Below are 288,358 nucleotides of genomic sequence, written 5' to 3'. Positions count from 1 at the left end.
AGGGGGCATACCCAAGATAAGTAATGGTTGATTGTAGAAGAAGGGTGTGAAGGAAGTGCCCTGTAAAGGGGATGGGAGGGAGGGTATAGCGTACTGAAACAAAGAAGGAACACAGGTGAGTGGGCTGCTTAAATACACCCCGTCCCCGGGCTCCTCCCATAAATTCAGGCCACCATACTGGCCTTCTAATATATATATATATATATATATATATATATATATATATATATATATATATATATATATATATAGCCCCTGATTTCTGTACTAATTCCATGCTTTTCATTATTACATAGTTATCTCTGCAAAAATGTTTTTACCAGGGGATAGATTTTTATTTACAAAATAAAGGGCAAAGAAAAGATGCTGCCCAAGACACTCAGTGTCACTTGAAAAACTTCTCCCTAGGAAATATCCATATTTAATGCTGCTCATCCGCATCTGACATCCATCTCTCCCAGCAGTGCTATGAAACTGCACTGCTCCAGGGATTTGAATATGGCGCCGGCGCATGCGTAGTTCGTCAGTGCAAACACAAATGCGCAGTTTGTCAGCATGATCGCACATGTGCGGTGGATGCTACCGAATTGCGATGTGGTAAACGCATAGCACAGGCCTCCCACGCTGAGGGGGGGCGGCGTCATGCTCTACAATTGTGAGTGGATCAGTCTGTGGAAATGCCTCAGTCTCAAAAGCGGGGAGGAGTTGTAAACATGGATCCATGTGACCAGGCCCTGAATGTAACCAACCAGAATGGAAACTTATATCAGCTGAGCTGTAGTCTTTAGTGAGCAGTGTCAAAGGCTCTCACAGTGTTAGGCACCATCTAGTGTACAAATAGAATCGCAGTGCTAAGTTAGTTAATAGAGAACAGTAAATTTTTTAAAAGAGCATGGTAACAAAGTGACATTGTCAACTGTACTTGTATATCGGCTGCACAGGGACAAAGAGTAGTGGCTATAAAAATTCATTGTGAAAAAGAAGAGAAAAAAAGGGGAAAAAAAGAAGAGGGAAGGACCATTGGCAAAGAAGAAAAAGAACAAAGTATGAACCTCAGATACATTTGCAATCAATCCATTACTTGTGAATTTATAGCTTTATTGGTTTCCCACCTTTTTGTGTCAGCTAGGACAATCATGCACACGCTGATCCAACCATCCTTTTTCAACCAAGTCATGGTAAAAAAGGGAGCTCTAGACAGGGCTGCCATCAAGGGGTTACAGCCCACACACTGGCCGCCCTGGCTTTCAGAATGTGTGCGAGTCAGCAGCTGCTGCTGTGTCACTGACATCGGGCTCTTTGCTGCCACCTCTGGTCAATTCCAGCATCTGCACTCCTCGTGTGTTGCGCACAAGAGGTTGGTCCAGGAACAGAACCTTCCAAGTAAGGACTAATGTACAACTGAAGAGGAATGAGGGTGGAGTGGTGTACATATGTGTGCCTGTGTACATATGTGTGTGTACCTATGTGCATGTGTACATGTGTGTCTGTGCGCATATGTGTGTACATACGTGTGTCTGTGTACATATGTGTGTGTGTGTGTGTGTGTGTGTGCATGTGTGTGTCTGTGTACATATGTGTGTGTGTGCCTATGTGCATGTGTACATGTGTGTGTATGTGTGCATATATGTGTGTGTGTGCATGTGTGTGTATGTGTACATATGTGTGTGCATGCCTATGTGCATGTGTACATATAGTTGTGTGTGTGTGTGTCTGTGTACATATGTGTGTGTGCTTATGTGCATGTGTACATGTGTGTGTCTGTGTACATATGTGTGTGTGCCTGTGTGCATGTGTACATGTGTGTGTCTGTGTACATATGTGTGTGTGCCAGTGCATGTGTACCTGTGTATGTGTGTTCGTGTGTTTGCCTGTGTTCATGTGTACATGTGTGTGCCTGTGTACATATGTGTGTGCCTGTGTACGTGTGTGAGGGGGCTTAGAGCTTACAGATGTGAGGGGGGCTGAGAGCGTACAGGTGTTAGGGGGGCTGAGAGCATATAGGTGTTACGGGGGCTGAGAGCATACAGGTGTTGGGGGCTGAGAGTGTACAGGTGTTGGGGGCTGAGAGTGTACAGGTGTTAGGGGGGCTGAGAGCGTACAAGTGTTGGGGGGCTGAGAGCGTACAAGTGTTGGGGGGCTGAGAGCATACAATTTATGGACGGCTGAGCATGTACAGGTGTGGGGGGCTGAGAGCATACAGGTGTTAGGGGGGCTGCGAGCATAGAGCTGCTGGTTTGGGATGTCTCTTTTGGGCAAAATATAAATATGAAAGCACTGATGACTTATAATACACTGTTCATTTTCATATATGACATTGTAAGTGTTAAAATAAAAGGTGTGTGCAAGGAAGGGCTTTATGGGATGGCTAGTGGGTGGATTTGGTGGGACGGCCAGTGGGCAGGCCCTGAGGAATGTTGGCGGTCAGGCCTGGGGGGGCCCAGGCCTAAAGCTGTCTAAGGGGCCCCACAATTTCTGATGGCTGCCCTGGCTCTAGATGCCGAGAAGTTCATCCCAAGCCTTCCCATCCTCCCGATGTAAATCCCTCCAAAAAGGGACAGGACCACTATCCATCTGGTTTCCCTTTGTAGGAGAGTTTTATCCCAGTCTCCCCCTCTGGTGCTGGGATGAATATGATCCAGCACTAGAAATTTAATACTGGGGAATTTTTCTTGATGGACATTGCAGACATGTCTGCCCAGCGGTAAGTCTGGATTACAGGTCCTCATACTTTGTACGTGTCTATAGGCCCTCTTGTGGAACTCTAATTTGGTTTTCACCAACATAAAAACAGCCACAGGGGCAGGTCAACAAATAGACAACCCCAGGCGTTTGGCAATTGTACCGTACCTCTGTCCACTGGGCAGTATCTGCTTAGGGCCTGTATCCATGAACTGACACTGAGCACATCCCCCACATCTAAAGATGCCCTTCATTTTGCATGGGTCCTCTCTGAATTCCCCCATGTATTTGCTGTGGACCAAAATGTTTTTCAATGATTTGGTTCACCGATAGGTAATCAGGGTTTTTTTTTGAGACAAATTGGTTTAGAACCGGATCAATACATAAGATATGCCAGTGTCTGGCTAGTGTCTTTCTGATCTTTTCATGTTGTTTTTTGTATGTTGTAATGAGCCTAGTTTGCATGCTCCCCTAATTGGACTGATTATTATTATTTCTTGTCATGCTGTCATGTACCCGAAGGGAGACTGAAATGATGAGATCGGCCTCTCTTGTATCTCAAGTCCAGGTTCCGCTGAGAGTGGAACAGGAGCAGAGGGACAAGAGGAACACAAGTGCCTGCAGATGAAGACCCGGAAACTTGTAGCAGGAATTTGCATCTGGTCGCAGGACCATAGACGCAGACACCCGGATGGCAGTGTTGAGCCAAGCAGGGAACTGGAGCGAAGTCACAAGGATAGCCAAGTTTGGTAGCAGATGGGCAGCAAGGTACCAAGATATCAGGCAGAAGCCAGGATCAGGAACCAGTAATCGAGTATAGCAGAGTCCAGAAGCCGGGTCAAGGAAAGCCAAGTTCAGCAACGGGTATCAAACAGGATAATTGCAGGATTCAAGGTATCAGGAGAATAGTTGAAGACCAGTCAGCGCTTATCAGTTTTTAAATAGGCCGTCTAGCACCAATTGGCACCAGGGCGTGTGCGTGTGGGCCTGTGCGTGCATGCCGTCCGCTGCATAGTCATCTATGGGAATTTCTAGTCACCCTTGAGCGCGCATGCAAGACGTTTTCCAATGGTTTCCTTACATTGCCCCCCTTATGGGCAGCCTCTGGAAACGCCCACTAAGGAACTTTTCTCACGGTGGAGGTGAAGATAGGCTTTAACCAATCGTGGAGCATGTGCATTGGAGGAAGGTCCCCGTGAATTATCTTCAGAGCCATTTCCCTGAATTTCTCAGGGCCATTTCTCAGTTCCACAATGAGGAACTGAGTTTGGCCCCTTCTCTTCCTTCAATCTGGGACAGCTTCAACCTCAAATTCCTAATTTCCTTCAACAAGCAGTGGAGCAGAAGTCTCAGGTTCTCGATCAGGAAAAGGATCAGCCACAGATCATTTCAAGAGGGACACATGAAAAACCCAATGAATTCTCAGACTCTCCGGCAAACTTAGTTCGAAGGCTACAGCATTAATCCTCTTCTTTACTGTAAATGGGCCAATGAACCTTTGTCCTAATTTCTTTGAGGGGCAAGCCAGCTTTAGGTTTGCAGTAGATAGCCATACTTTATCCCCTGGTTTCAGATCTAGAGTACCCCTCCTCTTCTTATCATAGAACCTTTATTATTTGCCTGGGATTTGATAATAGCTTCTTGCAAGAACTGGCTGTTAGATCTCCAGAACTCCAGACGATCCTGTACTGCTGGTACCGATGATTCTTGGGGTACATCAGGCAAGAAGGATGGGTGATACCCATAGTTAGCAAAGAAGGGTGTTTGTTTGACAGAAGAATGTATTGAGTTATTGAGTTATTGTAGGCAAACTCCGCTAACGGCAAAAGAGATGCCCAGTCATTATGTGCAAACAAAGGAAAACAGCGCAGATATTGTTCCAGGGTCTGGTTTGTTCTCTCCATTTGACTGTTAGTCTGCGGGTGATAGGCAGATGATAAACAGTGTTTAATGCCAAAGACTTCACATAAGGATTTCCAGAATCTGGAAGTAAATTGTACCCCATGGTCTGCAGTGATGTTAACAGGAATACTGTGTAGACGTACTACTTCCTTGACAAAACAATAGGACGTTTCTGTAGCGGGAGGGGGTACCTTTTAGGGGCAATCTTGGATAAAAGATCCACAATTACAAAAATTGGGGTAAATCTTTCAGACAGGGGTAACTCAACAATAAAGTCCATAGAGATCATGCTCCATAACTTATCAGGTACAGGAAGAGGTTCTAACAAACCCAAATTCTTAGCTCTATTGGACTTGTTCCGTAAATATGTTGTACAAGATTTAACATTATCCCTGCAATTTTGTACCAAGTCTGGCAACCAGAAAGAGCGAAGAACTAGTTTTGAAGTTTTATGTACTCCAAAATGCCCTGCCAAGGGGTGATCATGGCACATGTAGAAAACTGCAGTCCGCAAATGTTCTGGAACAAAGATCTGTTCACCATGAAAATAGAGACCCTCTTAGCTGAAGGTGAAGTTCTTGAGAAGGAGCATGATCCAGGACTGCTGTCTTGATTTGAGAGATGAGATTGGTCTGTAATAAAAGAGAGTTTTTAGCAGGTAAAATGGTATCAGGTTCAGGGGACACCTCAGTATATTGAAACATATGTGAAAGAGCATCAGGCTTCCTGTTCTTGGATCCAGACCGATTATATGGAAGCAGAATCTTCCAAAAAAGAGGGCCCATCTTTTTGCTGCTCTCAAATAGTCAAGATTCTTGTGAACAGTGAATACAAGAATAGGGTGTCAGGAACCATGAAACAGACTAAGACAGAAGTACAATCAAATCACACTTGTTTATTAATAAAAATAAAAAGTTAAATAGAAAAAAGCGTAGTCAAGCATAGCCAGATCGGGTAGTCAGCCAGTCCAGAAGTCAGGGATCCAAGGAGAGCAACTGCAAGCAGGATAAGAAGCCAGGAGGGATGTCAGCAAGCCAGTCTTGAAACAAACAGCAGGAGAGGATTCCTTGGATGTGACCAACGCAAAGGCAAAGGAAAGAGTGAGCTGGAAGGCTTTAAATAGGCAGGTCAGACGAGCATCATCAGGAACAGCTGGTAACTGTGGAAAGAGAAGAGAGCTAGCAATTAGCCGACAGCTGAGCGGCCAGCCCAGAGGAGGAAGGGCTAAGCCAGCCCTTACATAGAGTGTGCGGCTCCTTCAAGCAGATAACACCATTCCTCTAGGGCTGATTTAATAGCAAGTAACTCTCAATTACCAACATCATAGTTCCTTTCTGGGGCACTTAGTTTCCTGGAGAAAAAAGCGACAGGGTAAAGTAGGGATTTTGTATCATTGGGACAGTATGGCTCCTACAGCAATTTCGGAGGCATCAACCCCGTGAACATAAGGTAAAGCAAGTTCTGGGTGTTTCAAAAATGGGTGCAGACGTAAAAAGACCCTTTAGTCTCTCGAATGCAGTTTGAGCTTCCAAGGTACATGTGAAGGTTGTGCGTAGTCTTGTTAACTGAGTGATAGGGGATATGATACCAGAAAAGTCCTTAATGAATTTCCTGAAAAAATTGGTGAACCCCACAAACCGCTGCACAGATTTCTTACCAGTTGGGGCAGACCAATCAAGTAGTGTACCGATCCATGGCAATCCCATGTACCGAGAAGCTGTTTCTTTTGGCATACAGGGGCAGTTCATGCATGGCTGCAAAGGAAGATTCCACAAAACAACTACAGGCCCACAATGGCGGAAACAGTGAGGATCTTTCCTGCTAACTGGAAGGAGACTGGCAACAAGGTGTGGTTTTGGCTGGGATTTAGTGCAGCAACTGTATAAGGTGGAGGAGAGGGTCTCCCACTATGTCTTTGGGGACAAGTCCGTAGAAAGTGTCCTTCATATCCACAGTAGAGACAGAGGTTGTTGCAGTGACGTTGAGACCGTTCTTGTTTGGACAAAGGAGACCTAGGAAAGCTGGAACCTTCTTGGATGGATGCATGGATCAGCATGGATTCATGAAAGACAGAAGATGTCAGACAAACCTGATTTCTTTTTATGAGGTAGTAAGTAAAACCTTGGACAGAGGGGTGGCGGTGGACGTGGTATACTTGGATTTTGCAAAAGCGTTCGATACAGTTCCGCACACACGGCTCATGTGTAAGGTAAAGTCTACAGGTTTGGAATTATCAATTTGTAAATGGATAGAAAACTGGCTAAAAGACAGAATTCAGAGTAGTGGTTAATGATTCTTACTCTGAATGGTCTAAGGTTATCAGTGGTGTACCCCAAGGTTCAGTGCTGGGACCCCTACTTTTTAATATCTTTATAAATGATATTGGGTCTGGGATCAAAAGTAACATTTCTGTCTTTGCAGATGACACCAAGTTATGCAGTGGAATAACCTCCTTACAGGATGTCTCCAATTTACAAGCCAACCTCAATGCTCTGTCTAATTGGGCGACTATGTGGCAGATGAGGTTTAATGTTGATAAATGTAAAGTTATGCACTTGGGGGCTAAGAATATGCATATACATGCTAAGGGGAGAACAATTGGGGGAATCCATAGTGGAGAAGGATCTGGGGGTTTTGGTAGATCATAAGCTCAATAATAGCATGCAATGCCAAGCTGCGGTTTCCAAAGCGAGCAAAGTCCTTTCCTGTATTAAGAGAGGTATGGACTCCAGAGAGAGAGATATAATTTTGCCCCTGTCAAATCATTAGTAAGACCTCATCTGGAATATGCCGTTCAGTTATGGGCACCAGTTCTCAAAAAGGATATCGGGGAACTGGATAAAGTGTAGAGAAGGGCAACCAAACTGATAAGAGGCATGGAGGAACTCAGCTATGAGGAAAGATTAGAGGAACTGAATTCATTCTCTCTTGATAAGAGGAGATTAAGGGGGGATATGATCAACATGTACAAATATATAAGGGGTCCATATAGTGAACTTAGTGTTGAGTTATTCACTTTACAGTCAACAAAGAGGACAAGGGGGCACTCTTTATGTCTAGAGGAAAAGAGATTTCATCTCCAAATACGGAAAGGTTTCTTCACAGTAAGAGCTGTGAAAATGTGGAATAGACTCCCTGCAGAGGTGGTTCTGGCCAGCTCAGTGGATTGCTTTAAGAAGGGCCTGGATTATTTCCTAAGTGTACATAATATAACTGGGTACTGACATTTATAGGTAAAGTTGATCCGGGGAAAATCCTATCAGGAAGGAATTTTTTCCCCTGCTTTAGCAAATTGGATCATGCTCTGCTGGGGTTTTTTGCCTTCCTCTGGATCAACTGTGGGTATAGAATTGGGTATATGGGATTGTATGATATTATTATTTTTATTTATTTTTTTTGTGGTTGAACTTGATGGACATGTGTCTTTTTTCAGCCTGACTAACTATGTAACTATGTAAGTGGCGTTTTTAGGCATGGCCTAGAAGGAGGCAAGTGATGGGGCCTCGGAAAGGGCAGGCATCAGGTGGAGGTTTCCAGCTCTTTCAAACTGTCTTATGCGCAGGAGGGGGTCAATCTGTAGACAGAGATTAAGTCATTCAGGGAGGTGGGTGTTCCCACCCAGGCAAGCTCATCTTTGATAGCTTCAGACAGGCCGAGACGAAATTTAAAACGTAATGCTGAGTTATTCCACTCAGTATCAGCACGCCACACTCGAATGTCCGAGACATAATCCTCCACAGGCCTTGAGCCCTGTTGTAAGTTGCTCAGCATGGTTTCAGCAATCTGGAAGACGGAAAGGATCAGCATACAGTTTAACCATAACAGTAAAAAAGGAGTTGACTGAAGCCAGGATTGGTTCATGTTGCTTCCGTAGCTGATGTGCTCAGGTCTGGGGTTTCTCCAGTAGCAGAGAGATGAGGAACCCCACCTTCACTTCCTCGGTAGAAAATGTGCGAGGTAGCAGAGAAAAGTAAAGTTCACAGGCATTCTGAAAAGTTCAGAATTTTCTATGGTCTCCAGAAAAACATTAAGGCAATGGTACTCTGGGCTCAGAAGGACAAGATAGTTCAACATGGGCACAAGTCATGGTTTGAGCAGCGGTATCCTTAACTCTTGAATACTTGGAGGTGGAGGCCAAACTGGATGCACGCTGCAGTTGACTATGAATTTGAGCAAAGTCCATATGCAACCCTTTCACTACATGAGAAAGTGCAGTAACAGACCATCAGAGGGTTGAACGCAGAGCGACCTCCCTTTCAGACTCCATCATTGGCTGACTGGTACTGTCACATACCTGAAGGGACACTGAAATTACAAGGTCAGCCTCTCTTGTATCTCCAGCCCAGGCCAGGCTTAGAGTGGAACAGAAGGAGCCAAGGGACAGGAGGAACACGAGTGCCTGCAGATGAAGACCCGGAAACTTGTAGCACAAAGTTGCAGCTGGTCTAAGGACCGTAGTGGCAGACACTCGGATGGCAGTGTTGAGCCAAGCAGGGAACAGGAGCGAAGTCACAAGGATAGCTGGGTTCACTAGCAGACAGGCAGCAAGGTACCAAGAAACAAGGTCAAATGGGATTCTGGGATCAGGAACCATTAATCAAGTATAGCAGAGTCCAGAAGCAGGGTCAAGGAAAGCCAAGTTCAGAAACGGGTATCAAACAAGATAACAGCAGGATTCAAGGTATTAGGAGAACAGCTAAAAAACAGTCAGCACTGATCAGTGGTCAGGGCACTCAGCCTTCTGGTGCCAATTGGCACTAGGGCCATGCTCCTGCACGTGCCTATGGACATTTGCAGTCGCCCGTGAGCGCACGACCAGACCTTTTCCAATGGTTTCCTTACACATGCCAAAAAGCAAATTCTGTCTAGTCTGGTCCCTCACTCTTTTATATGCCCTTTTGAGGCCAGTTGCTGAGTACCCTCTATGTAGGAGTTTTGTCCTTGGATTGGCCACTTCCATTCGGAATGTCTCCTCACTGGAGCAATTCCATCGGATGTGGCGATATTGGCTGTAGGGTATTGATTTTATCAACGATTTTGGGTCTCTATACATGTAGTTTTACAACTCCTCCGCTGCACTTCATATACCACCTTGATTTGTGACCAACCAGTTCATGGAGGGCTCCCACGAGATACTTGTTGACTCCAGGGGGCAGTGTCAATAGGGTTCCAGTGACGCCATCTTCTGCAGTGCCTTATCAACTTTTTCTGTTCGCATAGTACTCTTATACAGGGCATGTCTGGAGGAAAACCGATTTCATAAATACTGAAAGGTTTCTTCACAGTAGGAACTGTGAAAATGTCAGACTCCCTCAAGGACTGGTTCTAGCCAGCTCAATACAATGTTTTAGGAAAGGCCTGGATTCTTTCCTAAATGTGCATAACATAACTGGATACTAACATTTATAGGTAAAGTTGATCCAGGGAATATCCGGCTGACTCCTCTTGGAGGATCAGGAAGGATTTTTTTCCCCTGCTGGGGAAAATTGAATCATGCTTTATTGTTTTTTTATTTCGCCTCCCTCTGGATCAACTGTGGGTATTGGATTGTAAATATAGGACTATACATGTGTGTGTGTGTATGTGTATATTATAATATATATATGTGTGTGTGTGTGTATGTATGTATATATATATATATATATATATATATATATACATACATACATACACACATATATATATATATATATATATATATATATATGTGTATATAAGTATCTCACAAAAGTGAGTACACCCCTCACATTTTTGTAAATATTTTATTCTATCTTTTCATGTGACAACACTGAAGAAGTGACACTTTGCTACAATGTAAATTAGTGAGTGTACAGCTTGTATAACAGTGTAAATTTGCTGTCCCCTCAAAATAACTCAACGCACAGCCATTAATGTCTAAAATGCTGTCAACAAAAGTGAGTACACCCCTAAGTGAAAATGTCAAATTGGGCCCAAAATGTCAATATTTTGTTTGGCCACCATTACTTTCCAGCACTGCCTTAACCCTCTTGGGCATGGAGTTCACCAGAGCTTCACAGGATGCCACTGGAGTCCACTCCTCCATGATGACATCACAGAGCTGGTGTATTTTAGAGACCTTGCGCTCCTCCACCTTCCGTTTGAGGATGCTGCACAGATGCTCAATAGGGTTTAGGTCTGTAGACATGCTTGGCCAGTCCATCACCTTTACCCTCAGCTTCTTTAGCAAGGCAGTGGTCGTCTTGGAGGTGTGTTTTGGGGTCGTTATCATGTTGCAATTTCCGAAGGGAGGGGATCATGTTCTGCTTCAGTATGTCACAGTACATGTTGGCATTCATGATTCCCTCAATGAACTGTAGCTTCCCAGTGTCGGCAGCACTCATGCAGCCCCAGACCATGACACTCCCACCACCATGCTTGACTGTAAGCAACACAAACTTGTCTTTGTACTCCTCACCTGGTTGCTGCCACACACGCTTGACATCATCTGATTCAAATAAGGCATGGCACATGTGTCAACTTTCCTTGTCTAAGGGCGGACAGGAGGTTTGAGCCATTATCCGACACCACCATTCCTGGCTCCAGCTGGCGTGGTGTGAACCACTTCTGGGCCTGTCCCTGCAGAGCTGCAAGAATCTCTGCTCCGGTGTGGTTCCTGTCCACTAAACACACCAGCTGAAGCACTGCATGGCACCTTTTAGCCTGACTCTGGGAATAGCCCCTTGAACGCTTAGGTGGTATCTGATGTTCATAGGACAATTCTGCAGAGGAGAGCATGGAGGTGGCGGAGGAGGGGGTAGAGCTCACAGGTCTGGCATCATCACCACCAGCTGTAGGGAGATGTGGGGGCACAACAAGCTGCAGCACTGAGCCCTGTCCTGTATCCTTTAAAGTTGCAAGAAGCATTACCCAGTGTGCTGTGAATGAAATATATCGTCCCTGCTCATGCTTTCTGGACCACGTGTCAGCAGTAAGGTGGATCTTATGGCTGACTGCCTTGCCTAACGATGCCAGAACATTCCCTTCCATGTGATGGTAGAGAGATGGAATGGCTTTACTTGAAAAGTAGTAGCAACTGGGAACCTGCCATTGTGGTACAGCACATTGTGCGAATTCATAGAAGGGGGCAGAATCCACCAGGCTGAAAGGCAGAATTTGGAGAGCCATCAGCTTTGACAAGCTTGCATTCAGACGCTGGGCATGTGTGTAGCAGGGACTGTATTTTTTTTTCCACTGCAGCAGATGGGGCAGAGAAATTTGCCAGCTACAGTCTACAGCTGGTGGTGTGCTGCTGGCAGATGTGCTGCTAGGACCTGAGACACCCTGTGTTATACCATCATCCCTGTCAGTGGAGGCTGCTGAAAGGTAATGACTCAGTATCGCAGGGGCAGACTGAAGTGGGTAAGGAGGAGGAGGGACAGATTTGTGCCCCTTTTGTGTGTCTTTTAGGTGCTCTTTCCAACAGGCTGAGTGGTTGAATGTTAAATGCCTTGTTAAGCATGTGGTGCCCAAATGGTTGTTGTTTTTGCCACATTTGATGTGCCTGAGACACAGTTTGCATATAGCAACAGTGCGATCTGCTGCAGATGTGCTGAAAAAGGTCCAGGCAGTTGAGCTTTGGGAGTGGGCCGGGAGAAAACGGCTGAAAAATGTGATAGAATAGGGTGGCTGCTCTCTACTCTTTCTGGATGTCGGCCTCCTTGGGGTTGTGCTGCCTCACCTTCAGTTTCCTCCTCTGCTCTATCTGGTACCTAAGTCGCATCAGTGACCTCATCATCATCATCATAATCTCCTCCACCTTCATCATTACCACTGGAGACAACTTGGCAATACACTGCGGCTTGGGGAACATGAATGCCAATTTGTCTACCAGTGTTCCATCCTCTCTCTAGGCTCATGTCACTGTCATCCTCAACCTCAGAACCAACATCTGAATCCGGTAATGGCTGGGCATCATCAAGGAGCAAAAGGCTGATGCTGTGGTCAAATAACTGAGCTGACTCCTCAATGGCTGATGTTGGGGCTATGGCAGTAGATGTGGACAAGGAGGCAGGTTTATCCACTCTGGCAATTGCAGGGTACTGCACACTTGTCTCTGCTTGCTTGACAGACGTTAAGGAGGATGAGGAAAGTTTAATAAGCCAGTCCACCACCTCCCCTGCATTCTGTGGCTGGATAGCATAACATCACTAGCATCACCAAACAGAGGAAATTATGCCCTGCCTGAGGGCTGACTACCACGTCCACCTTTTCTGTGGACACATTTGTTGTTGGCCCACCAACAGTGCCAAGGGAACATCTGCCTCTCCTTGTTGTCCTCCCAGACTTTATTGGAAGGCAGGGGGCGGTGCTTATAAGCAAATGTAAAGAAGAAATTTGAAATCTGTACGTAGATGCACTTTAATCAATATAAAGAGGTGTTTGGTGCACTTTAATTTGAGTACTCACACTACACAGACACACTCCACAGATACTGCAATATAATGCGGCAAACGTACAGTGATGCACAGAACTATATAGCGTTAAACTGGCAGTAACGCACCCAAAACGATATGGCATTAAACTGGCAGTAACACACACAGAAATAAATGGCGTTAAACTGGCAGTAGTACACAGAACTACTGTATATGGCGTTAAACTGGCAGTAACGCACACAGAACTATATGGCGTTAAACTGACAGTAACTCACGCAAAACTATATGGCGTTAAACTGGCAGTAATGCACACAAAATGATATGGCGTTAAACTGGCAGTAAAGCACACAGAAGGAAATGGCGTTAAACTGGCAGTAACGCACACAAAATGATATGCCGTTAAACTGGCAGTAACGTACAGAGAAGCAAATGGCATTAAACTGTCAGTAATGCACACAGAAATTATTATATTCTACTCCAACATTTTAATCAAAATAGCACAGTATAGCACACTAACTAACTAATAGCACTGAACATAGCCCTGTTATATCTCTCTCCACGCCAAAATCACACCACTGAAAATGGCTGCCATTGAAAGAATACTTTTATACTGTGGGTCGGGAATGAGCCACGATTGGATAAAGTCATGATGACAGTGTCGAATCATGACTCTGACAGTGTTCTGTGCCCTGATTGGCTGAAGCTTTCACTGCTTCAGCCAATCAGGTCTTGCAATGTACTGTTCAGCGCCGCAATGCATTGTGGTTGGTTCGGGGGGGCCAAACAAATGGTTGAAAGACCCGTTTGTTCGGCTGTTTGCCGAATGTCCGTACAGCGAAATTTTGGCCCGAACTTATGCTCAGGTCAAACCGTTCACCCATCCCTAGTAGTTAGTTACATTAAAAAAAAACATAGTTGTATCTTTGATCTTAAAAACTACGGGATAATGGTGCTGTGGTAACTTGCCAAAAAAAAAAAAAAACAAGCATTATAATAATATTATTGATATCAGTATAAAAAAATGCCTTTTAAAATACCTTTGCCATAACTCCATCAGTATCACCAGCAAAGCAGCTTCATTATTATCCCATTAAGGAAGAAGAGAATGTGTGCTGCATTTAGATATTCATAATTTGCTGCATCACAAATGTTAATTCTCCATTATGAACGCTAGTTTACAAAACTCACTGCTTCTGGCTGGTTCCTTGCTTCCGATCGCGTGCATTTGTATTTTCGACTTTTGAGTGACGGATTTGTGTACTGACCATATCAAAATCGGGCATCAAACCATTGTCCCCTGAAAATTTACTAGCCTGCCATCCAACATTTGTTGGCTGAAAGTTGGACAACAATTGTCAAAAGGAGCGTACTAATGGTAAGATTTTAGGACAACAGTCTGTCAACAGACAATCCCCTGCCAACAATCGTGTGTATGAGGCTTTACTATGTAACTATGTATATTTAACAGGCTACAAGGAAGAAAATAAAAGGTAATTGATACGGTGTACATATACATTAACTGTAGCACAAAAAAGTAGATCTTCTACCATGACAGACATGGTTGTGCTGTGTAGCAGGGTTGTGTAAATCACATGACTGGATGGACAGTTATACAAATCAGGTAAAACAGCTCTCTTAGATGCATTTCAACTGTGTATTGAGTTGTTTTCCTGGTGTTCAATTTTAACCACTTGGGTACCGCGCTATTGCCGAATGACGGCATTAGCGCGGACCTAGATTTCCAGGACTACGTCTATTGACGTCGTCCTGGTTACGAGCGGCCTGTGCGCCCCCTGAGGGGCGCGCGCGGCGCGCTCTGTGATCGGCGAGTCCGTGAGACTCGCCTGATCACCGATCCGTGTAAGGGGTCGATCCCGACCCCTTATCACGTGATCAGCTGTCAGCCAATGACAGCTGATCATGTGATAGAACGGAGCCGGTAATCGGCTATTATTCCTCCTCGCGCTGACAGCGCGAGGAGAAAAAAAAAAAGCCGATCACCGGCGGCCGTGATCGGGACATCAGTCCCGATCACGGCCAGCAATGAAAGGCACCACATGGCACCTGCCAGTGCCCACCTGCCTCCCGCAGTGCCATCCTGAAATATAACAAAGTAAAAGTAAGTGCCCCCCGTCTGTGCCCATATTGCCCACAGTGCCACCCCACAGTGCCACCCCACAGTGCCACCCCACAGTGCCACCCACAGTGCCACCCAATCTGCCTCAAAGGTGCTGCACCCCAGTGCCGCCCATCAGTGCCCAGCAGTGCCCAGCAGTGCCACCCATCAGTGCCCAGCAGTGCCGCCCATCAGTGCCCAGCAGTGCCACCTATCAGAGCCACCTATCAGTGCCACCTATCAGTGCCCATCAGTCCCATCTATCTGTGGTACCTATCAGTGCCCATCCGTGCCACCCATCCGTGCCACTTATCCGTGCCACCCATCCGTGCCATCTTATCTGTGCCCATCTTTTCCCATCAGTGCCGCCTTATCTGTGCCCATCGGTGCCGCCTTATCTGTGCCTATTAGTGCCGCCTTAACTATGCCTATCAGTGCCCACAAGTGCAGCCTATCAGTGCCCACCAATGCAGCCTATCAGTGCCCACCAATGCAGCCCATCAGTGCCCACCAATGCAGCCTATCAGTGCCGCCTTATCAGCGCACTTCAATGAAGGAGAAAAATGACCCGTTTGCAAAATTTTATAACAAACTATTAAAACATGATTTTTTTTTTTTTTTTTTGCATCTTTTTTTGTTTGTTTAGCAAAAAATAAAACTCCGAGCTGTAACTAAATACCACCAAAAGAAAGCTCTATTTGTGGGAAAAAAATGATAGAAATTTCATTTGGGTACAGTGTTGTATGCCCGCGCAATTGTCATTCAAAGTGCATCAGCGCTGAAAGCTGAAAATTGGTCTGGGACTGAGGGGGGTTTAAGTGCCCAGTAAGCAAGTGGTTAAAGGATAATATGTACATGGCAACTATTTGTAGCACAAAGCAGGCTAGATATTTTAATGTGTTATCTTTAACATTTTTATATTCATGCTTTAATTGTCCCTTGAAAGCCATAATCACAGAGACTTCCTGTGTATTTTTATGATCTCCTGGGAGATAACAATGCATATCTTTCGTTTTGCTTATTTAGTAGCAAAGGATTGTTAAACAGCCAATTGTTGCTGCAGAAAAGGGCAGTGGCTAAAAATTTTTTTTTTTATCTAAGCGAACTACAGCAAATGTTTTGTGATGAGCTTGTAAATATCAGTGTTGTTATATCATGTTACAGATCACACACATGTGCTAATGAATTATCCATTTAACTTGTGTTTATAGATCAAACTTTACAAACAAATGGACCACTATCACAAAAACATTTGTATTTTTATAAGTTAATGCAGATACTACCGGTACTTGTAATTATAATATTTATTTTACTCTCTGTTTTTTTATATTACTCAAAGACAGGGAAACTGTTCTTTGAAGCTGTGTGCCATGTCTGGAGGATTTATTGATTTCATAACAGGACAACAGGTATCAGCTAATGGCTTCATGCTGATACCTGTTGTTACTTGACTATTTTATCTATAAATCCTCAGTTCATGGTACATGGCTTCATGGACCATTTTCTTCATCGTTAAATGTAATAGCAACTGAGCAAGGCTGTGGTGCCATGGATTACTGACTAGTCTAGTAGACTATAGCTAGATTTCCCTTAGCAGCAGCAATGCTTTTTCTTTTGCTTTTTGTTACCCATATTTTTTTATTTGTATTTTTTTTATAATTGCATGCAGACCAAGCTGCCCAGCAAAAGTGGCAATGACAAGAGTTGAGGTTGACAGTTTACACAGCACTTTACAACATATGGGCGGACAGTACACTTACAACACAATTTAATACAGTAGGATCCTGCTCATTAGAGATTACAATCTAAGAGGGAGGGTCAAGAGGTACAAAAGGTAATAACTGTGGGGGATGAACTGATGGAGAAAATAAATATCCAATTGTTAGTTGGAGGCCAAACATAAAGGCCTCTTCACAACAGTGTGTTGCAGTAGGTGTATGTCCCCCTGGTTTAGGCATGGCCAAGGGTGCCATAACTCTTACTGTGCGGGAGCTCAGCTTGAGTTTTGTTGGCACCAAGGTCACTGCACCATACACACTTTTTCGCACCTGCCTATAGGGCTGAGCCTTTTGGTTGGGACCAGAGGAATCTTTGTTTCCTGGCCAGAAGGCCTGCCATGGTACTGCATTATGGCACTAAAGAGGAAGTAACCCCTGATGAGTTTACTTCCTCTTTCATTCCCTGCAAAGGCACAGCATAATGGACTACTATGCATCGCATAGTAGTCCATTATGTGTCACTTACCTGACACAGGAGCCAGCGAAGTCGCCGCTGTCCCCTGTAGTCCGCCGCATCCATCTTCTTGGTGGGGTCTCGCAGCTCCGCCGCTGTCATTCAGCGAAGCCGCGATGACGTCACTCCCGCGCATGCGCATGGGAGCCGACACACGCGGCAGCTCCGTCGTTGAGAATGCCGCGCTCAGTTCGCCTGCGCGCCGCTGTCTACGGCGTATGCGCCGTAGACAGCGGTGCCTGTTTTCGGGCAAATATCTCCTAAACCATATAGGTTTAGGAGATATTTCTTGGACCTACAGGTAAGCCTTAATCTAGGCTTACCTGTAGGTCAAAGTGGTTCGTAAGGGTTTACAACCACTTAAACACTTCTCCACCTCCCCTTCTGCACTTTTATTTGTGTGTTTGTATTATTTTTTCATGTGTTTATCACTTGTAGCAGACTTCCCAAAGAATGGGGTTTTGGCTAGGTGGGACTGAGTACCTCAGTCCCTATCAGGAGCCTTGTGCCTCAGGGGATCAGGGTAAGGGTCCTTCCTCTTCGGAGGAGGTCCATGTGTGTATACCCTGTGCACTTTTGTGTGTTCTCACTTTTGTGTGTGCACTTTTTTTTTTGGTTTGAGTGCCACACACCAGAGGGTTTAGAAAAATAAATGTTTAACCCCTATTTTTTGCATGTTTACACTTGCATTGCACTAAGCAGACATTTATTAGTGGGAATGCTTCAGCAGTCCCACTATTGTTATTTTTTTTATATATTTATTATTAATCTTAATTTTAATTTTATTTTGTACGTTTTTTGTCTCTGAGTAACTTCTGCATACTTTCAACTATTAAAGCCATTCAACTTTTAAAATGTTCAGCTCTTTCAGATGATGATGGGACTTTCAGCTCCTTCATACTTTCACCAACAGACGCCAAACAAACTTTAAAATGTTCACAAAATATTCAGCTATCTGGCTATATCTTTTCATTTTGATATCTTTCACAGTTTTTGTGAAAAAAAGCTGTTTAAGTTTAGTGATCATTTCAGGAAATGTCATTAAATTAAGGCATCTAGGCTTTTGTTGTCTATTTTGTTTCCTTGGTTACCAAAGCTTCTTATACACAGTGATGGGCAGTGGGGGGGGGGGGGGGGGGGGGCGGCTGGAGCATCTCAGATTACAGAGCCCGGGGGAGAGCACATACACACCATGTACTGATTTATAATAAAGGAATATGATGGGGCAGTTTTGATGGGGGTAGTTTTGATGGGCCAGTTTTGATGGTGGCAATATGATGGGGCAACTTTGATGGGGCAATTTTGATGGGGCAATTTTGATGCTATTCAGCATTCCTATGCATTTTCTTCAGGAAATGCATTTTCTAGTTTTGAATGAGCTGCCAAAGCTCCACAACACAATAAAATCAGATACAGTATATATTTTTCAATGTAATGCCACAAAATACAAAGACCATTCATATCTGTGCATTCTGGTGTGTCACTGCATATTAAGCCTTAAGCCTAGTAAATACTACTATATTTTTTTTTTTTGTTCAACCTAGCAGGCAGAAGTTGCGAGCACACGTAACAAGTTGGTTTCACAGACTGATTTGGCGATGGAATACCAAACATTTTCTTGGATTTATGTTTTGTTGGAGAGTGTTATTTGATGGTGATTTTCTTAGATGGAAAGCGCTATAATATGTTTTATTGTTTATTTTTGAGTGTATCACATCTACAAACATGGAGAAGGATTAACCTGTAATACTGCCCAGATAATTTTAACACCGTGGAGTATGCATGTGGATTATATATTCCAGGTCTGGGTAATAGAAGGTCCAAAAAATGAAGGGCAGGTTACACCTGGTACTTAAAGGCATTTAAAGGCAACGCACAACAATATATATCGGCACAATGGCATGGCTGGGCAAATGGGCATACAGGTACGTCCCATTTAAATCACGGCATTGTGGGCGCACATGCCCACCACGTACTCCGTGACCATGCCCATCTGTTAGGTGGACTCGATGTCTGCCGGGGGCTCGCAATCGTGTCACGGAGTGACAGAACAGGGAGATGCCTTTTGTAAACAAGGCATTTCCCTGTTCTGCCTAGCAACATGACAGAGATCTACTGTCATCGGCAACAGTGATCTCTGTCATGTTCTAGTGAGGCAATCCCCCCACAGTTAGAATCACTCCCTAGGACACACTTAACCCCTTGATTGCCCCCTAGTGTTTAACCCCTTCCCTGCCAGTGTCATTTACACAGTAATCAGTGCGTTTTTATAGCACAGATCGCTGTATAAATGACAATGATCCCAAAATAGTGTCAAAAGTGTCCGATGTGTCTGCCATAATGTCGCAGTCACAATAAAAAATCGCAGATCGCCGCCATTACTAATAAAAAAGTTAATAAAAATGCCATAACGATATCCCTTATTTTGTAGACACTATAACTTTTGCGCAAACCAATCAATATACGCTTATTTTTTTTTACCAAAAATATGTAGAAGAATACATATTGGCCTTAACCGTGAAAGCAGTTTTTTTATATATTTTTGGGGTATGTTTATTATAGCAAAAAGTAAAAAATATTGTTTTTTTCCAAAATTCACGCTCTTTTTTTTATAGCGCAAAAAATAAAAAATAAATAAAAAAAAAACGCAGAGGTGATCAAATACCACCAAAAGAAAGCTCTATTTGTGGGGAAAAAAAGGACGTCAATTTTGTTTGGGTGCAACGTCACACGACCATGCCATTGTCAGTTAAAGCGAGCAGTGCCGTAGCGCAAAAAGTGCTCTGGTCAGGAAGGGGGTAAGTCCTTCCGGGGCCCAAGTTAAACAAGGTGGAGGTCTATCTGAAAAGTCAAGATTGGTTGGAGTTCTTCAGTGAGGCTTTTTGGTAGATCACCAATTGGATTTGCAGTCACAATAAAGACATTTTTTCCCACAGTTTGGTGGAACGAACATTATTTTAGTTTTGAGTGCAGTGCAAAAGAGATTGTCATTTTAGATTAATAATAGTGCACTGTGATAGTACCAATGCCGCATGTTTGTAAGTGGCATTTAGTATTTTTTTTTAATTGTAATAATTATTTTTTAAATCCTGTTGTCAGAGTAGTTCAGTATCACCATAATGTCATTGTACTACTCTGGGGGGTGTTGATCAAGGATTTTTTTTTTTTTAAACTGTTATTGCTTTCCTTTCAAGACATCTTGCTTACTGTTGTGATTCTGTGATTGGCCATAGCAAATCACATGGTATAGGGTGCTGTGACTGGCCCAGGTACCAAGTGATAGCAGTAGGCCAAACATAGCATCACAATAGTAAGCAAGCTGTTCATGAATGAAATTATGACAGTTTGCTCAGATCATGTGACCATTATGACTGATCATAGAAATCACATGATACCCCCGCAGCTCACAGCAGCCCAGTACTGAGCATCGTGATCCACTAGACACAGCAGTTTTGGGATCATGCCACTGCACGCCCAGGTGGTGCACTAGTGTATATGTGCTTAGACAACGTACGGGTACATCACCTAGCCTGTAGCTGCTGCCCATCTGCAGTAAAGGTACTGGGGTGAAATATTACACACACATATCCTCCAAGGAGTCATACTGGCTGGGCACATTGACACCCCTAGAAATTACATTTCACATGTCGCCTCCGGGTCAGTAACAGGAAGGAGAGATCAGTGAATGGACATTCACTAATTTCCCTCACCTCTACACGCACCTACCATAATGGTCCTGGATCCGCCAATGGGCATTCAAGGTCCGGAAAACATGGTGAGGGGACCAACAGTACCAGGGATGTGTGGAAGTTATTCGCAGCATATGTCAGTGGTAGTAAAGGGTTAAATGATGTACCCGTTATAAAAAGATTATTACCTACCCCATAGGGGGAGTTATTTCACATGAAAAACTCTTAAAGTGTATTTAAGGGTAAAACTTTGGGTTTAATTTATAAAACATGAAAGAGGTAAACCCTCTGCCAAGTTTTTATTGCGATCTGTGTCCCCACTGGGTAGATGCACTCCCTAATTTGTCCTGGTGACCACAGACACCAAGACAGAAAATGAAGGGAAATCCTACATTTTACTGTTGGAATAAAGGTGTAAAAAAATACTGCGCTGTGAAAAGATGTGTTCTACCCAGCTGCCAACACTACTGAAGACTACACAGTAACATACAAAAATTAAAACAAAAAAGTGTGGCGCTTAGGTGGCAACAAACCACATGAACCAGTAAGGCACTAATTCAAGCAAAGAAAATTACATACACTTCAAAAAAAAGAAATTATGTGTAAATTCCGTTGTATATTAAGAGATCTTACTCCCAAGTGGAAGAGTGCATGAACCTCATGCACACAAAAGGTTAAGGTAAATAAAATTAATTTAACATATACAGTCCATCAAGTGAACGTCTAAAGCCGCGTACACACGGGCGGACTGTCTGGCCTACTCAGTCCGCTCGTGTGTGGGCTTCAGCGGACTTTTTCAGCGTTCAGTCTGGCGGACTAAGCATTTCGGAATTTCCGTAATACAGTCCGTCGGACTCGCATTTCAGCGGACAATCCGCCCGTGTGTGTGCCAGTCCGCCGTACTTTTGAAATGAGCGGACTTTTCCCGCCCGGAGAAAAGTCCGCTCATTTCGAGCGGGTATCCAGGTAGGCGGGACCCGCGACGGAGACGTCGCTGGCCCCGCCGCCTGGTATGGACTTAAAGGGGAACCCCAACGCCGAAAAAAATCCGCGTGGGGTTCCCCCCCAAGTCCACAACAGACCTTTGTCCGAGCACGCTACCCGGCCGGCCAGGAAAGGGGGGCGAGCGAGCGCGCCCCCTCCTGAGCCGTACCAGGCCGCGTGCCCTCAACATGGGGGGGTGCCTTGGGGAAGGGGGGGCGCGCGGCCCCCCCACCCCAAAGCACCTTGTCCCCATGTTGATGAGGACAAGGGCCTCTTCCCGACAACCCTGGCCGTTGGTTGTCGGGGTCTGCGGGCGGGGGGCTTATCGGAATCCGGGAGCCCCCTTTAATAAGGGGGCCCCCAGATACCAGCCCTCCACCCTATGTGAATGAGTATGGGGTACAATGTACCCCTACCCATTCACCTGTAAAATAAAGTACAAAAAAAACACAACACAGGGTTAAAATATTTTATTGCACAGCTCCGGGGGTCTTCCGTCTTCGGGGGTCTTCTCGCCGGACTCCTCCGCTATCTTCTTGTAGCTCTTTTGCTAGCGGAGGAGTCCGGCTTTCTTCCTCGCCGCCGGCCTCTTCTCCCGACTTCGGGGGTCTTGTCCCCCTCTTCGGTTCTTCTGCCGGGCCACCGCGCCTTCTTATAGCTCTTTTACAGGTGGTGGCCCTGTCTTCTGTCGCCGCCGTCGCCGCCGCCTTCCGTTCTTCTTCTTCTTCTTCTCCAGGAGATGTTGCCTCGACGATCTCTCCGGCCGGAATGCCAGGGACGCACTGCGCGGCCACTTATATAGGGACAATGGGGCGGTGTCACATGGCTTTATGTCACATGGGTTGGTCACATGGGTTGATGTCACATGGAGACTATGACATCGTAAGGGGGCGGGGTCACCATGTGACCAACCCATGTGACATAAAGCCATGTGACACCGCCCCATTGTCCCTATATAAGTGGCCGCGTAGTGTGTCCCTGGCATTCCGGCCGGAGAGATCGTCGAGGCAACATCTCCTGGAGAAGAAGAAGAAGAAGAAGAACGGAAGGCGGCGGCGACGGCGGCGACAGAAGACCGGTAGGGTGGACCCCCTTACAGACATCGCTACTTTCTGACTATGTTATTACGATTGAACCAAATGTGAGTGTAATTTTATTATTATTTTTTAATAAATTGGATGTTAAAACGGTATCACGCTATGCTAGTTTTCTACTTCCATGGTCTTTGATACCTGAGCCCCCTATTTTCGTGGGATGAGCACTATAGGAGGATCGCTACGGATGATTTCATGACCTGAAGACTTGCGGGAGATTACATACTAGATGTATGATTATCTGGTTTGCTAACCTACAGGCCCATATGACTCGAGAGGCGTAAGCCTTCCTCTGAGTCCACGTCATTTGGTAAGCCTCCTCTCCCCTTCTTTATCACGGTGGTGGTGGTATTATTCTACACATCAGAAGTTGAATTTCACCTTTTTTCACGTCACCTCAAGTTTGGAGTTGTGATTGATATTACTCATTTCAAGGACTGTTAGACGTTCACTTGATGGACTGTATATGTTATATTAATTTTATTTACCTTAACCTTTTGTGTGCATGAGGTTCATGCACTCTTCCACCTGGGAGTAAGATCTCTTAATATACAACGGAATTTACACATAATTTCTTTTTTTTTGAAGTGTATGTAATTTTCTTTGCTTGAATTAGTGCCTTACTGGTTCATGTGGTTTGTTACATTTTACTGTTGTCATGACAGCAAGAGGTACCATGCTATAGTGGCCAGGAGTGTGTGTAAACTTGTTAGGCCTACTGACCAATTTCTAGTGGAAGTGATCGGGTGGCTATGAAGTCATCCAATCTCTTCCACAACTGCAGTAACATGCTGCCCTCACCATGTTTCCCAGGCTCTGTGCACTCGTCCGCAGACCTGGGACCAGCATGTTGGGGCTGCTGGCTAAAGGGGAAGGAGATCAGCGAACATGCATTCCCTGATCTCCCATTCCTGTTAATGACCTAGAAGCAACATGTAAAACATCACTTCAGGGTTCTGGTGTCACTTTAAAAATTAATTATAGTGTATTTTTTACAGAATTTTTTCATTTCATAAACTGTTACGCTAATATCATGTGACATTGAAAATTGTATCTACCACTATCTTATTCTTCAGGGTGTCTGCTTTTAGATGTATAATGTTACTTTGGGAGTCTTAAGTAATCTTCAGGCCTAAAAAGATTTTTTAAATACCTAAACAAAAAATAAAAAAACGGCTCTGGGACTAAATGAAGCTAAAAAAAATTGGCAACAGTCAATTTCCCCATTGCTCATCTCCGGCATTTTTCCTGGGTTTCTCATGTTGCCCAGGATCGGCATGGTGGGTGCTATTGGGTAGAGGGGAAAGAGATCGGTTCTCATCTCCTCTTCCTACTAAGAACCTAGGAACAATGTGTAAAACAGATGTCTACTCCTAGACATAATCTATCTGCGTCCAGGGGCAGACACATGTCTCTAACTGCAGGTGACTGCTGGAAGTGCAGATAGATGCATGTAGATAATTACATTGGCATAGCTCCTAACTGTCCCTGATTTGGAGGGACAGTCCCTGATTTGCAGCAATGTCCCTCTGTCTCACATTCCTCCTCATTCGTACCTCATTTTGGTCTGATCTATATAAATGTATATAAAATTCACTTTTTTCCATCAAAAAGCTTTTTTACAGAGCTAAAACTTTCATCTGATTTCTAAATTGCTTTTTTTTTTAACGCCAATATAAAGAAATAGTAGTGTTAAAAAAAAAAACACTCGTGGGTTGAATCTTTTTTATTTTTTGTATAACTCTCCTTTAAGGGGGCATGACAAGGGGCGTATCCTATGCCTGCATACTTTTGCTGATAAGTGTCCCTCATTCCCATCTCAAAAAGTTGGGAGGTGTGCATTGGTAGAAAGCCACACAACCCTTCATTAATCAGAACACCTTGGATCCCAGGTGCAAGTATATTTTCCACAAGAGTGCACTTTTTTCTGTTTGAATAAGTCCTTAAAGAGGAAGTAAACCCTGATGGGTTTACTTCCCCTTTGATTCCCTGCAAAGGTAAAGCATAATGGACTACTATGCATCGCATAGTAGTCCATTATGTGTCACTTACCTGACACAGGAGCCAGCGATGTCAGCGCTGTCCCCTTGTGTACGGAGCCTCCATCTTCTTGGTGGGTCTCGCTGCTCCAGCGCTGTCATTCGGAGCCGCAATGATGTCACTCCCGTGCAAGCGCTCGGGAGCCGCCACTCTCAGCATATCGCCGTTGACAGCGGCGCGCTCAGTGCACCTGCACGCCGTTGTCTATGGTACATGCGCTGTAGACAGCGGTGCCTGTGTTTTGGCAAATATCTCCTAAACCGTGTAGGTTTATGAGATATGTCTTGGACCCACATGTAAGCCTTAATCTAGGCTTACCTGTAGGTCAAAGTGGTTTTTAAGGGTTTACAACCACTTTAAAGTGTGTGTAACACCTCTTGAGGGAGTCTATTCCACATTTTAACAGCTCTTACTGTGAAGAAACCTTTCCATATTTGGAGATTAAATCTCTTTTCCTGCAGGCATAAAGAGTGCCCCTTTGTCCTCTCTCGTGACTGAAACTACTTGCTGACCAGGCCTTTTCTGTTCATTACATTTATTTTCAAGCGCATTTTATTTTTTGGGAAAAAATACACTTTAATGAGTTAACAAAAAATAATACACAATAGTTACCCCAATTTTATGTATAATGTGAAAAATGATGTCACATTGACTAAATAGATACCTAACATTTCATGCTTTAAAATTGAGCTTGGGCGTGTTCAGGATGGCGCTGGGAGAAGACATGTAGTGTCTGAGCTCCCGGAGACCGACTTTCCTTCCTGCTCTTATCGGGTGCAGAACTACAGCGGCCGCAGCAACCAGCAATGTAGGCTGGTCTGGAGCCGTGGGCTCGCCTAGAATTCCTACCTACATGGAGAACCAGACTGAGGAGCCCAAACGGCTGTCTGCCATGGCGGTGAACTTTAAAGCGGTCATGCAGTCGATCACTACCCTGACCAATAAGGTGGAACACATACAGACTAATATGGAATTTATCCACAAGGATCTTGATTCCTTCTGTGGCCAGGTGACTGAGGTTTAGCAGAAGTTCTCCCAGACTGAAGACACAGTACATGACCATGAGGTTGATCTACAGACCCTAAAAACGAAGGTTAAAGCACTGGAGGCTCAGGCTGAAGATGCCAAAAACCGTAACAGGAGAAATAATCTGCGCATTTTGGGCCTTCCTGAGGGGGCTGAAGGTGTTAATGCTACTACCTTTGGTGAGCGTCCACTACAACAGCTGCTTCCTTCTGCTCCCTTCACCATTTTTTACTGTGGTGCAAGCTCACCGTATACCCTCCACTAGGGGGCACCAAGGAGAACCACCTTGCACTTTCATGTTTAACCGCATGCTGACCGGCCGCAGCAGTTGTACTGCAGCATGGCTAGGCTGCGCGAATCGCCGTTATGCTACGGCGGTAGCATAAACAGCCACTAGCCAACCCCCCCCCCCCCCACTCGCTTCCCGAGCCAATGCGAGTGCCCGGTGGTCTCAATGGCTCGGGGCACATCGAGAACCGACAGCTGTTTGTGTAAACACACAGTTTCCAGTTCTCTGAGCAGGGAACTGACAAATCGTCTGTCCATACAGAGTATGGACAGCGATCTGTTATTTTCCCTGCACAGTCCCTTCCCCCCTTCAGTTAGAACACAAAATAGGATACATATTAACCCCTCCCCTGCCCCCCAGTGTTAACCCCTTCACTGCCAGTGACATTTTTACAGTAATCAATGTAATTTTAATCGCACTGATCACTGTATTAATGCCAAAGGTCCCAAAAATTTGTCAAAATTGTCCGATGTGTCCGCTATAATGTTGCAGTCACAAAAAAATTGCTGATCGCCTCCATTACTAGTAAAAAAAAAAACCTATTAATAAAAATGCCATAAATCTATCCCCTATTTTGTAGATGCTATAACTTTTGCGCAAACCAATCAATATGCGCTTATTGCGTTTTTTTTTTTTTTTTTACCAAAAATATGTGTCAGCCTAAACTGAGGAAAAAAAAGTTTATTTATATATTTTTGGGGGATATTTATTATAGCAAAAAGTTAAAAAGAATGCGTTTTTTTCAAAATTGGTGCTCTTTTTTTGCTTATAGCGCAAAAAATAAAAACCACAGAGGTGATCAAATACCACTAAAAGAAAGCTGTGGGAAAAAAAAGGACGTCAATTTTGTTTGGGAGCCACATCGCATGCCCACGCAATTGTCCTAGTGATGAGAGAGGCCAGATCCCAGGGTGAGCTGCGCTTTGAAAATGTCAAACTTCTGCTTTTCCAAGATTATTCGCTGGAAACACAGAGGCAACGGAAATATTTTAATTCACTGATAGCCGGACTCTGCTCCAAGAATATAAAGTACAGCACGTTGTTTCCGGCTAGGCTGCCTGTAGAAGACAGTGAGTAGACATGTGCGGTTTGTTCCAAATTAAAATTCAGACAAATTTTTGTTTTTTGGAAATTCGGATGAATCCGAATTACAATAGAACCGAATTTAAACTAATCCAAAATAACAGAAAGAATAAAATTAAATTCGAAAGCTTTTCGAATTTGAATAGTTTTCGAATTCGAATAGTTTTTTAATTCGAATGGTTTTCCAATTTCCAAAGAGAATAAAATAGAATAGAAAATAAAGGAAAAGAATGGAAAAAAATAATAGACTAGAAAAGAATATAGCAGAAAAATAATAGATAATAATAGATAAAAGAATAGAAGATAATAAAGTAAAACAGAACAAAATAGAATAGAAAATAAAAAAACTGAATATAGAATAATAGATAATAGAATAACTTAAAATATAACCATCTTCTGAAATTCAAATTTCAAATGGAATAAATTTATATTCGAATACATAAGAAAAGAATAGAATAGAAGAAAAAAGAATAGAATAGGCTATAATAGAATAGAAAAGAATAGAATTAAAATAACAATAGAATAGCATAGACAGAATAAATCCATTTTCCAAAATTCAAATAGAATCAATTCGAATTTGAATAGACTAGAAAAGAATGCATTAGAATAGAATATAAAATAACAGAATAGTATCTAAAAAAACAATAGAATAGAATAGAAAGAATATAACCATCTTCCAAAATGTTAATTTCAAAAAGAATAATTTTGAATTTGAATGGAAAGGAATAGAATAGGAAATAAAATAGATGAATAGAATAGAATAAACAAATAAAAAAAAAGAGTATTTATTATTTATTTATTTATTATAATTAAAAAAACAATAGAATATAATAGATTAGAATAGAAAGAATATAACCATTTCCCAAATTCAAATACAATCAATTGGAATTTAAATAGAATAGAAAAGAATAGATTAAAATAGGAAGATGGTTATATTCATTCTATACTATTGTGTTATTTTCTATTCTATTCTACTCTACACTTTCTATTGTATTCAAATTCCAATTGATTCAATTAGAATTTTGGAAAATGGTTATATTATTTATTTTTTATTCTGTTCTTTTTTTTATTCTATTCTATTTGTTTCTATTTATTCTATTCGAATTTCAGAAGATGGTTAGAATCTTTCTATTTTATTCTATTCTTTTTTATTCTATTCTATTCTATTGCATTCTATGCTGTTCTTTTATTTTCTATCCTAATTTTGTTCTGTTTTACTCTATTATATTCTTTTCTTTTCTATTCTATTTTTTCTAGTCTATTCCTTTATTTTATATTCTATTTTATTCTCTTTGGAAATTGGAAAACTATTAGAAATTAATTTGACATTGATTAGCAAACTTTTTTCGAAACAATTCGAATTCGCAAAAGGAATAAACAAAATGAATTCCAAAAACAAATTTAACTAAACGAGCAGTGGCCTTGTGTAGTGTTCCGGCGTCTGTAGGAGTTAGTGGGTGTTGTGTGCCTTCAGCGCAGTATACACCTGTAGCTACCTATATTGCTGTTCTCTAATTGAGCCATCTGCAGGAGCTAGTGTGTGTTGTGTGCTTCCAGCGCAGTATACACCTGTAGCTACCTATATTGCTGTTCATTACTGTTCTCTAATTGAGCCATCTGCAGGAGTTAGTGAGTGTTGTGTGCTTCCAGCGCAGTATACACCTGTATCTACCTATATTGCTGTTCTCTAATTGAGCCATCTGCAGGAGTTATGCCACATATACATGATCAAACAATCCGGAGGAAAAGTCCGGCGGACTCATGTCCGCTGGACAATCCCCCCGTGTGTGGGCTCCGGCGGACTTTTTTTTACACAAAAGTCCGGCGGACTAAGAAAGTATTGTTGCACTCCAATCTGTCCGCCGGACTTGCATTTCGGCAGACAATCCGGCCATGTGTGTGCCAGACCGCCGTACTTTTGAAATGAATGGACTTTTCCTGCTCGGAGAAAAGTCCGCTCATTTTGCGCGCGTCTCCAGGTAGCCAGGGCCAGCAAAGGAGGCATCGCTGGCCTCGTTACCTGATATGGAGTTAAAGGGGAATCCCTACGCCGAAAAATCGGCATGGGGTCCCATCCTAGGTCCATATCAGACCCTTATCCGAGCACGCTACCCGGCCAGCCAGGAAAGGGGGTGGGGACGAGCGAACCGTGTGGCCCCCAAAGCACCTTGTCCCCATGTTGATGAGGACAAGGGCCTCTTCCCGACAACCCTGGCCGTTGGTTTCTGGGTCTGCGGGCGGGGGGGCTTATTGGAATCCATGAGCCCCCTTTAATAAGGGGGCCCCGGATCCCGGCCTCCCACCCTATGTGAATGAGTATGGGGTACAATGTACCCCTACCCATTCACCTGTGAAAAAAAATGTAAATAAAAAAAACACAAAACACAAGGGTTAAAATAGTTTATTGCACAGCTCCGGGGGTCTTCTTCCTTCTTCGGGAGTCTTCTCGCCGGACTCCTCAGCTATCTTCTGCTAGTTCTTTTAATAGCGGAGGAGCCCGGCTTTCTTCTTCACCGCCGCCCTCTTCTTCTGAATGGCAGGGACACGGCGCGCTGCGACTTATATAGGGACATCACCAGATGCTGGAACTATGACATCATAATGGGCGGGGACATCCTCCGGTGACGCTTGTCCTTATTTTCGGCAGCTGGACATGTTGAGCCGCATCATGCCGAAGACTTGGCAGAGTGGATGACCAAGCCCTCTTCATCCTCCTCATCCTCTCTCACCCAGGCTCAGGGTACTAGCAAAGCAGCTGCCAACGCATTCTCTTCCCTTGTCTCAATGTCATCATCAGTCACTCCTTCCCTAGACCCACCATGTCCTCCTGAAGAGTACCTCAAACTGTTTGAGCACAGTGTTGGGTACATGCTCCAGGAGGATGCCCAGTGTTTTGGAAGCTCTGATGATGATACTCAGCTAGAGAAAGGCAGTAGCATGAGCACAGAGAGAGGGGATGCTCAAGAAGGACAGCAATCTGGCAGTCATGTTCCACAGGTTTGCTCCAGTGATGAAGGAGGGGATGATGAGGTCACTGACTCCACGTGGGTGCCTGGTAGGAGAGAGGAGGAGGAGGCACATCTCCAATGAGGCAGGATGCCCTCTGGGGGCCAGCTTAAGGGCAGCACACTGACTGAATCACACCACAGAGCTCCGGCTGTGCAGGGCGCTGCCTCTGCACGTTATTCTAAAAGTTCTTTGGTGTGGGCCTTTTTTGAGATGAGTGCATCAGATCGCACCGCTGCTATTTGCAACATATGTCTCAAGCGTATCTCGCGTGGCCAAAACATCAGCCGCTTGGGCACCACATGCTTGACCAGACATATGTTGACCTGCCATGCCGCTCGTTGGCAAGCTTACCTCAAAGACCCACATCAAAGAACAAAGCGGACCTCTACTTGCTCCTCATCAGCTGGGATCTCCAACCCTACTAGACCTTCAGTCCTCTCTGAAACCTGCACTGAGAGGAATGAAGGTATAGAATTAGGTGTGCCACAGCCAAGTGCTTGCGGGCACTCTGTCCTCGGACCAGCGGTGCTTTGTAGACGTTCAAGGGGCTACACAAGTATGCAGGCAAAAATATGCCATGCCGTGCTTGCGCTAGTTTGTTTGGGGGACAGGAGCCACACTGGGGCAGATATTTTGTCAGCTCTGCAGGGGCAGGTTGAGAGGTGGTTGACGCCAAGCTAGCTTAAGCCAGGAATGGTGGTTTGCGACAATGGCACCAACCGCCTCACCGCCCTCCGACAGGGACAACTGACCCATGTGCCCTGTGTGGCTCACGTCCTTAACCTGGTGGTGCAGCGGTTCTTGGGCAGGTACCCGGGCTTACAGGATGTCCTGATGCAGACCAGGAAAGTCTGTGTGCATTTCTGCCGATCATTTAATGCCAGTACTCGGCTGGCTGAGCTCCAAAAGGAGTTGAACCTGCCCAAGAACCGCCTTATATGTGACATGCCCACCAGGTGGAACTCATTGTTGGCCATGCTGCAGCGACTGCACGTGCAGCAGAGGGCCATCAATGAGTACCTGTGCGGCTATGGCACCAGGACAGGGTCAGGGGAGCTTGTTTTTTTTTTCACCACGCCAGTGGGGCATGATCAGGGATGCATGCACTGTCCTGTCACCATTTGAGGAGGCCATGAGGATGGTGAGCAGTGACAGTGCATTCATCAGTGACACTGTACCTCTTGTCCACCTGTTGGAGCATACTCTGCGTGGAATAATGGACAGGGCACTTGAGGCAGAACAGAGGCAGGAAGAGGAGAACTTCCTTGCCTCTAAAGGCCCCCTTTATCCAGACAGTGTTCCTGCTGTCCCACTCATCACACAGGAAGAGGAGGAGGAGGAGGAGGCTTGTGTCAGCATGGAGGTGGAGCCTGGCACTCAGCATTAGCAGCAGCAGTCTTTTAGGGATGATTTACAGTCCCAAGAAACACGTGGACTTTTAAGTGGCTGGGAGGAGGTGGCTGCGGATCATGTTGTCCTTAGTGACCCAGAGGACTCCGGACCGAATGCCTCAGCTAACCTATGCTGCATGGCCTCCCTGATCCTGCAAAGCCTGCGGAAGGATCCTTGTATTCTTCGGATCAAGGAGAGGGACCATTACTGTCTGGCCACTCTCCTTGATCCACGGTACAAGGGTAAGGTTGCGGACCTTATCTTGCCTTTGCAGCGGGAGCAGAGGATGAGACATCTCCAGGAGGCCTTGCAGAAAGGTCTGTGTAACGTGCTTCCAGAGACTGGGAGGTTCCAAACTCCTGGTCGTGGATGACGTGTTGCTGAGGCTTCAGTCAGTCACAGAAGGAGCGGTGGAGAAGGTGGCCATCTGACCGATGTGTTCAGACAATTTCTTAGTCCGCAGCCCCAAGGTATGATCAGTTCCAGCAACCATCGCCAGCGTCTGATTTACATGGTGCAGGAATACCTAGGGGCAAGGTCAGACTTGGACACCTTTTCCACCGAAAATCCCCTGGCTTACTGGGTCTTGAGGATGGATCACTGGCCAGAGCTTGCACAGTATTCAGTTGAGCTACTGGCCTGTCCTGCATCCAGCGTTCTTTCGGAACGCACCTTCAGTGCTGTTGGAGGCTTCATAACGGATCACAGGGTGCGCCTGTCCACCGATTCGGTTGATCGACTGACCTTCATAAAGATGAATCACTCTTGGATCACCACCAACTACCAAGCACCTGAAGCTGATGTAACCGAATATTTTTTTTTAAAATGTCACATCCCTTCAAGACTGCCTATGCTGATGCTGAGTGACTGTCCTGTTATGTTGACTTACTATCCTCTTCCTCCTCAATGATCCTGCTGATTGCTTGGAAGAACATTTTTGGTTCTGTGTGACGGATGCCACCAGACCAATTTTTCAGCCCCTGTTTAACAGGGGCGTGTAATTACAATTTTGAATACAATGCTTTGCAGCAGGGCTCATTTCTGAGCTCCAACTAGAGTATATGGGAGAGGTTGCAGTGTCGTAGCACCAGCACCAGTGCTTAAGGCCCATTTTTTCAGCCCCTGTTTAACAGGGGCATGTAATTACAATTCTTGATATAATATTTCACAGCTGGACCCATTCCTGCGCCCACCAAGAGTAACTGTGAAGAAGGCACCAGCACCACAACCACCAAAGGCCCAATTTTTCTACCACTGTTCAACAATGGCATGTGATTACAATTCTTGATATAATCGTTCACAGCATGGTGCTCCAGCACACATCAAGAGTCACTTTGAGGGCTTACAGTATTGTGGCAACACCAACACCTTGGGACTCTGGATGAATTGGGATATGCAAATATGTATCCCTGAGATCCACGGTGGCCATATGACAATCCTGAAACATAAACTTGGTTACCGAGAAGATTGACTCCATACGGAACCGCTTGTATTTTATGAACCTGTTCAGGGGGCGGAGATTCAGTATCAGCCTGAATTTCCCCGAAGGTTTCTTTACCACGAATACGTGGGAGTAAACCCCCAAGCCTCGCTCCTCCGGAGGCACCTGCACCAGTACTTCTTGGTCCACCAGATCCCCCAGAAGAAGACCCAGAGCCTTTGCCTTCTCTTGGTCCCTTGGTAACCTGGTTACCTGAAAATTCGGGAGGGGAACTGAACCAAACTCCAACCTGTAACCGTTCCTTATTACATCTCGTATGAACGGACTTTCGGTTGAAGTATCCCATTGTGGAAGGAACTTCCCCAGCCTTCCTCCCACTGGGACACAGGAGTCACTGGGTTTTAGGGGAGGGTTGAGGAGTATTGAATAAGATTCCTCCTCTGCCCCTTGTGACCCGACCAATGTTTTTTGGGGCGAACCTCCCTTTCCTGCAGATTCTGCTGCCTAGAGCCTCGAAAAAAGCGCTTTCCTTCAGCTTTCTTTTTCTTTTCTGGGAAAGCTTTCTTCCTATCCTGCGTGCGCTCTAACGCCTCTTGCAGGCCAGGCCCGAAGAAATGGTCCCCTGAAAAAGGTAATCCACATAGCTTCAATTTCGAAGCTGCGTCGCCTGTCCAGGTTTTAAGCCAAACGGCCCTTCTGGCAGCGTTCACTAATGCGGCAGATCTAGCAGCCAATTTGACTGATTCTGCAGAGGCATCGACCAAAAACCCCACTGCCTTGAACAGTAGTGGAAAGGACTTCAACAGCTGTTGCCTGGAAGTGCCCGCTGAAATATGCGATTGTAACTGTGTAAGCCAACACTAAGTTTCTGGCCACACAGGTAGCTGCTAAGGCTGGTTTAAGCCCAATGGAAGAGGCATCCCAGGCCCTCTTAAGCAGCACGTCTCCTCTCTTATCCATAGGATCCCTGAGAGAACCCATATCATCAAAGGCCAAATCTGTCTTTTTAGAGACTTTAGCCAAGGGAGCATCAAGTTTGGGAACTTTGTTCCAGGGATGCACCGAATCCGTCTCAAAAGGGAACCTCCTTTTAAGGCTACTTGAAAAAAATGGCCTTTTTTCCGGTTGTTCCCACTCCAGCAGAATCGCCTCAATCAGTGATTTATGGACGGGGAATACCCTGTCTTTCAGTACACTCGACCCCTGATACATCATGTCGTGTTTTGAAAGCTGGATCTGTTCTTCCCTGATCTCCAAAGTGTCATATATTGCCTTGAGGAGGTCACCCACATCGTCCAAAGACAGCTTGTATCTGGATGATCTAATGGATTCTTCCTCCCCCTCTGACTCAGAAGTAGACTCTGTCCTAGAGGAGGCTAATGACCTTGGTAACCTCTCCTTATCCACCTCCTCCTCCTGACTTGGTTCAGACAAGGAGGGCATACTCACGGCCCTGGGTAAAGAGACAGAAGTACCCTGCATCCTATCCATCATGCTCTTGAATGACTGGAAGGTGGATGCTATTTCATCCTTTATGGATGTCAAAACTTTGTGGCAAGCTGCCACTGAGTCCTCTTTCACCAGGCTACTGACACAATCCGGGCAAAGCGGCTTCTCCCAACCGGTGCCTAACTTAGCCCCACACACGGCACATTTCCTTCTGGGCAAAGGTATCTGGGCTCTCTTCTGTTTGACCTAAAAACAAAGAAAAACAGGGTCCCATTAAAATACCACCCCTGACCACACCACTGTGCTTCTAGGGTCTGCCTAGGAAGTGCCCCCCTCACCAGCAGGTTCCCCACCCCGGGAGGGTACTAAGGTCAGAGTGACCCCTCCACCCCCCAGTGTAAGTCCTGGTCTGCCCTCACCAAGCTTACCTGAGAGGTGCTGGAGCCTGTCGAACCGGAGTCCACCTGTACAACTGCGCTCTCTATGGTTCCAGTGTCTTACTCAGTCTCCCTGAGCCTTCACACCGCTCCAGGCAACCCTGTAGCCACACCGCTGCACCCAAAGGACTGGAACAGGTCCTGCGGCGCCCCCTGATGACGTGAAACTGGCGGAAGTGCATCTCTCCCACTTCCGGATGCCGGAACGCAAAAACTCCGCCCACTCACGCCGTGTGTTCCTTTACGAACGCACCGCTTACAGTACCCGAACGCCAGCCAGTGGATCCGAACGTCTCTCGCCCGCCATCCGACCGACCAGGTACGAGCGGTTAGCGCTATAGAGGGGGAGATTGCCGCCCATCGGGGTCCCGTTCTCTCCAAACGTTTTTAATGGCAGCGGGGACTGATAGCTACCCTCTCCTCCCTCCGAACGGACCGAGGGGTGCTAAGGGCCAGGTCCACCAGGTGCTCCCCCCAGGACAACCTCTGAGAAGAAGGAGCTCCCCTACTAGTTCCCACGTGCTCCTTCCCATCCTGCAGGAAACACAAAAACTGAGGAGGGCCTGGAGGACCACACCTTTTATTTGATTGGGTTGACGTGTTTCCTGTCCCGGAGGGAGGAGCCCTATATCTCAGAGGTTGTCCTGGAAGACGATATGAGAAAGAATGATCTCATATCAGAAGTGACCAACACATCTTCAAACCGCCCTCTTCTTGCAGGCGCTGTTGGATTGGTACCCGCAATTCCTCTGCCAGCGCATGCAAAAGCAGAATGCAGCATTTCTCTAAGCAAGGCCTGGAAGTGCTCTATTCTGACAGCCCTCTGTGTTTTGTGTTTGTATCGGGGGTCTAAGTACGTTGCCACCCAGTACTGGTCCTTGACCTTTATGCTTTTTATACAGGGGTCCCTGTTAAAACACTGGAGCATGAAGGCCCCCATTTGCACTAAACTGGAAGCGGTGTGGTGGCCTGGCTCCTGCTCATCTTCCAGAATAATGTCGTCCTCCTCGTTCTCCTCCCCCCATCCACGGACAACAAAAGGGATCCCAGAAAGGTTTAAAGCATGCTCTTCTTGCTCCTCCTGATCCGCCCCGGGACCATCCTCCTCTGTCTGCTCTTCAGACTCTTGTTTTTGACTTGTCTCAGATAGAGTAGCCCCCCTGAGAATTCATCCAGCATTGCAACTTCCTCATCTTCCTGCTCCTGCTCCTCCACGGCTTGATCAATGACACGACGCAATGCACGCTCCATAAAGAAGACTTAAGGTACGATGTCACTGATGGCGTCATGGCTGCGATTGACCAGTTTGGTGATCTCATCATATGGCCGCAGAAGTCTGCATGCGTTGCACATGAGCAGCCACTGGTGCGGTGAAAAAAACCAAGCTCCCCAGGACCTGTTCTGCTGCAGAGTTCGTACAGGTAGTCGTTAACTGCACGTTTCTGCTGGAGCAGCCTATCAAGCATATATAAGGTTGAGTTCCATCGCACCGGGCAATCGCAAATAAGACGTCTGACCGGCAGATTGTGTCGCCGCTGAATGTCAGCAAGGCGAGCCATGGCCGTGTAAGATCTTCTGAAATGGGCAGAGATTTTCCTTGCCTTACGCAAGATGTCCTGGACCCCGTCATCATTTTTTACGCTCGAACATTTGGCCCACAGAAGCCTGCCATTTTCCAGAAAAACATGAGGATGGCATGACGGGAGGTGGAGTGGAGGACAATTCTGAGGAGAGAGGAGAAGTAGAAGAGGCTGGACGGTGAGAGCCTGGAGTGTGGCTTTGTGGGTTCCGTTGCTCCCACTGGGCTCGGTGATGGCAGCTCATGTGCCTTCTTAAGGCGGTCGTCCATAGGTGAGTGTTGGGCTTACTGCGACTTATGCATTGACTGCAAAGGCTGCAGATGGCAACACTATTGTCAGCAGCGGACACGTTAAAAAAAGCCCACACTGCGGAGCTATGTGCCGGCGTCCTGGGAGCGCCAGATGTGACCGTACATGGTTGATGCCTCACTCCTGATACATTAGCAGTCTGGTTTGTCCCTCCTGTGCAATGTAAGTTTCGCCTGCTTCTCCTCCCTATCTGCTGGTCCATATCTCCCTCTGAACTCCCCTCTTCTTCCTCTCTTGTGAGCACCCACGTAACATCCCTAGACATATCATCATCAACGTCACCTTCCCCACCGCTATAATTAGAGATCTTGGAGTAGGCAGCAACAGTGGAGACAAACCTCCTTGGGCTGATCTGGGTACTGTCGTCAGACTGCTGAGTGGCGGTTGTTGCTACTTCCTCTTCCTGATCCAATGCCAAGAAATGTGTTGTGATGGATCGGAAAATAATTCCTGTGACTCAAGCGGAGGGTATATGGTGGTGGTGGTGTTGGTGGTAGTGTCTTTGGGGGTGTACACAGCAGAGAGTGAAGAGGGTGCAGATCGAGAGGATGAGGAGGGTGCAGAGGAGTAAGGCTGAGTGAGCCACTCAACCAAGTCTGGTGCGTCCTTTGACGTAATCGAACGCAAATTCTGCAATTTCCCACTTTGGCTCAAGCCTGTTGCTCCTGCCCTACCCCTACCACCCCTGCTGAAGGGCCTGCCTCTTCCTCTGCCTGTCTTTTTTTAAATGACCCTGTGACAAAAGTCTCTAGAGAAGTGCAGTATATGTGGAAGACGGTATATAACCCCCCTCTTCAATCTGTCGTTTTGGGGGGCCACTGGTCTATCACACCAGTTATAATACTTTTTTCTAATTGCGTTTGTCACTCTTTGTAGTATCGCTGCAGAACCACTCAGCAGTCACAATGCTGCACAGTAGAAATGCACCACACTATGCTTTCTATATTTGAAAGTATTTTATACGTGTATTACACCCCTATATACTGCACACCAAATAGTACACCTTTACCAGTCCTTAAAAGGACGTTTGTGGACCTAATAGTAGCTAGCTAGTGAATTACAGACTGTCCCTGCTCCAAACAGCAAACCCTATCCCTACACTGAGAAAAGACAGCTGCAGAATCGGGCAGCACTGCAGTGCACTATAATATGCTTTCTATATTTGAAAGAAAGTATATTATAAGTGTATTACAACCCTATATACTGTACACCTGTACCAGTCCTTAAAAGGATGTTTGTGGACCTAACAGTAGCTAGCTAGTAGCTAGTGAATTACAGACTGTCCCTGCTCCAAACAGCAAACTTTATCCCTACACTGAGAAAAGACAGCTGCAGAATCGGTCAGCACTGCAGTGCACTATAATATGCTTTCTATATTTGAAAGAAAGTATATTATAAGTGTATTACAACCCTATATACTGTACACCTATACCAGTCCTTAAAAGGACTTTTGTGGACCTAATAGTAATAGCTAGTGATTACAGAATGACTGTCCCTGCTCCACACAGTGTCATTTCCCTACACTGACAAAAGACAGAATGTAAAATGGCCGCCAGATCAGGTCTATTTAAAAGGTAGGGGGTATGTCCATGTGAGGAAATGTCTCAATTGGCTGTCCTGTACCCCATGATGAATGTGTCATGGGTCAAAGTTCTTCACAATGTAAATTAATATGTCTGCCGCGAACAGCGCCATAAGTCCGCCGGTTTGGTGAATCGCGAATGAGCAAAGTTCGCCACGAACTGACTGCCAGGCGAACCACAAGGCCATCTCTAGCCTTAACCCTCTTGGGCATGGAGTTCACCAGAGCTTCACAGGTTGCCACTGGAGTCCTCTTCCACTCTTTCTTGACGACATCAAGGAGGTGGTGAATGTTAGACCCCTTTCACACTGAGGCGTTTTTCAGGTGCTTTTGTTGCTAAAAATAGTGCCTGTAAAGCGCCTTAAAAACGCCTCCCCTGCAGTCCCAGTGTGAAAGCCCAAGTGCTTTTACACTGGAGCAGGATGTAAAAAAAAAAGGCCTGCAAGCTGCATCTTTGGTGCAGTGAAGGAGCGGTGTATACACCACTCCTGCCCATTGAAATGAATGGGCACCACTGCTGAAGTGCCTGCAAAGCCATTTTAACCCTTTATTTGGCCGCTAGTGTGGGTTAAAAGGGCCCTGCTAGCAGCCGAATAGCACAGCTAAAACAACGGTAAAGCACCGGTCAAACTGTCAGCGTTTTACACCATTAACGCCCGGTCGCCCCAGTGTGAAAGCAGCCTTAGAGACCTTGCGCTTCTCCACTGCTAAGCTCCATGGACAGGTAATAAAGTTTAAATCTGCTATTAATACAGCCCGAGCCATGGTGTCTGGCCTGGTTTAAATAGTTTTAGGTGGTTTTGAAGTTTGCAATCCGTTGATCCTGATACATTTTTTTTTTTCAAATATTTTATTTAACCAGAAGAAGGCAGTATCCATGTCAACAAGACAACATACATAGTGAGTCATACACCATAATACAATCCAAAGATGGCAAGAGAACAGCTACTGATGGAGTTAGAAGGTCGGCATAAAACACTCCGAAACCTTCATGAGAACCCTATATGGTGCAAGTCGGACAACGAAAAATAAAAACTAGCCAAGCTTATTTATTGTTTTTGAGAGGAAAGTGGAAGAACAGACAAGGAGGGGGGAATAAAACAGAGACACAGAAGAGAAGTGAGAGACAATGAGAACTGACAAGGAGGGGGGGTGAAAGGGGTTATTGAATAAACAACCCCTATGCTGTTGCTGTTGTGCCAAAACATTCACCTGAGAGCTTGTGGCGGTCAGTAACTTAAAAGTAAAAAAGAGCTTTCCCCTCTTCGGAAAAGAAAAACATGTTCCACAATGTCCGGGTCGATCCTAATACATTTTATATTTTATTTGAAACCAATAAAAAGGGTAGCGGACTTTTTTCAGCATTTTGTCTGTCTGTATTTAATTATTGCATGATAAGATTTTTACTGCCTACAATCCCATAAAGACTTCTCATGGATTTTTCTCCACAACACTTCTTCTTCGTAATTTCCCCTGTAGAATGTCTTGCAGTTCAGTTATAATCATCTTGTTGATTAGCTGTTGGTTCAGCACTTTATTAAGATCTCTGAGCATTGTCTGTAATATTTTAAATGTTGAGAGACATTAGGCTTGAGCTTTACAGTAATACCGTGGCCACAAGGATCACAACCAACATCAGGGAGACAAACTATTACCCAATCATGCTGAGAGCAAAGACCAAAATTGGTAAATAAAATTCATACAGTCTTCAACAAACAAGCAAATCTGACCTTTTCATATAACTTTTATGTTGAATATAAACACCTGAAGTTTGTTTGATGGTACATGAGGTAGCTTTATAATGATTCTGAAACCATTTATGTCTGCTGCAATGACAAGCAGCTATTTAAATGAATGAATGAAGCGCTATGGCTTCTTGTTATGATCTATAAAAAGCAATGAATAAACTGCTATAATGAAATCTGCGCTGGAACACACTGTTACCATACTTAAGGGAATTTCTAAATGCCTAACAAATTTATTTTGCAGTCTGCCTGGTTATTAACTTGCCCTTAATAAATAACTGTTTTGTTTATGTTTTATGTACCCATATATTATGTCAACCTATATATTCCCATCCTACAGGTAGAAAATATCTATGATTATGAGTCTAGCCAAAAATGTTATTAGAAAAAAAAGTACATGTTTTATATGCCTGTCTTTATATAAGGTGTTTTGAACCGTTTTTCATTAGGCTATTGGTTATGTTACTACTTACCAGTAATGCTGGCTTGTAAAAGAAAAAAAAGTCTATGGCGTTGATTTACTGAAACTGGAGTACTCAGAATCTGGTTCAGCTGTGCATGGTAGCCAATCGTCTTCTAACATCACCTCGTTCAATTAAGCTTTGACAAAGAAAACTGGAAGCTGATTGGTTTCTATGCAGAGCTGCACCAGATTCTGCACCCTCCAGTTTTAGTAAATCAACCCCATGGGAGAGTTTAACCACTTTAGGCCTGCCGCATGTAAAAATACGTTGGTACAATGGCAAGGACAGGCACAAGCACGTACCCGTACGTGCCTGCCTTCCAGCGGTTGGGGGGTCCGATCGGACCCCCTCCCGCTGGCTGCGGCGGTCCGTTTCATTTCAGGAGCGATCCGGGATGAGGGGATGGCCGTTGGTTTCTGGCCACCCCCTCTCGAGAAGCTTCCCCTGCATGTGTAGTGTAAACACAGGCAGGAGGAAGTGATGTCACTCTCCTCGGGGCAGTCTTTTTGACCGGATAGCGAGGAGAGAAGACATCCTAGTAAGTGCACCAAACACTACACTGACATGTAGGTACACATAGGCACACTTTAACCACCAGTCACCCCCTGATCACACCCCCTCCCAGTCACAATGTCATTGATTGCAGTGATCATTTATTTACTGATCACTGCATTTAGTGTCAGTTGTAACTGTAAAAAGTGTCAGGGTAGTTAGTGTTAGGTCCAGGGTAGTCCCCCCCAATAAAGGTTTAACCCCCTGATTGTCCCTAGAGTTAACCCTTTCACCCCTATTTGCCAATGTCACTAAGCAATCGTTTTTCTGATTGCTGCATTAGTGTCACTGGTGCCGCTAGGTAGCTAGTTATTTTTTTTAAGCTCACTGCCAGGTTTTTATAGCGTTAGGTACCCCCATATACAACCTAATAAAGGTTTTAACCCCCTGATTGCCCCTAGAGTTAACCCTTTCACCAGTGATCACCGTATAAGTGTCACTGGTGACGCTGGTTAGCCAGTTAGTTATTTCGTTATTTAGGTTCCCGTCAGGTTTTTATATAGCGTCAGGGACCCCCATATACTACCTAATAAAGGTTTTAACCCCCTGATTGCCCCCAGATAATCCTTTCACCCCCTTTTGCCAGTGTCACTAAGCGATCGTTTTTCCGATCGCTGCATTAGTGTCACTGGTGCCGCTAGGTAGCTAGTTATTTTTTAGGTTCACCGCCAGGTTTTTATAGCGTTAGGTACCCCCATATACAACCTAATAAAGGTTTTAACCCCCTGATTGCCCCTAGAGTTAACCCTTTCACCAGCGATCACCGTATAAGTGTCACTGGTGACGCTGGTTAGCCAGTTAGTTATTTAGGTTCCCTGTCAGGTTTTTATATAGCGTCAGGGACCCCCATATACTACCTAATAAAGGTTTTAACCCCCTGATTGCCCCTAGTTAACCCTTTCACCAGTGACCACCGTATAAGTGTTACGGGTGACGCTGGTTAGTTCGTTTGCTTTTTATAGCATCAGGGCACCCACCATTTATTACCCAATAAAGGTTTAACCCCCTGATCACCCGGCGGGTGATATCAATTAGGTTTTAGGGTCAGGTAGGGTCTGCGTCGCCCCAGGCAGCGCTAGGTTAGTGCCAGTACCGCTAACACCCACGCACAAAGCATACACCTCCCATAGTGGTATAGTATCTGAACAGATCAATATCTGATCAGATCTATACTAGCGTCCCCAGCAGTTGAGGGTTCCAAAAAAAGCATTGTTAGTGGGATAAGCCCAGATACCTGCTAGCACCTGTGTTTTGCCCCTCCGCCCAGCCCACCCAAGGGCAGTATCAATAGATCACTGTCACTTACAAAACACTAAACACATAACTGCAGCGTTCGCAGAGTCAGGCCTGATCCCTGCGATCGCTAACAGTTTTTTTTGGTAGTGTTTTATATTTAAACCGGGGTCCCGTACACGGCTAGGTTCCCAAAAAGTTCCCCACATGTGGTATTCCCGTACTCAGGAGAAGCAGCCGAATGTATTTTAGGGTATCATTTCACATATGCCCATAGCATATGTGAGCAATATATCATTTAGTGACAACTTTGTGCAAAAAAAAAAAAAAGTTTGTAATATTCCCACAACTTGTGGCAAAATATAAAATATTCCATGGACTCAACATGCCTCTCAGTAAATAGCTTGGAGTGTCTACTTTCCAAAATGGGGTAATTTGGGGGGGTTTTGTGTTATTTTTGCATTTTATGGCCTTCGTGATAGGTATTGAGGAGTGAAATCAAAAATTTGCACCCTTAGAAATCCTGAAGGCAGTGATTGGTTTTCGGGGTGCCGTACACGGCTAGCCTCTCAAAAAGTTCCACATATGTGGTATCCCCGTACTCAGGAGAAGCAGCAAAATATATTTTGGGGTGCAATTCCACTTATAACTATGGCATGTGTGAGCAATATATCATTTAGTGACAACTTTTTGTAAACTTTTTCTTTTTTGTCATTATTCAATCACTTGGGACAAAAAAAAAATATTCAATGGGCTCAACATGCCTCTCAGCAATTTCCTTGGGGTGTCTACTTTCAAAAATGGGGTAATTTGGGGGGGTTCTGTACTGCCCTGCTATTTTAGCACCTCAAGAAATTAGATAGGCAGTCATAAATTAAAAGCTGTGTAAATTCCAGAAAATGTTTTTGCGCAAACCAATAAATATACGCTTATTGACATTTTTTTTACTAAAGACATGTGGCTGAATACATTTTGGTCTAAATGTATGACTAAAATTGAATTTATTCGATTTTTCTTATAACAAAAATTAGAAAATATCTTTTTTTTTTTCAAAATTTTCAATCTTTTTCCATTTATATCGTAAAAAATAAAAATCGCAGAGGCAATAAAATACCATCAAAAGAAAGCTGTATTTGTGGGAAGAAAAGGATGCACATTTCGTTTGGGTACAACATTGCGTGAACGCGCAATTACCAGTTAAAGCAGTGCAGTGGGAAATTGTAAAAAGACCTCTGGTCCTTAGGCTGATAATTGGTCCGGGGCTTAAGTGGTTAAGACAATATAGGCAACCCCACGAGAGTTGCCACCTGTCCGGGATTCACCCGGACAGTATGGGTCTTGAATCATGTGCCCGGGTTTTGTACTGCCTGTAACCCAGGCACATGATTCAGCCCAGAACAGGGACAGACCATTCAGGCAGGGGGGTCCATCAGTACACCTGTCACTGTGAGACAGCAGTAGCGGCATTGCAATGAAATAAACTGTACCTGCGGTGTGTGTTCACCATTCAAAGCTGTTTTCTGTCTCCCCCCCCCTCCAGTCTTGTGCAGGGTACCTGTTACCTCTGACTCAACTCCCCCCCCACCAAGAGAACTGGGAGGCGGAGCTCACTGTAGCTCCTGTCGGGCTGGCCAGAGGAAGGTGAGCTGAATTTTTTCTGAGAGAAGTCTCCTATCATGTAACGTTGCAAAATTTCAGGATGATGTGTATTTCAGGACATGCAGTGAAGGGTTACGTTGACAGAAGAATCAGAGATAGGATGAGAGGAAAGGGAGAGTGAGAGACCCCCTAGTCAACCTCCCAGGGAATGCCCAGCTGCTCTATCCTGCCGAGGCAGAGTCGTACTTACCCTTCCTGTCGGGATTTCTGGACACATTCCACCACAGACTCATCACCCGAGCAGTACAGGGTGGCTGCTGGCCACGGCACACTGTGACATGGACAGCATATAGCTCACCGGCCACCCCTGGATCAGAAGTGGCATGTCGTGGCCGACCCAGCATGTAGCTAGGGTCTGCTCACGCTCAATGGCCAGGCTGGGGAGACTACAAGGATCTATATTATCCAGCCTGTCACCGAGCCGGCTGTTGATAGTAGATCACAGGATCAAAAATTTGAGAAAAAAGGGAAAAAATCCCAGGACCAATGGGACTACACTAGGCACAAAAAATCTGAGCTGCAGAAAGCAGGGTTAGAGGTTATAGCCAACAGCTGTGCAGTCTTGCTGTTTTTACATGTTACATGTTCTGCCTAGTCCTCTCCTGAAAGTGGCGTGATAACCCTAAGGTCAAGAATTAAAGGAGCTGTGTCCATCAATAAACGAAAGAGAAAGTAGCATGGACCAACCCAGTGAGAGATTGTACCAGATCGATCCTGGTCCTTAGAAGGGGACCTGCTACATTTAGCCCCAGTCTGGAATGCAAATAAAGCATCAATTTTTTTAAAATGGTTGAATAAAAAAAACTCCTGGGCAATATACATAGGGGCTGCAGTGTCAAGAGCAGCTGCAACACTTGCCCCTCTTGATGGCTCACTCTGATCAGCCATATCACTCTCCAGGGATGATGCCATCTTTTTTTAGATGTTTCTAGGCTGCCGTGTGACTGTAGTAGTCTTACTAGAGCCCCCTTTTGAGGTGTTTTTTTACCCCCCTTCCGCTCATAGCCCGATGCACAAAGCAGAGGTACTACCAGAAGGAGTGCATCAACTGCATGAACAATAGTCCAGTTTAATCGCTGCTATTAATGCTCAGCCTGATGCTGTAAATGTGTCAAAGGGAATGCCTGTGTCACCAAACCTTTTAAAAACCACCTCTGCTCCTGTGTCCTTCCAGCAGCATGAACACACACAATGGTGCCTTTTTAAAAGCCTCCCTTCCCGCGCTGGACGTTGGAGGATGCCAACGTAGTGCTAAGCCCCGCCCCCCGTCGTCTACGGCCTTCCCGTCTTTTAAAAATGTGCTTTTCCCGTGCTGCTGATCCTATGGAGGATCCCAGAAAGAGGCAGGCATGGTGAGGGGGGAGCTGGAAGCCACTGAGTGGCGTCCATTCGTGTGATTTTTTTTTCAGAAAATTGGCACTCTTTCCCCTAAGAAGAGGGGGAGAAAACAGACTGCACACTTCTGGAGGGGAGAAGACCCCCCCCCCCCCCCCCAAGGCTTACCAAAGGTCTCGCTGTTGTTCAGAGGAGGAAGAATTTTCTCCTTCCTGGATCACATTGTGCTGGGGATCCTAGAGGAAACTCACAATCCTGGACCTGCAACAGCACCCTGCCAGTAAAAACTTTGTAGCACTAACCCCCGAAGGAGCTGCTGGTTTGATTGGGCTTACCGTTACCTTCTTCACCTCGATTTGCATCTAGGGGCTCCCATGATAGATGGCCCTGAAACTTTAGAGACTGACAACATATCCGCTTAAAGGGATTTTTATTTGCAAAAAATGTAGTTAATGAACAGTCTCTTAGTATAGGATCAGAGGGTTAGGAGGAAAGTCCAGGTACTCTTAATGCCAAAGTCAATAATAAAGAACTCTCTTACTTTGACTAAATCCAGAGAATAGCCATTCACAACTGGATGTTCACTCACAAGGCCTAGCAACCAACAAGGTGCTTAAATCAGGAACAAGTCTCAGCCACAGATGTTGTTGTAGCACATGTAGAAATAAGTCTCTGCCACAGACGTCGTTGTAGAACATGTAGGAAACTAGAATTGTAGAACACTCATGTGATACCTGGATCTTTTAGCCGTTTTGACGATACCCACGAGATTGGACTCACTTAGGTCCCTCAGCCTCACCAGGCTCTTGCTAAGAAGCCAATCCGTAGGTGGCCTTCTTCTGAAGAGTCCTCCCCTGGATAGCTACGAAGTTGCTGGGCCTCTCCACAACCGGAGATGGCGCCGGACCACCTCAGAATCCTTTCTTTCGTTTTCTTGTCTTGGGCTAGCCAGCCTCGAGACATAAAGTCGGGTGGATTCGGACCTCAGGCCATAGCCTTCCTGTGGGCAGGTCAGGAGGACCAGGACCATGGAGTCAGAACCTACTTCTGGAATGGAACCCCGAACCACGTGGCATCCACATCTTAAGTACCCTCTCCCAGAAAGCACAGCAAGAGTGACACTCCCACTGGGCGGTCTCCGAGAGAAAGTACCCAACCAGACTGTGGTTCCATGCCTGCCAGAAGAGACAGTGCCACCGGTGGCCAGGCTGAACACCCTATAGTCCAGTCAGACTGATGCTGAGGTCACAATTTGGAATAATTATACCCAAACCAAACTGCAGTTCAGGTGTAACATTAAATTTCAAAAACATAGTGCATGCTCTTCAGGAGCCAGCGCTACAACTTTATGGCCTTACTACCAAAAAGTACTGGATCCCAGGGTCCAGCTTTCTAAAAGAGAATCATTCATAGGCAAAACCTCCTTTCTTCAGAAACAAGGCTAGGTATTATTCAATTTGGCCCAAAATAGGACACTTTGAATGGATCCGGTCAGCATGGCTAGCCCCAGCAAGGACTGCTCCAGTGGAGCTCAGCACATCACATCTTCACTCATGACCAACACCTTAGACACTGGCAAAAAACTGAGGTACTCCCACTAGGGGGAGGGGTTATATAGGGAGTGCACATTTTAATTTAGGGCATGCCAGTGTCCATCACCTGAAGGTGGCCTATAACCACATAGTAACTACTATGGCCCTGTGTCCCATGATGTACGATAAGAAACATACAAACCATGTTCTTTTTTACTGCTTTAATACCAGACATTTTTACCCCCGTCCTGTCCTGGCTAATTTTTAGCTTTCAGCGCCGTCATACTTTGAATGACAATTGTGCGGTCATGCATCCCATATGACATTTTTATTAAAAAAAATTTACAGCTGTTTTTTTTATTTTTTTTGCTAAATATTTGTTGAAAATTGTTTTTCTTTGTTTCTGTTATAACATTTTGCAAATAAATAATCTTATTCATAAATTTAGGCCAAAACATATTTCTTACTGAGAATAACCCAAATCAGTGTATATTATTTATTCTGTAGGGAAGCTAGAGTGTCCACAAACTATGGTAAATACATGAAAACCGTTCAATCCTAATGCTCTGATCAAATTTCTCGAGGCACGAAAATACCAGGACAGTACAAATATCCCCCAAATTATCCCTTTTTGGAAAGTAGACAGTCCAAGGTATTTAGTAAGAGGCATGGCAAGCTTTTTGAAGTTGTCATTTTTTAGAAAATGAAGAAACTAACAAAAAAAACGGTTTCACAATTTTTTTTACATACTGTGACCAGTGCAGTACAGTATCACCACATAAGTGATATGGCGGTGATGAGTGACACTGACTGGTGACTGACCACAGTAACTACTCTGGGGAGGTCGATCAAGATTTTTTTACACAGTATGATTGCTTATTATTGTGAATTTTAGCGTTATAAGCAACCGTTTTTTCTGAATGAAAAGTATTCAGTGCTTACTAGTGTGATTAGCTGTGATTATCCACAGCTAATCAGATTGTATAGATAAGCTGTGATAGGCCCTTTCTGTACTGTGTGATCAGTGTGACCAATCACAGAGCTCATCACAATAGTACACAATGAAAGGCACAAATCAAAGCCTTTCATTGTGTACAACTGTCATGTTATCTGCTGTGATTGGCCACAGCGATCACGTTACCGTCATCGGTCATGTCCAGTGGACTCAGTTGGTGACAGATCGTGGCACGAGGGGCGATCTTGGGAGGACGTTATATAATGTCCTCTCAGGACAATAGGGCAGGCAAGGTGTTAAGAAAAAAACCTCCACGCCAAAAATAAATGTCCCACAATGTAAATCTATAGTCACTCACACATTGTTCAGCGATTACAGATTAACGTCATTGGTCATATATGGTTGGGTGGGTCATCAGGATCATCGTTCACTGTGTCATGTTTATTTAAATGTATTCCCTCCAACAACCATTGGGTGTTGTGGGGAAGAGGCTCTTGTCCTCATCAACATGAGAGCAAGGTGTTTAGCCCCCCCCACCACCAAACAATGTTCTCATGTTGATGAAACAAAGGGCATCTTTCTTACAACAACTGGTGTTTATGGGGGTCTGCAGGGGGGGGCTTATAAGAACTAAAAGCCCCCTGGATATCGACCATGAATGAATAAGTGGTCACTTCTTCACAAACCCACAAAAAATGAAAAGTAAATAAACATGCCTCACACCAGTGATGCAGAAACATGTCAACCATCATAATAAAAGATGACCGCCGACCTGCCCATTATCACTGTCTGTTTGCAGTATGACAGCTTCTGGCCCCTTAGTTGAATGTAAAACAGGGCAGTGCACCCTAAGTGACATTGACCAAATATGACCACGACCAAATTTGATCATGTCCATATTTGGTCGATACTCCTTCCCTGTGTTACATTCAGCTAAGCAGCTAGTAGCTGTCATATGCAGTGAGCAGTCACTGGGAGAGGACATATTGGTGGATCTGTTTTTTTTTTTTTGGCTGGTAGGCGGCCATTGGTCATGGCGATTGACATAGTTCTACATCCATGGACAATGTCATTGACAATGGACTTATCCAAATCCTCTAATGCTGCGTACACACGACCGGACTTTTTGAGGGACTAGGTCCGACAGATTTTCGACGGAGTTCTGACAGAGTTCTGACGGACTTTCCGAATAAACGGACTTGGCCACACACAATCACACCAAAGTCCGACGGATTCAAACGTGATGACGTACGACCGGACTAGAATAAGGAAGTTCATAGCCAGTAGCCAATAGCTGCCCTCGCGCCGGTTTTTGTCCGTCGGACTAGCATACACACGAGCGGATTTCTCGGTAGGAACTGGGTCCGGCGGAGTTCCGGCAGAAAAATTTGAAACATGTTCCATTTCTAAAGTCTGTCAGACTTTTGCAAATCAAAAGTCTGCTGCAGCCCACACACGATCGAATGGTCTGCCGGAATCGTTCCGTCGGACCTTTGATGTTGAAAAGTCCGGTCGTGTGTACGCAGCATTAACATGCAATTAGCTTGCCTTACTTATTTGCAGCAGCATTCCAAACTGGTCCATTTCAGTTTGAAAAATTGCTATTTTTAGGTATTGTTAATAGCCACATACTTTCTCATTAAATGGGAATAGACCTGCTTCAACCAATGAACAGAAAATGGGCAGTAGTTTACTGTAGCTGTCCCTTTTCTCATTAATGCAAAACTGTTCTGCCACTGGCCAATTTCTGTCAAGCTCTTATTAAGTATTAAGAGGTTGCAAATAATATAGCAGTTTAAAATTATCCAGCAGGATAGTTTAGGGATTGTAGCCCTATATTTATATGTGGATAGAGGCATGTGGTGAATGTGAGTGTTATAATGTGAGGTGGCTTAGGTGCACAGTGATCCTGCACTTTAGAACAACCCACAAATGAAATTAGAACCCCACATTACCAACCCTTGAACCTCCCGTTTTTTAATCGGAGCCTTGCAGAAAAAACAAGTTTGCTATCAGCATTACAGCTGCTAACAGTGACCTTAAATAAACCGCTGAATTCAAAAAATACAAAAAAAGTCGTGAATGGGTTAATTGCCTAAAGAGCTAGCAACCACAATTAAAGTGCACTTTCTAACTGACCCCAATTTTTCAGAAAATTTTAAAATACCCAATCAAAGGCCTGAAACAGCTTCCAATTCACTGACATCATGGTTTCTTTGTGACCTCTGCTGGCTAGCCTAGCTTAACTAAAAGCTCTCTCTTTAGCCTTTCTAAACTTACTGGCCATAGTTCATAGACCATGCAGTTCATTCTGAAAGAATTCTCCTTGACAAATCCACACATGAATTCGTATCAGCCACATTCTAGCGCTGCACCAGCATCTCATCTCTACTATGCACTAAGATAGTATTTTTTTTAATTAACCACTTCAGCCCCGGACCAATTATCAGCCTAAGGACCAGAGGTCTTTTTACAATTTCGCACTGCACTGCTTTAACTGGTAATTGCGCGGTCATGCAATGTTGTACCCAAACAAAATTTGCGTCCTTTTCTTCCCACAAATAGAGCTTTCTTTTGATGGTATTTGATTGCCTCTGCGATTTTTATTTTTTGCGATATAAATGGAAAAAGACCAAAAATTTTGAGAAAAAAATATATTTTCTACTTTTTGTTATAAGGAAAATTGAATAAACTCAATTTTAATCATACATTTAGGGCAAAATGTATTCAGCCACATGTCTTTAGTAAAAAAAAATTCAATAAGCGTATATTTATTGGTTTGCGCAAAAGTTATAGTGTCTACAAACTAGAGTACATTTTCTGGAATTTACACAGCTTTTAATTTATGACTGCTTATCCCATTTCTTGAGGTTCTAAAATGGCAGGGCAGTACAAACCCCCCCAAATGACCCCATTTTGGAAAGTAGACACCCCAAGGAAATTGCTGAGGGGCATGTTGAGCCCATTGAATATTTTTTTTTTTGTCCCAAGTGATTGAATATTGACAAAAGTTTACAAAAAGTTGTCACTAAATGATATATTGCTCACACATGCCATAGTTATATGTGGAATTGCACTCCCAAATATATTCTGCTGCTTCTCCTGAGTACGGGGATACCACATATGTGGGACCTTTTGGGAGTCTAGCAGCGTACGGCACCCCGAAAACCAATCACTGCCTTCAGGATTTCTAAGGGTGCAAATTTTTGATTTCACTCCTCACTACCTATCACAGTTTCGAAGGCCATAAAATGCCAAAATAACACAACCCCCCCCCCCTCCCCAAATGACCCTATTTTGGAAAGTAGACACCCCAAGGAAATTGCTGAGGGGCATGTTGAGCCCATTGAATATTTTTTTTTTGTCCCAAGTGATTGAATAATGACACAAAAAAAAAAAGTTTACAAAAAGTTGTCACTAAATGATATATTGCTCACACATGCCATAGTTATATGTGGAATTGCACCCCATAATATATTCTGCTGCTTCTCCTGAGTACGGGGATACCACATATATACCTTTTGGGAGTCTAGCCGCGTACGGCACCCCGAAAACCAATCACTGCCTTCAAGATTTCTAAGGGTGCAAATTTTTGATTTCACTCCTCACTACCTATCACAGTTTCAAAGGCCATAAAATGCCAAAATAGCACAAAACCCCCCCAAATGACCCGGTTTTGAAAAGTAGACACCCCAAGCTATTTACTGAGAGGCATGTTGAGTCCATGAAATATTTTATATTTTGCCACAAGTTGCAGGAATATTACAATTTTTTTTTTTTTGCACAAAGTTGTCACTAAATGATATATTGCTCACACATGCTATGGGCATAAGTCAAATTACACCCAAAAATAAATTCTGCTGCTTCTCCCGAGTATGGGGATACCACATAAGGGGGACTTTTTGGGAGCCTAGCCATGTACGGGATCCCAAAAACCAAGCACTGCCTTCCGGATTTAAATATAAAACGATACAAAAAAAAACTGTTAGCGATCGCAGGGATCAGGCCTGACTCTGCGAACGCTACAGTTATGTGTTTAGTGTTTTGTAAGTGACAGTGATCGATCAATACCGCACTTGGGTGGGCTGGGCAGAGGGGCAAAACGCAGGTGCTAGCAGGTATCTGGGCTTATCCCGCTAACAATGCGTTTTTTTGGAACCCTAAACTGCTGGGGACGCTAGTATAGATCTGATCAGATCAGATATTGATCTGTTCAGATTCTATACCACTACGGTAGGTGTATGCTTTGCGCGTGGGTGTTAGCGGTACTGGCACTAACCTAGCGCTGCCTGGGGAGACGCAGAACCTGAACCTAAAACCTAATTGATATCACCCGCCGGGTGATCAGGGGTTTAAACCTTTATTGGGTAATAAATGGCGGGTGCCCTGATGCTATAAAAAGCAAACTAACTAACCAGAGTCACCCGTAACACTTATAAGGTGATCACTGGTGAAAGGGTTAACTAGGGCAATCAGGGGGGTTCAAATTTTTATTAGGTAGTATATGGGGGTCCCTGGCGCTATATAAAAACCTGACGGGGAACCTAAATAACTAACTGGCTAACCAGAGTCACCAGTGACACTTATACTGTGATTGCTGGTAAAAGGGTTAACTAGGGGCAATCAGGGGGTTAAAACTATTATTGGGTAGTATATGGGGGTACCTAGCGCTATAAAAACCTGGCAGTGAACCTAAAAAAATAACTAGCTACCTAACGGCACCAGTGGCACTAATGCAGCGATCAGAAAAACGATCGCTTAGTGATACTGGTAAAAGGGGGTGAAAGGGTTAACTAGGGGCAATCAGGGGGTTAAAATCATTATTGGGTAGTATATCGGGGTACCTAGCGCTATAAAAACCTGGCGGTGAACCTGAAAAAATAACTAGCTACTTAGCGGCACCAGTGACACTAATGCAGCGATCAGAAAAACAATCGCTTAGTGACACTGGCAAAAGGGGTGAAAGGGTTAACTAGGGGCAATCAGGGGGTTAAACCTTTATTGGGGGGGTAGGGGGCTACCCTGGACCTAACACTAACTGCCTTGACAGTTTTTACACTGCAATCAGTGACACTGTGACTGGGAGGGGGAGGGGGGGTGATCGGGGGGGGGGGGGGGGTGTGCCTATGTGTGCCTACATGTCAGTGTAGTGTTGGTGCACACTTACTTTCCTCGTAGTCCGGTCAAAAAGACCGCCTCGAGGAGAATGACATCACTTCCTCCCTGCCTGTGTTTACTATACACAGTGGGAGGAAGCTTCTCATTGGCCAGGAGCGATCGAGAGGGGATGGCCAGAAACCAACGGCCATCCCCTCATCCCGGATCGCTCCTGCAGCGAAACGGACCGCCGCATCCAGCGGGAGGGGGTCCGATCGGACCCCCCACCCGCTGGAAGGCAAGCACGTACATGTACGTGCTTGTGCCTGTCGTGCCATTGCACCGATGTACATTAACCACTTAAGGACCGCCGCATGCCAATGTACGTCATCACAATGGCATGTACAGGCACAAGCACGTACATGGACGTGGCGGTCCGTTTCGCTGCAGGAGCGATCCGGGATGAGGGGATGGCAGTTGGTTTCTGGCCATCCCCTCTCGATCGCTCCTGGCGAATGAGAAGTTTCCTCCCACTGTGTATAGTAAACACAGGCAGGGAGGAAGTGATGTCATTCTCCTCGGGGTGGTCTTTTTGACCGGACTACGAGAAGTGAAAGTAAGTGTGTACCAACACTACACTAACACGTAGGCACACACAGGCACACAAACCCCCCCCCGATCACCCCCCCGCCCCCCCCCCCCCCCCCAGTCACAGTGTCACTGATTGCAGTGATCATTTATTTACTGATCACTGCATTCAGTCTCAGTTGTGACAGTAAAAACTGTCAGGGCAGTTAGTGTTAGGTCCAGGGTAGCCCCCTACCACCCCCCAATAAAGGTTTAACCCCCTGATTGCCCCTAGAGTTAACCCTTTCACCCCCTTTTGCCAGTGTCACTAAGCGATCATTTTTCTGATCGCTGCATTAGTGTCGCTAGTGTCGCTAGGTAGCTAGTTATTTTTTTAGGTTCACCGCCAGGTTTTTATAGCGCTAAGTACCCCAATATACTACCCAATAATGGTTTTAACCCCCTGATTACCCCTAGTTAACCCTTTCACCCCCTTTTGCCAGTGTCACTAAGCGATCATTTTTCTGATCGCTGCATTAGTGTCACTAGTGCTGCTAGGTAGCTAGTTATTTTTTTAGGTTCACCGCCAGGTTTTTATAGCGCTAGGTACCCCCATATACTACCCAATAATGGTTTTAACCCCCTGATTGCCCCCAGTTAACCCTTTTACCAGCGATCACAGTATAGGTGTCACTGGTGATGCTGGTTAGCCAGTTAGTTATTTAGGTTCCCCGTCAGATTTTTATATAGCACCAGGGACCCCCATATACTACCTAATAAAAATTTTAACCCCCTGATTGCCTCTAGTTAACCCTTTCACCAGTGATCACCGTATAAGTGTTACGGGTTACTCTGGTTAGTTTGCTTTTTATAGCATCAGGGCCCCCACCATTTATTACCCAATAAAGGTTTACCCCCTGATCACCCAGCGGGTGATATCAATTAGGTTTTAGGGTCAGGGTCTACGTCGCCCCAGGCAGAGCTAGGTTAGTGCCAGTATCGCTAACACCCACGCGCAAAACATAAGCCCCCCGTAGTGGTATAGAATCTGAACAAATCAATATCTGATCTGATCAGATCTATACTAGCGTCCCCAGCAGTTTAGGGTTCCAAAAAAACGCATTGTTAGCAGGATCAGCCCAGATACCTGCTAGCACCTGCATTTTGCCCCTCCGTCCAGCCCACCCAAGTGCAGTATCGATCGATCACTGTCACTTACAAAACACTAAACACATAACTGCAGCGATCGCAGAGTCAGGCCTGATCCCTGCGATCGCTAACAGTTTTTTTTGGTAGCGTTTTCTATTTTAATCCGGAAGGCAGTGCTTGGTTTTCGGGGTCCCGTACGTGGCTAGGCTCCCAAAAAGTCCCCCACATGTGGTATCCCCGTACTCGGGAGAAGCAGAAGAATTTATTTTGGGGTGTAATTTGACTTATGCCCATAGCATGTGTGAGCAATATATCATTTAGTGACAACTTTGTGCAAAAAAAAAAAAATTGTAATATTCCTGCAACTTGTGGCAAAATATAAAATATTTCATGGGCTCAACATGCCTCTCAGTAAATAGCTTGGGGTGTCTACTTTCCAAAATCAGGTCATTTGGGGGGTTTTTGTACTATTTTGACATATGTGGTATCCTCGTACTCAGGAGAAGCAGCAGAATATATTTTGGGGTGCAATTCCACATATAACTATGGCATGTGTGAGCAATATATCATTTAGTGACAACTTTTTGTAAACTTCTCTTTTTTTTTTTGTTTCATTATTCAATCACTTGGGACAAAAAAAAAATATTCAATGGGCTCAACATGCACCTCAGCAATTTCCTTGGGGTGTCTACTTTCCAAAATGGGGTCATTTGGGGGGGGTTTGTGTTATTTTGGCATTTTATGGCCTTCGAAACTGTGATAGGTAGTGAGGAGTGAAATCAAAAATTTGCACCCTTAGAAATCCTGAAGGCAGTGATTGGTTTTCGGGGTGCCGTACGCGGCTAGACTCCCAAAAAGTCCCACATATGTGGTATCCCCGTACTCAGGAGAAGCAGCAGAATATATTTGGGGGTGCAATTCCACATATAACTATGGCGTGTGTGAGCAATATATCATTTAGTGACAACTTTTTGTAAACTTTTTTTTTTTTGTGTCATTATTCAATCACTTGGGACAAAAAAAATATTCAATGGGCTCAACATGCCCCTCAGCAATTTCCTTGGGGTGTCTACTTTCCAAAATGGGGTCATTTGGGGGGGGCCATTTTAGCACCTCAAGAAATTAGATAGGCAGTCGTAAATTAAAAGCTGTGTAAATTCCAGAAAATGTACTCTAGTTTGTAGACGCTATAACTTTTGCGCAAACCAATAAATATACGCTTATTGACATTTTTTTTACTAAAGACATGTGGCTGAATACATTTTGCCCTAAATGTATGACTAAAATTGAGTTTATTCGATTTTTCTTATAACAAAAATTAGAAAATATATTTTTTTCTCAAAATTTTCGGTCTTTTTCCATTTATATCGCAAAAAATTAAAATCGCAGAGGCAATCAAATACCATCAAAAGAAAGCTCTATTTGTGAGAAGAAAAGGACGCAAATTTTGTTTGGGTACAACATTGCATGACCGCGCAATTACCAGTTAAAGCAGTGCAGTGCGAAATTGTAAAAAGACCTCTGGTCCTTAGGCTGAAAATTGGTCCGGGGCTAAAGTGGTTAAGTGGTTAAAATGATATATTGTATTACATATCCTTATATAGCAATTAATATCATTTAAAAAATATATACGCATCAAAAATAGGTGAAATTAGGTACTCCTGTTCAATTGCTTGGTAACATAAATTGCTAATCAGCCAATCATATGGCAGCAACTCAGTGCATTTAGGCATCTAGACATGGTGACTACAACTTGCTGAAGTTCAAACTGAACATCAGGATGTGGAAGAAAGGGGATTTACGTGACTTTGAACTTGTCATGGTTGTTGGTGCCAGATGGGCTGGTCTGACTATTTCAAAGCCTGCTGATCTACAGGGATTTTAACACACAACCATCTCTAAGGTTTACAGAGAATGGTCTGAAAAAGACAAAATATCCACTGAGCAGCAGATGTGTGGACAAAAATGCCTTGTTGATGTCAGAAGAATGGGCAGACTCAAAAAACAGTGTCATTACCTGTTAACTACTTTTTCCAGGAATCTTCCAGGACGGCTTACAGAGAGATAGGCCCCTCCCACCTAGCACAGGAAACACATGCTCCACATCATAAAAACAGCACACATGCCTTAGCCCCTCAGTATTAACAAATAACCGGAGGCTTCAGAATAAGTAATCATTAACCTTCATTAGCGTAGCTTTAACTTTACTCTATGTTTTACATTGCTAATCACCAACAAAGAAGGGAGGGAACTGACACCATCCTGGAAGATTCCTGGAAAAAAGTAGTTAACAGGTAATAACACTGTTTTTCCAAGTCATCTTCCAGGACGGCTTACAGAGAGGACAAAATAGGACTAATTGATCAGGGCGGGACTACAGCCTGCAGCACTTTCCTGCTGAAAGACTGATCTTGGCTGGCAAGCAGATCCAGTCTGTAATGCTTTACGAACATCTGAAACCTGGACCAGGTTGCGGCCTTGCAAATCTGGAGGGGAAACACTCCTGCCCTTTCAGCCCAAAAAGTAGAAACCGCTCTTGTGGAATGAACATTTATCCCTAACGGAGATGCCCAGGATGCTGCTTTCTATACCTCCACGATGGCCTACTTCATCCCCCTTGCGATGGTATTTTTAGATACCCTTTTACCCCTTTTTGAACCTGCAAACAACACAAGCAGGCTGGTGGAACGTTGCCATTATTTGGTGCGCTCTATATAAGTGATCAATCATCTCCTGACATCTATCATATTAAATCCTGCCTACTTGTGGTTTTCAGGATTTCCACAAAATGATGGTATCACGATCTCTACCGACCTATGGAAGTTAGACAGTACTTTAGGGAGAAATGCCGGATCCAGGGAGAGAATAATCTTGTCCTGCAAGATGATGCAGAAGGGCTCAATCACTGAAAGCGCCTGTATCTCACCAACCCTCCTAGTGGAGACTAGGGCAACCAAAATCACTGTTCAAGGTTAAGAGCTTTATGGGCAGTTCGTCTAATGGCTCAAATGGTGTTATACAAAGACCTTGCAACACAGTGGATAAGTCCCAGGGAGGGAACCTCCTTGACTTAGGGATCCACTTACGGCTGATGGATGCAAGAAATCTCTTGACAAGTCTCCGAGATGCTGAGTCTTAGTAATCCTGAGTAGGGATGGCCAAACGGTTCGCCCGGCGGTCGTTTCGCGGCGAATTTCGGCTGTTCGCCGTCCGCCCGATCCGCGGACTATTGCCGCCGTTCGCCCGGCGGACTTCCGTGTTTACTGTGTAAAAGAACTTTGACCTATGATGACACATCCATCATGGGGTACAGGACAGCCAATTGAGACATTACAGCACATGGACACTTGGACATTCCCCCTAACTTATAAATAGACCCGATCTGGTGGCCATTTTACATTCTTTCTTCTGTCACTATAGGGAGAGGTTGCTGTGTGGAGCAGGGAGAGACTTCAGTGACCCAAATCGCTATCTATTAGGTCCACAAAAGTTCTTTTAAGGACTGGTATCATGGTATAGGTGTTAGGTGTAGTTCAGGATATAGGTTTGAGGCACTGCTATTCAAGTCATTGTTGCAGCAGCCTAAGTGTCTTTTGTCAGTGTAGAGAAAGGGACAGGACGCTGCGTGCTGCAGGGACAGTCAGTTTAATCATTAGCTGCTACTATTAGGTCCACAAAAGTGTTATTCAAGTTATTGTTCCAGCAGCCTCTGTTTTGTCAGTTTAAATAGGGACAGGCAGGAAGCTGTGTGTGAGGCAGTGAGGGACAGCCAGTTTAATCCATAGCTGTTACTATTAGGTCCACAAAGGTTCTTTTCAGGACTGGTATGGTAATAGGCTTGTACACGTATAATATTCTTTCTTCCAAATATAGAAAGAATATTATACTTGACTGCTGCCCTTCTGCTGCAGTAGTCCTTTATCAGTATAGGGACTGAGGTACAGTCTGCTAATCATTCACAACCTACTTGTTCCACAAAAGTCCTTATAAGGACTGGTAAGGTATAGGGTACTACAGTACATAGGGTTGAGTGAGGTACAGTCTGCTATTCCTTAAGGACTGGTATAGGTCCACAATACATAGGGTTGAGGTCCACTGCTGCTGACTGCTGCCCTACTGCTGCAGTAGTCCTTTATCAGTATAGGGACTGAGGTACAGTCTGCTAATCATTCACAACCTACTTGTTCCACAAAGGTCCTTATAAGGACTGGTAAGGTATAGGGTACTACAGTACATAGGGTTGAGTGAGGTACAGTCTGCTATTCTGTAAGGACTGGTATAGGTCCACAATACATAGGGTTGAGGTGCACTACTGCTGACTGCTGCCCTACTGCTGCAGTAGTCCTTTATCAGTATAGGGACTGAGGTGCAGTCTGCTAATCATTCACAACCTACTTGTTCCACAAAGGTCCTTATAAGGACTGGTAAGGTATAGGGTACTACAGTACATAGGGTTGAGTGAGGTACAGTCTGCTATTCCGAAAGGACTGGTATAGGTCCACAATACATAGGGTTGAGGTGCACTACTACTGACTGCTGCCCTACTGCTACAGTAGTCCTTTATCAGTATAGGGACTGAGGTACAGTCTGCTAATCATTCACAACCTACTTGTTCCACAAAAGTCCTTATAAGGACTGGTAAGGTATAGGGTACTACAGTACATAGGGTTGAGTGAGGTACAGTCTTCTATTCCTTAAGGACTGGTATAGGTCCACAATACATAGGGTTGAGGTGCACTACTGCTGACTGCTGCCCTACTGCTGCAGTAGTCCTTTATCAGTATAGGGACTGAGGTACAGTCTGCTAATCATTCACAACCTACTTGTTCCACAAAAGTCCTTATAAGGACTGGTAAGGTATAGGGTACTACAGTACATAGGGTTGAGTGAGGTACAGTCTGCTATTCCGTAAGGACTGGTATAGGTCCACAATACATAGGGTTGAGGTGCACTACTGCTGACTGCTGCCCTACTGCTGCAGTAGTCCTTTATCAGTATAGGGACTGAGGTACAGTCTGCTAATCATTCACAACCTACTTGTTCCACAAAGGTCCTTATAAGGACTGGTAAGGTATAGGGTACTACAGTACATAGGGTTGAGTGAGGTACAGTCTGCTATTCCTTAAGGACTGGTATAGGTCCACAATACATAGGGTTGAGGTGCACTACTGCTGACTGCTTCCCTACTGCTGCAGTAGTCCTTTATCAGTATAGGGACTGAGAGTTTTGTCACAGGGTCATTTAAAAAATGACAGGCAGAGGAAGAGGCAGGCCCTTCCGCAGGGGTGGTAGGGGTAGGGCAGGTGCAACAGGCTTGAGCCAAAGTGGGAAGTTGCAGAAGGTGCGTTCAATTACTTTAAAGGACGCACCAGACTTGGTTGAGTGGCTCACTCAGCCTTACTCTTCTGCACCCTCCTCATCCTCTCAATCTGCACCCTCTTCTTCACTCTCTGCTATGTGCACCCCCAAAGACACTACCACCAACAACACCACCACCACCACATACCTTCCGCTTGAGTCACAGGAATTATTTTCCAATCCATATCAAGACATTTCTGATGCGCAGCCACTCTTGGTATGGGATCAGGAAGAGGAGGTAGCAACAACCACCACTCAGCAGTCTGACGACAGTACCCAGATCAGCCCAAGGAGGAGGTTGGTCCCCGGAGTTGCTGCCTACTCCGAGATCTCTACTTATAGCGGTGGGGAAGGTGACGTCGATGATAATGTGTCTAGTGATGTCACGTGGGTGCCCACAAGAGAGGAAGAGGAGGGGAGTTCAGAGGGAGATATGGACCAGCAGATAGGGAAGAGAAGCAGGAATAACTTACATTGCACAGGAGGGACAAAGCAGACTGCAAATGTATCAGGAGCGAGTCATCGACCATGTACGGTCACATCTGGTGCTCCCAGGACACTGGCACATGGCTCCGCAGTGTGGGCTTTTTTTAACGTGTCCGCTGCTGACAATAGCATTGCCATCTGCAATCTTTGCAGTCAACGCATTAGTCGCCTTAAGCCCAACACTCACCTAGGGACGACCGCCTTAAGAAGGCACATGAGCAGCCATCACCGAGCCCAGTGGGAGCAACGGAACACACAAAGCCACACTCCAGGCTCTCACCGTCCAGCCTCGTCTTCTACTTCTCCTTCTTCTCTCTCCTCACAATTGTCCTCCACTCCACCTTCTATCACACAAAGCTCACATTTTTCTGCAAAAAGGCAGGCTTCCGTGGGCCTAATGTTGGAGCGTAAAAAAATGATGACGCCGGATAACCCTCTTGCCCAATGGTTGACGGCTGGCTTGTCAGAACTGATAGCCCGCAAACTACTGCCATATTTAACCAAATAGTTTTTATTGAGAAGAAAAAGGGGTAGTACATGAACACCGAAATGCCAGGATACAATGACTTAACATTACAATAGTGTACAGACAGAGGTTGTAAGATTGAGAACAAGTAATCTACTACCATTCTCTACCAATTATATCCTGGTAAGTCGACTACAAAGAAAAAAGAAAAGAAACATTGATACTCATCTAAAAGTTGATCTACTATAGCATTGCATGACATATGACATAGTTGAGGTCCAGCTAGTCAACCTTGTGCTCACAACACTATAAGTCAGGAGACGTAATAAATCAACACTTTTTAAACAAAGTAAGAAGGGGGAGACAAGGGGGGGGGGGAAGGGAGAGGGGGGGGGGGAGGGAAGTGCCATGAAAGGAGGCAGTCTCTACGAAAGTATACGTGCTGCGGCTCGCATTCATAAGGCTCACCCTTTATCTTGGAACCAACAGTTCCAAGCAGACCAATATGCCCTGTACCTTGCACCTGTACCATCTCTGTATGCTAGAATTTTTTCATATGCCGAAATGATATTGACCTTCGCAATCAGTTCACGCATTGTGGGGATGTCCCTCGACTTCCAACTTTGCACTATCAGGGACCTCGCTGCTAGTATGATATTCATAGCAGTGGCTCTCAGTGGCAAGGGGTAGACCGACATACCTATGCTCAACAATGCTTTTTCGGGGGACGACCTGTTTAAAACACCTGTGATTCTCGCTATCAGCTTGAAAACCTCATTCCAGAAGCTCCGCAGATGTGGGCAGATCCACCACATATGGATTAATGTGCCCACCTGGCCACATCCTCTCCAACAAAGATTGGATTTTCCCTCTGAAAATTTTGCTATGATATAGGGGGTAAAGTGCCATCTAGCAGTAATTTTAATCGCCAGTTCCCCATAGTTCGAGCACCTTGAAAAGCGGATATTGTCTTTAATCGCCAATAACCACTGTTTATCCGTAAATTGTTTCCCAAAATCTGTCTCCCATCTTACCAAGTGACCAAATTTAACAAAGTGAGATTTAGTATTCAGGAGATCGTACAGTATAGTGATTCCTCTAGGTTTGGGGCTGGTCGAGGTTAAACACTCCCACGCCTCCGAAGGGATCAGGGAGGTGGTGGACCCTGATTGACGAAGCCAGGACATAATTTGGGAATAGGTTAAAAACTCAGTTGGGGGAATGTTAAATTTAGTGCAGCAGTCCTCGAAGGAGAGAGTACGCTCCCCTACCGTGAGCTCTTGGACTAGATTGATTTCCTTATTAAGCCACACATTCAATGAGATATTAGGTATCAACCATTGGAGCGAATTTAAGGGAATGGGAACTGCCGTTAATCGCTCGGCATTAAGGGACAACGATAGGAACCTACTCCACGCTTGTAGAGAGGCCTGTATGGTGGGGTGGTCTATATATCGAATTGGGATTGTTCAACACTAAGAGCTATTAAAAGGGAGTTCAATGTCCTAGGTTGCACCCACGACTGCTCTAGCTGACACCATGGCTTGGGTTCTACTGGGGAGATCCAGCTTCTTAGTTGATCTAGCACTGCTGCTGTAGCATAGTCTTGTAGAACTGGGATCCCTATACCCCCCACTTGTTTATTTTTACCCTGCATGCTAGATGGAAATCTCGCTTTTTTTCCCTGCCCAAATGAAATTTAGCATTTGTCTTTGAAGGGTTTTAAAAAAAGAGGGGGGAATAACTATCGGTAACGCCCTGAACAGATATGTTAGTTTGGGGAGTAGTAGCATTTTATAGGCTGCCAGGCGACCATGCCAGGACAGATAATGTTTCTGGAGTTTAGTTATTTCACCTTGGAGAGCTTCCAACATTGGGGGAAAGTTCGCTTGAAATAGTTTCGTTGTGGTAGGAGTTATTTGGGTGCCTAGGTACTGAATAGAGTCAGAGGACCAGGGATACGGGAAATCCCTTTGTAATTTTGCTTTTAAATGGACATCAATTCCCATCCCCAAGATGCACGATTTATTTTCATTAATCTTGTAATAGGCTACTTTACTGAATTTTGTTAACACCTCCTGAGTTGCCGTCATGGATTGGTAGGGGTTGGACATTGTCAAAATGACATCATCCACGAAAAGCGAGATCTTATGTTGTACCCCTCGGGAGGAGATGCCTTGTATTCCGGGATGTCCCCTGACCATCACCGCCACGGGCTACATCACCATGGCAAAGATGATCGGAGACAACGGGCACCCCTGTCTGGTGCCATTTGTTATATTGAAACTTTTAGAGAACATCCCCTCCGCAAACACAAATGCCGACGGGGATGAATAGAGCGCCAGAATGGCTCGCTGAATCCCTCCCGTCAAACCAAATTTCTGTAGTACTTTAGTCATGTACCCCCAATGAATGCGATCGAAGGCCTTCTCTGCGTCCAGAGATAGAAGCAGAGAAGGCCCCCCCGACTTTTCGGCTGAGTGAACCAGATTAATCAGTCTCCTAGTGGCGTCGTGAGCCTGCCGTCCCAGAACAAAACCTACTTGGTCGTGACTAATAAGTCTTGGTAAAAGATCTGCTAACCTATTAGCAACTAGTTTTGCATACACTTTAACGTCAACATTCAATAAAGATATCGGTCTATAGTTTTGAGGCAGAGAGGTATCTTTAGCAGCTTTGGGTATAGTAACAATTGAGGCCGTCAGCATCTCTTTTGGAAAGGCGGCAGCGGACATCGCGGCATCAAAAATCTGCTTTAGATACGGGGATAGTTCAGCTTGATATAACTGATAATATTCTGACGAGTAACCATCTGGGCCCGGTGCCTTGTTGTGGGGCATACCCTTAATCACTGATTGAATTTCGGGGATTGTGAACGGTAGGTTTAGCTTACCTAATTCATTCTGGGAGATCCTGGGCAGGTCAACCTCCTACAAAAACTTTGTAATCATATGGTCCGAGGGTTGATGAGTGTTAGGGTCATCACTGAGGTTATAAAGGGTCTCATAGTAATCGCTGAAAGCATCAGCGATGTCTTTTGGATTGTATACCTTTTGTTTAGTAATGGGATTAAACATACTGCCAATTCTCTGATGGGAAAATCTGTCCTTGAGTTGATTTGTCAGTAACTTCCCTGCTCTATTACTATAGCGGTAGTTATTAGATTTCAAAATGCGAAAATGGTGCTCCTGTTGGGAGACCAAGAACGCATGTAACTCTTGTCGTGCAGAAAACAAGGCGTACCTCGTCTTCTGCGTAGACAGCTGTTTGTTGGACAATTCTAAGGTGTGTATTTCCCCCAGCAGAGAGTTGAGCCGTTCCGTCCGCCGCCGCTTAGCTTGCGCTCCTAATTGGATCAGTAGGCCTCTCATATAAACCTTGTGGGTGTTCCAGAGGGTGAAGGGGTCCGATACCGAGGGAGCATTAGTCTCAAAGAATTCTGTTAATTTGTCCCGCAAATATTTCAAATTTGTAGGCTGAGAAATGATAGAGATGTCATTCCTCCACCTGTTCGCTCTTGTCTCGGCACCTCGGCCCCCCACCCTCAGGGACACCAGAGCGTGATCCGACCAAGTGGTAATATGTATATCAGATCTTACAATTTTTTGCAGTAGAAATTTGTCCACTAAAAAAAAATCTATACGTGAGTAAGTATGGTGAACGTTGGAAAAAAAAGTAAAGTCCTTTTCAGAGGCGTGCTGACAACGCCAAACATCGTGGAGACCAGAGGTGGAAAGAAAGTTCCTGAGGTTGGGTCTGTGGGACCTTCTCCGCTGGGAACTGGCGACATCCAGCACGCCATTAGGGACCGCATTAAAGTCACCGCAGATAAGAACATGGCCCTGTTTCATCTCAGAAACCTTCCTCCAAATTTTCCGCATAAATTTGAGTTGGTGAACATTTGGGAGGTACACATTAACGATAGTATATTTCTGTTGGGCAATCTCACAGAGAAGGATTACAAATCTACCCGATGGGTCTAGGTAGGTATCTATGAGGGAGAAGGAGATAGAGTCCTTAATAGCGATTGCTACTCCTGCTTTTTTCTTGGGGCCGGATGCTAGGAACACATGTGGGAATTTGCGGTTGGAGAAGGAAGGGTGCTTGCCCATCATAAAGTGTGTCTCTTGGAAGCATATAATGTCGCATCGTAGTGTAGCAGCTTCCCTCCAGGCTAATTGGTGCTTCTGGGGGCTGTTAAGACCTTTGACATTTAACCACTTTCAGACCGGACCATTTTGCTGGTCAATGACCAGAGGTCTTTTTACAATTTGGCACTGCGCTGCTTTAACTGGTAATTGCGCGGTCATGCAATGTTGTACCCAAACAAAATTTGCGTCCTTTTCTTCCCACAAATAGAGCTTTCTTTTGATGGTATTTGATTGCCTCTGCGATTTTTATTTTTTGTGATATAAACGTAAAAAGACCGCAAATTTTGAAAAAAAATGATATTTTCTACATTTGTTATTAGAAAAATCCAATAAACTCAATTTTAGTCATACATTTAGGCCAAAATGTATTCAGCCACATGTCTTTGGTAAAAAAAAAAGTCAATAACTGTATATTTATTGGTTTGCGCAAAAGTTGTCACATCTACAAACTAAGGTACGTTTTCTGGAATTTACGCAGCTTTTAGTTTACGACTGCCTATCTCATTTCTTGAGGTGCTAAAATGGCAGGGCAGTACAAACCCCCCCCCCCAAATGACCCCATTTTGGAAAGTAGACCCCCTAAGGAAATTGATAAGAGGCATGTTGAGCCCATTGAATATTTTATTTTTTTGCCTCAAGCGATTGAATAATGACAAAAAAAAAATTTTTTTTTTTTTTACACAGAGTTGTCACTAAATGATATATTGCTCACACATGCTATGGGCATATGTAAAATGACACCCCAAAATAAATTCTGCTGCTTCTCCTGAGTACGGGGATACCACATATGTGGGACTTTTTGGGAGCCTAGCCGCGTACGGGGCCCCGAAAACCAAGCACCGCCTTCAGGCTTTCTAAGGGCGTAAATTTTTGATTTCACTTCTCACTACCTATTACAGTTTTGAAGGCCATAAAATGCCAAGATGGCACAAAACCCCCACAAATGACCCCATTTTAGAAAGTAGACACCCCAAGCTATTTGCTGAGAGGCATGTTGAGTCCATGGAATATTTTATATTTTGCCACAAGTTGCGGGAAAATTACAAACTTTTATTTTTATTTTTATTTTTTCACAAAGTTGTCACTAAATGATATATTGCTCACACATGCTATGGGCATATGTGAAATGACACCCCAAAATAAATTCTGCTGCTTCTCCTGAGTACGGGGATACCACATATGTGGGACTTTTTGGGAGCCTAGTCGCGTACGGGGCCCCGAAAACCAAGCACCGCCTTCAGGCTTTCTAAGGGCGTAAATTTTTGATTTCACTTCTCACTACCTATTACAGTTTTGAAGGCCATAAAATGCCAAGATGGCACAAAACCCCCACAAATGACCCCATTTTAGAAAGTAGACACCCCAAGCTATTTGCTGAGAGGCATGTTGAGTCCATGGAATATTTTATATTTTGCCACAAGTTGCGGGAAAATTACAAACTTTTATTTTTATTTTTATTTTTTCACAAAGTTGTCACTAAATGATATATTGCTCACACATGCTATGGGCATATGTGAAATGACACCCCAAAATAAATTCTGCTGCTTCTCCTGAGTACGGGGATACCACATATGTGGGACTTTTTGGGAGCCTAGTCGCGTACGGGGCCCCGAAAACCAAGCACCGCCTTCAGGCTTTCTAAGGGCGTAAATTTTTGATTTCACTTCTCACTACCTATTACAGTTTTGAAGGCCATAAAATGCCAAGATGGCACAAAACCCCCACAAATGACCCCATTTTAGAAAGTAGACACCCCAAGCTATTTGCTGAGAGGCATGTTGAGTCCATGGAATATTTTATATTTTGCCACAAGTTGCGGGAAAATTACAAACTTTAATTTTTTTTTTTTTTTTTTTTCACAAAGTTGTCACTAAATGATATATTGCTCACACATGCCATGGGCATATGTGAAATGACACCCCAAAATAAATTCTGCTGCTTCTCCTGAGTACGGGGATACCACATGTGTGGGATTTTTTGGGAGCCTAGCCGCGTACGGGGCCCCGAAAGCCAAGAACCGCCTTCAGGTTTTCTAAGGGCGTAAATATTTGACTTCACTCCTCACTACCTATTACAGTTTTGAAGGCCATAAAATGCCAAGATGGCACAAAACCCCCACAAATGACCCAATTTTAGAAAGTAGACACCCCAAGCTATTTGCTGAGAGGCATGTTGAGTCCATGGAATATTTTATATTTGGCACAAGTTGCGGGAAAATTACAAACTTTTATTTTTTTTTATTTTTTTTTCACAAAGTTGTCACTAAATGATATATTGCTCACACATGCTATGGGCATATGTGAAATGACACCCCAAAATAAGTTCTGCTGCTTCTCCTGAGTAGGGGGGTTTCCACATATGTGGGACTTTTTGGGAGCCTAGCCGCGTACGGGGCCCCGAAAACCAAGCACCGCCTTCAGGCTTTCTAAGGGCGTAAATTTTTGACTTCACTCCTCACTATCTATTACAGTTTTGAAGGCCATAAAATGCCAAGATGGCACAAACCCCCCCCCCCCCCAAATGACCCCATTTTGGAAAGTAGACACCCCTAAATTTAGGGGTACACTAGTGAGACTCACAGGTAAAAAAGCACCTAGGCTGTCAGCGACTGTATCAAAACGCTACAAGAAAAACTGTTAGCGATCGCAGGGATCAGGCCTGACTCTGCGAACGCTGCAGTTATGCGTGTTGTGTTTTGTAAGTGACAGTGATCGATTGATACTGCACTTGGGTGGGCTGGTCTGGGCTTGGCGGAGGGGCTAAACGCAGGTGCTAGCAGGTATCTGGGCTGATCCCGCTAACAATGCGTTTTGGGAAACCTAAACTGCTGGCGACGCTAATATAGATCTGATCAGGTACTATATTACTAAGGGAGGTGTCAGGGGTGGATCCAGGGGGGGGGCAACGGGTCAATTGCCCCCTCCGAGAATACCGGCAGCTGATGACAGCAAGGCTGGTTCCACGGGTCCAATCGCGGGCGGTTCCGTGGGTACCAGCGGGCCGGTTCCGCGGGTCCAATCGCGGCCGGTTCCGCGGGTACCCGCGCGGCCGGTTCCGCGGGTCCAATCGCGGTCGGTTCCGCGGGTACCCACGCGGCCGGTTCCGCGGGTACCCGCGCTGAGTGGACGGGTGAGGGGGGGGGGGCAGCTGGGCGGCTTAGGAGGGCTGCTGGCCAATCAGGAAGCCAGCAGGCAGGGGAGCAGAAGGAGATGACATCATCTCTCACTGCCCTGCATCCCTCCAGTTCCGCCCTCACTGTGTAGGAAGCTGTGTGCAGCAGAGAGATTGCATCATCTCTCTGCTGCCTATCTTCACTCTGGGACCCAACAAAAGACCACCTTAGCAGAAAAGTGACACAGTAGGTGACAATCCGCAATGTGTGGCAGGCTACGTGGCAAGTGGCAATCCGCAATGTGTGGCAGACTACGTGGCAAGTGGCAGTCCACAATGTGTGGCAGACTACGTGGCAAGTGGCAATCCGCAATGTGTGGCAGGTGACGTGGCAAGTGACAATCCGCAATGTGTGGCAGGAGACGTGGCAAGTGACAATCCGCAATGTGTGGCCGGCTACGTGGCAAGTGGCAATCCGCAATGTGTGGCAGGCAACGTGGCAAGTGACAATCCGCAATGTGTGGCAGGTGACGTGGCAAGTGACAATCCGCAATGTGTGGCAGGCTACGTGGCAATCCGCAATGTGTGGCAGGCAACGTGGCAAGCGACAATCCCCAATGTGTGGCAGGTGACGTGGCAAGTGGCAATCCGCAATGTGTGTCAGGCAATGTGGCAAGTGACAATCCGCAATGTGTGGCAGGTGACGTGGCAAGTGCGCAATGTGTGGCAGGCTACGTGGCAATCCGCATCTGGTGGCAGGCGACGTGGCAAGTGACAATCCGCAATGTGTGGCAGGTGACGTGGCAAGTGGCAATCCGCAATGTGTGGCAGGCTACGTGGCAATCCGCATCTGGTGGCAGGCGACGTGGCAAGTGACAATCCGCAATGTGTGGCAGGTGACATGGCAAGTGGCAATCCGCAATGTGTGGCAGGTGACGTGGCAAGTGACAATCCGCAATGTGTGGCAGACTACGTGGCAAGTGGCAATCCACAATGTGTGGCAGACTACGTGGCAAGTGGCAATCCGCAATGTGTGGCAGGTGACATGGTAAGTGACAATCCGCAATGTGTGGCAGGTGACGTGGCAAGTGACAATCCGCAATGTGTGGCAGGTGACGTGGCAAGTGACAATCCGCAATGTGTGGCAGGCTACGTGGCAATCCGCAATGTGTGGCAGGCAACGTGGCAAGTGACAATCCGCAATGTGTGGCAGGTGACGTGGCAAGTGGCAATCCGCAATGTGTAGCAGGCAACGTGGCAAGTGACAATCCGCAATGTGTGGCAGGTGACGTGGCAAGTGACAATCCCCAATGTGTGGCAGGTGACGTGGCAAGTGGCAATCCGCAATGTGTGTCAGGCAACGTGGCAAGTGACAATCCGCAATGTGTGGCAGGTGACGTGGCAAGTGGCAATCCGCAATGTGTGGCAGGCTACGTGGCAATCCGCATCTGGTGGCAGGCGACGTGGCAAGTGACAATCCGCAATGTGTGGCAGGTGACGTGGCAAGTGACAATCCGCAATGTGTGGCAGGCTACGTTGGAAGTGGCAATCCGCAATGTGTGGCAGGCTACGTGGCAAGTGACAATCCGCAATGTGTGGCAGGTGACGTGGCAAGTAACAATCCGCATTTGGTGACAAGTGATGTGGCAAGTGAAAATCCACATTTGGTGGCAGGCGACATGGCAAGTGACATCCTCAGGGCTCCCACTGATTCTGTATTATGGTGAGTTGAACCATTTAATTTTATATTACAATGTATTAATAGAAATAATGCGCTTCAATCATCCTGACACCATAACAACCATGGTGCCGTAATGATTGAAGCGCAAATACTAGCCATTTCCCATATAAATTGCCCCCAAAAAAACATATTTTATAGCAGTGCCCCTCCCGAGATTAGACTCTGGATCCGCCCCTGGGAGGTGTATGCTTTGTGCGTGGGTGTTAGCGGTACTGGCACTAACCTGACGCTGCCTGGGGCGACGCAAACCTTATCTGACCCTCAAACTTATATCACCCGCCGGGTGATCAGGGGGTTAAACCTTTATTAGGTAATAAATGGCGGGTGCCCTGAAACTATAAAAAAATAACTAACCAACCAGCATCACCTGTAACAGTTATATGGTAATCACTGGTGAAAGGGTTAACTAGGGGGCAATAAGGGGGCTTTATGCGGTAGTATATGGGGGTCCCTGGCGCTATAAAAAGCTGCGGCGAACCTAAATACCTACCTGCCTAACTAGCGTCACCTGTGACACTAATACAGCGATCAGAAAAACGATTGCTTATTAGGCTGGGTTCATACTGGAGCGATGCGGGAACGCCACGAATCTGCGGCGGGTTCCCGCATCGCATGCCTGCCGGCGGCAGTTCACACTGCCCTACGCAAACTGCTGGGAGTGTCAGTGAAATGTTAATGACACCCCCAGATCAGTTCGCATATCGCAGTGCGATCTGCAAACTCGGATCGCATGGTGTGAACACCCATGCGATCCGATTCTGCTGCGGACCAAAAAAAGGGTCCTGTGCGAGTTTGCGGCGGGTGCGGCGGGTGCGACGCGAATTCAGCCATACTATCTGTATGGCTGAACTCGAATCGCACAGAGATCGGATGTGATTTGCACTGCAGTGCGGTGCGAATCACATCCGTTCTCATAAACCGCTGCAATGTGAACCCAGCCTTAGTGACACTGGCGATGGGGGGTGATCACGGGGTTAAACCTTTATTGGGGGGGTTAGGGGGGTACCTTAGAACTAAAGGGGGCTAACCCTAACTGCTCTAACAGTTATTACAGTCACAAATGACACCCGCCGGGTGATCAGGGGGTTAAACCTTTATTAGGTAATAAATGGCGGGTGCCCTGAAACTATAAAAAAATAACTAACCAACCAGCGTCACCTGTAACAGTTATATGGTGATCACTGGTGAAAGGGTTAACTAGGGGGCAATCAGGGGGCTTTATGCGGTAGTATATGGGGGTCCCTGGCGCTATAAAAAGCTGCGGCGAACCTAAATACCTACCTGCCTAACTAGCGTCACCTGTGACACTAATACAGCGAACAGAAAAATTATCGCTTATTAGGCTGGGTTCACACTGGAGCGATGCAGGAACGCCACGAATCCGCGGCGGGTTCCCGCATCGCATGCCTCCCGGCGGCAGTTCACACTGCCCTATGCGAACTGCTGGGAGTGTCAGTGAAATGTTAATGACACCCCCAGATCAGTTCGCATATCGCAGTGCGATCTGAAAACTCGGATCGCATGGTGTGAACACCCATGCGATCCGATTCTGCTGCGGACCAAAAAAAGGGTCCCGTGCGAATTTGCGGCGGGTGCGGCGGGTGCGACGCAAATTCAGCCATACTATCTGTATGGCTGAGCTCGAATCGCACAGAGATCGGATGTGATTTGCACTGCAGTGCGGTGCGAATCACATCCATTCTCATAAACCGCTGCAATGTGAACCCAGCCTTAGTGACACTGGCGACGGGGGGTGATCACGGGGTTAAACCTTTATTGGGGGGGTTAAGGGGGTACCTTAGAACTAAAGGGGGCTAACCCTAACTGCCCTAACAGTTATTACAGTCACAAATGACACCAATGCAAAAAAAAAAATGCAATTGGTGTCACTGTGACTGGGGGGGGGGCAGGGGTAATTGGGGGGGTGATCGGGGGGTGAAGGGGGGGTGTGAGTGTGCCTGGCATGTTCTACTGTGTAGTGTCGTGTTGGTGCAACTCACCGATCCTCTCTCCTCGGTGCCGGAACGAAAAATACCGACACGGAGGAGAGATTACATCACTTCCTCTGCCTGTGTTTACATTACAGGAGAGGAAGTGATGTCACGCCTCACTTCCATTCGTCAGGAGCGATCGCGAGGGGGTGGTCATGAACGAATGGCCGCCCCCTCATCCCGGATCGCTCCTGTACGGATACCGATCGCCGCTGGCACCGGGGGGGGGGCCCGATCATGCCCCCCACCCGCGGGAAGGCAGGGACGTATATATACGCCCATATGCCTGCCCGTGCCATTCAGTCGACGTATATCGTCGTGCGGCGGTCGGCAAGTGGTTAATGATGCAATGGTAAAAGTCATGGTACGTTACCCTGTGTTGATACCCAGATTTTCACTCTCCGTTCAGGGACGTTCTACCGGTTGTGATATGGACGGCCGTGTGGGCTGGAGCAAGGGTTTCCCGCTGAGGCAACCTCTCTTTCAAAGATAGGCTATGCTGAAGACTGCAAAAGGGGGATGAGGGGAGGAGAGATATAGGGAGGACCAAACTGTGGGAGTCAAACAAAAACAAATTAAAGAAAAAGAACAAGGATAAAAAGATAAACTGCGATTCCAGGTGGAATCTGTGCTGGTGTAGAACCGCTAACTCTCGGGGGGGCAAGAGCGGTCAGTATTGTAAACCGAAATACAAAAACTTGAACAAATTACTTTAAACCATCTTCCCAGGCGTTCATGCGGTGAAGTCACAGGTAAACGAAGTATATTCACCCTGTTTCAGCCATTAAGCTGGGGCGTATGGGCAGAGAGGGCCCTGAGTTTCCTTGGGCTAAATGTGGCGGATAAAGAATCTGCCAGGTTTCCAGGAGGCGGATGCCGTCCTCAACATTCATGATCAGGTGCGACTCCCCGTCTTGGGTTATTAGCAGTTTAGCTGGATGTATCCATCTATAGGGGATACGGTGGTTATTCAAGGGCTTTGTGACGGTAGCCAGCTGTCTGCGTTTCTGCATGGTGTAGGCCGAGAGGTCTGCAAAAAAGGACAAGTCCTTAAGCTCAGTAGGCAGATTCTCCTTCTGTCTCGTTGCCATCCAAAATCTTTCCTTTACGTGATAAAAATGCACCCGCACTATAGTATCTCTAGGCAAGTGGGACGGGATGTTTTTAGGCCTTGGTAGTCTATGGATACGGTCCACCACCAGTTCCTCTGCTGGAGTATCTGGGAGCGCCACTCGCATTATGTTAACAAAATAGTCTCTCAACTCCTGCGGGGTGATCGACTCAGGAATTCCACGGATCTTAACGTTATTACGTCTCGACCTGTCTTCAAGGTCCGTGAGTTTTGCCTTGATATTTGCGATCTCATCGTCTCGGTCATTATGGGCGTCCACTAGGTCATTAAATGTGTTAGCAAATTCGCTCATTTTCACCTCTATGTGTGAGACCCTTTTAGCAACCGCTGTCACTTCAGTTTTAAATTGCTGTGTCATAGAGATAATGTCCGCATGTAATGTAGAGCGAAGGGACACTAACATGTCCTTAAGCGTGGTATCCATTACAGGTTGGTTCAGGGTTGGGAACTCAGTAATGGAGTCCTACAGCTCCCTGGTGTCGTCTAGTGATGAATTGTGATCACTCACCTCCCCCTGCAGCCGACGTTTTCATCTTGCTTTTCACCGGGCTCGACGAAGCCGAGGGCGGTGATGGGCATGGGGAGGGATGTAAGGACAGGGTACTCACTCCGCTGACCGGGCTCTCTGTCCTCTCCCGCTGGCCTGGTGGATCTCGTGCGCGGCCGAGATTGCCGGCGCCATCTTGGATGGAGGGCGGACGCTGGTGGCCGAAAAAGTTCAACATCTTGCCCGGTCTTCCTGCCTCCTTTCTTTTTCTGGATGGCATCTTAGCTGTTGCCCGCAGGTGGTCGGGTTGTTTTGGGGCTGAAACGAGGGTTACAGTCGGTATGTATCGCCGCTGAAGCCTGGGATGAAGCGGAGCTCCTCTAACGTGCGACCATCCGCTCCGCTGGCTAGCCACGCCCCCCAAACTACTGCCATATAAACTGGTGGACTCGGAGGCCTTTCAAAAATTTGTGGCCATTGGAACACCACAATGGAAGGTCCCAGGAAGGAAGTATTTCTCAGAGAAGGGCATCCCAGAGCTATATGGCCATGTTCAGCGGCAAGTGAATGTATCTCTGGCACACAGTGTCGGTGCCAAGATACATCTGACCACAGACACGTGGTCTAGCAAACACGGGCAGGGAAGGTATATCACTTTTACTGCCCACTGGGTGAACCTTCTGACGGCCGTCAAGCATGTAACCCATGGCACCCGTGTAGATTTGGTTTTACCACCACGGATTGCATGTAGGCCTGGCTCTTCTTCTCCTCCTCCTCCTACTCCATCCTCCTCCCTCTCCTCCTCGGCTGACTCCTCCTTTTCCGCTGCTAGCGTGTCTTCCGCTGCGCCGCCCAAGCTCCCCAGAACCTATTCGACATGCCAGGTGAGACGTTGCCATGCCATGCTGCGTCTGTTTTGCCTGGAAGCCAAGAGCCACATTGGCCCGGCACTCCTTTCAGCTTTGCGTTCATAGGCAGATCAGTGGCTAACACCGCTCAATTTGACAGTTGGTAAAGTGGTGTGTGACAACGGTGCCAATCTGCTTAGCGCATTGAAACAGGGCAAAATGATGCCCGTGCCATGCATGGCACACGTCTTAAACTTGGTCGTGCAGCGATTCATTGTCAAATACCCTGGGGTCCAGGACATCTTGTGGCAGGCAAGGAAAATCTCGGCCCATTTCAGAAGATCTTACACGGCCATGGCTCGCTTGGTGACATTCAGCGGCGACACAATCTGCCGGTCAGACGTCTTATTTGCGATTGCCCGACGCGATGGAACTCAACCTTCTATATGCTTGATAGGCTGCTCCAGCAGAAACGTGCAGTTAACGTCTACCTGTATGAACTCTGCGGCAGAACAGGTTCTGGGGAGCTGGGGGTTTTTTCACCGCGCCAGTGGCTGCTCATGCGCGACACATGCAGACTTCTGCGGCCATTTGAGGAGATCACCAAACTGGTCATGACGCCATCAGTGACATGGTACCTTATGCCTTCTTTATGGAGCGTGCATTGCGTTGTGTCATTGATCAAGCTGTGGAGGAGCAGGAGCGGGAAGATGAGGAAGTCGCAATGCTGGATGAATTCCCAGGGGGGGCTACTCTATCTGAGACAAGTCAACAACAGGAGTCTGAAGAGGAGTCAGAGGAGGATGGTGTCGGGGCGGATGAGGAGGAGCAAGAAGAGCATGCTTTAAACCTTTTTGGGATCCCTGTTGTTGTGCGTGGATGGGGAGAGGAGAATGAAGAGGATGACATTATCCTGGATGATGAGCAGGAGCCAGGCCACCACACCGCTTCCAGTTTAGTGCAAATGGGGGCCTTCATGCTCCAGTGTTTTAATAGGGACCCCCGTATAAAAAGCATAAGGGTCAAGGACCAGTACTGGGTGGCAACGTACTTAGACCCTGGTACAAACACAAAATGGTGGAAATGTTACCGCCGTCACAGAGGGCTGTCAGAATCGAGCACTTCCGGGCCTTGCTTTGAGAAATGCTGCATTCTGCTTTTGCGTGCGCTGGCAGAGGAGCAATTTCCACTCCCAGAGAAGGAGTTGCGGGTACCAATCCAATAGCGCCTGCAAGAAGAGGCTGGTTTGAAGATGTGTTGGTGACTTCGGATATGAGGTCATTATTTCAGCCGACCCATCGACAGGTGTCATCTGGATCCAGCATCAGGGAACGCCTAGACCATCAGGTTGTCCGACTACATCGGGTTAACGCCCAATGTGGGCGCTCTGAGGAGTGATGAACCCCTGGACTACTGGGTGGGCAGGCTTGACCTCTGGCCAGAGCTTGCCCAATTTGCAATCGAACTGCTGGCTTGCCCCTCGTCCAGTGTCCTGTCCGAAAGGACGTTGTCACGTACCTAGTGGTGAGCCCGGAATGCAGAAGGAGACCTCTCTTGCGTCCCCGACTCACGGCCCCTGATGATGGTGACAGGAGGCATGGGAGTCAAAGGTAGCACGAGTGCCTGGCAGGATCAACAGCCGGTGGATGGATCAGGCTGACTTCAGGAACTGTAGCTGGACAATCAGGCCCCAGTGGACAGGAACCAGTAGACAGCAGGAGACCAACAGGAACAGGTGGATCACTCAGGGGCAGGCACGCAGAAGAGTCAGGTAACTGTAGACAGCCAAACCTGGTCTCCAGGTTTCAGAATCAGTTCCCCCCGTCTGTTTTTATCAAAAGTCTCTTTGTTTAGCGCTTGTGCTCTGGTCATGGTTTCCTGCAACAGTTTATTGTTGGTACTGAAAAAATCCACAGTCTTGAGAACGGCTGGCACAGAACATTCAGGGACAGAGTTAGGTAGAAATGATGGGGGGGTAACCATAATTGGCAAAAAACGGGGTTTGCTTGATGGTAGAATGGATGGAATTATTATAAGCAAACTCGGCCAGTGGCAACAGAGAGAACCAGTCATCCTGAGAAAAGGATGAAAAGCAGCGAAGATACTGCTCAAGAGTCTGGTTAGTTCTCTCTGTCTGCCCATTTGTCTGAGGGTGGTATGCAGAAGAAAAAGATAGCTCGATGCATAGTGCTTTCCAGAAACGAGAGGTAAACTGCACCCCCCTATCTGATATGATGTTGGCTGGAACTCCATGAAGTCTGATGACTTCCCTGATAAAAACTTGTGCAGTTTCCGGTGCCGATGGTGTTCCTTTCAAGGGGATGAAGTGTGCCATCTTGGACAGCCGATCCACTACCACAAAGATGGCCGTATGGCCTTCTGAAGGGGGGAGTTCAACAATAAAGTCCATGGAGATTAATTTCCAGGGTCTCTCTGGAGCAGGTAGAGGTTTGAGCAGGCCCCAAGCCCTGGCCTTATTACAGTCCTTTGCAACTTGCAGCCACCAGAACGTGCGTTGCACGAGGTCAGACGTCTTGGAGACACCAAAGTGGCCGGCTAGTACATGGTCATGGCAGAGCTTGAGTAAGGTGGCCCGAAGATTTTCTGGAATGAAGATTTTGTCCTCAAGCCAGAACAGATCGTCTTTCGCAAGCAGCCTTGCTTCTGCCGGAGGGGGGTCTTCACTGGAAGCTTGCTTAATCCGACTTAAAAGATCTTCCTGAAGAAGGAGAAAGTTTTCCGCCGACAGAATAGTATCCGGAGAGGTAGGTACTTTGGGATCATTGAACATGCGGGACAATGCGTCCGGTTTGGTATTTTTTGAACCCGGTCTGTAGGTGACATGGAAGGCAAACCTGGAAAAGAACAGCGCCCACCTGGCTTGACGCGGCTTCAACCTTCTAGCAGATTTCAGGTACTCCAGGTTTTTGTGATCCGTATAGATCAGGATCGGGTGAGCTGCTCCTTCCAGAAGGTACCGCCACTCCTCCAAAACCTTTTATTGCTAATCCCACATCATAGTTTCTTTCAGGAGCAGAAAGCTTGCGTGAAAAGAAGCCAACAGGGAACAGAAGAGACTTGGGACCTTGTCGTTGTGAAAGTACTGCCCCAACGGCGACTTTGGATGCATCAACCTCCAAAACAAACGGGAGAGCCGGGTCAGGGTGTTTCATTACAGAAGCGGAGGTAAAAAGTCTCTTAAGGGTGTCAAAAGCAGTTTGGGCTTTGGGAGTCCAATGAAATCGAACTCCCTGCTTGGTCAGCTGGGTAATAGGTGAGATGATGGTTGAGAATCCTTTAATAAATTTCCAATAAAAGTTCGAAAAGCCCACAAACCGCTGAACACCCTTTTTATCCAAAGGAGCAGACCACTCAAGGATAGCGGAAATTTTTTGAGGGTCCATTTTAATGCCCTCAACAGAAATGATTAGTCTCAGAAACTGTATGCTCTGTTGTTCAAATTCACATTTCTCAGGTTTTGCATAAAGGCCATGCTGACGGAGTCGCTCTAACACACACTTGACATGTTCACGATGGCTACTGATGGAGGCAGAAAAGATCAAAAAGTCATCCAGGTAGATGATGACGAATAGGTCCAGGAAGTCTCTGAAGATGTCATTTATAAAATGCTGGAAGGTGGCAGGGGCGTTGCAGTGCCCAAAAGGCATAACTAGGTATTCGAAATGTCCAAATCGGGTGCGAAAAGCTGTCTTCCATTCGTCACCCTCCCTTATGCGGACCAGATTATAGGCCCCCCGTAGGTCTAATTTGTAAAAATGACTGCTGCCCCCAGTCTCTGGAAAAGTTCCGGCACCAAAGGGAGAGGATATCGGTTTTTAATGGTCACCTTGTTTAGTTCCCGGTAATCGACACATGGCCGAAGGGTATGGTCCTTCTTTTCCACAAAGAAAATGCCAGCTCCTGCAGGGGATGTGGAAGAGCGGATGAATCCTTTCTTAAGATTTTCATCAATATAGTCCTTAAGTGCTGCTAGTTCCAGTTCAGTTAAAGGAAAAATTCTTCCAAATGGTACTTCGGCCCCAGGGAGGAGCTTGATAGGACAGTCATAGACCCGGTGAGGGGGAAGAGTCTCTGCACCTTTCTTGCTGAAGACATCCATGAAGTCGTGGTATGCCTCTGGAACTAATTGGCGAGCTTCCGTATCCAGGCACATCAGAGCTGTGGGCTGGTTGGAAGTCCTTGGTAGACAATGTTGGAAGTAATAAGGTGAAGGAAAGGTAACATCTCTGGTAGTCCAGTCAATGCAGGGGTTGTGGGCCTGGAGCCAGGGCATTCCCAGGATAACTGGAAACAAGGGTGAAGTGATGATGTCAAGACATAAAAGTTCATGGTGAAGAATGGATATGCTGGCAGAGATGGGGATGGTTTCCTGGGTGACAGGACCAGACCGGATGGCAGATCCATCGGCAAGATGTATCAGTAGTCCTTGGGTCTTGGAGCGTAGTGGTATGTGGTGTTTCGCTGAAAAAGAAGAGTCCATAAAGCAGCTGCATGCTCCCGAGTCAACGATAGCAGGAACCTGGATGTTCTTTCCGGGGAGCTGCAACAAAACAGAAAGAGCAAGATGAGGGGAAGCATTGGTGATTGCAAGGACTTGATCAGCAGAAGGAGGAAGCCACTTACGGATCTTGGTTGGGCAGGACCTCACGTAGTGCCCAGGCTCCCCACAATACATGCACAGATCATTCATGCGGCGACGCTGACGTTCTTCAGGTGTGAGCGTTGGTCATAGCAAACCCAGCTGCATAGGCTCCGGCACATAGTAGTAGTAGTAGTAGGAGTAGACTGAGCTGGTGGCGTAGTACTTGAGTAACTGGGCACTCTCGGCAACATCCAGGTGGGCCTTGACGGACCTGCGGCTCTCTCCGACCTGCGTAAGCGCCTGTCAATCTGTATGGATAGATTGATTAATTCATCCAGAGTCTGAGGAACCCCTACACGGGCGTGTTCATCTTTAAGGGGATCAGACAGACCCAACCGGAACTGGTAGCGGAAAGCAGCATCGTTCCAATTGGTGTCTGCACTCCAACGCCTGAACTCTGCAACGTAGTCCTCTGCGGCCCTGCAACCCTGCTGTAATGCATGGAGAGCGGCTTCAGCTGTTGCTGAGAGCTGAGGGTCCTCATAGATTCGGGCCATCGCGTCAAAAAAGGTGGTCAGGTTGGAAAGTTCGTCAGCCTTTTGTTCAAGAAGGCGATGTGCCCATATCTGGGGTTCGTTCTGGCCAAGGAGATCACAAAGCCCACTTTGGTGGCTTCCAAAGAAAATGTCCATGGCTGAAGAGCAAAGTATAGCTCGCAGGAGTTTGATGATGGTGACAGGAGGCACGGGAGTCAAAGGTAGCACGAGTGCCTGGCAGGATCAACAGCCGGTGGATGGATCAGGCTGACTTCAGGAACTGTAGCTGGACAATCAGGCCCCAGTGGACAGGAACCAGTAGACAGCAGGAGACCAACAGGAACAGGTGGATCACTCAGGGGCAGGCACGCAGAAGAGTCAGGCAAGCCGGGTTAAACCAGACAGTCAGTACAGGAACAGATGCAGCAGGCAGAGGCAGGAACGTGGAACAGGCCGGGTCGGTAACGGATGAGCACAGATGGACCAGAGGATGAGACAGGTGCAGAGTCGTAGACAAGCCGGAGGTCAGAGGCAGGCAGAAGGCAGGGAAGGTCACAGGTCAGGCCGGGTCAATACACAAACAGATCAGATTCAGGTAATAGTCTCAGGAACGCTGTAGATCAAGCAGCAAGATCTGAAGGGAGAACTGGGTTTAAATAGCCCGCCTGGCGCCGGTAACCATGTGCGACCGCGAACACGCGCACCAGGCACCCGCAGGCGCGCACAGACAGGTGACGGACCACTGTCCCCAGCCAGCCTTTCCTGACAGACTTTCAGCGCAGCAGGGGGGATCGTGACAGATAAGCGTACTCGCCTAGGTCACGACAGTGTTAACTACCTCACATTTCTAAAAATGAATGAGGCATGGATCTCGGAGGAATTCAACACATGTGACCAGTAGACCCTGTATATGTCTATAAAAAAAAATTTTAATCGAGCACACAGACCTTCTTTCTTCATTTGGCTCACTTCCTTGTCCAAAAAAAGCACACCGTACTATATGCCCGTAACCTCCTGTTTGAAGAGGTTGAGCGGTGTCATATTTCTACTGGGGCTGCTTATTATGAGGGGCTCCCACCATCCCTGTGCTGTGCTGACTTCCTCCTGGGGCTGTACCTCTGCTGTGCATATTATGAGGGGCTCCCACCATCCCTGTGCTATGCTCATTATGAGGGGCTCCCACCATCCCTGTGCTGTAATGACTTCCTCCTGGGGCTGCTTATTATGAGGGGTTCCCACCATCCCTGTGCTATGCTGACATCCTCCTGGGGCTGCTTATTATGAGGGGCTCCCACCATCCCTGTGCTGTGCTGACTTCCTCCTGGGGCTGTACCTCTGCTGTGCATATTATGAGGGGCTCCCACCATCCCTGTGCTATGCTCATTATGAGGGGCTCCCACCATCCCTGTGCTATACTCATTATGAGGGGCTCCCACCATCCCTGTGCTATGCTGACTTCCTCCTGGGGCTGCTTACGGTGCAGGTGTCAGTGCTGTACATCACGGTGCTGGTGGGAGTGATTTATGTCACGCTGCTGATGTCAGTGCTCTCTATCACGGTGCTGGTGTCAGTGCTGTATATCACGGTGCTGGTGTTAGTGCTTTATGTCACGCTGCTGATGTCAGTGCTCTCTATCACGGTGCTTGTGTCAGATCACTCTATCACGGTGCAGGTATCATTGCTGTATGTCACGCTGCTGATGTCAGTACTCTCTATCACGGTGCTGCTGTCAGTGCTGTATATCACGGTGCTGGTGTTAGTGCTTTATGTCACGCTGCTGATGTCAGTGCTCTCTATCACGGTGCTGTTGTCAGATCACTCTATCACGGTGCAGGTGCCATTGCTGTATGTCACACTTAGGGATGAGCTTCGTGTTCGACTCGAACATCGGCTGTTCGCCCGTTCAGCGAATTCCGAACATTATGGGCCATTCGCGCCAAATTCGTGTGGCGCTCACGGCCCACAATGCACTGCGTCATCGCAGTGCATTGCTGGCTCATGATTGGCCAAGCATGCACTGTGACCCCGCATGCTTGGCCAATCACAGCGCCAGCAGCGAGGAGAGCCATGATTGGTCACAGGCAGGATGCCTGTGGCCAATCATAGCTCAGGCTGTGTAGTACACGCCCCACACTATATAAGGCCGCCAGCGCGGCGGCCTTGTGTAGTGTGTTGGCGTCTGAAGCAGTTAGTGGGTGTTCTGTGTACCTTCAACACAGTATACACCGATCGTTAACGGCCGATTTTCAATCTTGCTCTTCTGTAGTGGTTGTTGTCTGCGTGCCCTGACCGCAGTATACACCGCTATATTCACCTCACCTATATAGCTAGTGATCTATCTTTTATAATAGAGCTTGCAGTCAGTAGTGTTAGGAGCTTGTGCGTGCTGTCTGCGTGCTCTGTACCCAGTACACACCGCTATATCCACCTACTTAGCTCTTCTCTATTTGAGCCCACTTGTCATCTGCAGGAGTTATTGGAAGTTGTGTGGGCCTCCAGCACAGCACAGTATACCTCTGTATATACCCCTTTATCTCTGGTGTTCTATAATAAAGGCATCTGCAGGAGTTAGTGGGTGTTTTGTGCCTCCAGCACAATATACACCTGTATCTACCCTTTATTGCTGTTCTCTAATAGAGTCATCTGCAGGGCTTAGTGGGTGTTGTGTAACTCCATTACAGTATACCCCTTTATCTCTGGTGTTCTATAATAAAGGCATCTGCAGGAGTTAGTGGGTGTTGTGTGCCTCCAGCACAATATACACCTGTATCTACCCTTTATTGCTGTTCTCTAATAGAGCCATCTGCAGGGCTTAGTGGGTGTTGTGTGACTCCATTACAGTATACCCCTTTATCTCTGGTGTTCTATAATAAAGGCATCTGCAGGAGTTAGTGGGTGTTGTGTGCCTCCAGCACAATATACACTACCCAACTGCTGTTTTACCCAACTCCCTTCAGGCCATTACCATGTCTGGAAGGCCAGCAAGGAGAGGCAGACAGGCGCGAGCCGATAAAAGAGGGCAAGCAGGCTCTGTGTCTAGAGACAACAGTGCTGGTCGTGGACGCGGTGCATTGTCATCAGCACGTGGCCATGGGACACGCTTGTCCTTCTTTTCGGCAGCTGGACATGTTGAACCACAACATGCCAACGACTTGGTAGAGTGGATGACCAAGCCCTCTTCATCCTCCTCATCCTCTCTCACCCAGTCTCAGGGTACTAGCAAAGCAGCTGCCAACGCATCGTCTTCCCTCGTCTCAATGTCATCATCAGTGACTCCTTCCCTAGACCCACCACGTCCTCCTGAGGAGTCTCCTGAACTCTTTGAGCACAGTGTTGGGTACATGCTCCAGGAGGATGCCCAGTGTTTTGTAGGCTCTGATGATGACACTCAGCTAGAGGAAGGCAGTAGCGTGAATGCAGAGAGAGGGGATGCTCAAGAAGGACAGCAATCTGGCAGTCATGTTCCACAAGCTGCAGCATATTGCCAGGTTTGCTACATCGATGAAGAGGGAGGGGATGATGAGGGCACTGACTCCACGTGGGTGCCTGGTAGGAGAGAGGAGGAGGAGGAGGAGGAGGCACATGTCCAACGAGGCAGGATGCCCTCCGGGGGCCAGCTTAGGGGCAGCACACCGACTGAATCACACCGCAGAGCTCCGCCTGTGCAGGGCGCTACCTCTGCGCGTTATTCTAAAAGTTCTTTGGTGTGGGCCTTTTTTGAGACGAGTGCATCAGATCGCACCGCTGCTATTTGCAACATATGTCTCAAGCGTATCTCGCGTGGCTAAAACATCAGCCGCTTGGGCACCACATGCTTGACCAGACACATGTTGACCTGCCATGCAGCTCGTTGGCAAGCCTACCTGAAAGACCCACACCAAAGAACAAACCGGACCTCTCCTTGCTCCTCATCAGCTGGCATCTTCAACCCCACTAGACCTTCAGTCCTCTCTGAAACTTGCTCTAAAGGGAATGAAGGTGTAGAATTAGGTGTGTGACAGCCAAGTGCTTCCGGGCACTCTGCTAGCAGTACACCCACGTCCGATTATAGCAGGCAAATGTCCCTGCCCCAGCTGCTGGACCAGCGAAAGAAGTTCACTCCCAGCCATCCACGGTTCTTGGGCAGGTACCCCGGCTTACAGGATGTCCTGAAGCAGGCCAGGAAAGTCTGTGTGCATTTCCGCCGATCATTTAATGCCTGTGCTCGGCTGGCTGAGCTCCAAAAGGAGTTGAACCTGCCCAAGAACCGCCTTATATGTGACATGCTCACCAGGTGGAACTCAATGTTGGCCATGCTGCAGCGGCTGCACACGCAGCAGAGGGCCATCAATGAGTACCTGTGCGACTACGGCACCAGGACAGGGTCAGGGGAGCTCGGTTTTTTCTCACCACGCCAGTGGGGCATGATCAGGGATGCATGCACTGTCCTGTCACCGTTTGAGGAGGCCACAAGGATGGTGAGCAGTGACAGTGCATGCATCAGTGACATTGTACCTCTTGTCCACCTCTTGGAGCATACGCTGCGTGGAATAATGGACAGGGCACTTGAGGCAGAACAGAGGCAGGAAGAGGAGGACTTCCTTGCCTCTCAAGGCCCCCTTTATCCAGACAGTGCTCCTGCTGTGCCACCCATCACACAGGAAGAGGATGAGGAGGAGGAAGAGGAGGAGGAGGATGATTGTGTCAGCATGGAGGTGGAGGCTGGCACTCAGCATCAGCAGCAGCAGCAGTCTTGTAGGGATGATTTACAGTCCCAAGAAACATGTGGACTTGTACGTGGCTGGGGGGAGGTAGCTGCGGATCATGTTGTCCTTAGTGACCCAGAGGACTCTGGACCGAATGCCTCAGCTAACCTACGCTGCATGGCCTCCCTGATCCTGCAAAGCCTGCGGAAGGATCCTCGTATTCTTCGGATCAAGGATAGGGACCATTACTGGCTGGCCACTCTCCTTGATCCGCGGTACAAGGGTAAGGTTGCCGACCTTATCTTGCCATCGCAGAGGGAGCAGAGGATGAGACATCTCTGGGAGGCCTTGCAGAAAGGTCTGTGCAACGCGTTCCCAGAGACTGGGAGGTTACAAACTAATGGTCCTGGACAACGTATTGCTGAGGCATTGGTCAGAAGGAGCGGTGGAGAAGGTGGCCGTCTGACTGATGCTTTCAGACAATTTTTTAGCCCGCAGCCCCAAGGTGATCGGTTCCAGCAACCATCGCCAGCGTCTGATTTACATGGTGCAGGAATACCTAGGGGCAAGGTCAGACTTGGACACCTTTCCCACCGAAAATCCTCTGGCTTACTGGGTCTTGAGGATAGATCACTGGCCAGAGCTTGCACAGTATGCAATTGAGCTACTGGCCTGTCATGCATCCAGCGTTCTTTCGGAAGGCACCTTCAGTGCTGCTGGTGGCTTTGTTACCGATCACAGGGTGCGCCTGTCCACCGAATCAGTTGATCGACTGACCTTCATCAAGATACCTAGAGGCGATTCAGTTCGCATTGTGCGCTATACAAGTATTTCATTCATTCATTCATTCAAGATGAATCAGTCTTGGATCACCCACAGCTACCAAGCACCTGAAGCTGATGTAACCGAATCATTTTTTTTGAAATATCACATCCCTTCAAGACTGCCTATGCTGATGCTGAGTGACTGTCCTGTTATGTTGATTGTCTATCCTCTTCCTCCTCCGCTGATATGTTGGAAGAACATTTCTGGTTCTGGGTGATGCCATCAGCCCAATTTTTCTGCCCCTGTTTAACAGGGGCATTTAAGTACAATTTTTGATGCAATGCTTTGCAGCAGGGCTAATTCCTGCAATAAAACTAGAGTATATGGGAGAGGTTGCAGTGTGGTGGCACCAGCACCAGTGCCTAAGGCCCAATCTTTCTGCCCCTGTTTAACAGGGGCGTTTAAGTACAATTTTTGATGCAATGCTTTGCAGCAGGGCTAATTCCTGCAATAAAACTAGAGTATATGGGAGAGGTTGGTAATGGTGGATTATCCTCGCGCTATAGTGGTAGAATTTGAGCAGGCTGGTGTGGTTGCAGCAAAAACACCGACAGAGGTGCAAACCCTCCCCTCAAAGTGATAATAAGTAAAAAATAGATGGTGTTGCGCTCCACGCCAAATAAATTAAATCTAATAACACAATTGATAAATAATCGCATAAAATCTTGAAGACGCACTCATGCGATTAAAATTACTATTAATTATAACTACAAACTTTAGTGCAAAAAATTAATGCCAAGTGATTAATACAGTGCTCGGAGTAAAGCTAGTTCCTACTATTATTCATGAATGAAGGAACTAAAAATGATCTATACAATCATAATAAAGTGCCAGATAAAAAACGCAGATCTTAATAGAAATACTTCAAAAGAATCGTGACATCAAACAAATCTGTGTCAGTCCATGAAAGTGCATCCAAGTGCCAACATGTGTGCAAAACTTATATATAAAAAAACCATATATAATAAATACACAATAAAAAGAATATAGAACGGTGTGTGAAAGGTATGTATCACGGAGTACAAAGACAATAGTCCAACAAACGTGATTGCTAAAAGTGTCTCTAAATTAACATAAAAAACTAAATAATAAAGTTCATGCAGGAAATGAAATAAATCCACGCTGTGCTATGTGAAGAAATTAATCCTGTGAACAACCCCGGGATAATTCCACCAGTGATCTTGCAGCTCCTTAAACGTGGGTGCTCACACACTGAGTGCAGTGGGTACCTTACCTCACTGCTGTCAGTCAGACAGCAATATGCTCCAATATAGCGGTTGTGTCCTCAAATGGGATGTATGTCCTCAGTGGGTGTAGGGATACTCCAATACTTTGCGGTGTATATCCTAAATGCAGTATGGGCGCCCCCAAAACTTTTCCTCCAGATACTCCGCAAAGGATCGCAAGTCAGACTGTCTCCTGTATGGGGAGGATGGCTGTTCTGATAACACCCCCTAGCGGTGCACACTGCGCTTATTCCTCCAGTGATCACTGAGTAGTAATATCCCAGAGAAGGCTCCACTGATGGTGGACAGCCCAGCTCGCTTCAATGGGATTAGTTCCGAGCTGTGGAAGCCGCCATGACGGTCATGGCGGCTTCCACAGCTCGGAACTAATCCCATTGAAGCGAGCTGGGCTGTCCACCATCAGTGGAGCCTTCTCTGGGATATTACTACTCAGTGATCACTGGAGGAATAAGCGCAGTGTGCACCGCTAGGGGGTGTTATCAGAACAGCCATCCTCCCCATACAGGAGACAGTCTGACTTGCGATCCTTTGCGGAGTATCTGGAGGAAAAGTTTTGGGGGCGCCCATACTGCATTTAGGATATACACCGCAAAGTATTGGAGTATCCCTACACCCACTGAGGACATACATCCCATTTGAGGACACAACCGCTATATTGGAGCATATTGCTGTCTGACTGACAGCAGTGAGGTAAGGTACCCACTGCACTCAGTGTGTGAGCACCCACGTTTAAGGAGCTGCAAGATCACTGGTGGAATTATCCCGGGGTCGTTCACAGGATTAATTTCTTCACATAGCACAGCGTGGATTTATTTCATTTCCTGCATGAACTTTATTATTTAGTTTTTTATGTTAATTTAGAGACACTTTTAGCAATCACGTTTGTTGGACTATTGTCTTTGTACTCCGTGATACATACCTTTCACACACCGTTCTATATTCTTTTTATTGTGTATTTATTATATATGGTTTTTTTATATATAAGTTTTGCACACATGTTGGCACTTGGATGCACTTTCATGGACTGACACAGATTTGTTTGATGTCACGATTCTTTTGAAGTATTTCTATTAAGATCTGCGTTTTTTATCTGGCACTTTATTATGATTGTATAGATCATTTTTAGTTCCTTCATTCATGAATAATAGTAGGAACTAGCTTTACTCCGAGCACTGTATTAATCACTTGGCATTAATTTTTTGCACTAAAGTTTGTAGTTATAATTAATAGTAATTTTAATCGCATGAGTGCGACTTCAAGATTTTATGCGATTATTTATCAATTGTGTTATTAGATTTAATTTATTTGGCGTGGAGCGCAACACCATCTATTTTTTACTTAATATGGGAGAGGTTGCAGTGTGGTGGCACCAGCACCAGTGCCTAAGGCCCAATTTTTCTGCCCCTGTTTAACAGGGGCGTTTAAGTACAATTTTTGATGCAATGCTTTGCAGCAGGGCTAATTCCTGCAATAAAACTAGAGTATATGGGAGAGGTTGCAGTGTCGTGGCACCAGCACCAGTGCCTAAGGCCCAATTTTTCTGCCCCCGTTTAACAGGGACATGTAATTACAATTCTTGATATAATATTTCACAGGAGGGCCCGTTCCTGTGCCCACCCAGAGTAACTGTGAGGACTTATAGTGTTGTGGCACCAGCACCACAACCACCAAAGGTCAATTTTTCTACCACTGTTCAACAATGGCATGTAATTACAATTCTTGATATAATCGTTCACAGCAGGGCGCTCCAGCGCCCACCAAGAGTCACTTTGAGGGCTTACAATGTTGTGGCAAAACCAACACCTTGTTCCGCCATTTCTGCAGAGCATATAGGGCAGGCCCCTACTTTCAAACATCCAACTTAGAAACATCTTCTACTTGCAAACGGAAGGAGACAACAGCAAGTGTGAAAAAAAGATGTAAGACAAAACAAATTATACAGGGGTGATAACCCTTCCCTATGTTTTCCAAAAAGCTTAAAAATAGTTTTTTTGACTGGAGCTACACTTTAAAAATGTACCAGTTGAAAATTACAAACAGATTCAACTTAACACAACAAACCTACACAGTCCCTGTCTTGTTTGCACCACCTGTATACTGCTGTTCTGAGTATATAGGGCCTGGGGGCCACACGCATTTCCTTTTTTTAATATGGGTACTGGGTTACCCTTAATATGCGTACAAGACCCAAAGGGGCTGGTAATGGGCAGGGAGGGCTACCCATGCCATTGTTCTCAATGATTTTCAACCATATTGCAGGAACCAGATATAACATTAAAACCGCAAGCAGTTTTAAATGATGTTATTTCCGTGTAATGACATTTTGTGCAGGGACTGTTCTAAACACGGGAAACACGTGGCACTTCACAGGCATACTACAGACACCCCCCAAGTACCATATTTAAAGGAATATTTCACTTTTTTTTCACTTTAATCGTCATTAAAATCAGTGCTCCCGCCAAAACGGCCATTTTTAAAAACATTTTAGGCATTGACCCATGTCCCCTGGGGCAGGAGCCAGGTCCCCAAACCCTTTTTAGGACAGTATCTTGCATATTAGCCGTTAAAATTATCACTTTTAATTTCGAACGTTCGAGTCCCATAGACTTAAATGGGGTTCTAAAGTTCGTACGAATTTGGGGTCCGTTCGAAAGTTCTGGTGCGAACCGAACCGGGGGGTGTTCGGCTCATCCCTAGTCACGCTGCTGATGTCAGTGCTCTCTATCACGGTGCTGCTGTCAGTGCTGTATATCACGGTGCTGGTGTTAGTGCTTTATGTCACGCTGCTGATGTCAGTGCTCTCTATCACGGTGCTGGTGTCAGATCACTCTATCACGGTGCAGGTGTCATTACTGTATGTCACGCTGCTGATGTCAGTGCTCTCTATCACGGTGCTGCTGTCAGTTCTGTATATCACGGTGCTGGTGTTAGTGCTTTATGTCACACTGCTTATGTCAGTGCTCTCTATCACAGTGCTGGTGTCAGATCACTCTATCACGGTGCAGGTGTCATTGCTGTATGTCACGCTGCTGATGTCAGTGCTCTCTATCACGGTGCTGCTGTCAGTTCTGTATATCACGGTACTGGTGTTAGTGCTTTATGTCACACTGCTTATGTCAGTGCTCTCTATCACAGTGCTGGTGTTAGGTGACTCTATCACAGTGCAGGTGTCATTGCTGTATGTCACACTGCTGGTGATCATCTCCTGCACCCTCTTCTTTGCCTACCCTGACCTTCCCTCTCCTCCATTGCCTTCATGCGCTCCACAGTCCTGAATTGTCACAACAATTTCACATATAAAAAAAGAATGCTTGTAGTTGTCGATCCCAGATTCACCTCATACATGTGTTATGTCATTGGCCATGTGGTGGGACTATGTTTGCACAGCTAGTAATTATTTTGTGGCTGCAAATTTGACCTGTAGGTTTGCAAAGTTCGCCTCCCATTGAAGTCAATGGGGCCCGCTGCGAACGTTACGGTTCGCGAACTATCGGCCACGTCCGCGGTCCGCGTTCGTGAAACGTCCCGTCTGAAGTTTGTCCCTCACTAATCCTGAGAACCAAGACCTCTTTGGCCAGAATGGTGCGATCAGGATAAGCTTCATGCTCAACACTCTTATCTTCCGGATAATCTTTGGAATGAGGACAAAAGGTGGGAAGGCATACACCAGATTTTCCTCCCATGATTGGGATAGGGCATCTAGGCCCAGACTGAGATGATCTCTCTGTAGGGAGAAAAAATTGTTCGACCTGCCTGTTCTGCCTTGTAGCAAAAAGGTCTATTTGTGGGATTCCCCACTTCTGCACTATCTGTTCGAACACTGTTCGATTCAAGCACCATTCTGTCTGAGACAGAATGTCCCGGCTTATCGAAAGACTACCAAAGACTACTTGTCACGACCGTCAGGGCATCCCGATCGTTCCTAGGAGATCTACTCACAGAGGCTTATCGAAAGACTACCAAAGACTACTTGTCACGACCGTCAGGGCATCCCGATCGTTCCTAGGAGATCTACTCACAGAGGTCCCATGTTGAGAACCCGTCGTTCCCCTTTAGCGCGGGCCAACGCGAACGGACGCACACGGTTACGTTCCGGTACGACCGGGCGCACACGGGTGCGCGACGTGGCAAACGAGCGCGGGGTCACGAACGGGCGCACGACCTCCTACGTGGGCACGCAGACCCGTCGTGCGGCCGGTTTGGCGCCCTAGAGGCTTCTTAAGGACTCGGTTTCCACTCTGCCCTCGCTGTCCAGTCTACAGCGTGTCCTGAGATCCTGTTTACCTGTTACCTGCTAGTTTGATTCCTGTGACCCGGCTTGTTCTTGACCACGTTTGACTGCTGCCTGCCACCGACTACCTGCCTGCCTGACCACGTCTCTGCCTCTGCCCTTGTACTGTGTACCCGCCTGCTGCCGACCCTGCCTGTACCTGACTACTCTGCTGCCTACTGATCCATCCGGATCTGCTGTGCCTGCTGTTCCTGTCTTGACCTGCCAGTGTCTGCTGTCTCCACTGACAACCACCACCTTGCCAGTCCATCAGTCTGCTTCTGCTATCTCCTGCCGACTGCCATCCGTGTTGCTGTTGTCGTCCGGACCTTCCAACACCTGCCAGGCACTTGTGCCCCCTGAACTTTCGAATCTCTGTCTCCATCTCCAGGGGTTCTTGAGCCAGGGGCTACGAGGGGCCGCTCCCTGCACTCCAGGCTCGTCCACCAGGTACGTGACAGTACTGGACAGCCATGTCCGAGCCTACGCAGGGAGCCTCCCCTATGGACGAGCTCTGCCGCCATCTTGCCGGCCTGACCCAGGCGGTGAAGAGTCTGCAGGAAGGTTATGGCCGACTGGAAGAACAGGTTCAAGCCCTGTCCGCGACCCCGCCGGCTGCTTCTGGGCACCATGCCCCACCATCAGTGGTGATGATGCCACCCGAGCCCAGGGTCCCTACCCCGGAACGGTTTTCGGGCAACCGGAACAAATTTAGAGCCTTCCGCAACTCTTGCGAGCTCTTTTTCGCTTTGCAACCAAGAACCTTCTCTCTCGAGGCGACCAAGGTGGGGTTCGTCATCTCCCTATTGACGGACGAACCACAGGCCTGGGCACACCGCCTTTTGGAGCGAAAGGATCCATCTTTAGATACTCTAGACACTTTCTTCCTGGCAATGTCAAGACTTTACGAAGATCCTCAACTTGCTGCGACTGCAGAGGCTGCCCTACACGCCCTACAACAAGGTCGCAGGCCTGTGGAAGATTACGTGTCGGAATTCCGACGCTGGAGTTCCGACACAGAATGGAACGATGCAGCCCTCCGGTACCAGTTCCGTTTGGGCCTATCTGAACCGTTGAAGGATGAATTGGCACGCATAGGCACCCCAGAAACCCTGGAGGCCCTCATAGACATTTCGGTCCAGATCGACAGACGTCTGAGGGAGCGTCGCCAGGAGCGCTCTTCCACAGCCACACGCCCCATCTGGATGTTGCCCCGTGTACCCAGCTCAAGTCATGCGGCTCCACCTGCCCCTGCCACAGCTACACCAGATCAGCCGGAACCCATGCAGCTGGGCCTACTCCGTCCCTCTCTGACACCAGAAGAGCGGCAACGACGTCGGGTTGGGAACCTCTGCCTTTACTGCGGAGGTTCAGGACATTTTGTTCGCACTTGCCCAGTGAAGATGCGTAAGTGCCTTTTCATTCCATCTGTTCCTTTGCCTGTGCTACCTAACAACACTACTCACCTGGCTGTCCCTGTTCTTTTACAGCTTCCAGAAAGGACTGTCCGGACTCACGCAGTTATTGATTCTGGGGCGTGTAGTGGCTTTGTGGATACGACCTTCGCTTTAAAGAACAAGATCCCCCTTCGGCACAGAGAGAAGGGACTTTCAGTATTTTTGGCCGATGGTTCTACCCTTGAATCCGGACCAGTGACCCAGAAGACCACCCCTTTATCTGCTACCATTGCCGGGACCCACCAGGAATTCCTATGCCTAGATGTTATTAAGTCACCACTATTTCCCATCATCCTAGGCATGCCTTGGTTGAGAGCGCACAATCCAAACATCAATTGGGCCACTGGGAAGATTGAGTTTACTTCAGACTATTGCCGTCAACATTGCTGCCCTGTTGATGATAGAGACTCTTCCGCCCTCCTCTGTTTGGAAACAGACCCTGAGACCCGACAAGCTGTACCCAAGGACTACCACGATTTCCTGGATGTATTCAGTAAAAAAGGGGCTGAAACTCTACCACCCCACAGGCCATACGATTGCCCGATTGAATTACTACCCGGGGCAGAGATTCCATTCGGAAGAATCTTCCCCCTATCTGAGTCCGAGCTGGGTACCCTGAGGTCTTACTTAGATGACAACCTAGAGAAGGGATTCATCCGACCTTCCACCTCCCCGGCAGGCGCAGGAATCTTCTTTGTCGAGAAGAAGGACCATTCCCTTCGCCCGTGTGTGGACTACCGGGCATTGAATAAAATTACTATAAAGAATCGCTACCCCCTGCCACTGGTACCTGAACTTTTTCAGAGACTTGGTTCTGCTAAAGTCTTCTCCAAGCTGGACCTCCGGGGTGCCTATAATCTTGTCCGCATCCGGAGAGGTGACGAGTGGAAAACTGCCTTCCGTACCCGCTTCGGGCACTTCGAATACCGTGTAATGCCGTTTGGATTGTGTAATGCCCCAGCCACATTCCAACACTTCGTCAATGACATTTTTAGAGACTACCTTGATTTATTCGTAATAATTTACCTTGATGATATTCTAATCTTTTCCTCCACTCTAGCCGACCACCGAGAACACGTCAAGAATGTCCTGGCTCGTCTCCGACTTCATGGCCTGTACGCCAAGCCTGAAAAATGTATCTTCGAAAAACAGAGCATCCAGTTCCTGGGTCTGGTTATTTCCATAAAAGGGGTGGAGATGGATCCCCAGAAGGTCTCTGCTATTCAAGACTGGCCTGCCCCATCCGATAAGAAGGGAGTTCAGCGGTTCGTGGGGTTCGCCAATTTTTATCGTAAGTTTATCAGAGGATTCTCTTCGATCATCTCCCCTATCACCGGTTTGACCAAACAGGGTCAGAAGTTCCGTTGGACCCCCGAAGCGCAGGAGGCTTTCAAGACTCTGAAGGACCAGTTTGTTTCGGCATCAGTCTTAAAGCATCCTGACTCCGCGCTACCATACATCCTGGAAGTGGACGCTTCTGAAATAGCGGTAGGGGCGGTGCTCTCCCAGAGACAAGGGCCTAAATCTTTGCTACACCCGGTCGCCTTTTTCTCCCGTAAATTGTCCGACGCAGAGAAGAATTACGATGTCGGTGATCGTGAGCTGTTGGCGATAAAGGCAGCACTCGAGGAATGGCGCTACCTCCTTGAGGGCGCCACCCACCCGATCCTGGTTTATACAGACCATAAGAACCTAGAATACCTCAAATCAGCAAAAAGGTTGAAACCGCGTCAGGCCAGATGGGCGCTCTTCTTCTCCAGGTTCTCGCTACATATTACCTATCGTCCAGGATCCAAGAACGTCAAGCCCGACGCCTTGTCGCGCATGTTCAGCCAACCAGAGAACCCCCCGTCTTCAGATACCATTCTCTCCGCGGGAAGCTTCCTCCTGCTCCAAGGGGATCTAATATCTCAAGTTAAGCAGGCCTCCATGGGCACTACTCCTCCACCTGGCTTCCCATTGACTTCTAGCAACGACCTTCTTTGGTACGAAGGCAGGATCTTCATCCCCCAGGAAGCACGGACCTCGGTTCTGGCTGCTTGTCACGACCACCTACTGGCCGGCCATTTCGGGGTATACAAGACCTTGGAGCTACTCCGACGCTCGTTCTGGTGGCCTCGAATGAAGGATGACTGCAGGAGATACGTTGAGGCCTGTACCGTCTGCATCCGAAACAAGAACAGTAAGTCAAGAGCCTGGGGTTTACTGAAGCCACTGCCCGTTCCTGACAGACCATGGAGGATGATCTCCATGGATTTCATCGTCGAGTTACCCCCCTCAGAAGAATACTCTACGATTTTTGTCGTGGTGGATAGGCTTACCAAAATGGCCCACTTCCTACCCATGAGGGGCACCCCTTCCGCCACAGAGACAGCCAGGACCTTCATCAGAGAGATCGTGAGGCTCCATGGCGTCCCCGCTAATATCACCTCCGACAGGGGGGTGCAATTCACTTCAAGATTCTGGAGAGCACTCTGTGGTGCGCTGAAAATTGACCTCCGCTTGTCTTCCGCATATCACCCCCAGACCAACGGCCAGACCGAGAGGACGAACCAGACGTTGGAGCAGTATCTACGCTGCTTCTCGTCGTTCTCCCAAGACGACTGGGCTCCGCTTCTTCCTTTGGCCGAATTCGCCTACAATAATTCAATGCACTCTGCCACCAAGCAATCTCCATTTTTTGCGAATTTTGGCTTTCACCCACTGTTTCTGTCTGGCGACCTCCCCGAGTGCCCAGTTCCAGCGGTGCAGGAGAATCTCAACTTCTTCGAGACAAATAACAAACTTTTGCAAGAAACCTTGACCAAGTCGCAAGAATACAATAAAGAGGTATTCGATAAGAAGAGAAGGGGGGAACTGGACCTCAAGGTCGGGGATCTGGCCTGGCTGTCCACCCTGAACCTCAAACTATCCTGCCCATCCAAGAAATTGGGACCGAAATTTGTGGGCCCCTTCCCAATCGTAAGAAAACTGAATAGTGTGGCATTCGAGCTAAAGCTTCCGGAATCTTTTCGGATTCACCCTGTTTTCCACGCATCACTACTTAAGCCTGCAGTTCCAGATTCTTTTTCTGATCGAGTTACTAAACCTCCAGAGCCTGTGATGGTCGATGGGGAAATCGAATTCGAGGTGGAATCCATACTTGATTGCAGGAAGAGGCGGAACCAGGTCCAATTCCTGGTTAAATGGAAGGGGTACGGGCCCGAAGAGAACTCTTGGGAACCAGAATCCAATATTCACGCGAAGAGACTAATTTCCGCTTTCAAGAGATCCCACCCGGGTAGGATGGCACAACTGGGCATCCGGAGGCTGCCCCTTGGGGGGGGGCAATGTCACGACCGTCAGGGCATCCCGATCGTTCCTAGGAGATCTACTCACAGAGGTCCCATGTTGAGAACCCGTCGTTCCCCTTTAGCGCGGGCCAACGCGAACGGACGCACACGGTTACGTTCCGGTACGACCGGGCGCACACGGGTGCGCGACGTGGCAAACGAGCGCGGGGTCACGAACGGGCGCACGACCTCCTACGTGGGCACGCAGACCCGTCGTGCGGCCGGTTTGGCGCCCTAGAGGCTTCTTAAGGACTCGGTTTCCACTCTGCCCTCGCTGTCCAGTCTACAGCGTGTCCTGAGATCCTGTTTACCTGTTACCTGCTAGTTTGATTCCTGTGACCCGGCTTGTTCTTGACCACGTTTGACTGCTGCCTGCCACCGACTACCTGCCTGCCTGACCACGTCTCTGCCTCTGCCCTTGTACTGTGTACCCGCCTGCTGCCGACCCTGCCTGTACCTGACTACTCTGCTGCCTACTGATCCATCCGGATCTGCTGTGCCTGCTGTTCCTGTCTTGACCTGCCAGTGTCTGCTGTCTCCACTGACAACCACCACCTTGCCAGTCCATCAGTCTGCTTCTGCTATCTCCTGCCGACTGCCATCCGTGTTGCTGTTGTCGTCCGGACCTTCCAACACCTGCCAGGCACTTGTGCCCCCTGAACTTTCGAATCTCTGTCTCCATCTCCAGGGGTTCTTGAGCCAGGGGCTACGAGGGGCCGCTCCCTGCACTCCAGGCTCGTCCACCAGGTACGTGACACTACTAGAGCCTATAGAACTGCACTCAGCTCCCTTGCATAGGAGGAGAGGCTGGCTTCCAGCCAGTTCCAGACCCCTAGGTCCATCTGTGCACCTGAATGGTCTCCCCACCCTTGACTGCTGGCATCCGTGGTGACCACCAGAGGGTTGTGTTGGGACCAAAGTCGACCTGCAGAGAAATTTGCAGGGATCAACCACCACTCTATTGAGAGTTTTACTTCCTGCGGGATCTCTGTCTGCCTCTGAAGAGCGTCCTTCCTTCTATCCCAGACAGAAAGCATGAACGCCTGAAGTGCTCGAGTATGGAATTGTGCCCACTGGACTCCTGGGATGGCTGCTGTCATCAAACCAAGAACCCTCATGATAGTCCGAGGGAGGAGTCTAACAATGGCGCTGCTGTGCTGCACGCCGTAAGGATCCTCTGAGCTCTCTCCCTGCCTGTAGGGAGATGGAGGGTGAAAGTGCCTGAAGTCGGCCTCCCCTCTCCCTTTTCCCCTCGCCCCCGTACCTCTGCTGTCTCTCGTCATGCAGGCCGGTATCCCCCCTTGCTCCCGGAGTGGAGGAGTGTGCGGGGTTGTGGCGATGTGAGCCGGCATGGCTGCGCTGTGAGCCCGGGCGCTTGCGGGAGATGAGAAGGAGCCAGAGGAATCCCACCCCCCTGCTGTGGTTTGTCAGGCGCCAACGGCGTGGCGTGCTGTATGTGGCCGCAGGAGGGAGATGTGGAGAGACCGCCGGAGAGGCGCCCTTCGGAGGGGACGGAGAGGTGCGAGTCGCTCCGAAGGGAGAGGAGTCAGGTCAGCGGGAGTGAAGAGGAGAGACGCCTCCCCACATTGCCCGGAGTTTAAGAGATAAGTGAATTTTTATGTGCTTGATACAAGTAGAGGAACAAGAGAGACTGTAAAATATTGAATATGGGCAAATAAATAAACCTGTCTGAGATTCTCAGTAGAGGAAAAACAGCTAGAGCGAAGAAAAAAGTGTAAAAAAGGAGAAGATAAAAGAGAAGGAGAAGGGGGGTGGAGAGGGAAGAAAGAAAAGAAGAAAATGTGTAAGAACTGAATATATGGAATGACATCTATGGAAATTTGTTTGCAGATATAGATGGAGATGTATATGTTGGACTTATATACTGCAGTATACAAGATAAGTAATGACTGTCCCCCCATAGCCTTTAGCTACAGCTAAAATTACAGATAATATTAGTGTGCGCTGTTGAATAGATGCCCCCTCCCCCCTTACCAGTGCGAAGTAAAACAACAAAAGGCGGAGGAGCGGTTGCTAAATCGCCGCGACCTAGCCTAAGCCCCGGCCCTATGAGCAAGTATTTAACACAAGGAGAGAGAGAGGGAGAAAGACAACAGACTGTAAAAGGGCGACAAATAGAATCCAAGGAAAAAAAGGATAAGAAGGAGAAAAAGGGCCAGAATAAAACTACAGAGGAATCTAGTATACTTTTATAACCCTGAATAGAACAAGACAGGGAGGTGGTTGTGGAGGGGGGTATTAGCAGGCTGGAGGAACAACAGGCTGCTCAGCTCCCAACAAGAGCCGATATGGAAAAAATGTTCGCAGTGCTGGAAAATTCTTTGAAGGCAGAAATGGCAACAATTCACAAGGACTTGGGCCATATGCTCTCAAGAATTGAAGAGGTGGAGACAAAAGTAGAGTCCCACGTAAGAACAATAAAAGAGTTGAAGGGAGAAATAAATATTTAAAAAAAAGGATCAAGCCTATAGAATAGAAGACCAAGAAAATAGGGCCCGAAGGAAAAATCTGAGAATACGAGGCCTCCCTGAACCTACTCAAGAAGAAAATCTCCCTCAATTAATAAAGATTTTTAACCTCATTTTTGGAAAAGAAGAAACAAATGTAATACAAATTGAAAGAGTACATAGATTAAGAAGACCACAAGGGCTCCCAACGGAAATCCCAAGAGATATAATTGTCCGATGTAAAAATTGGGAGGAAAAAAAAACAAATTTGGAGAAATATGAAGAAAAAGCCACCAATCAAGTATGGGGAAAAAACGATACAACTTTTTCAAGATTTATCTCAAGAAACCTTGAGAAGAAGAAGAAGAATGCTAAAACCTCTACTGAAAATTTTACAAGAACAGGAAATACAATATAATTGGGGTTTCCCTGCAAGTTTGATAGCCAGGAAAAGCGGACGATCAGCTAGACTACGATTTATATAATTATAGACAAGAATCAACAAGGATACAAGAAGAAACCCAATGGCAATTGGTCTCAAGAAATTAGACCCAAAGGCTAAATAAAAAAAAAATAGATCTTGGGGGTTAAGAACGAGGTGGGGGGGGGAGTAGGGGAGGGGGGCATGAGAATGGAACAGGCAGGGAGGGAAGATGGGAAGGTACGTAGTGCATAGGGGCCGTCTTGGATTTGATAGGATGGGCCTAGAGCGCTAAATAGATTTCCACCTCAGGTTAGGAAGAGCAGGGGGGACAAAAAGGTGCCCCTAAGAATAAAATACTACCCTGCTCGAGAGACCATGAGGTCAAAACAACATCGGGGGGAGGGGGTGGGGACGGGGGTTAAGGAATGAGAAGGAAGAGGTTCGTCTTAAGGGAAAGAGAAGAAAAAAAGAAAAAAGATTTATCTGCCTGGTATGGATTAAAGCTGTCCCCGTGTGTCGCCTGCGGGGGCCCCCTATTGGCTGGTGGGGGGGCCTGCCCAGGGGGACGCACGGGGATTAGAGAGGAATTGAGGATAAGAATGATATAAAAATCCTGACCTATAATGTGCGGGGACTAAGCTCACCCAGGAAGAGACATATAATTCTGAGAGAATTAGAAAGGAGTACTGCCCAAATAATTTTTCTCCAGGAGACACACATTACCCAAGATTCAAGAGTGAAATTGTATTCAAGAAATATACCTACATGGTATTACAGAGATTCGCCAATCAGCAGGGCAAAGGGAGTGGCTATAGGCTTCGGTAAAAAGATTTGTTTTGTAATAAAGAAAAGTGGACCCAGAGGGACGTTTCCTCTTTTTATTGGGATCTATACAGAAAATAAAATATACGCTCACCAATGTATACTGCCCTAATAAAAACCCTAAAAAAGATCTACTGGGAATATTGAAAGAGTTGTTGGAATTTAGGCAGGGTAAATTAATATTAGCAGGGGACTTCAACTTCTCTATAGATCATAAATTAGATAGTACTTCAAATGCAATTGATAGAGAAACAAGGCAACTTCGAAAAAAAAAAAAATTCTACGAACATCAATTAGTGGATCCATGGCGAATTCAACACCCGGGCACAAAATACTTCACATTTTACTCTGCAGTACATGGAACATACTCCCGGTGAATTATATTATGGTCGAACATAGAACTTTGGAGGAAATATTAGAAACAAAAATAGGAATAATAACTGCCTCAGATCATGTTCCAGTGTACTTGAGAATGAAATTATATGGGGAACCTATGGGAAAAGGTATGTGGAGAATAAATGAAGAATGGAAATAAAAGATAAAGAAGTTCAAAAAACAATAAAGGAAGAGATTGGAAGATATTCTAAAGAAAATGAGACACCAGAACTCTCAAAAGCAACCATTTGAGAGGCTCACAAAATGGTCATCCGAGGTAAACTGATATCCATTGGGGCAGAAAAACAGCAGGAAAGAAGGAAAAGCATGATGCAAATTATAAAAGAACTGTATGAATTGGAACAAAGACATAAAAAACAAGCGGAAAAAGAAACATATATATGTTTAATTACAAAAAGAGAACTAAAGACCCTGATGGATCAAGAAAAAAGTCGGTACTTGAATAGAGTTGCTCAGGAGAGATATACAGTGGTGTGAAAAAGTGTTTGCCCCCTTCCTCATTTCCTGTTCCTTTGCATGTTTGTCACACTTAAGTGTTTCGGAACATCAAACCAATTTAAACAATAGTCAAGGACAACACAAGTAAACACAAAATGCAATTTGTAAATGAAGGTGTTTATTATTAAAGGTGAAAAAAAATCCAAACCATCATGGCCCTGTGTTAAAACATACTATAACTGTGGTTGTCCACACCTGAGTTCAATTTCTATAGCCACACCCAGGCCTGATTATTGCCACACCTGTTCACAATCAAGGCATCACTTAAATAGGAGCTGCTTGACACAGTAAGGGCCGGTTCACACAGCAGGCGAGGCGAGGCGACTCCGACTTGCCTCGCCGCGACCTGCCGCGGCCTCAGCGGCGACTTGCAAATGACTTCTGTATAGAAGTCAATGCAAGTCGCCCCGAGGTCGCCCAAAAGTAGTACAGGAACCTTTTTTCTGAGTCGGAGCGACTCGAGTCGCTCCTCTCAGAACGGTTCCATTGTACAGAACGGGGGCGACTTGCAAGAGCGATGCGAGGCGAGTCGTGTCGCCTCGCATCGCCCGCTGTGTGAACCGGCTCTAAGGTCAACCAGAAGATCCTTAAAAGTTACACATCATGCGGAGACCCAAAGAAATTCAGGAACAATTGAGAAAGAAAGTAATTGAGATCTATCAGTCTGGAAAGGGTTATAAAGCCATTTCCAAAGCTTTGGGAATCCAGCGAACCACAGTGAGAGCCATTATCCACAAATGGCGAAGACATGGAACAGTGGTGAACCTTCCCAGGAGTGGCCGGCCGCCCAAAATTACCCCAAGAGCGCAGCGACGACTCATCCAAGAGGTCACAAAAGACCCCACAACAACGTCCAAGGAACTGCAGGCCTCACTTGCCTCAGTTAAGGTCAGCGTTCATGCCTCCACCATCAGGAAAAGACTGGGCAAAAATGGCCTGCATGGCAGAGTTCCAAGGAGAAAACCACTGCTGAGCAAAAAGAACATCAAAGCTCGTCTCAATTTCTCCACAACACATCTTGATGATCCCCAAGACTTTTGGGACAACATTCTGTGGACCGATGAGACAAAAGTGGAACTCTTTGGAAGGTGTGTGTCCAAGTATATCTGGCGTAGAAGGAACACTGCATTTCATAAAAAGAACATTATACCAACAGTAAAATATGGTGGTGGTAGTGTGATGGTCTGGGGCTGTTTTGCTGCTTCAGGACCTGCAAGACTTGCCGTGATAAAAGGAACTATGAATTCTGCTGTCTACCAAGAGATCCTGAAGGAGAATGTCCGACCATCTGTTCGTGTACTCAAGCTGAAACGAACTTGGGTTCTGCAGCAGGACAATGATCCTAAACACACCAGCAAGTCCACCACCGAATGGCTGAAGAAAAACAAAATGAAGACTTTGGAGTGGCCTAGCCAAAGTCCTGACCTGAATCCTATTGAGATGTTGTGGTATGACCTTAAAAAGGCCGTTCATGCTCGAAAACCCTCTAATGTAACTGAATTAGGACAATTCTGCAAAGATGAGTGGGCCAAAATTCCTCCAGGACACTGTAAAAGCCTCATTGCACGTTATCGCAAACGCTTGGTTGCAGTTGTTGCTGCTAAGGGTGGCCCAACCAGTTATTAGGTTTAGGGGGCAATCACTTTTTCACACAGGGCCATGATGGTTTGGATTTTTTTTCACCTTTAATAATAAACACCTTCATTTACAAATTGCATTTTGTGTTTACTTGTGTTGTCCTTGACTATTGTTTAAATTGGTTTGATGTTCCGAAACACTTAAGTGTGACAAACATGCAAAGGAACAGGAAATGAGGAAGGGGGCAAACACTTTTTCACACCACTGTAAATGGAGTAATAAACCAGGAAAAAATCTTGCAAACTTAGTAAAGAAAAATAAATCTATAAATGATATAGAGAAGATTAAAAACGAGAAAGGAGAGTTAGTGAATAAGACATCAGAAATTGCAATAGCTTTCCAACAATATTATAGTGCATTATACTCACAGCAAGAAGAACAAACGAGGAAAAGAAAAACACAAGATTATTTAAGAGAAGCTAAACTTCCAAAAATCCAACCTGAGCAACTGGAAGAACTAGAAAAAGGGATAACACAAGATGAGATTAAATTAGCTATGAAAGAAACTCCATCTGGAAAAATCCCAGGGCCAGACGGCTTTACGATTAAATACTATAAAAAAAATTCCGAACACCTGATCCCAAGGATGTATGAATACCTGAATAATATAGGAGAGGATTAGGGATGAGCCGAACCCCCCCCCCCCCCGGTTCGGTTCGCACCAGAACTTTCGAACGGACCCCAAATTCGTACGAACTTTAGAACCCCATTTGAGTCTATGGGACTCGAACGTTCGAAATTAAAAGTGATAATTTTAATGGCTAATATGCAAGATACTGTCCTAAAAAGGGGTTGGGGACCTGGCTCCTGCCCCAGGAGACATGGGTCAATGCCTAAAATGTTTTTAAAAATGGCCGTTTTGGTGGGAGCACTGATTTTAATGACGATTAAAGTGAAAAAAAAAGTGAAATATTCCTTTAAATATGGTGCCTGGGGGGTGTCTGTAGTATGCCTGTGAAGTGCCACGTGTTTCCCGAGTTTAGAACAGTCCCTGCACAAAATGACATTAAACGGAAATAACATCATTTAAAACTGCTTGCGGTTTTAATGTTATATCTGGTTCCTGCAATATGGTTGAAAATCATTGAGAAAAATGGCATGGGTAGCCCTCCCTGCCCATTACCAGCCCCTTTGGGTCTTGTACGCATATTAAGGGGAACCCAGTACCCATATTAAAAAAGGAAATGCGTGTGGCCCCCAGGCCCTATATACTCAGAACAGCAGTATACAGGTGGTGCAAACAAGACAGGGACTGTGTAGGTTTGTTGTGCTAAGTTGAATCTGTTTGTAATTTTCAACTGGTACATTTTTAAAGTGTAGCTCCAGTCAAAAAAACAATTTTTAAGCTTTTTGGAAAACATAGGGAAGGGTTATCACCCCTGTATAATTTGTTTTGTCGTACATCTTTTTTCATCTCACTTGCTGTTGTCTCCTTCTGTTTGCAAGTAGGAGATGTTTGTAAGTTGGATGTTTGAAAGTAGGGGCCTGCCCTATATGCTCTGCAGAAATGGCGGAACAAGGTGTTGGTTTTGCCACAACATTGTAAGCCCTCAAAGTGACTCTTGGTGGGCGCTGGAGCGCCCTGCTGTGAACGATTATATCAAGAATTGTAATTACATGCCATTGTTGAACAGTGGTAGAAAAATTGACCTTTGGTGGTTGTGGTGCTGGTGCCACAACACTATAAGTCCTCACAGTTACTCTGGGTGGGCACAGGAACGGGCCCTCCTGTGAAATATTATATCAAGAATTGTAATTACATGTCCCTGTTAAACAGGGGCAGAAAAATTGGGCCTTAGGCACTGGTGCTGGTGCCACCACACTGCAACCTCTCCCATATACTCTAGTTTTATTGCAGGAATTAGCCCTGCTCCAAAGCACTGCATCAAAAATTGTACTTAAACGCCCCTGTTAAACAGGCGCAGAAAAATTGGGCCTTAGGCACTGGTGCTGGTGCCACCACACTGCAACCTCTCCCATATACTCTAGTTTTATTGCAGGAATTAGCCCTGCTGCAAAGCATTGCATCAAAAATTGTACTTAAACGCCCCTGTTAAACAGGCGCAGAAAAATTGGGCCTTAGGCACTGGTGCTGGTGCCACCACACTGCAACCTCTCCCATATACTCTAGTTTTATTGAAGGAATTAGCCCTGCTGCAAAGCATTGCATCAAAAATTGTAATTAAACGCCCCTGTTAAACAGGGGCAGAAAAATTGGGCCTTAGGCACTGGTTCTGGTGCCACCACACTGCAACCTCTCCCATATACTCTAGTTTTATTGCAGGAATTAGCCCTGCTGCAAAGCATTGCATCAAAAATTGTAATTAAACGCCCCTGTTAAACAGGGGCAGAAAAATTGGGCTGATGGCATCACCCAGAACCAGAAATGTTCTTCCAACATATCAGCGGAGGAGGAAGAGGATCCTTCCGCAGGCTTTGCAGGATCAGGGAGGCCATGCCGCGTAGGTTAGCTGAGGCATTCGGTCCGGAGTCCTCTGGGTCACTAAGGACAACATGATCCGCAGCTACCTCCTCCCAGCCACGTACAAGTCCACGTGTTTCTTGGGACTGTAAATCATCCCTATAAGACTGCTGCTGCTGCTGATGCTGAGTACCAGCCTCCACCTCCATGCTGACACAATCATCCTCCTCCTCCTCTTCCTCCTCCTCCTCCTCTTCCTGTGTGATGGGTGGCACAGCAGGAACACTGTCTGGATAAAGGGGGCCTTGAGAGGCAAGGAAGTCCTCCTCTTCCTGCCTCTGTTCTGCCTCAAGTGCCCTGTCCATTATTCCACGCAGCGTATGCTCCAAGAGGTGGACAAGAGGTACAGTGTCACTGATGCATGCACTGTCACTGCTCACCATCCTTGTGGCCTCCTCATATGGTGTCAGGACAGTGCATGCATCCCTGATCATGCCCCACTGGCGTGGTGAGAAAAAACCGAACTCCCCTGACCCTGTCCTGGTGCCGTAGTCGCACAGGTACTCATTGATGGCCCTCTGCTGCGTGTGCAGCCGCTGCAGCATGGCCAACGTTGAGTTCCACCTGGTGGGCATGTCACATATAAGGCGGTTCTTGGGCAGGTTCAACTCCTTTTGGAGCTCAGCCAGCCCAGCACAGGCATTAAATGATCGGCGGAAATGCACACAGACTTTCCTGGCCTGCTTCAGGACATCCTGTAAGCCCGGGTACCTGCCCAAGAACCGCTGCACCACCAGGTTAAGGACGTGAGCTACACAGGGCACATGGGTCAGTTGTCCCTGTCGGAGGGCGGAGAGGAGGTTGGTGCCATTGTCGCAAACCACCATTCCTGGCTTAAGCTGGCGTGGCGTCAACCACCTCTCGGCCTGCCCCTGCAGAGTTGACAAAACATCCTCCCCAGTGTGGCTCCTGTCCCCCAAACAAACCAGTGCAAGCACGGCATGGCATCATTTTGCCTGCGTACTTGCGTAGCCCCTGGAACGCCTACGGAGCACCGCTGGTTCTGAGGACAGAGCACTGGAAGAGGCCATGGAGGAAGAAGAAGAGGAGGGGGTGGAGGAGAGAGGTGTGTCACAACCAATATTAGCATTTTGGAGGCGTGGTGGCGGAACAACCTCCAACACTACTGCACCTTGTCCTGCATCCCTCCCAGCTGCCAGAAGAGTGACCCAATGGGCCGTGAAAGACAGATAACGTCCCTGTCCATGCCTGCTGGACCATAAGTCAGCAGTAATATGCACCTTACCGCTGACCGCCCTGTCCAGCGAGGCAAGGACATTGCCTTCCACATGCCGGTAGAGAGCCGGAATCGCCTTCCGTGAGAAAAAGTGGCGTTTGGGGACCTGCCACTGAGGAACCGCACATTGTACAAACTCACGGAAGGGGGCCGAGTCTACCAACTGAAAAGGCAGCAGTTGAAGTGCTAGCAATTTAGCCAAGCTAGCATTCAACCGCTGGGCATGTGGATGGCTGGGAGTGAACTTCTTTCGCCGGTCCAGCAGCTGGGGCAGGAACATTTGCCTGCTATAATCGGACGTGGGTGTACTGCTAGCAGAGTACCCCGGAAGCACTTGGCTGTCACACACCTAATTCTACACCTTCATTCCTCTCAGAGCAGGTTTCAGAGAGGACTGAAGATCTAGTGGGGTTGGAGATCCCAGCTGATGAGGAGCAAGGAGAGATCCGCTTTGTTCTTTGGTGTGGGTCTTTGAGGTACGCTTGCCAACGAGCTGCATGGCAGGTCAACATATGTCTGGTCAAGCATGTGGTGCCCAAGCGGCTGATGTTTTGGCCACGCGAGATACGCTTGAGACATATGTTGCAAATAACAGCGGTGCGATCTGATGCACTCGTCTCAAAAAAGGCCCACACCAAAAAACTTTTAGAATAACGTGCAGAGGCAGCGCCCTGCACAGGCGGAGCTCTGCGGTGTGAGTCAGTTGGTGTGCTGCCCCTAAGCTGGCCCCTGGAGGGCATCCTGCCTCGTTGGACATGTGCCTCCTCCTCCTCTCTCCTACCAGGCACCCACGTGGAGTCAGTGCCCTCATCATCCCCTCCCTCTTCATCGCTGTAGCAAACCTGGCAGTATGCTGCAGCTTGTGGAACATGACTGCCAGATTGCTGTCCTTCTTGAGCATCCCCTCTCTCTGCATTCACGCTACTGCCTTCCTCTAGCTGAGTGTCATCATCAGAGCCTACAAAACACTGGGCATCCTCCTGGAGCATGTACCCAACACTATGCTCAAAGAGTTCAGGAGACTCCTCAGGAGGACGTGGTGGGTCTAGGGAAGGAGTCACTGATGATGACATTGAGACGAGGGAAGACGATGCGTTGGCAGCTGCTTTGCTAATACCCTGAGACTGGGTGTGAGAGGATGAGGAGGATGAAGAGGGCTTGGTCATCCACTCTACCAAGTCGTTGGCATGTTGCGGTTCAACATGTCCAGCTGCCGAAAAGAAGGACAAGCGTGTCCCATGGCCACGTGCTGATGACAATGCACCGCGTCCACGACCAGCACTGTTGTCTCTAGACACAGAGCCTGCTTGCCCTCTTTTATCGGCTCGCGCCTGTCTGCCTCTCCTTGCTGGCCTTCCAGACGTGGTAATGGCCTGAAGGAAGTTGGGTAAAACAGCAGTTGGGTAGTGTATATTGTGCTGGAGGCACACAACACCCACTAACTCCTGCAGATGCCTTTATTATAGAACACCAGAGATAAAGGGGTATACTGTACTGGAGGCACACAACACCCACTAAGCCCTGCAGATGGCTCTATTAGAGAACAGCAATAAAGGGTAGATACAGGTGTAAATTGTGCTGGAGGCACAAAACACCCACTAACTCCTGCAGATGCCTTTATTATAGAACACCAGAGATAAAGGGGTATATACAGATGTATACTGTGCTGTGCTGGAGGCACACACAACTTCCAATAACTTCTGCAGATGGCAGATGGCTCAAATAGAGAAGAGCTATGTAGGTGGATATAGCAGTGTGTACTGGGTACAGAGCACGCAGACAGCACGCACAAGCTCCCAACACTACTGACTGCAAGCTCTATTATAAAAGATAGATCACTAGCTATATAGGTGAGGTGAATATAGCGGTGTATACTGCGGTCAGGGCACGCAGACAACAACCACTACAGAAGAGCAAGATCGAAAATCGGCCAATAATGATCGGTGTATACTGTGTTGAAGGTACACAGAACACCCACTAACTGCTTCAGACGCCAACACACTACACAAGGCCGCCGCGCTGGCGGCCTTATATAGTGTGGGGCGTGTACTACACAGCCTGAGCTATGATTGGCCACAGGCATCCTGCCTGTGGCCAATCATGGCTCTCCTCGCTGCTGGCGCTGTGATTGGCCAAGCATGCGGGGTCACAGTGCATGCTTGGCCAATCATGAGCCAGCATTGTGGGCCATGAGCGCCACACGAATTTGGCGCGAACGGCCCATAATGTTCGGAATTCGCCGAACGGGCGAACAGCCGATGTTCGAGTCGAACGTATGTTCAACTCGAACACGAAGCTCATCTCTAGAGAGGATGAAGAAGTGAGAAGAGAATCATTATTAGCACACATCACAATCATACCTAAAGAGGGAAAAGACAAAACCAACTGTTCGAGTTATAGGCCTATCGCTCTGCTAAACTCGGACATAAAAGTTTTTGCAAAGATTTTAGCTACTAGATTAAAAAAACAAATACCATATTTGGTAAATACAGATCAGACGGGATTTGTGCCAGGCAGAGAAGGAAGGGATAACAGTATAAAAACATTATTGATGCTAGGAAAAGGAAAGTCCAGTGAACCCCCGGCTCTACTTCTATCAATAATGCAGAAAAAGCATTTGATAGAGTAGACTAGGGGTTCATGATGGATACATTGCAAAATCTTGAATTTGGACCAAAATATATGAAGTGGATTAAAAACTTGTATAACTGTCCAACAGCAATGGTGAAGGTTAATGGGAGATTATACCCGTGTTTGAGATGTGCAATGGAACACGACAGGGGTGCCCGCTCTCACCTCTCCTATATGTGCTGTCAATAGAACCTTTCCTGGCAGCACTACGAAATAATCAGGAGGTAGGGGGGTGAGAGTGGGTGAAAGAGAACATAAAATTGTGGTATATGCAGACGACATTCTGATGTACGTAACAAATCCAAGGGTGACGCTCCCAAATATAATCCAAGAAATGAAAAAATATGGGGAACTCTCAAATTTTAAAATAAATCCTATAAACCTGAAGTATTAACCACTTGCCGACCGCCGCACGACGATGTACGTCCTATTTTTGAAGAGGGATATCTCGGTAACGGCAGCAGCTGCTGCCACAACCGAGATATCCATCTCTTTAGGCGGCGGTCGGCTGTACGATAACGGTGGTCTCCATGGCGGATTCGCCGCGAGATCACCGCTATCGGCAGCGGGAGAGGTGCCACCCCCCCTCCCGCCGCCCTCCCGCACCTTCCGCCGCTTACCGGAGCCGTCGGTAGCGGGGGAGGCGATCGGGTCCTTTCATCTGCTGGGCATAGAGACAAGTGAGGCTAAGATGGCCCCCACTCGTCTCTATACCATAGGAGGGCGGAAGCGACGTCAAAACATCACTTCCGCCCATACCTCTTAAAGGTATATTTTTTTTAAATGTCAGATTTTTTTTTTATTTATTTATTTATTTATTTTTTGCATTTTAGCCCAAATATGAGATCTGAGGACTTTTTGACCCCAGATCTCATATTTAAGAGGACCTGTCATGCTTTTTTCTATTACAAGGGATGTTTACATTCCTTGTAATAGGAATAAAAGGGATCCATTTTTTTTTTTTTTAAACAGTGTAAAAATAAATAAAATCAATTAAAATAAATAACAAAAAATTTTTAAAAACACCCCGTCACGTCGAGCTTGCGCACAGAAGCGAGCGCATACGTGAGTAGCACCCGCATATGAAAACGGTGGTCAAACCACACATGTGAGGTATCGCTGCGATCAGTAGAGCGAGGGAAATAATTCTAGCCCTAGATCTCCTCTGTAACGCAAAAAAATGCAACCTGTAGAATTTTTTAAATGTCGCTTATGGAGATTTTTGAGGCTAAAAGTTTGACGCCATTCCACGAGCGGGCGCAATTTTGAAGCGTGACATGTTGGGTATCAATTTACTCGGCGTACCATTATCTTTCACAATATAAAAAAAATTGGGCTAATTTTACTGTTGTCTTATTTTTTTATTCAAAAAAGTGAATTTGTTCCAAAAAAAAGTGCGCTTGTAAGACCGCTGCGCAAATACGGTGTGAAAAAAAGTATTTCAATGACCACCATTTTATTCTCTTGGGTGTTAGAAAAAAACAATATAAAATGTTTGGCGGTTCTAAGTAATTTTCTAGCAAAAAAAACAGTTTTAAACATGTAAACACCAAGTCTGAAAAAGAGGCCTGGTCCTTAAGTGGTTAAATATAGGAGTAGAACAAATGGAAGAACGGACACTCCAAAGAGAATTAGGAATTCACATTTACATGGGCAAAATTTACATGGGCAAAAGAAGAAATAAATTACCTGGGAATTAAATTAACATCAACAATTGAAAAAATATATACCGCAAACGATATTCCATTAATAAATGAAGTAAAGGCAGAAATAAAGAAACTGGCTACACAGACAATATTGTGGATCGGAAGAATAAATATGTTTAAAATGATCATACTTCCAAAAATAATGTACAAATTCCAAATTCTACCAATAGGGATTCCGCAGAGTTTTTTTAAGATAGTAAGAAAAATGATGATAAAATATATCTGGCAAAATAAAAAAACAAGAATAAAATTTGCATTTATCACTAATAAAAGGGAACACAGTGGATTAGCAACCCCATACATAAAAAGGTATCACAGAGCGGAAGTATTGGCATGTATGGTGGAATGGACAAATGAAAATAGTGAAAAGAAATGGGTAGAAAAACCAAGAACCCTCATTATACTCTGAATTGAGGTCTCTGTACATACGGAGAGGCTGCTCAGCTCTGCAATTATCTTTGCCACTTTTTCTTTCATCAGAAAAATTTTGGATGTAGTTGAGTCTATTAGGTATCCTAGGAATACTATACTTTTAGTAGGTACCAACTGGGACTTTCTTCTGATTTACCAGCCACCCCAGCTACATAAGGCGTCTGATAGTTCTGCTCGGGTTTTGTTTCACTTTTAATTTTTTTGTAAGGGTTTGACCTTAGATTGTAAAGCTGGAACATCAGCTGTTTCCTCTGCAGAGGAATAATCGGTCTGCGTTTCCCCGATCTTTTTAGGTTCAATAAGTTTTTATTAATCTTTTTTTATCAGAATATAGGCAATTAAAGATTGTAAAGTCAATAAAAAAAACATAAGGTGGGAACAGAGCCAGGTGTCCAAAAATGGACTGGCTGTTTCCCCGATCTTTTTAGGGTAATACCTCATCCTGTCCCCACTGTTCCCCTGGTAAGGGGTTTGGAGTGGGAGAGAGGGATCTAGCACACTTCTTATCCTCTTTAATGGAGGATGCGTTTAAAACCGCTAATCTTCCTTCTAAGCCCTGCAAGGCAGAGGAAAATGCATCTTCACTCTTGTATACAGGGGCTGAAGTGTGAGAAGCAGTTGCACCACTAATTGCTTCTAATGACTCACCCTGGCTTGCCATTTCAGGTATCTCCGGAGAGGATGACAGTGTGGAGGCATGACTGGAGTTCCCAGAGCCTAGGGGTGGAAACCTTGGTACCCTTGTGGTACAATGGAAGTCAAATGTGCTTAGTACAAAGCAGAGGCGCTTTAAGAAACAAGTTATGGTATTTGCTGAACAATAATTTTGGCAAAAGAAAACAATATCACCATAAGGATCAGCCTTTGATGCTGAGTGCCATAATATTTCCTGTGCTGGAAATGCCTGTTTACACACCTTTACATGCCCAGCGTTCCTGCTTTTAGTGTGACAGACTTCTGTCTTCAGCATATGAACTGAGAGCGTTTGTGTTAAGCTTCAGGTGAGAACCCGATTACACATAGTGTAAGCTGTTACTACACCTCTCCAGGAGGGGAGGGGAGGGGAATTTATGTCAGCAGTGTTAGGCTCCCAGTTTCAAAGGAAGACTTCACTTTATACAAAAAAAATGCAAATAGCTGCTTTTGTATGTTCATAAACTACTGCTGTAATCCCTTTAGATCCCTCAGAAGAGGAACACTATCTGTTCAATTAAGAACCCCCTCTGGCTGCTGGGACCACACCCGCTGCTATAGCCAGACACAGAGCTGCTGAAAAAGGCATCGTACTAGGTAAGTGTAATATACTCCCTCTAGAGGAGACATTTTAAAAGGCATACAGATATATACATATATATATATATATATATATATATATATATATATATATATATATATATATATAAATATGAGAAAAAGCATAGGTGGACCTTTACTGTTCCTAGGCTTCTCCCCTTACCTTATCCTCACTGCAGGATACTGCTGAGTAAACAGACATATCCAAACCTCATCCATCACGATGGGAAGCGTAGTTAAACCTTCAAAGACTAGGGCCCTTTTAATAGAGGTTCCCCTTACGTACATGTTCACTTGTCGTGAGAATAAAACCCCCCTTTTCTTGGGGGGGGGGGGGGGGGGTGAAGCTTATCACCTTCTCCTCCACCATACTCTGTAGGAGGGAAGACATAGCTCTCTGGAAGGGAAAAATATTTTTTATTTGGCAAAAGAAAACCCTTTCTTTTTAACAGTCGACCTCTCTAGGGCAGATTCTAGCTCTTTACCAAAGAGCAAATCTCCATTAAAGGGGAGGGGACAGAGTTTGGCCTTTGACACTGTCTCATCCCCAGGACTTCAGCCAGATAGCCCTCCTGGCTTCATTAATTAATGCTGTAGACCTGGCCAAGTATATTACAGACTCCGTGGACACATTTGCTATATAGGCTACTGCCTCATTTAGCGCTGGTAAAGCATCCAAAATCTCTTCCCTGGGAGTATCTGACTCCAGGAGAGCGCGGAGCTGTTTAAGCCATAAATCAAGCATACACTCCATGCATGTAGTGGCTAATGCTGGCTTAAAGATAGCGGAGCAGGCTTCCCACGCTTTCTTTAAATACCCTTCCACCTTTCTGTTCATTGGCTCCTTTAGGGTGCCTGAGTCCTCAAAGGAAAGCTCTGAACCCTTTGAAACTTTAGATAGGGAAGCATCCAGTCTGGGGCACTTTTCCCACAACATTGTATCTTGCTCTTTGAAGAGAAACCTTCTTTTCAAATTTTTAGGGAAGAAGACTTCCCTTTTCCGGTTTCTTCCATACCAGAAGTACTGTCTCTTTCTAGGGACGTATGTACCAGAAAGGTTCTGTTCTGCTTAAGCTGAAGGCCTGCATATAAAAAGTTCATGTACAGACAACTCCTGGCCCTCTGGCTCCTCCAGCTCCAGGGTGTCGTATCTAGCCTTTAATAGTTCCTCTGTAGAAAAAAGGGATCTTTGAACCTTTGATGAGCTTGTCTATACAGTCCTGACATGCACTTTTCTTCCACCCATAAGGCATTTTCTGGGTGCACATCGGGCCCCTTTTTCTGGGCGTCTTTGTTTTTCTGTCTCTGGGCTCATGGGCTTGAAATTAATCAAATGACAAACGCCAGCACATTGCTTCCACTGAAGTTAATACCCATAACAAAAACACCCTGTGGATAACAAAAATTCTAATCTAAGAATCTTTTTAAAAGTACCCACCACCGGAGCCTATGCTAGTATGTGCGACACCTGTCCACACTAAGCATAACAAAAAACAGGCTTTAGAAGAAAACACAACACCCCCTGTGCCCCCCCCCCCCCCCACAGGAGGATAAGAAAAGAGAAGGAGTAGTCTGCCCCCTATTTTCCTACCTTAGGGCCTGAATCAACGGATGGCGCCTCCAGACCTGCTTTCATGGTTCCTGGCGTTGTCATCTTGCTATTCGGGCCCTTATATAAAGAGGTGTGGAGAGTCCGGGGGTGGTGCTGTGGATCTGATGCCGCCCTCCGGCACAGCCGTTATTCCCAGCTAGGCGTCACTGGACTCCCTGCCATGTCACTCAGCCCTGGAAGTTACCTAATCACTCTGCGCCACCAGCATGAGCCACATGCTGGGGAGAGAGAAGCCCTGCACATGGAGATCTCTTTAAACAGCAGAAAAAGAAGTACCCGGACCATGCGGCAGCCTGCACCTCAGCTAGGAGAACACCCTGCTGTGCCAATTCAGATGGACCCACTGGATCACCTCCTCCACTCCTCATAGGCACCTTGCTGAGGGTACAACTCAATCGGGAGAGGGGGCCCCTTAGCCCAGACCACTCTATCAGGTCACTGGGTGGCCCAAACTGACTCATAACCCAGGAGTACTATCCCTGTTTGCCTTGCGTATGGACATCGGGAGGCCCCTGCAACCTACCACGAAGGCCAGAAAAATAACAAACATCCGTTTGGAGTTCCTGCCTGGCCGGAAGAAACACAAATACTGAGGGGCTAAGGCATGTGTGCTGCTTTTATGATGTGGATCATGTGTTTCCTGTGCTAGGTGGGAGGAGCCTATCTCTCTCTGTAAGCCGTCCTGGAAGATGACTTGGAAAAAACACTTGTTACAACCAAGGTATGCAGAATACCATCTCTGAACGCACAACACATCGAACCCTGAAGCAGATGGGCTACAGCAGCAGAATACCCCACCGGGTGCCAATCCTTTCAGCTAAGAACAGGAGATGGAGACTACAATTCATGCAGGCTCACCAAAATTGGACAATAGGAGATTGGAAAAACTTTGCCTGGTCTAAGAAATCTCAATTTCAGCTGCGACGTTCAGATGGAGGTCAGAATTTGGAGTAAACAACATGAAAGCATGGATCAATCCTGCCTTGTATCAATAATTCAGGCTGGTGGTTAGTTGTGTAATGGTGTGGGGGAGATTTTCTAGGCACACTTTGGGCCCTTAAGTACCAATTAACCACATGCTGACCGCCGCACGCTGATTTACATCGACAGAATGACACGGGCAGACAAAAAGCCGTACCCAAACGTCCCTTTGAAATACACACCTAGCTGGGGCACACACCACAGGAGCGTGCCTGCAGGTCCCGCCAATCTCGATGTCCGTCAGCGCCCTGCGATTTCGGTGAGGAGAGGCAGAGCGGGGAGATGTAAACAAGGCATTTCTCTGTTCTGCCCAGCAATATGACAATAAATATACTGTTCTCTGTCATCACTAGTGTAATTTAAATGTTGCAAAGTGTAATTTAAATGTTACAAACAAAATAACAGAATATGTAAAAAGGAAATAAAGGATGCAAAAATTTAAAATGAAAAACAGATTGCAAAAGATAGTAGGACAAACCCCAAAAAATTCTTCAAATATATTAATAGCAAAAAGGTCAAATTTGAGCATGTAGGCCCTTTACAAAATAATCTAGAGTGGGTGACTGGGGACAAAGAGAAGGCTAATTTATTAAATACTTTCTTCAGCTCCGTATATACAAAGGCGCATGGGGGAGCTCATGTCCATAATGTGGGTGGTAGAGACACAGCCCCAAATCCACAATGGCTCAAAAGTGATATGGTACAGAAATATTTGGACAGAATAAAAGTGGATAAAGCACATGGACCTGATGGCATCCACCCACAGATCCTAAAATAATTGAGCTCTGTCATTTCAAAGCCATTGTATCTAATTTTTAGGGATTCATTAATGACAGGAATAGTACCACTGGATTGGCGCAGGGCCATGTGGTGCCTATATTTAAAAAGGGAACAAAGTCTTTACCAAGTAACTATAGACCTGTTGGTTTAACTTCTATAGTTGGGAAGATACTGGAGGGATTAATAAAAGACCACATAGACGAGTTCTTGCAGGAAAAAAATATTTTAAGCAACAGACAGCATGGATTCATGAAAGACAGAAGTTGTCAGACAAACCTGATTTCTTTTTATGAGGTAGTAAGTAAAACCTTGGACAGAGGGGTGGCGGTGGACGTGATATACTTGGACTTTGCAAAAATGTTCGATACAGTTCCCCACACATGGCTCATGTGTAAGGTAAAGTCTACAGGTTTGGAAATATCAGTTTGTAAATGGATAGAAAACTGGCTAAAAGACAGAATTCAGAGAGTAGTGGTTAATGATTCTTACTCTGAATGGTCTAAGGTTATCAGTGGTGTACCCCAAGGTTCAGTGCTGGGACCCTTACTTTCTAATATCTTTTTAAATGATATTGGGTCTGGGATCAAAAGTAACATTTCTGTCTTTGCAGATGACACCAAGTTATGCAGTGGAATAACGTCCTTACAGGATGTCTCCAATTTACAAGCCAACCTCAATGCTCTGTCTAATTGGGCGACTATGTGGCAGATGAGGTTTAATGTTGAGAAATGTAAAGTTATGCACTTGGGGGCTAAGAATATGCATGCATCATACATACTAGGGGGAGTCAGGGGCGGACTGACCATCGGGCACTTCGGGCGCTGCCCGAGGGCCCGTTCACCAGTAGGGGGCCCCATGACAGCTTCCACATCGATCATCCCGTCTATCACAGATAGCTGACGGGTAGATCGATCCCGAAGCACTGCTCCCTAAGAGACAGCTGCAGTGTAAACAGACCTCTTGTGATGCGCTCCTCCCCGCCGGCCCCTCCTTCCCTTCCGTTCACCCCAGGTGCTTGTATTTGTCATCACCTCGGACGGACGAGAAGAGAGGAGGGACCGGCGGGGAGGAGTGCATCACGAGAGGTCTGTGTACAGCCGCTTCCCGCACTACACTGCATGTAGGAAGGAAAGTGCAGCAGCAGCTTGTATGCTGTCCTGTGCTTAAGTGTGTACCACATGCGGCTATTAGAAAGTTGCTGCACAACTTCCCACCCCCACAGTGTCCCCCTGTAACACCCCCCACAGTGTCCGCCTGTGCCCTCCACCCCCCCCCCCGCTGTGTCCCTCTGTAACACTCACCACAGTGTCCCCCTGTAACACCCCCCACAGTGTCCCCCTGTGCCCTCCACCCCCCCACAGTGTCACTTGTGCCCTCCACCCCCCCCACAGTGACCCCCTGTAACACTCCCCCAACAGTAACCCCCTGTGCCACCTCCCCACAGTGTCCCTCCCCACAGTGTCCCCTTGTACCCTCCACCCCCACCCACAGTGTCCCCCTGTAACACCTCCCCACAGGGTGCCCTCCACCCCCCCCCCACAGTGTCCCCCTGTGTCCTCCACCCCCCACAGTGACCCCCTGTAACACCCACCCACAGCGTCCCCTTGTGCCACCTCCACACAGTGTCCCCCTGTGCCCTCCACCCCCCCCCCCCCACAGTGTCCCCCTGTACCCTCCACAGTGTCCCCCTGTGCCCATTACCTCCCCACAGTGTCCCCCTGTAACACCCCCCACAGTGACCCCCTTTAACACCCCCCCACAGTGTCCCCCTGTGCCCTCCACCTCCCCACAGTGACTCCCTGTAACACCCACCCACAGTGTCCCCCTGTAATACCCCCCCACAGGGTGCCCTCCACCCACAGTCCCCCTGTGTCCTCCACCCCCCACAGCGACCCCCTGTAACATCCACCCACAGCGTCCCCTTGTGCCACCTCCACACAGTGCCCCCCTGTGCCCTCCACCCCCCCCCCCCACAGTGTCCCCCTGTGCCCTTTACCTCCCCACAGTGTCCCCTGTAACACCCACCCACAGCGTCCCCTTGTGCCACCTCCCCACAGTGTCCCCCTGTGCCCTCCACCCCCCCACAGTGTCTCCCTGTAACACCCACCCACAGTGTCCCCCTGTGCCCTCCACCCCCGACAGTGTCCCCCTGTGTCCTCCACCAACCTTTCCCCCTGATGGCTACCCTGGGAGACGCTGTGCTGAGTCTGGAGGATCCCAGTGCTCTACTGTGTGCCCTGTGTTTTGGTTTGTGCCCTGCTATTTGCCCTACTGCATGCCCCATGGCCTTTGATGTGCCCTGTTGTGTGCCCCTGTTTTACCCCCTGATGTGCTCTGCTGTGTGCCCCTTGCCCTGTGATGTGTCCTGTGCCTTGTGATGTGGTGTGCCCTGATGTGTACCGCCTAATGTGTCCTGTTCCCAAGGATGTGCCCTGGAATGTGCCCTACTGTGTGCCCTGTGCTCTGCTGTGTGCCCTACTATGTGCCAAATGCCCAGTGATGTGCGGCATGCCCTGCTGTGTATCTCCTGATGTGCCCTGTGATGTGCCCCGCTGTGTACCCACTGATGTGCCCTGTACCCCCTGTGATGCACCATGCTGTGCTCAATAATGTGCCCTGTTTTGTACATAATAAACCCTGCTGTGTGCCTCGTGCTCTGCTGTGTGCCATGTGATGTGCCTTACTGTGTGCCCCATGATTATTGTAGGTGGGGCTTTGTGTAGGTGCGGCTTGAGTGTGGGCGGAGACAAAGGGGGCCCCATGAGTTGTCAGTCTGCCCCTGGGGGGAGTACAACTGGGGGAATCCATAGTGGAGAAGGATCTGGGGGTTTTGGTAGATCATAAGCTCAATAATAGCATGCAATGCCAAGCTGTGGTTTCCAAAGTGAGCAAAGTCCTTTCTTGTATTAAGAGAGGTATGGACTTCAGAGAGAAAGATATACTTTTGCCCCTGTACAAATCATTAGTAAGACCTCATCTGGAATATGCAGTTCAGTTTTGGGCACCAGTTCTCAAAAAGGATATTGGGGAAGTGGAGAAAGTGCAGAGAAGGGCAACCAAACTGATAAGAGGCATGGAGGAGCTCAGCTATGAGGAAAGATTAGAGGAACTGAATTTATTCACTCTTGATAAGAGGAGATTAAGGGGGGATATGATCAACATGTACAAATATATAAGGGGTCCATATAGGGAACTTGGTGTTGAGTTATTCACTTTACAGTCAACACAGAGGACAAGGGGGCACTCTTTACATCTAGAGGAAAAGAGATTTAATCCCCAAATAGGGAAAGGTTTCTTCACAGTAAGAGCTGTGAAAATATGGAATAGACTCCCTGCAGAGGTGGTTCTGACCAGCTCAGTAGATTGCTTTAAGAAAGGCCTGGATTATTTACTAAATGTACATAATATAACTGGGTAGTGACATTTATAGGTAAAGTTGATCTGGGGAAAATCCAATTGCCTCTCGGGGGATCAGGAAATAATTTTTTCCCCCTGCTGTAGCAAATTGGATCATGCTCTGCTGGGTTTTTTCGCCTTCCTCTGGATCAACTGTGGGTATAGAATTGGGTATATGGGATTGTATGATATTATTTTTTATTTTTTTTGTGGTTGAAATGGATGGACTTGTGTCTTTTTTCAACCTATGTAACTATGTTGTAGTGAGCCCACCCCCCTACAGTTAGAACACACTGAGGGAACAAAGTTAGCCCCTTGATAGCCCCCTAGTGTTTAACCCCTTCCCTGCCAGTGACATTTATATAGTAATCAGTGGCTATTTTTTAGCTCTGATCTCTGTATAAATATCAGTGGTCCCAAAAGTGTCCAATCTGTCCTCCGCAATGTCACAGTCAAGATAAAAAGCACAGATCACAGCCATTACTAGTATTAAATATATATATAATAAAAATGCCATAAATCTATCCCCTATTTTGTAAACTGTGGAAGAAATTTGTTTTTTTTATAGCAAAAAGTAAAAAATATTGTTTTTTTTTTCAAAATTTCTGCTTTTTTTTTGCTTATAGCGCAAAAAATAAAAACCGTAGCGGTGATCAAATACCACCAAAAGAAAGCTCTATTTGTGGGAAACCAAAAGGGCATCAATTTCGTTTGGGTACAAAAAATGCTCTGGTCGGAGAAGGTAAATACTTCCGGGGATGAAGTGGTTAAGCATTGTTTAAAAGCCACAGCCTACCTGAGTATTGTTGCTGACCATGTCAATCCCTTTATGACTACATTGTACCCATCTGCTGATGGCAACTTCTAGCAGGATAATGCACAGAGTCACAAAGCGCAAATCATCTCAAACTGGTTTCTTGAACATGACAACGAGTTCACTGTATGCCAATGGCCTCCACAGTCACCAAATCTCAGTCCAATAGAGCAACTTTGGGATGTGGTGAAATGGGAGATTTCATCATGGATGTGCAGCCGCCAAATCTGCAGCAACTGTATGATGTTATGTCAATACGGACCAAAATCTCTGAGGAATGTTTCCAACACGGAGCAGCAGCAGGCAGCTCTGAAGGCAAAAGGGGGTCCAACCCGGCACTAGGTATACCTAATAAAGTGGCCCGTGAGTGTATGTTAAGAAAATATATGTAAAAGCGCACCAAACTGATTTGTACCATTAACTGACTTGGTAAAAACAAATGATTTTATATATTTCCTAGCCAAAAAGATTATTAGACACCTTTCTGAATAGGATAGTGCGTCAACCCATTCTATTCTATGTCAATAAAGAGATAGAAGATTGTGTGTAAGGATAGTTAATGAAACCCTACTACATTCGGGGGTATTTATAATGATTCACTGTGCATTCACCCAAACATGCTCTTAGTGTGTATGTTATATAATTACCAGTTTGAGCATTTAATGCCTCATAAATGTGGTGACTATCGCCAAGAGAAGTGAACCCATCGAATGATTATAAATATGCCCCCACACATCAGCTGTGCCAGTTAAATGCTTAAATTACTAGATAAATTCTGATTGCAAACAATTTTCAACATACGTATACATGATTTTTTTAGTCCTTAGATTATTGATGCTGTATCTTTTTCACACAGCTATCAGAATTCCATGTTTTCATTTTTGTCTCAAGTTACTGGTGCCCTCTAGGGTCCCCATGATGATGGTGCATGTGTGGAATAAATGTTTGGTATGCACTGAATGGAAAGGTATAAATAAAAATAAAAATAAATGGTTTAACAAGCAACTCCCCGAATATTTTTTTTTCTGCAGCAACCTTTAAAAAAATAAAAAAAGTTTGTAGTAGCAAGTTCACATTTTGGAAAAGTGTAAAGGTCACTTGATACTAAGTTGGCCATTTTCAAGACCGATAGGATAACTGTTGTCAAAAAAGTACCTGAGAAGCTGGCCACTGTCATTTGAAAAATACTATATATAGTGGGGGAAGGGGGTTCCCTTTAACATGACTTCAAAGACGACATGGAAAAAAAAGTCTATCCATTAAAATTTTTATGTGATCAATGTCTTTAGCCATTTGTGTCTGGCCAGCTGCAGCCATGATCCTGGTATCACTGTATGTACAGTGGTTGGGAACATCCTACAACAGTGCTAGCCAGCTTACTGTGTCCTCAATCACAAATCCTTAGTGTAATGTGAATAAACAGTGCAGCCAGACACCTATCACACCTGCCTCAGTTTTACCAGTAACACTGTAAACCTTATCACAGGCTACATCAGCCGGTGTTACCAAAACATTGCCGCCAACCATTGTCCCTGATTGCAGTGACAACAGACCAATAAACACTATGTGGCACTCAACCACAGCAGGATTGCAGTTGGAGGGAAAGTCAGGAGACACGTTTCCTCTATGGTTTCCTGGGTAACTGAGGAAGTCGTCTATTGGATGCTGCTCCCATGTAACACTGGCAGCCATCTTGGGTCAGGCAGAGCCTATTTAAAGCCCTGGCTCCCAAGCTTGGTGCACATTTTGCTTATTGGTAGTGTAGGGACAGGTATCCGTATGCCAGACACAGTGATTTGTGGCAGGGAGAAGTTCCAGACAAGTAGGGAAAGGATAGGGACATGCCATCATACATGGACACCTCTCCATTTGGACACGGACCAGCCAGGTTCCATTCTGCCCCATAAGACAGATACTATAGGCACGTCTGAGACCTGCTCTGCTGCACATCGCTGTTGCATTCTGACAGTGTTCCCGGTCAGGCACCTTCCAGCTGGGCTTGTTGTGAATTGCTGAACTTTAATATAAGTTCTGTTCTTGGCAACTGGACTCGTGTTCCCTCACACCAGCACCAGTGTCCTGATCACCACCATACTAAAGCCAGTGTCAACAAAGTCGATGCCCGAATTGTAGTGAAGCCATAGCAGTATATGCTAGCACCAGTTCTAGTCAGCCCAGTAACAGTGATCTGATCACCACTACACCACATCTGTGCCAGTGTCAACAGAGCCAGTGGTACCAGACCTGTTCACTCCAGCCCGTGTCCTGACCACTGCCACACTAGTGCTATTGTTAACAGAGTAGTGATGCCAATATGCCATAATTTAAGCCCCCCTTTCTAATTGATTAGAAAGCCTGAAGGTGCTTCTGGATTTTTAGCCTCTATGTGGCTAGGCTGCGAAAAAGTCTCACATGTGGTATTTCCATACTCAGGAGGAGTAGCAAAATGTGTTTTGGGGTGTTATTCGAAGTATGCCTGTCTGAATGTTTTAACTTGGCAAACTGATAATGTTGTGTAGAAAAAAAAACATTTTATTTACTTTTAGCATTTTCCAAATCATTTTGCAAAAAAACTATTAAAAAAACTGCCAATGCCTCTTACTAAATACCTTGGACTGTCTACAAAAGGGGTAATTTTAGAGCCTAAAGGGAAAAAAAAGACATTCAGAACATCAGGATTGATTAGTTTTCATGCAGACTAAATAACACACACCTGATGTTTTTTTTTTTTTTCCTCACCAAAGAAATATAGCATTTTGGCCTTAAGGCTGGGTTCACACTGCTGCGGTGACGAGATCGGATGTGATTCGCACCGCAATGCAGTGCAAATCACATCCGATCTCTGTGCGATGCGAGTTCAGCCATACAGATAGTATGGCTGAATTCGCATCGCATCCGGCCCAAACTCGCACAGGATCCTTTTTTTGGTCCGCAGCAGAATCAGATCGCATGGGTGTTCACACCATGCGATCCGATTTCTGTCCGAGTTTGCAGATCGCACTGCGATATGCGAACTGATCTGGGGGTGTCATTAACTTTTCACTGATACTCCCAGCAGTTCGCATAGGGCAGTGTGAACTGCCGCTGGGAGGCATGCGATGCGGGAACCCGCAGCAGATTCACAGCGTTCCCGCATCACAGCAGTGTGAACCCAGCCTAACTTCTGAAGAAATAAAATTATGCAAATAAATAATCTTTTATACGGAGGGAAAAAAGAAAAAAAAAACAGTGGTGACTGAATGCTACCAAAAGCTCTATATTTCTAAAAAAATGCAATTAATTTGAGTACAGTGTGCTAGATGACAGAGTAATTGTCGAAGTATGAAAAATGGCATGGACTGGAAGGGGATGTAACGGTACGGTATTCATGTGGTTAAAAAGAGTCACTTATAAGAACTGACATTCCTTCCATGAAAATGTAGAAATCATTTATATAGGAGCCACTTATTGAAAAAGTGGAAAGCTTCCAGTTACTATAACCAGATTGGGACAAATACTAATTATCTTGGATTTTTACTATGGTAAGCTTTGGTTAAAATAAATATTATATATATATATATATATTTTAGAGGGTCAGCCTGGGGCAGGGTTAAGAGGGGGTTAATTGAAGAAGGCAGGTACTTCCCCTTCAGGCCTGCTTATTATCAGGTGTGCTGAAAGTATCAGTGTGTAGCTGTTGAGTAGGAGAGACACACAGCAGCACGCTGTATGGAAATGTCCATTGCTGGATGGTGTACCTGCTGGGTGAGCTTAAACCACGAAGACTGTAGCTGTTTGGAGCCATGAACTGTTACCCCTAAGCCTGTGTGCTGATGAACTGCGAGCTGTACCTGTGTGCACATCCGTGTGATAAGACAAGTCTGTCTGGTCTTATGTTTTTTTGCTGTTTTGCTGAATAAAAGCCACTTTTATTTTACTGGACTGCCTCTGAGCCAGCTCTTCACCCCTCTGATCCCCTACAATTGGTGGAGTGTGCATCAGGCAGTTTTAGGGGTCCAGTCTAATCCCATGTCCTGGGTTAAAGCTGCACAGACAGTGAAATCTTCTGAACAAGCCATGGAGGATGTGGTTAAGCAGCTGGTACTGTCTAATGCACAGGCTCGACAGGAGCAACTCCTGGTGCAGACAGTCGCTGTACAACAGGAAACAAATCGCTTACTGAGTGAACAGATAGCGGGATTACAAAAGATGGTGACCCAGCAGGCAGGAAAGAGGAAAGGTGTTCCTGCTGTAAAGAGTGACCCCCGGAAGGCAGTGAAGCGGACCCTGCAAAATATGCCAGCCTTAGACAACGTGGAAGCATACCTAGCTATGTTTGAGCGGGTTGCAGCAAGGTCGGGTCTGCCTGATAAAGACTGGGCAGATGTACTGGCTCCTTTCCTGACCGCAGACCCCCCAACAAGCATACTGTGACTTGGCCCCTGAATCAGCACGCGATTATAAGCTCCTGAAAGCAGAAATCCGAGCAGGGCTGGGAGTGACTGTCACTTTAAAGGCGAACCAAGTCCATGGCTGGCGCTTTGACAAGGCTAAGCCTGCCCGTGCGCAGCTCTACCACCTGATGCACTTGTTCCAAGATTGGCTGAAACCTGAGGAAAAGACACCCACTCAGATTGTGGTAGGTGTCACACTCGATCGTTTCCTGCATGGACTACCCAGGGAGCTCCACCGATGGGTGGCTCAGTCCGAGCCTCAGTCACTGGATGAGATGGCTACAGCAGTTGAGCGCTACAGTTGTGCGGAAAAGTTCCAGGAGAGTCCCTATGTCACAAGAGAGCTGGCCCATTTCAAAGAAGTGCGTTCCAGCACCAGTGTGCCTCCCAGTGATCGCATAGTGGCTGCTTGGAGGGATAATACAACTACCAAGAACACCACATGAGCTTCCAGGGAACCAATAGGGGGAACCCCGTGAGGTTCGCTGTTGGTCCTGCCATCAACTGGGTTATTTGGCAGCCCAGTGTCCAAGTCGGGAAGAACCAATGGAGTGCAACATGGGTTGCCGTCGCTCCATGTATATCCATGCATTATGTGCTGCAACCAACCTAAATCCGCATGAGTGTGTGGTGCGGGTTAATGGACAGGAGGTGGTAGCACTCCTTGACTCTGGGAGTGTCGTTACCCTGCTCCGATCGGACGGGTTGCCAAGAAATCTGGTACCAAGGGAACAGGTTGGGGTCATCTGTGTGCATGGCGATGTTAAAAACTATCCGCTGGCCTGTGTGACCCTGTGTACACCAGCAGGAACGGCTAAACTAAAAGTGGGGGTGGTCCCGGGACTGCCTCATGATTTACTAATCGGGCGAGACTGCCCCATGTTTTGGGTCTTGTATGGGCAAAAGCTCAAAGGTTCAGGGGTTTCCCCCAAAAAGCAAGAACCCACAGAGGTGGTGAATAATACTGTGTTGCAGGAGGTTGTTACTAAGGATCAGTACCAGGTTGCTGAACCTGCAGAAAGTGAGCCCGGTCCCCTGGAGGTGTTTGCAGGATTGGAAGCGGAAAGTATCTCCTCTGAGCCAGACATGTCAGATCTTGGGGGCTCCCGGGAAGATTTCCTTAGAGCTCAGATGAGACCCCACTTTGATCCCCACCAGGGAACAGACCACGGTCTTAAACGGTGAACCACAGCACCCTGGGGCGGACATGAAGTTCCCCCATTTTGCTGTGAATCATGACTTGTACCGAGTAACTAAGGTCAATCAAGAAGTGTTGGAACAACTGGTAGTACCCAAACCTTTTAGGTCTAAAGTGTTGCATTTGGCTCATAGTCATGTACTTGGGAGTCACCTTGGAGCGGCTAAAACTCAGGAATGGGTTTTACAGCGTTTTTTTGGGCCCGGTGTATATCGAGAAATTAAGGACTACTGCGAGTCCTGCCCTACCTGTCAAAGAACCACTCCAATACCCCATTTTCGCAGTCCGCTGGTACCACTTCCAATTATCAATGTTCCTTTTGATCACATAGCCATGGACTTGGTGGGCCCCTTACCCAAGTCAGCTAGGGGACACCAATACATTTTAGTTGTCCTTGACTATGCCACCAGGTATCCAGAAGCGGTCCCTTTAGGAAATTGCTCATCCAAGGTCATCGCATGGGAGTTGTTTCAGATGTTCATGAGAACAGGGCTCCCATCCGAGATCTTGACAGACTAAGGTACCCCGTTCATGTCAAAAGTGATGAAGGAACTCTGTAACCTGTTTAAGATTAAACACTTGTGGACTTCAGTGTTTCACCCACAAACTGATGGGTTAGTGGAGCGGTGCAACAAAACCTTAAAGGGAATGCTAAAGAAAGCAGTTGAGGAAGATGGTCGGGATTGGGATTGCTTGTTACCTCCCTTGTTGTTTGCCATAAGAGAGGTAACCCCAGGCCTCCACGGGGTTCTCCCCTTTAAGCTGGTTTATAGGAGACACCCCCATGGACTACTGGATATAATGAAAGAGACGTGGGAACAAGAAGCTTCCCCGTATCGGAGTGTGTTAGAACACGTGTCTCAAATGCAGGACCGAATAACAAAAGTTATGCCCATAGTACGGGAACATTTGCAGGCTGCGCAAAACAACCAGTCGTGTATACAACGGATCTGCCAAGATTAGAGAGTTTAAACCTGGGGTATGTTGTAGGCAAGGGTGTGATTAAGCCCCAACTAAACAAGGTGGAGGCTATTCAGAAATGGCACCATCCACTCACAAAGAAATAAGTGCGTTCTTTCCTTGGCATTGTGGGCTATTATAGGAGGTTTGTCCCCAACTTTGCCAGTCTAGCAGCACCTCTGACTGATCTCACCAAGGGAAAGAACGCAACTGTTGTTCAGTGGAGAGCAGAAGCAGCGTTCTGCCGATTGAAGCAAGCTTTGTCCAGGAACCAGTGTTGGTAGCTCCTGACTTCCAAAAAGAGTTCCTGGTACAAACAGATGCCTCAAAATTGGGTCTGGGTGCAGTACTGTCCCAGATGATTGGGGGTGATGAGCACCCTGTTGCGTATTTGAGCCGGAAGCTCACGCCAGCTGAGAGGAACTATTCCATTGTGGAAAGGGAGTGTCTCGCAATAAAATGGGCTTTGGAGACACTCTACTACTTGTTGGGATGACCCTTCAAGTTAGTTTCAGATCATGCGCCCCTTAAGTGGATGGCCCAAAATAAAGATAAAAACTCCAGAATCACCCGGTGGTTCCTTGCTCTACAGAACTTCAGGTTTGTAGTGGTACATAGACCGAGAAAGGTACATCAGAATGCAGATGCCCTTTTCCGGGTTGACTGCCACTGGAGTCCTGTTGTCCAGACCCCTGGCCTGGAACAGAGGGGGGGGGGGGGATATGTAGAGGGTCAGCCTGGGGCAGGGTTAAGAGGGGGTTAATTGAAGAAGGCAGATACTTCCCCTTCAGACCTGCTTATGGTCAGGTGCGCTGAAAGTGTCAGTGTGGAGCTGTTGAGTAGGAGAGAGAGACGCAGCAGCACGATGTGTGGAAATGTCCATTGCTGGATGGTGTACCTGCTGGGTGAGCTTAAACCACAAAAAGACTGTAGCTCTGTTTGGAGCCATGAACTGTTACCTCTAAGCCTGTGGGCTGATGAACTGTGAGCTGTACCTGTGTGCACATCCGTATGATAAGATAAGTCTGTCTGGTCTTAAGTTTTATTTTTTATTTTTTTTGCTGAATAAAAGCCACTTATTTTACTGGACTGCCTCTGAGCCAGCTCTTCACCCCTCTGATCCCCTACAATAAAAAAAAAAAAAAAAAAAATATATATATATATATATATATATATATATATATATATATATATATATATATATATAAAAATAAATAAAAGACCACACAGGTATTGACAAGACCAAATTTATTGCACAAAAGTTGCCCACAAAATTGGGTACAGTTAATATGATACAATGCATATTATGGAAAATATTTACAAAAAACAGGAAGACTGCTCTGTACATTATACACATGGTTCATCTAAATAATTTAAGCAAGGAAATAAAGAACACCACTATTTTACAGCAATCCCTAAGAATGCATATATTACACACACACACAGACATACATAGGATGAGCTGATGTTTGCTGCCAGGGAGTTAAGACATAAATGAAAAGATTTCATTGCCAAAATTTTGGTCAACAGCAGGAAAATTGTAGAGAACATTAAAGTACTAGGGAAGGATAAAAAGAACATTGTTAGTTTGTATTGAGTACACTTCAGTGCACAAATGTTGTTATTTGTGGCAGTTTCAAAAGCATTAAATATATACAGAGTTTGTTTTTTTGTTGTTTTTGTTGTTTGTGCGTTTGTTTTTTTGTTTGTTTTTTTTAAAGAAAATTATGAGCACATCTTTTATAAGGTGATCATATATGGTAATAAAGTACCATCATCTCATTACAGGTGAAGTATGCAATTACTGTACACATTACTTTTTTTGCTGGTATTCAGAATAGGTGTTTTGCAAATGTGCACCAATTCCCTGCGCAGTTATGCAAGCACTTCTTTATCAAAAATGTATATTTAAAGGGGGTTGGACTTTTATCAAAGTTGTGACAAGCCTGTCCACTTGTGTCTTTGCCAGGATCCTGATGTCTGCCCTGCTTGAACATAACACAGCTGGTCTCTTTTCCGAACCTCCTGGAGAGGTTATTATGGGTCACCATATTTCACATAAAATAAAGATCATACTTTTTTTTTTACCCACAACTCTCATGACTGGATACATAGAAATTGAAATTCATTTGCAAACATCCAATATATGGATTTCATTTGTAGATTTAGCCTTTTACTTGGAGTTGCAATTTAACATCAAAATAAGGCATTTAACAGCAATGCAGATAAGGTAGCAAGACACAGTATGGACAGATGAACCTGCCATTTGTCAATTTTTAGCTTCCCTTAATTTAATCAGAAATTAGGCATCCAATTATAAAACATAGGGAAAAAATCTAAATAGCTTTAGCCAAAAGTGAAAATGGTTATAAAGGAACAGTTTAGGAACTCATCTGGAAATGTGTACCAAGCATGGTTTTCCTACACAGAGATCACATAATTTCATAAGAACAAAAATATTAGCGAAAAACTAGTGATAACCTTTACCTCAAATGGCTGGTTGCATAGGCTTGCAAGGACTTTTTTGAGGTCCAAACATGAAGCATGTCATGAATGTCACAGCAGAGAAGTGTAATTTATGGAAAGTCCAAGAATCATTGGGTATTAACAGCTGGTGATGCCCATGGGGCTTATCTTTGCAAATGCAGCTTTGAAAATTAAATATATAATCTTTTCTCCAACCTAAATTTTACTGCTCTTTTTTCAGGACCGATAAGCTAAACTTGATGATCTAATAGACATACCGGCAGTCCCAAAGTTAAAAACAAGATAAGTTTCGTAGGTTTGGAAGTTAAATTGGTATTGTAAGTTGGTACATTTTTTAAGGGCAACTCCAGCCAAAATATTTTGACTTTTTTTTTTGCATAGCATCGGGAAGGGTTAGAACACCCCTGTAATGTTGGTTTTTCTGTCTGTGCCCGTTCAGAAGATATCACCTCACTTTCTGTCCCTGCGACAATTGTTTTTTAAAAAATGTGGGTTGTTGTGGAAACAAGGATTGGTTATAAAGCATCAGTGGAGACACTTTTTCCCATAACTCTTACAGGAGTGAATTTCCCTTCCTGGGGGCAGATTTCCTCTCACTTTCTGTTGTCTCCCTGCATTTATAAGTATGAATGATTTGTAAGTTGGAGGTTTGTAACTCGGGGACTGCTTGTATCAAGCTATCTGCCCTCAATGTTCTTAATTTGGATATATACACACACACCCCTGTGCTCAATTACTTGAACAAAATGTTTTATGTCTCCAAATATGTTATGCAATAGGAAATGTCCTCTCTCTTCAGATCATCTCTTACAGACTGGCATTCCATTTCATAGCTCACTTAACAAAACCAACATATTGGTTAGTAAAATTTGTATGTTTTTTTTTTTTTATAAATCTATGTATGGTTATAATAATAATAATAATAAAAAAAATTTAAATATGAAATATTTAGCATCTTCCATAATGGTAATAAAAATGAAGAATATCCCAAATATAAGCGATGCACATTTAATATATAACCGAGTTAATGTAAAGGTTTGAAAAAGAAAGGCTCACTAAATACAAAGCATAGTGTGCAATATACTCAAAACAGGATGATAGCAGCAGTAACCAAACTGACCCTAATCTGGACATATTAGAAATTAAAGGGGAATCAAATGCTTTTTCACAAAAATAAGAATTACACTATGTTAACCTCTATTGCAGTGTGTGGGTTGCATACTAAAAATGGTTTGGTCTACACAAATGTAGCTATAACAGGAAAAAAAAATGTTAAATAGATTATGAAGATAATTATGTTGAATTCAAGAAGTACTGTAAAAATGTTTACAAAATATAGGTCATACTGCTTTCATGCGTGCAGCAGCACGTACACTTGTGCATATATTATATGTCTGTCTATAAATAAAACAGAGGAAAGGATATTGCTATACTAGCACTGGGGAATTATTAACAGTATTATTGCATACATCCTTTCCTTGGAGCAGGTCTATATGTAGAAATCTTATACAGTGCACTCATGCCCCAGCATAAAGGAGCAGTAGCTAAAACCAATGTCCCAATTTAATAAGTGGAACTCATTATGGGAGGTTTTTAGTGAAGGCCACGTATTCAATACATGAAAAAGGGGATTTCTTTAGTGAGGCAGTCTCCAACCTCTATCTGCCTGTGAGCCATGTTCAAATATCACAAATGTGGATTAGCCAGGGTCTGAAAAACATTACTCGGCATTATGCTCAAGTCAAGTTTTTCCCATATATCAAAGGGAAGCAGCGATATAGTCTGATGCATCTCATTTAGATATGTTTCATTTCCAATAGATTTCACAACAGCTGATTGGAGGAAAGGCGCACATCCCCTCTCCTCATAGGTAGAGACTTTCAGCTCTGATTGTTGAATCTTTCAGCACGCTGCTAATCTATTCATAGCATCCCGGCTGCTTTTATATGTGTCAGAGAACTTGTCAGGAGTTATCAGGCTGATAACAGAAGAATGGAGCAGGAGACAGCTACGAGACAGAGAGAGATAAGAAAACACTGCAGAAATAAGTGCCCAGCTCAGATTTCATGAATTGGGTTTACATCCACTTTAAATGATTTAGAGGTTTAAATGTTAATCAGTTGTGCACAGAGTTTTGAAATAAGAAAATGCTTCCTTCCGGAGGCTGCTGTGAGCCTGCCAGTAAGCCCTAAGCAGACTTTGTGTACAGATCACAAACGGCAACCTAAAAAAATGTATTTTGCAATGGCAAGGTGATGAAAATGGGAGAAGAGGTATTTCCATACAAAAGAGAAAATTTACAAAGAATTCTAAAAATAAACTGAATCTCAAATTATTCATTGCTGCTTTAGTACACACGATTATTGCAGAGTAGAACAATCCAAAACCTGTTTTCCATAAAACGATACGAAAGCATTGGGGCTATTAATCAACCTGTCTAATAATCCAGAGAGCCAAATATTTTAAGGAGATAAGTCATAACAGACATTGAGGATCCAATCCTTCAAAAAATGCAGGTTGCTTGCCTGCCATGCTGACCCTTTTGCTTCAGTATTGGGTCACTCACCTGAAGCACGTATTCGGATTTCAAACTTTCCTGATGTGCATACTTTTTTTTCGGCCAGAAAATGATGAAGCTAGCATTTTCTAGGACATCAGCAATTGCATTCCCCATACCAATCTGACAACAGCTTTGCTTTAACACATTATACGTTTTTGTAAAAATTAGGGTTAAAGCGGAGATCCACCCAAAAGTGGAACCTCCACTTATCTGCTTCCTCCCCCCTCTGGTGCAACATTTGGCACCTTTCAGGGGGGAGGGGGGAAAGGGTACCCGTTTTTGACAGGCACCCTTCCCCACCTCCAGGAGATGGCACAGCGGCGCCGTCCCTCTGAGGTCCGACCCTCTGCCTCCTTCCTCCACTGCCGGGCCAGTTAGAAAGCACAGCACGCTTTGCAAAGTAGGGAATCAGCTGTGAAGCCAAAGACTTCACTGCCTGTTTCCCTTAATGGATGGCAGGGGCAGCATCCGACAGCTGATCCGAAAATAGTCTGGGGTGTCCACATCACGGGCTCCCTGGAAAGGTAAATGTCCATATATTAAAAGTCAGTAGCTACAGTATTTTTAGCTGCTGACTTTTTTTTTCCCCAGGTGGAGCACCGCTAATAGCCATAGGCATCCCTTAAAACACTAATATGACATACCTGCAAATCAGGGGAGCTTTCCCTTACCAACTATAGTTCACTTGGAAGATATTTATTTTAGTTTATAAAGTGCAGGAATTGTGCAGAAATGTAAAAATTGGGAAAGCGCAGCAATATTTCAGTAACACTCTTTGAAATAATCTGTGCACATATAAAATATGAGAAAATATGTGAATTCTGCAAACAAACAAGTCCTTAAAAAGTTCAAAAACTGCAGAAGGATTTACATGGTGAGGTCCCTCTAGAGTAACATCAGTAAAATAGAAAGGCCCCTAAAGTTAACAAATATGTAAAAATGGGGGAAACAAGAAAAGTGGATGAACTATTGAGTTTACGCATTGATAACTGTGTTCCATAACTTTCCTGTATTTTTGTGAGAGATTGGCACACTAATGAGGTAGTACAACATGCTAAATTCGATTTCATTAAAATGTTCGTGCTGCCCACAAAAATCATGGCTGTCATTTTGTAGGGTCAGCAAATTATTTCAGTCTAAGTGAAAAGTGATAAACAATAACAAATGGCTGGCTTAATTGTGTGTAAGGGACAGGGGCGCTTAAACATTAAAGAGGCACTGTACTTTGCTCATTCAGGGTGGCCTTCAGACAGCTTACCCCGGAGCTTATATACATGCTCCCCCAAACCACTGGAGCTCTGGCTAAGAGTGGGACTTCCCACACTGGAACTTGGTCTTGGATGTCGCAGCAGGAAGTGGCGAGGGAGCGCACCTCAAATTGGCTTCAGTACACCATTTTTGCTCTTTAATGCCTTCCTAAAGGCCAGCACAGTTCATTAAAGTGACTGAACAGTAACTTGTATGTTTATAAAATGTGCTATTTCAAAGGGTTTGATATGAATCGCATTATACATTGCCAATGGGTACAAAAAATACAGATAAAAAGCACTGCTCTCATAGAAGTCACCTGACAGAATTAGTGATTTTAGAGGTTTTGTTAGTATAAAGCAAACATTTAAAGTCATCCTCAACATTTGTTCAATTCCTCTTAGTCTATTTACAATATAACCAATAATCATCCCCCCCATCCCCTCAAAAAAAAAAATAAAATAAGTCTCCATCTTCAAAATTTGGAACAGGAGTCTAAAATGTTGCTGTAAAAGAACTCAAAATTGTGTTACTCTAAAAATGAGTATACTTTTCTTTTTGAGATTTCTATTCAACAGTCTTCAATACTTTTATATGTATGACTCTCACATATACAGGAGTGAACCTTCTCCTCCTCTGTGATTATCTTCAGGATTTGACAGATCACAAAGTCAGCTGTCATTGTTACCAGATTCTGCAAAAAGGACACTGTCTTTTAATAGTACTTCTGGCAATTCAGTCCATCTAATGCATCTTCCATTATAGAAGGATCTGAGCAACATATGGAGAGTGGGTGCTGGCAACAGCGGCAAGCAAGGGAAGATCACTTGATTCAATTCTGCAAAGAAACAGACAAAAATCACTAAACCAAATCACTAAAGAGAAATCAGACCCTCCATGCTCCATATTATATGTAAGGACTCATGTATATAGGAATAATAAAATACAGATATCTAGAGAGGATCTTGCTGGTAGAAATTGCATTTAATGGTCCTTAAACTGTTTCTGCTTTGAGGCCAGTTTAGGCAGGGACATATTTTGGGGATTGGAGGCCTAGAAGGCAGGGAACAGGCAGATCAATAGGCCCACAGAGAGGTTCACTGATAGAGGGCAAAGAGAGCTGTATAGGAAGGCACAAAAAAGCAAGGGAAGAGCGGCAAGGATGAGAGATAGAGAGAGAAGAGGGGGAACATAGCACAGAAAAGGGCAGGAGGAAAGCCTGAGAGCAGTGGGGATCATAGAAAAGAGAGGGGCAGGAGTCGAGGGGCACATGAAGGTGGGGGAGAGCAGCGGCATCAGAGGGCACACAGCAGGGGACCTGATCAGCAGCACATACTGAGGCGGAAGAACTGTCACAGACAGGGCACATTTCAGGGTAGCTGGCGACAGTAGAAGGGGTGAGGTGGACACATTTGTAATGACTGATCAGGGGTTTGTCAGCCACCACCAACAGCTATTCAATTAACCAGCAGAGTCATGAGCTTATGGGCAGAAGGAAAATCCTGGTGTAAGCCCTACGTCCTAGGCAGCAAAAGGGTTAATACATTTATTTTTATTACTGTAATCTGATCAGTACAGCATTAAGCAGGTGGATACTTTAGCCTGAAGGTGGCAGTGGTCATCTGAAAGCTGAAGGCTGTAATTTTTGTCCAGCTAAACCTCTTATCTTGCATGTGAGCTATACATTATAGCAGACAGTGATTGCATCACTATGAACAATTCTCACTGGTTTCTGCTTTTCAGTGGGAACACATCTGCAGCACGGAGGCATCATGCTGGGGAACTTAAATATGGTAGGCAGAAAGGTGTTATTTATTTACAAGGGTTAAAGTGCAGTCAGATGAGACTAAGTTTGTTGGTAGATGTACAATTTGTTGCACATGATTAGTGGAACTCATCTCACCTTGTGCAAAACCGGTCTTAGACCTTGCAATCTGTTCAGCTACAAGGAACCAATATAAAAGGTTTAGGAGTTTCAGCGCTCCATGTGCATTTGTCACTCCAAAGAAGCTCAGGAATCAAACTTTGGCCCTGAGCCAGGGGCGTTTTTATACACATGTTTTGTCACAAACTTACGCGTTTTGTTGCGTGGCAAAATCACAGTGCGTTTGGGGTGCCATTCGTGAAGAATTCCACCCACGATCCCTAATCACCCAAATGTAAACAAGACCTTCCTGTTAAGCGTTGCTTTTCAGTTGATGAATGAAAATGACTCTAGAGAATCTTACCCTAGCACCATGCTTAGCTCCTTTACATGGACTCTTGTTTGTCCTTTTAGGTATTCAGACAACATTCGACTCTTGAAGTACAGCTCCTGTAACCTGTCCTCCAGGTGCATAATACACTAGAGAAAAACAAACCGCTGTAAATATTTTTGACCAAAGCTCTATTACACAGGATATCACAAGACTTGTCAGTTGGGAGGGAAACGTTCGACTTGGGGAGGTAATCTTGTATGATATATTTTATGCTGTTTCATTCATACATTTTCAGGAAGAACATTAGTAAATCATTGTTTTAGCAAAAACAGAATACTCAGATAATATTTGCAAAAATATATGACTGCAGAAATCTGTAGCCACAGAAAGAACATTGACCTTCAAAGAAACCAACATCCCAACTAAGTAATTGAAACTAGTTAGCATTAAACCTCTGCCCAAACTATGCACACTAATTGATTTACCTATACTAAGTATATTGCAAGACCCTATCACCGGCATGACTCCTAGAGGCAGAGGCATGATGGGATTTGCAGTTTCACCACAGCTTGAGGGCCGAGGTTGCCTACCCCTGCAGTAAACAAACAAGTGCTCATTCACCCCCACAGCTAAAAGTGTTGTGGAAAAATGTATCTTCAAAGTTCACAACATAATTTTTTCAACCACTTATTTTACAAGAAAATCTTGGAAGGTTGTCGAGCTCTCAAATATAAACAAACAGTCGTTTCTAAGCTGCCAATAACTGACAAAAAAATGGACTTTAGAGTTGTGATATTTTAGGATATTTACTTCACATCACACACAGCTAAAAAGGGTCAGGGGCGGCCTTTTTTTATGACATTTTACTGCCTTGCTAGGAATATATAATCCCGTTAATGGTCATAGTTTGGGTACAGGTGCACATCACAGGATAGTTTCACCTTTACATTTTACACCCATATTTAGAGTACAGCCATATAATATGCTCCAGCATCCCCCACCTTCTTTCAGGACAGCGGCCAGAGGGGTTCCTTTCCCCCTGCAGTCTGTGTCACATGTAAAATTGGTGTGTCTGTGTGGTGCTATGCCTGCACAGCAATGTCATTCATTTACTAGGATCTGAAAAGAAATCTACAAGTCCTATCTGCCAACACAGAAGCAGTTCTCAATGAACTACACTTTTGTTGATTACTGCACTCACAGTCCACTGACATGTCCGCAAGCTTTCTAACTGAAAGCCCATATGGAGATAATGGTGGAAGTTTCTGCATGTACCCAACACTGCACTCAAGATCAACTAATCGCAGGTGCAATGCTTTGCATGCCCCTTTGGAAAACTAAATTTTCCTGCAAAAATATGTGCATTTATTATTTTTTCCTTAGTGATCTTAGCCTTTAAAGTTATTGTAAGGCTTTTTTTTGTTTTTAAAAAAAATAACAAACATCGTTTTGCACAGAGTGGCCCGATCCTAGTCTTCCTGGGCCCCCGGCGGCTCTCGTGGCTCCTCCTTGCATCGTCTAACCCCCTAATTTCAGTATAAATACAGCTGTTCTGTGAAGCCCTCGGTGGTTTGTTGGAGAAGCTTAGTGAACAAACTGCATCATGAAGGCCAAGAAACACACCAGACAGGTGAGGTAAAGTTGTAGAGAAGTTTAAAGCAGGGGTAAGTTACGAAAAATATCCCAAACTTTGAACATCTCATGGAGCACTGTTCAGTCCATCATCCAAAAAGGGAAAAAATATGGCACAACTGCTGCACCTACCAAGACATGGCCGTTAGGGGTACAACAGATCTTCGCCGACCTGTTCGGATCGGCACACACTGCGAACCCGCTGAGCAATCCGCGGCCTCGGCCTTAGGAAAGGCCGCAGCTTCGGCCTAGCTCCGGAGCAGCGGCCATCTTGGTGCACCCATCGGCCGTTTACAATGTGATCACTCCGTCATTTGACAGAGGGATCACTTGTAAACAAACCGGCTTCATGATGATGCCGGTTCCCCTCTCCCCTCTGTGTACAGATCTGTACAGTGTAGGGGAGAGATCGGACAGCAGTGCTGTGAGCTGGATGCCCACAGTGCTGCTCTGTGACAATTGCAGTTGCAGTCACAGCCATCCCTCCATACCCAGCCAATACCCAGCCATGTTCAGCCGTATCCAGCAGATATTACAGTGGGGGAGATGACGTGGATATTACAGTGGGGGAGAGGATGTGGATATTACAGTGGGGGAGAGGACGTGGATATTACAGTGGGGGAGAGGACCTGGATATTACAGTGGGGGAGAGGACCTGGATATTACAGTGGGGGAGAGGACCTGGATATTACAGTGGGGGAGAGGACCTGGATATTACAGTGGGGGAGAGGACCTGGATATTACAGTGGGGGAGAGGACCTGGATATTACAGTGGGGGAGATGACCTGGATATTACAGTGGGGATATTTTGGTTATTACAGTGGGGATTATATGGTGGTGGAATTTTCACAGGTTTTTGCAAATTCAATTATTATTTGCTGATCCGAAAAATGATCCTATCCATGACTCTGATCTGAGGAACGATCCGATCCGTGAGTTTTTTGATCCGTTGCACCCCTAATGGCCGTCTACCTAAACTGACAGGCCGGGCAAGGAGCGCAATAATCAGGGAAGAAGCCAAGGGGCCCATGGTAACTCTGGAGGAGCTGCAGAGATCCACAGCTCAGGTGGGAGAATCTGTCCACAGGACAACTATTAGTCGTACACTCCACAAATCTGACCTTTATGGAAGAGTGGCAAGAAGAAAGTCATTGTTGAAAGAAAGCCATGAGAAGTCCTGTTTGTAGTTTACGAGAAGCCATGTGGGAGACACACATGTGGAAGAAGCTGCTCTGGTCAGATGAGACCAAAATTGAACTTTTTGGCCTAAAAGCAAAATGCTGCATGTGGCAGAAAACAAACACTGTACATCACCCTGAATACACCATCCCCACGTGAAACATGGTGGTGGTAGCATCATGTTGTGGGTATGCTTTTCTTCAGCAGGGACAGGGAAGCTGGTCAGAGTTGATGGGAAGATGAATGGAGCCAAATACAGGGCCACCTTAGAAGAAAACCTGTTAGAGTCTGCAAAAGACTTGAGACTGGGGTGGAGGTTCAACTTCCAGCATGACGACCCTAAATATACAGCCAAATCCTAAATATAATTGAGTGTGGCAAGACTTAAAAATTGCGCTCCATCCAATCTAACAGAGCTTGAGCTATTTTGCAAAGAAGAATGGGCAAACATTTCACTCTCTAAGTGTGCTAAAGGTGGTTCTACAAAATATTGACCTGGGAAGGGATGGGGGGGGGGGGGGGGCTGAATAGAAATGCATGCCACACTTTTCACATATTTATTTGTAAAAAACGTTAAAAGCCATTTATCATTTTCCTTCCACTTCACAATTATGTGCCACTTTGTGTTGGTCTGTCACATAAAATCCCAATAAAATACATTTACGTTTTTGCTTGCAACATGAAAATGTGGAAAATTTCAAGGGGTATAAATGACACCTGTCCACAAAAACAATCAGATTCCAATCTCTCCACCATGGCAAAGACTAAAGAGTTGTCCAAGGATGTCAGGGATCAGATTGTAGACCTACACAAGGCTGGAATGAGCTACAAGACCAATCGCCAAGCAGCTTGTTGAGAGGGTGACAACAGGTGGTGCAATTATTTGCAATTGGAAAAAAAAACAAAAAACACACAAAATAACTGTCAACCCCCCCCCATCTGGGGCTTGCCGTTTCAATAATCATGAGAATGGTGAGGAATCAGCCCAGAACTACACGGGAGAATCTTGTCAATGATCTCAAGGCTGCTGGGACCATAGGCACCAAGAAAACAATTGATAACACATTACGCCTTGAAGAACTGAAATCCTGCAGTGCCCATAAGGTCCCCCTGCTCAAGAAAGCACGTGTACAGGCCAGTCTAAAGTTTGCTAATGAACATCTGAATGATTCAGAGGAGAACTGGGTGAAAGTGTTGTGGTCAGATGAGACCAAAATCAAGTTATTTTTTAATTAACTCGCCATGTTTGGAGGAGAAGGAATGCTGCCTATGACCCCAAGAACACCATCCCCCACCATCAAACATGGCGGTAGAAACATTATGCTTTGGAGGTGTTTTTCTGCTAAGGGGACAGGACAACTTCACTACATCAAAGGGACAATGGACGGGGCCATGTAACGTCAAATCTTGGGTGAGAACCTCCTTCCCTCAGCCAGGGCATTGAAAATAGGTCATGAATGGATATTTCAGCATGACAATAACCCAAAGCACACGGCCAAGGCAACAAAAGGAGTGGCTCAAGAAGAAGCACATTAAGGTCCTGGAGTGGCTTAGCTAGTGTTCAGACCTTAATGCCATAGAAAATATGTGGAGGGATCTGAAGGTTCAAGTTAGCAAACATCAGTCTCGAAACATTAAAAAAAGAGGAGTGGGAGAAAATGCCTCCCGAGATGTTTGCAAACCTAGTGGCCAACTACAAGAAACGTCTGACCTCTGTGATTGCTAACAAGGGTTTTGCCACCAAGTACTAAATCATGTTTTGGAAAGAGGTCAAATACTTATTTCACTCATTAAATGCAAATCAATTCACAACTTCTTTGAAATACGTTTTTCTGGATTTTTTTTTTTTGTTATTCTGTCTCCCACTGTTAAAATAAACCTACCATTAAAAATTATAGACTGATCACTTCTTTGTCAGTGGGCAAATGTACAAAATCAGCAGGGAATTAAATAAAATTTTCCCCTCAAAAAATAAATATATATATATATATATATATATATATATATATATATATATATATACACACACACACACACACACACACACACAATATATATCTAGGAGTGTGTGTGTATATATTATTATTTTTTATTTTTTTCAGGACACACGCTGAGATATAATGGTAGGCGGGGATTGGGGGCAGGGATTTGAGACTGAAGGAAAAGTAGAAATACATTTCTAACATTATATAAAATTTATACAAAACAAAATATACAAGATGAAGTCAGGTTTACTTACGAAATTTGCTGACAGATTGTGTTTGTAAAGTTGGAGGGTGGAATGAAGCAGGCCGGAGACCAGGCTGGATACCAGCACTTCCTTGCCTAGCTTATTGTCGGTTGTCCTTCTCTGGCTACTAGCAACTTGTACAGACCACTTGTCTACGTCTGCGATAATGCAGACAGCTTCTGCAATGGGCTCATCCAAAACTGGATGCTACACAATAATGAGAGAACAAAACACATCAGTAAGTAAATATGACATTTAAAGGACATGAATCATGAGTACCGTATATACTCGAGTATAAGCCGAAATTTTCAGCCTCTTTTTTGAGGCTGAAAGTGCCCCCCTCGGCTTATACTCGAGTCATCGCTGTCTGCCCGCTCGATCAGCGTGTCGAGCAGACAGACAGCGGCCATTCTAGAATTCAAAAGCCGCGCCTCCGGCTCCGCCTTCGCCTGTGATAGGCGGAACACTGAATTTCCCAGCAGCCTGTGTTCCGCCTATCACGGGCATCGTCTCATCCTCGTACTACGGACGAGGATGAGACGATGCCCGTGATAGGCGGAACACAGGCTGCTGGGAAATTGAGTGTTCCGCCTATCACGGACATCCGATAGGCGGAACAGCAGTCAGTGGGAAATTGAGTGTTCCGCCTATCACCGACGGAGGCGCGGCTTTTGAATCCTAGAATGGCCGCCGACGAAGAGCTGAAGGACGGAGGCTCGGCTCGGGACGGGACGGGCCGGGACGGGACGCAGGCTGGACGGGACGCAGGCTGGACGGGACGCAGGCTGGACGGGACGCAGGCTGGACGGGACGCAGGCTGGACGGGACGCAGGCTGGACGGACACAGGCAGGCTGGACACAGGTAGGCTGCACGGACACACACACACACACACACACACACACACACGGATGCATGGACACACACACACACACACACACACACACACGGATGCATGGACACACACACACACACACACACGGATGCATGGACACACACACAGGGATGGATGGACCCACAGGGATGGACGGACACACAGGGATGGACAGGCATGTCTCACCCTCGGCTTATACACGAGTCAATAATTTTTTCCAGTTTTTTGGGGGTAAATTGGGGGCCTCAGCTTATATTCGGGTCGGCCTATACTCGAGTATATACGGTAATAATGTTTACTGTATTTGACATATTATATGCCTACATACCTGTACAGCATGTGACAGATCAGACATTAGGCACTGCCTCAACTTCTCCTCACTTGCTATTCCTTGCAGAACAAAATCCGGTACATAAGATGCACAGTAGCCTGCTAATAAGGATCTTCCAAAGTTGGCAATATTAGGCTTCACACAATTGACTTCCACCAGCTTTGACCTATATGAAGATTAGCATATGGGAAATGTACTTAGAAATATTTTTCTGTGAGTGTGTATATATATATATATATATATATATATATATATATATATATATATATATATATATATATATATATATATATTTTTTTTTTTTTTTTTTTTTTTTAATAAGCTCTAAAGGGGGCTACCACCAATAGATAATATCTTAAAGTAACACTAAACTCTGGTTTAAAAAATATATATATATTGAATTAAGTATGTTTTCTTTAAAGCTTTTAAGTAAAAAAAAAAAAAAAAAAGTACCTTCTACTGTTGGTTACCCTTTTTTTTTTCACATCTCTGATCCGACTTCCTGTTACAGGGTGGCTATATTTGTTCTCCTTGCTGCCACTGTATGTAGGTGTATAGTCACCCTTTCTTGCTAGGGACTATGGGGTTTAGTTACTAAAGCTGAAGAGTGCAAAATCAGGCTCACTTCTGTATAGAAACCAATCAACTTCTAAACTCAACTTATTCAGTTAAGCTTTGGCAATAAAAACTGGAAGCTAATTGGTTTCTATGCAGAAGTGAGCTTTCCAGCTTTAGTAAATAAACCTCTATGTGTAGTATGCCTAGAGCAGTGTAAATGACCGCAAGGAACGTCCACTGCTCGTTCCAAACAAATGGAAGTGAGGAAGGAAAAAGAGATGTTCTTGAGCTTGACGTTACAAAGAGGCAGAACAAATACGGCAAGAAACAATTTCATAAATAATTGTTTACAAAGCAACAAAAAAGAGAATATGCATGGATGATTTTTTGGGGGGAAAAGGGATATTATTTAGTGTCACTTTAATATTGCAGGGATGCTTGCATGTTAATCTTGATCCATTTGATTATTTCTGCAATTCAAAGCCATTTGAAAGTGTGTGAAACCAGAAAATTGCCCTGAATGAAAAGCACAGAAACTACCTGACCAATGAAAATACCCGACCCATTATCAGTTACTTAAAACTGTCATTATTGCCATGCTCACAAAACAAGAGATGGCATATTATAAGCTTCAGAAAGGTAGTATAAATGTAAAAAAAATTACATATCTGCAATAGAAAAATCTGTTTCATCACTGTTTGGCATAAAACGGGTCCAAAGGCTAAAGCCGGTCATACAATAGTAGAATTTCACAAAAAATTTTGTTTCAGGAACACTTGTTTGATTTTCTAATCATTAGTGTAGTCAAAACGTTGCTCGTTGGTTCAGGATGGATTTTTTTTTCCCAACAAACAAATTTCTAGCAGCGTATGTGGTAACAGTGTAAGCACTTTGAAGGACATTCGTCAAGCCATCAAATGTACTGAAAATTTTCATACGAATGTTTGTACACTTTGTGAAGTGCATGAAAAACTGCTCACGTATTACCCACTTAAGGGATAGAACAATGAAGTAATAATAAATATGGTAAAAACACCAGATATACTGTTTGTACTTGTAAAGCTCTAAAAGCTTTCTATAAAAATGGGCATAAAGGAAAGTGGACATGTCTATTCAAAAGAAACAATTTCACAGGTTATAGCTCCTATATACTGTACCTGTATTAGCCTAGGAGATATAAAAAAAAAAAAACTACATGAATGTTAGGTGCTGATGTACATACCCCGGGAAAACAATCTCTTCTTCTTCCATCCAGTCTACTTGTTCCGCCCCGTAGTAGTTAATACTTGGTGCATGAAGCTCATGACCTGTGTCCTCACTCTCACTGTCACCAAGGGCACTATCTGAACTTTCGTTCCTCGGAATGTCCCAGTCAGCGCCCACCACCACCTTATTCTCAGATTTTTCTTTATCCCCATGGGGGACAGATACAGAGACTTTGTCTCTTTGGTCCTGTTCAACACAGCAGTTTTTGCATAAATTTGGAAGAACAGAAGTGTTTACATTACTAGGTGCTTTATTTGTTTCACACAGTCTTTGTGAGCACCCTGTATTCTTTTGTTTTGCCTGTGGAATATCATCAATGATTTTTGCCTCAATAGAACCATCTTCTGGAAAGTACTCATCAAACATGCTAATGTTCTCTTGATGAAAAGGATTCCAGTTTTGAAGCTTGCTTGCCACCCTGGAAAGCTTCTCACTCGGCATACTACTTTTTTGGTCCTCAGCACTCTGTGTTGCTACACTGATAGAATCAGAAACACGTGTCCTCTGTTCCTGCACCGGTTTCAGATGGTGCTTCTGGATCTGATCCACTACATGTTGGCTTTTTATTTCTATATCAGAGTCTGGTGACATAGAATCGCCTATCTGAAACTTCACTTTGTTGAGAAGCTGACCAGCACCGCATGGCATTGCTGCAGTTGGGATCTTATCTGGAGGTTTCTTCTCTATGCAGATTTCATTAGTTCTCATACCTTTTACTGCTAGACTTTCATCATGCAAGTTCTCATTTTCCACCACTTGAACTGATGGCTCTAGGCATCCAACCGACAAGGAGCATTTCTCTAGTGGAGCTGCGCGAATGTTAATGACAGTTTCTATTTTTGTTTCCAGACAAGTTCTTGATTTGTCTTTGTAGACTTCAGTATAACCAGCAACTTCTTGACTGGATGTCTGGCTTACATTGGAATCTGTTTCCAATGATTCTTTCACTGACCTTGGAGGGTCCTCCTTTTCCTCTTGTGATTCCTGCTGGTCAGTAATGGGGCACTGGCAGCAGCAACATTTGTTTTCAGAAGTCCTTGTTTCATTTGAATCATTGTTTAGCAGGCAGCCCTTATTCTTGTGCATTGTGATGAGCACATAGTCTGACTCCTCCACTTCACCCTTCTGCAGCATTGTAGTGATCACTGTACCAGGCATAACGATGGCTTCATCCTCGCCATTTTCCAGGAGGTGGGTCTCTTGAAGTTCTGAACACCTTATAAAGTAGGTGAGGAAATAAAGTAGCCTTTGCACAAGATCTTGCCTTTTCCCAACGACAACTGTTTTTGCTAATCGCACTGGTGACCCAATAGCTCCATATAAATCTCCTAAAGAAAGCATAGAAATATTTTATTACTCTAAAAGAAAAACCATCATAGAAAGTATAGGTTTGACCTATGTTTATTAAATTGCTTTCCAACTGAAGGCCCTCTTGGGTGAGTAGTTGGTTGTTTTATATACTTACAATTTTTGGAGGGTTGGTGCAAGAAAGAGCTGACAATACAAATCAAAGCTCTGTAACTACTGCTACTATATAATCAATGCCTGTGTTTATTGAATTTGTTCGAGAAAAATTAAATAAACAGCGCATTGGGAGTTGGCATTTGGGAACACATTTATGATAATTTCTTTCCACTGCTCTATAAAGAACAGATGTTATATGTAGAAAACTTCAGACTAAAATACGTCAAAATGACTATCTTTTACTACTGAGCACAACCCAATAGATATATTACATCTAAAAACCAGAAAGTGAGGTTAAGTGTTTTCTTACCCGGTCTCAATATTTTTTTTGCAGAACAGCACCAGCGCCAACTGAAAGCACAAGTCTTTGCAGTGGGGACATGCACAATTTATATTTTCTATCAAAATCAACTTTCCACAAATATACATTCACTATAGGCTAGTACTTATAAGGTTACATTTTTGGAAGAGATTATATATATATATATATATATATATATATATACACACACACACACACATATACACATACATACACACACACACACATTGCTTTGAAGGGGGTATTCAGGTGTGGGAGCTGTGGGGATGGATATACGTTAAAAAAAATGCTCAAAAAAGGTAGTTACTATTTAACAAATTTTATTTTCTGCCATATTCAAAATCAACCATAGATGGCAGCATAGCTCACAAAACCAATATAACCATGCCACACCCAACAAAGCTCCTAAACTGACAGTACAATCTCCAGCTCTTAGTTGCTCCCAGAAATGTAATCTATTTGCTCTAATGCATTTGTGCTATTTGCTTGCTAAAATGTTATATTTTAAATCTCTCTCTCATTTATATATATATATATATATATATATATATATATATATATACTGTATATAGCTATTTTACTGGTTGTAAGTGTATACTCACTTTGCTGTAACCCCCTTGTAAAAAATATATATATTATATAAATGAACACTTTAATAACATATCACACCTTAATGGGGAAAAATATCATGCTGGATATCTATACTGATATGGACTGGGTAATGTGTTAGGAACAAAAAGATGCCACATAATTTGATGGAAATTAAAATTATCAACCTATAGAGGGCTGAATTCAACGACACCCCAAAAAACAAAGTGAAAAAGTGCAGCAGGCTAGTCCATTTTGCAGAAATTTCATTGCAGCAACTTAAAACGGTACACAGTAGTTTGTATGGTCCCCACATGCTTTTATGTATGCCTGACATTGTTGGGGTATGCTCCTAATGAAACGGATGGTGTCCTGGGGTATTTCCTCCCAGATCTGGACCAGGGCATCACTGAGCTCCTGAACTGAAATGAACTGAGGTACAACCTGGCCGCTACGGATGGACCAAAACACGATGTCCCAGAGATGTTCGATTGGATTTGGTTTAGGCAAGCGTGGAGGCCATTCAGTGGTATCAATTCCTTGATCCTCCAGAAACTGGTTGCATACTCTTGCCACAAGAGGCCGGGCATTGTCGTGCACCAGGAGTAACCCAGGATCCACTGCACCAGTGTATGGTTTGAAAATGGGTCCAAGGATTTCATCTCGATATCCAATGGTAGTCAGGGTGCAATTGTCTAGCCTGTAGAGGTCTGTGCGTCCCTCCATAGATATGCCACCCCAGAGCATCAATGAGCCACCATTAAACTGGTCATGCTAAATGATGTTACAGGCAGCACAACATTCTCCAGACCCTTTCACATCTGCCACATGTGCTCAGGGTGAACCTGCTCTCATCCGTGAAAAAAAACAGGGCGCCAGTGGCACACTTGCTAATTCTGGTGTTTAATGGTAAATGCCAATAGAGCTCCATAGTGCTGGCAGTGAGTACAAGGCCCCCTGGGAGGCCGTCGGACCCTCAGGCCACCCTCATGAAGTCTGTTTCTGATTGTTTGGTCAGAGATATTTACATCAGTGGCCTGCTGGAGGTAATTTTGTAGGGCTCTGGCAGTGCTCATTCTGTTCTGCTTTGCACAAAGGGGCAGATACCGGTCTTGCTGATGGGTTAACCACTTGCCGACCGGCTCATGCCGATATAGTCAGCAGAACGGCTCTCCTGCGCAAACTGGCGTACCTGTACATCAGTCCATAAAAGCAGGAAAGTGAGCACATTCTCCCACGGTTCCAGCGGATTCAATATCCATCGGCATCCAGCGATCGTGGCGAGGAGAGGCAGAAAGGGGAACTGCCTATGTAAACAAGGTATTTCCCCATTCTGCCTAGTGACATGACAGGGATCTTCTGTTCCCTGTGATCAGGAGCAGAGATCTTGTCATGTTTTAGTAAGCCCCCCCCCCCCCCCCCACCGTTAGAACATGCTGAGGGAACAAACTTAACCCCTTGATCGCCCCCTAGTGATAACTTCTTCCCTGTCAGTGTCATTTTTACATTGATCAGTGCATTTTTATATGTCACTGGTCACCAAAAAGTGTAATTTGGGGTCAGATATGTCCGCCTCAATGTTGCAGTCCCGCTAAAAATTTGCAGATCGCCGCCATTACCAGTAAAAACAATAAAAAAAAAAAAAAAAAAGTCCCTAAATCAATCGCTAACTTGCAGACACGATAACTTTTGCGCAAAACAATCAATATAAGACCACTGCAATTTTTTTAACCAAAAATATGTAGAAGAATATATATCGGCCTAAACTGATGAATAAATTAGTTTTTTATATATATATTTTTTAATATTATATACAGGGGTGCTGAAGATCTTGTCACTGGACAGACTTACCTAGCTGTGCCCAAAGAGGGTTGTATGGGTGGGTCTTTGCCAACATGTTCACACTTTGTGACGAGTGCTTTTCTAGGAAGATTTTAATTGGTGGCTGCCCGTTGGGCATGACTGTTGGTACCCAGGCAAGATGATTTGTGAGAACAGCTGTAAGGAGTGCTGGGAGGAACCTGAAAAAAGAAAAAGAAAAAGGTCACAAACATCTTCAAACCACTTTTTTTTCCCCTGATTGACAATTAAAAATAAGAAATAGTGAAAGATCTCAAACTTGGGACTGCTTACACACATTCATGCACAAAGGTGTTAAATGAATAGCCCTGTGCTCACTAGGTTTATAAATCAAAATCATATCCTGCCTTCATTTTCTAGAAACAGTATAAAAACTATAGCTGGAATTTTAATAGTTCCTGTGACCAAATCCTCCACTACTCTGATAATCCAGATGTACAGCCTACGCTTTTGTTTATGTTATGATCGGTTACTAGTATATACAGATTTTAATAGGTGCTTTAATATGGTTTACCATACAGTGTGAACCCATTTGTTTCCCCTAAAGGTTAGAAACACAGCCATTTCTGAGTTTGCCAACTGTATTTAGTAATGCAATCTATGCGCAATGAGTTAATATTTAAAGAAGAAACACCCCGGGGCTTTCATTTAGCGGTGCTAACAACAGGATTATGATCTGAAACTGTTATGCTAACTACTATAGAGGAGCAGGGGAATACCAGACATGTGGAGAGCAAACTAATGATAAATGTGACCACCAATTCAGCTGATCTAACCATCTATGGAAGAATTAATTGCCGTTCAGGAACTGTTAAAGGCATTTTTATTTTATGCTTTAACTGCCTCTTTTGGTGGTAGAGGGACAGATCTAATCCAACCCAATTAAAGAGACAGCAAAGTCCATAAAAAACAAACATTTTATTCTACCAAAAAACGCTGTCATTGAAGATGAGCTAGGCTGACAGGCAAAGCCTGCTGAATCAGCAAACTGTCACCTTTTGCGGTTCAGACAACCAATAGAAGGGAACAGTGGTAAGCTGTAATTTGATTTCCATCACCTAGTCAGATCTGCCTACAAACAGATTTATATTCAAAGTAAAAAGTAGATGTGGTTAAAAAAAAAAAGCAAAAAAAGATGTAAAAAAAAAAAAACACATTTTGTGCACTTGCAATTTTTTGCTAATAGTGTTTCTAATTACGCTGGAACAAAAATAAACCATATGTGAGCACAGATATACAGAGAGAGGGATGTGACCGTGGAACTGACACTTGGCACACAAAATCTCTCCTAGTGTCACATGATTAGCTAGCCTGCCCTGCCTTGGCTCTACACTGGAAGATAATATGCTTGGTCTAAAAGAGTATACAGGGTTTAGTAGCAAAAATAAGCAAGCTTGATTGATAGGCTACTTATTATACCCACTTAAATCCTGGATGCCTGTCAAACAAATGGTGCTGAAAAAGTATCACTGTGTAAACATAGCCAACTTTATTTTTAACTGCATTTATATACTGAAAACATTATTTTATTTTTTTGTTTTCGAGTGGGTAAGGATTAAAACTCCTGACAGGTAATACCGCATTCAGAAGCTCAGTAAAAGATTCTTTCATGTCCTGTCTGGGAGAAAAGTTAGGGAAAGAATCTCTCTGAGCAGGAAATAAACCCATTTCAGCTTTTATTGTCCGTTAGAGCTGCACGATTCTGGCCAAAATAAGAATCAAGATTTTTTTGCTTAGAATAAAAAGATCACGATTCTTTTATGATTCTCGCAACATAAAATTGTTCACATTATACAAAAAAAATAATAAAAATGGGCTAACTTTACTGGTTATTTTTTTTTATTATTTATTTAAAGTAAATCTTTCCAAAAAAATTGCACTTGAAAGACTGCTGTTTTCCTAACCTCAAATAATGATGTGTGCGTTAGGTGTGTTCAAGTGCTTTTTTGATGCGATTTACACCGTTCCAGTACAGTCCAGTGCAGGAAAAATGCAACATGTTCTACTTTTCTTTTTTTTTGGAACTGGAACTACAAACACTGGTGTGAACTATGCCACTGAAACCCATATAACCATGCATTTTTGATGCAGAAAAAAATAAAATAAAATCGCACTGGACTGCATGTGGTGTGAACTGGCCCTAAAAGAGCAGTAGTAATATCTCCTGAGCCCTGACCGCCTTTGTATGGCTGTACAGCTGGGAGTCTTAAGCTTCCTTCTTTACAATGTAAGAAATTTGTAAAGGTAAACATCCCGTAAAGTATCTATAATAGTTGAAATAAGACAAACAGCAACATGGAAAGTGCCGCAATCAATCATAAAATCTACTCTTCACAGTAGGAATACAATGCACTGCTGAATGCCAACATTTTCTTGGCTATAATGGTTTAGTGCACATAAGTGCTCATTGCAATAGGTAGTTTAAAAAATGGCCACTCTTTTCCCCCCCAGCACTATTTGTCTATTTAGACTGGGCTTGTCGTGCAGGTCACACAGTGTAGATTAAAATACTCTGGACTTTAGCTATTTACCACGTGGCATACTTGGAAAACCTTTAGAGCTGGAGCTCTTCCCATGCCTACAAATAACTATCAAATTGTAATGAAAACTCTATTTTGTACCCTCACACTCTATCTCCCAGAGTAAGAATAATATTTGACAATTAATCAACTGTAGCTAAACAATGAGGGGGGTCCGTGCACACTAGGTGGCAGAAAAAAATGGCAGAAGTGGCGCTTGAAACAGCATTGGGCACATCAAGCGTTTTTTCTATCCGATTTGTGTATGGCCAGCTTAAAAGAGGAGCTCCAGCCATTTTTGTGTTTATTAAAAGTCAGCAGCTACAAAAACTGTTGCTGCTGACTTATAATAAACAGACACTCAACTGTCCCAGAATTCAGCAATTTGCTCACTGGAGTCGTCCCTTCCCTCCATCCTCCGTCCCAGTCGCCGACCTGTCAACTGTGGGCACCTGACTGTGACAGCTTGTGGCTTCACAGCAGGGTGTCCGTCATGCACTGAATAGTCCTGCAGTCTTCTGGGACCTGTAACTTGTCCCAGATGACTGCATGGAAGGGGGTGAGGGGGATGGAGAACTGGCCTAGGTGATCCAAGTGGAGTGGGTACCTGTCAAAACCAGGTACCTGCTCCCCCAAACAAAAAGTGCCATTTGGAGAAGAGGAGGCCTTAAAGCAAAACTTCCCCCAGTAATAAAAGATAAAGCCAAACAGGATTATCAGGTAATAAGTTCTCTTTAAAAAGACTACAAACAGACAAGGAACAAGGTGAATACTTACCTTTTCTGCTGCCTGCACAGCCAAACGTTCTCTGTTGAGAAGAATCATCATCTTATCAGAAAAGAACATCGATTGTTGATTACCTGATCCCAAGCTGCACTCAGCTGTTCCTGCTGACCCTTCATGTCACTACATTTAAAAGTTCCAAGATACCTATGTTGTTTTAGGAATTGTTCACTTTAATGACAGACCTTTGAAGAGTGATCTACAGTGATTTGCTTTTCAAAGGGGCAATTTACTGGCAATGAGGAGACATTATGTAGTCTCCTCTCCACCTGCTTGAACCCCTAAAATCTGCAGCACTGTGTCGCAACCGTGTCCAATGTATGTGGTTGCAGTTCGCCCCCATTCAGTAAGATGGGCTGCATCCGATGGATGATACTGCATGTTTTTACCGCTACTCAACCGTGTAAAGGAAGACTTACATGCACCTTTTAGGATTTTGACATCCTCTTTATCCAGCTCGTGCCTCCGATTACTAGATTAAATGGATGGAGTCTAGGAACAGAAGAGTTGCCTAGCAATAACCAGCACCTTCGGGAATACAGAAGCTGCTTACCAGCCACACAGCACTGTGAAATGTAAACAAAGTGGGTCTAGGCAAAAAGAGCAGCTGCCAAATGCCTATTGTAATTTTTAAATGTAAAAATGTAAATTTGAACACAACTATTTTATATATGCATTTCTGGAGCTCTAACAATCAACTGTAAATACATACTGATTCTTTGATGTGTATTCCATAAGGAAGGCAAACTCCTTCATAAATCGCTGACAAAGGTGATTTTTCTCTGGTGATCCAGACATCATTGTTAGCCAAACAGGTTCAGATATTCTGGGCATGGTGTACAGATTACAGATCGTTGTCCTGTATATGGTAAAAACACAAAAAAAAATTAAGATTTTTTTCTATTAGACTACTAAGAATAGTACAGTAACAACTATGTAATAATTCATTATACAAACTAAAAATACCGGTAATCAAATAGCCATAATCATTTTTTTACCACAGGAATTCGCAGAATGTTTGGAATTTATGTGAATTAACTGATTCCTAAAGAGGAAATAATGTCTTCTTCTTTAATTGTACCTACAGGTAAGCCTATAATAAGGCTTACCTGTAGGTACTGTAAATATTGCCTAAACCTGTACAGTTTAGGAGATATTTACTATATATGTTACCGCTGACATCATCTGCATATGCGCACTTAAGGAACAGCCCGCTCGTGCCATTTCCTCAGGACCTGTGCCGTGACCGGCGGCACCCGCGCGCATGTAAGGGAATGACGTCATTGTGGCTCCGGCCAATTACAGCGCAACTCTGGGAAAGATGACAGCCATTGGAGCAGAGTGCGGGCGGTACTGCAGGGCATTGTTCTAAGATAAGCATTTCATAGTGAGCTAGTAAGCGATGCATACTAGCTCATTATGACTTTGTCTTGATGTTTTTTTGTTTTTTCAGAGATTTACAAACTCTTTAAAGTGTATCTAAACCTAGATACAAAAAAGTAAAACACTGCAGCTTACCAGTCCTTGGATGAGATGGATACATTAGTTTTCTTTAGGCTTCCCCCTCCATTTCACCTGGTGATCCAGCCAGAAACACTTCCTGCCTTAGGGTGTCTCCATTCTGGATAGAGGAGCAATGGAGACACCTTTGGACAGCAGCATTGTCAATCTGGAGAGAGGGTACTGTGAAAGCCACCATACACTATATAATCTGATGTACAATCTCCTTTAGATTTACCAAACCTATGTAATATGAGGGCAAGTCTAAACAATTCAGACAGGCCCTTGTACTAAATAGTTGATGGTAGATCTAAAAAATACTGTACAACAAAATTGTATAGTGCATGGTCAGCTTTAGATGGACTTGCCTAACAAATTAAAGCAGTTACTGAACCAGTTATTTTTCTTTTTTGGATAATGGTTTTGTTTAAATCCATACAAGCTGACCATTTTAAGCAGCCCTGTTATGGGTAAATGGTGTGTCCCAACCCTCTAACTGCCATATTTGCTGGTTAGTTTGGCCTGTTAAAGTAAAAAAAAAAAAAAAACAGACTTGCTGGCTTGATGAAAATAAAGAAAGAACCTAAAACGAATGCAGCCATCGCATTTAAGGATATGTACTCCACAATACAAACAATTTTGGGGGTTAGATACACTTTAAGTTAACAAATAAAAAGGCATAACCTAAAGCTGAACTTTTGCGTTCAAAAGAAAAATTGTCATCAGAAATCCTTTTATTGCAAAAGAGACTTTTCTGCAATAAAAGCATCTTACCTGCTTGCCAGAAAATCTTCTGAATGTACACTAAACCATGCACAGTCCCAGCATCTTCCAGATGCTAGAATGAATTAACTCACATGCACATAGACAGTAGTTACATCATCTCAGGCCTGAATGGTGGCTAAACAAACCAAAACTGGAAGTAGATTGCAGGAAAGGAGCTTGCAAACATCGCACCACTGTAGAGGTGGTGAGTACAGGTCACTTTAGCTCCCCCTAAAACTCCATACTTTCTTTATAAATCAGTGGCTAAAGCAGTACAAGACTACTACTAAAATAGCACTAAAATAGCACTAAAATAGCACATCATATCATATGTGCAAGTGCCACATTTTTTTAAACCATTTGTCCTCTCATGAAAAGAAGGGAGGAAAAAAAAAAAATAATCAACCTGAGCCTGATGCCATAAAATGCTATAATTTACCTTATACTTATCCCCCTGCGGGAGCTTAAATTCTTATGCAAGTTCCAACAGTCTGACTGCTACTACGTCACAGCACTGAGGTCTGACCATAAGTACCCAGTATAGAGAAGTTGTGGGTGGGGTGAAGTGTTTTTGTGGACTGGGCAGCAGATTTAGGCAGTAGGAAAATAAGCTAAGGAACACCACAGTGCCCACTAAGCAGCATTCCACTTACTTCAAGTTTCCTTTCTCAATAAAAATGACTTGCATACTATTTTAGATGAACTCCAGATCTTCACAACTTCTTGATGTTGTTTTTAAAAATTGAACTGCTAAAATCTTGCAATATGGCGGAATAACACTTGCCTATTTTTCTGGCTATAGAAAAGCAGTTAAATGTACCCGAGACCCTTAAACTGTGTCTATACCCACCCTCATCTATATCCCATTGACAGACAGAGAAAAGAGGAGGAGATATTTCGCCGCATGTCACATCTGGACTTTTGTCCACTTGACACTTGTGCAGTGCAGGATACCGCACGGGATTTCGTACAAAAATTGCACCGCATTTTGTATGGCTCAAAACACATTGCATCCGCATCAAAATGGTGCAAGACCCCTCTTTTGCCGCACCTGAATCAGATCACATGGGTTTTCACACCCATGCAATTCGATTTTGCCAATCACACTGTTTTTTTCTTCATTGTGAACCTAGACTAAATGTACCGAATGTCATGGCATGCTGAAAAGGAGAAATTAACAAATTATTATTATTTTTTTTTAATTTTTACAGGTTTTTCTGTAAACAATAGCTTGTTTTGTTTTTTTGTTTTACATAAAGCATTATAGATTTTCAGAAATTTTAGTGGAATCCTGCCCTGTGTATACTGGCTATTAGGAGTATTACTCTCATGATTTCAGAAGTATACGATTCTTCAGAGACCTTAAAGTAGAACTATAGGCAAAATGTTTTGTTTTTTTTTTCATTTTGGATAACATAAAAGAGGGTTATAACCCCTAAATAAGTTTTGCCTTTAGTTACATTTTAAATGATTTTGGTTCTTGGAGAAGCAAATGAAATCAATAATTATAAAACAAATGGTTAAACAGCAAGTAAGATCTCCAGAATGATACGACTGCGGCACTTGTGAAGCACATGTGAAGAATGGTAAGGTGGAACGAAAAAGACTGGGAGATAGCTGTGTGGACTGAGGAAAAATTTTCCATGACACGCACATACTCTTTTTGAGCACTGCCTGGTATCATTCCAAGTAAGAGGATATAGTAAGTTCTGGCCAAGCATTCATAGTATTTGCATTGGAAAATTACTCCCCTCAACTGATGACACAAACATGCAACTACAAACCATTTTACTCTGCAACAATAAAGCTCCATTCATACTATAACAGCTCTTGAACTCGCAAAACTCCCCATTTTTTCACACGTATATAAAAACGTGCAAAAAACACAAATCTGAGCTTTATTTTTTTCACTAGAACTGAATGAAATGATCAATCTCGGCATAGATCATACCACTATACCATTTTGCTCTGTGGTCTGCAGATCTCCTGATATTCTGGGTTTAGTATTGGCTTTGTACCATGTGACACTATATCCTGCTGATAGACTCTGTCCCTTCCACAGCCACTTCCTGCAGCAGCTACAGTCTACAGCTCTGATGGTGAGTGGGATTGAATACATCCCAATTAGCATTCAATCCCACACAGTCACACCTACAAAAAAATGGCCAAACTAAGGAAGGGCTCAGGCGTGTTCGCAACTCCACATGCCTGAGCCCGCCAGGAAGCTTATGCTGTGCAGCGCTAACACTATCACAGGCAGTGAGACATTTCTCGATCTGTGTAGCCTGAGCCCATCCTTAGTCCAAACCTCCCAAATCCCACATCACATTATTCGAGGAGGAAACCCCTTCATACACAGCCTCTTCTGGGCAGGATTGAATGGATCACAATTAGAATTCAATCCTCCCCAGGTAAATATGCCGACCAGTTGGGATGAGCTCAGGCGTGTTTGCATGGTCCACGTGCTGAGCCCGCCAGGAAGTCTGTGTAGCGCGGCACTAATTGCAGGCATTGAGACATTGCTCCATCTCTGCAGCTGCGTATCAGGGCAATGTCTCACTGCCTGTGATTAGCACAGCGCTGCACCGACTTCCTGGCGGGCTCAGCACGTGGACCATGCGAACACGCCTGAGCTCATCCTTACCGACCAGTGTGAACAGAGAGAGTTTCACCCCTCTGATTCCTCCCTCCCAGGGCCCTGCTCTCTGTGAAGTGATTCATTTACATATGAAGGAAACACCTTCATAATAACCTCCCATAGCCCTTCCTCTGCAGTCTTGCAGTAAGCCATTATTCTTTGGCATTATTAAACCTCAGTACACAACACTCAAGTTATCCTGATGCTATTATATTCTATTAATTACCCACAAATTAACTGTGAAAAACATACATATCATCAGTTTATATAAAGTGCTCCAGAGCAAAAAAATGATTAAACATCAAAAAAGTGTAAACATTAAGTGTTTCCATTTAATTATTGAACATAACAGTCCATATACAAAGTGTCCAATTGCTTTCCAATGCCGTTCCTCTGCAAATCAATCACAAAGTGCTCTGTGCTTTAAGTGCACACTTGAAAACTCACCAGATGACCATGTCATGTTTTGGAGTGGCCAGTCATAGTTCAGGACCATAGAAATGCTGCGGAATGACCTCAAACGTGCCGTCCACACCACACATCCTACAAAGGTGTCTGAGCTGAAGCAGTTTTGTAAAGAGGAATGGTCACCAATTCATCCTGAACCTTGTGCAAGTCTGATCCAGAGCTAGCAAAAGTTCTTGCTTAAAATAGTAGCTGCCAAAGGTTTGACCAGCTATGAACTCTCCACCAATTACCATTTACATTTATGTACGCCTTTTTCCATCTTTGGTTTAGTAAATACACCCTTTTTGTGTAAATGCATACTTTCTTGCAGATCGCTTTAGAGATTTTTGCTGTAGCACAGCAATATCAGCTAATATTACATAGTCTGTGTGACAACTTAACAGCACTGTGTAGTACACTTCACTAACATGACAAACATTTTAAAGAAGGCCTACGCTCAAATTATAAGGCTACTCTGTTCTGTAATCCCTGTACATTGCAGTTAGCTAATGGTACAAATTGAGCTCCATGTACGGCTGACTTATAACACATTTTGAAGACATGCAATTTCAGCAATTCTTTATTCAGTTGTCAGTTTAATTGGACCATTATACATTTAAGAATATTTCCACTATACAACAGAGGGAAAGATATAATATTAAGCTGACTAAAAACTGTACAATTTTTTAATTTCACATAAAAAAAAAAAAAAAATCATATTGTTGTAGGAAAAGGCACTCTTTGGGAAAAATGCAAAACCACAATAACATTTTGTTATTAGAAAAGGGCTCATTGTTATTTTTGCAAAGACAGAGTTCACAAGCCCATCAACATAAAACCATCTGAAATTTAAGTAGAGATTCAAAAATGACAGCTGAACATTATTTAACTGCTGTTCATTTTTTATTTATTTTTTAAGTGGCAAAAACAATACAAAACATAATTATTAAAACCCTCCCCTGTGTTTATTTTTATCCTTTCCTATATGGTTAGTCATTACAAAACTGAACAAATGGAAATGCTTTATGTAAACCAACTACTTGTGAAATCCATTACTCTAGAAGCTGTTAAAATGTGTTTGCAACGAGCAAATAGACTGAGTCTTGTGATACATTATTTACTATTCTGGTAACCCTGGCTGAATCTGCTGCTGATAGTGTTGCCTCCAAGACAGATCAGATTGCACTGGCTGCTGTCCAGCAGACATGTGACTGCAATAAAGGGAACCCTCCATAGCAGAAATGAGCGTATTAATGGCTCACAGACCAAGGGCACACAATGCACACCCTATTCCCTCTTGATACAGACATCATTTACCAGTACATCTGTTTTGCATGAACGAAGCATACAGTCTTTATTTTAATTGTCATTTGAGATTAATTTACTAGTCACTTCTGCTAAATTTGCTAAAACTTTTTCGGTGGGAATTATCATACTGAACAATTCATGAGTATATATATATATATATATATATATATATATATATAAAAAACGGCCAATAAAATCTCTACACTGTTTACATTTACCAACAACTATGTAAAGTAGGGGACCAGCTAAGTCTTCCTTAAAGCTGTAGCAAACTCTCTAAGGCTGGATTCACACCTAGGCATTTTTAGTGCTTTTTGCATTTTGCAGATTTGCACTACAGAACTTGTTTCATAGGAAACAATGTTAAATGGACTGTAGTGCAAAACTGCAAAAAGCACTAAAAATGCATAGGTATGAATCCAGCCTTAAGGTGATTTTTACCTATAGGCAGTGGCGGCTGGTGAAGTTTTTGGATGGGGGGGCGCCAGACCCCGCCCATCACGACCCCGCCCACCATTTTGGCCCCTCCCACTTCTCATAAAACACGCCCCTTATGTAATCGGAAAAAAAAATTGACGTGGGTTCCCCCTCCCAGAGCATACCAGGCCCTTAGGTCTGGTATGGATTCCAAGGGGAACCCCCTACGCCGAAAAAACGGCGTGGGGGTCCCCCCCAGATCCACACCAGACCCTTATCCGAGCACGCTACCCGGCCGGCCAGGAAAGGGGGTGGGGACGAGCGGGCGCCCCCCCCTCCTGAGCCGTACCAGGCCGCGTGCCCTCAACATGGGGGGGTGCCTTGGGGGAGGGGGGGCGTGCGGCCCCCCCACCCCAAAGCACCTTGTCCCCATGTTGATGAGGACAAGGGCCTCTTCCCGACAACCCTGGCCGTTGGTTGTCGGGGTCTGCGGGCGGGGGGCTTATCGGAATCCGGGAGCCCCCTTTAATAAGGGGGCCCCGGATACCGGCCCCCCCACCCTATGTGAATGAGTATGGGGTACAATGTACCCCTACCCATTCACCTGTGAAAAAAAGTACAAAAAAAAAAAACACAACACAGGTTTAAAATATTTTATTGCACAGCTCCGGGGGTCTTCCGTCTTCGGGGGTCTTCTCGCCGGACTCCTCCGCTATCTTCTTGTAGCTCTTTTGCTAGCGGAGGAGTCCGGCTTTCTTCCTCGCCGCCGGCCTCTTCTCCCGACTTCGGGGGTCTTGTCCCCCTCTTCGGTTCTTCTGCCGGGAAAACGCGCCTTCTTATAGCTCTTTTAGAGGCGGTGGCCCGGTCTTCTGCTGCTGCCGCCGCCGCCGCCCGTTCTTCTTCTTCTTCTCCTTCTTCTCCAGGAGATGTTGCCTCGACGATCTCCCTGGCCGGAATGCCAGGGACGCGCTGCGCTGCTACTTATATAGGGACAATGGGGCGGTGTCACATGGGTTGATGTCACATGGCACCTGTGACATCAACCCATGTGACCAACCCATGTGACATCAACCCATGTGACACCGCCCCATTGTCCCTATATAAGTAGCAGCGCAGCGCGTCCCTGGCATTCCGGCCAGGGAGATCATCGAGGCAACATCTCCTGGAGAAGAAGGAGAAGAAGAAGAAGAAGAAGAAGAAGAAGAAGAACGGGTGGCGGCGGCGGCAGCAGCAGCAGAAGACCGGGCCACCGCCTCTAAAAGAGCTATAAGAAGGCGCGGTGGCCCGGCAGAAGAACCGAAGAGGGGGACAAGACCCCCGAAGTCGGGAGAAGAGGCCGGCGGCGAGGAAGAAAGCCGGACTCCTCCGCTAGCAAAAGAGCTACAAGAAGATAGCGGAGGAGTCCGGCGAGAAGACCCCCGAAGACGGAAGACCCCCGGAGCTGTGCAATAAAATATTTTAACCCTGTGTTGTGTTTTTTTTTTGTACTTTTTTTCACAGGTGAATGGGTAGGGGTACATTGTACCCCATACTCATTCACATAGGGTGGGGGGCCGGTATCCGGGGCCCCCTTATTAAAGGGGGCTCCCGGATTCCGATAAGCCCCCCGCCCGCAGACCCCGACAACCAACGGCCAGGGTTGTCGGGAAGAGGCCCTTGTCCTCATCAACATGGGGACAAGGTGCTTTGGGGTGGGGGGGCCGCACGCCCCCCCTCCCCCAAGGCCCCCCCCCATGTTGAGGGCACGCGGCCTGGTACGGCTCAGGAGGGGGGGGCCGCCCGCTCGTCCCCACCCCCTTTCCTGGCCGGCCGGGTAGCGTGCTCGGATAAGGGTCTGGTGTGGATCTGGGGGGGACCCCCACGCCGTTTTTTCGGCGTAGGGGGTTCCCCTTGGAATCCATACCAGACCTAAGGGCCTGGTATGCTCTCGGAGGGGGAACCCACGTCAAAATTTTTTTCAGAAATTTGGCGTGGAGTTCCCCCTTCAGAGCTCATTCTCTGATTGGCCACGGCAAAAGTCGCCTGGCCTGGGGAAACCTTTCTGGCTGTGAAAGCTTTTTGCATTCATTCAGCTAAATGCACGAACATTCTCCACAAAGTCGAGGCTAGAAAGCCTTTATGCGGTGACTCACCTCTCACTGTCTGGCAGCTCCGCTCGGGCTAAGGAACGGAGCTGCCTACGTCACTTCCGGGTTTCGTGAAGCAGCCGAAAGCCGGAAGTGACTGCCTGTCTAAGAATGACAATGCTCCCGCCCGTAGAATCACAGTGATTTTACGGGCGGAAGCTAGTCGGCGTTCTGCAGTGCGCCGCAAGGCGGGTTTTTAACCCGCAAATGAAGCGCCATGGATGCAATCTTGTGATTGCATCGACGTGGCGCTTCTCATAGTGCACTGTGACCGGCGCCACAGTACACTATGTTAAATTGTTAAATGACTTTTTTTTTTTTTAATGTCTTAAAGGGCCCGTTTTTTTTTTTTATTTTTTTTTTTTTATTTTTTTTTTTTTTATTTTTTTTTTTTTACACCTAGGGAGAGGGGGGGCAGCGCCCGGGCGCCCCCTATGGGCTGGCCGCCACTGCCTATAGGTAAACATATAATAAGGCTTACCTATAGGTGCAGTAAATATCTCCAAAATGTGCATCGTTTTGGAGATATTTACTTTAGATGCAGCCGGTAACGTCCCCAGTGCACGTGCTCTGAAGGAGGCTAGCTGTAATTGCTTATAAAGTACTATCTGGAGTTTGGCTTCAATTAGTTAATGCATCTAAATGTACTAGAGCATTTAACACTCCCCTCCCCGAAACTGACAATCCTGCTTTCCAAAGGTGCTCCTTAAGCCAGTGTGGGGGGGGGGGGGGGGGGATTCGGGGGGACTCTAATACAAGAGGTGAACAGAGGAATAAAAAAGGAATATTAATGCAACTACACAAAAAATGACTGGTTTAATACCGCTTTAGGGCTTCTGAGTTAGTGGCTGCTTGAAGTAGCCTGATTATTTTATTGGTAGTGCATTCATACACCTCGTGAGTAGCACGTGTTCTGCCTCATCTAGCCAATGCTTCAGGTTTTTACCTCTATACGGCCTATGTCTACTTAGGCCACTAATTATTTTTAGCAGACCTAATTATTTAATCAGTGGATGGTAACAGTGACTGACCCAGCCACATACCAAGAGTCCTGCATGTCAAATGGGGCCGCTCTACACCAAGATTAGGGCAAGAAACCTTACCACTGAAATTAGCTTCTTTTACTCTCATTTAAAGTAGATTTGAACCCTAACTAAATGACAGTTTTTTTATTTATTTTTTTTCAAAAAATTTTATTGAGAAAAGAAAAGGGTGCATTACAAATGGGTGAACAGTACATATAAAATTTTTTCTCATTTTCGAAAATGTACAGACTATAAGATAGCAATAGATCAAGTAACAATTGGGGCCGGGGCACCGACACATTAACCACATAATGGAGAGTATCACTCTCCCTGACACTCTAATAGAAACGAGGTAACAACAACTGGATGGATCATGGAACAATTATACACTAGCTCAACCTCGGGGTGAAGAAGAACAGCTAGATCAGATCATCAATAGGGTTCAGATTGGAGGAGGGGGGGTGGGGGCTGAGGGCGGGGGGGGGGGGGGCCCATAGATGCAGTCTTGTCGTGGGTAGTTACCCAATGGTTGAAGGGGTTGCGGGGGACCATTGGCCATTGTAGATAAAAGAGTGATCATCTAGGTGGACTTGTTCCTGAGGAGTAAGTTGTGATTTCACAAAAGAGTCCCATCTGTTATGGAAGCGCTGAACGGCTTTTTTGTGGGCTAGATTTGCATTAATTTTGTCGCGAAATAGGAGATGCAGGAGATCTCTGTGAACTTGCATGACTGAGGGTGGAACAGTAGTTATCCAGTTGGCAAGTATGGCCCTTCTTGCCATCAGGAGGCATATCAAAGCCCATTCTTTGTCTCGTGGGCCAGAATCTTTAGACCAGGGAAGTAGTGTGGCATCCCAATATCCAAAAATAAGAAGTAAAGGGTCTTTGGGTAGCTTCAGCAGTGTGATCTTAAAGATGAAAGCCAGGATTTGGTCCCAGAACGCGGAGATAAAGGAGCAAGTCCAGTACCGGTGCGCCAAAGAGGGTTTAGGTTGTTGGCATAGAGGGCATAGTGGAGACGGAGTGGACCCTGGTAGTTTAGCATAGAGAAAGGGGATGTGTGCCCGGTGGGCGATTTTGAGTTGAGTTTCCCTCCAGGATTCGTTGGGAACCAAGTTGTAGACTGTGCGAAGACCTTGAAGGATTTTGTCCACCATGCCGTCGTTCGGGAAGTCTTTTGCCCAATTAGACACTGATGAGGATTCCAAGGGGGGCGTCGTTTGGATGAGTAGAGGCTTATAGATATCCGAGATTTTGTATGAGTCCTTCTGTATAAGGGCCTCGAGGAATGACGACGTGAATCTCGTGGATGCATCTCTGCATGTGTTGCGGAGAAAGCTGAGACATTGGCCATGGTGAAACGATGAGGTTGCATTGAGGGAGAATCGAGTAGTTAGAGTATGGAAGGGTAGAGGCTGGCCAGTAGCAGGATCACAAAGGGAGAAGAAGGTGGAGAGACCCTTTTGCCTCCAGGAGTCATAGGGATTATGCTCCAGACCTGGAGAGAAGCCCGGGTTGCCTTGTATCGGGAGAAATTTGGAGATGGAAGGAGAGAGTCTGAGGCTTTTCCTTACCTCCCTCCATGCTATAGCAGTGTCTCTCCGCAGAAGATTATGTTGATGTGGTACTGGTATAGATTTCCACTTGCAGTGGAGAAGAGCTGTTAGAGAGTAGGGGTGGACCATTGCGGCTTCCAGTTGGTAATTAGAGCATTTGGATTTTTGGGTGATCCAGTCCAAACCTACCCTCAAAAGACAAGCAAGATTATACATTCTAAGGTTCGGGAGATTAATACCGCCCTCGGTCCTGGGAAGATGGAGTTTTGAGAAAGCTATGCGTGGCCGTTTGTTTCGCCATATAAATTTTGAGATCGCAGAATTCAGCAATTTAGAGTCTTTGTGTCTTAGCAGGAGAGGTATCGTTTGGAGGGGATATAACAGGCGAGCGAAACTGACCATTTTTACCAAATGACATCTTCCCAGGAGCGAGAGGGGCAGATCCATCCAGTTGTCTAATTCCTGAGTGATTTTAGCAAAAAGTGGGGGGTAATTCAGATGGTAGAGAGACGACGGGAGTTTCCCTATTTTGATTCCCAAGTAAGTGATATGTGACTTAGCCGTTGTAAAAATGGAGTTTTGAACCCAGGCAGGTGGGGGGAGGGATCCTAATGGCATAATCTCACTTTTGGAGTAGTTTATGCGCAACCCTGAGCATTTCCTGAATAAATCAAAAGTGTATTTTATTGTGGGCATATCTGCGGAAGGGTCAGCGGGGAAGATGAGGACATCGTCCGCAAAGAGGGATGTCCTCAGCTCTTGGTTCCCTATTCGGATGCCATGTAGCGGGGCAACTGTTAAGAGATATCTCGAAAGTGGTTCCAGTGCTAAGTTAAATAGGAGTGGGGAGAGGGGGCAACCCTGTCTCGTGCCTTTGTGAAGGCGAAATTCATTGGAAAGGAGGCCAGCTGCTACCAGCCTAGCCGCCGGGGAGGTGTACATGGAAGTAATAAGGTGAAAGAAAGGGCCAGAGAATTCCATTTTGCGCAAAACCATGGCAAGCCAATCAAAGTTCACATTGTCAAAAGCCTTTTCGGCATCGAGAGTGATAATGGCGTAATCTCCCCTTGGATGGCATCTGGCGTGTTCTAGCGCCATCATCACTTTCCTAATATTCATCGTTGCCGTTCTGCCCTTCACAAAGCCGGATTGGGCTGGATGGATCAGAAAGGGGACGATGTCAGCCAGTCTCGTGGCTACAATTTTAGAGAGAATCTTAACATCAAGGTTCAGTAGTGAAATGGGTCTGTACGAACCTGGTTCCTGGGGGTCTTTCCCTTTCTTTTCTAATAGTTTAATTATGGCCTGATTGCCCGTGGGAAGGTAAGGGCCACCAGACCACATACGTTGATAAACACTATGAAGAGTGGGTGCCAGGAGAGGATGCAATGATTTGTAGAATTCGCTAGTTAGACCGTCTGGGCCTGGCGCTTTAGAGGAGGCTAACTGTCGTATCGTGGTAGTGATTTCCAGGAGGGAAATAGGGGCATTGAGGGTTTCTAATTGGGAGGGAGAGATTGGGGTCAGAGTAACCTTGTCTAGGAAGTCGCACGCCGTGGGTTTGTCAATAGGATCTGTGGCATATAACTTCGTGTAAAAGCGCAGCATGGCAGCGTTTATGCCTTTTTGCGTGTTCGTGATAGAACCATCTGGCTCACGGATGGAGGGGATAATAGTCGGGCGATAGGTTCCCTTGCTAAGGCGGGCTAGGAGCCTACCCGCCTTATTCCCAAATTTGTGAAGGGTGGCGTCTAGGTAAGCTTTCTTGGTCGATTCCACAGTGTCTGCCCAGGTGTCAAAAGACTGTTTGGCTAGTTGCCAAGCAGCCCGGTTGTCAGGGGAGTCTTGTGCATACAATGCGCGTTGAGCCATATGGAGTCTAGAGCTGGAGGAGTCGTAGTTGAGGTGAGCATGTTTCTTAAAGGACGACGCATACGAAATGATGCGGCCTCTAAGAAAAGCTTTTCCAGCATCCCAGAATAAGTTCGGGTCGTCAGCGTGCTGGGCATTAGTTTGCGTGTAAAACTGCCATTCTTTAGTGATGTAAGTTTGAAAATCCGCGTTGTGTTGGAGAAAGGAGGGGAAACGCCAGATTCTAGGGTTGGGATGCATGTCTGGGGTCTCTAAGGATAAGGATATGGGGGCGTGATCAGATATGGCTATATCATGTATCTCTGCTTCTGGGATGAGAGGAAGGAGAACATCAGAACAGAAAAGATAATCTATTCTGGTGAAGACATGATGTGGATGCGAATAAAAGGAAAATTCTCTATCAGTCGGGTGGTGAAATCGCCATATGTCCCGGAGGTGGAGGGTTTCCATAGTTGCTGCAAGTGCCGTGGGGTTCAAGGAAGTTGGGACCGAGGTGGGGCGCATTCCCGTGGATTTGTCATCAATCTGGTGGACGACAGAATTAAAGTCGCCCCCAATAATCTGAGGGAGGTGTGGGTGGCGTAGAAGCCAGGTGGTTAGCATATTGAAAAAGTCTTTTGTGGGACTATTAGGGGCATACACGTTGGATATCGTCAGTTCTCTTGTCCCAATGAGGACACGGATAGTGAGAAGTCTGCCCTGGTCGTCTGAGTCTGTGGATATGAGTTTAAAGGGGAGACGTTTGTAAATGGGAACGAGGACTCCTGCTTTGCGGCCTAGAGCCGCAGAGCCCACAACTGTGCCCACCCAGAGTTTCCTCATCCGATCGAAGTCGGGTGAGGAAAGATGGGTTTCCTGGAGTAACACTATGTCGGTGTTCAGTCTTTTGAGATGGCGAAGGATCTTCATCCTTTTAGAGGGAGAACGAAGGCCCTTCACGTTCCACGAAACTATCCGTAGCATAGTGAGGATAAATTAGGGATATGTTGTGATACGAGAACAGCGGGGCCTGAGCAAGGAAGATAGCTAAAAACTGCCGAGGGCCTAGCTTCCCCAGACCTACGAAGGGGATCAGTGCAGGGGCTCGTAATATCAGCGGGCCTTAAGGGGGGATGGGGAGACATAGGGGGGGTGGAGGAGGGCGGGTATGTATACCAACAGTATAAGTAACAATAAAGAATATACACATTTACCAACTTCGCTTTTTTCCGCATGGGGGACACCGTGAGGACCAGCTCCCATAACCAGCCCTGTGCCTGAGGTGAGGGTTTCCGCCCTATAAATGATAAACAAAGTATAGTAACTGCGGCTGTGAGAAATAGGAGCGTGGGTGTAGGTCCGCACAATGGCACCCAGGGGAGGAAGATATGATCATATGAATAGTAAAAACAACATCTAAGGTATCAATAAAGATAAGTTTAAACCGTATCATAAACTGCAACAAAAGAATAGCACCTGAGAACAGCAAAGGTTTCAGGCCATATCAGGCCTTGAGGACACTTGGGGATAAACCCCTAACCATGAAACTGTCGTCAAACAGTACCTGAGAGGTGTGGACGGTCCAGTAAGGAGAGTCCAATGACAGTTCACCTGGAGTAGGTCGGTGGGGTCCAGGAAAGGCCTTCAGGGAGAGAAAAGAGAGTGTGCCGGGGGGGCACCATCAGAAGCTTTGCCCTTCAGCGGGCAGTGAGGCCATGTTGTGTTGGGCCGGAAGCCCTAAATCGCTTGGGGGAGTCTTTCCGTGGGCTCCGTTGATCCAAAGCTCGGTTGATTGGTTGGGCTTTGGGTGAGGGACTCAGATGTGAGCCCGAGCGGGGTGATTTCAAAAAGGATGCCGCCTCCTCAGGATCATGAAAAGAAAGTTGTTCCCCGGCGGGTGTTTTGATCCGCAGAATGGCTGGGAATGCCAGGGTGAACTGGAGTTGGCGTTGATGAAGTTCTGCGCAGATGTGTTGAAAAGCCTTACGCTTCTTAGAAACATCCGCCGAGTAATCAGCAAAGATTAGGATTTTGACGCCATCAATCTGTACAGATCTGGATTGACGGTACTTTTGCAGTATGGTGGCTTTGTCGGCGTAGTTGAGGTATTTGGCGATTATCGGTCGCGGTGACTTGCGTTCCGAATTAACGGCTCCCACTCGGTGAGCGCGTTCCACTGTGCAAGGGCCACCCAGGCCCAAAGCCTCAGGAATACGGCGGGCACAGAAGTCTGACAGGGCAGATGAGGGGAGCGATTCGGGGAGTCCTACAAATCGCAGGTTGCTCCTCCTGGACCTATTTTCGAGGTCGTCGAGTTTTTCCAGAATGAACTTGTTCGTTCTATCTTGGGCATGTTCAAAGGATTGCGTCTGGTAGAGTTCATCTTCAAGATTTGAAATACGGTGTTCCGCTTCATTTAGTCTGGAAGCATGTTCCCCTAGCTGGGCTTGAATCTTTTGCATGCCTGCGCTGACAGCCTTTTCTACTGATGCTGCAATCATAGGGGAGAGAAGAGCAGCCACAGCTTGAGCCAGAACTTCAGTGTTGTGGTCCTGCAATGGCTGAGGTGTGAGAGGTTGCTGCGCATGGAAAGATAGTGTAGGGCCAGAGATTTGCGGCGATGCCTGGGGTTGTAGAGGCAAGGAGTCCCTCTGGTTAGGTTGTGTGGCCGACTGATCGCCTACCTCCATAGCCGGGGCCGTCTCCGCTGGATAGGCCGCGCAGGCCGGTTCCGTGTAGGCCGAAGCCTCGATTTGCGGCGGGGCCGACCGCGCGGTCGCGTAGGATCGCGGCCCGGTTTTTTCCACGAACCTGTCCATCGCGCGGTCGGATATGTGGGGATGGTCGCAGGGATCTTTTTAGGCGAAAAATGTCGGGTTTATATGCCGTTTTGTAGGGCGGTCTGCGGGAGCTGTGAGGAGACACAGCTACTCCATGCGGCGCCGGAACCAGAACAGAAATGACAGTTTTTAAAAGAAATGTGTATTAAACAAATTACATTTTCTAAACAAGTGTTTGTTTTTTTTTTGTTACCTTTATATGTGTCCATATTCTGCTACTGCTCAGTATCATTGATCATCTGTAGCTATTCTGCAGCAACTTCCTGTCTAAATGCAATCTAGCGATGGCTAAGACAACCGTGGACCACGTCTGCATAATGTGTATTTAAAAACCACTTGTAATTTTTGAAAGCCTGTGTGACAGGTGACATCACATGGGCACAATAGGGACAGAGCATTGTCAACTAAGGCCCCTTTCCCTGTTGTGCGACCTGAAAGTTGCACGATATTGCCTCGATTTTGATGCGACTTTGAAGCAATGTCTGCATAATCTTGAGGTCTATAGACAAGTCGCATCAAAGGCAGACCAAATTAGTGCAGTGACTACTTTGAAGTTGCACAGATATGAATGGTACTCACTGTAAACCATGGGGTAAGACTTGTCCTGCGGCTTGGATCTGCAAAGTTGCATGACAAGTAGCACAAGTGTGAAGGGGACCTTATAAAAAGAAGTGTCTGAACTAGGACCTTCCTGGCAGGACACCATGCACTATTTAAATGAAAGTAACAGGTTTAAAGATTTTGAAAACGACTTTTGAATTTGCACCCACATGATAAAATAAAAAGGAAAAGCTTTAAGTAATTGGGATTACATACGCTTGAAGTAAATAGTGGTGTCTCTCTTCGTAACCAGACAACATCTGTCTTGCAAAGTTTACAAAACGAAAGTCCCCATTTAACTGCCTGATATAGTCTAAACAATTTCCTTCAGTCACTCCAAGATTCCCGAACCAGTCATAACATGTTCATATGAAATGGAATACTGTTTTAACATATAGATATTAAAGCAGTATTAAACCCAAAAGCAAACATGTATTATACTACAGATAACCAATTCTTAGATGTGATGGTTGCATTTGCTTTCTTTTTTAGGCTCTCTTTCTTTTTTTTTACCTGGTGATCTGGCCAGTAAGTCTGTTGCTTTTCAAAAGAACAAGCATGCCTGCTGATGTAGCAATTAGAGAGATGATTGAAACCATTTAACACAGACAGGGGTGCTTACAATGACCACTTTTTTTTTATGTAAAACCTTTTCCCAAAAATGAAAAAAAAAAAAAAAAAAATAGCTGTAATTGCTTATAAAGTACTAGATGGAGTTTGGCTTCAATTTGTTAATGCATCTGAATGTGCTAGAGCATTTAACACTCCCCTCCCCGAAATGGACAAACCTGCTATCCAAAAGTGCCCCCGTTGCTCCTTCAGCCAGTGAGGGCTAATACAAGAGGTGGGTTACTGGCTCATCGCCACGTGAAAACAGAGGAATAAAAAAAATAATATTACTGCAGCTACATGACTGATTTATTAATGCTTTAAGGGCTTCTGAGGTTAGTGACTGCTTGAAGTTGCCGGATTATTTTATTGGTAGTGCATTCATATACCTCGTGAGTAGCAGAGCTCAGTTCCTAATAAACAACATGTGATGTGATCTGTGCTAAGGTAAGAAGCAGAATTCTGGGCATCTACCTATCTCCTCTTAAGGGAATTTCTGGTTGTATAGATCAGAGGCCAAGTGCCCTTGACCTTAATAAACACAGCCAGCCAAAACCCAGACCGCCTGAGACCAGGCTTCTGCCACTGATCACAAATGAAACTAGTTTAAATTTAGAGGCAGATTATGGGAAACAGGACTCCAAGCCTGGCTCTTGCCAACACATCCGACTGTAAACTTAAGAGGAGGAATTTGTACACCTGCTACCCATATGTTCAATTTCAAAAGTGGAGTGGAGACTTACAAATACAACTCTTCACATACAGGCACTTTTGAGTTCCTACATTTAAGACAGATACAGCTACATCAGATTAACCATAAAAAAACAACCATGAAAGTAGAAGTGTTCCGTCTAGTCTAAGTGAGTAAAGATCATTTTAAAGCAGATCTCCCATTTAACATTTTATCTAAAACATACATAAAATTAATTGCGGAGCTGTTATAAAAATAAAATGCAGCTTTTGTTGCAATACTTGCTGTCTCCAGCACAGATGAATGATTGAATCAAACAAATAGCCATTGATTTGAAAGCTTCTTCATTTAGGAACTTTACTGGTGCACTACAGCAACAACATAATCCATATGTGCCGACGCATTTTGTCCGAAGCCTACCTCATAGCACGAGTTAAGAAAATACAGCGGTCAGTAAATATTAATTTTGACCAACTTCACAGTCAAGTAAAAAAGTGGAAGAATGTACAATAGGAGTCGTTTAAGGATTTTTGGATGTACTGAGACTTAGGTCGAGAGAACAGAAATACGGTATTGAACAGGGCCGAACTATCTATATTTTACAGATGTGATCTATCACTAGGAGAGGACTGTATAATGGGGGGAGAAGTGAACAGTAGAGGAAGAAAAAAGGTAGAGTAAAAAGAAAAGGACCGTTGGGATATGTCATTTAAATTACATTACAGGCAATACAGCAGAACAAGGAGTAAGACCCAAGTCACACTATGGGCAGAAAATTCAACAAGGAAGCTTCACAAGCAAATATCAGAACCACCGCACACCAGATAAATTGCAAACATCCATGTCATTTATTGTAAAACATCCACAAACATGGCAGTCAAAGTCCTCATTTGGACCGCCCTACTAATGTGTTTCACCAAGTCAGGGCTTAGTCTTAGAGAGCTCTAAAATTAAGCACTGATTAGGTGAAATGCATTACAGGGGGCAGTCCTAGGTCACGGACTGTCACTGCCATGTTTGTGGATACTTTACAATAACCTGTGTGGATGTTTGTGATTTTATTCGATGTGTGGCGGCTCTGCTCTTTTCATCTAGAACGTGAGCAAAGATGGCTTGGCTTGTACCTAGCACCTGGGGTTTGAACAGCAGTGGAGAAAAGCTACTTGGAGTGGAGTTTTTTCAGTTTAGAGGGTTTCTTCAATTTAACGTAATCCAAAAGAAAGCTTCACAATTGAGTAATTCAGCCCATCAGCAAATACTAGCAACTGAAATACCTTACTCTAGTGCACTGTTCACTAAACAGAATGCTGTATACTGATGATGAAAGTTCTAACAGAGCAAAAAGCCCTTTGTAGTCTCAATGACAAAGTAACAGGATTTATATTTAAAGCATATGATCAAACTTCCAATTATAAATATCAATTTTATTTTTTGCTTTTGTGAACCTTGCAGAAAGATTGCCTAAATAAATCTCTACAGAGGCGAATGTTTCGCTATCACATGTCTGTAAAAAAAAATGTGACCAGAACTGCAAATCTATGCATCTCATGACTTAGTCAAGTGCTGATTGTATGCCTTTGAGACAAAAGCATGCAGTGAAAACAAAAAGGAAACCAAAAAACTTGCCCAGGCAACGCTCTGGCTCCTCCTCCGCCAAGTGACCTCATAGCAAGCTGATTGCTATGGGGGCACTTGGTCATGCTCCCTCCCAAGCTCCACTGTGTGTGTCCATAAGACACACAGAGCATGGCTCGGCCCTGTCCTCGCTTCTTCCTCACTGGCTACAATTTACAGCAGCAGGAGCCGATGGCTCCCACTGCTGTGTCTGAGCCAATGAGGAGGGAGAGATCTGGGGGGGCAGCTGCTCTTGTGCACATCGCTGGATCGAGATCAGGCTCAGGTAGGTATAAAGGGAGGCTGGAAGAGGAGCTGCACACAGAAGGTTTTTCACATTTATGCATAGAATGCATGAAGCTAAAAAAGACCTTCAGCCTTTAGAACCACTTTAAGCTTTGGCATTTTAAATGCCAGGTTCAACTTTTTAAAAAAAATTAACATTTCTTTTGCAGGGGCAATATCAGGCAGGCTCCTGCAGACTCCCAGGATAGCTGTCTGCCTGCACATCATATAGGCAGGCAGTTAACTGAAAGCAGCGCCCTCACCAGCACCCTTGCTGTTCATGAAGGACAACAGACCCACCCACAGAATCCGGAGTTTTGCAGAGCTAAAAACAGAAAAAGGGGAGCTATTTGACAGATAAGGATACATGCAGGAGACATGTATATCCTTAGAGAGCAAGCCGATGAGAGCCTGAGACGGCCGCTCCCCACCCCTCCACAGCTCAGTGCTCCAATGAGCGAGGAGGTAGCAGAGCAGAGAGCTGCTGATCAACAGTAATCAGCCCTGCTTGGGGGGCTGTGAGAACCGAGCCATCGGTGATGTTCGAGCGCTCGTTTCCCAGTGCAGAGGTGTCGGGGGACCGATGCCGCATCCACCTAGGCAAGTATGATTATGGAAAAAAACCCAAACCCATGTGTCTTTTAGTATATCATCCCTACATATTTACCCTTCCTCATTGGTCTAAGGCCAGATTTAAATAGTACAGATCAGACAAGCAAGTAAAGGAGTGTCTCATAGAAATGTGGTTGGCAGAAACCTCCAAAATGACTTTTCAACAGCATACATAACAGTAAAACTATTTCTATTATTATTATTTAAAAGTTGGTCATTCCATCACAGGCAACTAGAATATGCAATAGACAAAGAGGTAACTGTGATGTAATCAAGAGTCGAAAAAACAGTCCCTTTCCTTTCCGATTACCACAGACTGGGATTAAATGATATACAATTACACACAACCACTGTATAACCACTAATACAGTGTTTGTATCAATCCTCTGTTTACACATCTGGACTACTGATCTCAGATATTTTCACTTGTAGAACTTAAAAGTGAATGTAAACCTCACATATATCCAGTGAATTTAACAGCCTCAGATGATACACAGAGATTAAACAAATCCTCCTACACAAGTTTACATGTATATCTGCTGTCAACTTGCTATATTATTTAGAAAGTGCAGATCATGTTAGAAATGTTCTCTTCCTGTTAAGCACTGGAAGTGAAGTCTGGGCATAAACTGTGAGAGCTGATTGGATGAAAGGCCCCCCTCCCCACACACAAACTCTCTACGTAGGCAGAGACTTGCAGAGCTGTGCTGTGAGTAGACCAGCTCACTGCTAATCTATTGATAGCAACCGAGAGAGAGAGAGAGAGAGAGAGAGAGAGAGAGATAGAGAGAGAGAGAGATAAGAAAACACTACAGATATATGTGCACAGGTCAAATTTCATGAATCAGGTTTATATCCACTTTAATATGTACTTCCAAGTCACAGCTCCAACCCACAGGGGTGAGTTGGTCCCTTATGTTTAAGGCTACACTTAAAACACTGCACTTACCGAAATTCATTCAAGGCCTCCACAATCCTATTGTAGGCCAAACTTCTCTGGCTGGCATCTGCAGATCTGCGACTCATTTTCATTGCCTTTTAAGGAAAATATATCAGTTATTAAAAACTGGATTATATATTTTCTTAAACATGTTTACCCAGATAAAGGCAAAGGTTATTGAGCAGTTATAAACACAGCAGCTATTTTACGAATATTCAAAACCCTTCTAATTAAAAAACAACTTAAACCAATTGCCGTCTAAACTAACACATTTTCTTGTCATCACTTTTAGGCTTCATGTACACAGGACATTTTTACAACCCCTCCTGAATGATTATACTTGACAGATGGTAATCCACATTTAAACAGTCCATTTTGCTGCATTTACATTTAGCAATGTTTTGCATTTAGAAGAGTTTTAAAACAACTTTTTAAATGAAAAATGCCTGTAAAGGAAGTGCGGATATCCGTGTTTATAATTGCTTGGCGCTTGAAATGCCTCTAAACTCAGGGTCTGAACTCATTTTTTTGCGTTCCAAAAAAAAGCCTCTAAACTCAACTGCCTAGAAACGACTATAAATGACCCTGTGTACATGCACTGATAAGATAACAGATGAGAGTTCAGGAGCAGTTGCAAAAATGCCCAACTGCTCTTAAAGTCAGTTTAGCAGCAGCAGCAGTGTACATGAGGCCTTAAAGTGGAAGTAAACTCCCCTATCGTTTTCAGCCAAGGAAGCTGCCATTTTTGCCTCTGTTTAACCACTTAAGGACCGCCGTATTGCCAATGTACGTCAGCACAATGGCACAGGCAGGCACAATCACGTACATCTACGTGATTGCCTTCCAGCGGGTGGGGGGTCCGATCGGACCCCCTCCCGCTGTTTACGGCGGTCCGATTTGGTCCAGGAGCGCTCCGTGATGAGGGGATGGCCGTTGGTTTTCGGCCACCCCCTCTGGATCGCTCCTGGCCAATGAGAAGCTTCCTCCCCTGTGTATTGTTTACACAGGAAGGAGGAAGTGATGTCATTCTCCTCGGGGCGGTCTTTTTGACCGGACTACGAGGAGAAGAGTAAAAGTAAGTGTGCACCAACACTACACTGACATGTAGGTACACACAGGCACACAAACCCCCCCCCCCCGATCCCCCCCCCGATCGCCCCCCCTCCCCCCCCAGTCACAGTGTCACTGATTGCATTGATCATTTCTTTACTGATCAATGCATTCAGTGTCAGTTGTGACAGTAAAAACTGTCAGGACAGTTAGTGTTAGGTCCAGGGTAGCCCCCTATCACCCCCCAATAAAGATTTAACCCCCTGATTGCCCCTAGAGTTAACCCTTTCACCCCCTTTTGCCAGTGTCACTAAGCGATCATTTTTCTGATCGCTGCATGTGTCGCTAGGTAGCTAGTTATTTTTTTAGGTTCACCGCCAGGTTTTTATATCGCTAGGTACCCCGATATACTACCCAATAATGGTTTTAACCCCCAGATTGCCGCTAGTTAACCCTTTCACCCCCTTTTGCCAGTGTCACTAAGTGATCGTTTTTCTGATCGCTGCATTAGTGTCGCTACAGTCGCTAGGTAGCTAGTTATTTTTTTAGGTTCACCGCCAGGTTTTTATAGCGCTAGGTACCCCGATATACTACCCAATAATGGTTTTAACCCCCTGATTGCCGCTAGTTAACCCTTTCACCCCCTTTTGCCAGTGTCACTAAGCGATCGTTTTTCTGATCGCTGCATTAGTGTCGCTACAGTCGCTAGGTAGCTAGTTATTTTTTTAGGTTCACCGCCAGGTTTTTATAGCGCTAGGTACCCCGATATACTACCCAATAATGGTTTTAACCCCCTGATTGCTGCTAGTTAACCCTTTCACCCCCTTTCACCAGCGATCACAGTATAAGTGTCACTGGTGACGCTGGTTAGCCAGTTAGTTATTTAGGTTCCCCGTCAGGTTTTTATATAGCGCCAGGGACCCCCATATACTACCTAATAAAAATTTGAACCCCCTGATTGCCCCTAGTTAACCCTTTCACCACTGATCACCGTATAAGTGTTACGGGTGACTCTGGTTAGTTTGTTTTTTATAGCATTTTATATTCAAATCCGGAAGGCAGTGCTTGGTTTTCGGGGTCCCGTACGTGGCTAGGCTCCCAAAAAGTCCCCCACATGTGGTATCCCCGTACTCGGGAGAAGCAGCAGAATTTATTTTGGGGTGTAATTTGACTTCTGCCCATAGCATGTGTGAGCAATATATCATTTAGTGACAACTTTGTGCAAAAAAAAAAAAAGTTTGTAATATTCCCGCAACTTTTGGCAAAATATAAAATATTCCATGGACTCAACATGCCTCTCAGTAAATAGCTTGGGGTGTCTACTTTCCAAAATGGGGTCATTTGGGGGGGTTTTGTGCTATTTTGGCATTTTATGGCCTTCGAAACTGTGATAGGTAGTGAGGAGTTAAATCAAAAATGTGCACCCTTAGAAATCCTGAAGGTGGTGATTGGTTTTCGGGGTGCCGTGCGCGACTAGACTCCCAAAAAGTCCCACACACGTGGTATCCCCATACTCGGGAGAAGTAGCGGAATATATTTTGGGGTGCAATTCCACATATAACCATGGCATGTGTGAGCAATATATCATTTAGTGACAACTTTTTGTAAAAAAATTTTTTTTTTTTTTTTTTGTCATTATTCAATCCCTTAGGACAAAAAAAATAAATATTCAATGGGCTCAACATACCCATCAGCAATTTCCTTGGGGTGTCTACTTTCCAAAATGGGGTCATTTGGGGGGGATTTGTACTGCCCTGCCATTTTAGCACCTCAAGAAATGAGATCGGCAGTCATAAATTAAAAGCTGTGTAAATTCCAGAAAATGTACTCTAGTTTGTAGACGCTATAACTTTTGCGCAAACCAAAAAATATACGCTTATTGACATTTTTTTTACTAAAGACATGTGGCTGAATAAATTTTGCCCTCAATGTATGACTAAAATTTAGTTTATTCGATTTTTCTTATAACAAAAAGAAGAAAATATCTTTTTTTTTTTCAAAATTTTCGCTCTTTTTCCATTTATATCGCAAAAAAAAAAAATCGCAGAGGCAATCAAATACCATCAAAAGAAAGCTCTATTTGTGGGAAGAAAAGGACGCAAATTTCGTTTGGGTGCAATATTGCATGACCGCGCAATTACCAGTTAAAGCAGCGCAGTGCGAAATTGCAAAAAGACCTCTGGTCCTTAAGGTGTTTATTGGTCCGGAGCTGAAGTGGTTAATCTTCAACTGCTATGGTGCTGCACATGTGATTCGTTATGACACCAGCCATTGGATGGTTTGATAGTTTGGCTGAGAGCACAGCCAATGTGCAGTTAGCATTCCCGGCATGCCGTTTTTTTAACTGTTTAAATCCATGGGTTTACTTCCACTTTAAGCCTGCAAGATCCTCCTCTTCTTTTTTTCCCATACAGGAATAGAGCTAGATTTTAGTTCTAAGCCCAACAGGCCAGTGTCTTCTGGTCTTCATGTACCCCTTTACAAATCACATTTTTCAAAAAGTACCCCATTATTTTTGTGAGACTTCACTTAATGCTCTCGCTTATGTTTCTTGAGGCAGGTGTCATCTTGGCAGGAAGTGAAGAAATAGTTGCCCTCATTGGGACAAACAGTAGCCGGTCGCATCCTGAAATTTTGACAATCTAGGTTCAACCCATGAGGATAATCCACAAATTTAGGCCTGAATAGTACGTTTTACTGTAGTGAACAAATATTGACATTCGATGAAGGGTGACAACTCTGTTATAATTAGAAACAAGAAACCAAGGGCCTCTAGACATATGATCATTTCTCTAACTTCTTGCATCTTCAAAATATTGCCCTACTCAAAATCAGTATTTATTGTGCTAATATTTAGTTAAATACTAATCAAAAAACGAACTTAAAGGAGAAGTAGGTCTTTTGGCCTTGCTTCTCCTGAGAATCACAGGAGCGTTCTTTGGTCACTCCTTTCTAGGTGTAGAGGTATCGGGGGACAGATACAAAATCAGACTGACGCTGCATCCACCTAGGTCCGTATTATTTTGTTTTTTTTCTGAACTTTTTATAATTACTGCCCTCTGGACTGCAAATACTTTTAATGTTTAATAAGAAAACTGAGATTGTTCTGTGCAGTGCCCGTTTTTATTCCTAAAAGAGTTGCTGCCTCAACTAGGACAACTACCAGGGTAGTCTTAGATATTGAATAGGAAAGTGGATATGGGCGCTGCTCTGCTGAGTATGTTAATTTATGATTTATATGTATTTTCTATTGTCACAATTTGTATGAATGTCTAATTATAGAGCACTAGGCACTTTTATGCGATTCCATACACATTATCCAAAGGGAACCACACAACTGTATTCAGAACATACTCAGCAAAGCAATGCCATACCCACTCAACTTTTCATGTTTATCAAATAGTAGCAGGGACAAACTAACATGTTTTATACAGAAAACGTTTTTTTCAAACAACCTTTGAAAAAGTGATTTTTTATCACAAAATGTGTTAGGGTGACACCTGCTGCTATTTACTAAAAAAGAAACGTAGCAGCCCAGAGTGCGGAAATGTTCTTTTTTTTTTTTTAAACCAATTTGCCAGAATGTAACAAATCAGACCAGCACCCAGGAAAAAATACTACTCTGCTATGATTTTTCCAAGAAATAATGTCATAAGTACTTTGTGATTACAACTTTTATAAGTTGTGTTTGTTGTCAATATATACAAGGACACGGTTTAAGTGTACCTGTTCTATGGCACTCTTCAACTTGTTCATGTGACTCTCAAAGAGAGGAAAATGAGAGAAGAAAAACTCATGGAATTTTTCGTTTTCATCCTCATCAGATGACAAAGAGAAAATCACACCTATGGCGATCTTCTTCTTCCGCGCAACACCCAGGCTGGGCCCACAGCTTTCGTCTGACATGTTAAAGCTTTCCTCTACCGACCTGTAAAAAGGAAAAGCCTTGATTTATGCCTATAACCATTTGAATAAATGAAACAGACGCTCCATAAAATTAAAATGCAAATCCTATAAAACCATTCAAAATAAATTTGTTTTTATGCATACCAGAAATCCTATCATGATCATTGTGCTCAACAAATTAAACTTTTCAGAAATCTTATTATGCCCAAACAAACATACATGAAATGAAAACTGGATGATCAACATCCAGTTTGAGAAAAAAAAAAACAAACAAAAAAAGCCACAATAAAAGAGAAATGGTGATGGTTTTGATCGACCCAAGTCGGACTATTGTGGTGGAAAATAAAATAAAAATGATATTAAAGGTCCAATCATGTTTTTCGCACCCTTGTGAATCACTTAGACCCTTTTCACACTGGGGCGTTTTTCAATCTGGCCCCTTTCACTCCAGTGTGAAAGCCGGAGGGCTTTCAAACTGGAGCGGTGCGCTAGCAGGACAGTGAAAAAAGTCCTGCTGGCCGCATCTTTGGAGCGGTGTATTCACCTCTCCTAAACGGCTCCTACCCATTGAAATCAATGGGGCAGTGTGGCTATACCGCCGGCAAACCTTTTTTCACCAGCTAGCGGGGGTTAAAACTGCCCTGCTAGTGGCCGCATACCGCCGCTAAAACCGTGCTAAAATTAGCGCCGCTTTAACACCGACGCCGATCCCGCCCCAGTGTGAAAGGGGCCTTAGGATCAACCTATATGGAAGAACACGAAAACCCTCAATGATTTATTTTCCTGCCACAACTGATCAAACTTGATCGATGGAAACCATACTTGGCCATGCCATTTTTGCCATGCTTGATCGTCGTCGGATTCAATTTATCAAAACGGATGTTGATTGCTCAGTTATCGCACCATGTATGGCCACAATTACACAAACATTAATTGTCAGGGGTCTGTGGTTGAAGTGAAATTTGCAGGGGGCAATTTTCTGAAAGGTAATATAGTTCTTATAAATGAGGACGCCTAACAACTATGCTATAAAATTTGTACTGTGAAAAATAAGGGGGATGTCTTAGCTGGCCTTCTAAAAATGCCAATAACCTGGCAAGCTCCAGCTTCAAAACTTTGACTCAATGGGGTTGATTTACTAAAACTGGAGAGTACATAATCTGATGAAGCTCTGTGTACAGACCAAATAACGTCCAGGTTTTGTTAAAGCTTAATTGAACAAGCTGAAGTTAGAAGCCGATTGGCTACCACGAACAGCTGCAACAGATTTTGCACTCTCCAGTTTTAGTAACTCAACCCCATTGATTCACAACAACTATATAATAGTGACGTTAGAACTCCCAATCTGAATGGGTGTTCAAGGCCAGTATATTGACGTATTGAAGAAACTGGATAATCACCACAATTGGGAAACTAACATTTTCATAGAAAAAGATCAGCAGAGGCACCTCACTTGACTCTCTCGGTACATATCTATTTAACCACTTCAGCCCCGGAAGATTTTACCCCCTTAATGACCAGAGCCTTTTTACGATTCGGCACTGCGTCGCTTTAACTAACAATTGCACAGTTGTGCGACATTGTACCGCAACAAAATTGACGTCCTTTTTTCCCCCCACAAATAGAGCTTTCTTTTGGTGGTATTTGATCACCTCTGTAGTTTTTATTTTTTGCGCTATAAACAAAAAAAGACTGACCATTTTGAAAAAAAAGCTATATTTTTTACTTTTTGCTATAATAAAGATCTCCAAAAAATATATAAAAAAACGAATTTCTTTCTCAGTTTATGCCGATATGTATTCTTCTACATATTATTGGTAAAAAAAATAAAAATAAAAAAAATTGCAATAAGTGTATATTGATTGGTTTGTGCAAAAGTTATAGCGTCTACAAAACCGGGGATAGCTGGCATTTATATATATTTTTTTGTATTATTAGTAATGACGGTGATCTGCGATTTTTATTGGGACTGTGATATTGCAGCGGACTGATTGGACACTTTTGACACTATTTTGGGACAATTGACATTTATACAGCGATCAGAGCTAAAAATAACCACCGATTACTGTGTAAATGTCACTGGCAGGGAAGGGATTAAACACTAGGGGGCGATCAAGGAGTTAAATGTGTTCCCTCAGCATGTTCTTAGAGTAGGGGGGATGGATTACCTAGGACAAGACAGAGATCCCTGCTCCAGATGACAGGGAACAGTAGATCTCGGTCATGTCACTAGGCACAACAGGGAAATGCCTTGTTTACATAGGCATTTCCACAATCTGCCTCTCCTCGTCGCAACTGCGGGCCACAAGTAGACATCAAATCCGCTGGCATATGCCGCTGGCGGCATGCGCGTGCCCGGGATTAATGTGTTAAAAGCGATTGTAAAGTCTATTTTTTTTTTTAAACCACAAATATGTTATACTTACCTCCTTGTTTCAGTTGGTTTTGCACAGAGCAGCCTGTATCCTCCTCTTCTTGGGTCCCTCTTTGCTGCTCCTGGCCCCTCCCATCAAGTGCCCCCACAGTCAGCAGCTTCCTATGGGGGCACTGGAGCAAAGTCACAGCTCCATATGTCCATTCAGACACAGAGCCCAACCCAGCCCCACCCCTCTCTCCCCGATTGGCTGGCTCCTTTAACACAAGAAGCAATAGGTTTGATCTTACCATCGAGGAAATACGCCATTCTCCAGGCTGGTAGTTTGACTACGACGCCAGCGTCGCTGGTAGCTACTGGCACAGCTGCTGTTAAGTGATGAGCTTGGAGACGGGAAAGGGGTGATCAGAAGGCTGCTGAGCGAGGCTGTAGATAGTTAAAATAGACAAACACAGTACAATTCAATGTTTTCAAAATGCATGTCAGTATAAATGTTACAGAAAGTCTTTGAACAAAAAGAGCCTCACCTGATCTTGCTATTCCACTATCTCTGTCATCATTCAACCCCCGGCCAGGCATGTCCATTGGATTGCTATGTACTGTAAAACAAAAGCAGTAAGTCATACAAAAGAAACGCAGAGACCCTGTGAGCACCAAGCAGATAATCTGGCACCCTTCTAAAGTGAAGTGAACTAAAATTGAAGATAATGTCTAGTGAGGAATTTTGATAACCAAGTGTAGCAGTCATGCAAACCCACCACCAAAAGCCTCAGCTCAGCTGAACAAGATTATATCTCACATCAGGCCAATTGAATAGTTGAATATATCAATCCCATTAGCAACAGTGACTTATCCTAGAAAGCCTTTTATTGGCATTAAAACAGTCAGAGTTCTGTTTATATGCTATATATGTTGTTTGGATATAATAAAAATGTGGATCCAAATTTTTTATAGTACATCATTACACTATGTAATAGTGTATGTGCAGTTCAGAACAATTTACCAAAGAGGTGTGATTAACAACCTCAAATCAGTGTCACCAAATGGCAATACAAAACAACACATCTGACCATGTTCCATTTATGGAAATGTCAATTAGCATGAAGGTGACAGTGAAAAAGCTATCAAATACAAAAAGTAATTTTAAAGATCTTTGTGATGTAATGACTCCTTTGTATAGCTAATATATTGATTTGAAAATGCTGCAATTTTACAAAAATAACTTTGTGGAAACCGTAGCTATACAAGAGGCCTACTTCTGTTCAGCCGGGCTTTTACACACCTGGATTGACAGGCCATGTGTTTGTAAAGGAAACCAGAAACTCAACATTTTAAAACCGACAGAGGCGTGCAAAGGTATGTTGAAAAGAGTGAAAGTCATCTGTGGAAATAAGGTTTTCCTTTTGCCCTTACCTTACTTTACAGAATAAATTCTTTGCAACTTTAAAATGTATGTAAACCAACCTTGTATTTTCCAGTATGTTTGTTATTATGCCTTACTGATTATGGCTTTAAGTAAACCTCAACATTTCTTTCCTGGAGAGCCTGCCAGTACCAACGCTTCCCATTTCATGTCTCCCCAGACAGTGCAACACCCAACAGAGAGAAAGTGCACAGCAGGCTGATGGCACGCCTGTGAGCCAGGGGGCTTAGCTTTGTCAGCCCCCAACAAGAGTGCTGTTACTGGCAGCATCTCCTGGTAAGACATTTTGAAACAGATGACAAAAACAATTGGTTTAACCACTTGATTTCTGGAAGGTCTTACCCAGGGCATATTTTTGTTATTCGGCACTGCACTACTTTATCTAGCATTTGCATGGTCATGCAACACTGTAAGCAAATTCAATTTATATAATTTTTCACGCAAATAGAGCTCTCTTTTGGTGGTATTTGATCATAAACTAAAAAAAGACCAAAAATGTAAAAAAAAAAATTTTTTTTTTAAATTTCTGCTATAAAATATAGCTCATTAAAAAAAGTTGTTTTTTTTTAATCAAATTTCTTCACAAACGTAGGCCAAAATGTATTCTGCTACATGTACCGATATTTGGCCAAAGAAAATCCCAATAAGTGTATAACTGGTTTGTGTGACAGGTATAGCATCTACAAATGAGAGTATATATTACAATATTTATTTATTCTTTTTATACCAGTGATAGCAGCAATCGGTGACTTATAGTGGATAGTGGGACTGTGATAGTGTGGCGGGGAATCTGATGCTAACTGCTGGGTGGGAACTGATTAACTGCCACTGACATCTCCATTGACACTAATACAGTGATCAGGGATAACTCTATACACGGTCACTGCACTAAGGACACTGGCCAGTAAAGTGTTAACATCTAGGGGCAATCAAAGGGTTAACTAACAATGTGTAATGTATGCTGCTTTGACTAAAAACAAACAAACAGGCACATCCCTGCTCTTCATTCAGAGCTGTGTGTTGTTGGTAAACACAGAGCTCTAAACTAGCATTAGCGAAGCCAATCAGCAGGTCCCAACCATAAGTCATAAACGTCAGGACCTGGTGACTGGCTTGTGCTGTAGCGGATGACAGCGTGCACCCTTTACCCCCAAATATCCGATCACCTACATTTACGGGATCCAGCACAGCAGGGCTGCACTGCCACAGTAAATCTGCGCTAGGCGTGTGCAAGTAAAGAAACAATGTCAGAAACGTAAAAAATTGCAGGTGAAGCACAAACATGATTTTAAATGCTTATTGACAGTGTTTTTCTTATTCATAAAGAATTTTTTTTTTTATTAACTTGCAATGTGCCTCTGAACTAGAGACTAGTCAATTCCTGAGGCCATCTCCCTCCTTTCATGTCATAGCCCTCTACTCTTTGAGGAAGATCCAATTACCCTCTGTGCTGACCCAGCTCCTCCATCCATCCTTTCCAGCCAAGTCATCCAAACTATGCTAAAAGTTTTTTTTTTTAATCCTTATTTCCACAGTAGATGCCAAATGCAGCGCATGCAATGGAATACAGAGGCTACACTACACCTCACACAGCACACCTGCAAAAAAAGAAGCACTCCGGATGAGGCGGAGCGGGCCCTGCTCAGAGAATGCCCGCCTGGGGCTGCAGAGCTGAGACAGACCTAAATGTTCAAATGCAGAATACATATGGAAGAGAATACAGTTAAAAGGGAAGTATTACAGCATGGAGAGAAAATAAAAAGTACAGGGGAAAAAACACAGGCCGTAGACAGTCATTATTTGATTTAAGTGTAACTCCAGGCAATCTATTAAGAAGAAACAACTTTGCGGCTTCCTGCATCTCGGATCTGTTTATTGGACAATGAATCGGTAGTGAAAGAATGGTACACAGAAGAAATGGGAAATAACGGTGTCAACTTGCCTGGCTATGTAAAGTGGCAGAGTTATGTGAACTACACGACTGTCTGAACATTGTCGCATAGGTTTTGGCAGATAAAACTACATTTAAATTCTAAATTTAGCAGTTCTCCTAAAGATCTGCTTTAAGATGGAAGTGAGCACAAATTTGCTATATAAAATTCAAACTGATTTTAAAAAAAATGGGGAAAGGAAAAAATGAAGTTGCTACCCAAAGCAGCAATGTTCTGTTGTCAGTTCAGATTTTAGAATAAAAGCTGAAACTTGATTGGTTGCAGAGAGCAATAACTTTATTGTTCTTTGCACTAGTTTTCATAAATCAAACTAACAGATTAAAAAAGTAGGCATTCACAAATCTTTAACAAAAGCATAAGTGTCTCATTGGACGCCTCTAAAAAGAGCGGCCACTTTTCTAAAAATATGGATCCTTATCCTGGTATGTTTGTGAATTGAGCATATTGCACCTAGGTCTGTAATAAGACAGGTGATGATGTCAATGTGACGTGCAGAATAAAGTCAGGATGCTGGTGGGACATAAAACTGGGCCATTTTATTGAGATCCTAAAATGAAAGATTTTTTTGTCTGGAGTTCCACTTTAACAAATCCTGAGCGCTGCTCAAGTTAAGCTTTACTTTTCCTAGCGTAGAAACCGGTGACATTTGGATTTTAACATTTAACCATATAATTAGCCAATAGAAAAATGACTGATGGTTAGCACAGGTTACTGCACTCTGCACATTATTGTTTATAGTAAATAAGACAACTATTAGACCCCTTTCACACTAAGACACTTTAATACAAAAGAAAGCGCTCCTGCAAGCAGCATCTTTGAAGCGCTAAAAAAAGCTCCCCTCTCCACTGAAATGAATGGGAAGTGCCTCAAAAGCACCTGAAAATCTCTTCAAAAGCGCCTGGCAAAAGGTTCTTTTGAGTCATGTGACCTTCAAAAAAGTGCACCGCTAATGCCTCAATAGCGCCGCAAAAGCGTACAGTGTTTTGTGGGCAGTTTTCAAGCGCCTCAGTGTGAAAGCAGCCTAAATCTGCTGAATTAAACAAATTGCCAACCCAGATAAACTGCTTGTATACAGATTTTTATATAAACTATACACATCAATAAAATAAATACATGTGTATCAGAAAATTAAGTCAGAGGGAGAGGACAGCAAAACAGATGGATTATATTACCTTTATCAGGATTAAATATATACTAGAAACAAACATACATTGCTTTCATTACATTACGGGTTAAACTATGCTTTTCTGTAGTAATGGTTATGCTTTCTAAAGGGCTTATTTTGGCTAATAAAAATGAAATATATTTCATCATATACAAATCTGCAACATAAACCACAAAAAAGCATGTTTGGAATTAAACAGAATTGTAAACCGAGATGTAAATCTAGTCAAGTAAATCCAGAAAAGCAAATGATTAACACATTATTAGAGCAAGAATGTTTTTTTCACATAAATAAAATAACACAGAACAGCAGAATTATTGAGGGAAATTGTTATGGGTGAACTTGTTACATTTTTCCCCATTGTAAACCATTTTTAGTGTTTTTCTTTTTTTTACTAGATGAATATAAATCTGTGCTATATATTAATTGTTTATTTGTAAAACACAGGTTTCCAAAAGAATTTTGGTTTTGCTAAAGACACAAAACAGCAGAAGTAGCTCTTTTTAACCACTTTCAGACCGGACCATTTTGCTGGTAAATGACCAGAGGTCTTTTTACACTTTGGCACTGCGCTGCTTTAACTGGTAATTGCGCGGTCATGCAATGTTGTACCCAAACAAAATTTGCGTCCTTTTCTTCCCACAAATAGAGCTTTCTTTTGATGGTATTTGATTGCCTCTGCGATTTTTATTTTTTGCGATATAAACGTAAAAAGACCGCAAATTTTGAAAAAAAATGATATTTTCTACTTTTTGTTATTAGAAAAATCCAATAAACTCAATTTTAGTCATACATTTAGGCCAAAATGTATTCAGCCACATGTCTTTGGTAAAAAAAAAGTCAATAATTGTATATTTATTGGTTTGCGCAAAAGTTGTCACATCTACAAACTAAGGTACGTTTTCTGGAATTTACGCAGCTTTTAGTTTACGACTGTCTATCTCATTTCTTGAGGTGCTAAAATGACAGGGCAGTACAAAACCCCCCCAAATGACCCCATTTTGGAAAGTAGACCCCCTAAGGAAATTGATAAGAGGCATGTTGAGCCCATTGAATATTTTATTTTTTTGCCTCAAGCGATTGAATAATGACAAAAAAAAAATTTTTTTTTTTTTTTTTACACAAAGTTGTCACTAAATGATATATTGCTCACACATGCTATGGGCGTATGTGAAATGACACCCCAAAATAAATTCTGCTGCTTCTCCTGAGTACGGGGATACCACATATGTGGGACTTTTTGGGAGCCTAGCCGCGTACAGGGCCCCGAAAACCAAGCACCGCCTTCAGGCTTTCTAAGGGCGTAAATTTTTGATTTCACGCCTCACTACCTATTACAGTTTTGAAGGCCATAAAATGCCAAGATGGCACAAAACCCCCACAAATGACCCCATTTTAGAAAGTAGACACCCCAAGCTATTTGCTGAGAGGCATGTTGAGTCCATGGAATATTTTATATTTTGCCACAAGTTGCGGGAAAATTACAAACTTTTTTTTTTTTTTTTTTTTTTTCACAAAGTTGTCACTAAATGATATATTGCTCATGCATGCCATGGGCATATGTGAAATGACACCCCAAAATAAATTCTGCTGCTTCTCCTGAGTACGGGGATACCACATATGTGGGACTTTTTGGGAGCCTAGCCGCGTACGGGGCCCCGAAAACCAAGCACCGCCTTCAGGCTTTCTAAGGGCGTAATTTTTTGAGTTCACTTCTCACTACCTATTACAGTTTTGAAGGCCATAAAATGCCAAGATGGCACAAAACCCCCACAAATGACCCCATTTTAGAAAGTAGACACCCCAAGCTATTTGCTGAGAGGCATGTTGAGTCCATGGAATATTTTATATTTTGCCACAAGTTGCGGGAAAATTACAAACTTTTTTTTTTTTTCACAAAGTTGTCACTAAATGATATATTGCTCACGCATGCCATGGGCATATGTGAAATGACACCCCAAAATAAATTCTGCTGCTTCTCCTGAGTACGGGGATACCACATATGTGGGACTTTTTGGGAGCCTAGCCGCGTACGGGGCCCCAAAAACCAAGCACCGCCTTCAGGCTTTCTAAGGGCGTTACAGTTTTGAAGGCCATAAAATGCCAAGATGGCACAAACCCCCCCCCCCAAATGACCCCATTTTAGAAAGTAGACACCCCTAAATTTAGGGGTACACTAGTGAGACTAGGTAATAAATGGCGGGTGCCCTGAAACTATAAAAAAATAACTAACCAACCAGCGTCACCTGTAACAGTTATATGGTGATCACTGGTGAAAGGGTTAACTAGGGGGCAATCAGGGGGCTTTATGCGGTAGTATATGGGGGTCCCTGGCGCTATAAAAAGCTGCGGCGAACCTAAATACCTACCTGCCTAACTAGCGTCACCTGTGACACTAATACAGCGATCAGAAAAACGATCGCTTATTAGGCTGGGTTCACACTGGAGCGATGCGGGAACGCCACGAATGCGCGGCGGGTTCCCGCATCGCATGCCTCCCGGCGGCAGTTCACACTGCCCTATGCGAACTGCTGGGAGTGTCAGTGAAATGTTAATGACACCCCCAGATCAGTTCGCATATCGCAGTGCGATCTGCAAACTTGGATCGCATGGTGTGAACACCCATGCGATCCGATTCTGCTGCGGACCAAAAAAAGGGTCCCGTGCGAGTTTGCGGCGGGTGCGGCGGGTGCGACACGAATTCAGCCATACTATCTGTATAGCTGAACTCGAATCGCACAGAGATCGGATGTGATTTGCACTGCAGTGCGGTGCGAATCACATCCGTTCTCATAAACCGCTGCAATGTGAACCCAGCCTTAGTGACACTGGCGACGGGGGGTGATCACGGGGTTAAACCTTTATTGGGGGGGTTAGGGGGGTACCTTAGAACTAAAGGGGGCTAACCCTAACTGCCCTAACAGTTATTAGTCACAAATGACACCTGCCGGGTGATCAGGGGGTTAAACCTTTATTAGGTAATAAATGGCGGGTGCCCTGAAACTATAAAAAAATAACTAACCAACCAGCGTCACCTGTAACAGTTATATGGTGATCACTGGTGAAAGGGTTAACTAGGGGGCAATCAGGGGGCTTTATGCGGTAGTATATGGGGGTCCCTAGCGCTATAAAAAGCTGCGGCGAACCTAAATACCTACCTGCCTAACTAGCGTCACCTGTGACACTAATACGGCGATCAGAAAAATGATCGCTTATTAGGCTGGGTTCACACTGGAGCGATGCGGAAACGCCGCGAATCCGCGGCGGGTTCCCGCATCGCATGCCTCCCGGCGGCAGTTCACACTGCCCTATGCGAACTGCTGGGAGTGTCAGTGAAATGTTACTGACACCCCCAGATCAGTTCGCATATCGCAGTGCGATCTGCAAACTCGGATCGCATGGTGTGAACACCCATGCGATCCGATTCTGCTGCGGGCCAAAAAAAGGGTCCCGTGCGAATTTGCGGCGGGTGCGGCGGGTGTGGCGGGTGCGGCGGGTGCGGCGAATGGCTGAACTCGAATCGCACAGAGATCGGATGTGATTTGCACTGCAGTGCGGTGCGAATCACATTCGTTCTCATAAACCGCTGCAATGTGAACCCAGCCTTAGTGACACTGGCGACGGGGGGTGATCACGGGGTTAAACCTTTATTGGGGGGGTTAGGGGGGTACATTAGAACTAAAGGGGGCTAACCCTAACTGCCCTAACAGTTATTACAGTCACAAATGACACCAATGCAAAAAAAAAAAAAAAAAAAAAAAAAAATGACATTGGTGTCACTGTGACTGGGGGGCAGGGGTAATTGGGGGGGTGATCGGGGGGTAAAGGGGGGGTGTGAGTGTGCCTGGCATGTTCTACTGTGTGTGGGATGTGTTGGTGCAACTCACTGATCCGCTCTCCTCCGTGTCGGAACGAAAAATACCGACACGGAGGAGAGAATACATCACTTCCTCTCCTGTGTTTACATTACAGGAGAGGAAGTGATGTCACCGGGGATTTCCATTCGTCGGGAGCGATCGCGAGGGGGTGGCCATGAATGAATGGCCGTCCCCTCGTCCGGGATCGCTCCCGAACGAAAACCGACCGCCGCAGGCACCGGGCGGGGGCCCGATCGGGCCCCCGACCCGCGGGAGGCAAAGCACGTACATGTACGTGCTTATGCCTGCCCGTGCCATTCTGCCGACGTACATCGGCGTGAGGCGGTCGGCAAGTGGTTAAAGAAACATTAAATCATTTCTTATTTAATTGTCCTACTTATAACTTCAGGGGTGCTACTTGTAGGTCGCAGAAACGTTTGTGGGAGAATCTTTCCCACGGCTGCGTGTTACTATAGCATGAGGTTGTGTCAAAGACTCTTTTGCACTATGTGTTACTGAATGCTGCATGTGATTATAGTGAGCGCATAGGGAAACAAATTATCTAAAAATAAATAAATAAAAATGATAAAGCTAGCCATCCACTAATAGATTTCTAATTAACGGTGCCCTCCATGCGCACAAATGTCATGGATGGAAGAATTCATCCTGCATCCTCCTACTGCAAAAATAAATATTTGCTTTTGGATTTAAGGCCTCTTGCACAGGGGGATCATAATTTACTGATGTTTACTCAGGAACTTGTGACATCTTTGTACAAGGGGCCAAAAACTGTGTGTAAAGACCTACGTAATGTTGAGTATAGAACAGTAACATTTTTCTTCATTGCCAGTATCGTAGTAGTCTCATTTATCCTTCTCATGCCTACGTGCAAGTGGCCAAAAACGAGTAAACACACAAGTAAATTACTGCACACAAATGGAAAATTTTCTATTTTTTGTTTTAATGCTCTGTTCTCAATCACTGTATTACTGATTATTCCTCAGCTGTGTGCAATGTCCCATAGACTACAATGCATCTCATTTCAGATCAGTAAAACCATTCCCATGTGCTACAGCCTTTTAGGACCACCACTTTCATTTACACCAGTGTGTTGTTTTTTTAATAAATGACCATCAATGAAAGTTGCACAAACTGTTTTGGCAACATGAATTTCTCATTTCCAATTGTCGTTGAGAAACACACTTGAGCAGGCATGAGCAGACTCCTTCTGGAAGTCAGATCGTAGGGGAAAGCCCCTTACTCGGGTAAACCGCTTTCTACTTAAATATTACAGAAAAAAATAAAATAAAGTAAAAAAATAAGTAAAATAGACTTAATTTGCCCAAATGTGGACTGTTCCTTTAAAACAACGCTGTCATGTAAAACATAGGAGCTGCCAATGATCACCTTCTCCTTACAGTGCTAATTGGCTCTTATACATTAATATTTTTTGATTCACTTACCCAGGAACAAGTATGCAGATCAGAAAAGTTGAATAAAAAGTAGAAGTCTGCATATTGGTCCTGGGATAAGGCAACCAGAATGACAGCCAGTAAACCAGTATTTTCAGGTTTCCAATGGTAGCTTGCATTTTCTCTCATGACACGTCAGTCAGATTTTAAGTCACATGTATGTGAAATGTAATTATGACTATTAGATGACATTACTCTATAAAATATTACCTATGTTTCCAAGGAGACCATTCATAATGCTGCTATTCTCAGCTTTTAGTGTGTTGTTGTCATGGCTTATGTACTCAAGGCTGTCTTGTAATCTGTAGTTGAAGACACATGAAAAACAATTAAAATGACTTTCAAGGTGACACCCACAAAGCTGTCTACAGTGCTACCTTTTGATAATCTTACCTGCCGATATGCTGAAAGGGCGTGCTTGACACCCAAACTTAACTAACTTACTAAAGGTACGTATTTTAATGGTTTATTTAGGGTATTGTGCAAAATCTGTGCAACAGCAGATCGGAAAACCCTACATGTTAAATATACCTGGTAACCTGCACAACGGTCATATATATTATGGCTTACTAGGTAAAATCTGTTTTGTGCCATGCTTTCTATTAACAGAGCAAAACAGCATAAACAGTTAAAAAGATGATGGCAAAAATGCTTTGGAGATGAAAGGTTGAATCTGTGCCAGTGATACCACAGTGGCCTTCACAAAAGATAATGACATAATCCAGCAGCTGTTCTGTTACAACAAACAGTCCAGCAGAGCTAAACTCATGCAATCTTGTTCACTATGTATATAAATTTACTACACCTTCTATTAACCAAGATGCTCCAAGCTAGCCTGTGGATGTGAAAACAAACTCACGTGTTAAGGCTGCCATAGATGCTGCTCCCAGTCCGTGCAGTGAACACTTTGCTCAGCATCAGTTGAGGAGGTGATCTAGACAAAGATAAAAGACTATTAAACTGACTGTTCAAAAGGTTTTACCTTAAATGGAGCAATATTAACCCAGGCAGAACATTTACTGTGCTTATAATTACAAGCAATTAAGGCAGAGACAGAATGAATATATACAAATATTCTTAATGAAGAAGCAAGCAAAACAAACAGGAACAATGAACATGAGTAGATGTTTTAAGTTTTACAAATAAACATTTAATACATAGCAAAGAACTCTCAGAGCACAGAGTAGAATGATAATTATCTTCTTACAAGCACGAGGTCTCCCACTAAAACCCAAGGGGATTCCGAAGGGAGAGGGAGAGAAGGGTTCTTCTCTTTACTTGTAAACGTCACTTTGAGCTACTGAGCTACTGTGGCATATTAATAAAGCAGTGAATCTAAAATTTTGCAAAACATTGTCTGCAGCAGAATCTTTCAGGACTATGTGTGAATGTGATTTTCCACTAGGGAATGTTTGATGAAAGTCACATTCACTGCTTTATAAATGGACCCTCTTGAGTCACTGTAGATTGTGATCTACCAGTATCGCGGACAGGTGACTGGTAGATCACCGTCTGGGCTTGCTGATCCACCATCCCAGAGCATCAGACAGAGTACAATGCAGAGGAACTACTTGTAAAGTTGGAGCTGTAGTAAGGAGAGCAAGAGCCATATAAGCCGATGCCTCCTCTGTAGCGCTGGCTCCTGTCCCATGCGGAGTGATACCAACTGCACTCATCTCTTATCCCAGAAAGTGGTCTCCAGATGGGTGCCAGCAGAAGGAAAGAAGAGAAGCATAATAGAATAGGGCTGCTTTCACACTGATGTGCTGTGGTTTACCCACACCGCGGGCGCAGTGCAGTGTACCTGCAGCTTTCCTGCGGATTTGCTGTGCTTAGCCACAGGCTTCTAATATATCCTGCTGTTTTACCACCCCCCAATAGCTGCACCAGTGAATGAGTCCTTAGTTGCATTTGGCAGCAGCAAAGGGTGTGTTGACAGGTGGTATGCTACCTCCTTACCACCCGATTTAAACCCTTGATTGCTGTACAATGCACGCAATTACGACACAGTAGTACAGTAATAAGAGGTTTAAACCAGGTGTGAGGAGGCAACACTGTGCCCGGTGATCTTTGACTTCTCTCATGTTGTTCAGGTAGATTTCCACCTCTTTAAGGTTGCCTACCCCTGATCTAAATACTTCACAGATGAATTACAAGTAGGTATCCAATTTGCAGTAGTCATGTATTCTATAGCATGCGTTATAAAATTTTGGACAGGAAGCCCAAAAAGCAGCAACTACAGTAGTTAGCTGACATTTGATAACACGCCAAATAAAAAAGTTGGGCTCACTCGTGAGGAGGATTAAATCTTCATTAACAAATCAATTTCTAAGTCTAGCTTTTCAATGCCACTTTACATAGCACTGATGGAGTTTCACCACTAATGCAGTACATTTTGTCAGCAAATTAAACTTGGCATAGTAGTAGGGGTGTAACTATTTTATTAAAAATTATTCCTACCCACAAAGCTGAGCATAGCAGCCAACCCATTAACCTACCACTAAAGCTTACCCTCATTCAGAAAAAGCAGCTTGACCCAACCCCTAAACTTAAACCGATCGTAAAGTCTCTTTTTTTTTTCTATTAAAATAACAAAATGTTATACAGTTGGTTTTGCACAGATTCTCCACTTCTCATGTCCCTGGCTGGTGCTCCTGGCTCCTCCCTCCTGTTGAGTGCCCCCACAGCAAGCAGCTTGCTATGGGGATACCCAAGCCTATCTGCAGCTCCATGTATCCATTCAGACATGGAGCTGCAGTTCAGCCCTGTCCCCTCTCTCTCCTGATTTGCTAACTGAGTTTTATTGACAGCAGTGGGGGCCAATGGCATCACTGTTGTGTCTCAGCCAATCAGGAGGGAGAGTCCAGGACTTACGAGGCAGTCATGGACATCACTGGATAGAGATGGGACTCAGGTAAGTATTAGGGGCCTGAGGGGGGTCTGCTGCAAACTAAATGCTTTTCATCTTAAAACATCTTAAAAACAGAAGGGTAAAAAAAAAAAAAAAAAAAAACTGTCCCTAAGCTTAACCATTAAAGCATAACTAAAATTATTATTATTATTATTTTTTTTTTAAGATTTGGATAGAGTGGAGATGGATTAGTTTTTATTGTGGTCTGTGCCACTATTAGAGAATGTCCTCCTCTCCATTTGTCCTGTTGATTATCATCAAAAGTGAAACTGAAAGAAAATCCCAAATTTTGGGTTAACCAGAACAGAAATGGGGGGGGGGGGGATCTTCCACTGGGGACACTAGTACTGGTGACCCCTGTGACACATCGGGGCTCCCTCACTTTGGAGGGATTTCCTCTCACTGTTTTGTCTATAGGACAGAAGGTGAAGGGAAATCTCTCCTTTGGGACACAGATGGCAAAAATTTGATAACCTAGCCTAAGATAAGCCACTAAGGAGGGAGTCCTGTGCTGATATGAAGATAGGCCAGGAAAGGACAATTATGTGACTTTGGAGACATCAACGCACATTAGTCGCTGTTCCCTGCTGTATCCGGACTGATTGGGATCTACTGTGTACCATCCATTTGTGCCAGCAAGGGTGTATTTGACCCTCTATAATTAAAGGGTCCCTTCAGAGAGGTGAGAGGCCATCTTTAGTGTTGGTGAAGGTTTCTTACATACCCATGGAGTCACCTGCATGTTGTATCCATATATCATCACTGAAGATCACATGGATGGTGTTTTTATTGTTTCACATGTGGACTTGATTTTAGTGCTGCACTATCTATTTACTATTTTTCTGAGGGATTTTTGATTATTGTCCCTGGTGTTCAGCAGCTATTTGTTATAGGGTTTTTTATTATTGTGCCGATTTGTTCTTCCTTTTATTTTTAACTGAAATATTACTCAAATTTCAAAATACAATCGCAGTGACGCTGAAATTACTGCCCGTAATACAATTTCTCGTGGCTATGTTTAGTAGTCTAAGAAGCCACTGTGTAATGTGTATGACTACATCATGGAAGAATATGCTTAATCTGGTAGTCATCTTAACTAATGGACTGGATTTTTCTGCTTTTATAGACTCCAAGAGTCATTCTGGAAAGAACAAATTTCTTTGGATAATTGCAGCCTTCATTGTATTCGCTATGGCAAATTTAGAAGGGAATAAGCACATCAGTGCCACAGGGAGGTAAAATGCAGAGTAGCTTGTAAACCATACAGTGTAATGACAGACATTACATATAAACCTATGGTCGATGTAGAGGGGTAATATATATGGTCCTTTACAGGCCAGTTATAGAGGTAGCACAGAAAGGTGATGGTGGTACATGAATAAACAAACTGGAAAATGCTATTCTAATAATATTCATAAACACAAACTTCCTTTTTGAAAAGAACGGTGCAACAGAACACACACACATATATATATATATATATATATACATACATACACATACATACATACATACATATACAGTAAGCTCTTCTACAACAGATAAAACTAATATAGATCTAAAAGCCTACCGTATCTGATGAATTTTTAGGGTGGAGCCTTTGTAGCTCATGGCCACAGAACCAAACATCATTTCTCCAAGCATGTTGCAATCCGAAGAACATCGAGAACTCTATAAATTGAATGAGACGTAGGATTACAGTCGTATTTTTTTTAGTTTTACAAAAAGCAAGCAGTCTTATACAAATAATTTGCACTTTGAAACCTTGCAAAATTTCCAACTTAATTTCCACATGCTTTCAAGTCCAACGTTCCTATTATATTATCTTGATTTATTAAATTTTTTACATATTACATTTATTTAGCACCATAAAGTTATGCTGTGATATATATATATATATATATATATATTTTTTTTTTTTTTTCTTTCCTTACATTCACTTTAGTCCCTGTCCTCAAGGAACAAGCTAAGGTCCCCAACTCACATTCACATTACTAGGGCCGATTAGACAAGACCCAATTAACCTATGCGAATGTCTATGGATTGTGGGAGGAAACCCATGCAGGCAATGAGAGAACATTCACACTCCATGCAGGTATTGTCCTAGTAGGGATCAGAACCAATGAACCATTAGATTCAATTGTTATGAGCAGAGGTGCTAACCAAAAATAATCTGGTAAGTATTAAACTTTACAAACCCATAAGCTGTTAAAACAATAGAACAGTAAAATGAAAGGTATTTTGATAGAAGTGTTAAGAAATCTTATTCAGCAAAATGTAATTGTGCAAATAAACACATAGCATTAAAGTCCAACTATAGATAAAACTTTTTTTTTTCATTTTGGATAGCGCAGGGGAGGGATTTTTTTATGCCACCTGTGTCCCACTGGGGAGATTTCCCTTCACTTTCTGAACCATAGCCAAACAGCAAGTCAGAAGAAATCCCTAATTAAAGGGATTGTAAAGTTAAATTTTTTTTCTTCTTTAAATAACAAACATTACTTACTTACCTCCACTGTGCAGCTCGTTTTGCACAGAGTGGCCGCGAACCTGCTCTTCTGGGGTCCCTCGGTGGTTGTCTCTGCTTCCTCCCGCAGCTACTTCTCACGTTCATGTGAGCTCCCTCGCATGGTGAGAAGCATCTGCGGGCGTGCTCCTGTGATACAGCCGGCGGCTATAGCCGCTCACTGACACACGGCCCCGCCCCCCGGCGCTCCACGTCAGTGGATGTGATTGACAGCAGTGTGAGCCAATGGCTGCGCTGCTTTCCATCCATCCACTCCAGCCAATCAGTGGCCAGGCTGAGTGGTGAAGGAGGACGGCGGGGGCGAGCGCGGGATTTTCGAGGGGAGAGGTAAGTAAAAAGGGGGGGGCTTGGGGCACAGGCAATGTGAGATGTTTTTTCACCTTAATGCATAGAATGCATTAAGGTGAAAAAACATTTACCTTTACAACCCCTTTAAGGGAATGTCTTGGGGACCCCCAGGGTCAAGAGAACTAGTGTTCCTCTGGGAGATTTCACCTCTATTGCTTTTCTGGAAAAACCAAAAATTTGGGATTTTCTTTTACTTTCAATGATAACGGTGGGGAGGGTGGATTTCCCTAATGGGGACATAGACCACAATAAAGTGACAGGTGGTCTAATACATCTCCACTCTATTCAAATCTAAAAAAAAAAAAGTTTTGCTTTTAGTAATACTTTGAACAGAGCCCTTTACTGATGTCGTTAAGTTAACAAATGTCACTGACTCAGCAGAAACGGCACACCAATGAGGTCAGATCACATCCAAATAAAAAAACAAAAAAAAAACAGGCTTCAGTGTGCTTTGTCTAGCTTTACTAAAGTTGGATGTAATCTGACATCATTCACGTGCAACTTCCTGCTCTCCTGCTGAGTTTGTAAAGCATGTTGGGGATTTTAATGCAGGCTTGGAGGTTTGAAATCTCTCTACATGTCTAATATAGTCACACTTCCTTTAGTAAGCCTGGTATCTCTTGTTTGGTTACACTTACTGTTTCTTTTTCCCACAACACAAATAAAGAACAAGCAAATTAGCAGTGCTGCCAGCCACCACTTGATATGCAATATATGACACTTTTACTGCTTTGGGCTAACTAGAAAGAAATAGTACAGATTGCTTGTGGTTTGCAGCTCACCACTCACATCCCATAACTGGTGTCAGAGTAGAGTTCATAGTTTGCTTTCGGCTGTTTATTGTTCTGATTGTGCTCATTTCTGCACAGTAACAACTTCAAGAGTGGAAAGAAAAATAAAACTGGTATAACTGGAACATTTTATAATGTGTTATACATATGCAGTAAAGACACAAATTGTAATATACTAAATCCAAAGACATCAGTGAGTGACAAAACATGCACACCGATCAGCCATACCAGTATGACCAACTTATCTTTTTTTGTTTTCAAATGATCACACAGGCGACAAAAAGTCCCCTATATGATTATTTTTTTCGCAACAGGTTCTCTTTAAAGAGACATCTGGGGTCTAAACGATTCCACTGCATTCGATTCTTCGAGCAGTCACATCCACTCAGATCCCTCCCCTCTACCTCATGGCAGCAGAGCTCTGGATACATGGTGGGCGTGTGTAATGTCATCGCTCAATTCTCTGTCTTCAAGCCTGGTCAGTCTATCAATGTACTCAGAACCCCACAATGTGTATTGTTCAAAGACTCCCCCCCCCCCCCCCCCCCGGGTGCTCCTAGACACTCCCAAACCTTGAAGTTCTTTATACTACTGGCAGCCAATAATCATGGACCTGGAAGAATACAGGGACCTCTTACTCTATGGTCAAACATAATAAGGTGTCTTGGATAATGAGCCATGTAAGGTTAGCTAGTACATGCCTCGTCGTTTCTTTCTTACTCCAAGACGGGATATTGCCCTTCTTCTTACTTAGTTTTCTCTTCTACTTTTCCTTTCTTCTTTACATGAGCCTCTAGCCAATCCTCATTCTCACTCATGGTCCTCTTTTGTGACAACCATATTTCCATTATTGATTAACAAAGACCTGTATAGCAGCCTTGATATTGCATACTAGCAATCTTTTTGGCTGTACTGCGTTATATTTTGTCATTGTCACATATTCTCTTCACCTGTTTTATACAAAACTGATTAAACACTATTGAAAGTAAAATCCTGCATATATCTTAACTTTTTCAGAAATTTGAGCTACAGTAGCTCTTGTATTGGATTGGACTATACAGAGCATGTCCATCAATGAGACTTGGCCAGGCATGACCCTGTCACCGGTTCACCAGTTTTCCTTCCTTGAACCATATTTAGTCCTGACCACTGCAGAACGGGAGCACCCCAGAAAAGCTGCAGCTTTGGAGTTACTCTTACCCAGTCATCTAGCCGTTACAATCTGGCCCTGTCAAATTTGCTCATCTCTTTACACTTACCTATTTTTTTTGCTTTCAAGACATCAACTTTAGAGACAACAAGTTCACTCGCTATCTAGAATATACCCACCTACTTTTAGGTGCCATTGTAATGCGATAATCAATGTTACTTACCGGTCATAATACAATGGCTGAGCGGTAATAGTCCCCCCAATTAAATCTTTTAAAGATTACAGAGGTTTTCTGGGCTACTATGTCTATATGATTCTGAGGTCCAATCCGTAAGCATGGTATCTTTTTTTTTTTCAATAAAATGTAAGTGAAAGAAAAGGAATGCGGCGGTGTCGCACACTGCAACCAACCAATAAGGTTGGAGGTGTAATTGTCACAGGGATAATTAAAACATAAAACAGAGAATATGACTCTAGAGAACCAATCACTGCTATTTAAGTCCCATTCACAACAGCCACTATATACCAAAAAGGGTTTTAAAACCTTTTTTTTTTTTCTTTTAGATAAAAAGGCAGCAGACTAAAATGTTTTGGCAATTGTCTTCCCCTTGTAGGTTTTGTACAAGTAATGATATTCACCCCAGTTCGACGGAAACAGCTATTTGTGGACTTGTGATACAAACCATCCCAGAGCAGTGAATAGTTTGAGCCCGTATACAGCACGAGTCAGGGAATGATGTCGTTACGGATCAGATCATCTTCTTAAAGCAACACAATAACCAATCTCCAGCTTAACTTAAAATAACACAAATCTGAATTGTTACAAAGGGATAGCTGCAGGGTTACTATTTTAGGGACGCTGTAATAAGATGCTTGTGATCGCTGCAGGTTCTCTTGACAGGAAGAATATTTATCTGCATCAGATGACTGCCTTCTCCTCTGGCCAAACTCTACTCTTATGTAAAATATAACTCAAGCCAAGTGAGGAGATCCCAAACCAAGATCCAGAGGAACAACTCAGCATTTAACAGTCACATGTGCTTGTGGTTTAACTCCTTGCCTGCTGTAAGCATGAAATACCAAATATATTTGGAATGACTGCCAAAGTCAGCATTCCATTGTTGATACTAAACCCTTTACTAATGCTAGGACATACAGCTTGTTTAACAACATTCAGACTAAACGGTGAACCCGAAAAACACAAATTGCTTAAATATATCCATCTGGAGCGGTCTCCCACCTAAAAAGTACCTCCTCCTAACCATGGGATTTTATAACTTAATTTCCATTGCACGCCAGATGTCAGCTTTTAGCCTGCAAATTGGAACCCAGTACTGTAGACAGATTGTTTTAGGTACAAACAATTACGACTAACAAACGGGATCCAAGGTGTGTGTACCTGGAGTCTTTTATGCTGTGATAGGCAGATGACATTGGCAAAACAAACTGGAATTCACAGAAAAAAAATGTGGTAAAAAGAGATCTTGTTTGTAACAATAGTCAGATTTTTTTTCATTTTCCAGACTGTACTAAAACTTGCATGCTGGAATGCGCCTCGTTGTTAAAGAGGAACACTAAAAGCTGTGCCCCCCCCCCCTCCAAAAAAAGGCAGAAGGCAAAGGACTAATCAAAAGTATACAGTGGGGTTGCCCTGCAGATCTTTTCCCCTTTAAACTCTAATCTTTAACCCCTTCATGACCAAGCCTTTTTCTGACATTTGTTACTTACAAGTTAAAAAACATATTTTTCGCTAGAAAATGACTTAGAACCCCCAAACATTATATATTTTTAGCAAAGACCCTAGAGAATAAAATGGCGATTGTTGCAATATTTTTTGTCTCACCATATTTGTGCAGCGGTCTTTCAAAGCAATTTACTATTTTTTTTTTTAAAGAAATGCACTTTCAGGAACATAAAAAAGGAAGAAAAAAAAAAAACAGTAAAGTTAGCAGAATTTTTTCTATAATGTGAAAGATGATGTTACGTTGAGTAGATAGATACCCAACATGTCATGCTTTAAAATTGGGCACACTCGTGGAATTGCGACAAACTACGGTACTTGAAAATCTCTATAGGTTACCAGTTTAGTATTACAGAGGAGGTCTAGTGCTAGAATTATTGCTCTCACTCTAATGATCTCGGCGATGCCTAACGTATTGTTTGAACAGTCTACATTTGCAGGCGCGACTTACGTATGCGTTCGCTTTTGCGCGCAAGCACGGAGGGATGTGGGGCTTTAGATTATTTTCATTTTTTTCATCCCTTGCGACAATAGGCAGTGACAGATACTCTTTATGGAGAGATCTGGGGTCTATAAGGCCCCAAATCCTTCATTGGCACTTAAAAGCATTCAAACCGCCAAGTTTGGCAGTTTTGAATACAGTAATTTTTTTTTAATTTGGTACCCTCAAATCTTAAGTAGACTGGAAGTGATGTCATGAAATTTTTTCCAGGTTACTAGATCCGAAACCCGATTTTGTCTTTGTTCGGGTCTCCGGCCAGCCAGCGGACATTCCGGCTGGTCGCTTAGGCCTCCCAGTACAACTCCCTTCAAGACGAAGGCTGCATATTTGTGTTAAGTCGGTGTGAAGGGGTTAACATAGTAAATCAGCACATTTTCAGTTCAGGTATTCATTTTCAAGAGTAAGGGTAAATTTAGACACTCATATAAATCTCCCTTTCCTCTGAAGCCCTTCCAATGCTCAGATTGTGCTTCAAAGACTACTGACAGGTGGTGAGGAAGCAATGCGACACCTCCTCACCACCTGCTTTAACCCCATTTTTGCTGAAAAACGCTCCACAACCATGTGCATTGCTCATGGTCACAAAGCATTTGTGATGATCCCCTAATTGTTTGAATGTGTAAGTGTTTGGTGGTCATGCCACCCGCCCATTGCTACATGTCGGGTTGCGAGACTTTGCAGCACTTGCAAAGCATCATGAACACAGCATGTAAACACCCCCAACTGCTGCCTATTGCAGCTTAAAAGGGCAGGGGCAAACATGCAACTTTTGCTGCCCCCCCCCCCCGACACATCTAAATGGAGCCGATGTGTTTCCTTTGTGCTAGTCTTACATTACAGTATTTAGTCATTAGGATATAAATTGTATATTAAACTACCATTTCACTAAGATTTTACTGTTGCTGTTTGAATAATTTCTTAGCAGAGACAAACAAAATGAACTACCTGGTATTTGGGGCATTGTTCTTTTGTGTCAGAAGAGTTAGCGGAACTATCTAAAGATGAAGAGCTGTCGCCTCCAGGTCTGAGCTGACAACACTTCCCGAACACCCTCACTGGAGCATCGCTCACAAGTTTCTGTGGAAACAGAATGGAAAAAAAAGAAATGTTAGCTCATTTCTGAAAATCTCTGCACAGAATGAAACAAGACACTCAAACATTCATTTCCCAGAGTCACCCACAGGCCACAATACATTATATATCTCTATACAGGGCAGACAGAGCAGGTGCAGAATGCCTTTCTAGTTGGGTCTCATGTGCTTCTTTTGTATCTCCTGATCTCAAACAAACTCCATAGTATAACCAGAGGATGAAGAGCATTAGAGGTTTCATCACAAGGTCTTAGTGGCAGGGATAATGGGAGATACTACTAAAAAAACACAAGGTAAAAATAAAACATTTATAAAAAAAAAATATGACATTGCATAAAATGCCTCTCTAATGGCTCTTTTACACCGAATGCATCTGTTCTGATTTTTCAACAATTGCCCTGCGGAATTGTTGAACTGTACTTTTGTGACGCCTATGTCTGTTCAGTTTGCCCTCCAGGAGTTTAAAATGACCCATGTCTATGAGCAGACAAATGTAACAAAGTGCATCCACTTACATCAGAGTACCTCAGATGCATCACCTTTCTGTCCAAAACATGGAGAAAGATGCAGATCTTTTCCATTGTTTTCTCTTTTTTGTACCTAGATGAACTTGGGCAGGGGAAAAAACCCACATGGGATTAGGTAAACTACACATAACCTCCCCGCTCCTGCATTACTTAGATCACATAGCGAGGTACAAGTGATATAGACCTGCCTTTGGCCAGCGCGTGGTTCTTGCATTGCGAGGAAGATGCCCAGTTTTTTAGTACCCCTCTTGAAGCAGTTTTTAGTTTTGGTAAGAAATTAGGTTAATAAAATCCAGTGGCACTGCTTCTATATTTGGACATCCTAAAGTAAAATATAACACAATGTTATAAAAATAACTATGCTATAACATAATGCTACACTATGCTATAATATAAACAAACTTAAACGTACGTTCCACTCAAATGCAAATTATATTGATATTAAACTATGATTTTAAATAAAATCTATTCAAGTATGCAAGCTTAGTTCGATGTTCCCGATGACAGGAAACAGTAGATCTCCCAGCTCTGCCTCTCCTCGCCGTGACTGCGGACCGCTGGCGGACTTCAAATCTGCAGCCCTAACGGACACGCTCCTGCTTTGCGTACTGACATACATGTACATGTACATCAGATTGCGCAGGCGTGCCATTCTGGCAACGTATATCGGCATGAGCCGGTTGGCAAGAGATTAGGTAGTGAATGTGTATAGATTATTTTTGGAGAATACAGATACCATTTAGTGTCACTAACTAAAACTGCCACAAGCCAAATTAACTTTATATTAGTAGGGAGGAGCAGTGTTTATTTTGTCAACCAAAATATTTTCATCATAGTTTTCATCAGCTGCATGTTTTTAGTGACAAAAACTAAACGAAAATAAAATGTGAGTCAATTGATGAAAACCATGATGAAAATCAATTCCAATTTTCATTTACTCATGTTTTAGTTGACTAAAATCTAAAGGTTTTAGTTAAATTGTAATGCATTATTTAAGCATTCCTCTAGAATTTCCAAACTCATATACTTCTGGAGTAAAAAATCTAACATGTTAGTATTTATGGTGGTATTTGATCACCTCTGCAGTTTATTTTTTGCGCTATAAAACAAAAAAAATATAATCAAGCATCAGTTTAGGCCAATATGTATTTTTCTACATATTTTTGGTGAAAACAAAATTGCAATAAGCGTATATTGATTGGTTTGCACAAAAGTTATATCGACTACAAAATAGGAGATAACTCTATGGCATTTTTATTATTATTTTTATTTTTACTAGTAATGGCAGTGATTTTTAGCGGTACTGCTACATTGAGGCGGACAGATCGGACACTTTTTTGGACCATTGACATTTATACAGGGGTCAGAGCTAAAAATAGCCATTGATTACTGTACAAAGGTCACCGACAGGGAAGGATAAATGTCACTGGCACACTAGGGGGCGATTAAAGGGTTAAGTGTTCCCTAGGCATGCGTTTCTAACTGTGGAGGGAGTGTAGTGACTGGAGGAAGAGAGACCGCTGTTCCTGATCACTAGGAACAGCAGCTCTCTCTCCACTCCCCTGTCAGAACAGGGTTCTGGCCGGGCGGCATTATTACACCCCCTAGAGCTCTTAAAAGTGGCCAACGTACACCTTTGGCGATTCACGCAGCCGTGCCAACCTGCCACATTATAACAACGGCAGCTGGTCAGCAAGCGGTTAACAGAGGTGGAACTCTGAGGAAAGCGGGAGTTCAGGAGGGTACTAGAATATTGAGTCGACCAAAATGTACTGGATCTTTTTGTCAACTAAAATACAACTAAAACAATTCAGCTGACACAAACCAAAATGGCATTTTAGTCAAAAATACAAAGTAAAACATAATAAAAATTTGATGTCAAAATTAACATTGAAAAAATAACACCCACCATTTACATTCTTGAATAACATTGAATGGGTCTCTTTAAGAAACTTAACATTAGAAATGTTTTGACACACTATTAACAAGATGCTGTGAAGGCATTTTTGGACAGTCAGTTATCTGTCTGGTGACTTTGCCAGCTTCTGTATCCACATTGAATGCCACTGGACAGGTCTCGCTTTCAAGATATGTATGAGACTGGTACAAGGTTACAGAACCATCGGCTACATTCCATGTCATTGCCGTCCATCAAAGAGCAATCCTAACTTTCACCCATTCCTTTCAGGACTGCTTGGCAATAAAAATGACACGTACATTGCTGCTGTTGCACAACACATCTTCTGTGCCACGTTCCTTCACAATCCACAACTCAGAATGGCAAATCCCATTGGATAATAACCACATCAATTTTTGTATGGCTTCATTGTGAGATTGGATTGCTTGTTTAATAATGACCTAGACATTCTGCATGTATAGCCCAGATTTTGTAAACCACACTCCTGTTGACCACCCGAGCTGGCACTATACATCCTGGTTGACATTAGCCTTTGTAAGCTTCAACTGAGTAAACAAAAATCCAATTCACCCATAGCTTTTGAACCAGCCTGTTAAAATATTTTTGTTCTCTTTCAAGTAAATGCCAACACTGTTTTGCTCACACATCACCCACATATGTTCCAGAAATAGATGCAGGCTATCCGAATAGTGAATTATGTTTCGGAGCCTGGCACACGCCAGGAAACACCGGCCACCACAGGCAAGCTTAGTACTAAGTGGGTATGCTCAAATTCTGGGGCTAGGTATCAGGCTTTGCTTTGAACAAATTTTTAGGTCACTGATATTGAAGAACACAAATAAAAAGCATGGTCTTGTGGTCAGTATGAATAAACCCACAAAAGTCGTATTTCCAAATAACACTTTATGTGCTCATTTGGCCAATACATAGCAATACATTTAAAACTGTGTGGTCATTTATGTGCTTGTAACATCCTTCTCACACAGCCCTTGCCCACTGGTCATCATGAAGGTTGACGCTCACACAGAATATTCTTTTTAAGGTCATAGGTGCCCAAAAAGGTTTACCATTCTGGTTCTTTCACTGCTTTTTTTTTTTAAAAACTGACCTGCTACATAGTAAGCATTAGAATAAAGGAAAAACAAGTGTACACTATACATTTTTAAACTGTAAAAACCCATAAAGTGTTAAAAAAAAATCTAGTAAATAGATGTCTGAATAATTTCCATGCAAAGTATCTTTTCACAATGTTTAGTACATGCTGTTCAGCTGAACCGATATGTGGACAGTGTCTGTCATAATTAGCCAGGCCTGCCTAAGCAATGCCAGGGTGTCTCATAGATGACATCTCCTGCTCCGAACAGCCAAAAGGGAGTATATGGTGTTGGGGCAGATAGGTTAACATGAACCTGACAGAACACCCCTCCCATATGGCAATTCACAGGTTCACTCACTTTTCGTCAAAGATAAGTTGCCCCGTAATTAATTCCCCTACCTCTTCCAGTGAAGGCTACCGAATAACATACTTACCTTCAGCCCTGATCCAACAATATTCCATGTGTAGCTCTGACAGGTGTACCACAGCCTTTGCACATAGACATTGCTTTCCCAGGGGGCATCAGTACGCCCAGGACTACATCAACAGTGGCTTCAGGGAAACCAGGAAGTAGACTCCGGGGATGTTGGTAAATCGAAAAACGTAAAAATAAAATAAAAATAAAAAATAAATAAAACACACAGTAGGGATAGAGGATTTCACATCAGTGTGCATAGATGCATGCTGTATTAATTTTAATAAAATAGTGGAAAGCAGCAGGGTGAGCTAAGACTGAATCAAAAGTACAAGGTTTGTTTTTCCAAAATACAGTATATTATACCAAAACATGGAGGCTGCAAACATCTCGTTTAGCGGTTTTCATTTTCCAGGACCCAAATTATGCTCATTTATGAATCAGTCTTACACACGGGCAGCAGGGAGAAAAAAAAAAAGTCTAGCTGGCTACTAAATTAAGCCTTCATTTTCAGTGCATTGTGAGGCGGATTACCAACTAAGAGAGGAATTTAGTACAGTGTAATGAGAAATCCAGACTAGCTGTTATGACAATGGCTCATCTCACATGCCCATTTATGACTCATATTCTCATGTGACTCCAACAGCTCAATCTAGATTCCTATGCTCCAAAAGCCAGCCACATCCTTGTGGAAGATTTGGTTGGATGCCCATTAACCTATTATCTAAACATGTAACAATAATTACCCTTTAAAGAAAATAGGTATATTTTAATGGCTACTTATATGAACAGTCTCCTGACTTAGTTTGGCTGCCTTGACTGAACAGAAGATATGTAATTCCAAAGTGACAGTGAAGGTATCTGAGTAGACAAGAGCTGTTATGTGACAGGAAGAAGAGTATCCTGTGCTAGGTACCTGAAAATAACAAAAAATGAACCTGCAGCCAGCAGAACAGGGATAAGGGATGGGAAGGTACATATTAGCTAATGGCGGCACCCCAAATAAAGCGTATGTCTAGTTTTCTCGTTTTGGAAAAAGTGAGGAAGGATTGAACTACGGTCTTATTTATTTATTGTTACCCTGGGATTCTGTTAGAGCAGTCTCTCTCAATCAGGGTTTCAAAAAGACCCTAGGAAACTTACTAGCCAGGCAAGTAACCGCTGGCACAATCTTTTTAGCCATGTGTAAGGGGGCATTTTTCCCAGTGACCCCAATGTAAACTCTCTAACCAGAACTATAGATAAAGTTTTGAATGTAATTTTCTAGATGCAAAAAAAAAAAAAAAAAAAACATTTTAGGGCCCATATACTTTAGGAAAAAAAAATCCAAAATCTCTGGCAGAAAAATTAGCATAAAAAATGCTTACAGCGGCTCGTATTGGACAAGAGTTTACTGTATGTGCATTTTCTTTTATAAGCTTTTTTTTTTCCCCCCAAAAAAAACATTCCCCGTCCCCGCTCATTTTTTCACCACAATCAAAGACGCTGAAGCAGTATGTTTATTCGCATCAAGCATTTTTTTATGCTGAAAGCTCCTCTGAAAAATACACTTGTGATGTTTTTCAGGCTGAAAACGCTCCTCTGCAAATATGCCTGTAAATGTCCAAATGTGCATGGACCAATAAGGTAACAAGCGTGTGCTTAAGGCCTTAGGTAATTTTCACCTCTAAAAAACAACATCTCTTAAGAGATTAGCTTTCATGTTTCCTGGATACTATATTACAACAGATAACTTAACAATATTGTAATATATCAATAGCTCCTTAAATATGAAAATCTAATATTACACATATCTTCCTGAAACCTGATATTGTCTATTATGCAAAAAAATATATAATAAAAATGATTGAAAACTTAAAAAACAACATCTTAACATAAACATAAAATATTTGATTTTTTCAAAAGATAAGTCAGTTTATATAGATACTTTGGAGTGTTAACAGAAGCCCTTATACATGACCCTTTTCAGTGTACCTATTTACACGCACGCACACACACAAAAACATACACATACTCTGGTTATTAATTAGCAGATGTGAACCACCCCATTGCTCACACACAGGCTGACACACACACAAAGCAAACAGGGTGGAGTCCGAGAGAAGCAGTCATATGATCGCTGTAGAGCCTCATGAACTAACACTGCAATTTATCTCTGACCCGACAAACAAAATTCTGGCTACGCTCAGCAAGCATGTGACAGACACCACACTGATTCAGCTGGCTACTAGAAACCAGCACACTCTCCAGATCACAAACAACTGTCTTCCCAGGGACAAGATGGTTATTGCACAAGAAGTTTTAGGAAACCCAGTACATATGAATTGCAGAAGCAAAGCTGTCAGAAGTGGTCAGCTACGTACATAGAGGGAAAAATTGGGGAAATCTGGGATTTTTAGTTTAGGCAGTTTTAAAAATATAGAAAACCCCAAGCCCCAATAACAGATGCTATGTCTCGATTTTAAATGCAATGCCAACAATGTCCCCTAATGCTGACTACACAAACTGCAATTATCAATTTAAAGCAACTTTCAGTTACAAAAATGAAACATGTTCGTGCCATTTGCCAACAAGGGTTTCTGAAGCTGAAGTAAAATTATATAAATCATTGGAGCAAGGTAGGTTTGATTCATGAAGTTGTCTATCCAATTGAAAACTGACTGAAATTACCTAAAAACGTAATATATGAACAGCATTAAATTTATAGTACACCCTATTTCTCCAGGGATAAGATACTGATGGAAGGACTTTGTGGTTTGCTTCTTCTGAAGTTTTTCCCTTTCCTTGTTATCATACATCCTTGATTGCTGTCCTAAATTTGCAAAGCCTTGTACACGCCGGCTGAAAATCAGCAGATGTTGGCTTCTGTAGAACGGGCATGCTGGAAACCCAGCATTCGATCAGAAGACCACTTCTGGACAGGAGATGGATGTACCTGGGTCCCAAGCCTTTCCACCAGTTCTGTGCTGGGGGCACTGCTGGACTTCTGATGTGGAAGGGAAATAAACATGATGTATTTTTCATCTGCTGCATCAGGTTTGCTTGGCTGACCACTGCGTCTACGGTCCTCGACGCTGCCCGTTTCTTTGTGCTTTTTCAAAAGAGATCTTTGAACATTAACAAAAATATTGCAGAACAATAAAATACATCTAAGTCGAAAAAAAAATGTTCATAAGAACATATTGTACTTGTTGCATAGCTAAATAACAAGCTATGATTTACCACATTATACGCTATACAGTATAAAATATTTTATTCAGACAGCGGCTAATTGCTTTACAAAAAGAATTGTGGAAAAAAGTCCTCTTGGGTCAACGTGTTTACCCATTTCTACTTCTTCAGCACATGTAAAAATAAAATAAAATGGATAAATAAAAAGTCTACCTGCCTGGCGGTTCTCCCTGCCTAGCTATCTGCTTAGGTGAGATAGCTAGTTATCTGCCATTTTTCTATTTGACTTGGTCCTTTCTGCTATGGGGTCTTAACTGGCTTTTCATTGTGTTATGTTTTGTAGCTGGCATGGAATTGGTGGTCCCTACATTGCTATAGCCACATGTGGGGAGCCCTTAGCAACAGGTATGCTGTAATGCAAAAATATTTAGGCCCCTATGAATTGCCATCTAGTGCCACTTGGTGATGATCTGTGCTTTTATGTTTTTTTTTTTTAATAACCTGCATGTAGACACCACTCACTATATAATCTTTATTACAACATTTGGTGGATTCCACAGCAAACTCATAAGGTCCGAATTTTGTCTAGTTTCCCCTTGTCTATCCCTGTGGAGTATTCATCATAATCTGGTCCGGGCTAATTCATTTTTTCATACATGAATTTGACATTTATATATTTTTCTTATAGATTTGTGTATCATGAGGGTTGGTCTAAGACCTGTTCAGATTGGCGTGGTAATTCTATGAATGAAGGTTTACCATCTACCCCTTTTTAGGTATGTGTAGGTAAACCACTGGGGAGTTGATTTGCTTACAGGTTTGAATTTTTGCCCTTATTTATGGCACCATTCATGTTGACATTTTGACTGCCGCCTCCCTCGCCTCCGAATACTCCGGTACCCACCCAGGGGTATATTTCATACATCCAACCCCACACATACGTAAGGTGTTAGGCCGCGTACACACGGGCGGATTGTCTGCCCAACTAAGTTCGTCAGACAATCCGACAGACAGTCCGTCCAAATTTTGAATGAACGGACTTGACCACACACGATGAACAGACAGTCCGCTGAAAACTTGCGCGATGACGTGTACAGCACGTACAACGGGACTAGAAAAACGACGTCCAATACACTGCAATGCAACCTTCGGCCGTGTAAATCCTTTCTGAGCATGCGCCATACTTAGTCCGTCCAACCTGCCTACACACGAGCGGACTGTCCGCTGAAACCAAGTTTGGACGGACAAAACCAAGTTTCAGCGGACAAAATTACGGAAATTCCGAAAGACAAAGTCCGTCAGACTGTCCGCTGAAGCCCACACACGAGCGGATTGTCCGCTGAAACACGGTTCAGCGGACTAAGTTGGGCAGACAATCCGCCCGTGTGTACGCGGCCTTAACCATATGAATTGAATTCAGCTGTAGAATGTAAATGAATATGCAATTTTGACATACCATACATACATTACAATTATTCTTTTACTTGTTCAGGTACCACTGCAAATTTTCACACGTGTCCTGAAGAAGTGGAAATGGGAAACGCATTGACCCATGAGGACTTATTTTCCCATAAGTCTTTCATAAAACAATTAGCCTCTGTGTGAATACAATATATTCGATTTTTGGTCTGTTCCCTTGCTTTCCATTTTGTAAATTGATACAAAAAACAATTAAAAGATATTTTTGAAAGTATTCTTACTTTACAGCATTTCTTCACACCTGCCTAAAACTTTTTCACAGTACCGTAGATATATAGAGAGAGATTTAGGCACACAAGATCAAGTGTCTTGACAAGGTCGCAAGGTGCGATGTGGCACCATAAAGACAAGTCCAATAAGCACATAGCAGCTTCTCCCCAAGCCATATGATCCTTAGTGTGGAATAGCTGAATCCAGCAGGGCAGCAGTCAGCATATTCCGGATACTACCTGTCAGCGACTTCCAAGCTACAAATCATGCATAAAATGTAGAACTCTGGCAATTGGTGCTGACCAGTACTTACACCTTTCTGCTGACTGATGCCTATGAACAGATAAAGTGAATTATTACAACCCAAGGCCAATTTGGTCACAACCAATATGAGGACCAGTTCACTTTTTATGAACCATACTAGCTGAAAATGTAGAAGGGTTCACAAACCTTTAAGAACTGAGTTCAGTGTTCTCTCTTTTTAAATTCAGATTGGCCACCTTTTATCCTGACCAGCTGGGCCATAAAAGGAGCAGCAACAGCTGCAAAAGGAAGAAGGCCTGTACCCTCGGCCAGGCCATGAAATGCGGTTTTGCTTTGAAAAATGCAGACAGAAGCTTAAAAATAGAATTTTAAAATATATCCTAATCTGCAGGGTTTGAGGCTTCTAGCAAAATATACATGGGGCTACACAAAAAGTTTAGAAGTGTCTGGTTATTTGGCAGCTTGGCTTACACTTTGCAGTAGGACAGGGTGCTGTAAAAACACTGGAGACTGACAGGGTAACAGAACTAATACCAAGCCACATCAATTTATCACAGCAAGATGTTAAAGCGGAGGTCCACCCTAAAGTGGACCTTCCGCTCATCGGAACCCCCCCCCCCCCTCCGGCGCCACAATTGGCACCTTTCAGGGGGAAGGGGGGTGCAAGTACCTGTACAGTACAGGTATCTGCACCCACTTCCGGCGTAGATTCTGCAGAAGGTACTCCCCTTTCCGAAGGTCCCCCCGCTGCCTGCTGGGAAACACACGGATCCCCAGAGACAGCGGGGACCATCCTTATTGCGCAGCGCGACTCGCGCATGCGCAGTAGGGAACCGGGAAATGAAGCCGAAAGGCTACACTTCGTGATTCCCATAACCAAGATGGCGGCGGCAGCACCCGAGAGACGATCGAGAGATCGGCTTCGGGTGCCGACATCGCGGGCGTGCTGGGCGGGTAAGTGTCATTATTTTAAAAGTCAGCACCTGCAGTATTTGTAGCTTTAAAAAAAAAAACTGCGGACTCCCGCTTTAATGTTGTAAAGTGATGCAACAAGGTTTAAACTAGTAAACAAGAGTATGTTTACAAAAAAAGCCAATTTATTTAAAAAACAATCTGATTCATTACAACAATTAGCGTCCCATGACACTGACAGAGTTATGCGAGCTTTTAAAAAAAGCCAGTGATAAATTACCTCCCGCTGATGGTCATGGAAGGGCACAAAGATTCTTACTCCGAATCCAAATCCTGCTATGTCAAATTAGCACAGATATTTTAGGTTTTCGGTGCCAACTTTAAACAGCCATGTGCAATGACAAGTTCATACCTGTAGCTACGATACTTCACAAAGATCATACAGTAATTTTTAAAGATGCACAGAATTCACAAAAATAAACCTTTGGCATAAATATGATCTACATTAACCTCTTCAGCCCTGGAAGAATTTACCCCCTTCCTGAGCAGAGCACTTTTTGCGATTCGGCAAAAGCGCGGTCGTGCGACATGGCTCCCAAACAAAACTGGGATTCTTTTTTTCCCCACAAATAGAGCTTTCTTTTGGTGGTATTTGATCTCCCCTATGGTTTTTATTTTTTGCACCATAAACAAAAAAAAGAGCGACAATTTTGAAAAAAAAAAATGTTTTACTTTTTGCTATAATAAATATCCCCCAAAAATATATAATTTTTTCCCTCAGTTTAGGCCGATACATATTCCGCTACATAATTTTGGTAAAAAAAAAAAAAAAAATCGCAATAAGTGATGATTGGTTTGCGCAAAAGTTACAGCGTTTACAAAATAGGGGATAGTTTTATGGCATTATTTCATTCTATTTTTTAAATGGCGATGATCAGCGATTTTTATCGTGACTGCGACATTATGGCGGACACTTCTGACATTTTTGACACCATTGTCATATATACAGCAATCAGTGCTATACAAATGCACTGACTCCTGTGTAAATGACACTGGCAGTGAAGGGGTTAACCACTAGGTGTCAGTGTAGGGGTTGAGTGTGTCCTAGGGGTGTGTTTCTAACTGTGGGGGGGCGTGACTGTGTGTGACAAGTCACTGACCTCTGCTCAGTTCACAGGGAGCAGAGATCAGCGACACTGTCACTAGGCAGAACGGGGAGATGCTCGTTTACATTAGCATCTTCCCCCGTTCTGCGATCGCGGGTATCCCCATGGCAATAGAGTCCGCAGGACCTGCGACCCGACTCATGGAACTTGTCATAGGCGCGCGCCCGCTGCCCGCCTCTTAAACGTACAGGTACGCGATTCTGCCTGTACGAGCCCGTCTGCCGACGTATATATGCGTGAGGTGGTCAGCAAGCGGTTAAATTGTTCATTTTGATGTCACATTTCAATTTAGTTTTAGTCAGTCTTTAGACTAACATGCCATTTTAGTTTTAGCCGTATTTCAGTCATCAGAATTGTTATAATTTTTGCTACATTTTAGTCAACTAAAATCTCCAGTATCACAAACAAAAATATTGCTTTTTGACAAACAGAAGTGAAACTTAAAAAAAAAAAAAAAGGAAAAAAAAAGGAAATAAAAATAAAAGAACGTGGTGTCATAAGTGTGCATAAGTACACCCCTGCCATCATTTAGAGTGCCTCTGATTAACCCCAAGTAAAGTTTGGCTGTTCTAGTAGGTCTTTCCTGACATTTTCTTAGTCGTACCCAACACCAAAAGCCATGGTCCACAGAGAGCTCCCAAAGCATCAGGGGGATCTCATTGTTAAAAAGGTATCAGTCAGGAGAATTTCATCAGTCAGAAGTACAAAAGAATTTCCAAGGCATTAGATATACCATGGAACACAGTGAAGACAGTCATCTTCAAGTGGAGAAAATATGGCACAACAGTGACATTACTAAGAACTGGACGTCCCTCCAAAATTGATGAAAAGACGAGAAGAAAACTGGTCAGGGAGGCAGCCAAGAGACCTACAGCAACATTAAAGGAGCTGCAGGAATATCTGACAAGTACTGGCTCTGTGGTACATGTGACAACAAGCTCCCGTATTCTTCATATGTCTGAGCTATGGGGTAGAGCGATAAGATGGAAGCCTTTACTTTCTAAGAAAAAAAATAATACATTTTGCAAAAACACATCTGAAGTCTCCCAAAAATGTGGGAAAATGTGTTATGATCTGATGAAACCAAGGTTGAACGTTTTGGCCATAACTCCAAAATATATGTTTGGCACAAAAACAAAACTGCACATCACCAAAAGAACACCATACCCACAGTGAAGCATGGTGGTGGCAGCATCATCCTTTGGGCTGTTATTCTTCAGCTGGAACTAGGGCCTTAGTAAAGGTAGAGGGAATCACGAACAGTTCCAAATACCTATCAATATTGGCACAAAACCTTCAGGCCTCTGCTAGAAAGCTGAACATGGAAAGCAACTTCATCTTTCAGCATGACAATGACCCAAAGAATACATCCAAATCAAAGGAATGGCTTCACCAGAAGAAGAAGATTAAAGTTTTGGAATGGCCCAGCCAGAGCCCAGACTTGAATGACATTGAAAATCTGTGGGGTGATCTGAAGAGGGCTGTGCATAGGAGATGCCCATCGCAATCTGACAGATTTGGAGTGTTTTTGCAAAGAAGAGTTGGCAAATATTGCCAAGTCAAGATGTGCCATACTGATAGACTCCCACCCAAAAAGACTGAAAGCTGTAATAAAATCAAAAAGGTATTTCAGCAAAGTATTACTGTATTTATCGTCATATAAAATTCACCCCAATTTAAGAGGGAAGTTTCGGGAATTTTTTTTTTTTTTTTTTTTTAATAAAACCACTTTGAAGCAAAATGGTCAGTGAGCATCAATGCAGCCTGATCTGTGCCCATATGCTGCCAAATCAGTGCCCATCTCATCATGCTGAATCTGCATGCATTGTAGAGGACACAGTCCCATATATTGCACTATCAGCATGTGGATGCATGCACAGCCAGCACATTAGCTGAGTGTAATTGAGGCCAGTGGGAATGATCTGTGTATGGGAGTACAGCTATATAGTACAGCTTATAGCCATGTGTTCCTCAGTGACTCAGAAGTTGTTGGCAGCAGAGGATGGATAGTGTGCACATGGATGTAGTATACTATGGTACAACTTACTTGCACACTACGGGAATCGCTAGTCCCTGTAGTATTGTAGATGCTGCCATTGAGTGGAAGGAGGGGCCGAGAGCTGCCAAAATAGAGCCGGATCTTCTGTGTACGCGCCTCGGCGTCATGCTCAGTCCCGCCCCTTGTACCGGATCCATGCTAGGAGCCATCCATGGGGGAAGGACTGGGCGTTATGCTGAGCACGCAGGAGATTCGGCTCAATTTTAGCAGCACTCGTCCACTCCTTCCCCTCGGTGGCAGCCTATATCGGCATATAACACGCACACACAAAAAAGTGCGTGTTATACACAGATAAATACGTCAGTTTAAGAGTGTGCACGCTTATGCAACCATTTTTTTTTTTTTTTTTTACTTCTCTCCACCAAAGAGATTTCAGTTTGTTGTTCAATTGAGTTGTACAGTTTATAGGTCACATTCTCACTGGTGCGATGTCAGACATTGCTTGCGAGTCGCACTGCACTGTAAATTACATATGATTTCTGTGCGATGCGATTTCAGCCATACATCTAGTATGGCTGAATTTGCATCGCATTCAGACCAAACTCGCACAGGATACTTTTTTTGGTCTGCAGCAGAATGATCACATGGGTGTTCACAACCATACAATCCGTAAAAGTTTCGTAAACAAACAAGGATTCATAAGTGCTTTTTGACCACTGTTCATTTTGGTGTCAAATTTTGATTTAATTTTAATCATAGCCTTTTGACTTAAATGTCATTTTAGTTTTAGTTGTACTTTAGTCATCTGAATTGAAACTGAATTTTATTTTCGTTTAGTTTTAATCACTGAAACAATGCAGCTGACAAAAATATTTTTTCTCCTTTACTGATGTGCGCTGATGAGCCTGCACTGAAAAGCATCACTGCTGGGCTCTAAATGGCACTGCACTGATAATCAGGACACTGATTATCTGTGCAGATCTCCATTGTGAGGAAATGCCATTGATCGGCTCTCCTCTCCTCACACGCTGTCAAAAAAGGAATGGAGATAACTGGCAATTCCTTGTTTACATGTGATCAGCTGTGATTGATTACATGGGTAAAGAGCCTCATCATCAGCTCTTTACCAAGATCAGTGAAGCGCCGTGTCCCAGGTACAATGTCATATGACGTCATCCCAGAACCAGAGAGCCGCTGCCTGCATGTCATTTGACAATACAGCAGGTGGGAGGTGGACCTGCAAAAAATCGAATTCATTATTTTCTTTCAAAAGGCGAACATTTCCTTTAAACCTGGTACTGACCTTTATGGATTACCACACAATTTCAATTTCAAGTAAACCTCAAACCTTAACAAAACTATTTTTCTATGTGATATTTTACAGTTATTTTGCTTATTCCTATAGATCATTCTGTAACTTGGTTTACAATTAGTGGTGTTCTTTTGCATATAATACACAATTCAGTTTTATTACTCACACACATATAACTCATACTCACACACTTATAAAACAAATGCTGCCCAACATCAAAGAGGGGTGTAATAGTTATATTAGAAGAAAACCCCAAATGGTAGAGAGGAACAAATTACAAGATGAATAGGAACAGACTTTTTAATCAAGCTTTTACCACTGGAGTTCATTATAATGGCCACAGGATGGCTCAGGCCAACAGATTTCCCTGATGCCACTTTTGTACAGATTGATCCATTAGCATTATAGATTTTACTGCCAAAAGAAGATGTTTGTCAACTGTTAGGAATTATAATAAGGCATTCATTACCTCAAAGTTTTCAGGTTTTATTGCCATAGAACTGCAAATTCCAACTCCACATGATTAAATTCAGATAACCTGTGTGTTGTCTGGTCTCATACACACTGAGCATTTACTCTGCTCCCCTGAATGCCTTTTCCCCCCCGACAGGAGAAAAACAGTTAAAAAAAAGTGGTAGACGGCGCATATTGCACACATATTAATGCATTCTATTGGGCAGAATATTAATTTATTCCAGGCATTAGAATGCATTAACTCGCCAACACAGCTAAACACATTTTCTGCATTTAAATGTTCTTTTTCTAATATGTCTGTAAATACTAACAGCCTTGCATAAGAGGTGCGTTTACAGGCAGAAAATAAAAATAAAAAGCCAAAGCCCTGTAAAAGCTACATTTTCTAAGCCATGTGTGCATTAATCCTCAAGAGGGTTTTCATGATTGTAGTATAAATATACATGCATCTGGAAGGTCCAGCATCTGGCAATTCAGTATCATGGCATAACCTACACCACCAAGTTTATAAAAAAAAAAAAAAAAAAAAAAAGTCTACAAGCAACTTCATGAAGAAGTGATTGGGTGCAAAAAATTGCCAAGTCACTGAAATCGAACAAACAGACACAGGCTCAGCTTCCCCTGATCATCACTTTTGCTTAATCAATGTGATAAGTAGCCTCGTTGACCAGTAAGTAGCTTGTGAGGTTGAAGAAGTTGGGAAAGCGGTAACAATAGAACATAACTGACATGATGCTGCTACTTTACATTAACAAAGTTAGTAAAATTGTCTAGAATTACTATTACAACTTGGATAAAGCCTCCAAAGGGTTTACAAATGGGCATACACCGACATAATGTGACATTCTAACAATAATGTTGACAGATGATTAAACAAAAATTAAAAAACAAGTAAGCATTGTTTAGTTTCCACAGAAACATGAACACATTGGACCAACTGGGTCTGATGATGCACTAAAACCAGGCCCTGAAAAATCTCCTTTTAAGATGCTTTCTCCAAGACACTATTAAAAATTTAAATTATGGAGAGAGACAACTTACCGAAACAGAAAGCTCATCAGTCTTTCGCTTGGCATTAGAATCAAACAAGACATTCCGTCCTCGCTTCTCACAGTCCTGGTACACAATCAAGCGGATCTGACTTGGATCAAATTCATATGATGGCCAGCTGCAAATAAATAAATACAATTTGTTCACATAAAGAAAATACATTTACAGAAATAAGATTACAACCTCATAATGCAAGATCAACAGTGGTTTACCCCCCCCCCTTACAACCAGATATTAGAAAATTGTACACAAGAACAATGATCCTCAACCCCTACTAAAAGTTGATGTTGATTTGCAACAGCTTTGAGTAGGACTTTAAAGAGAAAACTGGGCTAATTTACAAAAACAGATAAAAAGAAAACCAGATTAACAGGGGAATAAATATATTCATACTATCCAATCCAAATTAAATCATCAAAAGATGCCAAAAACAATTCATAGATTGCAGCTTCAGTCCAGTTGGACAAGTTGATAAAAAAAAAAAAAAAAAACTCAGAACTTCAATTTTAAATTTTCCTTTGGTGGAATTTGATCACCTCTGCAGTTTTTATTGTTTGTACTATAAACAAAAAAAGAGCGACAATTTAAAAAAAAAAACAATTTAAAACATTTTTTACTTTATAATATCCCCAAAAAAAAAAATAATAATAATTTCTTCATCAATTTAGACCAATATGTATTCTTCTACATATTTTTGGTTAAAAAAAAATTGCAATAAGTTACAGTATCTACAAAATAAGGGATAGATTTATTGCATTTTTATTATACTTTTTTTTTTTTTTTTTTTACTAGTAAGGCGGGGATCATAAATTTTTAGTGGGACTGTAACATTACGGCGGACATATTGGACACTTTTGACACTTTTTTGGGACCAGTGACATTTATACAGCGATTAGAGCTAAAAATAGACACTGATTACTGTACAAATGTCACTCTCAGGGAAGGGGTTAACACTAGGGGGCGATCAAGATGTTAAATGTGTTCCATGGGAGGTTTTTATAGCTGTGGGGGAGTGTACTGACAGAGTAGAGAGAGATCGCTGTTCCTGATCACTAGGAACAGCAGATCTCTCCCTACTTCACTGACAGAACGGGGATCTGTTTGTTTACATTGACAGATCCCCATTCAGGCTCTCTGAGGAGCGATCGCGGGTCACACCACGCCCCTTATAGCCCTTAAAAGGGGCCGCCGTACAGCTACATCGGCTGGTCGGCAAGTAGTTAAGGAAGGTCACAATGCCAAAATAATCACATACCAGTAGGTATAGAGTGTTTCATTTTCTACATGAGAAGCCATTGCTGGATTTTTTTTAGGATATCTATGTGTTTATATAAAGAGTTGAGCAGAGACTTTTGGGAGTCATGCTTGTTTAATTGACACCTTTTGCAAGGTGTCAGGGGACTTGTAGTTCTGCAACAGCTGGAGGGCCACAGGTTGAGCACTTATGCAGCCTAACTGAACACATATTGGTATCAAATCCACTACATTCCCATGTTAGCTGCCAGATCCACAGAACTGCACCCTTGATCCCCAAACGTGCCAAGAGGTTTATAGTTTGCAGATCTCAGAAAAACAGCTAACATAATACAATCGCCATTCAGTCAGGAAATTAATAGAGATGGCAGAAAATTGTGGACGCACTTGCAAATGTTTTTGGTTTTGCATCTTTGCCGGCTTATAGGAAATGTTATTCTGCACCAAATGTTTACACGTCACTTAAATTCAGCATTAACCACTTGAGGACCGCCGTATTGCCATTGTACGTCAGCACAATGGCACAGGCAGGCATAATCACGTACATCTACGTGATTGCCTTCCAGCGGGTGGGGGGTCCGATCGGACCCCCTCCCGCTGGTTACGGCGGTCCGGTTCGCTCCAGGAGCGCTCCGTGATGAGGGGATGGCCGTTGCTTTTCGGCCACCCCCTCTGGATCGCTCCTGGCCAATGAGAAGCTTCCTCCCCTGTGTATTGTTTACACAGGAAGGAGGAAGTGATGTCATTCTCCTCGGGGCAGTCTTTTTGACCGGACTACGAGGAGAACAGTAAAAGTAAGTGTGCACCAACACTACACTGACATGTAGGTACACACAGGCACACAAACCCCCCCGATCCCCCCCCCGCCCCCCCTCCCCCCCCAGTCACAGTGTCACTGATTGCATTGATCATTTCTTTACTGATCAATGCATTCAGTGTCAGTTGTGACAGTAAAAACTGTCAGGACAGTTAGTGTTAGGTCCAGGGTAGCCCCCTATCACCCCCCAATAAAGATTTAACCCCCTGATTGCCCCTAGAGTTAACCCTTTCACCCCCTTTTGCCAGTGTCACTAAGCGATCATTTTTCTGATCGCTGCATGTGTCGCTAGTGTCGCTAGGTAGCTAGTTATTTTTTTAGGTTCACCGCCAGGTTTTTATATCGCTAGGTACCCCGATATACTACCCAATAATGTTTTTAACCCCCTGATTGCCGCTAGTTAACCCTTTCACCCCCTTTTGCCAGTGTCACTAAGCGATCGTTTTTCTGATCGCTGCATTAGTGTCGCTACAGTCGCTAGGTAGCTAGTTATTTTTTTAGGTTCACCGCCAGGTTTTTATAGCGCTAGGTACCCCGATATACTACCCAATAATGTTTTTAACCCCCTGATTGCCGCTAGTTAACCCTTTCACCCCCTTTTGCCAGTGTCACTAAGCGATCATTTTTCTGATCGCTGCATGTGTCGCTAGGTAGCTAGTTATTTTTTTAGGTTCACCGCCAGGTTTTTATATCGCTAGGTACCCCGATATACTACCCAATAATGTTTTTAACCCGATTGCCGCTAGTTAACCCTTTCACCCCCTTTTGCCAGTGTCACTAAGCGATCGTTTTTCTGATCGCTGCATTAGTGTCGCTACAGTCGCTAGGTAGCTAGTTATTTTTTTAGGTTCACCGCCAGGTTTTTATAGCGCTAGGTACCCCGATATACTACCCAATAATGGTTTTAACCCCCTGATTTCCGCTAGTTAACCCTTTCACCCCCTTTTGCCAGTGTCACTAAGCGATAATTTTTCTGAACGCTGCATCAGTGTCGCTAGGTAGCTAGTTATTTTTTTAGGTTCACCGCCAGGTTTTTATAGCGCTAGGTACCCCGATATACTACCCAATAATGGTTTTAACCCCCTGATTGCTGCTAGTTAACCCTTTCACCCCCTTTCACCAGCGATCACAGTATAAGTGTCACTGGTGACGCTGGTTAGCCAGTTAGTTATTTAGGTTCCCCGTCAGGTTTTTATATAGCGCCAGGGACCCCCATATACTACCTAATAAAAATTTGAACCACCTGATTGCCCCTAGTTAACCCTTTCACCACTGATCACCGTATAAGTGTTACGGGTGACTCTGGTTAGTTTGTTTTTTATAGCATTTTATATTCAAATCCGGAAGGCAGTGCTTGGTTTTCGGGGTCCCGTACGTGGCTAGGCTCCCAAAAAGTCCCCCACATGTGGTATCCCCGTACTCGGGAGAAGCAGCAGAATTTATTTTGGGGTGTAATTTGACTTCTGCTCATAGCATGTGTGAGCAATATATCATTTAGTGACAACTTTGTGCAAAAAAAAAAAAGTTTGTAATATTCCCGCAACTTTTGGCAAAATATAAAATATTCCATGGACTCAACATGCCTCTCAGTAAATAGCTTGGGGTGTCTACTTTCCAAAATGGGGTCATTTGGGGGGGTTTTGTGCTATTTTGGCATTTTATGGCCTTCGAAACTGTAATAGGTAGTGAGGAGTTAAATCAAAAATTTGCACCCTTAGAAATCCTGAAGGTGGTGATTGGTTTTCGGGGTGCCGTGCGCGACTAGACTCCCAAAAAGTCCCACACATGTGGTATCCCCCCGTACTCGGGAGAAGCAGCAGAATGTATTTTGGGGTGCAATTCCACATATAACCATGGCATGTGTGAGCAATATATCATTTAGTGACAACTTTTTGTAAAAATTTTTTTTTTTTTTTTTTTTTTGTCATTATTCAATCCCTTAGGACAAAAAAAATAAATATTCAATGGGCTCAACATACCCATCAGCAATTTCCTTGGGGTGTCTACTTTCCAAAATGGGGTCATTTGGGGGGGATTTGTACTGCCCTGCCATTTTAGCACCTCAAGAAATGAGATCGGCAGTCATAAATTAAAAGCTGTGTAAATTCCAGAAAATGTACTCTAGTTTGTAGACGCTATAACTTTTGCGCAAACCAAAAAATATTCGCTTATTGACATTTTTTTTACTAAAGACATGTGGCTGAATAAATTTTGCCCTCAATGTATGACTAAAATTTAGTTTATTCGATTTTTCTTATAACAAAAAGAAGAAAATATCTTTTTTTTCAAAATTTTCGCTCTTTTTCCATTTATATCGCAAAAAAAAAAAATCGCAGAGGCAATCAAATACCATCAAAAGAAAGCTCTATTTGTGGGAAGAAAAGGACGCAAATTTCGTTTGGGTGCAATATTGCATGACCGCGCAATTACCAGTTAAAGCAGCGCAGTGCGAAATTGCAAAAAGACCTCTGGTCCTTAAGGTATTTATTGGTCCGAGGCTGAAGTGGTTAAAATGTCTTCAAATATAAAAACAGAATTCAAATATATGCAGTACAAAAAAAAAAAGTTGTGCTTATTTTAGTCTAAAAAATAAACACAAAAGCGTGAAGAGCGGGTCTTTTCTGCTACTTTTTGTTTACATGTAAAAATTATTTTCTTTTGCTAGAAAATGACTTAAAACCCCCAAACATTAAATATATTTTAAGCAGAGTCCCTAGGCCTAGAGAGTAAAAATGGTGGGTTTTGCATTTTTTTTTTTTTTTTATGAATTTGCGCAGAGGTTTCTTGAACACAATTTTTTTTGTAAAAAATACACGTTAATGAATTTTAATGCACACAAACACAACATAATACCCAATTATTTGGTAAAATATAAAACATGGTGTTATGCCAAGTAGATACCCAACGTAACATAACATATCATCTGGTGGGTTGGACATCCTGGAGAGGCAAAAAAACCACTGCTGGTAAAAGCAATCAAGCAGCCAATTAGCCACTCAGATGGCTTATCGCCTCTTATTGAATTCAAAATTAAATGGTCTTTAAAGTCACATTAAAACATTTGCATTTGGTGCAAAATAACATTTCCTATAAGCCTGCAAAGTTGCAAAACATTACAATTTCCAACATTTTTTTTACCACCAAAGCATGTGTCCCGATCTAGAATTCCTCAAAACAGAAACGTATTACTTTGTATTATGAAGTGGTTATCACGGTCATAAAACTGGATTGCAGTTTATCTCGTTAAACACTAGAAGGAATTTTGCCAACTATTAGCATGACAACTGATGTAAACATTGAATTATAACAAGTTCATTGCTGACAACAGTTATACAAGAAAAATAAATAAATTCTAGGGTACTACTAATACGACTGGTCTGACTGAACAGACAGTATGTTGGCTGTTCACTTAGTACCTAGTTCTGGTCACTGAGCTTCTAGAGAGAATCCAGCAGGAAGCTTCATTCTGCAGTTATCTCCTGTGACCACACAACGTTGCTTTATCAGAGCCTGTCCACACTGATTCTTCGGCAACATACACTTCTGACTTCTTGGAATTCTTTTCCGAACATGCTCCATGTTGCGTGCAGTTAAAGCAGTGAAGTTCCTAAGTATCTATGACTGTGCCACTTTGGGTATGAACCCAGTGCCCTAATAGACAAATCTAAAGACTATTGTTAAAGAATCTACGCACCTACTGTATTTATAGATCCCTAAGGCTTATCTGCTTTGCATGCTTGCCATGTTAGTACCATTTCTAAAATTATCATAGATATGTACATGCTTTAACTAAAGTCAGGATTTAAATCAACAGAAATAAAAGCTTTTTCAACAGCAATTGGTCTTGTTCAGTAGCTTGTCATAGCAGAAAGCTACTGTACCACCATAAAGACTCAAGGTTTGCACTACAAATGACAAATATTTGCCACATATATTCCAATATGAAATTGGGCTAGTCTAGGGAAGAAAAAAAAGAAGACGAGACTGCCACCAAAAAAGCGTTTTACTTGGAATTATGAGATTTTATTGATTGCTATGGAAAACAAACCCCTTTTCTCCAGTTTTAGAAATTAGGCCTAAAGCCTCCTTTAAACACTCACAGCATAACTGCCAGCAATGACTCTCTCAGTAATGAACAAAATTATTTAAAAAATGAATGTCATGTGTTATTTGCTGAATTGAAAACTATTCTATTAAAAAATATATATATATATATATATTATATTTTATATATATATATATATATATATATATATATATATATATATATATATATATATATATATATATATATATATATATATATATATATATATATATATATATATATATATAGCACCAAATGTATTATATTGTATTATAAGAATTAAAATAAAAAAAAGAAAGAATGATGATCTTTATACAATCAAGTAGCATCCATACTCTATACAGTTGTACCATTAAAATTTATAAATATCAGCTATATTCAGAGTACCTGGACTGCATCTCGCCTTGTATGCAGCTTCCCTCTCTAAAAAAAAGGAGAGGCGAATGAATAAAAAAAAAAAAAAAAAAAAAAAAAGGAAAAATCACTCAGGAGCCAACCGATCGTTAAAAATAGCAATAGGCCAGATTAAGCCAAAACAAAAAGGTTGGCATGTGATAAACGGAGAGCTGGAGCTTGAACAATATGCTGTCCATGTTGTGTTTTAAGCTGCACAGCACCATCGACATCAGAAGAGACACCTTAAAAACATCTGCTGCCAGCGGTACAGTCTTTACTTTCACACCAAGAGCCATTGATTCTTGAGAGGTTCCAAACAGTCGCGCTCTTCTTTGATTCTTGTATGTGATGCTTTCTGAAGGCACCCTAGGACTCCGCTAATTAGCAGAGACAAAACTCTGTGCTGACCGAGCCATGTGCCAGCTGAGTTTCTCTGTCACTTCTTAAACAAATCTCATGTCTCTTCAACCACCTGACTATGATCTCTTGGCAGATGCGACAGTGCGTGTCTTCGGCCAAAAAGTGTCAGACAGATCAATGTTAAGGGAGTGTGGAGGCTGCAAGCTGAAGATGCCTTTGCTGTAATTCTGTCTCTTCTTATCCTCCACCTCCATGGGTGACATTCCTGGGAGCAGCAGGATGCATGTGTTCTGCTGAAAGGCAAGCCAGACAAACAGAAAAGCAGGCAAAGACAGCCACCCTGTGACATGGAGCTGTCAGTGCTTGCCACCTGGATCTGAGCACAAGTGCCAACCAATCCTTGAAAAGCTTTCTGTTCATTTCAAGCACTTCACAAATCTCTGCGAGAAACTGGAGCTTGCTGCCTGTAGCACAGCTATACTTTGGCATACTCAGGGATAGGAATATACAACAGCATTTAAAGGCATTTTTCAGACAAAAAAAAAAAAAAAAAGGCATAAATATAAAAGAATTATTAAGGACAGATTGTTGCAATAAATTACATAAAAGGTGCTTTGCTCCAACTCTGCTGCGTGGATGGCAAACCTAATAAAGAAAAGCAAAGAAAGCGTCGGAGAAAACAATGTACTAGCAACTTTCCTGAATTCTGACAGGTTTCTGTGACATCACATTAATTCTGAAATCAAGACATCACACATTTTAAAGCCCAAATGAACCTTCACTATTATGGGGATGGCGTCAGACTGCAGATACAGAAATATATATGCTGGTCTTTATCATGAAATTATTTAATATTAAAGCTGGGTACACACGAGCTGAAAATCAATAACATTTGGTTCATCAGGAAGCGGCCAACTTTTAGCCCAGGTATACAGCTGTCTGATCAAATGGACATGCCAGCATCCAATCAGCGCTGGCAGCTAATGACCGCGAGGAGATCGCCCCGCACAAATATCACTTTTGTTAGTATTGAGATCTGTCAGTTTTTTTTTTGCTCAGCCCACTAGTTTGAATAAAAAAAAAAAGCTTCTGGTGTGTACCTTGCATAAGGCTCCATTAACATCTGTCCATTCAAGGGTAGAGCAGCGAGTTTTTGAACACATGAAAAACATGCACCGCACCGGTGGTGCCATTGTTAATGGCACCCCAAACGCAGCAAGCAAACGTGTATTTGCTGCAAGCAAAAACACACAAAAAATGTGCAGTAAAATCTGTACAAATCTGAGTTCCCCAAGTACCCTCGGGTGTAAGCCATCTGGTCCCAGGGAATTATTAATGTCAAGTTTCTCAAGTCTAATTTTAATTCTGTCCTCTGTTAACCATGGAGGTGCTTCCTGGGATGTGAGGATAAACACTGCAGTTTTGGTTACTGAAGCCCCACCCCCCCCCCCCCCCCATTCCTTTGTAAAGGTGAGGAGAAGAATAAATTCAATATCTTTGCAATCTCTCCATCCTTTGAAACCAGATGTCCTCCCTCATTCTTTATGAGGCCAATATGGTCTGTCCTCCCTTTTTTACTGTTTACATACTTAAAGAATTTCTTGGGATTTTTTTTTTTCTCCTCCGCTATGTGTCTTTCATGTTCTATCTTAGCCGTCCTTATTGCACCCTTATATTTCTTGTTGCATTCTTTATAAAGTTTGAATGCTGATGATGATCCCTCGACCTTGTATTTTTTGAAGGCCTTCTCCTTTGCTTTTATATGCATTTTTACATTGGAGTTTAGCCATCCAGGACTTTTGTTTGCTCTTTTAAAATGTATTACCCAATGGGTCGTTTTGGCCAATGCCCTTATTTAATATGCTCTTAAAGCAAACCCATCTCTCCTCCGTGTTCTTTGTTCCTAATAATTTATCCCAATTTATGCCCTCTAGCAAAGTTCATAGTTTAGGGAAGTTGGCTCTTTTGAAACTCAGTGTCTTTGTATTCCCCTTATGTTTCCCATTTGTGCGATTTATACTGATGCCAATTGACCTGTGATTGCTGTTACCTAAATTGCCCTGTAGTTCCACATCCGTGATCAGGTCTGTATTGTTGGTAATCAGTAGATCCAGTAACACTTTATTTCTTGTTGGTGCATCTACCATCTGACCCATAAAATTGTCCTGCAAAACATTTAGGAACTGGCGAGCCTTAGATGAATGCGCGGTTACCTCCACCCAGTCTATGTCTGGATAGTTAAAATCCCCCATTATGATAACACTTCCCATCCAAATTGTGATAGGAGATCTGTCGTCCCGTCCTCCCTCAGGTTAGGGGACCTATAGCATACTCCCAGTATTATTTTCCCCTTAGCTTCATCCCTTTGGAGCTCTACCCATAAGGATTCCACCTCCTCCCTTGCTCCCTTAGTGATGTAATCTCTCACATCTGACTTTGACATTGGTGCCAACATGCACCATGACAGCTGGGTCTTCCCCAGCCCCTCCCAGTAATCTGTCCACCAGATCCGTGATGTGCCGAACCCAATCGCCTGGTAGACAACATACCGTTCAGCGCTTCAGGCCTTTGTTACAGCTTGGCCTCTCTGTGCTTCTAATTGAGCCCCCTACCACCAAAATCTGCATTTCCATTCCCTTCGCTCCCTCCCCCTTCCCACTCTCACTGGAGGAGTTCTTCCCCCGGCAGCTAGGAGAGTCCCTCAGCTCCAGCAGTGCTGGTCCCCGACTGTTGCCTGCTCTGTACTTTAGCTGGATAGTTTACACATGAGGTATCTATGAGGTTAGTGAAATAACTGAAGTGCGCTTCAGTTCTGCCACGCCGAGATCTTCTTGCAGAGAAAATAAGTTTGACTGCATAATACTGCAATAAAATGTTGGGTTCCTAAGTCCGACAAATAAGATCCTTGCTGTGTAAAGTATGTGTGTGTTGCTTAACACAGATCCATCATAAACTTGAAGCCCATGGCTTGCCATACACTACAGGTACAAAAGGGATTTATGGAAATGCATAAAGCAGCATCCCATACAGAAGGAAACTGTATGCTCATCAAGAGTCACAAGGAAATTTCTACATTCACACAAGGGTAATGCTAAATATAACAGACCTAGAAGTCATGTGCTACTCTAACCTCTACCCTTGCTTGCTGGAAGAGAGGAGGAAGCTTTACATTCACATTATGGCTGCAACTTCTCCAAAGACACTAAGTGACCAGCAGTATGAAGAATAAAAATAAAGGAACATTGCTGGAATGACACTCGTGATACTAACTGTATTTTCAGTAGTGACTGTACAGGGTTATCAAGGGACAATGACACCCAATGCATTATAATCTGATGAAATAAGAAAATCATCTTCATATCGCATAACCTAAATAATAGGATTTTACATAAGCTCACCCACCACTGGTAATAAAAAGCACCACTCTATGTAGGGATTGCTTGGCCACTCTTCCTCAAATAGCGGTAGTAACGGTCAAAGAAGAATACGGAGGTGCACTGGATCTAATATTACTAAACTAACACATAACAACCAGTCATATCTTATTAATCTCATAGTCTTCCATGTACAATGACAAGGTTACAGTTGTAATCAAAGCATATGATCAATGATAATTTGCAAGAAAATTGTTGAAGGTTGTGCTTAGTTGCATCTTCCATGCGATTTACATGGTGCACATAACAGTTCTCCGCACATATAAGGACCATGGTCCTTCTTAAGGCGATTTGTGATTGTAGCTGTATCCACTAGACCAGGCTTTCTCAACCTTTTAACCCTAGAGGAACCCCAAAAATAAATGTTCATGTCTGGTGGAACCCTTACTAAAAACCAAATCATCAGGGCTCAATAGGAACAATGCTCCTTATATTGGTGGTCAGAATGCCACCCTTAAAGACAGCTAAAAATATATTTGGTGTCATGCTGCTGTCTTTGCAAAGTGATGCTGAACCTTGAACTCTGTAGGCATCATCAAATAGGTGGTTCATCAGCCACAGCTCAAGGAACCCCTAGCAACCTCTGGAGGAACCCTGGTTGAGAATGGCTGCACTAGACGGTACATCCCCAAAAATATATTAGAAATAAACAGATTCTGGCAATCATCTGTGAAATTAAGTTGCTAAACTGATTCTTAAGTCCTAGTGAGTAGAATCCAGAGACTGGTCTACGTTCACAGTAAAACACAAATGAACAGGCAAACATAATACCAGCTGGTACTGGAAGACAATGAAGCATTTTATACCCAGACAAGCCTTTAGCTGTGCCATCCATACTGTAGATTCAAACTCCATGACCTTTCTCAACAGCATATCACAAGCCTTCGCTGCATGGAAACTGAAAGGGTTTATAAAGATATTCAACTGTGAGGTCATCTCTATAGATAGACAGATCTCCTCTCAAATGTAATGCAGATAAAATCTGCATCAACATACAGTAAATGCAAATCGAACATCAAATAAAAGACGGAGGCATATGAAACGCAATACACTTAGCAGAGGAGCCAGAATATACATAAAGCATAACTACTGGCCTTGGTGTTCTGCTAAAACTAAGGAGACTAAATGCTATTCAGAAGGAATAGGCAGAGTACAGCACACAGTAGATTAACAGCACACATGGTAGACAAGTCTGAGACCGCACTGGTTCTCCTGTTTGGTTGTGTTGGCTACATCACCCGTTTTGGCTTGCTGGACGTACAACACTAACCCTTGTGACAGATCAGATATAACAATATGAGCCCACGCCAAGAGTCTGTTTGCTGATGTCCTCAAATGCCACACGGTTCAGGTCTCGTGATTCAGGAAGATGTAACTTGTAGAGGATGACATTTTAGTCTAGTCTCTTGTGGGCTTTATACTTGCTGTGCCATAATCTCTGTTGAATGTAAATGTTAAATTACCCAGGAGCGTTCATATAAATTACAAATACAGTACCATTTCTTCTTAAAGAGGAAGTAAACCCTGATGAGTTTACTTCCTCTTTCATTCCCTGCAAAGGTAAAGCATAATGGACTACTATGCATCGCATAGTAGCCCATTATGTGTCACTTACCTGACACAGGAGCCAGCGAAGTCGCCGCTGTCCCCTGTAGTCCGCCGCATCCATCTTGCTGGTGGCGTCTCGCAGCTCCGCCGCTGTCATTCGGCGAACCTGCGATGACGCCGCGCATGTGCATGGGAGTCGACACGCGCGGCAGCTCCATTCTTGGAAATGCCGCGCTCAGTGCGCCTGCGCCGTAGACAGCGGTGCCCGTTTTCGGGCAAATATCTCCTAAACCATATAGGTTTAGGAGATATTGCTTGGACCTACAGGTAAGCCTTAATCTAGGCTTACCTGTAGGTCAAAGTGGTTTGTAAGGGTTTACAACCACTTTAAAGAGTGTTACTATTAGAGGTCGACCGATATGGGTTTTTCTCTGGCCGATGCCGATATTTAGAAATCATGGCGGCCGATAGCCGATATATGATGCCGATTTTTTTGGGCCGATATGTTAGGCCGATTTTATTTCATTTCTTTATTTTTTTCCTTTTTTTATATATTATTATTTTTTTAATCCCCCTTGATCTAACACACCTTTCCCACTGGGGCGTTTTTCAGGCGCTTTTGGGCTAAAAATAGCGCCTGTAAAGTGCCTGCAAAATGGCTCCCCTGCAGTCTGTGTGAAAGACAGAGTGCTTTCACACTGAGGCGATGCGCTGGCAGGATCTTAAAAAAAAGTCCTGCAAGCAGCACGTTTGGAGTGGTGTATACCGCTCATCCACCACTCCTGCCCATTGATATGAATGGGCACCACGGCCGAAGCGCATGCAATGCGATTTGGCAGCAGTGCTTCATGGGCGCATTTAACCTCTTCCTTGGCCGCTAGCTGGGTTATATGTGCCCCACTAGCAGCCAAATAGCACCGCTAAAATGATGGTAAAGAGCCGCTAAAACTTGCGTTTTACCATCAACGCCTGCCCGCTCCAGTGTGAAAGCAGCCTTCATAAGTGATACAGAAAATTTCTTACATTTAAACATTTATTAAACAAAACAAACCTCCAATCAGTTTACTTGTATGTATGATTTAGATAAAAAAAAAAAAAAAACTATGTATTAAATAAAAACGGGTAGTCAAAACTTTTGGAAAAAAAAAAAAAAACGGGCTAACTTTACTGTTTTTATTTTATTTTTATTTTTTAAATAGTGTTTTTTTTCCCAAAAAAATGCATTTGAAAGACCTCTGTGCAAATGCTGTGTGACATAAAATATTGCAACAACCGCTATTTTATTCCCTAGGATCTCTGCTAAAAATATATATATAATTTTTGGGGGGGGTCTAAGTGATTTTCTGGCAGAAAATACAGGATTTTTACTTGTAAGCAACAAGTGTCAGAAAAGATTTAGTCTTTAAATGGTTAAACTGAGAACTTCTACACACAGAGATGATTTCATTCATTCAAGTGTAAACATTGTATCTTTTTGTTCTTTTCTTGGCAGCCTGCCCAGAGAGGAGGAAGACGTTTCTATGACGACTCAGGCAACTTACACTGACTTCTATACAGAAGTCATTTCAAAGTCCTGCTGTAGTTCTAAATCGTCTTTTTATCAGCACAATCGGCCGATGCCGATTAATTAAAAAATGGCAAATATCGGCCGATATATCGGCCGGCCGATATATCGGTCGACCTCTAGTTACTATACCCACCAACAGTAAAATCAGTCTGTATTTGCAGTAAAGCATGCTTGGTATACTTACTGTGGAACCTAAGGGGTTAATGTTCCGCATTGTGTAAAGAGCCTGTTTGATCCTATTTTCTATGATCCTCCCCTTCTTGCACTGTCCCCAATCCATCTCCTCATAGTAGCCTTTGGAGTCACTCTGCACATACTTAATTTGGGGTGTATTGCGAGAGAGTTTTTTTCTTGGGAGAGTGCATGTTATCAGCACAGGGCCCATCAGCACTGTTCAGACAGAGGGCCAGAGGTCCTGCATCTTCATAGGACAGTCAGAGTAGAATGAAAACTCATCCAAACAAGCTTTAACCAGACATTGATAGAAAGCACAAGACTGCTATAGACTGTTAGTGAGAAAAGGTATTTAGCAGTTTATATTTACTAAAATAATTGCAGTTCTGTGAACTGTGGGAGACCAGATATAGTGAATGCATGGTCCTGACTTAGTAGTACTTTAACCACTTACGGACCGTCCGCTGCAGTTTTACATCTATACTTTGAAGAGGAATATCGTTGCTATGTCTAGCTGCCATAACCCCGGTATACTCTTCTTCCGTGGGCGGTCCACTTTCAGATAAATGTGGTCTCTGCGGTGGATTCGCCACAAGATCACTTTTAAAATCGGCCGTGGGAGAGGAACCCCCCCGCCAAGCTCCGGTGGTCTCCACCACTTATTGGAGCCATCGGTAGCGGCAGAGGCAATCGGATCCTTCTCCTGGCGTGACATGGAGATGAGTGAGGGGGAGATGGGGGACCCATCTCCATATCATTGCAGGGCGGAAGCGAAGTCACTTACGCCCATAGCTCTTAGGGGCATTTATTTTTTATTACAATAAACTTTTTTTTTAATGCAGTTTACATTAAAGGGATTGTAAAGGTATTTTTTTTATTTTTTAAAAATAACAAACATGTTATACTTACCTCCACTGTGCAGCTCGTTTTTCACAGAGTGGCCCCGACCCTCCTCTTCTGGGGTCCCTCGGCGGCTGTCTCCGCTTCCTCCCGCAGGTACTTCTCACGTTCATGTGAACTCCCTCGCATGGTGAGAAGCACCTGCGGGCGCCCTCCCATGATACAGGCGGCGGCTACTGTCGAATTTTTTTAAACATCGCCTATTGAGATTTTTAAGGATAAACGTTGTTGCCATTCCACGAGGGGGTGCAATTTTGAAGCATGACGTGTTGGGTAGCAATTTACTCTGAGTAACATTCTCTTTCACAATATAAAAGAATTTGGGCTAACTTTACTGTTGTCTTATTTTTTTTATTTCAAAAAAGTGTATTTTTTCCCATAAAAAAAAGTGTGCTTGTAAGACCGCTGAGCAAATACAGTGTGACAGAAAGTATTGCAACAACCGCCATTTTATTCTCTATGGTGTTAGAAAAAAAAAATATATATATATATATATAATGTTTGGGGGTTCTACGTAATTTTCTAGCAAAAAAAACAAACAACAAATCTCAGAAAGAGGCCTTAAGTGGTTAATAACTTGAATATATAGTTTGGGTAATCACAATTATTTGAACTACTAGTAAAGCAGAGTTAAAGTACCTATGTATCACATCACAGAACACCAGGTAAAAAAGGTCAACTCCACCCAAACTGACATTTAAATTCTGCACGATTACAGATAATTGGCTTTATATATAGCTCTGTGAGAGATTCCTGCAGTAAGCCATTCCTACCACAGATCCAAATTCCTCCCAAATTCTATAGCCACAACAAAACCAAATTATTGTATTTAGCTTCATCTACTGCTAAAGTAGACTAAATAACTGAAAAGTCCAACAGTGACTTCTAGGAGTGGGCAGAGACAAAGAAACGTGTGGTGAAATCTGTCCATCTGACTCAGAGGAATAAGGATCTAGCACAGGGTTCTAACCAGGGTTCCTCCAGAGGTTGCTTAGGGTTCCTTGAGCAATGAAGGGATTCTAACTCCTAATAACCACTGATATCAATGATCTTTTTAGCTGTTTGTAAAAGGGCATTTTTTCCACTGGTCAAACATGCAAGTGTCATTCTCCCACTGACAGGGGCGTAACTAGAAATCACAGGGCCCCATAGCAAAATGTTGTATGGGCCCCCCCCCCCCCCACCCAGGGGCGGATCCAGATTCTAGTCTCGGGAGGGGCACTGATAGAAAATACTTTTATGGGGGCAATTTATTGGGGCAATGGCTGATGTTGGCGCTTCAATTATCACGGCACCATTTGTGTTATGGTGTCAGGATGATTGAAACACATTATTTCTATTATTGCATTGTTATAGAAAATTAAATAGTTCAACTCACCATAATGCAGAATCAGTGGGAGCCTCGAGTGTGTCACCTGCCATCAGATGCAGATTGTCACTTGTCACAAGTTGCGGATTGTCCACCTGCCACCCATTGTGGATTGTCCACTTGCCACGTGACCTGCCACACATTGCAAATCATCTACTTTCCACGTCACCTGCCACACATTGGGGATTGTCCACTTGCCACGTCACCTGCCACACATTGCGGATTGTCCACTTGCCACGTGGCCTGCCACCCATTGTGGATTGTCCACTTGCCACATCACCTGCCACACATTGTGGATTGTCCATTTGCCACGTCACCTGCCACCCATTGCGGTTTGTCCATTTGCCACGTTACCTGCCACCCACTGCGGATTGTCCATTTGCCATGTCACCTGCCACCCATTGCGGTTTGTCCACTTGCCACGTGACCTGCCACACATTGCGGATTGTTCACTTGCCACGTCACCTGCCACACATTGTGGATTGTCCATTTGCCACGTCACCTGCCACAAGTTTCAGATTGTCCCCTTGCCACGTCACATGCTACACATTGCAGATTGTCCACTTGCCACGTCACCTGTCACACATTGCGGATTTTCCACTTGCCATGTCACCTGCCATCCATTGCGGATTGTCACTTTGGCATGTCACCTGTCACACATTGCGGATTGTCACTTTGGCATGTCACCTGTCACACATTGCGGATTGTCACTTTGGCATGTCACCTGTCACACATTGCGGATTGTCACTTTCCTGTTAAAGTCGCTCTGTTTGCCAGTCTGAGTCAGGCAGCAGAGAGAGGATGTAATCTCTGCTGCCTGCACAGTGAGTGAGAGCGGAGCTGGCAGTTTGCAGGGCGGGCGCCGGGCGGTGAGAGATGATGTCATCTCTCTGCCCCGCCACCCGCTGATTGGCCAGCCACTAAGCCTCCCCGCAGCTTCCCCAACAACCCCCCGCCGCCGCCGAGTCACCTGGCTGTGTCCGCTCGTACAGTCAGTGTGACTGTACGAGCGCCGAGCGGACAAGGAGCTCGGCGGCTCACCTGCCGCCCGCTCACCGGGCCCTCCTCAGCTGCGGGCCCCGTAGCGACCGCACGGGTCGCTATGGTGGTAGTTCCGCCACTGCCCACTGACCTTTAACCACATGCCGACTGGGCCATAGCCGAAAGATGGCTACAGCGCAGTCGGCTTATTCTGGGAGGGCGTCCACGGACACCCCCCAGAATCTTGCTCCCGTGCGTCCCCTGGGGCGCGGACCTGGGAACATCCGTGACCGCCAGGTCCTCACATCATGACGCCGGTTCCCCCCTCCCCTCTCTGTACCAATCGGTACAGTGAGAGGGGAGAGGGGGAGAGATTGCAGCAGCGCTGTGGGTTGGATGTGTAGCGACAACAGCGCTGCTCAGTGACAATCTGCAGTACTCTGCAACACTGTGCAATAATCTGCCAATAAATTTTAAAAGAAACAAATCATTTTTTTAGTTTTTTTTTTTTTTTTTACAGAATTTTCAGTCTTTTTTGATTAATAGCGCAAAAAATAAAAAACCCAGCGTTGATTAAATACCACCAAAAGAAAGCTCTATTTGTGTGAAAAAAACTATCAAAAATTTCATTTGGGTACAGTGTTGCATGACTGAGTAATTGTCATTCAAAGTGTGAGCGCTGAAATCTGAAAATTGGTCTGGTTAGGAAGGGGGTTTAAGCGGCCAGTGGTCAAGTGGTTATGGGATCAGTCTTTCATTGGCCACCAATGTATAGGACCAGTACACCAACTACCAGTATAAGGCCTCGTGCACACCAAGCATTTCTCTAATGCCCCTGAATGCCTTTTCTTCTAGCAGAAGAAAAGCCAATTAAAAGACGCATCTAAAGAAGTAATTTTGCACTTGCATTTAAATGTGTTTCAGTGTGTCAAACGTTTGAGAGTTTATGGACTCCATTTCATAAATATTCTGCCATTGGAATGAACGTGTGTAGATTTTAGGTGCATTTACAGGCGCTTTCTATGCTGTTCATCTTCTTACCTGAAAGCGTGGCTGGCGATTTTTTTCCTGCCTGTAAACACTCCTCTTCTATGCCTGTAAATGCCTATGTGTGCATGGACATATTGTAGGCTAACAAAGAACACATTTACAGGCAGAAAAAAAAAAAGAAACTAATAAACGTCTTTAAGTGGCATTTTTTTAGGCCTAGGAAGGACCAATCACCAGTGTTTCACCACTGAGCTTTCTTGTAATTTTATCATTTGATCCATTTCACGATTGTTACTGAAACAATTTTTTCTTATAGAGCAGGTGAGTGCTTGGGGAAAAAAAAACAAAAAAAAACAACCTATCTATTCTGGGTGTCAAACATGCTAGATACCCTGCATTCTATATTCTTTTACATGTTATATTAAGGCTCGGTTCACACCAGACGCGGCACGACTTGCCGCGCCGCGACCTGACAAGTCGCCCCCGTTCTGTACTACGGAACCGTTCTAAGAGGAGCGACTCAAGTCGCTCCGACTTAGAAAAAAAGGTTCCTGTACTACTTTTGGCATGACTTCGGGCGACTTGCATTGACTTCTATACAGAAGTCATTTTGCAAGTCGCCGCTGAGGTCTCGGCAGGTCGCGGTGCCGCGTCGTGCCGCCTCCTGTGTGAACCGAGCCTTACAACTATATTTACAACTGATCATGCAAATGTAATGAGATGCATCTAGTGGGTTTCTATACACATCGTGCAGCTACCTATCCCACAAAAATAGCCAATAGAGCACCTCCAAATTTCTGCATATAATAAGAGAATCTCTGTACCACTTCAGTTTAATTACCCTTTTTGTGGGTGCACAGTAATGCAATCAGGCATTTTTTCCCCAAGTGAAGTTCTCAAAACATGATCAGTTTAGAGTACGCAGGCAATGGAATTGCGATACACTGCTATATTAATCACACCAAATACAGTGAACAAAACAGACACTTGTGCGCACACACACACACACACACACACACATTATATATATATATATATATATATATATATATATATATATATATATATATATATATATATATATATATATATATATATATATATATATATATATATATATATATATATATATATATACACAAGGCTCGACAAAACCCGGGCGCCAGGTCGCATTGGCGACTAGAAATAGCGACCTCGCGCCTGGGGCAGCACAGCTGGGGGTATCCTGTCTCTGTGGACCCCCCCAGCGTGATCGCGTCGGGCCGTTCCGCCGGCGGCCGAAAATTTAGGCCGCGGCTTTGAGGCCTTCTGCGATCCTATGATTCCTTATGGAATCTGGCGCCCTCTTGTGGTCGCCGTTGGTATGACAAACCAGCAATGCTAATAAAGCTCCCTCTGAGTGTTTTATATTACCTGCCTTTTCTTCCCTTTATTTAGAACCCCCTAAACATTATATAGATTTTTTATTCTAACACCCTAGAGAATAAAATGGTGGTTGTTGCAATACTGTCTGTCACACCGTATTTGTGCAGCGGACTTACAAGCGCACTTTTGTTGGGAAAAATAATTTAGTTAATAAAAAAATAAGACAACAGTAAAGTTAGCCCAATTATTTTTTATATTGTGAAAGATAATGTTACGCCGAGTAAATTGATACCCAACATGTCACGCTTCAAAATTGCACCCACTCATGGAATGGCGACAAACTTTTACCCTTTAAAATCTCCATAGGCGACGTTTAAATAAATTCTACAGGTTGCACGTTTTGAGTTACAGAGGAGGTCTGGGGCTAGAATTATTGCTCTCGCTCTACCGATCACGGCGCTACCTCCTATGTGTGGTTCGAACACCGATTTTATATGCGGGCAGGACAGGGCGCGTTTAAAACTTATTATTTTTTCTTCTTATTTTAACTTTTTTTTTTTTTTTTTTTTCCACTGTTCTTTTAAAAAAAATGTTGTGTCACTTTTATTCTTATTACAAGGAATGTAAAAATCCCTTGTAATAGAAAAAGCATGACAGGTCCTCTTAAATATGAGATCTGGGGTCAGAGAGACCTCGGATCTCATATTTACACTAAAATGCAATTGAAAAAAAAATTGTCATTTGAAAAAAACTAATAAAATGTCCCTCTAAGAGCTATGGGCAATGACTTGGAGACGGGGGGGGCGGCGGCGACGGCGCTGCTATCTTCCCCTCACTCGTCTCCATGTCAGGCCAGGGACAGGTCCGGATCACCTTCACGGACCTGGCTCCTAACTTTTTAAGCTGGCTCCTAGATTCCAAGCAAATTTGTCAACCCCTGTATATATATATATATATACACACACACACACACACACCCCCAACCATACAGAGATTTTGATTACAGATAAGCTGTAGGCAACAATATCTATATTCTGCTGTTCACTTGCATGTCTGGATGTGTAGAACAAAAAAAAAAGGATTGCAATTTGGAGAATGAATGAGCAGACATCCCAAGAACAGTTGACAAAGTCTATCTCAGGAATTTGTCATTAGGCCATCAAGAGCTTCCTACTCAGCCTGACATGTGACCTGCTAAGTTGAAAGTTGATTCAGTTAGTCATGAGACACCAATTGTGAGTGAGCAAATTAGGACAAAAAAAAAAGACACTGAAATAACAGGAACAGTTGTGCGAGTTCTATGATTAAGATAAACAGGACACAGAGGTTCAAAGTAAATGTTACACAATACAGAAGGAATTACATTATTTACATATGTTCTGGAATTGCTAAGTAGGGATACCAGTCTATGACTAATTTGCATCATAGCAACAAGGTTTTCACAAAACTCCTGCACATAATGATGTCATAATAAAAGTTGTACAAGCTAGGACTTAACCCTTGGGTGGTTCCATGGATAAGCAGTTGGCTAATGCAGGGATCTCCAAACTATGTCCCTCCAGTTGTTCAGGAACTAGAATCCCCGTAATACCTAGTCATGTCTGTGAATGTTCGAGTTTTACAATGTCTTATAGGTTGTGTAGTTCCACAACAGCTGGAGGCTTGTAGTTTGGAGACCCCTGGGCTAAAGGATAGATACCAGAGTGTGGATGTAAATGGAGGTTTATATTCGCAACAGAGACCTGTTACCACAAAGCTCTGTACTAGGTCCTATTCTATTCAATCTGTTTGTAAGTGATATAACTAAAGAGTTGGTGGGTAAAGTGTGTTTTTTGGTCATGCAAAAAGTGTGAAATATACACACATACAACACAACAGCTCCTAACTTGTTTAACTGGCTCCTAGATTCAAAGCAAATTTGTCAAGCCCAGTACTAAACACACAATCAGTTCCCACAATGTAAAGTGCCGGATGGAGGAAAGGTCTTCCATGCATATAGTGCTTTTCATTGAAGGGATAGTACAGCTTCTATTAATTGGGAAGGGGAGCGGAAGGGGCAGGCATTTCTGATAGATGAAGCCGTCTGCAATAACCCCCACAGGGGGGTAACCAGGGGACAGAGGATCCCCATACGTCTGTTTTTGGTAAATCTAATCAGATGCAGGTGGGTGTAAAATGGACACATCCATTTACATTCTCCTCCCAACAGAGAACAAAGGGTGGTCCGATTGGGTCCCCCTGAAAAATGGTCAGGCGGACCGGATCTGTGCACTTCTGTGAGAGGGGCCATAATAGCTGAAACATTAGTCGTTTTAAAATGCTCACACTGGAAAACTACAAAGTTGCATTTCTTTTTTTACGTTATTGATTTCAATTGTTTAATTTTTTCTGATCATTTAAATTTCCTATGTTCGCTACTGCTGGTAACACTAGTGAAAATACTGCCTAGATAAAAGCTTGGAGCTCAAAGGCAGCTTTTTAAAAAACATTCTGCTGCTATATCTATATATTGGGACATTTCAGGAATATATTCATGCCGACTGGTAAACTTACTGACATTTTTGACAACACCTTTCTGCTTTCCTGGATAATGGCCACCAAGTGGTGTCGTACAGCGGTTAATCTTTGTTTACAATTCAGCAGCGTATTTCCAGAAGCACAACTTTCCGGTGTAGTAAGAAACATGGGTGATTTCCAGAAACTACTTCCTCTAATGACTAATAGAAGACGCAGCCTCCATCGCTCTGTGAAGTGGTATTGGTGGTACTGTATGATTTTAAAAGAAAGTAGCAATACAATGCAGTAAATAAAACATCCTCATTATTGTGAGTGTCACCAACTAAGCCTTAAATAAAAAGAAATGAGTAACCTGAGCTGCCTTCGGAGTTCACAGATTAATAACGTCCACTTTACTTTCCAGCATGATACACTATGGAAAAGGCCAGTGATGAGGCACACACAATGTTTCCAGCAGATTCATCACTTCCTCCAAGATTCTGAGTGCTCTATACAGGACAATTCCAGTGAGGTCTGTTAATAAGTGCTCTGTTTTACTAGCAGACTGCCATGGCTGACATGACTTAAAAAAAAAAAAAAAAAAAGAGAGACAAGCAGGGTGCTTGAAACAAATATCCACAAAAGCTTGGTGTAGATACAAAAGCTGTACAAGGCCACACTGGAAGCTCCATTCACATCTGAGTGTTCCATGATGGTGCCCAAAAGCCTGCGTTTTCGTTGAACGTGAGAGAAAACCATGCATCACACTTGCAGTCCAATTTATTGGTAATGGCACTCCAAATGCAGCAAATAAAAAAAAAAAATAAAAAAAAAAACACAAACACACTCGCGTGGTTACAACACACAAAGCTCAATGCCTTAAAAAAAAAAAAAAAAAAAAAAAAAAAAAAAAAGGATACACTGGCATGTTTATTGCACATAAGGTAGCCCATTCAAATGAATAGGCTGCCCTGTGCATGTAGTGCAAACATGCCTTCAAGAGAAACGCACGCTCACAATACACTAGGTGTGAACCCCCATACATACTATCAGATTTTCTGCAGATTTTTGTCTTTAGATTTACCAAAACCATATAATACGAGGTCAAACCAAGAGTTTCAATCTGTATGCAATCAGGCACTCCCTTCCATTACATGGCTTTGGGAAATCTGAAGACAATAATCTGCAGAAAATCGAATAGAGTGTATGGGGCATTAGGCTATGTGCACACAACAGGGGGCTATGTGGTTAGTACTTCTATCAGCCCTAGGTTTATCAGTTCAAATATATTGCACCACTTATCCAGAGTTTGCATGTTCTCCCTGTGCCTGTGTGGTTTTCCTCCCACACTCCAAATACATGTTGGTAGGTTAACTGGCTTCTGTCCAATTCAGTGCCCATCCGCCCATTAGGGGCGTTCAGGCACTGCCCCCCCATCCATGCGTCTGGAACCCTAATCTACATGCAGGGCGCCAGATGCATAGATTTCAATGGTGTTTTTTTTTTTGTTTTTTTAGAAGCACGTCATTAGAGCCAGACCCCACCCAGTTGTGTGACAATAGCAAATAAATATTCGCTACTGTCACACTGATCCTCCTCCCGGCCATTCAGGAAGCAGGTCCTGAGACCAGTCACCCGATTGGCTGAAAGGACAGATGATATCTACGATACGCCTAGGAGAAAGGAAGGAGACGCGTGGCGGAAGCCGCCGTGATGCTGAGGAGGAGGAGACACGATAGAAGCCGCCGCCCGCGGGAACTAAGTGATTTAGGGTCCTTAGATTGTAAGCTCCTTGAGGGCAGGGACTGATGCGAATGTACTATGTATATGCAAACTGCTGCATAAATTGACAGCACCATAAAATTCCCTGTAATAAATAATCATTTAAAAGCATTTTTCTTTTTTATATGTCTCTAAAGACAGCTTATTAGCGAATGTATCCATGCACATTGTGGCCTTTATATTTGTATTCTTGAACAGCCCCAAATCAAAGTGCATGTAATGTAGAGATGTACTGCATGTTTTCCTTTTTTGGGGGGGTTATTTTGGTTATTGTGGCTTGGCATACTTTTTAAGCAAAACACTGCCTCCCCAAACAGAATGCCAAGAGGAAGCTTTTCATGTAAACATAAGCATATCGAAGTAAACTTCTCACCGAGCTCTTTGCAGTATAAGCTAGTAAAGACCAGTTCCACCCCAAGGAGTCGCAGTAAAATCCTATGTGCCTTCTTATAGTTAATCTTGAAGCTTCACCATCTCTGCAATTAGCAGACTCGCTATCACCTGAGCTATTTGCTGACATAACAGACTATAAGCAATGGAGAAAACAAACCTGTAAAAGCTCCTACTAGCTAGAACCAAAATATATGACCTTCTACTTGGTCTGACACATTTTCTTGGAAGTCATGTTACAAGCAGATGGATCATCACATGGATAGATGGTAAAAATAAGATTGATTACAATAAAAAAATAAAAATAAAAAAGTTTTGCATGCACTACTTTTGGTGCGGTTTCAACTCTTTAAAAATAAGTGGGCTGAAATCACACATGAGCGCACATTGCGTACCTCTGCAATTCCTTGCCTTAAGACTAGGTTCACATTGATGCGATATGGCATGCGATTTGACATATCAAAAGGCATGCCAAATCAGTGGCTATTGCAGACAAGGGCACTGTCTGAATCGGTGCGATGTCGCACCGATTCCAAAGTCATTTCTGTACGACTTTTGGCAATTTCGGGGTGCAGCTTGTATAGACATCTGTGCAGGAACCCACACAGATGTCTCTGAAATCAACCCCGAAGTCAGAATGACATGGGGGAATAAATCGTGCGAGTGCTGAACTCGCACAATCTCAATCCTGCTGTCAGTGTGAACCTAGGCTAAATCCATTAAATACATTCCAAGCACATAAAAACAAAAAACCGGTGCACATTATGCAAGTATGCATGTAATACAGAACTTACATTATGTACGTCACTGTTTAACCATTGGCAATTTTTTGCACAGGTTAAAAATTTGTTTGTTTTTTTTACAAGAAATGACCCCCAAACAATGATAGATTTGTCAAAAGCAGAGACCCTTGCATATAAAAAAGTGGCAGTTGCAAATTTTTATATTGCACAACATTTTCACAGCCATTTATCAAATGCATGTTTTCAGGAAAAAAAATACACTAAAATGAACTTTAGTACAAAACACAAAATTTTATCAATATTACGTCTTTAGAGCAAAAATGATCAGGCAGCTCTACAGCTCATTGATCACTTTTATCTGAAAACAGCTCTAAAAATCAATAAACAAGGGGTTAAGTAAACCACCATGTTAAGCTGCCCATCAACGGGTAGAAAACCAAACAAAAAAATTTGAGTCAGTAGACTAAATCATTCAATTTTTATATTGCAAGTGTGTTCATTGCAGCTCGCCCGCTAGGGGCCATCTAATTTTCACAACCCTATGTCCGCTTGGATGGTGGGGCTACCACCTCCACTCACGGCACAGGCGGCGTTCAGCTTCGGAAATTTTATGAAGCTTCTTCTGCCCCGTACTGTGCATACAGTAGGGGCGGACACTATATGATGGCCGGACTGAATATGCCAGAACACCGACAGCGGTCCCAGACCATGACGCTCCTACCACCATACTTGATGTGGGCAAGACACACTTGTCTTTGTTCTCCTCAACTGGTTGCCCCTACACATGATTAACACCATCTGAACCAAATAAGTTTATCTTGGTCTCATCAGACCACAGGACATGGTTCCAGTAATCCATGTCCTTAGTCTGCTTGTCTTCAGCAAACTGTCTGTAGGCTTTCATGTGCATCATCTTTAGAAGAGGCTTCCTTCTGGGATGACAGCCATGCAGACCAATTTGATGCAGTGTGCGGAGTATGGTCTGAGCAATAACAGGCTGACCCCCCACCCCTTCAACCTCTGCAGCAATGCTGGCAGCACTCATATGTCTATTTCCCAAAGACAACCTCTGGGTATGACTGAGCATGTGCATTCAACTTCTTTGGTTGACCATGACGAGGCCTGTATGGTCTTGGCCACCGTGCTGCAGTTCAGTTTCAGGGTATTGGCAATCTTCTTATAGCCTAGACCAGTGATGGCGAACCTTGGCACCCCAGATGTTTTGGGACTACATTTCCCATGATGCTCATTTACACTGCAGAGTACATGGGCATCATGGGAAATGTAGTTCCAAAACATCTGGGGTGCCAAAGTTCACCATCACTGGCCTAGGCCATTTTTATGTAGAGCAACAATTCTTTTTTCAGATCCTCAGAGAGTTCTTTGCCACGAGGTACCATGTTGAACTTCCAGTGACCAGTATGAGACAGCAAGAGAGATAACACCAAATATAACACACCTGCTACCCATTCACACCTTAGACCTTGTAACACTAACACTAACGAGTCACAAGACACCAGGGAGGGAAAATGGCTAATTGGGCCCGATTTAGACATTTTCACTTAGGGGTGTACTCACTTTTGTTGCCAGCGGTTTAGACATTAATGACTGTGTGTTGAGTTATGTTGAGGGGACAGCAAATTGAAACTATTATACAAGGTATACATTCACAAATTTACACATTGTAGCAAACTGTCATTTCTTCATGTGTTGTCACATGAAAAGATATAAAATATTTACAAAAATGTGAGGGGTATATCCACTTTTGTGAAATGCTTTATAATAATATATTATATGCACACACACACAAGGTCATAAAATTCAAATTATCCAAGTGTCTCCTTAAAAAAGTGACTCGCTTTAAAAAATAAATACATAAAAGTCACCAGCTACAAATACTGTACCTGCTGACTTTTCATAAACAGGTACTCACCAGTCCAAGAGTCCAGCTATGACTTCACCTGGGCCAGTTCTTCCTCCGATCTTTGGATCTCCGGTGCTGCCATCCTGACTGTGAGAAGCAGACTGACTTCCTATTGGTTTGAGGCTAGGTTCACACTGCTGCGATGTGGGAACGCTGCGAATCCACTGCGGGTTCGCGTATCGCATGTCTCCCAGCGGCAGTTCACACTGCGATATGCGAACTGCTGGGAGTGTCAGTTAAAAGTTAATGACATCTCCAAATCAGTTTGCATATCGCAGTGCGATCTGCAAACTCGGACAGGAATCGGATCGCATGGTGTGAACATGCATGCCATCCGATTCTGCTGCGGACCAAAAAAAGGGTCCTGTACGAATTTGAGCTGCATGCGATGTGAATTCAACCATACTATCTGTATGGCTGGCTGAAATCGCATCGCACAGAGATTGCATGTGATTTGCACTGCACCGCGGCGCAAATCACATCCGATCATGGACATCGCAGCAGTGTGAACCTAGCCTAAAGCCAGCTCCCCACTATGTATGCAAGAGAAGTACTGCACTTCCAGACTGGTCCCACAGTGTTCTGGGACTGTGACATGTCCCAGTATGTTGCAGGTGGAAGGAGTGCGGGGGGGGGGGGGGGGTGAACTTCTACTATTCTTCCCTTAGTTAAGAATTGTGGGAGTGGATACCTGCTCCCAGAAAATAAATGTTTCCAATAAAGTTAGAGGAGGAGGATAAATTGAACTTTTACTGAAGTTCTGCTTTAATAGACAACCCCTTCCATAAATAGAAATTCTATTTAAAAAAAAAAAAAAAAAAAAACAGTTTGTCGTGATGTGCAATTCAATTTAGTAAATACAAGAATGTTTGTATATAGCTGACCACAAGACACATTGGCACACACACACCGTAACCTTGATTTTACCCAGTGCTAGTCCTGAAAAACACAGTGTCTGGCCAGAGAGCCAGGACCAACTGCTTCTCACCTACTGCAAAAACAATCACAAGTGCTAAAAAAGGAAACCGCTGCTTGACTGCACGAGGAAAGCAGCCAGAGGGTCATTTTATAGTTCTAAGCCATGGACTAGATGAAACTTTTTGTTTAACTGACAGACAACAAACATAATGTTCATTTAGACAGCTGTATCACCATGCCAGTTGTACAGTGATCTGACATTTCACAAGTTATGGAATTTTATATTAGAGAACATGAAGAAAACGTACGTAGGTATATCAAAGATGAGCCCATCAACATTGCAAATGAAATCACAAAATGTATTTAGTTATTTATATAATGCCAACTAAACTGGAGCACCCTGAGGTCCCATGATTATGGAATACGTATGCCAACATTGGTCTAATCTGGACCAATGTAACTATGCAGTAAAAGCCATACCTGGAGTTTCATTTTAACAAATCAGTGATAATATATGCAAGTAAGCGACAAAAATCCTTTTAGGTGCCTATCCTACATCATGAGCACAGGGATCACATTTAAACTCCATGCAGATAAAGTCCTGGCTGGGATATGAACTGGGAACACCAGTGATGTAAGGCAGAAACACTAACTATTAAGTCACTGAATATCCCAAATTTTAGTGTGGTGCCCAAAACTATACCCCGTATTCAGAATGTGACTTTACAAGCAATTTTGCAATGGTATCACTACATCTGCATCTTCTTTCATCTCACTTTATTATACATCCAAAACAGTGATACTGCCATACTGCCTCCACCAGAGTTCATGGTGCTCAATCTCAAGAGACATTTTATGTCTGAATACAAAGTGATATGGAAGAACTTGTCACTCGAGTCCCAAAAACATGGGAAGACAGGTGGTTGATTCAACACCCTTGCATCAAATCATCATCAAAATATCAGTTTTCCAGGCTTAACTGAAAGTAAAAATGTGCCAAAATTATGCCCACTAAAGTATCCTAAATGGCACTTTAAAACAAACCCTCATTCATCTCTATCTACAAGCATTGTGAAGAAAATAATTTCCCATGACCGAGGTCTTGTTTTTTAATTAGAGTAGATCGTGGCAGGCTGCCAGCCCTCTAAGGAAAAACACACAGCATACGTTTAGAAGGCACAGTTCACACCAGCGAGTGGACAGATTGGGCCCGTCTGTCAGTTTGTCAGGCAGACTCGATCAGAACCTACATTCTCCTTTATGGATACATCCAATCCCCTAAAAACAGACAGGTGGGGATCTGTTCCCTTCCATCCAGCAGATCGGATCAGATGGCAGTCAGTAGAGGAGTGAGCTTTGTCTGTGTCAGCTCCACTGACACGGACCAGCAGACAGATCCCCCACTGAGCAAGCAAACGCCTAGCAGAGTCTGCCCCAAGTGGAAGGGGCCTAAGGCCTCATTTGCACAAATGTTTTGAGGCGTAAATCTGTGCTAGCCTAAAAAAAAATGTGGCTTCTTGGACGGGGAAAAACGCAGAGGTGGTGTGTGTACAGCCGACCATAGAACTAAATGGCTGTATGCAGCTATACTTTGGTTACGGCTGAAGCTTTTATGCATCAGCATTTACACATGAATGTGTGTATGGCATACATCATGCTCTTCTTTTATATTATAAGATGGTTAAAAAAAAAATAAAAAAAAAAAAACACTTGCAAAATTGACAGCAAGATTTTATAAAGAAAAAAAAAATATAGCCAAAGTCAAAACGGAGAGGGCTATAAACCCCGTCAGTGTTCCCCCCCATCTGTATCCCATTGAGGAGATTTCTCTTTACTTTTTGTTCCATAGCTAATGTAAGTAAGTATGCATATTCCATGCCAGATGGACTTCTGTGGAAGCTGGAAATCACTATAGGTTTCACCGCTACTACATTGATTACTGGCACCTTCCAGGTCCTGTGCCAAGCAGCTGCCCCACTGCACACTCACTCAAACATCGCCATTTACAGAATGCACTGTATTTTTCTTTTTAATGAAAACAAAGGGTTCTCTCAATGAATAAGATGGAGATTGTGACCACCACCCCTGCACTCTACCTTGTCCAATCAGTGAATCGGAAAACGCTCAATTTTTTTTCTTCCGTGTCACATATTCAAAAATTTTCCTTTAATTACAGTCTTCAAACAGAAGTGAGAGGAGATCTCTCCAAAATTAGCTTAATCCTCTTAGATTGCTGTTACCGGAAAAAAAGTGTCCCCAATGGGAAATATCTCAGAAGTTTAGATTTTTCACTCTGCCCCAAAGATAATGGTAACAAGGACAAATACAGAGGTTGAATCTCTACAGTGGGGACACAAACAGCAATGAAAACTTCAAAACACACTTTAACCACTTAACAACCACGGCATAGCCAAATGACAGCGCGGCTCGATAACTCTGGGAGAGCGTACATCGATGTCCTCATCTGGGGCACACACCCAGGAATATCCGTGACACAGATCCGCATCACGGTCTGACAGCAGCCGCTTACCACGGAGCGATCATTTGTAAATTAACCGGGGTCATGTCCGATTCCTCTCTCCCTTCTCTGTACCGAACGGTAGAGTGTGAGCGGAGAGGGGAGAGGGGAGAGGGGAGAGGGGAGAGATCAGGTGCAGCAGCGCTGTGGGCTGGATCTATAGTGTCCACAGGGCTGATGTGACAATGCTAGCCTCATTCATAATTGCTCAGCAATCCCTAATCAGCAATACTCATCCATGCATATCCATCCATCCACACTCAGCAATATTCATCCATCCATCCATGCTCAGCCATACCATCCACCCCCAGCCATTCCATCCATACTCATCCTTGCCACTAGCGTGACCCACAAAAGTGTAATAGGTAGTCAAATTCGACTTGAAACTTATGCCCCTAGAACACCTCATGGTGCTCCCTGCATGTTGTGCCTCTCTATGTGGCCAAGCTGTGTAAAAGTCTCCCAAATGTTTTATCACCATATTCAAGAGGAGTGAGAGAATCTATTTTGGGGTGTAATTTTTCACCATACTCAGGAGGAGTAGTAGAATGTGTTTTGGGGTGTAATTTGTGCTATGCATATGCTGTGTGTGAGAAATAATCTGCTGCTATAACAATTCTGTGGGAAAAAAATTAGAACTTCAAAAAACTCAACGTGCCTCTAAATAAATACCTTGGAATGTCTACTTTTCAAAAGGGGTCATTTGGGGGGTATTTGTACTTTACTGGCTTGGTCTCAAGAAATGAGATAGGCCGTCAGTACATCAGATGTGATAAATTTTTAGTGATTGCCACCATAGTTTGTAGACTCTATAACTTTCACAAAGACTAAATAATATACACCAATTTGGGTTATTTTTACCAAAGATATGTAGCACTATGAATTTTTGCCAAAATGTACGAAGAAAAAATACTAAATTTGCAAAATTTTATAACAGAAACAAATAAAAATGCATTTTTCTTTTATATCGCAAAAAAATAAAAAACCCAGCGGTGATTAAATACCACCAAAAGAAAGCTCTATTTGTGTGAAAAAAGGGCAAAAAAAATCATGTTGTATGACTGAGTAATTGTCATTCAAATTGTGAGAGCACTGAAAGCTGAAAATTGGTCTGGTTAGGAAGGGGGTTTAAGTGCCCAGTGGTCAAGTGGTTAATAACTACGCAGAGTCCCAAGAGTGAAAGCGTATACAAGTATGAACGTGTAGCATTTGTAACATCAATAAATCCCCTCACGATGTTCAAGTAACACATTTGGTGTCAGTTTATCTCTCAAATTATGTACAGAATGTGCTCTACCTACTTATTTACCAGCATTTATGTGGTCCCTGGAAGGTCTTGAGGAACAAGCAGTACCCTTACCACCAACTCAGTGGAATGTCCAGCATCTATGCATATGTGTGGTCCTACCACTATGTACTAGTATACTGTTATTTACTATGCGTTCCAGTCAGGGCTTTTTGTTTTCAGCCGGCCCGTGAAGGAACTCCATTTACCCCACCTGAAGCCTGGATTCTGTGTTTACAATTGACAGCTTACTTCTCCCAGCAGGTTCCACAGATCCCTCCCTGCTGGGTGCTTTTAGTAAAGGTAAGACATATGGAAGATGGCGTTTTTTGGGAGGAGAGGGTTAGGCAGAGGTCAGAGACGATTTTCTGTCACCTGTTCACTATGTCAATCCATAGCTGCCACAATGCCAGTGGTTAAACATAAAGAAATAATATGGACAGATATGTATAGTCTCACTCATATGCACACTGTATGCATATCAACTAAAGCCAGAGACTTTGAGTGAGTACACTAGGAGAGGGGGACATGCCAGGCACATGACTGCAGAGGAACAAGTGCCATCAGGATAGCTGGGATATACAGATCCTGGTGGGAGAGGATGAGGGGAGAAGGAGAGGATGAGGGGAGAAGGAGAGGATGAGGGGAGAAGGAGAGGGTGATTATTGGGGTTATGAAATTCAACCATTTTACATAGGTCAAGTTCTTCAGACATACGTAGTATATCAGCCAGCTTCTGGCTAGGAGCTGTATAGCCACCTGATCACTTTTACAGTGTGGGCAGCACTGTTCCTGGGGTCTCCCAATTCTTACCAGATGCCTGAGACCTCATCTCAGATCAGGTCTCAAATGTTTTCAGGATGCCGCACATGAGGGAAACAAAGGAACCGCTGTTCCTTGATACCCTACAGTGAATGATGTAAAGTGATCTTTTTTTGCTTCCAGTTTCTAAGCCATCATTCACTGGCTGATACAGCCAGGGATGCATCTAACCAAGCACGAGCTGTGCTTGGTTAGTTGCTTTTGGAGGGCATGGGAGACATTGAGTACCAGTCACATGCCCAATGCTAGGATATGGGGTATATGAAAACATTACATTGTGGGTGTTTGCAGTAAAATTCATTTTATTACAGTATATATTTTTTCCTGAAAATATGGGTTTGATTAACCATTATGCAAATAGCAATTGCAACTAGTATCTTTATTTCTCAGTGTTCTGGGAGCAATTTTAGAACCAAAAATTCAGATTTTTACAGGTGTGCCAAATATGAAAAAGAGTGGTTAATATGTAGCTTCCATCAGATTGTATAATGTGGAGGCATTAAGTGAGTTGAGCTGCAATTGAGCTTAACCACTTAAGGACCGCCGCATGGCAATGTACGTCGGTGCCATGGCACGACAGGCACAAGCACGTACATGTACGTGCTCGCCTTCCAGCGGGTGGGGGGTCCGATCGGACCCCCTCCCGCTGGATGCGGCGGTCCGTTTCGCTGCAGGAGCGATGCGGGATGGCCGTTGATTTCTGGCTATCCCCTCTCGATCGCTCCTGGCGAATGAGAAGCTTCCCCCGCTGTGTATAGTAAACACAGGCAGGGAGGAAGTGATGTCATTCTCCTCGGGGCGGTCTTTTTGACTGGACTACGAGGAGAACAGTGAAAGTAAGTGTGCGCCAACACTACACTGACATGTAGGCACACAAACCCCCCCCCCCCATCACCCCCCCGATCGCCCCCCCCCCGACCCCTCCCAGTCACAGTGTCACTGATTGCAGTGATCATTTATTTACTGATCACTGCATTCAGTGTCAGTTGTGACAGTAAGAACTGTCAGGGCAGTTAGTGTTAGGTCCAGGGTAGCCCCCTACCACTCCCCAATAAAGGTTTAACCCCCTGATTGCCCCTAGAGTTAACCCTTTCACCCTTTTGCCAGTGTCACTAAACAATTTTTCTGATTGCTGCATTAGTGTCACTAGGTAGCTAGTTATTTTTTTAGGTTCACCGCCAGGTTTTTATAGCGCTGGGTACCCCCATATACTATCCAATAATGGTTTTTACCCCCTGATTGCCCCCTAGTTAACCCTTTCACCAGTGATCACCGTATAAGTGTCACTGGTGACGCTGGTTAGCCAGTTATTTAGGTTCCCCGGTTTTTATATAGCGCCAGGGACCCCCATATACTACCTAATAAAGATTTTAACCCCCTGATTGCCCCTAGTTAACCCTTTCACCAGTGATCACCGAATAAGTGTTACGGGTGACTCTGGTTAGTTAGTTTGCTTTTTATAGCATCAGGGCACCCACCATTTATTACCCAATAAAGGTTTAACCCCCCGATCACCCGGCGGGCGATATCAATTAGGTTTAAGGGTCAGGGTCTGCGTCGCCCCAGGCAGCGCTAGGTTAGTGCCAGTACCGCTAACACCCACGCGCAAAGCATAAACCTCCCGTAGTAGTATAGAATCTGAACAGATCAATATCTGATCAGATCTATACTAGCGTCCCCAGCAGTTTAGGGTTCCAAAAAAACGCATTGTTAACAGGATCAGCCCAGATACCTGCTAGCACCTGCGTTTTGCCCCTCCGCCCAGCCCAACCAAGTGCAGTATCGATCACTGTCACTTACAAAACACTAAACACATAACTGCAGCGATTGCAGAGTCAGGCCTGATCCCTGCGATCGCTAACAGTTTTTTTTGGTAGCGTTTTATATTTAAATCCTGAAGGCAGTGCTTGGATTTCGGGGTCCCGTACGTGGCTAGGCTCCCAAAAAGTCCCCCACGTGGTATCCCCATACTCGGGAGAAGTAGCAGAATTTATTTTGGGGTGTAATTTCACTTATGCCCTTAGCATGTGTGAGCAATATATCATTTAGTGACAACTTTGTGCAAAAAAAAATAAAAATTTTTAATATTCCTGCAACTTGTGGCAAAATATAAAATATTTCATGGACTCAACATGACTCTCAGTAAATAGCTTGGGGTGTCTACTTTCCAAAATGGGGTCATGGGGGGGGGGGGGGTTTGTGTTATTTTGGCATTTTATGGCCTTCGAAACTGTGATAGGTAGTGAGGAGTGAAATCAAAAATTTGCACTCTTAGAAATCCTGAAGGCAGTGATTGGTTTTCGGGGTCCCGCATGAGGCTAGACTCCCAAAAAGTCCCACATATGTGGTATCCCTGTACGTAGGAGAAGCAGCAGAATATATTTTGGGGTGCAATTCCACATATAACTATGGCATGTGTGAGCAATATATCATTTAGTGACAACTTTTTGTAAACTTTTTTTTTTTGTGTCATTATTCAATCACTTGGGGGGAAAAAAAAAAATATTCAATGGGCTCAACATGCCCCTCAGCAATTTCCTTGTGGTGTCTACTTTCCAAAATTGGGTCATTTGGGGGGGGGAGGGGAGTGGGTTTGAACTGCCCTGCCATTTTAGCACCTCAAGAAATGAGATGGGCAGTCATAAATTAAAAGCTGTGTAAATTCCAGAAAATGTACTCTAGTTTGTAGACGCTATAACTTTTACGCAAACCAATAAATATACGCTTATTGACATTTTTTTTTACTAAATACATGTGGCTGAATAAATTTTGCCCCAAATGTATGACTAAAATTGAGTTTATTCGATTTTTCTTATAACAAAAATTAGAAAATATCTTTTTTTTCCTCGAAATTTTCGGTCTTTTTCCATTTATATCGCAAAAAATAAAAAATCGCAGAGGCAATCAAATACCATCAAAAGAAAGCTCTATTTGTGGGAAGAAAAGGACGCAAATTTCGTTTGGGTACAACATTGCAAGACTGCGCAATTACCAGTTAAAACAGTGCAGTGCGAAATTGTAAAAAGACCTCTGGTCCTTAGGCTGACAATTGGTCCGGGCTGAAGTGGTTAATTGACAAGCATATGATTTTACATAGAATCTTGCTGGCAGTAAGTTCCTTCAAAATGCTATTTTTGCTCTAACATTTACATAATGTACAGTACAGCACAAATGCCCCTAGCATTTTTGGTTGTTGGGACGTAGGTGGTTTCTGCAGCAAGGATGCTAGTTGGCAGAAGCCACCTGCTTCCTAGTAACCAAGAGTGATAGGCAGCATAAGCTGCCTTCGTGCTAGACTACAATGTTGGTTGCTAGGACTGTGGCGACCAAGAGTATATCTGTACTATAAGTTGCTGTGCTTAAGTATACATGTAAACGTTAGCAGAAATGTTTACAACATACAGCATTAAAAGGGGTCTGCAGGACTACGGTAGATTTTACCATTTTCTTTTTTTACGTAGCTCTGTGTGCATGTGCTCATAGCATATCATACAACCGAGTGCACAGCAATAAAAAATAAAGGGTGCACTAGAGATCTGAAAGCAGCCAGACTATTTTGTGCCCATATGCATGAACCCTAATAGATTTTCCATTGAAATAAAAAAAAAATGTACCGTATATACTCGAGTATAAGCCGAGATTTTCAGCCTCTTTTTTGAGGCTGAAAGTGCCCCCCTCGGCTTATACTCGAGTCATCGCTGTCTGTCTGCCCGATCAGCGTGTCGAGCAGACAGACAGCGGCCATTCTAGGATTCAAAGGCCGCGCCTCCGTCGGTGATAGGCGGAACACTGAATTTCCCAGCAGTCTGTGTTCCGCCTATCACGGACATCCTCTCATCCTCGTCCGTAGTATGAGGATGAGCGGACGTCCATGATAGGCGGACCACTGACTGCTGGGAAATTTAGTGTTCCGCCTATCACGGACATCCGATAGGCGGAACACTCAATTTCCCAGCAGTCAGTGGGAAATTGAGTGTTCCGCCTATCACCGACGGAGGCGCGGCTTTTGAATCCTAGAATGGCCGCCGACGAAGAGCTGAAGGACGGAGGCTCGGCTCGGGACGGGCCGGGACGGGACGCAGGCTGGACGGGACGCAGGCTGGACGGGACGCAGGCTGGACGGACACAGGTAGGCTGCACGGACACACACACACACACACGGATGCATGCACACACACGGATGCATGCACACACACACAGGGATGGATGGACACACACACACACGGATGCATGGACACACACACACACGGATGCATGGACACACACACACACGGATGCATGGACACACAGGGATGGACGGACACACAGGGATGGACAGGCATGTCTCACCCTCGGCTTATACACGAGTCAATAATTTTTTCCAGTTTTTTGGGGGTAAATTGGGGGCCTCGGCTTATATTCGGGTCGGCCTATACTCGAGTATATACGGTAATAAAAATAAAAAAACACCCCTCCCTATACTGGAAAATAACGACTGCTAGATACATTTTGCAACACAATATAATTGGACTTTATTACAATGTGTAAATGAAAAAAAGAAAAAAAAAAAAAAACTATATAGTAATAATATATAGTTTCTGGGTAACATACTTTACATATTGATATTCACTGATTATTTTATGGCATGTGTTCAACAGCGTGGGAAGGGTGAAAGACCTTTCTTATATTACTAGTATCACAAGAACTTGAGTAAACTCCTTTTCTTGAAACCACGTGCGTTTCCTGAGACTTCTAGGACTGAAATGAGTGATGCAGGAAATCCCAGCTAATCAAAAGCATGCAGCCCAGATAACAAGGCACTCACATGGAGATGTAGATTAGTAAATATAGTAGCATACTGCTAGAACTTTTGCATTAAAATGATATAGTCCCTGGTTTCTGAGTCATAACTTCCTCCCTCAGTTGTTCTAAAGCAACACGGTGAAAGAATAAAACCTAATCCTGACGACTTCTTGGCTGCCCAAGAATATAGATGCAAGGCTCCTAAATACACTGTAAACCTGTTAGAGACTTTGCTTAAGGTAGAGTCCAATTTCGAACCATTTCGCTATTTACTTGAAAAAAATGTCCACGAAAGTGTGCAGGTGTACCTTTCAGACTAGGAGACTAAAGCCAGCCGTAGACAGTTTGAGTCCATGCTGAGCCAGCCGAGATTCAAACCATGTATGGGCAGGCCGATTGTACCCAAGTTGATCGATTTGGGTACAGAGAGCATGTCAGTTTTTTCACGCGATTATAGCCGCTAACAGTAATCACTGGGTTCTCCTGGCAGGGACAGCTCCCCTTACCAAGAGAACACAAAAGCTCTGCGGGAGGGATTCCCCAATCCGAATTGAACGATTTTCTTTCCTGTAACCCATTGTTGCAGGAAAGTAAATCGTTTCATCTATGGCCTGCCGACAGACAGACAGACAGACGGACAGACGGAGGCGCTTTACCACATGATCAGGATGTCCACCCAGGACCACCAGGGATGCCCATCCATGGCCAATAGGGATACCAACCAATGGCCCCCAGTTAAGCCCACTAGAGCCCACCAGGGATGGCACTCTGTGCCCATCAGTGATGCCTGCCAGCACCACCTAGGAGTGCCCATCAGCGCCACCTATGAATGCTGCATATAAGTGCCATCTCATCAGTGCAGGAGAAAACTTATTTACAAAGTTTTGTAACAGAAACAAAGAAAACCTTTTTTTTCTCTTCAAAATGTTCACTCATTTTTTTATTTGTAGCGCAAAAAATAAAAACCCCAGCGGTCATCAAATACCATCAAAAGAAAGCGCTATTTGTGGGGGGAAAAAAAATTATAAAAATGTTATGTATAGTGTTGCATTACCGTGCAATTGTCATTCAAAATGTGAGAGCCCTGGGCAGGAAGGTGTATAAGTGGTTAAAAAAATACACTCTAAAAAAAAAAAAAAAAAAAAACTCTAAAAATCACTTCAAAATGTAAGCAGTGAAGGTACCAGAATTTGACTTGGTTTGACTCTCTTGCAATCCAATGTATAGTAGAAACTGGGAAAGGAAGATTCAGCACAAGGAACCAAACAGTTGCGCTGTACTGCTCAAGGACTAACTATGTGGAAAGAGCAGGGAGCTGAGCCCCCCAGTGTGCTGCTTCTCCTTTCCCTATCCACTAACAAACTCATGTGGGTATTTAGCAGTCAGTCTGGGATTCTGGTTCTGCATATCTTTTGACTACACAGGCAACCCACAGGAAAACAGGGAAGGGATATTTCAGTGCAAATGGTGCTTTGCAGAAATGTAAAAAGTTTATTTTAGTAAAATTTTTTGCTTACTTTCAAAGTAGCACAGTGGGAGAAGGTGACATTTTCTCACAGTGGTAACATATTTATTATGCTGAATTTGAATTTTGTTTCCACTGATTTTGCATCTATTTCACACTTCTTCATAGCATTGTGATTACTCTGTAAAAATGCCCATCTAGCTAGCAAATCTGGTGAAGCGATTTCCCTGACAGACTATTACTGGGTATAACCCCCTGTTACTATTAAAAGTATATCTAAAAGGCAAAACGTTTTTTCCCTTCATTTTGAATAGAGTAGGCAAAATGTTAAACCCCCATTAGGTGTTTAAACTATAGGCATCCCATTGGGAGATTTCCCTTCACTTCCTGGCCTGAACATGAGAGGGAAAAAAACACTCAGAAAGTTTTCACCTTTCCCCACAACTTTTACTACTAATACTCCAAGACAAATAGAGACTGAATCTCCCAGGCAGGGACACCTACCCTCACCAACCCATTAACAACTAAAAAATATATGCGCAGGCTTTATGTTTGATTGTTGATAACAATTAGGTCAATTAAAAACTACAATATATACAAAATACAATCTATCATAGTGTCATGAGATGTTGCAGCAGTTGCCATGATATCCTTCAAAAAGGGACTTGGACATCACCCCAGCCACCCTGGTAAATGTGGAATTGAAGAGGATCCCCAATCAGTCCTCGTCATGGGTTTCCAAGCAATAACACACACCACCAGATGTAACATAATGACATTAATGCACAATGTGCAAGGTTTCTGTTACAGGCTTTGCAGCACCACCATTCTCGCAGACAGCACACAGGTCTATAATATATAGCATATAAAAGTCACAGGGTGAAATTCATAGTACCGTATATACTCGAGTATAGGCCGACCCGAATATAAGCCGAGGCCCCCAATTTACCCCCAAAAAAACTGGCAAACTTATTGACTCGTGTATAAGCCGAGGGTGAGACATGCCTGTCCATCCCTGTGTGTGTCCGTCCATCCCTGTGTGTCCGTCCATCCCTGTGTGTCCGTCCATCCCTGTGTGTCCGTCCATCCATCCCTGTGTGTGTGTGTGTCCATCCATCCATCCATCCCTGTGTGTGTGTGTGTCCATCCATCCATCCATCCCTGTGTGTGTGTGTGTCCATCCATCCATCCCTGTGTGTGTGTGTCTCCATCCATCCATCCATCCCTGTGTGTGTGTGTCTCCATCCATCCATCCATCCCTGTGTGTGTGTGTATCCATCCATCCCTGTGTGTGTGTGTATCCATCCATCCCTGTGTGTGTGTGTATCCATCCATCCATCCCTGTGTGTGTGTGTCCATGTGTGTGTGTGTGTGTGTGTGTGTGTGTGTGTGTGTGTGTGTGTGTGTGTGTCCAGCCTACCTGTGTCCCGAGCCTGTGTCCCGAGCCTCCGTCCCGTGCCTTGCCTCCGTCCCGTGCCGTGCCTTGCCTCCTTGCCTCCGTCCCGTGCCGTGCCTTGCCTCCGTCCCGTGTCGTGCCTTGCCTCCGTCCCGTGTCGTGCCTTGCCTCCGTCCCGTCCCGTGCCGTGCCTTGCCTTGCCTCCGTCCCGTGCCTTGCCTTGCCAGGATCGCCGCTCTTCGTCGGCGCCTCGGCGGCCATTCTAAAATTCAAAAGCCGCGCCTCCGCCTTCGCCTGTGATAGGCGGAACACTGAATTTCCCAGCAGCCTGTGTTCCGCCTATCACGGACATCGTCTCATCCTCGTCCGTAGTACGAGGATGAGACGATGTCCGTGATAGGCGGAACACAGGCTGCTGGGAAATTCAATGTTCCGCCTATCACAGGCGAAGGCGGAGGCGGAGGCGCGGCGTTTGAAGGGTAGAATGTCCGCTGACAGTGATGACTCGAGTATAAGCCGAGGGGGGCACTTTCAGCCTCAAAAAAGAGGCTGAAAATCTCGGCTTATACTCGAGTATATACGGTAAGTTGCATTGGGTCTTTTTTTTCCTATTCCTGGTATGTTGTGCTTTGTTTTGCAATTGCATGAAATGTACTAACATTTTTCTCTCTCACATATTTACAGTAGCTACTGCAGACCTGTAGATTGTGTGCATGTTCAGCAAATTACCTATATTTTGTACAGGCAATCTTCATCATAATAAGACTAATGCCTCGTACACACGATCGGATTTTCCGACAACAGAACTGTGGATTTTTGTTTGAAGGTTGTTGGCTCCAACTTGTCTTGCATACACATGGTCACACAAATGTTGGCCAACAATTATGAACGTAGTGACATACAAGACGTGCGTGAGATCTCCATTACGAACGCTAGTTTTACAAGACCGAGTGCTTCCAGCTCGTCCTTCATTCCGAGAATGGAGGAGTTTGTGGGAGTTTGGAAATGTCCTTGGTGTCATTTTACAAAAAACGCCCAAAAACGCGATTACAAAATGCTGATAAAAGAGAGTTTTTGTAGCAGCCTTTTCCTGCCAGAAATCCGACATCCAGAAAGTTTTTGGAGCGTCTAGTGTGCATGGAGCCTTAGAAGCGGTTTATATACTGCTCCTAAAGCGCCCCCGCCAAATGAAATCAATGGACAGCACCGCCAAAGCACTGCTGCAGCGGCACCTTTAACCCTTTTCCAGCCGCTAGCGGGGGTTAAAAGCACCCCACTAGCATCTGAAAAGCACTACTAAAACAACGCTAAAAATAGCAGCACTTTACCCCTGCCGACCCCAACGTCCCAGTGTGAAAGTGCCCTTATTGGAGTACGTTTTGTGTTTCCTGGCATTCAGCCGTAAGGCTGGTCATGTTGTTCTTTGTTCCACAGTTTGTGTCTTGTTACACTTAAGAAAGACTCATTGTTACTCTAAATATAAGGAAGTTGCCTTGACCTCAACAGATGCCAAAACTCAATGTTTACCTAAATTCCCAATCTAATGTCTCCAGGCAAAGTTGCAATACTTACATAATCACTTTCCTCGCTCATGTAAAAAACAGCCATAAAGAATGTACGTTTATCACAAGCAGTGCTAGGTCATGATGTAACACTGGGCAGCAGCAAAATGTAACATTTTCCCAGTTTAGAACAGAAAAATAAATGCAAATATTAGGTTACTGCAATTTGCCTTATTAACTGTAAATGGCTAAAAATATAAACAAGACACCATTTCCTGAGCCAAAAAGAACAGAAGATTAAAACAACATTACATTCAGACAGTAAAATCTTTCAAGATTCCATCGATCGACTTCAGGAAAGCCAGCCTGTTGGATTTCTTTTTCATCCAATCGCTACCGGCGTCTATAGCAGCCAGCAGTGATCATTGTGTTCTGCAGGGAAGGCTCCCCATCGGCAGAACACAATAGTACTGCAGGAGGGATTCCCTCACCAACACTGACTGCGTCTATGGGAGCACAGACAGCTATTCTTTCCTTCCACCTGTGGTAGAAAGAAAGAAAATTTGTATAATCTGTGGACTGTTTTAGCCCCACAAAACGATACTTGGTTTTGTTGTTTTCTATAAAATGGGCAGTACTGAGAGGTTTAGCCCTAATATTTTTCTACCTCTACATGGGTACCTCTGTACAGGACAACAGACACTTTGGGGTAGGTAGCAGTTTAGACTTTTTTTTTGGTGGCCATTTGCTTTAACTTTTTTTTTTTGAGAAAAATTGTTGACAGTTGGAAAATGGAAGCTGGTCACACTCGTAGAACACATTCACATTTTTGCACTCACATCTGGAAATGTGATGCTTCAAAACACAGAATGCAAAGTGTTCTGTGATTGGAGGACAGAGATTCCGTCATTCCTCTGCCGATCACGAAATGCCTTGCATTCTTGGAGGTTACTTACGAAAGGCAAATCCACTTTGCACTACAAGTTTACTGCAAGTGCAGTCTTTCTACATCAAGGGGTAGATCTGAAATGAGGGGGAGCTCTGCTGATTTTATCACCCAAGCTTATATGCTGTTTTTTTTTTTTTTTTTCCTTGCATGTCCCCCTCAGATTTACAGCAACTTTACTTCACTTTTAGTGCAAAGTGGATTTATCTTTTGTAAATAACCCCCAAATGAGTTCTATGAATGGAGGAGGCAAGTGGAAGAGGCAAGCTAGTGGTGAAACTCTTGTTGGCAGCAGATTATGCTAACCCCCGGGGCTCCAGAAGATCTGGGTTGAGGGGAGGACCTCGTAACAGTGGGGAAAAGATTGTGCAGCAGCCAGCCAGATATGGGGCTCTCTTGTTACTTGGTAGGTTATGCTCTTGGTGCTGCATATAGCAAAAAAAGAACTAAATAAATAAAAAGCTAAACTTCAGCTTAGAAACCAAACAATTGTTTAGAAAAAACTGTACTAGCGTTATATATCACTAAGCTTTTTAAGAGTGTAGCAGGGTTATCCGTTTAGGCTAGCTTCACACCTTTACATGTTGAGAAAAAGCACTGCCCTTTAGCAGACGCACAGTGGTGCCATTACTTGTTAATAGAACCCTCATGCATCTGCTAACCTGCCCCCTAAACCACATGGTGACACATCACCATGAAGTTCAGTGCAGCATGTAGAAGGGGGCATGTCCCCCGAAACAGGTAAGCCTTCCAACTGTGCCCATACATGGTCAGGTACCATCACCTCACAACTAGAGTTGATATTTAATACATGTGTTGCCTACTATGTTTGAGTATAGAATTGACTTTTGGATCCAAAAAACATTTCTGGTGGTAATGCACTGAGCGTTTGCACCCTCCTGTGAGTCTTTTTTTCAGGACCTTTATTATAGCTAAAAGTGAAAGAACCTGTGTTAAAAAAAAAAGAATCACGTTTAATATAATCTAGGACGATCTGTTTGAAAAGTGCTTTCTTTCAGACATACAACTGTACACTGTCAGCTTAGTTCCTCTCAGGTAATTTTGAGAACGCCCTTTACTATCTGCCAATACTATAAGCAGATTTGTGTACACAGCAGAGGAATGTCACAGTTTGTAAATGGCTGACCTCCTCTGTGAATCCCCGTAAATTCTAACATCTGAGACATTTGTGGGAGTAGGACAAAGGAGAACTTTGTGAGTGACTTTTAGTCACATCACTAACCTGATACAATTATCTGGTGCGGAGATGTCAGAGGTGCTATTTTGAGTAACAGTAAATTCCCCTGTGGAAACCAGAACGCCCTGTGCTGCCCCAAAGCTCAGTTCATTCAAACACTGAAACTGCACTGACTTTCTGAATTATCTGAAGATCAGGAAGAGGAACAAAATATGCTACAAAAAAACAAGCCAATGCATTGAACTATATATTTAAGCTTTTAAAAAAATATAAACTCCACCATTGCAGAAAAAAAGCTTAATTATTTACATTGTAAGAATTCACAGCACAATCATTTCTGCTTCTGTTTGTAGTGGAACTCACGTGGCTTCCACTTACTCCCTAGTTCTAGTGCTGAGTGGGAGGGGCTTCCTGATCACTTCCATTGCATAATAAGAGGAAACTGCTGGGAACAACATTACAACCACATAAGAAGGAACCAAGGCCGGCCATACATTATACAATTTTCTTGTACAATTTTCCTTTAGATTTACCATTATTATTTAGAAGGTCAAAGATAAACACTTTCAATTTGTATGCAATCAGACAGGCCCTTGTACTACATTGATGAATGTAAAGCTACAGAAAATTGAATAAGAAAATTCTATGGTGCATGGCCAGCTTAACATTTTTGGTGGAGTTCCCTACCAAAACCATGCACTTTTTACGTTGAAAATTGTGGCGGACCTAGAAAGAGAACATGTTCTAAATATTTCCGACGGAACCAATTCCTATCAGGAAAACCGCTCGTATGTATGCAGCCACTTGTGTGAAGGATTCTTTAATCACTTCCCGACCAGCGCACGCCAATGTACGTCGGCAGAATGGCATCGCGTGGGCGGGGATACCCGCGATCGTCTCACGGGGCGGCTGAACGGGGAGCTGCTGTTGTAAACCGCATCTCCCTGTTCTGCCTAGCAACAAGTGACACTGATCTCTGCTCCATGTGATTGGAGCAGAGATCAGTGTTCACTAACACACAGCCATGCCCCCCACAGTTAGTAACACGCCCCTAGGAACACTTAACCCCTACACTGCCACCCCCTGGTTAACCCCTTCATTGCCAGTGTCATTTACACAGGAATCAGTGCATTTGTATAGCACTGATTGCTGTATAAATGACAATGGTCCCAAAAACGTGTCAAAAATGTCTGATGTGTCCGCCATAATGTCGCAGTCACAAAAAATAATAATAATATCGTGATCAAATATTCAATTTTTTTTATATTTATTAAAAATGCCATAAAACTATCCCCTATTTTGTAAACGCTATAACTTTTGCGCAATCCAAATCGCTTATTGCGATTTTTTTTACCAAAAATATGTAGAAGAATACGTATCAGTCTAAACTGAGGGAAAAAAACATTTTTATATATATATATATATATATATATATATATATATATATATATATATATATATATATATATATATATATATATATATATATATATATATATTTTTTTTTTTTTTTTTTTTTTTTTAGGGAATATTTATTATAGCAAAAAGTAAAAAATAATGCTTTTTTTTTCAAAATTGTCGCTATTCTTTTGTTTATAGCGCAAAAAATAAAAGCCGCAGAGGCAATCAAATACCACCAAAGGAAAGCTCTATTTGTGGGGAAAAAAAGCATGTCAATTTTGTTTGGGTGCAATGTCACAAGACCACGCAATTGTCAGTTGAAGCGATGCAGTGCCAAATCGCAAAAGGTGCTGTGGTCAGGAAGGGGGTAAATTCTTCCGGGGCTGAGGTGGTTAAAAATTCCAACTATCAGCAAGAATAAGTCCTTACATTTAAAGAGCACCTGTCATTTCAGATCCATCATGGCAGTGCCTGTAAGCGGGCATCTGCTCACCTGCTGCCATCACGTCTCACACCTTGCTGCCTCATCATCAGCCATCCTATTAAAGTGAATGGGACTTATTGGTGGGTCAACAGCAGGTAAGAGGAGGAGCCGCTGCAGGGGACAGATGACAGTTGCTCTTTAAAAATTATGGATTTAGATTGAGTTGATTTAAAATCAAGCCTTTTTGCTAGCGATTTAAATCATGATTTTAATCGAATCCATCCTGCTTTGAAGTCACAGTCTCAGAACAAAAAGGATGTCAGGAAATTGTTGGACTGCTCCAAGTCAGTGACTCAAAGCACTGGCAACCAATGGTCCGCACTGAAGGATAGCCTAAAGGTAAGGGCATTTTTTATTTTAAAATCACACTTGACTAGAAATTCTGACACCGAAAAAAGTCGATGTGTTTTTAACATTGCAATCCAACAACCTGTCTTATCACATTGTCAGTATAGTAAAATGAACTCAAATGTTTACTCTGAGATACAAAATGGAAAACTGGAAACATGCTAAAAATTTATCGCCTTCATGCTGTGCAGGAGAAAAAAAACATTTACTTAATCCCAATACAGTGGTTTATTAAATTCTGTGTTTTTTTCTTCTAGGGTTTCTTTACCCACATTGATATATACTTATTTACAAGATCTTTCCCAGTTTATCTTTTAACACCCATCTTTGGGCAAACATCAGCTTTCCACCTATACCTTTCTTCCATCCACTGGTAAATGGTTTGAAAAATTATTTATTATTATTATATTAAAAGAGAATTTTACAATACATTTTATTAAAGGTTATCTTGTGTTCCCTCTTATATTAAATTAGCACTGATAGGCATCACAAGAAAAGTACATGTTTAAGATTAGCAAATCCTCTTTGGGCCAGAATAAAAAATATGAATCCAGCCCCTATATCTCCTCATTAAACACCCAACTCTACCCTAGTTTCTAATGCAACAAACCTTTGATCTTGATGTCTTCTCTGGTGGAATGACCCAATTAAAATATGAGCCAAATAAAGCATTGATCAATCATGGTGAACGCTGGGTGGACGAGATCAATAGCCTGCTAGTTGTTGATCATTTGCATATTCTAATAATAGAGATTCCAACTACTTGCATAATTGTTCTTTAGTTTAGTTGTCATTTGAACAATTCAGAGTAAAATAAATAGAGAAGCACTGGGGTCCCAGGTACAACCTCAAAGACACAATTTGCTAGCAGCTTTGACTAGATATTGCTGTTCAGACCAACTCTTTTAGGGCTAACTGTTATTAGTTGGCTGATTATTGTTTTGATTAATCGGTTAATAACCTTAAAAGAAATTGTGGTGTATAATTTAGTTAAAAAAAAAAAAAAAAATTAGTTACATATTAAGTAAAAAAAAAAAAAAAAAAAAAAAAAAAAAGGCAATTTATTCTTAAATATCTCAATGCAGTGGTAAATATAAATAACCAAGTATATGGTTAGGGAGCAAAATATCTAATCCACTCTGAGAATAACAGAGGAGATATACTGTATATACTATTAGAGGAGATATACTGTTCATACTATTAGCGGGTGAATCTGGTAAATATCAGACTCAGAGATCAATTTAATTTTAAGAAAGTTGGTTCTATTTTCTAATCGTTAGTGGGGTCAAATCGACGTTCATTTTCAACTACAGTGATGCGAAAATTTGGAAATAGAAAACTTCTTGGTCAAAGGAATTTTCAGACAGTATGTGGTTTTCGTTCAGAAATTACATTCATTTTAAAAACAGAATGTTAAAAACAAGTGAAAATGTCAACATTCTTTCATTCAGCGAATGTACAAAGATTTTTCGTATGAATATTCTCGTCTGAAAATTGATCTGTGTGGCCAGCATAAAGCTCGGTACACACTTGTACCTACACACATATGCAGTTTACTTTTGATCTGTTTTTGCAGTGCGTTTTGATTTTCGCGCATGTGATTTTGCTGCGATTTGCGTTTTTGCTTTTTTTTTTGGCCAATTTGTTGTTGGGCAGATTAAAAAACACAAATTGCTGCAAAAACGCAGTACATACTTTTCTGCAGCTTCTCCACTGAAGTATATTGAACCAAAAAAAGCACCGTTTTGCATTAAAAAAAAAAAAAAAAAGAAAGAAAGAAAGAAAGAAAGAAAGAAAGTCCCTGCCTCTTTCCAAATACACAGCGGCTGAAAAAGAAAGCATAGATGTGAACATTTTCCATAGGAAACCATCTAAATGAACTGTAGTGCGTTTGCAAAAAGCAAAAAAGCACCAAAAAAAAACAAAAAAACGCATTGATGTGAACCAGGTCCAAGACATTTAGTAACATAACGGGATTAAAAAAAACAAAATTAGCCCTTTATAGTACAAAAAAAGCAGATAATCACTACTGTAAGGCGTTCATTTTTTTACTGTAGAACTGTGAAAGCAATATTTACAGTACCGATTATTTGCTTATTTTGTACTATAAAGGGCTGATTTTTTTTTTTTAACCCAATTATGTTACTGGCCGATTAATCGATTATGAAAATAGTAATCAATTTCATAATCGATCAAATAGTTGTTTCAGCCCTAGACTCTTTGTTTATTCTTGAAATGTTGAATCACGCTTCTGGCACCCAACAATAAAGTATTACACACTACAATGTTCATACAAGTGAAAGGGATATGCCACCTAGTAATAGGAACGCTATGTGAGGAGATCTCATTACCTTAACGTCTTACAATTAACTATGGCACAAGCCGAGAGGATACGGGAAAGCAGCAGCTGAAGATGTGGGTGTGTTTGCGTCTCCTGGTGTATCAATGTGTAATACAGCAGGAAACCTGGAATATGTAACATCTAGGTATGCAGGGCTGATGCAGCCTCACCAGCACCCATCAATGAATGTTTGCTTGCTTCCATTAATTCGGAGTTGGGACACAGACAGTCCTCTGACCGCCGCTGCACCTCTGACACTATGTGCGAAGGGAGCGGCAGTTACCTGCTGATGGCAGTACAGAATGTCAAATGCTATTGAAGTAAAAATTAAAGAATGCCAATAAACATTAGCCAAACCTATAAGACAGATAATTGATCGACAGATAAGTTTTAATAGAAGATCTACAGTATATGTGTCAGTTCTTTTCAGCATAACAGGCTGCAAAGGTCCTAAGCATAGAAAAGTATTCATACCCCTTGAAATTTTCCACATTTTGTCATGTTACAACCAAAAATCGTAAATGGGATCGTTATTGGGATTTTATGGGATAGACCAACACAACGTGGCACATAATTGTAGAGTGGAGGAAAAATGATAAATGGTTTTCAAAATTATTTACAAAGTAGTAAGTGAAAAGTGTGGCGTGCATTTGTATTCAACCCCACCCCCGACCCAAAACAAAACTTTATAGAACCACCTTTTGCTGCAATTACAGCTGCAAGTCTTTTTGGGGATGTCTCTACCAGCTTTGTAGATCTAGGAGAGTGAAATGTTTGCTCAGTCTTCTTTGCAAAATAGCTCAAGCTCTGTCAGATTGGATGGAGAGCATCTGAGCAGCAATTTTCAAATCTTGCCACAGATTCTCAATTGGATTTAGGTCTGGACTTTGACTGGGTCATTCTAACACATGAATATGCTTTGATCTAAACCATTCTACTGTAGCTCTGGTTGTTATCCTGCTGAAAGGTGAACCTCCACCCCAGTCTCAAGTTTTTTGCAGACTCTAACAGCACCAAAACAAACACACACTCAGTTCCTTGCCTTCTAAATCAAAATATATTTCATACAGCCAAAAGCAACGCATGGGGAACATGGTTATTCTGCCTCCCCAAAATGTATTGCTGGGTGGCCAGCATGCAACAAGCCCTAGAACTCTAAGAAGGAAGAAGTTGAGGATCCTGTGAAGCTCTGTGCGGGTTTCAACTTTCTGAAACTAAAAAGTTATTAAAAAGTCAGCCTATGGGAGTCTCTAATGAAAAAAAAAAAAAAAAAAACTGTTACTTTGCCTAGAATGGGCAAAAGGCAAAGTACAGGATCAAGTTAGATGAGGTCAATATACTGGGTCATTTATAACAACATTGTCCAAATTTTTAATTTAATTTAATGCTGACCTGGCTTACTGATGCAAATTAGGGGAAACATTGAGGTTTGGGTGTGTGTGTAATAGCTGCTCCCCCACTGCAAGCAAAGAAAACAATACTTTGATACTCAAAAGTTTATTTTTAAATTGTGTTTTTACAGTCAGTACGCATAAGTGCCAAAAGAGAGCACACATTGAGCATCTTGTGTTCAGTGTAATGAAAATACATTATGCCAATACACACTTGAGAAAGTTGGCTTCATGGCACTTTGCAATAAAATGAACAAGAACTGCAGCATTTGTCCTCGTGTGATGCTGCAGTTCAGGATATTTCAATGATTTACCTGTGCAGGACGCCAAACATAATAAACATGATTTTAACTTGGATCAGAATGTAGCTTCAAGCAGTATAAAACCCAAAATGTAATACATTGCAGCTTACCAATCATTGGATGTGGTGGCTGCATTTGTTTTCTTTCTTTAAGCTTTTTTTCTAGCCAGTTAACACACCTCCTGTATTAAAGTGCCCCCATTCTGGATGAACGAGCACAGGGAGCACATTTTGACAGCAGCATGGTCAATCTGAGAGTAGGGGACTGTTAGATGTACTAGCAGATTTAAATACACTAAAAATTCAAAACTGAACTCCAGCAAAATTGTTCCTTTTGGGATAAGGATTTTACATAAATAAAAGCTGATCATTGTAAGCACCCCTACTGTTATTAAATGGGTTGTCTCATCCTTGTAACTGCAAGAGAGCTTGTTCTTTTGAAAAACAGACTTACTGGTTGTATCGCCAGATGAAAATAGAAGAAAGCACCTAAAAAAGGAAATAAATTCAGCCATCACATCTAAGAAATGGTAAGCTGCAATATAATAAATATTTACTTTTGGGTTTAATATCGATTTAAAGTGCACATAGACCTTAAACTCTTTTTGTTGTAATTGTAGGGAGAGTGGTCATTTTGTTTTAGTTGGTGTTTCATTTGGGGAGATCCAGTCTCACGATTGATCCCGATGACCACTGTCTCTGGTACAGAACATAATAAAAAGGAAATCACATTTTTTTTCCAGCTGTCACAGAAATAGAAGAGGGGTAAAATCCTGTTTTGATGACAACTGCCTAAAGGCGGCCATACACGGTTCGAATTTCGAAAGAATTTTCTTCCGAAAATCGTATCTAAGAATTTTTGTACGAATTTCGCACCATTAGTGGGCTGCAGCAACAGCGGATTTTCGTGCGGAAACCTAATTTGAGAAATCGGACATTTTTTGAAAACAAAGCATTTTCTAATCAATGATGGGAGAATTGTGCAAGAAATTTAATAAGAAAATAAAATTTACTGAGAGAAAAGAAGATTCCCACCGACGAAAATTATTTTCTGTAGCAACAGGAGGTGAAATTGAAGGCTTGGTCGGCCGAATTCTCAAAAAGCAATGGTGGCATCATCGGATCACAAAAACAAAAAAAAACTTTCTGATTTTGAAAAGAAAATTCGTTCGAAATTCGACCATGTATGGCCTGCCTAAGAGCAGATATCCTCCCTTACTCTTTGGAGAGATCTCCTTGTATGTCTTGCTGTGTCTTTGTGACAGGAAATGGGGGAAAGCTCCCGATAGCACAGGCAGAAAAAAAAAAAAGTCTAACAGAGGTCTTAAAACCGAACTGCGGGAAAGTAAAAAAAGCTTCTCCTCTGCAGCGGGGCTGCCCACGACACTGCTAGGTTTAAATGCTCATTTCGGTCTAGGCGGACAATAAAAGCAGTTTTACTTACCCGATCCTCCACTCCCGCAGGCTTCTTCCATACGGTAAGACTGGTCCCTGCTTTTGTCCCCTATGCTCCAGAGGTCACAGGCCTGCATAGATGTGAGAACACCAAGGAGTGTATAGGAGCTCTGGTTGCTAAGAATGTGTTTTCTCACCCCCTAAACCAGCATTTAATTCTTGCCGTGCAGGGCAGCCCCACTGCAAGCTACTCTTTCGAGCTCACTTTCTGTGCACCAAATTTTTCAACCATAAGGCACGTGCATTTTTGCACACTACCGTTATTAAAAATTTCATGTCATTAGCAAAATAGTTTCTGAACAATATGATTACAAACCACAATACCCATGAATATAGTCTGTGGATGTCATTACTACCTCATTGCACTATTTGGACTTCCAGGGACTGAACTCCTTTTCCAATCCTTTTCTTTTATGTTATGCCAGCACTTATTGCCTTTGTGTTATTTTATGTTTCCACTGTATTGGTAAGTGCAAATTTTACAAACATTTGTGTTGGTTATTTTTGTGGGCACTACTGGTATTATGATTAAGACAATTGCATATATTTGGGTTAGATGTATAGATCTCAGGTTCTCTCTGTATGCTCTTGGGGTTTATAAGTGGGGATTTTTTAGCTGGGTGATATGACTTATGCTGCTGTATAAAATAAATGATACACGTTTTACATAAGCAGTATGGCAGTTTGTCCCAGGCCACCACACAAGGCTGTGCAGTTCTAGTTTGGGTTTTATTCTCTACTTTATTTAAATCCAAAAGTAAAAAAATAAATAAAAAAAAAAAAGTGTTGGCTTTCTATACACTTAGTATAGCTTTACATTTGCCCGGTAATTTAACCAGTTACCAACAGTTGTATGGCTTTCCACATACAGTATCTCACAAAAGTAAGTACACCCGTCACATTTTTGTAAATATATTATATCTTTTCATGTTACAACACTGAAGAAATGACACTTTGTTACAATAGTGAGTGTACAGCTTTTTTAACAGTGTAAATTTGCTGTCCCCTCAAAATAACTCAACACACAGCCATTAATGTCTAAACCGCTGGCAACAAAAGTGAGTACACCCCTAAGTGAAAAGGTCTAAATCTGGCCCAATTAGCCATTTTTCCTCCCCGATGTCATGTGACTCATTAAGTGTTACAAGGTCTCAGGTGTGAATGGGGAGCAGGGGTGTTAAATTTGGGGTTATCACTCTCACTCTCTCATACTGGTTACTGGAGGTTCAACATGGCACCTCATGGCAAAGAGCTCTCTGAGGATCTGGAAAAAATAATTGTTGCTCTACATAAAGATGGTCTAGGCCAGTGATGGCAGACCTTGGCACTCCAGATGTTTTGGAACTACATTTAATATGATGCTCAACTACACTGCAGAGTGCATGAGCATCGTGGGAAATGTAGTTCCAAAACATCTGGGGTGCCAAGGTTCGCCATCACTGGCCTAGGCTATAAGGTTGCCAAGACCCTGAAACTCAGCTTCAGCATGGAGGCCAAGACCATACAGCGGTTTAACAGGACAGGCTCAACTCAGAACAGGCCTTGCTATGGTAGATCAAAGAAGTTGAGTGCACCTGCTCAGCATTATATCCAGAGGTTGTCTTTGGGAAATAGATGTACGAGTGGTGCCAGCATTGCTGCAGCGGTTGAACGGGTGGGGATGCCAGCCTGTCAGTGCTCAGACCATACGCCGCACACTACATCAAATTGGCCCCAGAAGGAAGCCTCTTCTAAAGGTTCTGCACAAGAAAGCCCACAAAAAGTTTGTCGAGGACAAGCAGACTAAGGACATGGATTACTGGAACCATGTCCTGTGGTCTGATGAGACCAAGATAAACCTATTTGGTTCAGGTGGTGTCAAGGATGTGTGACAAGTGTGTCTTGCCTACAGTCAAGCATGGTGGTAAGAGCGTCATGGTCTGGGGCTGCATGAGTGCTGCCGGTGTTCTGGCGTATAGAGTACGGGCATCACATAGTGTCCACTCCGTACTGCGCATGCGCAGTACGGAGCAGACGAAGCTTCGGAAAATCTCCGAAGCTGAACGGCGCCTGCGCCGTGAGTGGAGGTGGTAGCCCCACCATCCAAGCGGACATAGGGTTGTGAATTTTAGAGGGCCCCTCGTGGGCTAGCTTCGCTCGCCACGCTTCGGGCTCGGCCTCGCTGCGCTTGGCTCTTTTTTTATTCTAACTCTATGTCCACTTGGATAGTGGGGATAGAACCTGGACTCGCGGCGCAGGCGCCGTTCATCCTCGGCAATTTTTGGAATCTGTGTTCCTGTGTACTGCGCATGCGCAGTACGCAGGGGACACTATCTGATGGAGGACGCTATTTGACAAGACACCGGCACTGTGGAGCTACAGTTCATTGAGGGAACCATGTACTGTGACATACTGAAGCAGAGCATGATCCCATCCCTTCAGAGACTGGGCCGCAGGGCAGTATTCCAACATTTTAACGTCCCCAAATACAGTTTCAAAATGACCACTGCCTTGCTAAAGAAGCTGAGGGTAAAGGTGATGGACTGGCCAAGCATGTCTCCAGACCCAGGGTGGATTAAATTCAGTTTTGTAACCATGAGATAAAACAAAGTTCAGGAATATTCCTTTATCCCATTGTTTTGCAAATCTATGTACACTACAAACTGTATGACTGAATCAGTTCTGATAATCACTGTTTTACTGACCTGAAAACTTATTATTCTAAATAGGAATCTTCATTTTGTTTCCAAATAGTAAAGATTCTAACCACCAGCAAGAATAAGTCCTTACATTTAAAGCGCACCTGTCATTTGAGATCCATCATGGCAGTGCATCCACTCACCTTCTGCCGCCACATCCCACACCTTGCTGCCACATTACCAGCCTTCCCATTAAAGTGAATGGGACTGTCAGTGAGTCAACAGCGAGTCAGGAGAAGGAGCTGCTGTGGGGAAGAGATGACCGTTTCTCTTTAAAAATCGCGATTTAAATAAAATCCACCCTGTCCAGATCTAAACCCTATTGAGCATCTGTGGGGCATCCTCATAACGGAAGGTAAAGGAGCGCAAGGTCTCTAACATCCACCAGCTCCTTGATGTTCGTCATGGAGGAGTGGAAGAGGACTCCAGTGTTAACCTGAGAAGCTCTGGTGAACTGAACTCCATGCCCAAGAGGGTTAAGGCAGTGCTTGAAAATAAAGGCGGTCACACAAAATAGACACTTTGGGCCTAATTTGGACATTTCCACTTAGGGGTGTACTAGAGCTGCACAATTCTGTCCAAAATGAGAGTCACAATTTTTTTTGCTTAGAATAAAAAGATCACGATTCTCGCAAGGTAAAATCTTTCACATTATACAAAAAAAAAAAAAAAAAAAAATTGGGCTAACTTTACTGGTTTTTATTAAAGTCATTTTTTCCGAAAAAATTGCATTTGAAAGACCGCTGCCCAAATACAGTGTGACATAAAATATTGAAACAACCACTATTTTATTCTCTGGGGTCTCTACTAAAAAATACAAATTATATATATATATATATATATATATATTTTTTTTTTTTTTTTTTTTTTTTCTTTTAACTTGAAAGCAACAAAATGTCAGAAAAAGGTTTAGTGTTTAAACTTTCTTCATTTACACACAAAGGCTCTTCCATTGACAAATTGTTACAATGTTCAGACTTAGTTCCACCCTATGAATGTTATGATTCTTGGCAGACTGCCCAGTTTTTCTCCTTCCTTTCTTTTGAAGGCTGTGGCTTCAGAAGAGCAGAGAGAATTCTTTGCATAGCAAGAACCAGGAAACACTTATCAAGATCACAACTGGGGAAAAAAAAATTGCGATAACTATTCTTGATAATTAATCGTGCCGCTCTAGAGTGTACTCACTTTAGTTGCCAGCGGTTTAGACATTAGTGGCTGTGTGTTGAGTTATTTTGAGGGGACAGCAAATTTACACTGTTAAAAAAGCTGTACACTCACTATTGTAACAAAGTGTCATTTCTTCAGTGTTGTAACATGAAAAGATATAATAAAAGATTTTAAAAAATGTGAGAAGTGTACTCACTTTCAAATAGTTTTAAATTGACTTCCACTATCTAAATATGACTAATACTTCAAGTACAGGACAAATTCCGACAGATGACCTCAAACATGCTATAGGACATATAATGCTCTATAAATTATTTCCATTTAGTAAAAGCCCAACTTCAGGATCAAAAGTAACTTACAACAGTGAGTACACCCCTCGCATATATAGATCAAATAATCTAATTTACAGTATAGAGATTTTTGCTAAGCATAGCCAAAAGAAATGACACTTCAGAGGAAAATATGCAAAACACAAAAACTGGCCAGTGTTGAGCTTGTGCTAGTTTCAGAAGCGCTCCCAATTGTGTCTGCTCCTAAGGACTATACAGACGACATCACATTTAACCTGCCTTCTAATTGAAAGTGTCTGATGCAATAACCGCTCTTGCTTTTCACAGCAATCAATATGATTCTCCCATACTTCATTAGCAATGTGAAAACCGCTCCAAACGTTACAACAAACTAATGGTTGAAAGAACAAATTCAAACATCTACAACCACTTATGTTTTCAGAGAATGAGCCTAAAAACATATTAGATTTATCTCCTTTCCGATTTGAACTCGGGAGCCGAAAACTCTAGTGTTGTACATATTACTCAGGATCTGTGATGAGTAATCAGTTACATGACAAAAAAAATAACAGATGTACATCTTTAGGCCCCTTTCACACGGGCGGATAGAATTGTGCTTTTAGCTGTGGACAGATGAAGTTTGTTACCGCAGCTAAAAACCCACACAATGCTTTCCTATGACCCCATTCACACACTGCGTTTAGTGGCGGTTTTGTTACATGCGGTTTTGTGCAGATAGAAAAAAAAATAAAGTTGACTGCGTCCAGGAACGATTTAGCGCAGCTATCTGCACATAACTGCAGGTAATCGCAGTGTACTATTTCTCCTGCAGATAGCAGCAGCAACAAAGACAGAAAAACCAACAGGAAGCACATCAGACATGGCAGGAATGTTCCAACGCAGCCGCTTGTAAACGCAGCTAATTACAATGTACAACTGCAAGTGAACACTGTGCCAGGATTCTCTGAATTTGCAAATAACAATGCTTTTAACAGCGGCAGAACAGACGCCCGTCTGAAAGGGGCCTTATGCTTCCTTTTCTAAGTAAATTGACATATTAAACTGAGTGGTCACATAGGAGGTGACGAGGCTACATGGAAGGCCACCTACCATTGCTGCAATCATTATCAAAGACATTATTGAAAATACTACATCAGTTGAAGGGTGGAGTATTTTTTTTTTAAATTAATTATCTGTGAAGATATTGGTCAGCCAATGACAGATGTTACGCATGTTAACAGAATAAAAAGATATTAAAAATAAAACTGGGCTCTGCATTCATGAAACGAATGGCTGCAGAGCAAACAAAATCAGCAGATAACATCTTTATTCTGAGAGCCATAATCTGAAGAATCATTAAAGCTAATATACGGTTTCCAGTATATAGAGTCATATCTACTGTAACTTATATACATACATATTGCACTAGGCTCCGCCCCCTGGACAACCCACAGTATCTATTTTCGGAAATAGCTCAACGTGTATAAGGGAAGGGGGGGGGGGGAGCATAGGCTACCACAGAAAAAGGAAAATTATAATAAGTATGAATGAATTTCCAGAGTTTCCTGGCATCTACATGGCAGTATACATATGGAAAGTAATTTGCTACACCATTGGGCATAATGAGAAAAGTATGTAATGTTACATAAAAGAAGAGGGAAATGATTCCAAACTCTACTTGGGTAAGTAATGCTGCCATAGATGTGAACTGACATTAAACAATCTCTTTATTCTTCAAAGACAATCAATACACATCCACTACTTAAGAGGAGCTCCACCCAAAAGTGAAAATTCCACTTTAAGGCCTGCTCCCCAGCTCCTGTTGGTGAAATTTAGCTTTTGGGGAGGGGGGGTGAGGGAGCAGGTACCCAGTTTTGACAGGTACCCGCTCCCACTTGTGCTCCCATCACCTGGGCAATCGGAAGCGAAAGTTCTCCTTCCCCCCTCCCTTTCGAGGTCTTCTGAAACACGTGGTCAGTCCCAGAAGACTGCAGAGCCATTCACAGAGCACAGCGCCACTCGTGCATGCGCAGTGGGCATCTGGCTGTGAAGCCCTAAGCCAGTGATGGCGAACCTTGGCACCCCAGATGTTTTGGAACTACATTTCCCATGATGGTCATGCACTCTACAGTGTAGTGGAGCATCATGGGAAATGTAGTTCCAAAACATCTGGGGTGCCAAGGTTCGCCATCACTGCCCTAAGCAGTCACTGCCGGATGCCAATAGTAAAGATGCCGGTGAGAGAGGACACAGGGAGAAACTGGCTGGGGTGAGCACACCGCTGGATCGTAGGACAGGCGAGTAGAGGTTTATTAAAAAAACTCAGCAGCTACAGTTTTTCACTTAGGAGACTGGAGCTCCTCTTTAATGACTCTGAAATAGTTTCTTAAAGTTCCTGTAAATGATTCAGAAATCTGACCTAGGCACATATATCTGTAGCGTTTACTTATCTCTCTCCAAAGCCCTGAGTCCCATGTCTTTCTGCTGTTTTATTCCTCCCTTATCAGCATGATAACTTCTGATAAGTTCTTCAAGACGGGAGATAAAAGCAGCTGGAAATTTGTGTAGGGGCGGGTACTATAAATGGATTAGCAGAGAGCTTGTCTTGTCACAGCACAGCTTTCAAAGAATATTTCTTCTTTTGCCTATGTGGTTGGGGGGGGGGGGGGGGGGGGAGTGGTGTCTCTCCACCAATCAGCTATCACATAATGAAAGGCAAGAATCCACACCTACTGCTGAATGAGGAAGTAAAAATTCTAACACAATGTAAGAATTCTAAAGTATATAGCAAGCTGAAGACAGTATATATGCAAGTAAAAAAATTATATAGGGAGATTTGTTTTATCCCTGTGTATCATCATTCCCTTCACTGGGTATAGGAGAGGGTTTAAGCCAGCCATGATCAAAATGAGTCTATCGATTGACTTCAGTACAACCAGACTGTCTGGCTTTTTTAGTACAATCACTGTCCAAGGCTATAGCGGCTAGCAGTGATCATTGTATTCTGGGATAGATGGGAAGTTTCTTGTTATCAGAACATAATAATGCAGTGGGAGGGAGCAATTTTCTTTCTACGATTCGTGATTAAAGAAAAGAAAATTGCATAATGTATGGCCTGCTTTACTGTGTTTTTTTTGCCTCCTTGTAACATCTTCTATAAGATCCCAAACCTTTTTTTCCCCTCTTACTTCCATTTGCTTGGAAGGAGCAGTGCACATTAGTTGTGGTCATGTAGACTGCTGAATGCATGCTACACATCCCATAGCCCACCTTGGAAGCGTGCAAGAGAAGGTGGCTACGTTCTTACAAACAGTGGGACCATAAAGAATGAACGTACCCACCCTTTAACAGGAGGTTGGATAAAAAATAAAAAATAAAGTGTATGTGTAAATTATAATAAATATATATATATATATATATATATATTATATATATATATATATATATATACATATACATACACACACACACACACATATATATTGTGATCCAACCTCCTGTTAAAAAGGCGGGTACGTTTGTTCTTCATGGTCCCACAGTATCTCACAAGAGTACTCCCCTCACATTTTTGCCAATATTTTATCATGTGACAACACTGAGGAAATGACTTTGCTACAATGTAAAGTAGCGAGTGTACAGCTTGTATAACAGTGTAAATTTGCTATCCCCCAAAAATAACTCAACGCACAGCCATTAATGTCTAAACCACTGGCAACAAAAATGAGTACACCCCTAAGTGAAAATTATCAAATTGGGCCCAAATTCTCTACATTGTATGGCCACCATTATTTTCCAGCACTGCCTTAGTGCATGAAGTCACATGAAAAGACATAAAAAAAACGTGAGGGGTGTCACTGTTGTGAAATACTGTGACTATATATAATAAAATAATAATCATATAAAATAAAAAACTATTAAAAAATAAGGAAGAAATTTGGAGGTTTAGAGAAGGGTGAGAGCAAGTAAAAATATAGAATTTTATAAAAATAAAATATAAATTTTATTTTTTAAAACCGGGGTTTAGTGTCACGTTCACCTTTGTTAGGACAGAGTGTTCAAATCTAGTTACAAATGAAGATCTGCCTAACCTCCTTATCAATAAAGAGAACTTATAGGATTTTAGAGTATTTAAAAAAGGAACTTCAGTCTGCTCATATAATTTGTAATAAAAACATCTTTTGCCATTCTGACGCTTCCCTCCAACCACTTTGCATATTATTTTATATATACTGTGATTCTGTATAATAAACCTATGCAAACAGGTTGTGCCTACTTAGTAGCCATGTTGTCCATCATGGGGAACTCAGCAGGGCTGGACAACTGCTTGGAGTAAAGTATCCAATAAGTAGATAAAATTGCCATATTACTGTATATCTTTATTGGCCATTTTATATATTTGACAATAAGAGTTCCTGTTACTGTACCTAGATTCTTAAAAATGATGCATAAACCTCTCCACTTTTGATTCCAAGCACATAGCTACCTTAGAAGATAAAAATAGAACATGCTGAATACACATAAATTCATACGCCAGATAGCAATACAAGAATTCCCACAAGTTGGATGACACATAATCAACACATGGATGCAAATCACCGGACAGACTTGTTTGAATTATGTGAGACAAGTCTTGTCACAACAAATTAATAGATATAAAATTCCACACGATACTGAAATCATCAGGTAAGAAGTTGGTTTCTCAATATTCTCTTTGACAACAGAGTGACACACGCTTTATTGTTATATTACATACTAGTCATAGCCTATTCTGATACTTTATGACAAAATGTATGTTAAAGTAGATCTACAGCCTTTCTTTTAGGTTTAGATCGAAGGGTCAGAACGTTTATCAGGTTTAAACTGTATCTATGATCAATATGTACAATCATATAACCATTTCCACACTGTATTTCAGTCATTTCCAGTCTATTCCTATTCATCTGAACCATGCTGAAGTGTGTAAACTAAAGCTGGGTATACACGTTCAGGTTTTTTTTCGTTCAACTGGCGAGTTGAAAAAAAAAAAAAAAAAAAAACAAACAAACACACTGACAGATTCCCTCCCTTAACACAACAATCGCACAATTTCATAGCCGCATGTCACTGCGACTTCAGGTACAACTTGGAAGACATCTGTATAGCTTCATGCATAGATGCCTAAGCAAGTCGCACGTGAAATCACCAAAAGCAACTACTTTTTCTAATTGATGCGGCGCCGCAATGTTGGCATCAGACTGATTTGAACAGTGCCATTGCCGACAATAGGGGGCGACTTGTCATGCAATTTGACCTGTCAAATCGCACAAGTCGCTCCGACTTCTGCAGGTTTCCGGCAAGATGTGTTTTTTTACAGCCCATTTATTACAATGGGCTGCCAAAGCCGTGGGAATGCACGAAATTTTTTTTTTAATATATCGCACTGTACCACTGATTTTGGTGCCCCAAATGTGCAGGCATTTGGTAGATGCGATTGGGGAGCCATGAACAATTAATGGCACCTGCACACATCTAATGAGAGCAGCGTGCACCCTGCAAACGCACAGAGAAACTGGCACTTCCCACACCAGAAGAGGGGTGAATGAGCCCTGAAGGAATTGGTTTTGCTTAAGAAATAGATGCATATGGAAGTAATAGGAAAAAAAAAATGGGGCTCATTCTTGGACAGCATAAATAAGAAGACACGAGCCAGCTGACCATCAACATAAGTGAACATTTGTTCAATGACCACCAAAGGTAACACTACAATTTGTATTAGCTGTATCCCTGTTCTGGTTACTACTAGCTTCATTTCATTATTATTACTGAAAACTATTTTGGAGAAGAAAGCAGCTCAGGGTGTCAAAAATGCAAAGTTACGCCACATTTCTTATTCTTTTATTGATTTGTATATCTCAACTTACATTTCATACTAATGTGGTATGAGCTGCCTTCAAGAGGATGAAGAAACATTTTCTTTTTTTATACACTTTTACGCACGATCTTCATGGAACAGAACTTGCGTTTTACACTTAGGATCCTGTGTGTAAACAATCAGGTCTGTGAGCAAGAAGCCTAATAGGAATCAATTACATCCTAAGGGCCAAGTTCACAAGGTCTCAGTACTTATGTTTCTATGGAAACTGGCTTGTGTGTCAAAAAGATACTTTCTATTCTAGAATAATCAGTAGGGTTCTTTGGACATAAAGAAAATACATATTTTCCCTATCATGCACTTTAAGGGCTTGCTTACACCTGTGTTGGTCTTTGAAGAGAAATTCACAATAGATTGCTTTTCAGAGATTGGTGCAGGCATGGCTGGCAGGCATTTAGGAGGCGATCCTGTCTTTTTTTTTTTTTCTTTTTTTTGGACAAGGTCGAACCACGAGCCTAGTGTTCGGCTCACAACTGTAGCTCAGCCCTATTCATCACTTGAACAGGTCATGCTTGGCAGTGGTACAGCCTGCCAATCATGACAGAGGGGTTCATTTTTGTCATGCCATGAGCAAAGCATCGCAGCCATGGTATGTTTACATCCCTATGGGTCACCCGCTCAGCGCCACCTCAATCACCATTCATTTTCATTAGGTTTCATCACCATTAATTTTATCATTTTTATTTGTTTTTAGCGCGGTTTTAGTATTTATTTGATTCAAGGAGGACTTTGGCTCTGGAGATACTACTTTAATACTAGGTTTACATCCCTGCCTGGCTGAATTTGCAGCTTAAGAGGGAGGTGTGGGGCTCAACCGCCTATTTTTCCCACCCAAGTATAAATTAAAGTGGAAGTAAATAAACCCTTATATCGTTTTCAGACAAGGAAGCTGCCATCTTGGCCTCTGTTTAATCTTCAACTGTCATGATGCTGCACATGTGATCAGTTATGACACCAGCCATTGGATGGTTTGACAGTTTGGTTGAGAGCACAGCCAATGTGACAGTTAGCATTTCCAGCATGCCGGGAATGTAACCGTTTTTTGAAACTATTAAATCGATGGGTTTACTTCCACTTTAAGCCCAAGGGATCACCAGCAAAATCTCCACTAAACAAAATGCATATTTGGCATTTAATCATAATATTGTTGGCCTTTTGCCTAGAGAACTCCAAAATATTACATAAGATGCGTGTAAACATTTGGACTTTAGTACTTTGTATTTACTGCATGCCTCAGATCATTTCCTATACGTTACATCTGTATCTTCCCCCATACTAAAGCAGCTGACATTCCAGCCATTTTCAATAATACCCTCTCAACTTTTTTGCCCCAGAGGAACCCTTGAAATCATTTTCAACTTTTGGGAAACCCTCGCTGAAATCAGTTCCTTGGTGGCCAGTGAGAAAAAAAAAAATGTCCTTTACATTGGTGGCCAGTGAGGAAAATGACGCCCCTCACGCTGGCCATTGGTCTCATGTCACTAGCTCAGCTAAGTGGTGTTGGCCCTAGAACTACTCAGGTGCCTTCATATAGGACAGTGATGGAGAACCTTGGCACCCCTGATGTTTTGGAACTACATATCCCATGATGCTCAACTACACTGTAGGATGCTCATGCACTCTACAGTGTAGTTGAGCATCATGGGAAATGTAGTTCCAAAACATCTGGAGTGCCAAGGTTCCCCATCACTGATATAGGAAGTCAATCAGCCACAACTCAAGGAACCCCCAGCAATCACTGGAAGAACCTTAGGGTTACATGGAACCCTGGTGGACAATGGCTTGCCTATAGCTACCCAAAGGGCAGCAGAAGTGCGGTGTGCACACTATCAACACATCCAATGATCACACAGAAAATACAATTCAGGAGCAGACAAGCTGCTAGGTCAGGTTAAATGTATGAAGAACATCACCAGGACATCTTCTGGTGGCCATACACACTTCAATTTTATTACCCGATTAATCAAAACAATCTAATTAGAAACCAATTGATTAGCCATAGCATCCCATCCAATCTATTTAGAACAGAATCAATTGCCCAAGGCAGAGAATAATCAACGGTTTTGCATCATTCTGCAACTCTGAGATAAATTTGATAACGTTTCGATCACTTGGTATGATTGATAACTTACAATCTTATCTTGCAGCTATCAATCACATCCCCCAATTGATTATTCTGACTATAGATTGATTATAGATATTGCTGTGAAAATTAATCGATCAGGTATTGAAGTGTGTATGGTCACCACGATGAGAAGATACAAGGCAGAGCTGCTCCTAGATAACATATCCTTTTAGAGGTTGCAGGTTTTGTCATATCATATGATGACAGTTCCAGGTTATCCCTCCCCCCAGCAGTAATAATAGAAATAATGGAGGTACCTGAAGGCATAGTCCTCTCTGTGGTCTCTGCTTGGGGACAGCTGCCCGTTCCTCTTGCTGAAAAGCTTCTGAAAAAGTGTGGGCGGCATATTGCTGGAAAGTCCCAGCTACAAAGTGACATTAAAGTGTCAGCATTGGACACATAACGCCAGCCGCCACCACCAACTATCTCCAGCAACACTCCATCTCTGTCTCTAGTCATATGACTGCACACATACACTCCGCCCGATCACAGCACTCCCCGCTCTGCCAGCCACTTCCTGCCCTGGAACGACTACAAGCGCTCTCATTGGTCGGCTCCACACTGCCAGCAAAAGCGCACACATCAGGCATCCCTTTAGACGTGCTGTACTTGCTGCTGATGGCCATTAGGGGGCTGCTGAGTAGCACTCTATATACGTATGTTTTGTGTGCTATTAACGGACTGTAATAAAAAACTAAAATAAAGATTGTAGTAAACCTAATAATTTATAGATTCATTGACTTCATTTAATTGATATTGTCTATGAATGCAAAGCTTATCTAATATGGAGAACAAAAAATTTGTATTGCAACTTAGCTGTCCTTTACAGCGCAATCCCTGCGTTAGAGTTAGCACTTTTTCTTCAAGCCAAACCCAAACGCTTTAGCGGCGCACAGCTTTTTTTTTTTTTTAGCATACTCTATATGATTGTAAAAGACCTGGGGCACATTTGGGCGCTCCAATGAGACTAGTAATGTGGTGTGCATAGTGCCCCCTCACCCTCCTATCGGGCACTGTTCTGAGCTACATTCCTTGCTGAATAATGTGTCCGGGTTTCAGGTGGACTGAAACCCGGACACATGATTCAAAACCCGAACTGTCCGGGTGAATGCCAGACACGTGGCAACCCTAACCTGCATTCGGTGTGCCATTCCACGTGTACTTTTTCATGTATTTATATGTTTTTGTGCGTTTGCAGTGCTCTTTTTTCATTTTTTTTGTTACTGAGTTGTATTTACATGTGTTTGCAGTGTGTATGTGTGGGTTTTGGTGTGTTCACATGCCAAAAAATGCAGAGTAGTGTGTTTTGTGTAAAACACATACGAAAACAGCTCAATGGTATAATATAGACGTATTAAAATACATTCATTCTTCTTGCATGTGCATTGGTACGGAGTTTAACCACTTCTGCCCTGGAAGAATTGGCTGCTCAATGACCAGGCCATTTTTTGCAATACGACACTGTGGTGCTTTAAAGCGGAGGTCCACCCTAAAGTGGACCTTCCGCTCATCGGAACCCTCCCCCCCTCCGGTGCCACAATCGGCACCTTTCAGGGGGGAGGAGGGTGCAGTTACCTGGATAATCCAGGTAACTGCACCCACTTCCGGGATAGCTCTCTGCGGAAAGGGGCGTAACTTACGCCCCTTTCCGCAAGTGCCCCGCTGCCTGCTGGGAAACACACAGATCCCAGAGGCAGCGGGGAGCGTCCTTATTGCGCAGCGCGATTCGCGCATGCGCAGTAGGGAACCGGGAAATGAAGCCGAAAGGCTCCATTTCCTGATTCCCATACCGAAGATGGCGGCGGCAGGACCCGACAGGCGACCTAGAGATCGGCTTCGGGTGCCGACATCGCGGGCGCGCTGGACAGGTAAGTGTCACTATTTTAAAAGTCAATTATATAGGGATCAGTGCTCTAAAAATGCACTGATTACTATATAAATGTCACTGGCAGGAAAGGGGTTAACACTAGGGGGCGATCAAGGGGTCAACTGTGCTCTCTAGTGTGTGTTCTAACTGAAGGGGGAGGGGACTGACTATAGGAGATGAGAGATCGTGGTTCCCAGCTCGTAGGAACTCACAATCCTCTCCTCACAGAACAGGGATTTGTGTGTTTAGTTTACACAAACACGTCCCTGTTTTGCCCCTTGTGCCCACGATCGCTCGTGGCCGTAGGTCATTGCAACCGCCAGTCACGAGCATTGGGAACCCCCACTGTGCAGCGGGCGGGCGCGCACCTCCGGCAGCACATCCGTGCCTGCTATCCCACTTAAAAAGGCCGAAGTATAGCTACGATCGTTCGCTGGATCGCGCCGGCATGCCGCAGTATAATGATGGCGGCTGGTCGGCAAGTGGTTAAAAATGTGTTTGACTACATAAATCACACAAGTATATGAAAAAGTTCATAAAGTCCTCAGTGAGTGCTATTAGAAAAAGGTCTGGAATATCATCTGCACAACAGACCCACTCCAATCTGTGCCATATAATAGTCTGTGCTAAGTGATTTAATAACCACCCCTACCACCTCTAGGTGAACTGACCGCTCACCTTAAAGGAAGACCGTCGGGTCAGATAAAGCCTTGGGTACACAGATCTTTAGTGATCCTAGAAAGGAGCCATTTACTGAATCCTGGATCCTCTGCAATCCGTGTTGCAGACCGTGGAAATCACTCTTTAGGAATGGCTCAAAGCATATAAAAGAATATCATTGTACAAAATCATTGAAAAATATGTTTCTCTTTATTAGAACATGTAAAAATTGCCCACTCACATTTATACCATCTTGTAAAATCACAGTGTGATATATTATACTGAGAGCTGCTCGCCTCCTCACCGCTTCTTCCAGGTATACGAGACACCGGAAGTGACATCACTGGCTCCTCCCAGGATGAACAAACTTTTTTTTTTTCTTTGCACTTGTCCAACAGCTATAATAAAACAAACCCTAATGCATTCACTTAATAGAGCTTATAGGATATTTTAGTGATCAGGAGCCCAAGGAGGGGAGGCACATCGCCAGGAGGCCTGTAAAAGTGCCTCTCAAGCCCAGTGTGAAAGCCTGAGTGCTTTCAGTAGGAGCGGTGCGCTTGCCCTACGGGAAAAAAAGTTCTGTAAGCAATTCTGCACACAATGCTCCCAAACCGCCCTGCCCAATGAAATTAAGAGCTGCCGAAATGTCTGAAAATCGCTTTGGCAGCGCCGCAACACGGGGGCTTTTAACCCCTTGTTAACCCCTTCTTTGGGGATAAAAGCGCCGGTAAAGCTCCCCTAAAACAAGCAGTGCTTTACCGTGACTGTGGGTCTAGGTGTGAAAGGGCTCTTAACCTGTGATTTTATAAAGGTTCAGCATTACTGCACTGCTCTGAGGATGAAGTGTCCAGTATGGGGGACCTCAGTGTCACGACGACCCACTGTGCCATTTGAGGTAGCTGCCTCAATTGGCTTCATGGGCAGCATGGTCTAGCCCACACCAAGACTCTTCAATAATACAAAATAAGACCTATCTCAATTTTCTAGGATGGCTGCAATATAAGCCCTACCCCGAAAATAAGCCTTAGTCACAGTCCTTGGAAAATCATGTATTCCACGCTGTAAAAGGATTTCATAATGTCCAGTGTGTGTCTTTATGTAACAATATTGTAGAAAATACCTTATTTACAGCACCACTTGGCACTCCTGTGACCCGCTGGAGCTCTCCTCCCGGCTGACGTCAATGGGGATCTGGCATCTCCCTCAGCCATGCTCGGAGCAGGGAAGAAGAGCTCTGGCAGGTCATGTGAGAGATTTACAGCGGCGCTGTAAATAAGGTATTTTCTACAATTACATAAAGACAAACGCTGGACATTATATAATCCATTTACAGAGCAGATTACATGATTTTACAAGGACTTTTCCTAAAGTTTATTTTGGGGATTACAGATGTAGCGCCCTGCTCCTAATGGACAAATGCTATTATTTTTCAAATTTAGTTGTCTGAAGCTGCAGTTGGCTCAGGCAAATTTTTTCCTAAAAGTTCTGGTTTCTGTGCCAGTCCAGCTAGGTTGCATTGGTTCCCACTTTACCGTAGGTGTCGCTGTCACCGCCGGCAAGTGTGGAAATGCAGCAGGCTGGATGTATTGAATACCACCTCTTGCTCGGAAATAGTTCAGTGGGAGTGGTTTCCCTGCTGTGCATTCTGGCAGAGGGGATTTAAGGTACCGACGCCATTTTTTGGTGGTTCGTTTTTCGGAGTCCGCTATCCCGACCTCATGGCCCTCCTGGCCTGGGGTCTGTGTTGCATGGTCCTGCGCCTCGGGGCCGGCTGGCCCAAGGCTCTGCAACTGAGAGGGTAGGCCCAGAAAAATCTTGGGGCCTACTGATCCAGGGGTGGTCCTCTGCTGTGTCGCCTGTGGGGAGAGGCCAAGGGAGGATCCAGGGGAGGACTTTTCTAGTAGAGGACCGAGCGCAAGGCTGGTGTCTCTGGAGGAGCCTGGAAACTCATTTGGAGGACGGAACCCGGATCAATACCCATACAGTATTGCCGGGTCAGCTGAAAGAAACCGGTACTGTATGGTAGTTCTTAAAACTCTCTCTCAAGATTTCTTAGTTCAATTGACAAATCTGTGGCAGAGACTTTGTTGAGCATCTCATCGGCTTCTAGATCAAGTGAGAGGGGCCTATCCGGTGGTTGCTGGATCCAGTCTGTGGAGCTGTTTGTCCTCTGGATCTGACCAATACCTTTAACCTGCAATAACCAGGTGCCTGAACTCCCCCTTTATCCTTTGACCCTCTATTGAAGGACTTTTGTGCTTATCCTGAATAAATGTTAAAAAAAGTGTCGGATTAATCATAATTTGGGCTACTTTCCAACGGGACCCTTGTGACGGAGAAGCGAGCAGGTGAGGTAACGGTAAGCCCAAATAAAACCAGAAGCTCCTTTGGGGGTTAGTGCTACACAGAGATGCTGACACCCGAGCTGACAGGGAGGGAAAGGGGGAGAGAAAACAGGGGACAAATAAGACATCCCCTGAAAATAAGCCCTAATGCATTTGTTGTAGTCAAAATTAATATAAGACCCGGTTTTATTTTTGGGGAAACACGGTATATATCCTTTTAAAGTAATAAAACCCTGACAGGAAGTTTTACTCCTCCATACTTTACCCCAAACAAAACAAGATTTTTGCCCAGACACAATACATCATATGCGTCTGACAGATAGAAATGTACACGCATGTAATCAAAGTCTAAAGACGAGGCAAGATACAGACACATCTAAAGGAAGGCAGGGACACTTTCTTTGTACAACTGAAAAATGGTTTCTGTTGTGTATGTGCAAGAGCTCACGGTGAGGGAATCATATGATGAGATCACATGACTACAGCTCAGCACTGGTATTAGCACTGCTGTTGTGTCTGTAGAGGTGTTTCCTTGTGCGTGGGTGACTGGAACCTATTCCAAACTGATAAACAGATATTTCTACGACAAATCAACTTAGTAACCTATCATTCACGTAGTGCTTGTTTTTCATAACATTGATACAAGGTGGGGCATGAAGAAAATGCAGATAATGAGAAATGATGAAAGTAGATAAAGGTGGCTGCAGAGCACATGAATAGTCTGAGGCAGGGGTCAAGTCCTGGGAAAAAAAGTGTGGGAACTCACCTAAGATTCCACACCCAACTTCAAAAATAAAGAGGTGTGTGTAATATACGCACTCCTTTTTTAACAAATAATGTGCAAATTTTGTGACAGCTTACGAGGACACCACCAAAATTCACATGCATCAAAAAAATAAATATAGAACAGAACTAACAACAAATAATTTAACCTGCATGCTATACCAACAAAAAAACACAAAGTGTGATAATGGTTCAATGCAAACACACTGTACCCATCCTTGCAGCCTTACTGTGCCCATCATTGCAGCCTCACTGTGCCCATCATTGCAGCCTCACTGTGCCCATCAATGCAGCCTTACCATGCCCATCAATTCAGCCTCACCTGTGCCCATCAATGCAGCCTCACCTGTGCCCATCATTGCAGCCTTATTGTGCCCATCAATGCAGCCTTACTGTGCCCATCAATGCAGCCTCACCGTGCCTATCATTGCAGCCTTACTGTGCCCATCAATGCATCCTCGCCGTGCCCATCATTGCAGATTCCCCCAAGCCCAAGGTGGGACGCACTGCAAGCCAATGGGAATTAGCAAAAATTTAAACACATGCTGTCCTTCTCAGTGGCGGAGTGTAGCGTGTGTAGTACTGCAGCAATGGTTGATAGATCATTGGGCACTCGCCAAGCTCACGCTGTTCACTGCCAGATTGTCAGGCTCGGACTGACTGACACGGTTCTATACCACTAGGCAGCATTGAACACCATGGGTGCGACACCCGTAGTCCCGTCCACTGCTAGAGAGTAGTGGGCAGGACTACGGGCGCCGCTCCCAGTGTGCTCAGTGCTGCCTGACAGGGTGGGCGGGACTACGGGTGGCACTTCTGCTGTGTTTATTGCTGCCTGGCAGTGTAGAACCACGCCAGTCAGCCTGAGCCCAACAATCTAGTGGTGAACAGCATGAGCTCTGCGAGTGCCCAATGATCTATTAACCCTTGCTGCAGTACTACACACGCTACACTCCGCCACTGACAGGGACATCATGTTTTACACAAGAGGAGGAGGGAGGGCAGGGTCGGCCCCCTGCAGCCACAGTGCAAAGGGAATGTCGTTCCTGCTGTAGAAAAAAGTACAGGAATGACGTTCCCATGCGTTCCTGCAGGACTCGAGCCCTGGTCTGGGGTCTAGAGCAGTCTTGTTCAGGGGGAGAAGTTCCCAGCCTGAAAGGCTACTGCCCTTCTAGGCAGCCCAGCTGAAATTCTGCCTATGTTCATCGAGGTTTATGGTTGAACTTGATGGACTTGTGTCTTTTTTCCACCTGACTAACTACAGTATGTCCCAACTATGTTAAAGCCGGGAGCCCTGCTTGCTGAGAATCTCAGGAACTAATCATATGTAGCGGCCATAACCCTTTGTAGGGCAGCCTTGACTTATTGGGCTTACTGGTTACCTCTGCTTGGCTTGTTCTTCCACGTCTAGGGGTTCCCAGGGATGATACCCAACAACTTGGACGCTGACACCAATAAAGTCCTTTTGAAAGGTTTTATTTTGCAGGGGTAACATCCAATAACACAGTCTCATATAGGAACAGAGGGCAAGGGTGAAGAGCTCAGGCACCTTGAACTGCAGACATAACAAAGTCTCTAATACCACCCAGAGAGTAGCCACTTGCAGCTGGGCACTTCACGGCTGAACAGATCTCTAGCCAGAGACCATGGCAATCAGCACATTGTTTCAGAACTTGTCAAATCCTCTGAACTTGAACAAGTTATAACTAAAAGTGAACAGGAACCATTTTCTTCAGTACCTGGAACGTTCTCAGTCTCCTTGATGCAACTGGAAAAAGTGTAGATTCGTCAATGTCCTTCCCAACTCAGTAACCAGGCACTTCACAGGATGCCAGTTGTCGGCCCTCCTCCGAAGAGTCCTCCCCCGGTCACTTTCACGAGCTGTGGTGCCCCTCCAAACCGAGAGCACACCCAGACACCTTGAATACTCCCTCAGTTACTGCGCCTCGGACCAGCCGGTTCCGAGACTTGGGAACAGACGGATCCCGACCCCAGACCAGACAGGTCTATTGGGGGTAACCAACAGAAGCATGCTGCGGGTTGTCGAACACACCGTGACCGGGACCCTTTGCAGGGGCTACCCTGGTCCTGGAACCAGAACAGACTACACGGGCCTCACAAACTCCTCTCTTGAACATGTGACCTCCACATCTTAAGTACCCCTTCCCAGGCTCCTCAGCAGGGCCCGGCACACCCACTGATTGGTTCCGAGAAGGCTAATACCCAAAACGTCCAACCAGGCCTGGTTCTGGTTTGTCATGTGCACTTCACTGTACACATGACCAAGCAGAACTTCTAACACAGCCCAGCCAAACTGATGTCAAGGTTAACCTACATAATTAACCCCCAGAACCCCTATTATTCTGCGGCAAAAACTAAATTTACACATGAATGACATTTTGTCCAAAATGTCATCCGCTACACATCCCCCCAGTTATTTAGACAATGTCCCCATCGTCTAGGTAACAACTAGGGTAAAAATCCTATCAAAAAAAATATCATTTTCTTGGGTGTTGGGGAAGGAAAAGAAAGGAAACATATTCAAACATGGAAATTTTTCACAATGACATACTCAATGCGGTACATATACCACCCAGCTGATGACTAAACCCACCCGGCTTCCGGTGAACTTGACAGTCGATCTCGGTGCATCCTGAAAGAAATCACAATTCAAAAGACAACACTGTACACTATACATTTCGCCTTGAAGTGCGAAATTCCATTGTTAATACAACGGAACTTCCTCCTTCATAGACACAAGAAATATCTCTCTAACATGTTCAAACTGCTTGTAAGAGAAAAGAAAGTCTTTGCCTATTACTACTCCCTTCCTGCCAACTCACGCCACCTATTGGTCAGAGCCGCTGTAACTACAAGTCTGTCAATGAACAGAGCACGAAGGGCTAAAAGCCTGAAGAACTTGACATGCGTCTTCTTGTAGAACTACCTACCTAACTACCCCAGAGTCCTTGTAACTTGCAGAAACATTGGAAAAACTGAAGACACAAAGAAATTCCTCTTCTTTTCCGCAAGATTTTCAAAGACTTGACTCCAGGAACAGTTCACCAACAAAACCTTGGGTCAGGTAGAGTTAGGTCTTTCCCTTGAGCATCAATGGTGGTGAGGAAATAAATGGCACTCTCTTTATCCGGTCTACATATTATAACTTTGTCACAATAGATGTGCCGACCATAGCTCCAGTGCAGCAACAGTCCTGAAATCCGTTCGGCGTTTCCCATATAAAGGCATCTCCCGCTGTGACTCTGAGATATTAAGACAGTCCC

At 43.8% G+C, this 288,358-nt stretch overlaps 1 protein-coding gene across 2 annotated transcripts; it reads right to left on the bottom strand.

Annotated features, from left to right (window-relative positions):
* Positions 1-127,177: 127,177 nt before the first annotated feature.
* On the bottom strand, positions 127,178-279,901 carry FNIP1 (folliculin interacting protein 1). Of its 2 annotated transcripts, XM_077473330.1 has the most exons (18): positions 279,677-279,901; positions 216,110-216,236; positions 199,980-200,111; positions 193,546-193,646; positions 189,924-189,998; positions 189,275-189,366; positions 182,217-182,300; positions 179,723-179,794; positions 179,486-179,621; positions 176,642-176,843; positions 171,875-171,960; positions 150,754-150,900; positions 146,731-146,900; positions 142,462-143,833; positions 140,679-140,847; positions 139,488-139,685; positions 134,468-134,583; positions 127,178-133,077 (listed from the first exon to the last, which is right to left on the bottom strand). In XM_077473330.1, exons 1-18 carry the CDS (start codon positions 279,763-279,765, stop codon positions 132,999-133,001), a joined length of 3,447 nt encoding a protein of 1,148 aa, XP_077329456.1. In that variant the 5' UTR covers positions 279,766-279,901; the 3' UTR covers positions 127,178-132,998. The 2 variants fall into 2 exon arrangements, with proteins under 2 accessions (XP_077329456.1, XP_077329457.1); XM_077473331.1 differs by lacking the exon at positions 182,217-182,300.
* Positions 279,902-288,358: the final 8,457 nt, after the last annotated feature.

This window comes from Lithobates pipiens, unplaced genomic scaffold (assembly GCF_037356315.1).
Source record: "Lithobates pipiens isolate NorthernLeopardFrog02 unplaced genomic scaffold, aLitPip1_a1.2 Scaffold_8, whole genome shotgun sequence".
NCBI classification, from domain to species: Eukaryota; Metazoa; Chordata; class Amphibia; order Anura; family Ranidae; genus Lithobates; species Lithobates pipiens.
This window is presented reverse-complemented; position numbering and strand designations above follow the sequence as displayed.

What these genes read in the sequence shown, in the direction of transcription:
- FNIP1 (XM_077473330.1), bottom strand. Translation starts at nt 279,765, where the DNA reads ATGCCGCCCACACTTTTTCAGAAGCTTTTCAGCAAGAGGAACGGGCAG. An exon ending in CCCTCTTTGGGCACAGCTAG is followed by an intron (nt 143,834 to 146,730) that starts GTAAGTCTGTCC and finishes TGCTTTCTTTAG; the next exon opens with GAGATTTATATGGAGCTATT. An exon ending in ACAATCTGTCAGCAAATTTC is followed by an intron (nt 134,584 to 139,487) that starts GTAAGTAAACCT and finishes GTTTTTCTCTAG; the next exon opens with TGTATTATGCACCTGGAGGA.